The 288358-nt window shown below is 36.0% G+C and overlaps 6 protein-coding genes and 2 long non-coding RNA genes across 14 annotated transcripts; 2 read left to right on the forward strand and 6 right to left on the reverse strand.

The window, feature by feature from the left end:
* The first annotated feature begins 500 nt into the window (after positions 1-500).
* LOC132160074 (glutamate receptor-interacting protein 2-like) lies at positions 501-121193 on the forward strand. Of its 4 annotated transcripts, none has more exons than XM_059569772.1 (24): positions 501-890; positions 80013-80093; positions 81647-81779; positions 82620-82765; positions 84765-84851; positions 84970-85045; positions 86640-86785; positions 88151-88298; positions 89892-90061; positions 99272-99412; positions 100884-101036; positions 103495-103684; positions 105392-105537; positions 105693-105773; positions 108132-108195; positions 109278-109423; positions 110821-110965; positions 112417-112556; positions 112651-112818; positions 112905-113058; positions 114001-114118; positions 118009-118236; positions 119374-119520; positions 120832-121193. In XM_059569772.1, exons 1-24 carry the CDS (start codon positions 755-757, stop codon positions 121027-121029), a joined length of 3342 nt encoding a protein of 1113 aa, XP_059425755.1. In that variant the 5' UTR covers positions 501-754; the 3' UTR covers positions 121030-121193. The 4 variants fall into 4 exon arrangements, with proteins under 4 accessions (XP_059425755.1, XP_059425754.1, XP_059425756.1 ...); XM_059569771.1 differs by having other exon boundaries at positions 502-890; positions 112648-112818; XM_059569773.1 differs by lacking the exon at positions 501-890 and adding an exon at positions 18280-18491 and having other exon boundaries at positions 112648-112818.
* Positions 110435-123979, reverse strand: LOC132160075 (uncharacterized). The gene is made up of 2 exons (XR_009437947.1): positions 123762-123979; positions 110435-110992 (listed from the first exon to the last, which is right to left on the reverse strand). It is a non-coding gene; the product is annotated as an uncharacterized LOC132160075 (long non-coding RNA).
* Positions 123980-128897: 4918 nt separating this feature from the next.
* LOC132160076 (sodium- and chloride-dependent taurine transporter-like) lies at positions 128898-150734 on the reverse strand. Of its 2 annotated transcripts, none has more exons than XM_059569776.1 (14): positions 150551-150734; positions 144731-144960; positions 143905-144039; positions 142244-142478; positions 141666-141798; positions 140604-140738; positions 139853-139956; positions 139613-139737; positions 137653-137765; positions 136522-136659; positions 135683-135785; positions 134384-134484; positions 131664-131834; positions 128898-131583 (listed from the first exon to the last, which is right to left on the reverse strand). In XM_059569776.1, the coding sequence occupies exons 2-14, from the start codon at positions 144957-144959 to the stop codon at positions 131428-131430; spliced, it is 1878 nt and encodes a 625-aa protein (XP_059425759.1). In that variant the 5' UTR covers position 144960; positions 150551-150734; the 3' UTR covers positions 128898-131427. The 2 variants fall into 2 exon arrangements, with proteins under 2 accessions (XP_059425759.1, XP_059425758.1); XM_059569775.1 differs by lacking the exon at positions 150551-150734 and adding an exon at positions 146674-146821.
* A 38203-nt stretch (positions 150735-188937) lies between these two features.
* On the reverse strand, positions 188938-190112 carry LOC132159187 (uncharacterized). Its single transcript, XR_009437826.1, has 3 exons — positions 190000-190112; positions 189762-189898; positions 188938-189674 (listed from the first exon to the last, which is right to left on the reverse strand). It is a non-coding gene; the product is annotated as an uncharacterized LOC132159187 (long non-coding RNA).
* A 14616-nt stretch (positions 190113-204728) lies between these two features.
* LOC132160077 (U6 snRNA-associated Sm-like protein LSm3) lies at positions 204729-206794 on the reverse strand. The gene is made up of 4 exons (XM_059569777.1): positions 206645-206794; positions 206322-206432; positions 205419-205514; positions 204729-205037 (listed from the first exon to the last, which is right to left on the reverse strand). The coding sequence occupies exons 1-4, from the start codon at positions 206663-206665 to the stop codon at positions 204957-204959; spliced, it is 309 nt and encodes a 102-aa protein (XP_059425760.1). The 5' UTR covers positions 206666-206794; the 3' UTR covers positions 204729-204956.
* A 4907-nt stretch (positions 206795-211701) lies between these two features.
* LOC132160080 (uncharacterized) lies at positions 211702-214570 on the reverse strand. Of its 2 annotated transcripts, none has more exons than XM_059569781.1 (4): positions 213112-214570; positions 212909-213025; positions 212697-212824; positions 211702-211837 (listed from the first exon to the last, which is right to left on the reverse strand). In XM_059569781.1, exons 1-4 carry the CDS (start codon positions 213461-213463, stop codon positions 211721-211723), a joined length of 714 nt encoding a protein of 237 aa, XP_059425764.1. In that variant the 5' UTR covers positions 213464-214570; the 3' UTR covers positions 211702-211720. The 2 variants fall into 2 exon arrangements, with proteins under 2 accessions (XP_059425764.1, XP_059425763.1); XM_059569780.1 differs by having other exon boundaries at positions 212909-213034.
* An 804-nt stretch (positions 214571-215374) lies between these two features.
* On the reverse strand, positions 215375-236292 carry LOC132160078 (V-set domain-containing T-cell activation inhibitor 1-like). 2 transcript variants are annotated; one of them, XM_059569779.1, is made up of 5 exons: positions 236239-236292; positions 221479-221522; positions 220999-221325; positions 216738-217058; positions 215375-215690 (listed from the first exon to the last, which is right to left on the reverse strand). In XM_059569779.1, the coding sequence occupies exons 2-5, from the start codon at positions 221492-221494 to the stop codon at positions 215602-215604; spliced, it is 753 nt and encodes a 250-aa protein (XP_059425762.1). In that variant the 5' UTR covers positions 221495-221522; positions 236239-236292; the 3' UTR covers positions 215375-215601. The 2 variants fall into 2 exon arrangements, with proteins under 2 accessions (XP_059425762.1, XP_059425761.1); XM_059569778.1 differs by lacking the exon at positions 236239-236292 and adding an exon at positions 222666-222941.
* On the forward strand, positions 232494-233577 carry LOC132160232 (sodium channel subunit beta-4-like; the record flags this gene model as incomplete). Its single annotated transcript, XM_059569966.1, has 3 exons — positions 232494-232845; positions 232954-233063; positions 233569-233577. Coding segments are annotated over 3 exons (471 nt in total), but the record flags the coding sequence as incomplete, so codon positions are not given.
* Positions 236293-288358: the final 52066 nt, after the last annotated feature.

Consider the following 288358-nt stretch of genomic DNA (forward strand, 5'->3'; position numbering starts at 1 on the left):
TGTAGAAATGCTAATTAAATGTCACTGTTTTGGTCAGTGATTTTTGCCCTCCATATTATGGCGTATAATTAACTTAACATACTGTTTTTCACCTACTATAGGCCTGTTTCTTTTTAACATAGCCAGCAGACCGACCAAAACTGTACTGTAACAGCAGGTGACAGAGGGATGCTCTCTTGTTAGCTGTACGTTAGTCCAAATAGATGGCATCAAAGCTAACAGACACAGTCTAAAATATACAAAACCTCAATTAGATCTCTTCAAGTCGTCAAGGTGGATCTAACTTTCTGTGTGGCCACTTCACGGCTCTCAATCCATCCTCCATCCTAAGGTTAACCCTCCCCAATTTCTCCCAATTCTAATGAGGTATTATTAGCTGATTAGAGAGGACCCTCGTGAAAAAGATGAAAGCTAGAGTGAGCGAGTCGGAGAGAGCAAGCTGGATAGAGGGAGGGATGTAAAAAAAGATCAACTCACTGCTACTTGTGCTGTGGAAGCAGTGGTATAAAGCTTCACAGTGAGAGAGAGAGGCAAACTGGGATATATTTCTATTTATTTACCCCCCTCTGTTCCCATTTCTTGGCTTGTTGCAAAGAAGCAAGAAAAAAAAAAATCAAACGAAAACAGACGTAAATTTAGCATCCTAGCAGCCAGAGCGTCTCCTCTACACGCTCGTTCAGAAGACTCTCCGTGTCTAATGTGACACATTGGGGTGGAATCGTGGGACATTCGGTCACGCAGAGCTAAGGGAAGGATGGATAGAGTAAACCGGGTTTTAAACATCGTAAGACAGATGTCTCCCAGGAAAAGGGAAAGAGGGTCTCATTGGGAGGCGGAGAGCCCGGAGACCTGCGAGGAGACTCTGTGCTCTCTCAGCCTTTGCATCAGCGGTAAGACCACCTCTGGCAAACTTTCTCTCTCGCTCTGTCTCTCGCTCTGTCTCCCCCTCCTCCCACTCTAATCCTTTTTTCATTACTGCTTTGTGGGTTTGATATTAACTTTGACCTGTGGTGTTCGCCACATACACTGAGGAGAAGAAAAAGCTCTCTCTTTCTTCTTTCCATCAGTGTGGCTTCAATTATCATCTTGTTTCCTCTGAGGGGAAGAGCGATTGAATTAATGGTGAAACTCTTGAACTTAATGTGGAGGACGCGGTTTCTCAATCCTAATGTTGTTCCTGAAGAATTGATTTTGTATTAGGCTTTTAAATATTTGATGAAATGGATGTTTCCGTCAGGCGCAATCATCATTTTCGACTTTCATTTATCGGCTCAACTCATCATCGTTCATTCTACAGCTTTGATTTGGTAGGGTCTTCAGAGATCAGTGAAGCTTCACCGATATTAATAGAGTAAAGATCATAACTCTTCATTAAGTTATGACTAGCATGAGTAATGGCTGTTTTAAAGGAGGACTTTATCTTCAGGAATTTTGAAGACACCAAAGTTTGTACGGTCGATTTTGTGTTAGAAATCAAATGGAGAACTGAATCTTTCCTTCTACATCAGCTTTCATCTCATGCAAGTTTCAATTGGGTTTCAATTCCTAGACATGATTGTAGAATCTCTCCTGTTGCTGTTTTTATGTTAATTCTTTCTTCTTTGTGCATACACTGAGAGTTTATGGGGTAAACTCAATGTTGGTTTGGACCCCACTGACTTCCATTACAATGACAAAATAAGCCAAAACATTCTTCTAATGCGTTACACAGGAGAAAGTCATACAGGTTTTGAACAAAATGAGGGCGATTAAATGATGATGGAAATTTTATTTTTAGCTGAACAATCCCTTTAACTAGGACTATGAATACGTAAAAAAATATATATATTAAAACACTTATATATTATTTAGTTATAAGTTAACAGCAAAATAATGTAACGGCAAACAATTCACCCACAAAAATGATCAGAATTGAGAAAAATAAAGAATTAATTTACAAGAAAAAGCCAGAATTGCGTGGAAAAAAGTCGAATTGTGAGATATAAACTCAGATTTACTAGATATATACTCAGAATTATGCAAGATATGCACTCATAATTGTCAGAAAAAAATTAAAAGATGTAAATTCGGAATTGTGAGATATAAACTCAGAACTCTGAGATATAAATGTATAATTACGAAGTGTAAACTCAGAAATATGAGAAAGTAGAATGGCATGATGTAAAATTACATGAAATAAATCAGAATAGCAAGATGTAAACTCATAACTGCAAGAAAAATGTCTGAATTGTGAGATATAAGCTCAGAATAACTAGATATAAACTCAGAATTGCGAGAAAAAAGTCTGATGTAAACTCAGAATTGATAACACATAAAATAAGATAGACTCAGAATTGCGAGATATAAATTCAGAACTGCAAAATGTAAATTCAGAATTGCGAGAAAGTAGAATTGTAAGATGTAAATTCAAAATTAAATGAAAACAGACAGAAATGTCAAATATAAACTCTGAATTATGAGATATGTTTTCAGGATTTGCGAGAAAGTAGAATTGCGAGATGTAAACTCAGAATTGTGAGAAAGTTTAAAATTTAAAATTACATGAAAAGTCAGAATTGTGAGATGAAAACTCAGAATTGCAGGATATAAATTCAGAATAGTGAAATGTAAACTCAGAACTGCAAGAAAGTAGAATTGTGTGATTTAAACTTAAAATTACATGAAAAAAAATTAATTGTGATACGAACTCAGAGGTTTGAAATGAAAACTCAGAATTGTAAGAAAGCAAAATTGCATGAACAAAGTAAATAATTCAAAATGTAAAATCTTGTGAGAAAGTCAGGATTGCTAGCTTAACTCAGAATTGTGAGAAAATCTGAATTGTGAGATATAAACTCAGAATTAATTTTTTTTCTCAGAATATTTATCTTGCAATTAATTTTTTTTTCTTTTCAGAATTATGAGAAACAGTCTGAATTGTGAAATAAAAAGTTGCAGTTACCTTTGTATTTTTTATCTGTGGCAGAAATGGGCCTCCATACTTTTGTGTATAAAGCACAATCTATTATAGGCCTAATTAAGGCCCATTAAAAATAAATTGTTTGCATCTCTTTTCGTTTTTAACTCTTGTTGCATATTCCAACACCATCCCAAGGATTGCAAATGCTCCAGATGATGAAATCTCTCTTGCGTTTCAGATATGTTACATCTCGAGCAGTTTTTAAATATTTCATCTTCCATTCACTCCAGGAAGATTACATTGCTTTACATGTGATATATTATTTAAAACCTGGTGGAATATACTCTCAGATGCATTCGTGAGAAGCCCTACGTCTTTAATGAGGCATCTCACGTTTACACACAGGGGAGGCTGTCTCGCGCCCTGCGACACTCTGTAATTACAAGCAAAACTGTATTATTAGGTATCACTATCGTTGCTCAATGTGACACTGTGTCTGTTCCAGAGTCACAGCGTCCTGAAATAGCATTGAATTATTCCGATGAGAATTATACATCAAACTGGAATGCATTTTAATGCTTTGTGCACAAGCTTCCAGTCAGGCCTGCTTTGATTCGATGCTGATTATGTTGTTGCTGTTCTGCGCTATAGCTGTAAATGTTGCTGTGTCGTGGCACTGTGTTTTAAGAAAGCCTCCAATGTGCCAGTCGATGTGCCGATCGGCTCAGACTATGTTGAAAAAGATTGTGTTACAGGCAGCTGAAGTGACTCGGTTTCTTGTAACTTGGATAAAGTCAGTGTGACAAGAAAGAAAGAACGATTGGCTCCAGCTCGGTTGCTGGGTGCTAAATATACTCCATCTCTCTGAACACACACCGAGGGCACCTGGGAACTGTTCCCTAACTTTAGAAAAGGTGAGCCGTGAGAGGTAGAGAGACTCACAAAGAGAGCCTTTGTTCTGCTTTTGTGTTCGGAGTTTTCTGGATTTACATTTTTGATGCTAGCTGAGCCCTTAAGCCCCACCTTAAAATCTCACCGGCCAATCCCGAATTTGCAACTGTTGCGTTCCGCCATTTTAATTTGGATACAGAATGCAGAATTAGAATTTAACCAGTAGAATGTAAAATTGAATGATATTCACAAAAATCCCTGTAACTAATAGACATTCGCACAACTTTGCAATATTAAACAAACTATATATATATATATATATATTGATATACAGTATATACAATAAATGTAAAAGTTTATGGTTGGTGATATTTATTAATGTTTTTGAAAAGTTTATTATTAGTTATTTGAAATAGTAATCTTTTGTAACATTGGAAATGTATTTTCTGTCACTTTTGATTAATTGAATGCACCAAAGCTGAATAAAAGCATTAATTCCTTTAAAAAACATGAAGCAGCTTATTAGATGAAAGTTCCCTGTTTTATAAATTTTTTGTGTATTGTAGTTTTGTTGGACTGCTTTTGCTCCAAGGTAAGTTAATTTTACTGCAATTAACTTACAGTAATATACATATTGATTCAGGTTATTATGTTAAAACGTTCACAGCACCATAATGAGCGTGTTAGGCACAGCTCTGTTATCTTACAGTAATACAGTAATGTTATCAACCGTAATATCGGTCAAATGCGGCTTGTCTCTTTTCAGTTGACTTTGAGGAGCGTTTGATGCTAATTTGCAGCCTCCACAGTTTTTAATCTCGTTACAGAGTAATTTAACAGTTCCTGTAGAGAAATGGCATATAAAAATGCTTTGGCAATGTCACACTTCATGCCAGTAAATTTCTTGTATTCATTTATTTTATAGAAAATCTCCAGTTCATTTCTGTATGTGTGTCTGTTTATTTATTTATTTATTATTTTTTTGGTGTATGATGATGTAAGGTGCTTAAACCCGAACTGTATTTTAACATTTATTTTTAAAAAACATTGAAATGTTACATTAGATTAGTTTAATAACTAGTATTGTTATTAAAAGATGATAAAAAAGTCAAATATGTTACACTACTTCAGTTAAATAATAACAAGACGTTTAAAAAATATTTCCAGTGTGTTCCGAAGGCAAACTTTATGTTTTATTGCACTGCAGTGGATTTGTGATCCTTTTGTGCACAGTCTCAGCTGTACATTTGACTAGTTCTTCAGGTCAATGGTTCTGTGAGTTCATGCTGCAAAGAAAACAATATGAGACCAGGGACTCTTGGGAAGCCAGAGGCCGATATGACACGAATCCACTGTTGTCTTTTGACCTTTGAAGTTTTCGAATTTGTGTCAGTGTGGCTTCGTACCCTCGTAGTGGATGACCATGTGTCCCCCCCCCCCCCCTCATATAGCCACAAAAACACAATGTAGAGAAATACAATCCATTCCACACAGTATCCTGAATATTTTATGAGTGCTACACATCGAGAAAAGACAACACTGATTCTGTCGCCTCATCTTTTCAGACATGTCACCATATCCATCACACAGAACATCCACATTCTGCAAAGAAAAAAACAAAACAGCAGGATTCTGATGCATCATGGGAATGGCAAAGGCGTCTGAAAGATTTGTGGGAAGAAATCAAAACAAATTTGATTTCACAGCAAATGTAGAATGATGAATACTAGCTGCAATTTGGAGCTGCAGGAAATAAGTAATTCTGTTTTATATAGCTGTGCTTTATTATAATATTATATTAGATCTGATTTATTTCACAGGTAAGGAGGTTTTGATCAGGTTTAAGATGAGGCAAGATGTTTCTTTTTTATTGCTCGGAGGTTGCTCTTTCATACTTGAAATTTCATCTATGACTCTGTCTAGGAGAAACTAAGATGGATCACGAATAAGAAAGATTTGTGTTTAAATGGAAATCTGTGGGGTTTAATTCCAGATTTTGGAATTTGAGCGCAGTTTGAGCGTTCTCTTGATTAAAAGCCTCAGGAATTGTGCCACCTCAGTTGCCTTTGTGCCCAAAATGGAGCCAAAAATGGCAAGAATGTTTCATCTCTTACCAACCGTGAATAGACCTTCATTTGCAAGTACTTGACTTAATTCAATCCTAACCAGTCATATCCAGCTTGTGTCGACTGAAATTAGGTCAGGGTACATGTTTCTTTTTTTTTTTCACTCTTCCTTTTTCTCTAGCTTTGATTCACATATTTCAACCATTATTTTGTATATTCGTGGCCTTGAGTTCTTCGTTTTATGAAGCGAATGCATCAGCTGCTTAATGAAATCCACAGAAGTGTGATAATGGAATGTTCGCCATGTTTAATGAAGTCACTTTTGAATATTCATAGCTTGCAGAATTATTCTCCTGTTCCCCTGTGCTTTTTATGTTGCCTATAAATTAAATTATAAAACCTAAAAGACTGAAAATCAATGGACTTGATTTCTATTGTAATTTTGGTAATCTGTACTTCTCAAAAAAAAAAAATAGTGTTATAGCCATTGATATATGTGTGTATATATATGTATAGAGAGAGAGAGAGAGAGAGAGAGAGAGAGAGAGAGAGAGAGAGTGAGTGAGTGAGTGAGTGAGAGAGTGTTGTTGGAGCAAGAAAAGATATCATAGGTGGCACCAAACGACTATTATAAAGTGTTTAATTGAGTCAACCTATTTTCTTTATGACTGATTCATAAAATCATTCACTTAAATGTAAAAAACATGGATTTAATTCATGGATGTTTTGCTTACCGCAAAGTATTTTGATGCCACACCGACCGATCGGTCTGTGCAGTGCCACTTCAAATCCAAAAAAATATTTGCACGCCAAATATGCATTATAATACTTCAGCTAATTATATGCAAGTGTGAACTCGTGAAACGTGGATTAAGAAATGAAATGCCGCTTGTGGGTTGCTCGGGGATGAACAGTTCTGATTTGTCTTTATATTTTGGTTGGCAAAATTGAGCAAACCAACATTGTGTCTAAAATAACACAATATTAACTTCTTAATGAACTGTTGTATAAGATTACTATCACATTTACACTCGTGTGATATTGCACTTAGCCTACAGCTTGAATGATATTTCTTAAATCTGATGTAATGAGACAAAAGCAATATTGCATATAAAAATATAACTTAACAATATATTAGAAGTTTATAACAAAATATTCATATACTGACACATTATTTAGTTGATAAATGCTCTTTTTGTTTGTTTGTGTGTTTAGGCTTTTCTAAGGTACATCTTTATGCCAATATGGGTCTTTATAAGTCATTATAAGGTTACTCCCTGAGTCATTCAGTTTCAAACCTTTGTCTTTGTTGTCTTTATGAATGATTCATTGAATCATTTACGTAAATGTTCAGAAACCCTGATTCGTTCAGGAGCGCTTACTGTGTGTTGCCCTGAGATGCGCTTCAGACCTGTTGTGACTTTGGAAATATGTTTGGAGATAGTTTTGTCTGTGGAGCAAAAGTAATATTGCATATGAATGTAATTCAATCAACAATAACTTGTTGCATATGCTACGTAGTCATTAATATTGTCTTGAAATTGGTTTGTGTAGTGATATTTGTATATTTACCTCAGGAACCCTAAAAACTGATTTGTGTTCACCTCAAAAACTAATGATTTGTATGTTTACTTCAAGAGCTCCAATGCTGTGCCCTATAAATTGATTATTCCTGCCATCTGAGATAAAATGCTTGTGTATATAATTACTTTATTATAGGATATTTGGATGTGTACCTGTGCTCCAGAGGTGTCAACATTGACAACAATTACACCCATTTTCATTTTATGCATCAGTTTTCTAATTTCATATAGAATTAATGGATTAAAACTATTAACAATAGTTGTGTGACAATTTTTTTTTTTTTTTACTAATCTGAAAATCTGCACCGTTGCTACTTTTGAAAGTTTGTTGGAGGAAGACAGCGGCTTCATTCCTCCACTTACAACTTGTTCCTTGAGCGATAAGTGTGAGTTGCGGGAAGTGCGAAACCTGCTTGTAAAAGAAGCCTCCTGTCATCTTTCACTCTTGAATAAAATGTAACAAAGCTGCAAGGACTCGATGAAAAGGCAGCTCGAGAAGCTTGGAAATCGAATGATCTTTTTCGTTTGCTGTGTTGCGTAGCAGTTCTTGTTAATCACTTTTGATTTCTTTAGGTTTTGAGGTTTGAGGCCTTAAAAAGAATGCAGTGTGCACTCGGTTCTTGTAGCAACTCTCAGATCTTATGTGTCTTCTGTGATGCAATGCAAGAAGATATCAAGCACTTTAAATCTAGAGTTTAGCACCTTTATATGCAAATATAAATCACTGAAGAGATATTATTGTAGCTCTGAAATGTACCCTATTCGTGTGTCATGAACTTTAACTTTAATATCACTTTTTATTATTTTATTTATTTATTTATTTTTTTTTTTTGTATTTTGAGTCATTTTATACGCAATGGCATAATCAATGATTTGGAAAATAATTAAACTTTGAGCACTTTTATGTTCCTTTTAAGGTATGTTTATTAAAATTAAACATTTTCATTACAAAATTTTAAGTACATAAAATTGGCCCCAGTTCAAACTTGAAAACGTTCTCCTAAGCCTGATTAAAATCAGATTCCTGTATTTTACTTCACTGTAGGCATATTTGTTGAGGTGAGGTGTGGGCAATGTTGGAGTTGTATGGAAGTTAATGGAAGTATTAATCGATTGAGAAGCGTTACTCGTCATTGGGGAATCCTGGAGTGTGACGTGAGGGGATCCCCAGTATTACAGTTCAGCGACGCAAAAGCCATGACACAAAGTTACGGAAACTAAACAACCGAAAGCAATATGTGTCTTCCTTAGATGTAATGTTAGTTCTGTAATTCAAGCGTTGGGTAAAACACCATTATAATCTCCTTTGAATGCTGCTTACTTGGTAACAGCAAAGAGGTTGAAATAAACATACGCACAATCAGCTTTTCCACATGCCCCGATAATCAAAACTTCTACTTAGCGCTTGCTTAATTTCTGCAGATCAGTTTTTGTAACTGTATTACTTAATCCACCTGTTGCTTTGGCCTTATTTAACAGCCGCTTGCACCACCTGCTGGTGAGCGACTGACAGCAGATGGAGATCATGCCTCTGTGTTTTACTGCTATTCCTGCAGCTCCCGGATGTGAAAAGGCGAATTATCTGCCGAATTTTAACCACTGAATTTGTGGAAGCGAATTTGGAAAGTGAAATAAAATGGACCGAAATTTGCCTGTCGAATATTATACATCGTATTTTTAACCAATTTAATATTTTGGAAGTGAATTCTGGAACGTGAATATGAATTATTGATTTTTTAATTATGAAAAAGTGTGTGAAATATTTTTAATTGAAAAATTCACAGCTTAAATGAACAACTATATAAAATTTCAGGACCTAACAATGCAAGCCCTGGAAATTCAAGGCATTAAAATGCAAGTACTGTTAATGCAATGCATTATTTTTCAGTTAGTGCTATTCAGCATGCTTTTTTGTTTCAAAGACATAAGTCATTATTTTACTTCCATAGAGTTGTGCCACGCTTGTTGATTTGAATTTTGAGATTAACCATATGTTTTCATAATTCTTTCGGTGTAATAGCTTCGTTTACATTATATAATTCTTCAGTGTTAATGCAGAGCTGTTTACCGATGCAGATTTATTCCATCCTCATCCACTGAACTCCATAGCTCCTTCAAAGAGATCATTCTCTGTGGTTTCATTCCCAAGTTTCCATATTCCCACAGAATTTTAAATTCATGACCTACACAAATAACTTTTTTTTTTTAAATAAAAATGTTATATATATATATATATATATATATATTTAATGTCACACTGTTTATAGCATTTGAAAGTTTGATTCATTCTAGTGAATCAGTTTGTTTTAAATTACTCTATGTATTACTGGAAAGTTTGATTCATCTTGGTTGGTTTGTTCAGTTGGTTCATTCATGGTTCAAGATATTCAAAAGGGAATCACTGCTTCGGTGGCAATCTACTAAACTTTGTAGCCCTTTCAAAGTGATAATTGACTTCTCCGTGGTTTCATTCACAAATTCCCATATTCCCACAGGACCTTTACACGTCCATGTCTTGGTATAATATAACTTGCCTCACCTAATATTTGAACCAGCAGTGTCTATCACAACACTTGCAGTGTTGGAAGTAATTAAAATATAGAGACGATACAGTTTTTTTCTAGTTTTTCTTGTAATGATCTACTTTTAACCAAATGTTACATAGCCAATTTATATTCTTTTTGATAAAAGTTTTTTAATTTCTGATTCATTCTAGTGAATCTGTCCATCTGAATCTGCAGTGTTGGAAAGTTTGTTTCATTATTATTGTTATATTATTGTTATATATTGTTATTCATTGTTTTTAAGGTTAAAGATTCATTTCAGTTGATTCGTCTGGATAGTTTGACTGTCTGATTCATGGCTGGTTTATCTTAAATGGCTCTCTCATGTGTAGTATTGAAGAGTTTGATTAATTATATTGTATCGGTTCAACTATCCTCTATGTGTTGTTGGAAAGTTAGATTCATTTTGATTGACCAGTTTATTCAGTGGGTTTGTTTGGATAGTTGTAAATTAACAGATTCAAAAAGGAATCACTGATTCAGTGGCATTTATACTAAAATAGTTATTTTTTTCTTGAAGTCAGTGAACAATGTGACCAATCACAGAAAATTGGTTCTGGGGCATTTTGAGTTATTCACAGATTCTGAAAGTGTAGTCTCCAAGCTTTCCAACGATGTGTAACACATGGAAATCTGATATTTGGAGAAGTTGAGGCCATTTGAATGTAGGTAGGCACTCAAAAAAGCTCAAAAGGGAGAAAATGGCCTCTAAAGATTGTGAAGTTCTCACCTGTTCTCACTGCTGGGAGTGACGATAGGGCTCATTTACATCTCATTTAGATAAACCATACCCCCTGTGAAGCTCCCCCCTGTAAAGCTGCATGGTTGCATAGCAACGACAGACGCAACGGGACGCATACTATTAATAATAGAGGATAATGTGCATTGTAAATGTAAGTAATTTATCTTTTTTTGACTTTTATAAAAATTATTTAGAGGCTGAAATATGTGAGTTTTATCTTTTTATAAAACCTTTTTTTGTCAAAACTCTATTTGAACTTGTGCATTGTAGATAACATTGCAAGACACTCCTTTAAAATCTGGCCATCATTTTTAATGTTATTATTTTAATGTTTATGTAAACAAAGTACATATTGATGCTAATTTTATTTGTTATTTGCTGGTTTTCTACATACAACTTGGTGAATGAACACAAAACGACAAACTTTGATGTTTATGGAAACTCACCCCATAAGAATTCTTGCAGATCTCGTTGCCTCCAATGAAATAAGTAGTTCGGGCACACTTTCTCTTTGTCCGGGTCTTCTTCAGAATCAGTGAGTGCTTGTTCAAAAGCATCCGGCTTGCCAGCCAGAGCGCTGCATAATAAGTAGCCACGCTTTCCTTGGAGGGCGGGGGCAATAACAAAAGAAACAAAAGCCGGCTTATCCAGTATGGAAAATACACAGAGACAATGACACACCCCTACTGCGTGCTAGAATCCCCCAAAATCTGCAGATTTCAACCTCAAAATGTACACTTTTAAATATACCAATACTGCTATCTCAAACACGGAGAGGCTTCTTCGTGATCTCAACTAACAGATTCTGCAAAAAAAGAAAATCACCAATTTTGAAAAAAAAAAAAAATTGCTTCTTTCTCATTTTGTGCTGCTGACTTGTATCACTGGTTTCCATGATGGGTCACAAATGAATTAATATATCAATTGAGTTCATTGGTTTAAAACTCTTTGTTTTTGTGCTAAAATGGTTTTTATTTTATATTTGAAAATATATTGCTCTCTTAAGTAGCTTCGCTGTTAGTTGCTCTTTGTTAGCAGCTTGCAGTGTTGCTAACGACTAGCTTGACTATAGTTTAACTGACAGCTTTATCTACCCACATGAATGAACTTTATTTTTTTATTAGCAGTTACACAATACGCCCGTCAGCCTCTAAAATGCACCCAAGAAGATGAAGATGGGACTTGCGCTTCTTCAAGTTGTCAAATTCCTTGTGATCCAGTCTCAAAGTGTTGTTTTTATGAAATACGTTTTGACACTTTCAAACCTTCAAAGTCTTCATTTCTGAAGCTTTGTTGTTGCACTATCCAAAAAAGTGCCAAAACAGTTGCTCATAATCATTCCTGTCATAAATATTGTAGCATCTTGGTGCTCTGTTGGACAGACAGATGTTGACTTCATTCCCCATTCATTCTTTTATGTTTTTCTTCGCAATCTTTTGAATTCTCTTCGCAAAAAGGATCACTTTCAAAGAAGCGCCTGCACAAAACACTGGGATCTGCCTATAGGCTCCAGGTCTCTGTTTGTCTTTCTGTGGTGTGAAGTACAGAATCCCACAAGTCTCTTTTGTCGTTGCTGCAGGGAGCGAGTAGCCAGAAACTCGGATCAAAGAGCCGTGATTCACCCACCGCGAGAGAAATCCAGCTCTTGTAAATGACTGATCCCTGCTCTGATGTTAAACTTTTGTGAAGGGAATTCAGTAAAACAGCCGACAGCATGAACAAACAGTCTGAATCTGTGGCAATGTGTTGATCAGTTGGAGGCGGTTAAAGTCTCCCTTTTTAATTATTTTCTGATGTTCCTTAGGATTCCTCACATCCAGTTGTTAATGACGGCAGTTCAGAGTGTACCAATAATTCTCACATTTTCAAAATGTATTATAGAAGTAACATGTTGGTGTCTAATTGCAGCTTCATGGAGTTGCGTAAGGAGCTTTTAGCTCAGGATTAAATGAAGAAGAGAATTTGAATGAATGAGTGGAGAACCTGAATATGAATCGAGTGAAGAGAAGAATGAAACTTCCAGACTGACAACTTTACAGAAAAAGAGCAGTGCCATCATCCAGCTTAATTTAGTTCAAGTTTTTCTCAATCGATGGTGTCAGTCAATGTGGTCATATCTGCAAGTTACTGTTACAAGTTTTGTCATAACAACTCTCAGAGAGTTTAGCATGGTAATATACAGTACATGGTAAAGTTAATGTGTTTTGTTTTGGCAGAATAGATCTGCTGCTCTGCTGCTGCTACTAATATACCCATAGACATGCTGCTGTGAGCATGTAGGAAATACTACTGCTGCACATATGGCATATATGAAATAAATAACCCCCGTAACATAACATACATGAAATCACCCTGTAGCAAATCTAGACAGGTGGAGCTGGGGAAGGAGGAGGGTTTCTGAAGTTAGCTTCAACTTAATTTTATTTTAAAGGGGTCATATGATGCGATTTAAAATTGTCCTTTCTCTTTGAAGTGTTACAAGTTTATGGTGCATAAAGAAAATCTGTAAAGTTGCAAAGACTAAAGTTTCAAATCCAAAGAGATATTCTTTATCATATTTAAGACTCTGCCACACCCCTTAAAATGGCTCATTCAAACACCCCCCCACACTTGAACTGATGGTAAAACTAAGGACATTATTAACTGTCTTTATATTTATTTTGAAAGATAAAGCTTGCGATTATGGAAAGGGGCATTACATTTCCGATGAGTGCTTGCAGTGTTCGGCCATTTACATTGCACTGGGTCATTTGGCCAATCAGAGCAGACTGTGCTTGTTGGAAGGAGGGACTTTGTAGAAAATGACGCGTTTGGGAGAGACGGGGCATAGAGGACCTACAATAATGTACAGTATTTAAAAAATAATGTGTTTTTTTAACATTAAAGCATGTCAACATATTCTGTTATACCAAATACTCAAAATAATGATCTTTAAAAAAGCATCAAACCAATACACTACAAGAAGAAACTTGTTTGGCCTTTAATAATCTGTTGTTTCAGATTAGCAGAAAGGGATGTGATGGGATCTGGGAAAACCCATTGGATGTCGTGCTGGGACGTTTTCAGGAAATCTGGAAAATAGGTTGAATGTCTTTTTTTGGTCAAAATTAGGTTTCATTCACTTATTATTCTATATCATCTTCTCTATTATCTCTGAAAATATCTTGGCAAAATTAACTTGTTTAGTGCAGAAAAAAAAAGAACAGGATGTGGAGGTTCTTTCTCTTTACACCACAAAAACAGTTAAGCTATCAAAATAAACCATGTAACATATATAATAAAGGTGTATGAATGCATTTTTCTCGCCAGTCCTGTCTAAACTACGGCACGCAAAGTCTTTTTTAATTTTTTTGCTTATTAATATTGTGAGATGGCAGAGTGCAAGAAAACAACAGTCTGAAGAAGCTGCTCATTTAAACGGACTTGCTCATCTCAATCTGCTCAATCGTGGTGATGTAATTTATATATATAGTTAATTCACCAAAATATTGTGCAGTATCTAATACTTATACTGTATATTATGCTTATTTATACATAATTTACTGAATATGAAACCGATAATTTGTGGCCAGACTGAAAATGAGCTCCTTTTTTAAACTTCCCCACACATCTTTACCCCAAAATCAGCTTTAGCCAATCATAGATCAATATCAGGGAGCCACAGTGACATATAACCTTGGCTCCTCCATATCATTCTGAACAGACTTTCTCCATTAGGTCTGATAGCCGATAGTCTCAGCGCTGAAGCAGGACCTGTAGCAGCATGACGGTCCTCCTACATCACTGCATCCTTGCTGCAGAGACGTGGGCTGAACTGCCATCCTCATTAGCCAAATGATGTAGCATCTGTTTCAGGACCTGGAGTAAACCATTGTTTCTTGGGTTTATATTGTTTACTGTGTACAGTGTGATGGCTTGATCTTAGTGTACAAGACCAGTGCCTCAGGAAAAGAAGAAGTGATGAAGCAAGTGTAAAAGTTGGAAAGCAGGCAAAGATAAATATGCACAAAAGGACAACACTGTAATTATTGCCCTTTTTTGCAACACATTTTTATTTATTTTTGGTCATTTAGTTCCTAAATACATGTCTAATGTAAAATACAATCTTTATTTGTCTGACAGTGCTCACATTTTAATAGCACCATTTAAACTAACACAAATATAGTAGTTTTAGAGTTTAAAAACAGTTCATTTAAATGATTCCTGTGTATCAGTTCAAGCTCTCCATTTAACAGAACCAGAATCTTCCTTCACATTAAAGTAAAACAAAGTAAAAGCAGAAATATTTCAATGTTAGAGACAGTCATGGTTACCATAACCTGTGTACATTTGTAAATGGTGAAATCTGTCAAATAAGCAAAGCTTGGCCTTTTTTTTCTACAATTCATGAAACTTTCTAGTGTAAAAGGGGGGGGGGGCTGTTTAGTTTAATTCATTGTTTCTCTAATTTATGCCATTTCAGAAAAATATTAATGTTGAGATATATTGTAGCTATATCGCTTAAGTCTACTGTAACTCAGACCAAGAAGAAATGTTCAAATACCAGGAAAGCACACAGATGTTTTATTAGTGGTTGAATCATTTTCTATTTGGCAACTTTATTATGTAGCACAGAATAGGCCTCCATGCTGCTATTCTGGAAATGGCCTAGTTTTTGGTCTGTTTTTTTTTTCTCAGGGTGGGCGGAAAGCATGCATTTTAATCAGAGTTTACGAGTTAATTACACAGCGAGCCCAGAGATCAAAATGCATATATATTTCCTTCCCATTTCTTAGAGTTAAAAGAAAAAAAGCAGAAATCTTTCAATTTAAGAGGCAAACGGGTTACCGCAGAGACTGTGCAAACCAGTTAAATCTGTGAAACAATAGTACTTAAAAAATTCACATCTCTTTCTAGTGAATCCAAAACTTTATATATTTTTTATTTAAGATGGTTTTTAAAAGCAGAAAAAAAAGAAAAAACGCGTATCTTCTCATTAGCAGTTAACGCAAATGGAAATGTGATACTTTACCTTACAGTTAGAACAAAAACATGATTATTAATGCATCACAGCTTGTGCGTAATACCTCTTGTTGAAATGATTATGAAAATAATTTACATGGTTTACATTTTATACAAGTGATTCATTTACTTTTCTTTCATTTATATTGTTTGTCAAGTGTTGCACTCGGGGAAGAGAGGTATAATTAATTATTAGGACTGTGTTATGTAATGGTTTATTTTTTTAATAAAGTGATATGAAACAAGGCCATCACTTTCATAAAAGAGTGAGAGAAGTGGGTGTACTGACAGCAGAATCTTTCAAAGACAATTTGCTTTCATAACTGACATACGGCACTCATTCTTTTTCTTATTCAATTTCACTTTCTAAAGAACAACTTCAGGAATTGTCTGCTGTAATCTGCCTTAAATACATTTTTGTTTTGCCGTTGTGAATTGTTGCTCTACAAGATCTTATCTTATCTTATCTTATCTTATCTTATCTCATCTCATTTGGGTCACACCTCCAGGTCTGAAGGATTACATTTAATCTAAATATCTTTGTAAATTATGCTTGGATAATCAAACATATTTTAACATCAGCTTTATATAAAAGGGCTGTACATGCATTATATTTCAATTAATTGGCCAAGCATTTGCATCTGCATTTACGTACTTGTGTGAAGTACTATGTTTTTGTATTGCCTGAAGCTTTTAACTGACTGGAAATGCATCATAGGCAATAATGTTTTTAACTCTTTGCAGCATCTATGTGAAGCAGATCCAGTTTTCCTTAATAATGAGGCATAACAGAAGTCTTAGAGCCTGGAATGGTAATGGCTTTGCTCAGAAAATCCCATTGCAAATAATGGCTGAGGTCAAGTTGATTGATTAACTGCTGTTTGAAGAGAAGTGCAATGTGGTAGTCTGTGAACGTAAGCTTTTAGCTTAAAAATAAACATATCGGCATTTGTGTTGATGAGCATAATGGAATTAAGTGTGCTGTCTTAAGATGATAGAACACATCTACTGACATCCAACATTTAGTTCTCATTTCTCATATTAGCACATGGTGTAAAAATTTAAACCAACATTAAATTACAAAAAAATAGTAATGCAACATTAAAACTGAATGTCTGAGCTTCATGCAATGAAATATCAATTAATCATTAAATGTAATGCTTATTGAGCCATGGGTTTATTGCTTTTCATTATGCATGAGTATGCAAATGAAATAGTTTTGATTATATTGCATGAAAATGTGTATCTGGACTAATGTGTAAGATTTCAGGTAGGCACCGCACATCAAAAGACAATGTGAATATGAGGTTCCATAGCCAGCTTATTAATCTTTCATTAAGAAGCACCAAAATTATGCTTTCATTAAATATGAAGAACTGTATGGTGTGTTTTATGTGTACTGTAGTTGTCTTAAAATGAGGAAACAATTAAAGAAAATCCTGAAAATGGAAGGAAGAGAAACTTTATTCATTAGCACTAGTATCACAATATGTAGTCAATATACAATACTGAGTTAATGTGTCACTGAATACACCATGCTACATGAACTTATTTTGCTTGATTCATTTATTTAGCAAGTTAATCTTGATGATCATTGTCTCTCCTAAATTTGAAGTCTGTCTTGTGTGAAATCTATGTAAATCCTAAATCATACCTCCTGTGCTCCAGAATTTAATTGGGCCAAGTACAGAGCCCAGAGGGAACTCCTTAAATCATGATTAAAAGTCATGCGTCTCTGGGTAGCATTTTATTTCAGAAGCTGTCAGTATTCAGGAATATCACTCTACTAATAAAGGGAGAATCCTAAGATGTGGTGGTTTTCAGCAATTGTATTTAGCAACATGTATGCCGTGTTTATATATAGCACAGTGCAAGTAATTGTACGTTTGTGTATCTACAAAGTGAAGTCATGTTCAGCCCTACCCCATACATCTATACCGCACTGCTTCACTTATTAGGAGTATGATGAAGTTGATGCATTGTGTGGAGTACTGTGCTCATCCCTTAACCACAACTGTATTTATATGGAGCGATAAACTCAGCGCTGCTGTGATTAATTAGAGCCGAATTCCAGTATGGGAAAAGAGAGGAGTAATTATATTCAATTCCCAAAAGCTTTTCAGTGTTACCAATCGAACTGGAAAGAAAAAATGCTAGAGACAGATAAAGAGTGATCAAGTGTGCAAAAAAAAAAATAGACGAATGGCAAGGAGTGCACTGGAGGAATTGAGTGGAAAAAAGCAGAAGAATACCGCAAAAGGAGGGAGTGATGTCGAGGAAGATGAGGAGATATAAATATTGATTACCATTCTTGTACCGATCCAAAGACATGACAAGGAAGCACTCAGATGCCGAGGTGTTCTTTGGCAAGAGCGCGAAACAACTCGTTTGTTCCCAGGCTCGTTTTTTTTACTCCCTCACTCGCTCTGTCATTCTGACAGATGCCGCCTTGCCTAAGAGCGCCACAACTTTCCTTAGCTAAGATGGGGATGTAACGTGTATAGAGGTAGAGAATGAGAAATTGCCTTTTCTTGTTTCGTCTCCCAGCCTTTGTGGAGTGGCGGACTGCTCCTGAGAGTGCCATGTGACTTCTTCCACAGTGCTTTGGAGCTATTTTCCCCTCTCCCTCTCTTTTTTTTCCCTTCCAACGATGAGTCGCTGAAGAGGAGAGGAGGTGGTAAGAGGAGGATATGTTTTCCGTTTCGCTCAAGTGCCGGATGGGGGTCATCAGACGCAGGATCAAGGGTACTGTGCAATGCACCACTTTCACACAAGCTTTTGGGATGGGGGTCGAAACCTTTCCAAGTGTTGGGAGGGGAGTCTCGGGATTAGTGTGTAATTAGGATGTGCGATAACTGTGTTGTGTGTATGTAATCTTGCCTTGCCCACTGATTTTTGAAACTTGATATAAGGAAAGGTCAGGCTTTGTTTTTGAGAACCTGGGAAGCCAAGCTGTTTGCTAAAGTCGAATTTGAACATCCTTTTAAAATCCAGGGAAGGATGATACTTCAGGTGTGGTGGTGGGTGCTGTAGTTGTGTTTGCCGTATTGATAAACCTCTCAGGTTTATTATTATTATTTAATTTTTTTCTAAACGAGTGGCTTATTTTTTATTATATAGTTGAATTATTCATACATTCTGAACATCAAGTGTGCCAAAATGTTTATCATTGCTTTTCATTAACGTTTCATTACTCCGAGTGATATTTTTAGACTAGAATTAAAAGGCCTTCACACTTTTATAGTGACATAAGTGGCACAGTTTTGCAGATGGGTGTGATTTGCTGCATGTATTTGACTGCAAAACTTGAAAGCGTCCTAGTGTTGTGATAAAATTATCTTTTTTTAGTTTTGTTGTTCCACTTTTATATTTGCCCTTAATGCAAAAATTATACACTATTTAGATATAGTTGGCTATATAACTGTACAGTTCACTTAGAGCTCACTTAGATGTGATCTTAAATTTACCAGGCCTGTTAAAAACTCGGAAGAATCATAGTTTTGTGGTAAAATTGTCGTTGTTTTAACTCAATCACTTCTTTTGCTGCAAAACTGCAAAAATATTCATATATAGTCGTCTATATAAATGTGAAGTTCACTTATAGTTATTCAAAATGCATAAACCGGTTGTGATCTTAAATTTACCAGGCCTATTAGAAACTAGGAAGCATCTTAGTGTTGTGATTTAAAAAAAAAACCCACATACTATTTATTTATAGCTGGCTGTATAGCAGTGTACAGATCACTTAGTACTCAAAAATGCATAAACATTTTGTGATCTTAAATTTAACAGGCCCGGGCAGATATCAAGCCGATAAGTTTGACACCTCTTCTGAACCAGCAGTTTAGAAGAGCTTGTTTTTATGCATCTCGGGATCTCTAGCCTTAAGCTAGTTTGCAAGAAATCAATAAAGGATTGCCTACAAAAGTTCAAGACTGTAAAAGCAACATCAGCCGTTGATGGCAAGCTTGTGTGAGGGGGTGCTGATAGTTTCAGTGCTGTGGTCCTTGGCAGAAGTTCAAGTTTACATGTTGAAGTATCAATGGTGGGTGATACACATGAGGTTTCTTATTCTTTCCTTGGGCCTTCAGCATTTTTATAGTTTTTCTGCTTTGCATAATCCATTGTTTCTTTGAAAACATGTCTTAGAGACATTTCATGATCAAGTTACGGTCATTCCTCCAACCGAAACAACATATCTTTATTCAAAAGAATCCCAGTTGGCTTTAGTCATGTATAAAGAAGCTGGGAACAGTACACCACCCTGAATATACAATCATAATGTGACTAATGATGGAATGGCAACAAAAAAGGTGAGAAAGTATTTACGTTAAACCAGTAAACAAATCTGCTTCCAATGTTCAAGTGGACAAATGATTGATGAAGGGAATTCCATGTATTGGCACAAACTGGGCCTTTATTCCTCATGTGAGTTGTTGTGACAACATCTCTTTCCTAGTCCACATGCTTTGTCCAAGCTTATGAAAATCATATATTATTCTAAGTTTATATGTCAATTTGTATGTGCTGGCTTCATAAAGACTATCTAGAGAAGACTGGAAGTTTAATCTGAGATGACTGATCAACTGTGACAGCTTTATTGGATTTACGTATGGGAGAGGTGGGCTCAGGACAAGCTTGATAAAAATGCAGAGACTAGACTGACTGCACTGGAGATTTCAAGCTGAAAATCAACTTCTCACTCAATTTAACTATGCAACCAAGATAACTGAAAGCAGCAGGCTGTAGACTTGCAATTATATTAGAGTGGCTTTTTTAGCTTTGTGTAATGGATATCCTATTCACATACTCCGAGTAGACACACATTGCATTGATTTTATTATGGCTTTATTTTTCACTAAAGAAACCATAACTGTTTAGACATTTAAAAAAAAAATAGATCTAATACTTAATGACCACACAGAAACCTATATAACCACTTTTTTTACACACAGGAAAACAGCTAAGACTTCTGGGCGAATGCAAGATCACATTGCTAATTTTCTTTATATATTTATTTATTAGTTTTAATTTTTTTGTTAAAAGTGTATAGGGTCGCTATGGACCTGAGGTATGTAAATGTGTAAGTATTGTTTTCCCTGCACAACTGTATTTACATATCTGATGACTCAATATGTGCAATGCATCTTTATTTCTCGAGGTGGCTCTGTTTGATACACAATGATGACGTGATGCTTCCCTAATAATTACAGGAGGCATAAAACAAAAGAATATTATCAGCAAAAACTGAACTGGTTCGAGTAGTTTTACAGCAGAGCAATTATGCAACGAAATCTAAATGTCACTGTGATTTGATGCTGGATGTGGTGAATAAGCTGCCAGTGATCACAATATTGATTTTGAAGTCACTGAAAACGATAGTTATGAGAATATGGTTGAGATCATGAATATAAGGCAGATGCTGAATGTACTGTGCTCTGACGATGACAGCGATGGTAAAACCATCTGCTCAGACTGAACCCTTTTAAGTTTCAAAAGGTAACAAAATATGCTTTATTTTATTCTTCAGTAATTGTTCTTAAAATATCAAGAGAGTTTTTTGCTATTGCAGCAGTTAGAGATCCATTCATGCTGCATATATAGGTCCTGGTCGCTAAGGACCCGAATATGTAATAGTGATTGGTGAAACATTCATGTATTTAAGGGTTAATTGAAGCAGAATTGTATATGGTGACATTACATGTTTTCAGACATGCTATTTTAATAAAATGTCTTTCTTGTTTTATGCATATATTTAAATGTAACTTTAATTTTGTTGGATCAATGCTTAAAATAAGAAACTTTGCTTGAGGGGTGAAAAACAATACATCTTTCAAGATATATTTTTGACAATTTTAAATAATACGTTTAAATGCTACTTTTTTAATTAAACATCATTTGGTGTTCAGTCAAAAATGACTGACCTTTTAAAAATGTGTAAATCTCTCATTAACTTATGTATAATCATAATCAAATAATAATAATAATAATCAACTTATAATTATAAACAAACATTAATTTCAATATTTTTGTCATCTTGTTTTCTTTGAGGTAATACAGGTTTTGTATTTATTTTTTGGAACTGATTGATCATAGGCCTCACTGTTCTGAACTTATGCACTTTTTGAGTGAAAAATTATTTTAAATCATTATTTTTTTTGTAGCATTATGATTATGATCAAAAACAAATATATATATATTTATGTAATAATATAAAAATATATATTTTATAATAATTTAAAGATGAGGCAATAATTCACTATTTGGTAATAATTCAATATTTGGTAATAAAATAGCATATAGAAAAATTTATAAAAATGTATACTCATTGAAATACCACGTGTAACAAAAATAGACATTCAAACAGATAGATATAGACAGACAGACAGACAGACAGATAGACAGATAGATAGATAGATAGATAGATAAAAATAACTTATGACCTAATTTATGACTTTTTAAAATAGTTTCTGCGCCAGTTTTTCATATCAAAATTTTGCCTTCATTAGCAAAAGCTCTGTGCAGCAAAGAAGAGCAGATCAAAGAAAAGCATGATTGTGAAAAGAATTGAACATGGTCTCCATCCCGACTGACTGACCTCTCATCCCATATGAGAATGTAGGATGAAAGTACATTTAAAGATTGAAATTGTAAAGATTTACATGGGTAAGATGTTAACGCTAGAATTCTGAGCAGCGACTGATTGAAGAAGATTGAATAAGAGGCAGATTAAAGCGAGGAGATGAAAGATGGACGTGATATTGTGTCTCGATGTTCATTTCTAAGTGGTTCACAAGAGACCTTACATCTATTCCCTGGTATTTTCCAACAAAAGGAGGTACATGTTTAGGGTGTTTGCTTGGCAAGGTGTTTTGAGAAAATGAAAGCTACAAGGCCCTGGCTAATGAGTACAAACAAAAGCTCTTCTTTTTGATCCATGTCAAAAGTCGCTAGCATAGAGGATGTTGCCAGATGGGGGTGATTTATTGCTTTCTCGCACATGCATTATTTGACTACCTAGAATGCTTAAGGGACCTCACTCACTTTTATTCACTCACCACTGTGCAAGTTTTTCTGCTAAGGGAGTGTATGCAGGGCGAAAAGATTGCATAGCATTGTTTGAAGATGTTATTGTTTATATTCATCACACGGTGCATTTGCCTTTGAATTTGGTTTGTTGTGTCTACCTAAAGTTTGTGGATTGGAAAGTTTGAAAACAAACTCTTGGAATGTGAAAGAGCTCAAAAGATTTGTGCTTTTTGTTATAAGTCATAAGTGTAACAAATCCTTTGACTTCAAGTTTATTTGTTTGTAGTCACAAAGAGTCGATATTCAAAGGACCTTTTGTATTTTGTAGTTCTAAGTTAATATGAAAACATTTCAGTGAATTAAATCATATCCCAGACCTTTTTAAGTCAAGAGTTGAGATAGTGTTTTCATTAAATTGCAAATGGGAGTTGTAAATATGTTTTCCTTATGGCTAGAAGCCAACAGCTGGGCTCTTTTATGTGTTTATCAAAGTAAATGATTTTAGCACAGAAAGCGTATTTAGCACAGAGAAGTACTGTTTGCTGTAGCAATTATTTTTTAATGATATTGTTGTCAGTGTGGCGATAGTGTTGGCCCAGGGCAAGGCTTAACAAGAGTAAGTAAATCACTATTTTTGGTGGCAATATGTTTCACTGCACATGCAGCATGTTTTTATTTTATTTTATTTTATAGTTTAAAGCGCTCACATGCTAGTGAGCCTTTTTCAGAGCAGATATTTTTTGCATGTTTTGACCAAATAAAATGGTAACACAAGATTAAATGTGCAACACAAAATATATTGTAGATAGTAAACCACAGATAATTGTAGGAGGAAACAGATCATAATAAAATTATATAATATAGAGTCTTTATATAGTGGCAACAGGATTTTTTTTATCTCATCCATGTTAAATTATTATAATATTTTTTTATTATTTTTAGTCTGAATTTAGCTAAAGAAGCAGTACATTTTTGTCTGTTTATTGGTGATTTGAAGTGAATTATGAATAAACGTGATTTGAATAGTTTCTATGGATTTCAGCCTCCCTTGTGAAAAAAGTGTGCTTAAATGTATTTAATGTGAACTTCAATGTACTTCAAATCTTAAAAGATTATTTAAAAAACGTTAATTTGCATATAAAATAATTAAACTTAAGTGTACTTAAAATTGAGTGCCCTTTCATGACTCATGAATTCATGTTTCAATAGCCTTTTGTCATGTTTTAAACACTTATTTTGATGAACATACTAAAGTACATATAAAGTACATGATTATATATATATATATATATATATATATATATATATATATAGTATGGTGTATTCAATATAAAAAAGTGATATTTTAAATGTACTAATTTACAACTTAGACATGACATACAAGTTTCAACAGAATGACAATATATTTTAGTTTACCATAAATGTTTTCAGTACGTTCAGCAGTATAGTTGAACCATATTTAAAAGATTATACAATTAGAAAATGACATATAAAGATGCACTTATGTCCTACTCATGTTAGTAAAAAATATGAATCGCATTCAATATAAATGTAATCTAAAAATACATTTTATAATATATTTAATCCCAATTAACATGAAATTAAGTGTCTGAAAACGTTCCATTAAGTTGGTACTTAATGGGAAGGGATAGTTTACCTTAAAAATTAAATTCTGTTATGTCCTTCCAAACCTGTATTAATTATTCTAATGTGGAGCACAATAAAAGATATATAGAATAAATGTTTTGGTTAACACAGACTTCCATTGTATGTACAAGTAAATATTTGAGAAATAAGTACAATTTAGCAAATATTAGAGAAATAATATATTTTTTTGGTGAAGTCTTAAAGTATAACCTTTAATATATTTTTTTTTCATAAAAAGTGCTAAATTGTACTTTTTCCTCAATGGTTAAAGGGTCACTTACTCATCCTCATGTTCTTCCAAGCATCTGTGACTTTTTTATGTAAAAGATAAGGACAAATTCTGTCACTAGATCTTGTCATTAAATTTGTTCACAGCAGAGTTTACAACTGATCCAATTCTCAAGTTCCAATCACTGACCCAGTGATTTGTTTGTAGCGACAAACACAGTCATCCGAAATTCTCTTTTTGTCTTCCACAGAATAAAGAAAGGTTCGGAATGACATGAGGGTGGGTAAATTTTATAATTTTTTTGCCAAAAGTTTAATTTTAAGGTGACTTATACTTAAGTTCTTTCATAAACTATTCCTAAATCTTTGATTTGTGATCTGAGAGGACAAGGTTGGCGGTCATTATGGAATCACAACTTCATAATTAGGAATATTAATTGGATTTTAATTAAGATAATGAAATCGCCTTCCTTACAGGATCATTATTCATTCCACGGCGGCCCACAGTGCTAACAACCTGAGGTTCCTCATGTTGTCCCTCTCGGCTTTTCAATTATGCCTCTAGTTGGCAGCCTTTCAGACAAGTCTCCCTATTTTGCTTCCCTCATTTTAAAAGACCCCTTTATGCAATCTTTTTCTTCATGCTCATTTTCTACGTCCATCCCTTTTCTGGTGCGGCCCACTTGTTCACTCTCAAGAGACCGTGATGGTGCATTCAGTTAATCAGCACTGTGTCTGGGCTGCTCGCTATTGCTGAATACTGAGAGAATGGTGGCATGTGTCCCGTGTGCTGATATGAGCTCCAGCATTCAAGAGATACGAAGAGAGCATGCCATATCTCAGCATGCTGAGATGCCTATCAGACCTCCTCTCTGTGCTGAGGTTCGTTTGAAGCTCTGCTTGGCATCCTGAGGCGGATCTGTATTGATCTGGCTTTGTTTGGCTCCATTTGAGAGGCAGTAAAATGAATGAGGTTTGGCAGAGTTGAAGAGACTTACCGATCTGATAGACTGTGAGGAAACTGATGAGGTTTGCATATTGCAGTGACCATGTGCCAGGATTCTAAACCCTTACCATGTTTTATTATCTTCCATATTTGGAAACTTTACATGCAGTCTAGACCACAGGTCTCCAGTCCTTGTCCTGAAGAGCCACTGTACTAAAGAGTTTCGCACGAACCACAATTAAACATACATGAACCAACATATTCAAGGTCTTAAAGGTTACTAAAATCTTCCAGGCAGGTATGTTGGGACAAATTGGAGCTAAACTCTGCATGACTTTGGCCCTCCATGACCAGGATTGGACACCTCTGGCTTAGACCAAGCTGTTACTAAAGGCAACATACCTTGGGGTAGCAAATCTACCACAGACAGATTGAGCAACTTGATTACAAAATGGATAACTGTGAACTGTAGGTTAGTCATTGCATTATGTTCAGTGACATAGAAAGAGACAATATATGGATTTCTGAAGCCACTTAAGTCACCAAACGTATTTTTAATTCTTTACTTGCCTCAGCAATTGAAAAAATATTTAAGCACTGTAAAAGGTTTTGCCTCCAACTCAACTGATTGGCTTCTCTCCTGTATGATTGACATGAGTCTCTTCAGACCTTAAAACCCGTGCTTTTTATTTGAGCCGGATACTGTTCCAGAAAAATTTCAGATTTTTTAAATATTTCCCTATTTGTTTGTATAGACCTGGCATTAACAAGTGCATTAGATCGTGACAATGCATGCGTGCATGCGAAACGGCGCAAGCGCAAGTTTATGTGGATGTATTTGGAGCTTAAGTATTGGTATTGTACATATTTTTGGACATTGGGTCTCTACAGTTCAATGTAATAATGGTATAAAATACCAAATAAAGTGAAATATTAAAATGTATAAACATTTAAAACACTGTAAACCATAGCTATACATTAGTTTCCCTAGTGAGGCTATGCCGTGCTTGATCAGCTGAAAGCATAAGTTTTTGTCATACAGATAAGAATAAGACATTATTCAAAACCGCACAAAAAAACGGAAGATTTGTGCTTTTGTAAAATAAAGCAAACAAACAGGATGTGCATTCTTTCATCTTGGTTTCCTTTCTGTGAATTTGTTTGCAGAGCGCCACACCTCACACCTGTTTTAAATCTGTTAATTATAAGTAAGATATATTCTGCATATTTATATCTTTCATATATATACTATGATTGTATTTTACTTTTCTGAATTAAATTTTTTATGTAACTTACATATACATTTTCCTTAAATCATCATGGCGACACATTTTTGACCCAGGGTTTGAAAAACTGTGCCCTAGGCTATAGTTAGGTCCATCCTGAAACATGTGAACGATGCTCTTATAGTTGAGGCATCACCGATTAGTGACGTCATTTTCAGTGTCGGTCACGGCTCCTTTTAACAGCTGTTTTGGATCCGGCAATTATTAATTTACAAATTAAGCACTGCTTAATACTATACATTATGAGTACATTATGACAATACATTAGGAGTACATTATGAATTATGAGCTTCTAGAACTTCTGTGTCACCTCCAAACTGAACTCCTTTTCAGAAATTGAACATAGAAATAAAAAGTTTAATAAAAATAAAACTTTTATGTTTTAGTCTTAAGTACAAACAATGTGCAACCATAACCAAAGTTATGTGAAAGCGTTTTTAGGAAGCTGAAAATGCCAGTTGCTCTGCTGGAAACACCCACCAGAAACCAGCAATATTAATTTCTCCTTCATTTTTCTCGTTGTTGCGGTTGTTGACACATCGTTGTAACAAAAGGACAGTTGTGACAGTTGATCGGTGTGGAATTTGCCCCGCCCCTTCTGCTTTCTGATTGGTTAGTTGACTAGAAAGTGACAGTGATGAGCGCAGCATTTTATCAAAAGTTGAACATTCTTCAACTCTCGGCGCGAGAAAAAAAATGCCCAAACGTTCAGCGCTCAGTGCGAAAAAGACGCTCAGCATGCTCCTGGCGTTTTAAAAAACGCCAGGAGCGTTTCCATTCCATCCTTTGGTTTCCATCCAAAGTTGCGAATTTAATTTGTGTGTAAAATTGGAATATCATATTTAAAATATTTGCGAATAAGCACGGTTTTTCATATCATTCATTCATTCATATCTACTAAATTACTTGCACCACAGAGCGGGCAGACAAAGCACAATAAATGTGGTCATTGCTTTATACAGACAATTGTATAATTGTTAAAAAGACAATTATACAGAAATACTTTGATGACAGACTTTGCTTGTGCATTTAAGAATGACCAACATAACATAATATATCAGATACTGTGCAAGGAGATGGGTCCGCTGGTAAGTCAGGTTATGCCATTCAATCTCACAAGGTCTATAGATTTTTTGATGCGCATGGAGGAATTTATTTGGCAAATGCATTTTTTTTTTGTGAATTATTATTATTATTTTTTATGTATCCATCACTCACTTCTGATGCGATACTTCAAAATGCCATAAAAACAGGTTGTTGAAAACAGCTATTGTATGTAGCCTAATTTGCACGCATTAAAGAGCTGCTCTAAAAATGCAGGGTATTGTAAGCGCTTTTGTGTGTGCGCTCGTGTTTTACTTTTGAATTTGCGATTACTCATGGAGCAGCAGTGCTGAGCATCCAATCTGCAGGCTCTGTAGTGCAGCAAATCCTTCACTGTGGTCTTGTCAGTTATTTCGCCTTACTCTAGTCACATAACCAGTGAAATCTTAGGTGCATCACAAAAAAAAAAAAAAAATCCAACAAATGATCTGTCTGAATATACGGTTTTGGATGAAATATTTTCAGTGTACTGAAATCTCTCACCAAAGTGCCCAAATTCAGGGTACATTTTTTCCTTGTATTTTTTAGCAATTTTGCAAAGAGATGACAATGTTGTCAAAAAGATCCCTAATCACACAAATCTTGGAAAGCAACTAAAAATACTGTAATTTGTATGCCAGGCCAGTAGTTGGTGGTGACTTGCAATAATGAAAAAAATGCAATAATGGTCTTGTTTTAAAAAAAATTGCACTTTGAAATCAATTTTCAGAAGTTTGCCTTTTCAGCCCCCCAAAATGCCGTTGTCATGTAAATAAACAGGTCAAATGCATACAAAGTTTTTAGTAAAATGCTGTTGTGTAAACAGCCACTTTTACAGAATTACATAAATTTAAGTTTCTTTTACATTTTCTAAAGTTAAATGAAAGTTTAAGCTCTATTAAAATGTATAATTTTGCCGTTCTGTGAAAATGTCAGTTTGTTCGGCACATGATTTTTGCTTCATGCCATATTGTATTGTAAAGCAGATTTATGGCTGCGCAAACTCTTTGTTGTTGTATTTTTGTAGCAATTTAGTTTTAAAAACTGCATTTGTCTTGAAATTAGGATGCCTTCTGTAGTTTTATTAGTTGTTTTTCGTCTAAATTGACCTGTTCTAGTTTAATACTGTCAAACTAATAAAGCTGTTTAGTTCAAGATGCCAATTTGTAGGCCACACCAGAAGTCTAATTAACCACAGGTTATCTTGGGGATTTGATAATGGGTTTTAGAAAAACAAAGTATGCTACAGTAAAAAGTAAAAAGGTCTAGAGCTCCCACAGGGGTTTGAGTTTACATGCTTGAAAAATTAGACAACAGTTCTCAACTCATTTTGTAGCAACTTGATACCAGCTTAAAGGTATAGCTGTTTCAAAATTTGGTATAATTTATATTGTGGAACAAAAATTTAAAGTCTCTTCAAGTAATATTAACCACATTCCTTGTTTTACTCCAGAACCACTAAAATGTAAGAAATTCCAGAGGAAAACAATAGCTAAAAATGCTAATTAGCTAATTAGGCTTGGACAGTATTAAGAACCTAATTATTTTAGAACGCCTTTCCACTGCACACTACATTCGGACACAACTGTCGCATTTCTCCCCCTAGTGGTAGTTGCACAGCACTTTCAAACTGGTCATGCAGCAATGCCGCCTTTCCACTATCTCAGACGAACAAAAAGCGACAGTCCAGAAGTCATTCATTTCGAATGGAGAGTAGTGTGGGAATTGCATGGAGTTCCGATCATATGTGTATACGGAAAATTCGGATTCAATTTGAGCTGTGGATACGTTCAAATATTTGGACTACTGTGGCTAGACCGTATGCAACCGCTCGACCGGATGTGATGTATTCTATTAAAAACTATAAGAGTAAGGTTAGAATTACCAATATTTTTCTCACTTTAACATTATTCTGTAAGGACTATTTTTGTAAAATGGTGCTTTGGAATAATTATGGAAGAAATAATTATTTTATAATTATTAAATTATTATTACGTTGATTAGCCCCATAAAACCTACAATGTGTTTATTTTGGGGGTCATTTGTTTTGTGACGAAACATTCATACATTATTTATATTCATTACAACTATTTATTTTACCAGTACCGTGCGACTGCCACTAGGGGCAGAAATGCAACAGTCGTGTCCGAATGTCGCGTGCAGTGGAAAGGCGGTTTTATTACCTCAACCTATTCACCATGGTAAAATTGAGGTGTGATTAATTAGTTCGTTTTTTAATCGATTGACAGCATTACTTTAATTAAATATATATTTGTATTTGTAGTTTCAAATATAGCAAGATAAGCTGAATTACTGGAAATTTTACACACCGCTCAACTTTAAGTTGTGTTTAATGTAACAGAAATGAATTCTCTGGATAAAAGGTTTTTGGCTGTACTTCTTCCAGTGACTTTCCCTCCCTCTGCACATGCAGTCCATCATCTGAATGGATCACTATTCAAATTAGCCTAGCTTATCATTTTTAAAGACAGGTTTATGCCTTTTCATTATAGCCATGAATGTCATTTCAAATATATGGCTGGAGTAAAATCAAGCCCTCATTTTAGGTATGGCACCTCAAATATACACATCACATGTCTCAGTTTTATTATTCATAATTCAGTGCTGCTGAGTTTCTTCTGACATGTGTGCACTCTTACTGCCCTCTACTGATTAATACCTGTCATGCAATATTTATGGCTCATCCTCATTATTTCTGGAAAGACTGCATCTAATTTGGGTCAAAATAGTCTCAGAATGAATATACTAACAAAATATGATTTGCAAATGCATAAATGGCATTCATAAATGCCTATTTGTGTATTGCTTTTTGATGTTTTGAGACTTGAGACTCTGACAGGTTTTGTAGTTAAATGCGGATAGCATTTAGACAGCTAAATTCTCCATATAATCTCATTGTTATCTAAAATTGAGATATTTATTATCTCTTTTTCAGGTTAAGACACGGCAGCTGCTTTTTTATTCAGAGACCATATAACACAATGGTTCTCCGTACTATTTAAAGGGTAAATGGAAGTTCTTTAGCCTGTTTTATGAATGTTGAACCGCGATTATATGTCAGTGACAGACGCAGGAGGTTAAGTGTTTCACGGATTACTGAACAAACAATGTCAAAGTGGCTAAAGTTCAAGGCAAACTGAGAGTGATTTCAAATGGGTTATAAAAACACTGTGCTGTCAAAGATCCAAAATACATCAGCTTTTATGATTGTCCTCTCCTCTAGCTGAAGCAATAATGCTATCATGCAAGGCGGATGCTAATAAACATCACTGCGGCTTCAAGGTCCAAATGACCGAAGTGGCTGTTGATGGGCCTGCCAGACCTGAATCTGTTTGCTCTTGCAGTGCCATTACGACAGATTTACCTTCTCTCTGGTGCTCTTACAATAGATCTATATAAAACTTTACGTAGATTTCATCCCAAATGTGTTCATAGTTATTAGATTTTGTGACACTAGATTTTGCATATGTTCAAAAGTTTTTAGATTTATAAAGCCACGTGTAAGCCAGAACCGGTGTAAAATTCCCTTCCACAAGTTCGCCTTACAGATAATAAAGCAAGAAGAATAGTATATATATTTAGCATGCTGTCCGGGGCGAGGGCTCCGAGCTTGGTATTTGCCCAAACACAGAGTGCTCCCCCCGGATAGGAGTGGATTGACGGTGAGGAGTCGGGGTGTTGGAGGGATCCTGAAAGAATAGAGATAATGGTAAGGCTGCTATTATTATATTATTTATACTGGATCTCTGTCCCGATGGTTGGATAGATGATGTAACTACTGATTACTGAATTGGCCGGGTTGATTATCTGCACATGCTCCTCCTGAAATTTATTAATAAAACATCACTTGTAATACCCAGTCAGTGGAAGATTGTGTGTACATGAATCTCCACCCTGTCTCCTCCCCGAAATAGCCATTTATGGCTATACAACGCCTAATTTTAATATGCATGACTTCATCTGCATATAATTTCCATGCACGTTCCCATCCACGTGACACCATCCATGTTTAACACAGTTAAGGGTACAATACGTTAGGAAAATATGAGATAGGGGTTTTAAATACATTTTGAGACATCACTATACTAATTTATGCAATTTTCCTAGAAGTTAAACATATATTTTAGAATGTTTATAGCCTATATTTTTATGTAATGATATAGGCCTTATTTTTTTGCGATGTAAATAACTGTCTGACTTTTTGTATAAATCCTGATATCTATGTGGAAAATTGTGTACGCAATTTTTCTCAAGGTTTATACATCAGGCCCCTGGTCTTTCATGTAAGGCAGAATCATAAGTATCTTTCACAGAGAAGGCAATATTTGAATGCTTTGCGATGAGGTAATTGAAGCTTTTTCATCAAGGACACTGACTGTGATATACTAGATTTCATTTGATATTAAGTATATTTGCTGATTAAAATTTTTCTGAACTAAAATGTGACTATTTTAGTTAATATTGGTGTGCGCATTTGTAAGTTTACTACTTATTGAATTAGCAACATACTAAAGTTCTCCCTACGGAAGAAAATCTAATTAAACCAGCCTAAGATGGTCTTTTTTTAATCTTTATGGTCTTTATGTGGACTTTCTACCACGGCGTTTAGTGCCACTTTGAAAAATGTTTTTCTAAGATTGCGAGATTAAAGTCGTAATATTTCGAGAATAAAGTCGAAATGTTTCTAGACTAAAGTCGTAATAGGCCCACTACGAGAACAATGTTGAAATATTCTGTGAATAAAGTCGAATTATTACAAGAAAAAAGTCAAAATATTTATTGAATAAAGTTGAAATATTATGAGAATATTTTCACATAGCCTATTTGGAATTTTCTCAAAAAAAATGTTTAATATAATTAATTGTTTCACATAAATACAGCAATCAGATCAATAAAGAGCTTGAAAAACACATGATTGTAAGACACATCATTTGTGTTTCGCTATAAAAATGATTTTGAAAACTGAGACATTAAAAGTAGGTCTATCAAAAGCACAGATCTTATTGCTATTGGGTGGCTGGCGCACTACAAATAACGAACGCAATGGAGGAAATAAAATATTATCACATACTGTCCCCGCGAGTATGACACATGGTATGATTTCTGCTAATAATCCCACATATATTTGTAGAGTATTAAATAAGAGTGCCCCCCAAAGGAATCTCGATTGGGTGTGTAAGATGATGGTAAGATAAAAAGTGCTTCCTGTTCAGTCTGTTAATAAATATCATATTCTTGATATTAAGCGGTTTCCGCGAGTCATTAAAATGTACTCTTCTTTATTCCAGTAAGATGATGATTTTTTTCAACTTGCCACTAAAACGCTGTCGTAATTTTGAGACCGTTCATAGCTGTTTTTTCTTCAGCTGATCAGGCTAAGAGACCAGCTGAATAACCAGCTAAAACTAGCTGGACAGTTAAGTTAGACTTGGAAAACATCCAAGACCAACCATAGCATGGGCTGGTTTTAGCTGTTTTTAATCTTTGCCATATCATTTCTGCCCACTTTACCTCATAAAATTAGCAACGTGCTAAAACACTTTTGAATTGTTTCAATTGAGTGTTGCACTTTTTGTGCTAAAATCAGACATTTTAGTCAGTTTTGAATCAAGACTTCTCTGTTTTTCGCATATCTTGGTAACATGTTAACATCGGTTTTTATTTAAGTTTGTCGTCAGTGTTTTGCATTGCTATCTTAGCAAAATGCTAACATCAAACTTCATTAAAATTACTTTTGTGCATTTAGTGTTAGCTTAGCAGCTGACAAAACTAATAATCACTTTTGATTTGACAAACACAGTTCTATTCCAATCTTAACATTTAACATCAAACTTTATTGAAATCACTTTTCCTTATCCAGCAAAGCAAGTATTTAAATCACATCTGAATCTTCTGTGCACTTCCTGTGAGGAGTGCTATTGTGTGGCCTTTTCTTCCTATGTAGAGTGTTTTAATTAATTTACTTAAGGTTTTCTGTTAGCATGTACCTCTCAATGTACAGTATATCACAATTGATATTAGAACAATCCTGTCCAAACTGCAGCTTATTCTGACCAACCCTAATGAAAATGCCAGCACTGTCGCCAGTGTTGTACTGTATTTTAGCATCTATTTCAGGTTTTTTAACTAGCAAACCTCCTGTGGTCCCTCTGAAGTTGAATCACAAAACATTGAGAAATCCAGTAATAAGCCATTTTACAAAAGCCTTTGCTACTTTTGTCTGCACTGCGCATCAGGTGGTCCATGAACCTTCCTTGGGCAGCTTGCCAAGCCAGGTCTGATGCGTAGGCTACAATAGATCTGAAACTTTTTGTTCAGTTTCTTCTTGTTGCAGAGGTGACACAAAACAAGAGACAATTCCACCTTGAGCGTGTGGCCATGTGATGTGTGAAGCTCAACACAGCCCAGGTTTTTCTCTCTGTGAAAGCGATATGTTTAAGTCCCGGTGGATGGGAGCAATCAGGATGTTGCAGGAACAAGGGAGCGCTCCAGAGAGGAGCTGATCAAAGCGGCTTCTCTTTCCCCGCCACCGTCTTGTTGACTCGCGATGACACAAGCACAGACTGATGAATATTTGATCCCATCCGGGGTTGCACTTGACACAACTAGCGCAAACCCAAAGAGCAGCAGCACGACAATTTGGAACAGCGTGTGGAAATATCTGCTTGTGTCTGGCGCCCACCATATTATTTTCTTTGTAAAAGGAGGACATAGCGAGGGAAAGCAAGGGGAATACGAAAATGTCCTATTTGTTTATTGATGCCATCTGCATCATATTCAGACTGTACAAAGGGAGATCTATATTTTAGAGCCACGGTGTTGTATGCTAATAATGCTGCGTTACTAAAACATGCAACTAGAGCTTTATTCCTTAGAATTCTTTTTTAATGCAGAATGAAATGTTGTTCTTTTTTAGTGTGCTGCATATGTTATGAAAAAATAGCTTTGGTGTGTGGGCGACTCAATTTTGAATCTAGATCATGTTTTATCTTATGAGCCCTGCACATTTTATGCAGAAGAAAAATATGCGATGCTGTGGACAGGATAATTAGTATCCACGACTTTGTAAATGGTTCCCTAGTTTTAGGTCAATTCTAGCTATGTTGTACTAATTTGTTTCCACATTTTAGTAAATGAAATCAAATAACTAAAGTAAACTTAGTATGGCCACAATTTGACTAAACAATGAAATAAAGAAGTACAACATGGATACAATGTACTAAAACAAGGAATTGAATCAGTACTAAATGGCTACCATTTACCAGAACAAGGAAAAGTATCAATACGTCACCACAATTTACTAAAATGAGGGAACAAATCAGTAGAACGTGGCCACGATTTACAAAAACGAGGGAACGAATCAGAACAACATGGCCCCGATTTACAAAAACGAGGGAACGAATCAGAACAACATGGCCCCGATTTACAAAAACAAGGTAACGAATCAGTACAACATGGTAGGGCTGCACAACTAATCGAAATTTAATAGCAAAGGCAATAAATCGTGATTAGGCCGAAGCTGTGACTGTCATGCATATCTTTCAGTGAAGCACAGTTCTGTGATCAGCAGTAAATCTCCATCCAAAGTCCAGAGGGCGCTCTCATGCTGAAACTCCAAATATGCCCCGAAGAAGAAATCCAGGATATGACTATCGCTGAAGCTGAATAAACAGAAGATTTAACTGCTTTCATTGATTTAAACATGACTAATAAACACATGACTACGGCAATATATGGTTTATCTGAGTTCTAATTATTCTCACTTTCATCATAATAAAGTATATCTATAATGAAATGCTAATCGACATAGTCTTTATCACTGCTCAGAATGCAATGAAATATTGTGTGCCTTAATTATTCTGTTTAAGAAGCCACATCATCTCACAGAAGGGTTTATTTTAAACACGCGACTGATGTTATAAAGTGAGTTTGGAGTAAAAACATGTTATTAAATGTGGTATTTTCACATGCTCTCCGATGGAGCAAAGTTTACTAAACAGAATCGTAGTTTAAAGGGTTAGTTCACCCAGATAGCAAAATTATGTAATTAATAACTTACCCTCATGTTGTTCCAAACCCGTAAGACCTCTGTTTATCTTTGGAACACAGTTTAAGATATTTTAGATTTAGTCTGAGAGCTCTCAGTTCCTCCATTGAAGCTGTGTGTACGGTATACTGTCCATGTCCAGAAAGGTAAGAAAAACATCATCAAAGTAGTCCATGTGACATCAGAGGGTCAGTTAGAATTTTTTGAAGCATCGAAAATACATTTTGGTACAAAAATAGCAAAAACTACGACTTTATTTAGCATTGTCTTCTCTTCCGTGTCTGTTGTGTGAGAGAGTTCAAAACAAAGCAGTCTGGATATCCGGTTCGCGAACGAATCATTCAGTTCACCAAATCAAACTGAATCGTTTTAAACGGTTCGCATCTCTAATACGCATTAATCCACAAATGACTTAAACTGTTAACTTTTTTAATGTGGCTGACACTCCCTCTGAGTTCAAACAAACCAATATCCCGGAGTAATTCATGTACTCAAACAGTACACTTACTGAACTGCTGTGAAGAGAGAACTGAAGATGAACACCGAGCTGAGCCAGATAACGAACAAAAGACTGACTCGTTCACAAGTCAAGAACCGGTTGCATCGGATTTCGGATCACCAGTAGTTCTTTCGGACAGTTCGATTCAATAAACCGGTTGAAGAAAATGGTTCACCGGTTCTTTTGCGCTCGACGTAATGGAGTCATTTGTGATGATTGCCCTCGATTCAAGCCTTCGGTTTACCCGCGCTCATAACACTAGCACAGAATCAGTTTAGAATCAATCACCAAAAGAATCAGTTCGGTTCATGCGCTCTGTGTGTCAGTCTGCTCCACGCTGAATCACACATGCGAAGTATCATCAGCTCCTCGGTTCTTCTTATCTGGCTCGGCTCGGTGCTCATCTTCAGTTCTCTCTTCACAGCAGTTCAGTCAGTTTACTGTTTGAGTACATGAATTAATCCGGGATATTGGTTTGTTTGAACTCAGAGGGAGTCAGCCACATTAAAAAAGTTAACAGCTTAAGTAATTTGTGGATTAATGCGTAACAGCTGTCATTATTTCGAACGATTTAGTCGATTTAATAATCCTACAATTATATCGTCTGTGATTTATGAATGCAATTTTGCATAGCTTGTCAGAGAACTACGTCTCTGTGTAGTGAATATTGCTCAACCTGAAAGCAGGTGATGGACATTTACCGCTAATCACAGAACCGACTTTACTGACTATATGAGCATGACAATCGCGATTAAATCGCATTCGATTAATTGTGCAGCCCTACAACATGGCCACGATTTACAAAAAAAGAGGGAATAAATCAGTACAATGTGGCCACGATTTACAAAAACAAGGGAACAAATCAATTCAGCATGGCCACAATTTACAAAAATTAGGGAATTAATCAATGCATAATGGCCACAATTTTCTAACATGAGGGAACAATCAGTACAAAGTGGCCACAATTCACAAAAACAAGGAAACTAATCATTACAATGTGGCCACAATTACTATAAAAAAGGGAATTAATCAATACAATGTGGCCACAATTTACAGTAACGAGGGAATTAATCAGTACAACTTGGCCACAATTTTCTAACATGAGGCAACGAATTAGTACCATGTGGCAACAATTTACTAAAACAAAGGAGTGAATCTGTAGAACAGGGTAACAATTTATTAAAAGGAGCAAACAAATCAGTAAAACATGACTAGGATTATTAAAAATAAGGGAATGAACCAGTGCAACATAGCCACGATTTACTAAGTCGAAGTAACAAATCAGTAAAACATGGTCATGATTTCCTAAAACGGGCAATCATACAATCTAGAAATAGTTTTGGCTAAAATAATGAGAGTTTTGAATTGACCATGCATTTACTAGTGTCGAAAGAAATGTACTATGACTGGTTTAATTTTTACATGACAGCCTGAACAGCATACATTTTCAAAATTGTATTTGCATTAAAGGAGTTTTCACACAGCATTTCCTTACATAAATTCTCAAAATCTGTAATCCTAACAATGCATGGATGGAAAGCCGGCTGCTTTGATCATATATTAATATAGCCATTTGCCAGTGATTTGCACAGTACAGCAATTTTACAGCACACCCATTTATAGCAGAAAGACAATAGCCTTTCAATGGACCTCTATTACTCTCAAGTATTAGCATCATTTCAGTCTCTCAGCAATGTCCTCACAGCAATGCAGGGCTATTGCCTTTAGTGTTCTATATCCTCAGGGTGGATCAGACAAATTTAATTCCCCCATACTGTTCCCAAGAGGAAGCTTTCAGCTCCGGCCAGAGGGAAACCAATAAAGCGTGTATATGCGAGTTCAGAGGTAATGTGTGCTAGAATGGACAGAGCTGTTTAAAAGCAAGTACAAATGCGTACACATCTCTAGCTGTAAGTATGAGCAACAGTGATAGTGACACTCATTTTAGCACTGATAACTGTGATCTGATTTTACAAATCAAAGTTGCTTTTTTGCAATCATTTATATACAAATAATCAGAAATGCATTAATGTGCATAATAGTATCTACAGTGAACAAATGAAAAATCTATTGTCAAATTCTTAATGCAGTGCTTGTGCTAATGTTGGATTCTTTTATGGGTTTGAAAAGAAAATTATTTAATTTAATGTCTCTAAAATGTAATTTGGTGTAACCATCAGTAAATGAGTACACACAGCTTAATCAGTTTATATATATATATTATTTAAGGTTAAAAGCATTGATTTTATTTATGTAGAAATAGAAAATATTAATATCAAAGTTTTAGAAAAGTCATACCACATGACAGTTTACTGACTTGTTATAAAACAGCTGCATAATATCTTTTGTAAGAACATACACTTTTTTGTGTGTGTGTGTCATGAATTGTGTGTGTATATGAATATACTTTGTGTATCAGTTGTTTGGAATTAGTTGTGCTGCTTCATATTTTTATGTGATGCATTTTTTCCAGATTTAAACTAAAACCATGGCAGCCAGTCCCCCTCCCCCACTTATTTTAACTTTAAATGTTACTTTTACATTAGTTTTACTTTATATTTAGTTTATCTTTAATTTTGTGTATTTTAATTTAGTTCTAGTTTTTTCCATTTAATTTATTTATTTATTTATTTTTATTAAAGGCGTATTCACACTTACAAAGGGAATATGCATTCTGCATATTCAATCATTGAGATCTTTTGTAGTGCAATTTTTATTCTTTTACTGATTTGGTCTTATTAAATACTAATGCAATATGAATGAACTTTGTAATTATGTTGTAATTATGACCTGCCAAAAATAAAATCTACAGATATAAAATACTTAATGCATATCAAAATGTTAGTTTAAACATTTAACCTATATTAATATCCAATAGTTGAAGCTGAATCGTGCCTCAGAACATCAGTCGAAACAAATTTAATATGCCATCATTTTTGCTTATAAAGGTAATAATAATACATTGTTCAGAACTGTAAAGGGTCTATTTTTGTTTGTGTGCACTCACAATATCAAAGAAAATGTTGTGCTTTTTTAAAATAAAGAAAATAAACAGGATGCGCTCGTCTATTTGATCTTTGAACAGGAGTTACGGTAATTTTTGTAGCAAGCTTTAGCCTATTTAGCATGATCATATCAAGTTGTTGTGCGCCATGGTCAAGAAAACTCTACATTTGCATGTGTTTTTAAGCATTGTGTTTTAAAAACGAGTGATTTAAGCCATTGAAACACATAACAGCACTATATGTGCTAGTTGTCTGTTTCTGTTTCTGAGTGTGACCTTCCTGATCTGCCTGCTTCAGTTCTCTCGACATCAATACAGCAGGGTTAAGATGTGGACTTAACTTGGCTTTTCCAGAACCCTCCATTTCTCAGGTCATTGTCTTATTTCAAGCTTGACTAAAGGCTCAACCATCATAACAAATGCTCTCGGATTCAAGTTGGCCAAAAGCTGACCTTTTTGATCAAAATCCCAAAAGTTGACAATAAAAGTGGAACTTTTTGACTTTGACCAGTACGCAGCCACTCATATTTCCCTGAGGAACCCAATTTTCTATATTGTAAAGAAGTTTTGACACTGATACTCTATCTTTACGATCCAAACAGAACAGGTTGAGGCGGACGGAGCGAGAGTGTGTTAGTGATGAACAGATGCAGTAATGCTATAATTCACAAACACGTCCACCCTGTGGCTTCTCTCTTTGGCTGTGAGCTGAATTAATAGTTTTGTCATCTAATTTTCCACACACATAATAGCTCGCTGAAGATCACACACACGCTGCTCCCCACTGCTTCAGAGTCCTGAGGCTGTGAAATGACGCTGTGCTGTATCGGTATTATTGGCTGGGTATGAAGTCTCTGTATCACACTGACACTTTGATGTCTTTTAAATATCTTACTACATCTCTCCCACTGGAAATCCTTCTGGATATGATGCATGTGGACTTCCTGCTTAATAAAAACTTTTGTTTTTATTTACTACCATCTGTTTATTTTATAAAGTGTCTGAAAAATACAAGAATGCTTGAACCTGATACAAGTTAGAAGTGTAGAAAAAGAAGGCTTGCTTGATACTTCTGTTTGTTTCTTACATATATACGTTTATATCTTAGTAATGTAATATATGTGCACACTGATATTCAAAAGCTTGGTGTCTGTAAGATTTCTTGTTGACAAAAAAAGTAACACATTACAAGTAACATGAGTAACGTAATCAGATTACTTTTTAAAGTAACTAGTAACGTAATGCATTACTTTTAAATTAAATACGAAATATTGGCATTAGTTACATTTTTCCCAAGTTACTTTGTTTTCTCATTTATTCACGGATACCTCTCCAATCGCCATGTTGAGGGAAATTGGGAGTGAGTGCAGAGGCACTTCTTTCAGCCTGACGCTTATTAGTTTAACTTTTAGTGCTTACAGTTGCCAAAAAATAGAACTTATGGCGTTTTGATGTTAAAAACAAATAAGCAAGCCAAACAAGCAATGCATTACTTGAAAAAAGATAGCTAATTATCGCAATTAGTTACTTTTTTATGGAGTAACGCGATATTGTAATGCATTACTTTCAAAAAGTTACTTTCCCCAACACTTAAAATCAAAAAGGCTGCATTTGTTTGTTATAAAATGTAATACTATTGTGAAATATTATTACAATTCATAATAGATTTTTTGTTTTAATAATAAAATCTAATTTATTCATGTGATGGTAAAGCTAAATTTTCAGCATCATTACTCCAGAGTCACATGATCCTTTAGAAACCATTCTAATATGCTGATTCTGTGCTCAACAAATATTTATGATTATTATTTTTAATATAATTATCATTTTTAGAAAACCGTGATGCACTTTTCCCCTCAGGATTCTTTGATGAATAGAAAGTTGACAAGAGCAGCGTTTATCTGAAGGGTTTCTAACATTATACATTATAACAATCAATAGATACATTTTAAATATATACATTTTTTAAATAAATACTAAATTAAAATAATTAAATAAATAATAGTAATGTGTAGTAAAATAGTATAATAAAATAAGTAAATTAACTATTATTGGTGGTGTTGTTTGTTTTATTGTAAAAGAAAATTCATCACTAGAGAAAATCAAATTCTGATTTAGAGCCTAAGTCTGTTCATGACGTTATGTAAACTATTCATTGTGAACTCTGATCCCCGGCTCCTAAATATGTGCTGAGTGTGTCCCAGTGAATACAGCAGTGTTAACAGATCAGACACTGTTTGTCTAAATAAAGTGCCTCTGATCTGCATACAGTCTTACTGTAAACCTGGAGCTGCTGAGAGCTGTTGTTCATATCTGGAGCTCTTAGCTTTATGGTAGCATGTTATTGTGTGTTTTACTGTGATGCACAAAATTAACATTAAAATTTGAATATCCTTGTCATATATATTTTAGTGCTGTCAGCATTAACGCATGCGATTAATTTTTGTCTGGTTTAACGTGTCAAAATATTTAACGCAATTAACGCAGCATCCGTATTTTCTGCCATCCGTTGGCTAGCTTTACATTATATGATCACGCTCTTATTCATTTAAATGCTTTTAAACATTTCAAGCGCGGCAAGACAAAAGAGAATGCGCTGTCTGTGAATGCCCTTATGTGACACATACACACGTACACACACACACACACACAATGCATAGACAGGGCGCCAGAATTCAGTTCTCTTAAGCGCTTGAACTAACAATAAACATCCCAAAGTGCCAGTTTTGTCGATTATCCTCATAAGAGCAATCTTAAATGATTTATATAAAGTCTAAAATGAACAAAAAGAGTTGTGAGAGAATGAGGCGAGATCCATAGACAGAATATAAACGGTGAGATCCGCGTGTCTGTCTGCTCTTAAAGGGACAGCAGCCAATAAAGCTTCCTGTCAGTAAAGTTAAAGAACAAAGGGAACAGAGAAAATGACTCGCTGCTCTTGACTAAATAACTTTTGTAGCTTTAATAAGGATTAACTATTTAATTTATAGTTTATGCAGTGCAGACTGCATATAACTTTGATAACTTTATTAAATTTCTGTATATTTCCTAACTGTTAAGACAGGAAGGGCAGGAGTAAACATGACATTTATTATGGGTTTATGTTAGCATTGTTTTAAGTTTACTTAAATTAAAAACTGTTATATTTTTGAAGCCTAATAATAAATGTAAAAAAAATTAAAAAAAAATCAGTAGCTGTATTAATATCAGTAATACTGGCCTTCATTCATAAAAAGATGTCATTTAAACAAGTATTTAAATTTAACTGTGAAATTATTACATTAAAAAATATTAAAAACGTACAAAAACATTTCTTTTTTTATTGCGATTAATTGCGATTAATCACAGAAAAAATGTGTGATTAATCTAGTTAAAGTTTTTAATCGATTGACAGCACTAATATTTACAATTATTTATTTTTAAATATTCATTTGTTCTCCATCGTATTTCCCATGGAGTTCGGAGAATCAATTAAGTCAAGGTTTCCTGCACTAAACAATGGGACCTTTTTCTAGTCTCTTTCTGCCCCATAATGAAAAAGTCCTGTAACTTTAAATTCTTCCTGTGAAGTGAAAGCTGTGCAAGTGGCTTTTCTATCTAGAGTCAAACATTTGCTCGACTTTAACTCTTTAACTTCTCAAACCACTTACTTCTGAATCACATTTGGACTATTGATGAAATTAAAGTCATCACATCAGAGACTACAGCTTGCGGCGTAAAAGCCACAGTCTATCCATGACCCTCTTGTTTCATAATATAAAGAGACTGCTGCATGCTAAAACGCTGACACAGTGACTTCTAATGATTCTTGGCTTCTCTAGGAATAATTGGTTCTGCACAGGAAACTACAAGTTTCCTGATTCAGGAAAAAAATGTCAGGCCTATTGTATTTAAAGCAGTGCCTTATAGTAATAACTCAAATCTAAACTTTCTTACTTGTGATCCAATAATAATTATCTATCTGTCTGTCTGTCAGTCGGTCGGTCTGTCAGTCTATATAAATATATATTTTAAACACACAATTATTATTATTATTGTTATTATTTTATTTGAATAATATGAATTAATTTTTTATTATTATTATTATTAAAATAGAGAAATAAATTGTAATATTTATAAAATAATTTATAAATAGACATTATAAGTAATGATATGAAAATGATAATAATAATAATAATATAGTATAATATAATAGTCGTAGTAGTATATTAAAATATGTATATTTTTAAAAATCGCGATATAATTTAATCTGGAATATATATACAAATTTTGTAAATAATATTCATATTAAAAATAATAACAATAATAATAATGATAATAGAAACTACAGTTGCAGTATTTATAAAATATGTAAATTGCAAAAAATGTATTCTATATTTTTATAATTATTCTTATTTAGAAATGTCTTGTTATTATTAAAATATATACTTTTTTTACATATTTTTCTAATATTATATTCAATGATATAATCTGTAATTATAATACTTTCTGTTGTTTTAAAAATATTAAAAAATATATAAAAAATTCAGTAATAACAACAATAATAATAAACAAAATATTAAAATATATAAATACCATTATAATTATTATTATTGTTGTTGTTTTTAATACTTCTACTACTACTACTGGATATTAAAGTAATAAGCAGTTTGAATTTGAAAAGTGTGACTGGTATAGTATACATCATCCACTGTTCATATAAGGGTTGTGTGGGTGATTCATTCAAGTGCTGAGGTGGTTCCACTAGGGTCTTTGTGCTTAGATTGGACTGTTCACATAAATCGGTGCAGTTTTACCATTTCATAACAGCAGAAATCCCCTCATGTGTCTGAATAGCACAGCACGATTTCTGCAAGGAGATTACAAAATGATATAGCAGCCAAAAAACAGTCTGTACATCCACACATTTCAGAGCATGACTGTTGACGAAATGTGTCTTTCTCTCAATGACTGTCTGAGGGTCATGAAACTTATTTTTGATATTAAAAGGGGTCATATGATGTTGCTAAAAAGAACATTATTTTGTGTATTTGGTGTAATAAAATGTGTTTATGCGGTTTTAGGTGAAAAACAAATTTTTTAATACCAATGTACCACTCAAGTAAACCATTTACACAACACTGTTCTCTTACGAGAGTTCTCTCGTACTGCGTCTTAGCTAAGAAGCTACGGGAAAAGTCTCTTTTCACGAAATACTGAAGCAAAAAATTATCCTTAATTTTGAATTATTGTAAAGAGCTTGCGTCTTTTTTAAGATGCCTTCTTGCGGCTCGTGCAGTGCCCCACTCAGCGAGGGAGACCGTTACGTCATCTGTGTCTCCTGCCAGGGTGAAGATCATGCATCGCTCGCGCTCGCTGACGGCAGATGCCCTCACTGCGAGCTGTTGCCAATGGTGACTCTGAGGACTCGCTTGGCCTTTTTCTCTGAGCCTGCATTCTCCACTGCGCTGAGGCGCCGTAAAAAGCTCCGCTTCCAGCGGATTCCGGAACCGTCTTCAGCTTAACCGAGCTCGCCGGTTCGCCCTGCTTGACCGGCCTCCCCTGCATCGCTTCCCGATGGGCAGCGCCTGCTGTCTGCCGCCGCGTCGTCCGAGGAAGTCGATCTCAGGGCCGCGTCGGGGGAAGAGGACACGTGCTCTCTGCTAGCTTCGGGCAGTGAGGGCTGGGCGAGCTCCGGGGATCTCGCGCCTTCTGCTCAGAAGCCCAGCAAACGAGCTGACATCGAGAAGGAGCCGATGCGAGTGCTCACGCTGGCCGCGACAAGCCTCGGCCTCGAGTGGTCTGCACCAGCGCCCCCCCTCTCATTCCCGGCTGGATGGTAGTTTTCTTTCGGATGAGCGTACTTCTCAAAGCCCGCCTCATTTCTTCCTGAGCTTCACGAAGAGGTGGCAAAGGCTTGGAATGCTCCATATTCAGCGCGAACTCGTTCGTCTGTCTCACTAGCATTCTGCAAACTGGATGCTAAAAACAGGAACTACCAGTCACTTCCGCCGGTGGAACAGGCGATAGCGACGCACCTTTGCCCGCCCTCTGCTGGACGGTGGACGAAAGCGGTGTTGCCATCTAAAGCCTGCCGCATGACATCATCGCTGCTCGCGCAAATCTTTTCTGCTGCTGGGCAGGCTGCGTCTGCACTACACACGATGGCTGCAGATATTCCAGGGTGATCTCTTCTGTAAACTGGACGAGATCGCACCGCGCCCCGGGGACCACGGCAGAGGATTACAGTGAGGCCAGAAGCCCCGAAGCCATCCTAGCATTCCTAGGAAAGCGCCGGTGTATGAGTCACCGCGGCCGAACTCTCACCCAAGCGCGCCGCTGTTTCAGTTCCAGGGATTGTGACTGTTTCAGCGTCTTTTGCAATGCGCAAGCCTGTACAGTTGCCCGCTTGCCTGCACACAAAAACCGTTATCACGGCTACCCAGATATTTCCCGAAAAAGGTGTAATTTCTGGTGTCCCGGCCACGGCCAATGGTGCTATAAATGTAGTGACGATGCCCACTGCTCAGTGCCCATCTCCACATATAAGCACAGCCCTTCACACAGGGCTCGCGCCCATAAAAGCGACTCAGGTCGATCGCCCGCACTACATAGTAAACGTGCCCACTCCTCAGTGCCCATAAACACTATGTCACACGCGTCATGTGGTTTCTGTAAAAACGAAACCCGTGCACGTTCATTCTGCCCAGGCAGACAGCGAGTCTAAAGCAGTAAATGTGCACGCTTACAGCCCACAATTACTCACAGACAGCACGAGTCCCACGGGACCCGCTCAGCCCTCCCTCACTCGGTTAAGCACCGTGGAGGGGTCGGGGACGAGCGGTCTGCCCACTGTGATCAGCGCGCTCCCCGCCTCAAATGTCACAGGCTTAACGCCCATGTTAGAGCACATTGAAGCGCTGCCATTGCCCAGCCAACAGAGCGCGCTTCGCATCCAACCCCTAGCCATTCATGCAGACGCATGGTCAGCGCTTCCAAGGGTTTCGGATTGGGTGCTAGACATTATAAAGGGAGGCTACTCGCTACAGTTTTTTTCGACGCCCTCCGCGCTTTTTAGCGCGCGTCGAAACTACGGTCAAAACAGAAGTAGCACACCTACTTCGAGCCGAAATATCAAAACTGTTGAGCAGAGGGGCTGTGGAGCCTGTATCTCAAGCTCAAAGCGAAGGGGGGCTGTACAGCAAATACTTTCTAGTGCCCAAGAAAGACGGGGGTCTCAGACCCATACTGGATCTAAGACAGCTGAACAAAGCATTGGCGAAACGCAGTTTCAAAATGCTTACAACCAGGAGACTCCTCGCGCATATTCGCAAAGGAGACTGGTTCATGTCGATAGATCTGAAGGACGCGTATTTTCAAATACAGATAGCGTCACATCACAGGCGATACTTGAGATTCGCCTTCGAGGACCAGACATACCAGTATACAGTCCTGCCGTTCGGCTCGTCCATGGCTCCTCGTATGTTTACGAAGTGCATGGACGCAGCACTCGCTCCTCTCAGACATCAGAGGCATGCGAGTGCTGAACTATTTGGACGACTGGCTGATTCTGGCTCAATCACGATCAGCCCGACGTGCTTGGAGTTTGGGCCTAATGACTCAAGGGTCATACTCAAACCTAGGCACGGTTATGTGCCGAAATCCCTCAACACGCCGTTTCGGGCTCCGCCCAGTCTGCCCTGTCGGTGTCAGGAGAGGATGGAGACTCGAGTCTTCTTTGCCCCGTTAGGGCTTTAAGAGCTTATGTGTCTCGCTCCGCTGTCTTTAGACTGACTGAGCAGCTGTTTGTCTCGTTTAGTGGACGTTCCAAAGGAATGGCTGTTTCGAGACAGAGCCTATCCAGATGGATAGTTGACGCCATAGCGTTAGCTTATGCTTCCAGTGGCCTTCAGTGCCCACTGGGCGTCAGAGCACACTCCACAAGAGGCGTCGCTTCGTCGTGGGCGTGGTCTACTGGGATCTCCTTGCAGGATATATGTATGGCGGCAGGTTGGGCCTCGCCGTCTACATTTATCAGGTTCTATAACCTGGAGGTTCCCGCCCTGCAAGCAGGGCTGCTGTCGGTATAGTCGAATCAGGGCCCTGATTGAAACTCTGAGATCGCAAGCGCTATGCGCTGCCGACTGTTATATGGGCAGTATTGCGTAAGACCCGCATTACCACATTGGTCTGGCCTTGCCGTGAATGTGTGATGTCATATTGCCGCGTCTACGGACGCTGCTAGATATGGGACGGAGGGCCCCCCCCCCTCCTGTCCTGGACTCTCTGTGAGTCCCTCTGGTGACTGTGCACTGTAAATCCTGGGCGTTGCTTCCAGGTTTATTGGTGTGTGATCCCTGCGCGCACGGCGCTTTACATGGGGTTCCCGTAGCGTCTTAGCTAAGACGCAGTACGAGAGAACTCTCGTAAGAGAACGTACTCGGTTACTAACGTAACCTCGGTTCTCTCTAGAAGAGGGAACGAGTACTGATTCACTCTGGTTCGCTTCGGCGATGAAATAAATCAGGTGAGTCAGCCTTTTCGAGCTCCCTTTATAGGGCTAGGCCACACCCGTTTCGGCGGGAATTGGCATGGAGGGCTTGTAGCGCCCTTATTGGTCTGATGTTGCATCAGCCTGCGCTCGACAGGCTTGTGCAGTTGCCGCAGAGCAGCCAATGAGCGAGCGAGCCGTCTCGCCTATGGCTGTGTGCTGCTGCAAATGCGCTTTACAATAATTCAAAATAAGGGTTATTTTTTGCTTCAGTATTTCGTGAAAAGAGACTTTTCCCGTAGCGTCTTAGCTAAGACGCAGTACTCGTTCCCTCTTCTAGAGAGAACCGAGGTTACGTTAGTAACCGAGTACGTTTTCAACTATAAACGGAAAACATGTTATGTGTTTTGGCCGTTAGTTTTCACGACAGTGGAGATTTGGGTCCTTAAAAACGCAAACTTTTGGGTTTCAAAGTGAAAGTTTTTGATAAAGATACCACACCAACACATAGCCAACACACACACACACACACCACCATATAAATCAGTTTAGCAAAAAATAGCATGAATAATTTTTACAGTAAAATGTATCGATATTACAACTTTCATCAATACCTTGTCTTCACTGTGCTAATTCCATTTATTTGCAGATTTGCTAAAATTAACAAATTTTTAATCAGCCCTGATGCAACGCTGGTCCAACAAAAACATTCATATATTGGTAGACGAGCATCTGTTTTTGTGTGTAGGTGCAAAAGAGCAGTCAGAACCCCAAACCTACACTTGTGTAAACCCCTCATCTTCAGGTTTATTCAGGAAGGCAGCAGTTTGAGGGCAGAGAGAAAAAAGGGGGGAAAAACTAGGGCATCAAAAGTCCCGAAGGCTTTGAGCATACATTTTGCATTTATTAATCACAGTGAGCATGAGCCAAGGAGAGAGAGAGAGAGAGAGAGAGAGAGAGAGAGAGAGAGAGAGAGATGGGGAGATGGTGACTTCGCATAAAATTACGGTTAATAACGACTAATGATTACTGCTCAGATGAGTAATTTAAAAAGACAAAGGCCGAAACGTCTCGCAGTATCATCTCGTGTCACGCTCGTGGCTTTAGAGTCGTTATTTATCCCAGATCTTTGATTTTGTCGTTGATTGACAGCAAAAAGTACCTTGTTGGCTCACAGACGAGACGGAGCTGGGAAGACGCTCTAGATACGGAGCAAAGCAGCAATCAGGGAATATTTACCCAGCCGAGGGAAAGGAGAAGGACTATGCTCTTCCTACAGGCTATCCTGAGGAAAAGGATACTCAAAGGTACTCTGATTCTTTTAAAGTGTTAATTGCAATCAAAGACTTTCTTTCATCACCATCTAATGTTCGATGCAGGCATTGCACGGTAGTAGCCTTCTCAAAACAATGCAGTTTAAGCCATGAAGTTGACGTTTTGGGTCATTTTAATATTTTTATGCAAAGGTCTTCAAGTGCGTGTCCGTTTTGGATGCTTGTGCTTGTTGTAAATGTGATTATGAGTTCATGATAATACAATCTGACAACAACAAATAAGGCATATCCCTCCTGCGGAGGGCTGGGATTTCTCTGGAGTCGGGTGAACACTGGATGCACCTTGGATTGGGGGGTATTTAGAGATGAGTTTATGTAAATAGGTAGTGTAAATCCTGATGTGTAATTAGTATGTATACTCATCCTATTTATGTATTTGTATGAATGTTTAGATTGTGTTTGTCTTGGAGAATGTGCGTTCACTTGTGGGAAGATTTGTTTTTCTTCTTAGTCACTCAGACCAGATCTGTGTTTGTTGTCACATTCACGCTGCTGTTAGTCTTATGGATGAAATGTTATGAAATATTTATGAGACACTGATCACAGCTCTGAAATGCCCGTGATGTTCAGTCAACAGGAGGAATCTGCCACCTGTTGGCGGACAAACAAATGGACACGCTGTATGAAGACCTCCTGTCTTGAGCTGTCAGTCTTCATGATCTTGAAGAGTGAAGGTTTATCTTTGTTTGTTGTTGTTTTGATTTCATTATTTGATGTTGTTTTGCTTTTATTTTGTTGTTTTATATTGAGTTTTATGTTGTTTTGCTTTCTTTTGTTCTATGTTCTTTTGCTTTCATTTTGATGTTTTATATTGTTTTATGCTTTATTTTGTTGTTTTATATTGTTTTGTTTTTTTGTTTTATTTTGTTGTTTTCTGTTTCATTTTATATTGTTTGATCTATTGCAATTGTGAAATGTGTTTGTGAAAGGTTTTTTTATGCACTTGGTACTTTTAATGGCACTTGGTTTCATATATTGTAGTCTAAGTCATTCAGACATTTTAGTTGATCTCTTTTTATGAAAACATCCTATATTGTTCATGCATGGTGCATTTACAATATTTTGACATTAGTGCTGAATTCTGTTTTGTTTTTACTTTGTTCATTTTTGTTTTGCAATTGTAAAGCCAAACAAACATTTTTTATAAAGTTTTTTTTTAAACCACTTGGCGCTTTTAATGCCATTATAAAGTAAGTTTATAGTATAATGTTCATGGTTAGTACATATTGGAATGACAAAAAAAAAAAAACCCTTTCAGTAAAATATGGGACCGAAAATATTTTCAGTAAAATATTTTTACATTAGTGCTTCATTTTGTTTTGTTTGATGTATTTAAGTTTATTGTTTGTTTGTTTATGTTTTTATAGGTTTTACGTTTCTTTTCTTTTGAAACTCTGAAACCCAACACACTTTTTTTAATACTTTTTTTTTATGTGTCACGTTTATGAACTTTTGTTTCCTTATTAGGTCATCTTCCTTTTCTTTTTTTAGTTAATTGATTGATCCTCACCTGTCTCCAGTTCCCTCATCACCTGTGTGTTTAAATACCTGGTCTGTTTAGTTCTCCCTTGTCCGTGAATATCGTTATGTAAATGTGTCTAAGCTGAATGTATACCAAATGTCAAAGTTGTATCGTATTGTATTGTGTATGTGAATGTGTATCCTAACCTTTATGTTAATTCTGTTATTTGTTAATATAGTCTGTACCTCCTTCGTTTTCTAGTAAACTCCTCATTTGTTCCTTATCCTCCTCGAGCACACCAATTTGTAACATTATGACACTTGATGCTTTTAATGGAATTACATGTGTATGTGTATATATATATATACACACACACACATCGTTAATGGCTAGTATATACATGTCCATACTGAAACAAAGCTTATATGAAAACCCTAAAATACGGCATCTAAAACACTTTCAGTAAAATATTTTGACACAGTGCTTTGTTTGAATTATCACTTGTGTTCAGGCGGTTGATGATGACAACCTGCCGACTGCAGCAGACAATTTATCGTAATCCTAAAATGACTTTGACCTGTTTTTGAAGACAGTGTCTGTCATGATTAGTATTGTTTTACTGTCACACTTATAGTGGAGCACAAAGCATCTTTTGTTCTGCAACCTTTAATACACTGTCAGTTATTTGCTTAAGTTTACGGAATATTAGTAAGAATGTGTGTTAATTTTGTTATATTTTAAGTTAATTTAAGGTTTATTTTGTCAATTCAAAAGACAGAACTGCATTTTGACTCAGTGTTACTTTATAAATACAGAAAGCCAGAAAGATACGCTCTGCTCTTATCTTCCACATTCACAAGCTCCAGATGCCTTGTATTCTCCACACACATTCTCTTTGTTAGCTGAGACTGCGACTGCATCCTGCTTTAATTTGCACGGATATGTGACGGCACCTGCTATTGTCAAGTAGCTGCAAGAGGGCAGTGTATGCATCTTTGTTCACGCTGGATGTTCACGCTTTTTTTCCCTAAGAGCAATGAAAAGAAATAATGAACTCCCATTTGTGAGTCAGGTGTGCATGCAATTGTTTCAGAAGTGCAAGAACTGTCACGAGCAGCAAGGTTATGATTAATTAGAAAATGCATAGGTTTGCACAACTGTAGATATACAGCTGCTTCGGAGTATAAATCTCCTGTCCTGGAGTATTTCATATGGGAATACAGTGCGATATAGTTAATGCCCATCAGCTACACTTTGAATGCACATCTTTCCTTTTCGTTCAAGGTGCTGAAGCAGCATCTCTCTCTCTCTCTCTCCCTCTCTCTCTCACTTTAAAGCCACTTATGAAATGAAAACAGCGGCTGATTTGTGGAAAATACTTGAAAAATGGATTTGTTTCCCTGGTTTTGTCATTAAAACCAGCCTGTGGGGCATTCGTTTTTAATTAGTTAATTTTTCATTGTTTGAGTTTCTGTTTGCCCCCGTTCTGAGATGTGGTTTATACACGCAGTTCTTTATAGTTTTAACATCTGTACTATCTGTGCTCAAAATACTAGAAAAACTCTGTCTAGCATTTGATGGATGTGAGCAAGGCTCTATTTCCTTGCGATATCTCATCCCCCTCTGAGCCCAAAGAAATATTTGTTGACTACTGAATGCATAAATACGATAATTAGTGACAAAACATGACAAATAATGAATGTTAAATTGTCACATAAATCATATAATCAAAGCTGCCCTTTTTTCTAAAAGTACACTACAACATACTTAAAAAGAAAACACTTATTATGTGTGTGTGTGCGTGTATGAAGCATTTTTTTTAAGAACAGTAAAAACATTTTTTAGCTGAATCCATGTTCCTTGGTAGTTCATGATAGCAAGCCAATAGCTGTTGGTTTTTAAGAATACAAAACACATAAACATGCAATACGAAATTTATTCCAATGGCTCCTGACAATATATATATAACTTCCTAGTTTTTAGTAAATGTAACCTTACTTTGGTAATACAGATGTATGAAGGGAACTCTATCACCCCTTGAATATGGAGGTTTGTTGGAGCCACATAAAGGCAAAAACTGTAACACTTAAAGTGCGGTAACATTTGTGTTTTAATTTGCATATGGCTAGCTTTAATCCTGTCAAAGATGAAACACGCAGGGAAAATAACTCTCACAAAGCCTGTGGCACGAATTAACCTGATATGGTCATTGTGTGTTTTGTTGTATTTGTTAGGATTTTTCATTTACTTATTCAAGTAATTAATTTATTACGAACCCCATTTAGCTCTTTGGTGAAAGAAGATCAGTTGCAGAGCGGCTGGTTTGCTAACACAGAATTTGTAGTAAGCAACGCCTTTGATCTTGAAAGCTGTAGGTTGCAGCTGTAGTCTTTTAAAAATGCTTGTATTGTAGAAAAGAGACACACTCTGAGTCTAAATTACCCTTTAGACATGTTAAATTGGAGGAAAAGGTATGGATCTCTGAAATGCCTACAAGACCAAATTTCTGATACAGTGACCTATGCTTTATCATTAAATTGGCCTCGGGGTGTTTTAGGAACTGAGTGACCTAGATTGATGAATCATTATGTTTTAAATGCAGTGTTGTACTTCTCAGATTTTGGGGTTTTTGTTGCGTAATACTGACATATTTCCAGACTAACATAACATTTACAAGACTTGTTAAAAGCCTTACAGTGTATTTATGGAAATAATTTTATTACTATACACCTTTTTCCAGTTCAGTTTATTTTAAAGTTATTCCCTGTCCTAAACTTACTTTATAAAGTTTACTTTAAGTTTGCTTTGTGTGCGGCCATGTTATTATTTTTACTTCGACTTAGCACTTTGCTCCCAACTTATTTTGTTTTGTCTGTTATTTGTTTTTTATCATTCTGTTTCGTCTGATTTTTGTTTTGTTTTTACTTAAGTTAAGTGAATTGCCCCCATTTAGCTTTGTATTTTGTTTGGTTTGCTTGGTTTAGTTAGTCTTATTTTGTCTTTACTTTGAAGCACATTGCCCCACCCTATTATTTATTTATTTAGGAGGGTTGGGTGTTTTTACTTTGATTCGCACATTGTCCCTCCCTATTATTATTATTTTTCTATTTAATCTTTTGTTTTATATATTTAGTTAGTATGTAAATGTGTAAGTACACACATAGTGTGTGGATATGGTCCAAGTACTCATCCCTCAGGTGGTGTCACAGAAGGCTTCATTCACCAAACTTCAGTTGCTCTGACACGCAGCTTTGAAAAGCCAGATTTCATGAGCTCACATCTGAAGTCTTTCCCTCACTGCATGTGATTGTGGTCAATCCCTCCAAAAGGAATAGCAAATGTCTAGAAGCACTGAATTTCCTTTTAACTGAAGGTAAAAGCAAGACCTTGAAAACGTCTTGAAAAGGAGTGAGGAGAATTCTTTAAGATATAGCATTTAATCATCAACAGTCATACACAGGAATTAAAAGACATTTAACAGAAGACAAAGAACTCATCAGAGGGAACATTAAACACGTGACACAATGGGACACACCTGGGAGCAAATGAACTAAACGGGGAACACTTAGAACTAATAGAACTGAAGACAGGAAACATGACCAAATAAGGAAAACCGGAACAAACATGTGACAACAAAGTTTAGTTACGGTTTTATAGTAGCAGAATGCACAGATGCACTGCTGAGCTTCGACAGTGTTCAGTATTTATTAGGGACGTTGAAGAATTAAAACATTTGAATCAGTTTAATGACATGTTTTGCTGATGCATTAAATCACATTACTTCTACATGACGTTTATGAGCAAATTGAATAAATTAGGGCATTGTTTACGTACATTCTAAACAAACAGGACAGAGTTAAAGATTCATTGCAGATTTGATTAGTGAGTCAATTTGCTAAACAGAATCATAGATTAAATAGGAATCCTATATATTGTATAGAACCAAGTATTCAGATTTTGCTTTAGGTACTAGAAGTACTTCAGTGTGACGCCAGCTTCTATTTTTGAACCTAAATAAATCAAACTGGGAAATGAACTAAACAAGTGTCACCGTCATGACACACCTGAAAGGATTCGTGCACTTAAGAGATCAAAATGCGTATTACACGGTATGCTGTCAGGAGTCAAACTAAATTAGCTCACATTAGTGTTTGAAAATAGTTTTTCATTTTGTTTCTGAACACGAACTCTGGCGTGAACGCAAGAGTTAGAAAAATATGAGTCAATTGTTCAAATAATTCATAATCAGTTCATGCATCATTAACTGATAATAATTCAACTTACTCCTCTTGGCCACAGTATTAAATCATATAATTAACATCTGTTATATATAGCAGTTGTAGCTCTTCCCTTCACTGGTTGTAGTGCTAATTAATTTTTGCCCGTTTCCACAGGAGATTAATTAAAATTTTATTGGCGATCATTCTTGCATGCTGGAAGAGCCGCATCGACGTGAGAATCTTTTATGAACTCCACGAGTTTCAGGAAGGGAATGTGAGTTTCAGTATAACCGTGACACACAACTAATGGAAAGAAGGTTGCACTTGATTGTTTTAAAGTGACTGCTCACCCAAAAACAAATATTCTGTCATAATTTACTCACCCTGATGTCAGCCCAAACATGTATAACTTTCTTCTGTGGGCATAAGAAATTTATCTTGTTTTATCTTGAATGTAAACAATGCTGGTTACATTGATTATGTTCTGGGGTGCTCAGATTAAATTACGGTTGAACCACTGTTTGCTAGGTTTCTGAATCTGGGAACATTTCAGTTGTGTTGCTCTCTATGCAGGATCAGAAAGTTTTTAGATTTCATCAAAAATATCTTATTTTGTATTCTGAAGATGAACGAAGGTCTCACGAGTTTGGAAGGACATGAGGGTGAGTCATTTTTGGGTGAATTATCCCACTAAGTTAGAGAAAAGTTAACCTTAACATGTGAACAACAACAGCAATTGCATTGTGGTGTTCTCTGATGTTGGAGCTAACTGTTGTTTAACGCACTCAGTATCCAAAATTGTTTGTTATTGGCAGCTAGATTCTTACTTCAGCATGTTACTGCAATCATTGAGTTCCAGAGAGCCTTTAGGGACCTAATATCTGGAGGAGCTTTCAAGCTAATGCCTTAATACAGGCTAGTGGCTACGTTTAGCATTGGCAGAAATTTAGCATTGGCACTGAGTTTTCTGAAAAAACATTTTGTTACCTGCTGTTGGCCTCCTGAACAGCTTTGCCCTACATGTAGTTTGCTGATGTGAAGCTCATTACCCCAAAGAGCAAAGATACTAAAGCCCTTTAGCTGTTTTCTAGCTAAAACTGCTAAGCAACAAGGTTTAGTCGTTGCCTAATTCTTTTTTGAGCTTCCCTCTGTTCACAAGCAATCCAGATTGAACCAGAATTTTTTTGTATTTTAATTTTTTTCAGGGAAAGCCGTACAAGACAACATAGAGAAGGAAAGTGAAAATGTTTAAAGCTGTGGAGACGTGTGTCCTGCCTGCCCTCATTGTGTCAGGTTGTAGTATGTTATCGGCACAGAGGCGAGAGATTCAAAAACAGCTTTAATTTGAGGGAATAAGAGGGAAACTTGGGAAAAATAGCGGAGCAGCTTTTGGGAATCCATTTGCATTTCAAGTGTGGGGTTTAAAAAAAACGTAGTAATGCTGCTTGTCTTAATGGCTGATTCTTCGTTCTCAAATGCGTAAAATTATTAAACCACAGGAGTCAGGATTGTGGTGTACACTTAGGAACAAGTGCAACCGAATAGATAAATATCCCATGATGCTTTGCAGCCTTTCTTTCGTGAAAATGTCATGTCTGTTTTCCCGAAAGTCAAAGATTGTGAAATTTCTCTAAGTTTTAAATAAAGTTTATGAGAGTACGTTTTACAAGAAAATACTTCTTCAGTTTAATGTTACTTACCATTTTCTACATTTCTTTGTTTTTAATTTTTTCATTTACAGACCATGCCAAAATGAAATTACTTTTTTCCAAACTAATCACTGTATTATCTGTCTCTTATCTGATAAACAGATTGCGGTTTATGCGACTCCCCTAAACTGTTAATTTACCAATATATCAAGTAGCTTCTGTAAAAGTCCTTTTGTAATTGCATCATTAACATGCAACATGCTAATTTATTCAAACCTAAACCAGAAAGGTTGACATTATTTGTACATTTTTCTGCAGGGCCCAGAATTGATCTCTCCAGCACTTCAAAGTGAATCCACTAATCAATTTTGACTGTATTAATTGCCATTTAATTATCTTTTGCATCATCAAAGAGCCTTAAATTGGAGTCATTATCAAAGATGTAATACTCTAGTTCATTTAACAGTCTCTATGTTACAGCAGCCATTTCATTTGAGAAAAAAAGCCTGATAGCAAACACACACTCATGTCCCTGATGTAACCTGCTTCAAATGCCGCCTCAAAAAGAAAGTTAGCTAACACCGCCATGAGTAATTAAACAGCACAGCCATTGAGTAATTATATAGTATGTTATGTAGCAATTCAACTGATGTTCTCTATTACAAATCATTTTAAGAGGTTTTTAAAAAATCTTAAGTGCATTGACACTTTTATGAGCTTTATAAAAACAATGTGTGGTGAAGAAGCATATCTGTATCTCCCACTTCTAGTTTATCTTGTATTCTGCCCCACTTCTCTATATCCTGTATGTTTTTCTCCTATTCTTTGATGGATGGCAGACCATCTGATGAATAATCCTCAGCCACATCAAACGCTTGCATCGAGGTGAGGGAATTGTGACAGGAGAGATATTCATCGCATTAGATCTAAAAACTGAATTTGGCGCACCAATAAATCTAAATAAAATCTTGACTTCCCAGGTAACGTAGTAATAAATCAATAATTTAGAATGTCGTGGAAAAGTTCATTTAATTCAGTAGTTCAACTCAAATTGTGAAACTTGTGTGTTAAATAAATTCAGTGCACACAGACTGAAGTTTAAGTCTTTGATTCTTTTAATTGTGATTTTGGCTCACATTTAACAAAAACCCACCAATTCACTCCAAATCTCAACAAATTTGAATATGATGACAGGCCAATCAACTAATCAACTCAAAAAACCTGCAAAGGTTTCCTGAGCCTTCAAAATGGTCTCTCAGTCTGGTTCACTAGGCTACACAATCGGAAGACAGCTGATCTTCATTGCCAAAGAAGCTGGCTGTTCACAGAGTGCTGTATCCAAGCATGTTAACAGAAGGTTGAGTGGAAGGAAAAAGTGTGGAAGAAAAAGATGCACAACCAACCGAGAGAACCACAGCTTTATGAGGATTGTCAAGCAAAATTGATTCAGTGATTGAACTTCACAAGGAATGGACTGAGGCTGGGGTCAAGGCATCAAGAGCCACCACACACAGACGTGTCAAGGGATTTGCTGAACCACAGACAACATCAGAAGCGTCTTACCTGGTCTAAGGGGAAGAAGAACTGGATTGTTGCTCAGCGGTCCAAAGTCCTCTTTTCAGATGAGAGCAAGTTTTATATTTCATTTGGAAAACAAGGTCCTAGAGTTTGGAGGAAGGGTGGAGAAGTTCATAGCCCAAGCTGCTTCAAGTCCAGTGTTAAGTTTCCACAGTCTGTGATGATTTGGGGTGCAATGTCATTTGCTGGTGATGGTCCATTGTGTTTTTTGAAAAGCCAAGTCACTGCACCCGTTTACCAAGATAGCAAGATTTATCACCTGCCCACACTGCCAAAAGTACCAAAAGTTGGTTAAATGACCATGGTGTTGGTGTGCTTGACCTGAACCCCAGAGATAATCAATGGGGTATTGTCAAGAGGAAGATGAGAAACAAGAGACCAAACAATGCAGATGAGCTAAAAGCCACTGTCAAAGAAATCTGGGCTTCCACACCCCCTCAGCAGTGCCAGAAACTGATCACCTCCATGCCATACCAAATTGAGGAAGTAATTAAAGCAAAAGCAGCCTGGTTTTGTATGAATTGATTAAATAAAATAAATAAAAAATAATTCCTTAGATTTATATAGCGCTTTTCTAGGCACTCAAAGCACTTTACATTGTCTGGGGGTATCTCCTCATCCACCACCAGTGTGCAGCATCCACCTGGATGATGCAACGGCAGCCACAGTGCGCCAGAACGCCCACCACACACCAGCTTACTGGTGGAGAGGAGACAGAGTGATGAAGCCAATCAGCAAAAATGAAATGGCGGATTGTTAGGAGGCCATGATGGTCGGAGGCCAATGGGCGAATTTAGCCAGGATGCTGAGGTCACACCTCTACTCTTTTCTAAAGATATCCTAGGATTTTTAATGACCTATGTATAGTGTCCCCATCAATACACTAGGGTGCTAGGACCCACACCAACAACAGGGTGCGCACCCCCTGCTGGCCTCACTATGCAACCTAGTTTTTTTTTTAAGTGACATGACCCATACTCGGAATTCGTGCTCTGCTTTTAACCCATCCAAAGTGCACACACCGTGAACACGAACACACCGTGAACACACACCCAGAGCAGTGGGCAGCCATTTATGCTGCGGCGCCCGGGGAGCAGTTGGGGGTTCAGTGCCTTGCTCAAGGGCACCTCAGTCGTGGTATTGAGGGTGGAGAGAGCACAGTACATGCACTCCCCCCACCTACAATTCCTGCCAGCCCGAGACTCGAACTCACAACCCTTTGATGGCAAGTCCGACTCTCTAACCATTAGGCCACGACTTCCCCACAGGAGGTCTTTTCCCAGGAGGTCTCCCATCGAGGCACTGACCAGGCTCAGCCCTGCTTAGCTTCAGTGGGAAACCGATCTTGGGCTACAGGGTGATATGGCTGCCAGCTAGCTAAATAAATAAATAAATGCTACAAGTGATTTTAGGCATCATCATATTTTAATGAAACATGTGAAATTAGTTTATTTGTGATTTTTTTTGTGTGTGTGTGAATTATTATCTGACATCACAGGTAATCTAAATGTAAAAACATGATGTAATGCATAAAATAAATAAATACATTTGTAAAAATATTGAGGCCACAAATAAAGAATTTGTTCCCTCATTTTAATACAAACAAATTCGTATAATGTGGCCAAAGTATAACTAAAAGTAAACCATGGGCAACCAATAAAATAATGCCACAAATGAATGAATTGTGGGAATGGATTCTTAATTTGTGTTGAAAAATATATGTTTTTATCCATTTATCATAAAATCCATATTACAATTTCAACTGATAAAAAAGAGAAAAAAGTAAAAAGAAAAACCCTTTAATGTCAGTCATTAAGAGTTGAATATTATGCATTGGACAATTTTAATAATTTTACAAATGATTATTATTATTGATTTATTTTTTACAGATATGGCTGATTGAATCATAAAGCTGGTAGAATAGTCAGTGAAGAATGGAAATTAAATAAAAAACTGATTGATTGTGATCCTGATGTACAGTAGGTATGTTGTCTAGCATATAACCAAAACTATAATTTGTGAAATTATGACATTTTTAGTTAGCTTGCAACCCATTCATTGTACTATCTTAGCATACTGTAACATAGTATTCTAGTTTAGCCAGTATCAATGTGCTGTTTTGATGAGGTCTTTAAAAAATTCATGCAAACTGTTTTGGAGTCATTATTAGTGTACTCCGAGGCATCATGGGATTGTGATTGCCAGTTTTTCACAGAAGTAGCCTGAAATATTTAGACATTCACTAACTCAAGGCTGGAACATAATCCGAGACAACCTGGACCAAAAACCCCATTGACATTCTGATCGGGTCTTGATGCTCTCCATGGAGCGAGTTTGGGCACAATACAGTTTTGATTTGGTATTAAATTTTAAGAGCACCATTTCAGAAGAATGGTAAGACTGAGAACATAGCCTTTCCTGATTTGTTAGAATAAAATACTACCGACATTTTAACCATAGTTTTAACACAAACAAATTACATAAAATTCATGTTTTAACATGAACTTTTTTGTACATTTATTACATTTACATTTATTCATGTAATCATGTATTTCGTTTGACTAGTATGAGTGCTCCGTACCGTGCCCGGGCGCGGATCGATTGGCCGGCCCTGGCCCGCTTGGAAGAGGTGGGCCAGAACACGGTTCAGTTGGACTCGGGCGCGGTTCGCATGCAGTGTGAGCGCTAACCGTGCTGGAGCACGGAACAGGACGGGTGGCGTCACGGTTTTGCGATGCTCCAAACGCTCAGCTGGTACCTTGCAAACCTCCTCATACGAGCAGCACGATTACGTGAAAATTTTCGCGCCACTAAGGCGACACATCTGTTTAACAACAGGCTGTGAGAGGGCTGTGGACCACCGTGGACCAAACGACACAAAATTATTCACAAAGAAAACAGAGCGATGGACTCTGGACATTGTGTTCAGAGAGCGCCGCTCTTCCTGTTTATCCCGAAACCGTCGCACCATAATGACGTAAGCGTGCTCCGGCACGAATGCTGAAACCCTATGTGAGTGCAGGCCAGAGGGGAAGGGGGAGGGGGGAGTGGGGAGTGGGGAGGGGGGACAATCGTACTCGGGCCCGGTTCATGGCAACCGTGCCTAGTGTGAGTACACCCTGTGTCATAAATGTTGTTTCTTTTGCTCAAATAGCATTATTAAAAGCTTATTTCTCAGGCTAGATCAGCCAGTGCCCATCCACAGTCACAAGAGCACGTTTTAGAAAGCTGACTGTTTCTATAACAACCGGGACTTCTAAAGACAGACTTTTTAAAGATGCACTGACTTTACCGATTCATGACTGGCTATTTCATTCAGAAGGTGGGGCTTCCTGCGATTGAGCGGCCATATAGAGCATTGCATTTTTCCCCAATCAAAACTGTACGAGTGACATGTCTCGGGTATTCTATTGTCTTTGGTCAAAGGATTTGCACAAACATCTTTACAAAATATTAGCCAAAACATGTGGGCTAATGTAGCATGGGACTGCTTATATCTGGTACAACTGGGTTCAACAAAGCCTTGGAAAGATGAAGTCTATGAAAAACGTAAAATTGAATAAGGCTGTGTCTAACATAAATAGACTATCCATGAATTCTATATATAGCCTCATTCCATTCCTCGTCTGTCAGGAAGATATTAAGGTCCAGTTGCCAGGCGTCTCTTTGTGCAGTACAAGTTTTGTATATAAGTCAGAGATGGGTCCTCTTTGTTGTGGGTCGTCAGGAAAAAGTTGATCAATAGGGTTTTGTTCAGGACCAAAGGGAAAAGAGGAAAAATTATTGCGTGTGAAATCGCGCACCTGTAGATATCTGAAAAAGTGGGCATTAGGTATTTTAAATTGAGATTCTCTCTGGCCAAAAGACAAGAAGCAAAAAGATCTTTAAATGTTAAGATACCTTTTCCTTGCCATAGCAAGAACTCCTGGTCATTCAGAGTCTGAGAAAATCGATGATTTCTGACAGCTGGGGCACAAATTGCCATCCAAAATATCTGGGAATTTGGGCCCAAAGCCGAATGAAAGTTCCATACCATTGGGTGCAACGACTGAGAGTCTAGACCCATCAGCAAGGGTGAAAATGGAAGAGCTGAAAGCGATGAAGGAAGGATTCTATCTGGAAACAATCCAGTAGGTGATTTATTTAATGGGAACCTCGCCAATAAGTCAGAGCTCTTAAGTTACAAGCCCAATAATATAGTTGAAAATTTGGGAAGGCCAATATTTATTTATTAAGGGGTTGAAATAATGTAGGTTTCAGTTACCGTACATTTTGGTTATTTATCAACTACATAAGTATATCAACTTTATAAGTATGGAAATTCAAGTTGTATGGTGGCAGGGTTGAAATGATGTACAGTAGTTAGGATTTAATTGCATGTGCTAAAATGTTGGTAAGTTTGGGGTAATTAGATTTGATTAGGTTAAAGCAACGGCAGTGTTTTGTAATCAGTAGATCAAGTAGAATTATAATCAAACAATTGCACATATTCAATTTTGATATTGTATTTTGCAAGACATTTTAAGATTGAAAAAAACATTGAGTTAACCGTTTCCTGATACTTGAGGTGGGCAAACATGTTAAAAAAAAAAAAAACTTCAGCAGTAACCTTTTCATGTAAAATTAAAGTAATTGACATTCAAATCTGCACTTTTTTCCCTAAAAATGACCCAGAGACCATAGCCTGAAGAAAACAGAGAAGACGTCCACTCATTTCTCCTTCAAGCTGAGCATTTTTAGCAATCTTTTACATCCAGCAGAATGAATTGCTCTCATTCAGCTCAGAGATTTACAGACATGTGAAGCGAATCAAAGGGGATACCAAAAATCTGTAGGGGAGGAGGAACCGTACAGCCCCGCATGGCAAAAAGACAGCTTGCATAGAGTAAGCGGAGAGAGAGAGAGTGTGTGTGTATGTCCACACACACACACACGGAGTCGAAGCGTGTGACCAGACTGGGGGGCGCTTGCTTCTGTTGCTCTCAGAACTGCACTTCTGTCTCTCGGTTGGAGTGTGTGTGTTTGAATCAAGCACGCCAACATGCTCTGTGGGCTACGGAGAGAAGTCAAGACCAGTTTTGGTAAGAATTGCTCTTTATTGGATTCAGGATTTGTCGATTAAAAGTGGATCCTTTAGTTTTATAATGGAGAGATGTGTGTGATTCTCAGCGTAGGGAAATTTGACAGAAGTGACGTGAAGTTCAACCAAAGTTTGCTTGTCAAGATGTCTGGTTAGATCTTGTTATTTGGACTGGGTTGGTTTTTCTGCAGTGCCTTAAAGTTTAATGGCTGTTTGTGTTGTACGAACTAATTAATGACATTCAGGAGTTGTGAGACTGAAGTTGAATATATTATGTGTTGTATATTGTGTTTTTGGAGATTTTGTCAGTTTTATACATGCTGATATTTTTTCTATTTGCTGTAATGGTATAAATTACATATGTTATATTTTAAGTCTGTGTGCTACAACAAAGTACAGTAGTACCATATATATATATATATATATATATATATATATATATATATATATGGTACGATGGTAAACACCATGATACCCGTTTAAACATTTTTAGGTCATATTTCATCCCAAAATTGAAAGAAAGACATAAATTAAATGTTTTTCCCTCTCTTAAATTATCATTACAAATGCAGAAAAACGTAACTCTCATTACTGTAATACAATAAATAAATAAATACATTTGTTGGTTTTAATAAAAATAAATGTAATTTATTTTTATGCATTAAATATTACCAAAATTATTATTATTATAGCATTCGATAAATAAATACATACAATTTAATATAAAAAAATATTAAATTACCACCATAATCATCATCATGGTAGTAATTATTATAAATTTTGCTTTTAAAGTATGCAGATTTTAATGACATTTTTATAAATGAAAAAAAAAATTATAATCATGCTATTATTATCATTATCATTATTATTATTATATCTTGATCATCATAAGATCATCATAATCATTATTACCATTAGCATTTATTGTGTGCTTTTATGTAGGTTAATAAATGTGATTTAATTCCATAATTTTTATACGTTAATTATTATTAATGTAGCATTTAATTAACAAACAAATACATAAATAAATACATTTAAAATATTTCTTTTAATGATGCATATATACAGATTTTAATAAAATAAATTTTTATACATTAAAAAAGTATAACTATAAAAATAGTATTATTATAATTATTAATTATTAATATTATTAAAACAAAGAAAATAAACATGAAAAAAACAGTAACATTGAAAAAAAAACATTGCTGCAAAAATAATTTTACAAACATGCCAAAAAATAAATAAATCATTTTCTTTTTTGCAGAAATATAAGTTCTTTCTCTTTTAATTTAGTTCTGGAGGGAAATTAGATTGAACTTATACAGTAATTACTCAACATATTTTTCTTTGAAGTACTTGCAGTGCTGTGTAAGTTCCCTGGTATTTGACCTCCGTAATCATCTAGTACCATGGTATTTCCATTTGTCACATCACTGTACCACATTACCACCAAAGCACTTTGTGTGAAAAAAAGTGTATAATGTTTGTGGCTTCTTTCATAAAGCTGCTGTTACTATGGCAATGACGGCTCGTAAATATCAAATGCAGTAAGCGTTCTGACTCAGCCTCCATATGTCAGAATCGCTGTTTCATGACATACAGTAACATGTATGTAGATTCCCACTGTGATATTTTTTTGCTGCTTATGAATGACACAGTGTTTGAAAACCGTATTCATGGGCTCCATTGAGTGAGTCAGGGGACGCTGATCTAATGAAGAGGAGCAGAGGAAGCCGTCATGCAACAGAGCTCAGTCTAATGTTCTCCCAGCAGGGGTCACGACTCTCTGTGTGTGTGTGTGTGTGTGTGTGTGTGTGTGTTAGTAATGATGCTCAGACACTAGCTGAGATTGAGAGATCTTATCATATATAAGCATGCTTTGCTTTACTTGCTACCTGAGCTTATACGACTATTTTTCAGTTCTACACACACACACACACACACACACACACTAGTGGTGACTACAGCCAGGTTATGTTCTCCCATAATCCTTTCAACAATTACAATCCTGTAAAACATCTCCACATCATTCAGTCTGATACCATCTGCATGTTTTATGGGCTTAAGCTATTTATCATCGCACCTTTCTGCATATTTTTTTTCCTTTAAACGCAGAGTTTTAAGAATGAGTTGATGGTAAATGTGATACAATTAATAAAATAAATTGTTTTCATTGCAATTAACTTGCTAAATAGTTTGTAATATATATATATATATATATATATATTTGGCTTTCAGCACCTTCTCAAATTGCATAAAAGCATAAAGCAAAGCAAATTCATTGCATCTAAAAGCAAGAAAGTTTAAAAAGCCAAACCCAATTATCTTATCTGATTTGAGTGTATATGATTAATCAATAATTCATTTAATTCCATGATCAAAAGTGTCATAACAGCGGGGATTGGCTAAATAAAGGGTTAATTTTTGCCTTGGCAATCTCAAAATGGCCGCCTCCATGAGGAGACCCACTATATGTTAAACAAAACTTTTTAAAAGCTATTTCTGATACAAGTTTAATCTGTGTATCATGGAAATTTTATATGTATGAACAAGTCATGATTCATTAAATTCCATGATAACAGAAAGTGTCATAATAGCAGGTGTCAGTGAGATCAAAGCTTGTCATGTGATCTCAAAATGGCCGCCACCATGAGGAGACCCTCTACATGTAAAACAAAACTTTATTTTTAGCTTTTTCTGATTAAACTTGAATCTTTATCTAATGAATATAAAAAAAAAATTATGATCAAGCCATGATTAATTCAAATCCATGATCAAAAAGTGTCATAATAGTGAGTGTTAGCTAGATAAAACTATACATTTTTGGTTTGTCATATGATCGCAAAATGGCTGCCACCATGAGGAGACCCACTCGGGGTAAAACAAAACTGTTTTTGCTAGCTTTTTTATTTTTTTTCTGAGATGAACTGGATATAATATTATAATTATTTCACAAAGCTACTTTTTATTTCTATACTTTCGGTCAAACAGAACCTAAACTCACACCATTAGTTGAAAATAATCAACTTTAGAAACCTTCATCAGTAACAACACTTTTTAAGTTGTGAAAACACAATTAATGTATTTTTTTTACTGTTATTATTTATCAAACATTTTCATTTTGCGAAAAGTGCGTCCAAACTGCAAGCAAGTTTTTCAAACGTATACAGACTGCGTCTCAGTCCACTTGAACAAACGATTACGCCAACAGCCACCTTTCTCTGCCGCCCACACAAGACAACTTCTAATGTGGAGGAGCACAGTGTCCTCCTTCGCTGTCTTTCCTGTGACTAATCTCCCATTTACATCGCTGGCATTTTCAAACCTCTCATTATACTAATTGTGCCTTGTTTTTCCAGATGCTGCTTTGCTTGTTGCGTCGAGTTATTCAGGGGAAAGTGAGTTATGGCCATTGAAGGTGGAATAGGTGTAATTATATGTTTTCGAAGTATATCTCTTTAAATAATAACAGGCGTAATCATTGCGTATTTGTTGCGCTGTGAATTGCTTCGCCACTGTGGCAAGTAATGACAAGTTTGATGTGAAAAGATGAAGCAAGTGTTGAACGTGCCTTGAATTAGAATGCTTTGTCTCACAAGAAACCTCAGGGAGAATGATCTATAATTCGTTGCTCAATTAATAGTCAAAGAAACTCCCGGTGAATAAGAAATGAGCTTTGTGACAAGGAGACAGTGTTCTTGGATTATAAAAGCTCTGTGATTTTCAGGAATTAATACATTTGTTACTAGCAATGAGTCATTGTAATATAATTCTAAGCTACATTAAACCAAGGGATTTCAAACTGGTGTTTGTATATATATATATATATATATATATATACAGTACATGCATAATATTGTCTCAGCAATATATTAATATAATACTAAAATAGAATAAAAGAAAACATAACACTAAATTGGTGTTTCGTTCTGCATTCTAAACAATGGTCGGAAATTATAAGATTAATCACAAATTCTATTAATTTAATCAATATTTTTTATTTATAGTATTTTACAGATTTTAAATGCACGGCTTTGATGCAGAGGTGGGTAGTAACGAGTTACATTTACTTCGTTACATTTACTTGAGTAATTTTTTGGGGTAACTAATACTTTTCGGAGTATATTTAAAGATGGGTACTTTATACTCTTACTTGAGTAAATTTTGGGGGAAAAATCTGTACTTTTACTTCGTTACTGTGGGCGACGCTCCTCTCGTTACTTTATCTTAATGCAATAAATGTTATAAATGCTTCAGTTTATTCCAAACGCGCCGTCTACTTTTCTCTGGGCAATGAGCGATGCCCAGTCGCGAATGATTCATTCTTTTGAGTCAATTCTGTTCAAAGGCTTGATCAAACCAATTGGCAAATGAGTGAATTGGTTCATGAATCAGTTTGAATCGTTCAGTTCCCTGCCGCACGCGCTGAGCGTTTGAAGTGGTTCACTCGGAGTTGTAAGGTTTAAGAACAGAAAGAGCGTTGAAAACGTGGCTGGAACTGCACTGAATTGAAAGCAATCTGCAAAGGTTATTATTTGCTAGCGATGGAGATCCTTATTAGATGAACACCGCGTGTGCTGTCTACTGTTTAACAGGTAATAATTTGGGCTACATTCGATTACAGTACACGATACCACTGTGACATTAGTTTGTTGTACGTGTGGCTTATAACAGAGGGGAGTCAAGTTGAATGCCGCTTCCAAAAGACAAAAAATAGCAGATTAAGATTTTATTAATTTTAATACAATCACACCGGTGCGAGTACGTTTAGCAAGTCACATCATCAGCTGCTAAATTCAGATCTGTGATTGCTTGCTGGCGCTGAGCCAGAGATAGATGTGTTTTTACAGCACTGCGCATTATAACCAATAACACATGATTATTTTGAGCTTATTAAAGCATTGGCCAATCAGAGGTGTTCAGATGAGTCATCGCTGAAATGCCGGTGCTTCCTTCACTCGCTCACTGACTGAATACCTCTTTCTGGCGAATTCTCTCGTCAGAAACAACAAAGTGCAGATGTGTGTACGAATCTTTAATTAAGATATTGATTTCACAGTGTTAACAGTTTCAGTGATTTTAATGGGAGTTTCTGAGAGTGATTGAAATCTAGACTGTCAGTGAAAATGATCTTTAATAATGTAAATATTATTTGCTCTCTTTCTGAACAATGAAAGATTAGTAGCAATATTTATATCACATTAACTTTCAATGTTAAATTTACATTTAATATAAAGTCAGTTGTATTAAAAATATGTTATGGCATGACACCTATATCTGTTACTTAAGTAAACAGACAAGGTTTTATAATAAATTACATAAATTGGAGTAAAGGCTGATGAGATATATACATTTATACACGCACACATACATTACATACATTTTATCTATATATCTAAATAAAAATAGGCTCAGTATATATGACCCAAAGTAACTAGTAACTAACTACTTGAGTAGATTTTTTATCCGATACTCTTTTACTCTTACTCAAGTAACTATTCAAGACTAGTACTTTTACTTTTACTTGAGTAAATATTTCTAGAAGTACTTTTACTTTTACTTGAGTACAGTTTTTGGGTACTCTACCCACCTCTGCTTTGATGCAATTCAACCACAATCAATTTATCTTAGTCATTTTATTTCCATTGTTATTTTACTTATTTTACGTTTACACATACTAAAAATGGGTAAATAAATATAGTTTATTAATATAATGCTAAAATATATTATAATATATTTGCATTTTATTTGGATTTTTATGTCGCCATGATTGTAATAATTGAGTTAGGTCAAAAGTAATCCAAATGTAGTGCGATAATATTACCTATATTGTGTAATGGAATGGATTACTTTACAAACTACAATTTTTGTCACGTAATTTGGAGTTAGTAACAGACTACAATTTTCAAGTAAACCCAGCTCTGTGTATGTATATATGTACAACTGATCTATACAAGCACTATCCAGCTTAGTCTTTTCAATTCTACAAAATATAAAATAGGAGAACTGGACAGATGTTGTTAACACCACAGGGGTTTGCTTGTACCTCTCTGGCCATCCACTATGTCCTGATGACAGGTTGTTAGTCTGTCCGTTCAAATTCGCTGTGAATTATGGTCATGTCCCGAGGGTGGGAATGCATTACATCTCCCGTGGTGAGCGGGAGACAGCCAGAAGGAAGGTTCAGGGGTTAACATTCTGAAATTTGTTCCCTGTTAAACCTCCTACACCCCTGTTGTCAGACAAATAGCACAAGCTGTCTGACATCACATTATACCAGTCTATGAAGGGTAAAACACACGCATCTACCTTTTTGCCAGGGCAATTTAGCCTGTTCTCTTGGAGATTTACAACAGCATTACATCCTGTCACATCAAATACGTCCTACCAGGTCTTGAAGTATGGGAGAAAACATCCTGAAATTTTACATTTTGTTAGTTTTGAAGATACAGTAGCAACTTTTCCATTTGATCTCCAGAATAAAAAAAGATAGTAAGTAGAAAGTAATACCATAAATTCTGTTTTTGTAGTTTCTAGCTTGTTTTGCCCATTATCAAAGAATCTGTGATTTAATTCATACAAAATATGAAGCTGTAACAAGTTACTATACTAGACTTTTATAGCAATTAATACCAGTAGGCTTTTGATGTTAATATGTTGCTGAGCTAATCACTCTAATAAGCACTATTATAAGCACACATATTGGGCTGATTCAACTAGCATGATGCTAAGGTACCAGTGTGATACTCTGTAGTCCTAACATGTCCCTTATGAAAATGAACCATGGTTGTATTATAGTAAAAAGTTTAGTAAACATGGTTTAGTGTAGCATAAAACCATGGTTAATTTGTGGTTCCCATGGTTTAACTATATTAAACTTAAACTAAATCGACTCCAAAAGACACTCTCTGACAATAAACCAAAAAACATATAGCACACATGAATAGGACATGTGATGTTAGCATATTGCTAAGCTAATAGTGTAGTATTCTTAGTATGTAGTGCACAAATTTTGGATAACTATTGAGGCACAGCCTACATTCATCGTCAACTTGAAATTGATTCTAGTATGGTTTGATTTTAGCATGTTACTGTGTTATCAATGTGATACTGTAAACATCATAGCACACATAAATATTGGTAAATGATTCCAGTGGAGTTTAAAGTTGGCATGCTGCTAAGCTAATGATGCATTACTTAGCCTAATATGTAGCACACACAAATTTATCGTGAAGCACACAATAAATGCAGCTCTTTACTGTTCCAGTATTGTTTTATGTTAGCATGTTGCTAAACACATGACCCAGTGCTCTAATTTACAACAAAAAATATTGCACACAAAAGTGTAGGGTAAATTGATTCAGATGGGGTTTGATGTTACCTTGTTGCTAAGAAAACAGATAAACTAATTTCAGGTAAATATTGAGACATTCTAAAAGAGTTCCTATCACTCAACTCTTAATTGTTTACAACTTGGTTTGGCGTTAGAATGTTGCTAACAACATAGAACACAGTAGCATATACAGGTGCTGGTCATATAATTAGAATATCATCAAAAAGTTGATTATTTCACTAATTCCATTCAAAAAGTGATACTTTTGGGTGCCTCAAAGTGAACATTTGGGATTTTCCTTAGTTGTCAGTTATAATCATCAAAATTAAAAGAAGAAAAACATTTGAAATATATCAGTCAGTGTGTAATGAATGAATATAAGTCACAAGTTTACATTTTTGAACGGAATTAGTGAAATAAACTTTTTGATGATATTTTAATTATATGACCAGCACCTTTAAATTCATAAATTATAGAAATATCAGGTAAAATGGTCTATATGCTGTATTTTTCAGTATTGTGATGTTACCTGTAAATATTGCAAAGCGCTATTGCATTCTTCTTCTACCATGTGGAGGTTCTACTCACCTCCACATGGTTTTAAAGGACATTAATTTTAGTGGCCAAGACATAAGTGTGGTAAAACCTCACTGCTGTGAAGTCCCTGAGAGCGTCTCTGAACGAGAGCCTGGATGATTATGGTGTTTAGTTGTGACAGTGATTTAAAAGTATTTTCTGGTTTAAACAACTTAGTGCTGCTATTTCATAGTCATTTCATGTTTGTTGTGTTGTTTTTTCCTTTTCTTTTTTTAATTATATTGTTGGAATTTGAGTGTTGTCGGCTATAATGTGAACTTTATGCTTATGTCTTGTGTAGATATGGTGCTCTGTGGGTTGTTTATGGTTGCCAAGCAATCTTGAAAACCATGCCACATTTATATCTTTTTTTTGTTTGTTTGTTTATTTATTTCAGTGAACTGTGTCAAACAACCGATTCACCAGTTCGCTTATATGATCATGGAATGATATCCAACCAATAATGATGCGAAACTTGGATGTTTTACCTGTCTGAAATCTATAAAGTAAATGAACTAATCTTAATCAACTTACCTTTTTAAATAAACCATGAGAAACCATAAGAACTTTAATTTCACCCCTTCAGTCAAGTGCTTGTTTCACACATGCACATATAAGTCAGAACTGTTTCCTCAGGTCAGTGACTGTTGGAGGAACGGAAGCACTGAATGAGTCAGCAAAAACCAGCATCATAGGATAATATAAACCATATTGGCTCATTTCAAGTCACAGTGACTGTCAGACGTATGAAAGTGACTTTTGATTGAGTTGTAGATCTGAGCTACACAAGCTGCAAACTCTTTCAGACACAGTGGTTCATCCAGTTCGCTAAAAAGAACCAGTTCAAAAGAATGTTCTTTTATGAAGTGGACATCACTTCGAACCATTTGCCTGAGGCTCGAATTATAGGTAATAATATTGTAAATAATGTGCAGTTTCTTGCACAGACTGATCGTTTCGCTTCATAAGACCTCAGTATGTCATCAAGAGCCATGGGTATTGATTTTGTGTTATTTGTGTTGCTTTTTTTATGTTAAATGTGACAACAGTTACTGACTTGTATTTTATAAATTACTACAGACCTCGGTTTCAGCTAAAAACTACTTTATTGTTGTACTGAAGAAAGAAAAAGTCACCTATTGGATGCCCTGAGAGTAAGAAAATTTTATTTTCATTTTTGGGTAAAGGATGGATATGTTCTAATGTAAAAAGAAAAAAGTGCTCAAGTTACCTTGAAGAAAAATAAATCCTAGACCTTTTATGCAAAAATGTTTAGAAATGTCCCCATCTGTATGTTTTGCGCCATATACTTTCTTCGCATCATTGATCTGCCAAGGACATGACGTCATGTGATCGACTGTACCCTCTACGAGAGAAGCCTTTGTATGTACATGTATTTGTGGATGTCCATTGAGTTTGCAAGATTAGCTACTATTGTGTGTGAGTGTGTGTGTGTGTGTGTGTGTGTGTGTGTTTGCTTATTGTCGCTGTTTCTTGGGAAGTTTAAGTGTGTGAAGTCTGTGTGTTTGCAATCAGTGCATTTAGCACGTATCACCCAAGTTGCAGGTTCCTTTACTTGTAAAGCTTTTGGCTGTTTGGGGCTGATAATGGGGAGTAATTAATGGAGGACATGTGGAGTTTAAACAAAGAGAGACTCGAGCTCTCTCAGATTATAGCTACCGTATCTTCAACTTAATTAGAGCCATTCATTTGAGCAGTTTGCCTTAAAAAAAAAAGGTTCTAAATGGTGTTTGTGCTAAATAGCCTGCATTTACAATAGTCTTTGAATAGAACAGTTTCTAGTGTATCATGATCTACATATTGTTATAGTAATGTAGTATTGTGTTCTATAATGTGCATTTGTTAGTATTGCTTGTTGAGTGACTATTAGTATTATTAGTATTATTATTTTCTGCAACTCAAATTTATTTACTTATTTTTTTCATTTTATCACTTCAAACTGTAAAATTGTATTTATTTATTTCCTATTTTATCTCTGTCAATTGTAATATATATATATATATATATTTATTTATTTAAAGCTTCAGTTTCATTCCAGGTCCTTGAGGTGAAGCTAAGATTAATCTTTATTTTATTTACCTATTTTTGTGCAGTGGCACTTCGGTGCATGACAAAAACAGATGGTTCTGTGCTTTGCGAGTTAGGTACCCGTCACAGCTAAATCGCTTCCTTTGATAGGTGACTCGTGAAGGTTTCCAAAACCCTCGAGCAAGCGGATTAGACGAATGCTGCTCATCACAGTGAATGCCGATATGCTGGAGTTTTCTGCCGGCTGGGAGGGAGTTTCGTTGGTTTGGTCTTGTGCTAGAGCTGGAGGCTAATCCCACCGTTGAGCCCTGTCAGTAATAGCTTTCAAAAATACAACAATAAACACTTTAGATTGCTCCCTGCAGACTGTCCTCGCATTCTCACGAAGGCATGCTCATTTTTTAGCACTGGTCTGGTCTGGTGGCAAAGGGTATTTTATTCTGTTTTTACTTGTTTTGGTCACCCGTCACATCAGGGAATTTACTATTGCAGGAGCTTGAATGTAAAATTGCATTGTCCTAATGATGTTGTGTTTTGAAACGTGCAGTTTAACGAACAAACAGTCAAAACAGAACAGACTTTAGTTTGAATTATGTTATTTAGTGGTTTTTGCTAAGGCTTATGGATTTGAACAAGCATCTTAAATTTAGGCACAGAAACTATTTCTATTTCATGGACCATTAATTAAGCATAAAAGCAGTGTAGTGCTGTGCTAATCATGCTAAAATCTAATCGGAAACCAATAAAAGCAATATAATAATGTGTTAATCATTTCTAGAACTCCTTTTAGAGACATAAAAACAGTATAGTAATGTGCAAATCATGCTACTTTAAAATCCCTCAAAAAACCATAAAACCAGTATATGTGCTAATCATGATAAAAATTCATCAGAAACCCAGAAAAGCAATGTGCTAATCATGCTTATAGCCATTGGTAATCCATAAAATCATTATAGTAGTGTGTAATCATGCTAAAAATGTCTCAGAACGAAGCCCATAAAAACAGTAATTTGCTAGTTAAGCTAACCAAATAAACGCACAAAGGTGGTATAGTAATATGCTAATCATGTTAGAAACTCCTTGATAAACCTGTTAACGCAATATTATAATGTGTTAATCATGCTAAAACTCCTCAGAAGCACATACATATAAACAGTTACGTGATAATTATGCTAAAAATATTACATTAATCATTGCTAAAATGCCTCAGAAATCCATAAAATCTGTACTAATGTGCCAATCATGCTAAAAGTTTAATCAGAAACCAATAAAAATCATATAGTAATGTGCTAATCATGCTAAAATTTCATCAGAAAACCATAAAAGCAGTAATGTGCTAATCATGCAAAAAATCTCATCAGAAATCCATAAAAGCCGTATAGTATTTTGCTAATTATGCGAAAATCTTCTTATAAGCCCATAAAGCAGTATAGTATTGTGCTAATCATGCAAAAATGTTAATAAGAAACCCATAAAAGCCATATAGTATTGTGCTAATTATGCCAAAATCTGGCCAGAAACCCATAAAAGCAGTGTAGTTATGTGCTAATCATGCTGAAAACAACTAGGAAACAAAAGGTTTTAAGTAATGTACAAATCATAAAACGCAGTGCAGAACCATAAAATCAGTAATTAAGGCCTATGCTAAAAATCATTATTATCAATGTCTCAGAAAACCCATAATGTGCCAATTCTGCTAAAAACTCCTCAGGAACCTATAAAAGCAGTATAATATTGTGCTAATCATGTAAAAAAAAAAAAAAACACCAGAACATCTTAACAATATCACTACATGCTAAATCAGTATTCAGTACCTAAGAACATTATTTTCATAATATATGGTTGTTTCAGCTGTAGTTAGAAAGTCGCAGAAATAGAAACATTTTCTTAAATGGAGTCACCTGTCGCTCATAATGCTGAAAAAAGCTGGTGCGTTGGTCTTAGCTGGTTTAAGCTGGAAGTAGCTGGCTAGGCTGGTCAAGATGGTGGCGTCGCATCTGACTAGGACCTGGTGTAAAAAATTATATGTTAACTACTCATGCCAAAACCCTCCAGAAAATAAAAATATTTGAATACACTAAACATGCTGAAGCTCCTCAGAACGGCCTAACAAAGGTTAAACAACATGCTAAAACTTATCACACAGACAACCATATAGCATTGTGCTAATCATGCCACAGAGCACTCAACCCTGAGAGCACGCCTTTAATGTGCATGTTTACATCTGGAAGATGATTTTTTTTATTTAAGTGATTGCTTATCTGCAATGCGTCTGTAAAGGTTTCCTGTCAGACATTAAATAGATGTTTAGAACATGTCTTAATGTATGTAAAACCACACTTTAGCTTGTGTCGGAGACATTTTGCTCTACACGCATTCCTAAATTCTTTAGAAAAAGTCAACATCTATATTTTAATATGGTAACAAGCTGATATTGTATTGACAGGAAGTTGCAGGCTTTCATATTAGCTTGCACTATGTACATTATTATGGGCAAGCTCGTATCTGCTATCAAGTAATAAGAAAATATTCTTGTAACTGCTGCTGGAAGACTCTTATCTCCTTACCGCCTAACACAGCACAACCTCTTCCTCGCTGCTAGATCCTTCATTCACTGCAGGTTCCCTTCATCATAATGCAATATGAATTATAATATTCAATAAATTGTACAATCCATACCACTCAATACCCGGTTAAAAAAGTATCTAATATAAACATGTGATTTCTTTTCCAGATGTTTACCTTCACAAACATAACAGACTGTTTTTGTAACTTGTGCGTGTTTTTAACATAAACTTGTGTGTAAAAGAGTACCGTATATTCCGGACTATAAGTCACACTTTTTTTCATAGTTTGGCTGGTCCTGCGACTTATAGTCAGGGGTGGCTTATTTATCAAAATTAATTTGACATGAACCGAGAGAAATGAACCAAGAGAAAACATTACCGTCTCCAGCCGGCAGAGTGCACTCTATGCTGCTCAGTTCTCCTGTAGTCTATACTGAAAACATAGAGCACCCTCTTGCGGCTGTAGACGGTAATGTTTTCTCTTGGTTCTAAATAAATGCGACTTATACTCAGGTGCGACTTATAGTCCGAAAAATACGGTACTTATTACTCGCGTGCAACGTGCAGCCACTTTCCATATGCATGCGAAAGATGTTTGAGCTCAGAAAACTATCAAAAGTTTAAACTTATATGGCTTTAAAACACACGATTTCAACGCGATAGACATGGTTATCAAAACCAAACAGATGTTTAGTTACGAGCTGTAATGGTGTATAGCTTATTTGCATTTAAAGAGACAGGCACCGAAAACATCCAGTTTCTACTTCCATCAAAATAGGCATTTTCAAAATGAAATAATAAATGTTTGTCAAGATTACTTCAGGTTTGGACCAAGATAGTATCGTTAAAGGCGCAATATGTAATTTTTCTGCTTTAAAAATAGCAGATATCACTATATCTATGTTATATGTATTTTTTAGTTGTGTACTTACATTATCCCGACAGTTTCCACGAACTTTCAAATCCGGAGAAAATTATAGTTTAATTAGAAGACACGGCACGTTTCTTTATTTCCGTTTTTCGCCCGTCTATGACGTCATATAAACTTTGACCCCTCTAGTTTATCTAACTTCCTGCGGAACCGCCAAATACAAAGGTGAACAGAAGCAAAGACGAGACGAAGAAGAAAAAGTAGTAGCTAGCCTTGATCGAGACTGTTATATTTTATATTTATATTGTTTATATTAGTATTTATACCTCAATCAATAACTTAGTTATGGATCATGATTATGCTTTGCCTGCACGTTCTGTGAAGCGCAAACGTACGGGTGAAATAAATGACCTGAGAAGGTTTTGGGACAAGAGAAGCAACAAGACACGGGTAAATATTGGAGTTGCATTTCCAAGATAGAGAGAGCTTCGTGACAAGCTGAAACTACAGAGAGATGTTTGCATTCTAATAAACAGGTATGCATCCATTCAGCTAACTATATCTATCCGTATATTTTGTGAAACGATGATGTCTTGTGTAAAACGCAGATGGACTAGCTCTCATGTAGAGTATAATTTAAATCTACATGTGTTCTATATCTAGCTGGATAAAGTAGCTTCAAATGCAGTTCTCTATCTTGTTCGATATCATAGTATAAACGTAATTATAATTATTAACGAAAGGCAACCGTGTTTTTTTAACATATATTACTACTAGCTAGATGGAATATTGATTTGATAGGGGTCTGATAATTCATATATCTCTCCATTCGAAAATACGTGATTGTCAAAATACTAAGGCCGGTGACACACTGGCTGCGTGGCGTCTCTGCTGCGAAGCGTGGCGGCTGCCTCGCGTTTTCTGTGTCTTTCTGTGTGTCTTTAAACACCAGAACCGTGCCTGACGCGGCGCGGCGCGCTGCTGCTGCTGTAGGTGACACAGAGGGAGACCGCTGATAGACCAGGCTCTTGTCTTCATGACAACAATATCTATACTCCATGTTGAACATAAATATAAAGCCTACTGATAAAGGACACCGTCAACAGTATTGACGGCAAAATAGACTATGACTTTCAAACATCAAAATGTCATGAATTAATTTGTATTTGTGTACAAAATTACATATAAACATATTTTCCTATTATATTTTGCCTGGAAACGCTTCCAACATGCTTGCGTGTCGCGTGAAAAATAGGCGTCGTTTCTATTTCTAGCATGCACGCATTTTCCGCGCGGCTCGAGCCGGGCCTGAGACACGCGTCTCACGCAGGCAGTCTGCAAGCTCTAACCTATTAACATGGGAGCCAAATTAAAAACTGACACGCCACGCGGCTGAGACGCTTGCGCCACGCATCCAGTGTGTCGCCGGCCTCAGTTAAAATGAGTGAGGAATGTGGGGAGCGACAGAGCGCGTGTTCCAATGAACAACAACTCCCATGAGCCTACGCTCTTACTCGACGTTATCAAAGTACGTCTTATGTTATTATTTTGATTGAGTGACCCCTGGTGGCCAAAAATCCCATACTGTATGTTTAAAAAAAATGTGTAATCGCCAACATCCCACACGTGTGGGGGAGGGGCAGTCAAAAATAGTGGTTAAAAACCTTTTTATAAATTCAGATGTTCATTCTTTGTAATGTGTGAAATGCATTGATATTAAAAGTTAATTAATTGTACTTTGATTTTCGCATCGCTGTTCCCTGCACACTGTAAAGAACTCTATATTACTAAACTGTTATGCCTCCCACTGATATATAAAACAGAAAAGTAAAGTTATACTGCTTTGGATTGACATATGATGGAGAGTAAAGGTTTATTTTTAGATGAAAAATTCCTTAAAGATTTTTCTTTGATTTAAAGGAAACGCAAGCGAAAGTTTATGAGCTTATTAGTATCATAACAATGGCAGCAACAGGTGTTACCTTCTTTTGGCTGAATACATTAATATTGTTTGTCCTGCTGGCGTGAAAAGATGAAGTGAATTGTGCCAAGCGTAAGAAAGCTCCAGAGACGCTTAGTGCTGATGAGCCCAGTGCACAAGGGGAAAATCCTAATTTATGTAGAAACTTTGAAGAAATTAGACTATGCTGCTCATGAATATTTTATCCGCTCCAAATGAAGCATGTGCACTCAGGCATCCGGCTTGACAGAAAACAATCCGAAAGACGTTTGTCACACAAACGTTTTCTATAAAGAAGGATGGTGTTTCTGTGATTATTACTGTCAATAGATGACAGATCCTCATTAGCATGTCTCTCTGGATGCTAATACTCAATGCACTGTAAGAGACAGTTCATCTGTCCATGAATACAGAGGTGTAACACAATCTATTTAATAGGAATAAATGTGTTTTTGCTATATTTTTGTTATTTAATACTACATAAGGAAAGAAAGAAAGATATAATATAATACAATATATATAAGCACAATGTGCTATTATATATCATGATTATCTATCTATCTATCTATCTATCTATCTATCTATCTATCTATCTATCTATCTATCTATCTATCTAATTACAATGTATTGTCCTGTAATGCTATATACTGTATATTTTTATTATTAAATTGTATGTAAGTTTAATAGTTTATTTAAAGTTTATGGCATTTTAATAATAATAATAATAATAATAATAATAATAATAATGAAATATATCATCACATTCTTATTCATTTATATTGTATTACATTAGTATTTCACAGTAACAGTATTTTTTTGTTATTATTATTATTATTATTATAATTATTATTATTTTGTGTGTTTTGGTACAATTTGTATTTAAATTCGCAAATATTAAAGCCAGTTTAAAAATACTAACATGATATACACTTTTTACATTTTTAAATGACATTTTAAGGTCAATGCAATTATATATTTGTTTGTTACTATGTTTATTGATGTGTTTTTCTATAAATGTAGTAAAAAATTAGGGTGTAGATGTGTATAATATAAATTTTCACAATGCAAAAATAATGTTTCCAAAAATAAGTATCCTTCAAGAAAAAGAAAAAAAAAAATTTGTGTGTTTTTTTGTTTCTTTTTTTATTCGTGTTGTGTGTGTGTGTCCAGGCACACTCTAGACCGGTTTTGTGGGATTCACTCACCAGTAGTTTTAGTTTTATATGAAAGTACATAATTTGACTACAGCTGAGGTCATTGTTCACAGTTGTGTTTAGGGTGGACTGCTTTCTCTAAGGTCTTTTTCGTTGTTTCTGTTGTCCTGCAGATGATGGGCCGTACTCTAAGGGGAACAAGGACTCGACGGGGCCAGACAACTCGCTCACATCCAGAAGACAAAGCATCCCAGGTACGCTGTCTCTCTTTCTATGCCGTCTGTCTGTGCCCACACAAATCCTCCCAGCTCCGCTCCTTCGGCGCCTTTTGATCTGGTGGCTCATGTCTGTCTTTCCCCATTGGGGATGTTTGAGCTCTTCTTGCCACATTGGTTGGGATGGCTGTTTGAGATGGAGAACGCTGGGGGTTTGGGGGGTGTTGTAACAACTTTATCCAGATGTTTCCTGCGGTTCTCGAGAAGTGTCTGTCTGAGTCATTCTGCTTGCTGGAAGCGCTTGCTGATCCAAGACCTCTTTCTTCTTTAAAACTAATTGGATTAGGCGAGTCAACTCAAAGTGTGACTTTGGAAAAGTTTCAAAATGACATCTTAAAGCAGAACAGACATTTCCAAAGGTTGTTTTACGTTTGACTTGTGTTTCAGTTTCATTTTTTTTTTCTTTTTTTTTTCTTTTCTTTACGATACCTACTGCAGGTTATTTGATATATGAATCTTCTTAATACAAAACTAATGCTATGTGTATATTTTTTACTCCATATTATGTGTTTTGATGTGTGTATGTTTAGATTTATATGTAATACATTTCATATAACTTATTCAAAAGTTTGGAAAAAGTAATCTCTTATGCTCATCAAAGCTGCATTAATTTCCTCCAAACTACAGTAAAAAACAAACAAACAAAAAACATTGATATTGTGAAATATTATTAAAATGAAAATGAATAGAAACTTTAAAATAACTGCATTTATTAGAAATATTAATATTTTGAAACATTATGTAATATGATTTTTTGATCAATTTAATGTATCCTTGCTGAAAAAAAGTATTAATTTTCTTTAAAAATAGCGTTAAATTAGCCAGAATATTTATATTAAAAAAACATACAAGATTTTCTGATATAGATTTTTAATATAATATAATATAATATAATATAATATAATATAATGTAATATAATATAAGTCTTTCATAGAAAATGTTAGTAAAATTTTATTGGCAGATTAAGGCATTTTCAGAATTGATTTTATGGGACATATTATAGTAGTTTGAAAAGACAGAGCTGATTGTGTGCGTTCGGTCCATTACATTTTTACTTGTGGAAAACATTCGAGTTCCAAGCTGTTCACATTTAAACCCACACAGACATTGGCATGATTAGATTAGACTCTGTGAGAGATTTCGTGACCCAGCTGGATTCCAGAAGAAAGTGTAGCATCACAATTTCTGCTGCACTACTGGTGTGTTGATAGATGTTTTCTTTCATGTGCCTCTTGGTTTGGATTTTATGTTTAAGAATTCATAAAATCACAGCACGAATGGAAGATTAGATGTGGTGTAGCATTTAAAAACAATCTTCCTCTTTCGTAATCTAGAGGACTTTGTAAAATTTCTCATCTTTAGTTAGATGGGGCTAAGTGCAACTCATTTGCATATCCAATATAATATCTGAGACCATCTGAGTGATGGAGGGTGAGGGTCATAAAAATGTGCTGCTGACTTCTGTCTCTTGTGTGTGTGTGTGTGTGTGTGTGTGTGTGTGTGTATTTGTCTGTTGTGTTATGGCCTGAAGAACTGCGTGGGGTTACACTGGTTGAGCTGATTAAGAAGGAGGGAAGTACTTTAGGTCTCACCATCTCGGGCGGAACAGACAAGGACGGCAAACCACGCGTCTCCAATCTGCGGCCGGGTGGACTGGCGGCTAGGTGAGGACTTTAGCGGAAGTCATCAGTGCAATCTCACAAATTCATAACTCATTATCTGTATCAGCCAATCAGAGAATGACAAAGCGGTCACCTGACATCTCAGAAAAACACCAAGCCAAACAAAATAGATTAGGTTGATTTGTACCTACAATTTAAATGTGCTAATCTTTGCTAATGTTGCAACATGTAGCAGTGTTGCATTTTTAGCGTGAATTACATCAGATACTTCTGCAACAAATTCTGTTGCAATATGAGATTCTGGAATGCAACAGTGCATAAAGCACTGTTCGTAGGTACCGTAAGATGAGAGCCTTAGAAATCTGATAAATTGTCGTTACATTTATTTTTCCTCATACTTTTGATTAAACTCATTTCTGTGATGTTAAAGTTTCCCATCTTCAGTTGTTTCTTCTTTCCTTGTGGTATGAGGATGTTATAGAGCGCATCTGGGCTGATTACATATTTTTGTCAGGCATCATTGTGCTAGCTCATGTACGCCCAGAGGACAAAAGGGAATGAATAGCATTCATTTGTCTAATTAGCATCTAAATGAGCATATTTATACTCCCTGTGGGGTGTTCAACAACAGATAAGGAGTTCTCACTTTGCATTTACTTTCCATTCAAAATATTATTTCTTTTCTATGTTTTTGACCATTGATGGAAATCTTCTCTGGACCTTCATACAGTATGTTATCTTGATAATTTCTCTACATTAAACATGGGAAAAGCCAATTTTTACATTGTTCAACAAACAATAGTGTGCCAGACATTAGCTAAACTGTTTAATTACTGTAATTTCAGAAATTACATGATTGAGTTACATTTCAATGTGTCTCAGGAGCGATCAGCTCAATGTGGGCGACTACATCAAGTCAGTCAATGGGATCAACCTGACCAAGCTGCGCCACGACGAGATCATCAGTCTGCTAAAAAACATAGGCGAGCGCGTCGTGCTAGAAGTGGAGTATGAACTGCCTTCACCTGGTAGGAAGTTGAGTATTCTGACTTTTGCCTGTCTTGTGGCATGTTCCTCTCAATGTAACCCAATCTCAGAACTCATGAGTAAATATCATAGTCAAAATGTCAAAATGTCTTTGTACTGTATATAAAATTATACACCGTAATGGAGAATGCATGAATACATGTTGAGAGCTGCTGTGTATCATTTTTGGATGTTAAAATACTTTCTCCGATTTCAACAGAGACATCTATACGTAAGCCAGTCGGTTATTTTGCAAAGTTATTAAAGTATTACTCTTGGTCTGAGTGGCGGACATAGCATTAACATTAGCTTTACCAATTTACCAACATGTGATCCTCTTGCAATAGTTTTAATGAATACAATACCATGATATCAGCGAAGGACTGATATTTTGCCAGCAATGTATTTCACGTTCTCATAAGCAATTTGCTGCTTAACTACTATGGTGTGTGTTTCCTAAAAGTATTGTTAGCTAACTGGTCACAATTCTAATTGAACTCTATTGGTAATGATGGAAGTAACTAGCTAGGCACATTTATTTTCCAAAACCATAATCTTTGTGGCTTCTAACCACAGTTTGAGAATTGTAGTTCAATCCAAACAACGTTGCGAATGTTAAATTCGGGAAACAGTGAATTGTTGAACTATGTAGGTAACAACTACATTTGTGGCCATAGTTGGCTAATAATAACAAGAATCTATGCTTCTAAACAAAGGTCAAGAGCTAGCCATACAAGTTTTCAAAGTTCATGTCAATGTTGCATCTATGATATTGAAAAATAGAAATTTGTAAAACAATTTTGGTAATGACTGAATTTGCGACCATAGTTAGCTAATACTAACTAGAAACTCTGCTTATAACCACAGGTCGAGACGTACAGTAGTTCCAACTTCAAAGATTTGCAGTGCTGTTTGTGAATATTCTTTGGAGCTATGATTTCAGGAAACAGCGAATTATAGAGCTATGTTGGTTGGTAATGACCAAATGTGCAGTCGTTGTTAGCCAATACCAACAAGGCCCTGTGCTTCCAATAACTGAACCACAGCTGTAGTTCCAGCCACACAAATTTATGATTCTGTTTACGAATGTACGTTGAAACTATGGTTTCTGAAACGGCAAATAATAGAAATATGTTGGAAACTACTGAATTTGTGATTGTATACTAATAGAGCTGTAGCTCCAACAACACAGCTTTGCATAGTTCGTTGGAACTATGCTTTTTGTAACACAGAATAATTTAGTATGGTATTAATGATGGAAGTTGTGACCATAGTTAGCTAATACTAACAAGAAAATATACTTTTAACCAGAGCTCAAGAGCTGTAGTTCCAACCACACAGCTTTGGGATGCTGTTTGCGAATGTTTGTTGGAACTGTGATTTTGGGAAATAGCAAATCATGGACCTATATGGATAACAACCAAACTTTTGAACATAGTTGGCTAACAGTGCTTTTGGGAAACTCACCCCTGGCTGAATTATTGGCAGATGTTTGGTCAGTTGGAGATTGTTGTCAGTTTATTGGTGGGTAATCATCAAAGCTTGTATGAAATCGTCCAAAATTGTAAACCTTGTAAACAAATAATAACCATTTTTTTGTTTAGTTTTTCAATAGATGTGACAAAATGCGTTGAACCTGTTCCAAACATTTCTAGATATCACATTGCCATTGACCAAAAAATAAAATAATAATAATAAACATTGACCTCTATAAAATTGACATCCACACTCTCTGATTATAATGCATTGTGGTGATTGTTTCTCATTGGCTCAGTTTGGCATGCGTTGTGATATATTGCAATCGTTAGCCAGGCTATCTTGTGCATGGCAGATAAATTGTCTGGTTTATAAGCTCAGTGTTTCTGGCTGACCTACTGCTGAATGTCAGTTTGCATCTGGGTTTATTTATATGATTGTCCACCAGAACTGGCCGTTCGCCCAGTAAAAGGTGCTGATTTAGAGATGCTATTGCCTCTCTCCTGTCTCTGTTGTCCCTCTTAGCACCAGACAGTACCTCAGGTGTTATTTCCAAGACAATCGAGATCTGTTTGCAGAAAGAGGGCAACAGTTTCGGCTTTGTTATGCGAGGTGAGTTTGGGTTTGTTGCCACTCATTTTATTTCATTAATTTTTGCAATATTCCTAAAATCAAATGGTTGCAGATTTAACCACTGACTACAGAATTTTATATATGTGTTAAAATACAGGTGGATCCCATGAGGACTGGCACAAATCTCGTCCTTTGGTGGTCACACAAGTCCGACCTGGTGGTCCTGCTGACAGGTAATGCATAACTCAAAATGATGCACTTTAAGTTTCTGCAAACAAACTAAGTGAGTAGTATTCGGCAGGTCATGTGATTTAAGGAACACAGTTCTTGTTGCAGTCATCTTCCATGTTTGGATCATCAAGAACACACTATTTGCATTTTATCCAAATCCAGAAAGTAGGTCAGAGATTTCCCTCTCAGCTTAGATTGCTAGCTATTATACTTAGTTTTAGGATTCTCCATGCCTCGCTTACCAACCAATATTCTCTACTTATAATGGCATCACACAACCTGCCAAAAGAGAAAAAAATAAATAAACGTGTGTCTGGAGAGAGAACATTTTTGAATAAAACCCCTTTGATTTTAGAGACAAAGGCTGCCTTGATTGATTGGTGGAAATTGTATACATTGTCTTTTCTGAAGGCCCCCAGACATTGCATGAAGAAAATATAGCACTCTCAAACAGTTCCTCTTACCTGTAACATTAATCATTAGTGTGGAATATCAAGAGTATTTTAAAGAAGCTGACTACCTAACCAGAATATATTAAGGCATCGACCATGTTTGCCTTAAAAAATACCAAAAATTCATCCAGTATGAAGGATGAAGTGAGATTTTTGTTTAATATAGTGGACTAAATGCACAAAAAATATTTTTAAAGCTTGAAGACATTAATTTTCATTTAAGTTAAAAAGCTTTAACTTTTGTGTTAAAGTGTATTGCTCATTGTTTGTTCATGTTTGTTAAAGGATTGTCTAATGCTAACAAACGAGATCTTATTGTGAAATGTTACTGTAATGGCAGTGTAAATTCCATTGAAAATATGACACTTGGTATGTGAACATACACAAAAAAAAAAAAATCCTGAGGCCATGATTCGACACGCACAAACACACAGATACAGAATTATACATACTCAAATTAATTGGTATGGCTATAACCATATAGCCAAAATAAGTCAGAAGACTGAAATAAGAGGTTAAAATCAGATCAGACCCAGAAGTGTTAAACTCTGATAAAGCATTCGTTCATTTTTGTTAGATTTTTATAAAATTGTAATGTTTCGTGTAACAAAGTGCTTTCTGTGTTCAGGTTTGAATGTAGTAATAATGTAGTAATAAACTACACTTCAAATTAACATTTTAAACTGAAATTGTACTATTTTCAATGGGAAAAAGTTATCATAATTATTGCATAAATATTAATTAGTACCATTAAATTCTCTCAAAATACAAAAGAAAAAAATATTATTGAAAAAAAATATATTAGATTGATTTTGCAGAAGAAAATAAAAGTTACATTTCAGGTGTCTGGTCACTTTTGACCACGAAGAACATGAGTGTGACTCTCAAATGATGAGCACACGATTAAATTTTTTTAATGTAAAGACATTTTAATAATTTAGAATGTAATTTATTCCTGTGATGGAAAAGCTATTAAAGAAACATTTCTTATTATCACAGTAGAAAACTGCTGTTCTATTTAATCATTTTGAGGAAACTAAAATACTTTTTAGGAGTCAATGGTCAATTTAATGAAACATTTCTGAATAAAAGTATTCATTTAATAAATCTTACTGACTCCAAACTATTGTGTGATCTTGTGCAGGGAAGGGACCCTAAAAGCAGGTGATCGGATCTTAAGTGTGGATGGTGTGGTTTTACACAGTGCCACTCTGAGCGATGCTCTTACAGTACTGACTCAGTCTGGCCAGGAGGCCCTGTTCCAGATCGAATACGATGTCTCCATCATGGGTGAGTTACTTCAGATGCACCGGTTTCATATGTTGACAGAAAGAAAATCCCACATCTCCATTCGATTAAAATTCAATTTGTTTTGTATGTTGCACTTTGAAAGGAAATGATGAATTAACCCTCATAATGCCTCTTAAATCTGTATTCCCTTTTTAACTTTCTAGGTCTTTTGGTATCTGAAGAATCTTTATTTTATAAAACAGTCCTTAATGTATTTATATTTTTTTTAACAAGACTTCAAATTAATGAGTGAAAGTGAAAAAAAAATCTGTTTTTACTGTTACCGTCCTATTACTTCATTAATCCTTTTTTATTAAATACAAAATGAGAAATTATTTAACTACACATGAACCACACACACAAAATATGCTTGATACTGATCTTTTCAGTGTTGATGAGAAATTTTATTTTAATATATCATTTTAGGTATTTTATATATTTGCTCTGAGAATTACCCAAATTCATTATATTGGAAATAATCAAATTAAATTCCTTTGAATTTATAACTATAATTGAATGAAAACAGTCCATAAATCATAAACCAAAGATTAAATATTTTTTAAAGCCCATACATTTTACTCTGAAAAGTTTTCAGACAAAATAAATTTAGCTAAATAAAAAAGGTGATGCAGTTTTCATGTTGCAATAGTTCATAAATAAGCCTTTATATTCATGTTTATCAGCAAGGTTAAATATATTTTATAACGATTTTTGACATTAAGTAACTCCATAGATAATTTTACAAAAAGTATTTTTGACACTAATGGTATTCCATACATACATGCGTAATACCCAAGGAAAATATTTTAAAAAGTCTGAAAATAAATAACAAAATAAAATAATGAACTGTATTTGACGGGTCTTATTTACAAAGTTTTGGTTTCGTTATTGAAAAAAAAAAATTCGGTATAATTGTTAATGTATCTTTTCTGTGTCCAAATGGAGCTGAATGTATAATATGGGGTAATCAAATGACTTAAGCATTTATAGAGTGCTTTTCCATTTGTAGAAATTCTCCAGAAACACAGTGCTTCTCTCCAGAGATATCTGCTCTGTTTAACCATCTTCACTGTTTCATCTGGATGAACAGCAGGTTGTTGACCTTCAAGAGCGGAGAAACAACTCTCATGCATTTACCAATGCTGTTAAGCGTATTCATACTAGCCACGATTAGCATAACACCCACTGTTGTTCTCTTTATAGAGTAATAAGCTCGTATCTTAAAAAATAGACATTTGAAATAAACTTTTGATGCTCAAAACTTCCAATAAGACGCTTTATTGAATGAAAGCTGCAGAAAGGATCCATTTAGAAATCACAGTGTAACAATGCTATGCCTTGTCTGTCCTTATCACCTGGCATCAGACTCGGTGACAAACGCTTCAGGTCCTCTGCTGGTGGAGATTGCCAAGGCTCCTGGAGCCAGTCTGGGAATCACTCTGACCACTGCCATGCACAGAAACAAACAGGCCATCGTCATCGACAAGATCAAGCCCGCCAGTGTAGTGGACAGGTACACACTCAATAAACCTCTGTCTTTAACACAACCATGAAAAACAACACAAATCATCGAGCAGTTTCATAGGATTCGTTTTGTCACTGATGCCGTTTTGTAAAAGGACTTAGTCATCTACAGTAATGGAAATGCATGTTAAACTTTTTATAGTGTACAAAAATATTTTACTTAATTTAGTTTCTTAATTTTTTTGTAAATCAAAACTTATGTAAATGGTAAACCATTTTCACAAAAAAAAAAAAAAGTGTGTGTGTGTGTGTTTGTGTTTGTGATTTAAACTATTCGTACATGAATAAATGTATTTCTTTTCACACAAATTGTTTGTAAAACCATTACCAAAACGTATATAAATTGTTCGCAGAGCTACTATTATGTCAATTATTTTAAATCATCCAAAACAAATTGTTTTTAATTAATTATTATTATTGTTATTATTTATATTTTATTTGCATGTGAATTTATCTTTATCTATTTTTTTTATGTAAATCATTTGTTACACAATTCTTCTGCAAATTATATTCTTTTTTTCTTAAATTATCTCTGGACATTTTTACAGAAATGTTTGCAAATTTTCCTAGCAAGTTATAAAAATATTAATTAAAATTTTTTTTATAGATTTTATATTTGTCTAAAGAAAAACTCTACAACTGATTTGATTTTTTTTTAATAGAAATGCATCGCAAACAAACTATTTTTAAATAAATGTATTTCTTTTATGTATAGTTAATTGTTTGTAAAAGCATTCTTGCACAAATTATTTGTAGTTACTTTTTTACCTTAATCGTTCACAAAACCATTTTTTTAAGAAATAGGTTTTCCTATTACACAAACTGTTTGAAAAAAAAAACATTTCTACCCAAACAACTTTATTTTACTTTTTTTACATATTGTAAATTTGTTTGTAAAATCCTTATTTTGGAAATGATGCTCTTTTAAAAAAAATAATTCACAAAACCATGTGAAGGATGTTCATTGTTTTACAAAGTCCGTCTTCCGATTCTTACGTAACAATTTTACGACCAGTTTCCACAGAGATTCTTCTTTGTAAACTTCATAGTCATTAACTGCACACAGTCACATTTACCTTACATTTACACTGACCAACTGTTGAATACAGTTGAACTTAAATCCGTCAGAAATATATCATTTTAAATTAAATTAAATTAAAATTAAATTTATGCATTTAGCAGACGCTTTTATCCAAAGCGACTTACAGTGCATTCAGGCTAACAATTTTTACCTATGATGTGTTCCCGGGAAATCAAACCCCCAACCAATGCTCTACCACTTGAGCTACATGAACACATAATAAATGTAATAAAATGTATGAAATAATTTTAATAAATGTCATTTTAATCTGTTGTAGTTAAGATGCATGTTTTTTTTTTTGTGAATATGAATCTTATTTATTCTTAACACCTCATGAAACAGCATTCGCCATACAACTTTATTTTTCCATATATTTAACACATTTCTGAGGGAAATAAAGCATTCAGATTGATTATTCAGGTAATTTGGGAGAGTTTTGAAGTTGTTTTGGACGCATCCCACATTTATGACAGTTCTAGCAGTTATCTATTTGTGTCTCAGGTCCGGAGCGTTACACGTGGGTGATCACATCCTGTCTATAGACGGCACCAGCACAGAGCACTGCTCCGTCCTGGAGGCCACGCAGCTACTGGCCAGCACTACTGATCAGACCAAACTAGAGATCCTCCCCGCACACCAAACACGCCTGCCCGGGAAACCCCAGGACACTGGTGAGAGACGGGAACAAGTGGAGACTGCTGCGCTTTTCCAGACATGGATTAGGTTTAATCTGGGACGTCAGATGTGTTGAATCTGATCTTGGAACGGACCTAAGCTGTGTCTGGAAAGCTGTCTGTGAATTATTATTTTATTATTATTATTTATTTTTTTATATAAGGGTGATACAGAGTCATAAAAGTGTTTTGGTCTCATAGTGTACTAAAGCATAATTTGCCATAATATTTGAGTAAAAAATATATATTATACATATTAAATGCTATTTAATTAAATGTTATAAAAATATATAGTTTATATATAAAAGAAAAACACTGTGTTAACCAGTGTTAGTTTCACTGTATTGTTGTATTTCGTCATAATTTTGGTCAACAACATTTTGTTCACCAATGAAAACGAGACGATCACGAACTAAAACTCGTTCCGAATGACAAAAACTATATGAAATTTTTGTTGTTGAATAAAATGAGATGAAAATGTTAGGGAGGGACGATTTGGGAAGAGATGAATTCAGAACGAACATCAGTTGTGTAGTCAGGAGGTTAGATGCGTACATATGAACTGGCGAGACATAAGCTAACATACACTTGCTGCACGTCGCATAAAACTCTCAAAAATGTCAATATGTTGGAGGAAGAGAAGAGCAGACATATAGACAAATTTGACAATGCAGGAGAACTCTTTCATGTCATATGAACAGAAAAATACACACAAAATTATGTTGAATTAAACACAGTCGATTACGTCTTAAGTGAATGTAAACAGCAGGGACAATGTGTATCAGTACACTGCACACCTAGGGGTGTAGAAATTGATTGTTTCTTCGATGCATCACGATGCAGACGAGGACGATTCAATATCGGTTCAGTAACAGGCCGTAATTATAACGTAGTGATGAAACACTTGTAAAGCACTGAGGATTTCCTCTGACTTTTTCGGGAAAACATTCAAAGCTTTGAGTGTCTCAAACAGGGCCATCTGGTGGTTAATAAAAAATAAATCAGCCAAAAGCCTGTGAAAGACATTCCGTAGATGAGGCATCTACCACATATTCCACAGATCGTTTCAAGTTACATGCACAAATAAAAGCCTAACAGTGTGTGTGTTTGTTTGTTGAATTTCTGTCTCTAATAAATTCATTCACCCATTAAACTGTGTAATTTAATACCATTACGAATATCATTATGATGTAATAGAAGGATAATGTTCACATATGAATTGCATGATAAATATTGCATTTTTCTGAATTAATTTTTATTCTTCATATCTCTGGCTGCTTGTATTTATTGACAAAATTGTATTAATGTGTAGTAAAATTGAAAATTGAGGATGCAGTGCATCGTCAATGCATCGTGATGCATCGTGATATCGAATTGAACCAAATCAATGACATGATAATCGTAACCGAACCGAACCGTGAGACCGATGAAGGTTCACACCCCTATTGCTACCATTGCATCCGTGTATTCGGTTTTAAAGAAATAGCAGCCTAATTTAGTTGCTGTTGTCCAAGACATTGATGTTAATCAAGAAACAAAAGAAAGACAGAAAATCACTCACTGCTCATGGACTGAATCACTTTAGTAGTCCTAAAGATTAATATAAATGTATTTATAGAAATAAATGTCTGCTTGGAAGAACGAAGAATACGGTAAACAAGTTGTTATAAAGAATGCATGATTAGTCTATTATATAACCACTGGTATTTCATTGAAAAGAGACCATGTTTTTGTTCTTTAAAATAAATAAATAAACTTAAATTGGTGTCTATCATGATAAGCATTAATATTAAACCTACTGTATATAATGAGCTTGAAAATTTTAGACAAATGCTTACTAAATGCATTTCACTGTAACTAAACCATATTTCTAATATAATATATAGCATATATTAATATAATTAACAATTCATGATATTTAAAAAAAATAATGATTAAGATTGTTATACGTTTTCAGGGTGTAAAAAACTGTTTACTTATTGGTTACATGACAGTAATTTAAGTGTAAATTAATAGAAAAATATAATAGAAAATATCACATTATGTTATAAGATAATGATTAAGATCACATGTATTCATGGTTTATATAAATTTAATCCCCTTTTAACTTGATGGTTACACCATATGATATGAGTCATTTCAATTTATCGTTGAAAATTTGTTGATCTTGGTACATGCACTTTAATTTTTTTTATTTAAATAAATCTTTTATGAATCTAAAAAAAAAACTGTATTATTTTACTGTAAATACGTAAGTAAATAGCACTAGTTTTTTCAAATTATTAAATTGTTAATATAGTCTCCTTACTTTGAGCAAGCTGTGGCAAGCTTTATGCCTGTGCTTGAGCGTTTATAGGCTATGTAGGCAATTAAAGGCTCATTATATTTATTTAAATGGTTTATTAATAAACGTGCAGTTAGTTGACTAATGCTTAAAATGAACGAGTGCAGTCCTAATAATAATCAGTGAGTTTACTTTTAAAACAAGAGCATCTCTTTATCAAGATGGTTGTTATTGATAATTATTTGCACTTGTATTAAGCATAATCTCGCTAAATTTTAAAACATTTTTCAGAATACAAGTCTTAATGAGTGCCATTTTTCTTTATTTAATCTTGATTGAATAATGTTTAAATGCTTGTACTGTAAAACAAGACAAGAGCACTGAAGAAGAAAATCACTTTTTTTGCAGTGTTGTCATTGAGCAAATCAGTTCATTATGGTTGTGGAGTACCATGCAAATCCAAAGAAGGTCATAATGATCTCTGTCTAATTATAGCGACATAAACTTCACATGTATCCTCTTCGGATGCACAAATGAGGACGATGGCGAGACTGCTCTGTCATCTCATCTGCTGTCATCTCATTTAATTAGCTTCTCGTTCTGCTTGATGCCGCCCCAGGAGCTTTAGACCGCAGGACAGATTTAATCACGGAGACCCGCTCACCCTAGAAAACCAACAGACAGCGGCTTGATATCAAACCGAGACGCGGTGGACGCAGACCCAGATTGGTTATTTTCAGCCCCGTTTATATGCAAATGCAGGAGATGAACAGATGTCCGACCGCGCAGTGCGCATTGCACTAAAAGCCTAAATTAGTAGCCTGCATGAGCTCTCGGACTGTTTGCAGCGAGGATCTAATCAATAGCTTATTATCATCGAGCGTATAAACATTTTCTATAATTGCAGGACTTTATGGATGCACCCAATGATTGGGCGAGTCCAATTATAGAAGATGCTGAAACTTTAAATGGTTGTTTTTAACTTGACTTTGAAGTTGTTACATGTGAGTGTACACATCTAAATTTAGGCCATTTATGATGTAGATGAGTTTCAGAGAAATGTAGCATTATATCATTTGCTCACCGATGGATCATCTGCAGTGAATGGGTGCCATCAGAATGAGAGTCCAAACAGCTGATTAAAACATCACAGTAATCCATTCCAGTCCATCAATTAATGGCATTTTTATGAAGTTAAATGTTGTGTGTTTGTAAAACATCATCCAAGACTATAATTTCTGGCCAAAATATGAGATAAAATCAATGATAACGCTTCATCCAGCGATTAAGTCCCCAGTTGTCCCCTGTAGTTGTCCAAATTATTTGTTTCGAGCTGCTTTGAAGTATTTTCACTTGTAATCCATGCTTGATCTTTGCAAATTTCACGCCTGATTCTGTCAAAACTACTTTTCCTCTTGAGTAAGCGATATTATGGACTATGACGTTGAAATTGAAGTTAAAACGACTAAATTATTATTTTTTGTTTTCTTACTAACATGCATCTTTTCACTTCAGAACATGTTAATTGATGGACTGGAGTGGATTACTTGTGGATTATTGTGATGTTTTTATCAGCTGTTTGGACTCTCATTCTGATGGCACCCATTCACTGCAGAGGATTCATTGTTGTGATGAAATGCTACATTCCTCCAAATCTGTTCTGACCAAGAATTAAACTCATCTGCATATTGAATGGCCTGAGGGTGAGTACATTTTTCAGCAAATTTTCATTTTTGGTAATTTATATTGCACATCCCACTTCGGATAGAACACAGAATCTAATAAATAGCATATTATCATTATCATTGTTTTCATCACCCCGTTTTTATGCACATTTTGAAGTATTACATCAGAAAAAAAAAACAATCCTTAAAAAATTGGTTTTATGCTTGTTTATGCTTATGCACATTTGTGAAAAAAAGGTACCTGTGAATAATGGGAGATATGCAAAATTTCCAAATCTTTTATCTGATAATCCAATTTTGCACTTAAGTTAAATTAGTAGTTTGGATGGAAATCCAGCTATTGAGCATATAATCATTCTCTATAGTTGCACGACTTCATGGACGCTCTCAGTGACTGGGCAACTGCAATTATAGAAGACATTGAAACTTCAGATGGTTGTTTTTATGTTGACTTTGAAGTTCTTGCTATTTCTGGTTCGGCAATCAACCAGAACCCTAGATGCCCATCAATTTCTATCTAGTCCAATTTTTGCCCCACTTCTGTCACCATGACTGTGCCTGTGGAATTAAATCATGTCCACCAAAGCTTTAAACCCCGACAAGATGGCCTTGTGAATTCCATGCATTGCTCGCATGCATCGTAAACAGAGTTTATGATGCCATTAAAGCCCTAACGCCCAGATTTTTGGGCACAGGAACAAACGTCCCTAATGGATACGGACAAGTAAAGTGGTTTAGCTTTTAAGCATCTGAGCTGGCCGGCCGAAATATCACATGGTGTGCTGAGAACCCGAGAGGGGAGGTGGAAGGCGGTAATGATTGAAAAACATATTTGCGAGTGTGAACTTTGAGCCCTGACAGGACTTCAATCAAGAATTGACATCCACTCGCGGAGCCGTGTCGATAATACATAGAAACTTCACCCAGCAAATAAATGGAGTTTGATATTTTGCCATATGACTCCTACATTTTCGATTCAGATTTTATATATGCAAATGTTGTAGCTGACCTTGTTAGGGAAAGAAAAGAAAGTACGTCTGGTAACAAGCCCATTTGGGATTGCCATCTTTGAGATACGGGGATTTAAAGTGAGGAAGAATAGAACATGTACATTTTAATATATTTGCATATTTGGTAGACATTTTTATCCAAAGCAACTCTGATATAACATTACACGAGTTTGAAGTAAACATTTAGATTTGTGCTTGCCATTTATTGTGTGCATTATGACCTGAAAAAAAGTTTTTAAATGTGCCAATCTCTTAGAAATGTAATATCTGTATTCACAATGGCTTTAAAAACAACAAAAAGTTTACATTTAATGACCTTTTTAAAAATAACTTTACTACAACACATTTTAAATTGCACAAGTTTTTTAATGTTTCAAGGAAAAATGCCTTTTCAATACAGAAGACAATTTATAATATTTCAATAGAGGTATTTACCTCTCTATGACATCATTTCCGGTTTTATAGAAATTATGAGAAATAGTGACGCAATTATGTAATATAATCACAATTACAAGAAATATTTTTTTTACAAGAAAAGAGACAGTTACCAGAAACCAATTGCAATCACAACAATAATGTCACAGTTATGAGATTTAGCTGCAATTTTGAGAAATAAAGTCTAATTTATGAGAAATGAAGTCACAGTTACAAGAAACAGTATGCAAAATGACGATAAATTAATTTACCGTTATAACAACTGCAGCATTATTTCTCATAATTGTGACTTTATGAGAAATGTCACAGAACTCTCTGACATCATTTCCTATTTCTAATTTTCCAATCCTTTACGACATTTTGGCTAAATTTTATTGCATACATTTTTAATACATATATTTGTATACAAACATTTATATACAAATATTTGTAATATTTTATTAGAATTTGTACAGTATTATTTTTAATAACAAAGTAATCGTAATACAAATGGTTATGCCGTTTTAATTTCAAGTCAGTCTATGTAGGAAATGCATTTTTAATGTGTTTCTGAATACATTAATAGTTTTATGTCACTGACCCATGTTACACTTCCCACTTTGGATGGAACACGGCAAGATGGTAGTCCAGATTTTTTTTTTGATTATTAATTTGTATAGTATGTCTGTATTCTGCGATACAGAATTAAACTACATACAGTTTATTACCAAATTAGCCCGAACCACTGCAAATAACCTTAGCGTCAGTCACCTGCTGGTTCAGTAAATGACGTGGTCTTAAAAAAGCATTATTGTAATCTCCTTACTCAAATTAAGCTCCCGTCACATCAGCCTGCGTGGGAGACTTTACCGTCATCGTTCCTGGTGTTCTCAAGTCCTACATCAAGAGACAGAGTTGTGTTTCTTAGAGACGTAGCAGACGAGCTTAGCATAAGCCACAAGGAAGAGGGATTTAGCGCTCAAACGTTAGAAGATGCCTCATTGGTGCTCAGACGAACAGATAGTAGTATTTAACCTGGCTTGTGAAAATCTGTCTGAAAGTGCCATTTCTCAACGTCTTGTCACATTCTGTGTGGCAAAAAATAAATAAAATACAAACATAATGCTAATAGAATGCTAATATGTGCAGATTTTTAAAGGTTTGTTTAGTAATGTACCAAAGATTAAAGAAGTAGTGAGCAGACTTCATTAAACCTTAAAGTGTAACCACACACACAAATACACACATCTCTCAGAGTGTTTTAAACCTCTTATGGTTTTCCAGAGATGGAGGAGGGTAAAGCTAAGCTACGTTAAAACTAAGTTGTTGAATGTCATATTACTTAGTTAGGGCGTTTCACATTATTAATACCCTGATGGAAAATCCCAAGTTGGTCCTGAAATTTGAAACATGGCAGCTGGTTTGTTGATGGTCTAAACAGGTAAACCACCTTGGATCATCAACAAACCAGCTGCTCGCTAAGCATACAGGCTTAAAAACTGTCAGTTTTTGGAAAGTGTTAGCTGGTCAACCAGCTAATGACCAACTTGGACCAAACTAGCGTCAAGCTTGAGGGTTTTCCAGCAGGGTAAAGAATTGGATCTGTCTTGTATGCTAAGCTTGTTAGTTCCAGTAATGAGTTCAAACATATTTATTGTTATCTAAAGAGACTTTGTGTTTAATGTATACAGCTTTATGTATACAGGCTTTAAATGCCTACGAGAAATTAAGAGTTCATTGAGATTTGAGATTTAAATTATATTTAAATGAGATGTAGTCACAATTGAGAAATAAGGTCGCAATTAAGAGAAATAATGTTGCAGTTGTCATAAATAATGTTGTAATTATGAGATGGTTGCGATTATGAGAAATTATTTCAGAATTATGAGAAACCATGTTGCAATTATGAGAAATAATGAAGTTATGAGATGTAGTCGCTATTATGAGAAATAATGAAGTTATGAGATGTAGTCGCTATTATGAGAAATAATGAAGTTATGAGATGTAGACGCTATTATGAGAAATTATGTGCAATTATGAGCACTACAAAATAAGTTAGTCGCAATTCTAAGAATCTAACTATTGTAATAAAAACGCAATTACAATGAATGGGGGAGGGGGGGGGGGGGGGGTTCAGCTTGTTCTTGTCACGATCGGTGTTACGGAAAACACAGGAGACAGAACCAATTGCGAGTACGTCTTTAATAAGGGGGTAATCCAAAGAGAGTACAGGCATGAGTCGTAACCAAAAACATCCATCCAAACATAAACCAAACGAAGACAAGGCAAGGGCAAGAACTGACGGACATGAATTAATATACAACATTAAACAAGGACTCCGTGACTAAGACTCAGACAGACCAGGTATAAATACACAAAAGGATTATGGGGAAACAGGAGACAGGTGGGGAAACAATCAATTAACTAAACAAGGAGGAAGGTGACCAAATAAGGAGACAGGAAGTGATAATATGATAAACACCGTGGGAACTGAGGACACCTAGTGGGAACCCAGGGAACACAACCCAGACACTGTGACAGTTCTGTTTATTGTGAATAATATTTTTGACATTTATATATGAACCATTCTAAGCAAAAAAAAATTAAATAAAAACTATTTGTAAATAAATATCATTATAAATAAATAATGAGAACAAAGCCACAGCTAGAAGATACTGTAGTTGCAATAACATTAATTAAGAAATGAATTCACAGTTTCAATAAATTTAATAAAGTGGCAATTACAAGAAATGTAGTCACCATTACATAAATAGTTCCCGTTATAAAATATTGTCACAGTTATAAGATGGTTGCAATTAAGAGAAATAATCTTAATTATGAGAAATGGAGCCACACTTACAAGAGATACTGTAGTCGCAAAGATATCATTATGACAAATGAAGTCAGCCACGAGACGAAGTTGCAATTACAGCAAATAAAGTCACAGTTACAAAATAGTCGCAAATTACGAGAAAATAAATAAATAAAAATCCCAATTATGAGAAAAAACAACAACCAATTACGTGCATAAAAGTCACAAGAAATGAGATATAAAATTAGTTTTGTATTGCATTTGTTAGACAAAGTCATAATTATAATATTAAACCTATGTTTTGTTAATAATCTCTTAAGTTTATGGTAATATTAATAGATTTCCTATTTGTTTTTTTTATTACTCTTGCTTGATAAACAATTTTGACCTTGCATTGCGTCAACCCTTGATGTCCAGAATCTGCTTCCCGAAGCAAAACCAGTAGCGAACCACTGCCCTGTAATAAATTACTTGTTTCAAGTGTGCTTGTTTAATTTATTAAATTAATTTTACTCTCTTTTAAATTCAGTCTTCTGCTCCTGTCAGACCCACTGCATTATGAGCACTTGGAGATACTGCAGAACAAATGAGAACAAGCACATACACGCACACAGAGGCACTCAATTATACGGCCTGCCTCTAGCAGCAGGACTTCATTAGCCTGTTTGCTGATGAGCTTCCTCATTGTTTTGCATGCACAATCATTTTACACAGACCAGTATTAGGGACGAATATTATCACTTGAATGTGACTTAAACAGACCCCCAAGACTCCAAATGATGGATTTTCAGTGTTTAAATGAGGATTAATGTGAACAATACAGAGAGAAAGCCACAGAGAGCGAGAGAGAGAGAGAGAGAGAGAGAGAGAGAGAGAGAGAGAGAGAGGGAGTGTGTGTGCGTGTTTGTGTGCATGTATTTTATATAAACGTTGCATTTTGCTATTTATTCTGAGAATCATGTAATTAATATCTCAATTTAGTAATCAATTTTCTGTGTTTAGTGAAAATTCAGAAAAGTGACCACCCACACTGTTGGGACCCCTGTGTGAACTACTGCCATTCTCAACATCCTGGTCACTGTAAGACAATGACATGGACCTCTGCTTCCAGTAACCCATCTAGCTCTCAGGATTACTGCAAATGTAACTACAGTACATCATTTTTACACTTTTACCACATGCTTTATGAAGATGATTTGACTAGTTATATATATTAATATATATATATATATATATATATATATATATATATTTTTTTTCATGACTGGGCATTTCACAACAAATGTTCCTTATGTAGATTTAGTTAGTTTTTTTAAGTTGATTGTAAAAATCCGAGCAAATTGTCAATGACGATATCTAATCATTAACACAGGACTAGGCGTATTTGCATGAGAACAAAAATATTACAATTTAGCTTGTGTTCAAATTGGTCATGATAATTCGCACAAATATTGCAAACAATATTTAGAATTTTAAATATGACTCTACACAACTGGGAGTTTCGCATAAGGGAGAACATTTTCATCACATATTTTGTTCGTATTCACATTAATAATGCAAATTCGCATAAATTTGGCAGATGATATAATTTAAATGCAATTTAAATAGGAGTCTGCATGATTAGGAGTTTAGCATGAGGGCGAAAAAGTTTCTCTTGCAGATGTTGACTGTGTTCAAGTTGGTCATGCAAAATTTCATGTACGATGTCCAGTCATTAAATAGCAGTCTGCGCATTTTTTCATGTGAGTGTAAAATATTTTTTGCTTTGTAAATTTCACTCATGTTTCCAGTTGGTCACACAAATTCACACAAAATTTCATAGATGATATTAAGTTAATGAAATAGGAGTTTGATTAATAGTTTGACATGAGGGCATAGAAGTTTCCCTTTCAGATTTTGCCTGTGTTCAAGTTGGTATTGCGAATTCATTCAGAAATTTTGTTGGCGATTATCCAGTCATAAGTCCACACAAATGGGAGTTTCTCATTAAGGCAAAAAGGTTTCCTTCTCAGATTTTGCTTGTGTAAAGTTGTTCACATAAATTTGCGTGAAATTTCATAGACAATATCTAGTAGTGGCGAGTTTTGCACGAGCGCAAAAATCTTCTTGCAGATTTCGTCCATGTTCAAGTTGGTCACATAAATTTGCAATGAAATGAGAAAAAAAAATAAAGAAAATATCTTAATTACAAAAAGGTTTTCCAATTATGAGAAATAAAGTCCACATCTAAAGTCGCATTTAGTCCACACAACTGAGAGTTCTGCATTAGGTTTTTACTGAGCAAGTCCCATTTTCTTCAGATAATCTACCTCTCTAGTTGAAGTCATCCATCTTCATTTACAAGTTAAATAGCATTACGTTAATATGGAATATTGTTCTTAATCCAGACATCCACCTCCTAGGGGTTACCTCCAAATCCAATATAACGTCCTCTTAAATAACAAATGCTTAGTGCATAGATCTGCAAAGACTAGCAAGGGACCAATAGAATATGGATCATTAACCTGCAGTGAGCCGCTCAGTCTCTTGGACCATTACCATATCTTTGATTTAGAATATTTTAAATGCAGCTACACTGCCCGACTTTCTCTCTCCTTTCCTCTGTTCTCTCTAGCGGTAGTCTGCACTAACTTCTCTCCTGGGTCCACTACCACTTCAGGCATGACCAGCCAGGGTTCGAACACGCTGCCCCGGGCCGCTCCTCCCATGAGCCCACGGAACTCTATGCTAAAGAGACGACAAAGGAAAAAAGAGCACAAAAGCTCCTGTAGGTGACTGGATGGGTTTTCTCTTTGACATGCTCTAAAAGCATCTTAATGCATTTTATGACATCTCATAAGTGATGGATTTAATGTTTCATTAAATGAAGTTCCAAATGAATTGGGAAGAGCCTAATCATTTAGTACTGTCATCATAACAAGTAATAAGTAATCATTGCTCCATCCCAGAGACATTTCTTCCAGCATCCTTCCACCTCCCTATCTCTGTTAGTCTCCCTCTGTGTAGTACCACAATGGGGGGTTGAACTCAGAGCTCAAGCCGAGCCTTGGGTTCGAGCTTCTGTTGAGGACAGCAAGCCAAGTTTGTTTAAAATTAACTATTAAATTTGGATGGGCACAAAAACTTGTGAAAGTGATGTTGGGAAGATCATATTAATGACGGCACCACAAAGTTATAATTAGTTGAAGATGCATAGTTAGTAGGGGTGTAACGGTACGCAAAAATCACGGTTCGGTACGTACCTCGGTTTTAAAGTCACGGTTCGGACAAAGAAATGCGAACATTAAACTGCAGGTTGTTTATTACTATAAACTTTTTTTTTTAACAATTTGTTTACACTTTTTTAAAATACTTTTTCAATAAAATATATATAAAATAAAAAAAGAATAAGAAATAAAATACTGCTGCAAAGTTCTCCACTAAATAAAATACTCTCAGGCTCAAACCAATATCATATAATAAAATATAATGAAAAATATAAATAAATAACTATGATTACAGTGCAGCATTACCAATCCCAGCTTGTAGGCCTGCTCATATTTAAAAAATATATGTAACTTTTCCAAAGTGTAAAGTGCAGCATGAACAGTTTCAGTTTTTAGACCTGCTCAGATTTCGTTATTGCGTAGGATCGATCGGAATTAAGAGCAAAGGTCTGTTTAAATGCCGACGGGAGCTGCGTTTGAATTACAATCATTTTTTTCCTAGTTGTAGTGATGTTCACATTCACGTGATGCCTTTTGAAAACCTTAGGCTGGTGACACAATGGCATGATGCACCTGTCAAACATTTTGCCGTCAATACTGTTGACTGTGTCCTTTATCAGTAGGCTTTATATTTATATTTATGCTCAACATGAAGTATAGATATTGTTGTCGTGAAGACAAGATCCTGGTCTGTCGGCGGCCTCCCTCTATGTCACCTACAGCAGCAGCAGCGCGTCAGCGCCGTGTCAGGCACGATTCTGGTGTGTAAAGACACAGAAAACACGAAGCAGGTGTCACGAAACTGACACGCAGCAGAAACGCCACGCTCACGCCACGCAGCCAGTGTGTCACCAGCCTTAGAATCAGCTGCAGGGCGGGATTTGCGCTGAACGCGGAGACTTCCGCCACTTAATATGTTCGTTTGGAAACAGGAAAATGTACCTATGTTCCGCACACAAAATATTGCATTCGGTCATTCGGTACACACGTGCACCGTACCGAAAGCCCTGTACCGAAACGATCCGGTACGAATACACGTACCGTTACACCTCTAATAATTAGTATTGCATTTAATTATTTGTGTTTTTTTTGTGTGTGTTTTTTTTCAATTTTTACCTAAACCAATTTATTTATTATCTTCAGAGTTAGGTGTTAGCATGTTTGCTAATCTAAGAACACAGTACTGTAGACACTTTTATACAATACATAACACAAACCCATATTAGGTAAATCATTTATTTTTAATTAGGCTGTTTTTATCTATTGGTTGATGTATTTTAGTTACCTTTGTAGTTCGATGTTAGCATGTTGCTTAGATAACAACTCCACAATCTAAACATTGTCACAATACATAAACACATGTATTGGGTAAATACTGTTTTTATTGAATTGAAATAGTTGTAATTATCAATTAAATTACTTTTATTTACAGAGTTGGATGACAGAGACAGCAACACATAGTACATATAAATATCTATTTTTGTCTATCAGTTAAACTTTTAGTAGAGTTGGACGTTAGCATGTTGCTAAGCTAACAACACAATACTCTTAACCCTATCACTAAAACACAGTGAACACAAAACACTGAGTAAACAATCTACTTTTTATTAAATTGATTTTATTCGTTTTTATCTATCATTAAAAACAAATGCCAGTACATGTTAGCATGTTGCTAAGCTAACAACACAAAGCACTGTGTTACAGTATATATCACACACAGATTGAATCTATTCTTTTTTATATGCTTAATTACTGAATAATTCTACTTTTATCTCATTTCATTCCTCCATCTTGGACTTTTAATTGGTTTTGAAAAAAAGTTTAACTTTTAGGGGCCTTTCACACTGAATTTATTTGACCATTGCCCTCACATCTTATGTGTTTCGCAGGATCTTGCACACAATGTGTAGTTCAAAACAAACAAACAAAAAACTATTTCTTTGTGAACAGCCCCTCAATGGATAAAAAACAGTTTTATGCATCTATGATATTTCTGTGGTGATTTTTCTCTCTGTTTAGCTGTATCTTTAGCCTCAAGTTCTGTGGGCCCTGGTGGTCAGATCGTCCACACCGAGTCCAGTGAGGTCACTCTGAGAGGAGACCCTCTAAATGGGTTCGGGGTTCAGCTCCAAGGTGGAATATTTGCGACAGAGACCCTCTCTGCACCTCCTCTTATCCGCTTCATAGAACCGGACAGCTCGGCCGAAAGGTACGTCCCAAATGTTAACTCAACCATGTACTCAAAACCCAGCCATCCATGTTCACTCAAGCACATATGAACACTATAAGGTGCCACAATGGACAGAGATTCCATTAAAAATGCAAGCAGATCTTGTAACTATATCAGTGTTTATTTTTTTTACATTTATGCCTTTACGTACTCTGACAGTTGAAAATGATCAAGCTGGATGTGATATTAACGGCGAATCTGGGTCAACACTCAGGAGCAAAATCACACCTTTTATCAGTGATGTTTAAGAAAGAGACTTTCATTTTTAATTTAAGAGGTTGAAATGTGTCTTTGTCACACTTTGTGCTCTTAAAGGGAGGGAAATGTAAAGGTCTCCAAAACGAAAGTAAGTCTGAAAGAAAGAATCTCTTTAACATCTCGTATATTTTTTCCTAGACACCTATGAGACTAAATGGAGAGCAGATGGATCCTAATTATTATTATTATTATTTTATTTTTTCTGAAAAAAACCAATACTAATATTATACCACATCTAGAGTTTCACAAGAGCTCTCAATAATGTCTCAAAGTGCATTTGCCAAAATACCAAAGATTTCAATAAAGTCAAAAATCTCAATACGAACTTCAAACTTTTCAGTAGTTCAGTATCAGTAGCCTCATTTGGGTCTCATTTTATTTGACCAAAGGATTAAGGAGAAACATCTAGCTGATACAAATTGTTGCTTACATTTTGCTAGCTATAGTGTTAAACTTTTATGATAAAATTGGTCTCGTTTTTGTCTCTTTTTTTGGGGAGAATTGTAGAAGAATCACCTAAAACTAAGTTGTCATGTCAGTTGCTTTGCTAACTTTTGCTAACATTTTGTAGTAACTGTGTCATTTGGGTTTTCGTTGTTCTTTGACACAAAAGTGCTACATCAGCCGTTTGGCGCAAATGTTTTCTTTTTTATTTTCTTAACTATGGCTCTAAACTCTTACTGTTTGTCTGCAATTTTCTCATGTCAGAAATTGTAGGAAACTAAATTGCTACAAAGGTGCCATTTCAACTGTTTTTCAACTCTTTTGCTAAGACTTGGCTAGCATTTTGCTAACCATAGCTCTTCTTACTGTATGTCAACAGCTGTCTCAGTTTTTTATTAGACTCTTTTTATTAAAATTTGTGGTGTTTGGGCAAGTCAAGTCAGTTTTCATAAGTTCTCTTTCATAAACACAGTTTCCAACAGTGACACTTGCATATAGAAACCTGAGGAAACAATACACTTACTGTAAATCATGCATTTTTGTCATTGTGTTTGATACAAATCAACTTCTAAATTCAGTTTTCAGTCAGACTTTTTGACTATTGGCATGAAGTCTGGTCCACTTTGCACTTTTCTTTTTTCCAGAAACCGGCCATTTAAAAGGATTGTTCGAATTATGTTGTCATTCATGAATGTTGGTAACCAAACTGTTGATGATACTGTAGCTATTGGCTTCCATATTATGGAAAGAAATACTAAGGAAGTCAATGGCTAATATCAACTGTTTGGTTACCAACATTCTTCAAAATATCTTCTAAAAAAAAAAAAAAAGCAATTCATTCAGGTGTGGAACAACTTGATGGTTAGTAAATGATTTTTGGCAGAACTTTCCATTTAAGGGGTGTTTGGACTGACAGTGATATAGTCGCTGGAGGAAGGGAACATGAAATTAGCTTTAGTCCTTCCGTCTTATTTTGATTGGCAGGTGTGGGCTTCTCCAGGTGGGAGACAGAGTCTTATCCATCAACGGAATTCCTACAGAAGACGGAACGCTGGAAGAGGCCAATCAGCTGCTCCGGGATGCAGCTCTGGCCAATAAGGTCACGCTAGAGATTGAGTTTGATGTAGCAGGTTAGTGAGGTTTCACGTTCACCAACAAGCTCTTAAAACACAAATTGCTCCGTTTTCCACCAAGAGTTCCTAAGACATGGATTTTTCACTGTATTTTAAAGCAGTTGCACTTGTGTTTGTACTCGATCATAGTGTCGTTTTTGTTGTATGGGCAGAATCTGTTGTGCCTAGCAGTGGAACGTTCCATGTGAAGCTGCAGAAGAAGAGAGGAGTGGAACTGGGCATCACAATCAGTGGTAAGACCTCGCTGTTAAATTGCAGCGGCTTAGTTTTGACTTCAAGGGTCTGGGGATCTTCCTCATTTAGTTTGGTCAACATTACAACATATTTTGGTAAGAACTGCCCACTTAGACAAGATTATAATTTTGTTATCTACTCAGGCATCACAACTTTTATTTATCTTTTTCTAACAATAACTTGCAAATGATTTTAACCTGCAAAACACTTTGACTTTGCAAATGTTTTTTAAATTGTTTTTCTTTTTATAAATTGAACATTAACATCTGCACTTGCCACCATCACACATGGAATGTTTCCTGGTGATTTGGATACAAAATCTGATTTATTAATCATAATTATACCCAAGCAATAGTTTGTGGAACTAGTTTAAATGTATGCAAGATAATCTTGTATTATTGTAATATTTACAAATATATCTTAAATATAATGGTAAAAAAATAAATAAAAATCAAATTAAACCAAGTCACTTTGATGCTATTTTGCTTCAGTAATAATAATGATAAGAAAAATAATAATTTGCATACACACTGCTGATCAAAAGTTAGAAAATTTCTTTTTTTTAAATGTTTTTGAAAGTCTCTAATGCTCACCAAGGCTGCATTTGCTTAATTAAAAATACCACAAAAACAGTAATAATATCAAACATTATTACAATTTAAAATAAACGATGGCTTGTGTCATTTAAGGTAAATTTATGCAAGTTCACTTTAGGATTACACATCTGCATTGATGTTCTTAAAGTCATATCACGTATTGGAAAAACAGCAGAATTTTTCATTTTGCTTTCCGGATCTGTTAACCCCCAAACACACACAAAAAACAAAAAAACATTTAAACCCTTCGGTCTGAATCTCTCCCTGGCCTGTTGTACCATTCTCGGTTTCACTTCTCGAACTCGCCAAGATGTAGTAAAACTTTATATCCCCAAACGCACGGAAAATAAACCCACACAAATGTTTTGACATCCACTCCGGTCATTAAACACGTCTGCGAATGGGTTTCCCTGACGGAGCATGTCCGTGTCCAGACCCCCCCGATACGAGGTGTCCCATCTCGTGCATGTCACAGAGTTACACTAGCCCTGATCAACACAGACTCATTTTTCAGAGCATGTGTTTACGGGCTCTCGCAGGCTTTCCGTGGGTCTGTTTACTGGAGCTCTTGGGTCTGTCTGGCTTCTTTCCATCTGACGTTGCTCTAAAGCTTCTTTATGGCATAAACACTGAGGCATCATGGGCCATTAAACTTGTATTATACTTGAATGAGGGCTGATATAAATCACAGGCTTTGCATTTGTACCACAGTCATCCATCAGCGAAAAGACTGATCGTTTCTTTCAGATTCACTGCTTGAGTGTTTGAGCGCAGTTCTTATCTTGTCCTTCAGATGTCTGAAACATCCTAAAATGCTCTGTATGCTGTATAGTAGTGTGTATGAGAAACTTTGAGTGGAAGACAAGAGCTGAAATCAGATTTGAACTGTGTCCCTCATCTAACACATCTGGTTCAACTCGTCAGTTCATTAGTAGAGAGTTTAAGACCTGAAGTGGGTCAGAAAAGGTGAATTGAGTTGAGAGAAAATATGTTTTGTGTCAGATCTGCATCACGTTCAGCAGCGGCAGCTCTTAAAGTTATAGCAGCCAAAACAACCTAATAACCAGCTGCTGTTCTGTCTAATTAATCTGTATCTAATGTAGAATTTACTGTTTTATAATTTCAGCTTCAATTTCTGTAAATGTCTGCGGAAGGGCACCGGTAAATATTACATGTATTATAATGGGCTATAGTTAATGGTAAAATTTTAGGGGGAATTTTTATTTTATTAGATTTTTTTTATAGAGAAATGAATATTCATTGGTATCAGTGTTACTGGCATTTAGTCATAATAAAAGATGCCATTAAATAAATATTACAAATATACTGTCTTTATGTGGTTTGTACATTAATTTGAAGATTGTATGTGAAATTATTGCAATGTAAAAGCATATTTAAAAATGTTATGTTATGTGTGATTAATCTTGATTAATTTCAGAAAAAAAAGTGTTATTAATTAGTAGTTTTATTTGTTTTTATCGATTGACAGCACTATATATATGTATATATATATATATATATATATATATATATAGACACGCTGCCACTGGATGCTGGGAGGTTTTACATTTGTTATTGAATTCTGCTCTTAAAATGTTTTATTCCATCTGTGCAAAATATTCCCTCTCAACGTCTGGCTCACGCTCATGCTGGATCCAGATAAGAGTTACATTTTTCCCTTGAAACCATGTTTGTGGGGGTGTTTTTAGTGTGTGTGTGTGTGTGTGTGTGATATGCTGATGTTTTCCCATCTTTCTACAGCCAGTAAGAAACCAGGAGAGCCTCTTATCATATCTGACATTAAAAAAGGCAGCATGGCACACAGGTATGAACCAACACTTAACAATACTGGCAGAAAATGTTTATGAGCCTATAAATATCCTTTCTTTATGTTCAAATATTTCAAATCTTTTACTTACTTTATTGTTATTATTATTCATTTTTGCATTACATATAAAATATTTTTACTCTTAGAAATAAATTATTGTATTTATTTTTATGCAATTATTTTGCCCTTTAGTAATACAAATATTCATTTTATTTTATTTTACTGTTTTGCCTTATAAAATAAAATACTAATGTGTTTGCTGATAGAAATATAAATCCTGATAACAAAATAACATTTTATTTTTTATTATATAATTTTATTTCTAAAATAAATCTATTATATTTATATTAAATATAAAGTTACTACATTTTACTACATTACTACACTTTACTACATTTATCTTTATATATTAGTTTTTTGTTGTTGTTGTTGTTTATATTTTATTATATTTATATGATTTTTTCCTAACCCTAAAAACATATTTTGAATATATATATATATATTCATTGTTTTTACTTCTTAGAAATGTGAGTTTTAAAAATACTTCATTATCCTTACCATCATACATTTAGTTTTACAATATCCTTTATGATATTATAATTATCATATTGGAATATGTAAAATATCAACTGAAACGTCGGATGCTGAAATATTCCGCATATTTTAGATGCAAGAACAAAATGCTAAATATGTGTTTGTAATATCCTGTAGGGGGAGACAAACTCCGTATATATATATTTCAGTAAAACTTGGAAGTAGTGTGCTTTCTTTTTTGTCCTTTTTTTTAAATAAAATAAAATCAACATTTTATAATCAAAATGATATATAGTATGTAGTGTATATATATATATATATATATATATATATATATATATATATATACTAGAATGCATTTATATGTATTCTACTTGTTTATGTCTTTTTGAAATATAAATCCCTTTTCTTGTTTGTTGAAAAACCTCTCTCTTCAGCTTTGCGTTGCAGAGAGTCAAGTACACTCTTAGTTGTTGGCTCACTCCACAGATGTGCTCAGTGTTTGTTTGTGAGACTGAAGCACGTTTCATGGTTTCTTCCTGCAGAACAGGAACTCTGGAGCCTGGAGACAAGCTGCTGGCCATAGATAACATCCGTCTGGAGAACTGCTCCATGGAGGACGCCGTCCAGATCCTCCAGCAGAGCGAAGACCTGCTCAAACTCAAAATCCGCAAGGACGAGGACAACTCAGGTGTGTGTGTGTGTGTGTGTGTGTGTGTGTGACCTGCAGTCCAGCTTCAAAACATGCCAAGATCTTGTGAAGGTCCTGTTTCATATTCAAAAGGAAAGAAATAGGACAGTGTATCACATAGGGGGCATTATTTTGCATTGTGATATTATATTCCTCCGCGTTTTTTTCTTTAATTCTCAACATAATAAGAGTTTACTTTTTTAAGTAATATAGTGCATTATTATGCTCATACATACAGTACATTGTATTAAAAAAAAAATCGTTTTTTTTATGCAAAATACTGTTTTAGAGTAACTTTGATTTATTTATATTATATATATTTATTTAGACTATTCAAAATATAAATCCTTTTTTATTTTAGAATTTATCACCATAGCGTTTTACATGCTTCACATTCATTACATTTTTATAAATAATGGTTCCAAATGATAAAGATTAAAGCAAAATAAAAATGAAATCCATATTAGCATTATAAGAGTTCATGGTTAAAAACTAAATATTACATTATTATCCTGATTATGTATTGCATAAAAATGTTTGTGGTCCACAAATAGGCTTTCTTTGTACATAATACTATATGTTATAGAATCAGGAATATATTTTATAGTTATATTTGCTCATAATTTATTAGTATGTTGTTGTTTTTGTCTCTTAGAAATATTAACTTTTTATTTTAAATTGTCATTTGTTACTTTTTCTTGTCATTTATATTGAAGGAAATAAAATACAACAATAAAATACAAAAGAAAATAAATTTAGTTTAGTATTTTGTCTGTTAGAAATATAGGATGAAATATGAAATATGACAGGGTTAAGTGTTTCCAAAATCAATCAGTCAATCCAAAATAAAATACCCTATTTTGATTTTAAACATGTAATTTGAAAATCATACAGAAAGCATGTTGGTGTGTAATTCAACATCTGACCGCCAGGTGTCAGTATATTACAGCATATCTACTTCAAACGCCAAATGCAACCATAGAGAAAGAATGCTGTCAATCAAACATTGGCCACACCTACTCACTCTTTATTATTACTATTTTCCACATTGAGAACAATAGTAAACCATTAAAAACTATAAAAATAATACATGGATGGGAATTACGTAGTAACTTTTTTATATCTGTCTTTTTTTTTTTGTTATGAGGGTAAAACACCGTCTGTGGTCAAAGATGCAGATGAATCGAAACGTTTTATCGTTGCTTTGAAATGAAAATGTCTGTTGTTTTACCTTTGTTTTGTTTCGCAGCACCAGGAGCGAATCAAGAGATGTAAACACTGAGCTCTTCTGTTCACAGTGTTCAATTATTCATTGGATATTCAGAATATGTTGAAATGAATGCTTGTCAGTTGAATGTAGTGTGACGTGTGACAGCAGAAGTGTGTCCTCTGTCCAGACGAGCAGGAGTCGTCCGGCTCCATCATCTACACGGTGGAGCTGAAGCGCTACGGCGGCCCGCTGGGCATCACCATCTCCGGCACCGAGGAGCCCTTTGACCCCATCATCATCTCAGGCCTGACCAAGAGGGGTCTCGCTGAGAGGTGAGCCACGGGACACACTGATGGACCCTAAACCTCCCCATGTGGGACGCAAACACACCAGAAGTTACAGTAGCTCAGTCAGTCTAATCTCACCAGCACGGCTCAGAGCACATTTCCTCATTCATCACGGCTCGCAGGAAACATTTCACTGTTTTGCCCACATTTAATGTGTTTGTCTTCTCATACCCACATGTATCCTCCTCAGCTGCCCTCAAACTAGATACACACATGCTGCCCTCGCTTTCTGACTCTTACAATGAATTACAGAATTAACAGTGGCAATAATAATAATAATGAGGGTAATTTGGCTTTATAAAATATTTTTATGTGAATAAAACCTATTTGTCTATAAGTCTATTTGGAATTATTGATTACTCATAATTAACAGTGATATTTATTAATAATAATAATAATAATAATAATACTTTTCATTATTGTGTAAAATATTAATAATAATAATAATCAGGTTATTTAAGCTTAATGTATTTTTTTTATGTGAAGAAAACCAGTCAGTTTGGAATTATTGACTACTCATAATTAACAGTAGTAGTAGTAGTGATGGTAATAATAATAATAATAATAATTATTATTATTATTATTATCATCATGGTATTTCAGCTAAATTTTAAATTATTTAGAGAATAAAAAATGTTAATTTGGAATTATTGATTACTCATAATTAACAGTAGAATTTAATAATAATAATAATTTATTATTATTATTATTATTATTATTAGGGTAATTAAGTCATACTAAATATTTTCATTTGAATAGAATACATAAATTTAGATGAAATTATTATTACTACTATTATCATTATTAATGTTTGTGTTATATTATAGCATTATGTTATTATCATTGTTATTATAAATAGTTATTATAAATATTGTTATATAAATATTAGTATAAATAGTTCAAAGAATAATAGTTTATTCAGTCATATTAAATATTTTTGCTTAAAATCAAGTATATTATTATTATTATTATTGTTGTTATTATTATTATTATATAGCACACAGCTCACAATGTTTTTCTGAATGTTTTTTGTCTTTAGTTGATGTTGACAGCCCTGCTAGAGTTTTATACTCATAACTGTGTCCTGCTTGGTTTGCAAGGAAAAGCAGCGTCTGTGATTCTAAAATGATATCCCAGGTTCTCATAAATGGGTTATTACATTTAATTTGCTGATCCTGATAAAAGGCCATCTTCTGTATGAATTGGCCATTAAAGACTCTGAACCATGCACAAACACACACACACAAACACAGCTACTGAGGCCAAACATGTATTGGTAATGCGAGCTCCAAATATACAATGCTTCAAAGTGCATTCAGAAACACACAGATGTTTCTTCAGTTATGGACACGTTGTGTCTCCAGTCTGGATTATTGTCCACAGCTGAAGAAGCACCAAAGAGTTCATGATTGTGTGGTTGTGTTCTGTTCTCACAGGACTGGAGCCATTCACGTTGGCGATCGTATTCTGGCCATCAACAGCGTCAGTCTGAAGGGGAAGCCGCTCAGTGAAGCCATACACCTGCTGCAGATGGCAGGAGAAACCGTCACCCTCAAGATCAAGAAACTGACCGACAGTACGTAGTAGTAGTAGTATTGTTGTTATTACCATTCATATTATGTTACTCAAATTTGATCATCAGATAACTGTGATTCCTCCTTCAGCAGCAGATGATAAGAACGATCTGGATAATGAGCTCAGCGATAACGAGGACGACATGACCGACTCGCAGAAGACCAATAAACTGTCGGACATTTATTCCACCACTATCCCCAGCGTGGATTCCGCCATGGAGTCGTGGGACGGCTCGGGGATCGACGGCGGTTACAGCAACCAAGGTGAGTTCAGTCTCCTCACGCCGGGCCGATGTTCGTGCATCTGCTGACAGACTCAGTCAAACGTGTGCCCTGATGCTCCTCCGAAGGTGCCTACACCCATCAGGCCGCTGGGATTGCGCTACACCCTCACGAGTGGCGTAACAGCAAGCAGAGGAACAGCACGCCTCCACCGTCCCGCCGCAAGAACTACCCCTTCAGTGACGGAGGATTCAGTGAGGACGACTGGGACAAAGCTGCCGGGTGAGACGGGACACTGCACACAAATGTGAACCGCAAAGCAGTGTTCTTATTGGGCATTGCAACTATTAAAAATCATTTTTGGTGATTGAAAAGCTGAAAAAAAAAAAAGAAATATTTGATTATTAAACATTTATAAAAAAAATAAAAAAAACTTCATTTGATCAGTCACTGATAGTACAAATACTGTACTAAAATGACCAAAACTTTTAAAGCTAATTTAAATATTTATGAATTATGAAAAATGAATAGAAACGAAATATATTTTTACATGTTTGTATTTTCTTTCATATAAAGAAATGAAATAAATATGTGTGTATTTATATATACGTAATAAATAAACAGTGCACACACATATAGTATTTAAACAACAACTTGTATTGTGGATGCTATTAATAATTAATAAATAATAAAATAATCAATTTTGATAGATTTTTCTATTAATACTAAATTAGCATTGAATAATGAATAAATTCACATTTTCACCACATTAATAAATTACATTTTATCATATATATATATATATATATATATTATTATTTTTTTCACAATATTACCGCTTTTGCTGTATTTTTATACTGTTAAATATTTTTGTTTTTAATGCATTTATTTAAAATTATTTTTATCATTTATTTTAGCGATTAACTAATTAAAAATCTGTATTTAACTATAATTTTAAGTTTGATATCATACACTTTTTTATTTGTTCAAAAGTCTATACCACTTAAGTAAAGGAGCAGCGTGGACACAAAATATCTTCTTTTTTTGTACAATTTTTTTTTATATAAGTTAATTAATAATCAATAAATCACTACTTATGATGGGGAAGTCTTAATATCATAGCAGTCCCTCAGGCCTTCAGTTTCTCTCAGGATGCTCCTCTGATGTGGGAGCCAGCTGAAGTGCCTTGACCCTCATTGACTGTGATGTGTGCGTCTGCCGCAGATACAGCAGCCAACCGCATGCCGACGGCCTCATGATGGAGCAGGAGGACAGTTTCTGGTGCCAGGCCCTGGAAGACCTGGAGACCTGCGGCCAGTCCGAGCTCCTGCGCGAGATCGAGGTAAACCACTGCGATGATGAGAACGTCTTCAATCATCTCATGGGTTACAAATTAACAAATAAGAGGATTGATGGCGTTTCTCTGAAGAAAAAATTTTCATAGTTTGCACTTGCAGTGTGATGTTGATCAGTTATGTAAGAGTCATTTGACGCATTAAACAAAAGCACAAATTAATTAAATATCATGAATTAAAGGTGCACTGTGTACATTTCAGCGGCATCTAGTGGTGAGGTTGTGTAAATTTTAGCGGCATCTAGTGGTGAGGTTGTGTAAATTTTAGCGGCATCTAGTGGTGAGGTTGTGTAAATTTTAGCGACATCTAGAGGTGAGATTGTGTAAATTTTAGCGGCATCTAGCGGTGAGGTTGTGTAAATTTTAGCGGCATCTAGCGGTGAGGTTGTGTAAATGTAAGCGGCATCTAGCGGTGAGGTTGTGTAAATTTTAGCGGCATCTAGCGGTGAGGTTGTGTAGATTTTAGCACATCTAAAGGTGAGGTTGTGTAAATTTTAGCGGAATCTAACGGTGAAGTTGTGTAAATTTTAACGCATCTTGCAGTGAGGTTGTGTAAATTTTAGCGGCATCTAGCGGTGAGGTTGTGTAAATTTTAGCGGCATCTAGCGATGAGGTTGTGTAAATTTTCGCGGCATCTAGCGATGAGGTTGTGTAAATTTTCGCGGCATCTAACGGTGAAGTTGTGTAAATTTTAACGCATCTTGCAGTGAGGTTGTGTAAATTTTAGCGGCATCTAGCGGTGAGGTTGTGTAAATTTTAGCGGCATCTAGCGATGAGGTTGTGTAAATTTTCGCGGCATCTAGCGGTGAAGTTGTGTAAATTTTTATACCACATCTAGCAGTGAGGTTGTGTAAATTTTAGAGGCATCTAGTGGTGAGGTTATATAAATTTTAGCGGCATCTAGCGGTGATGTTGTGTAAATTTTAGCACATCTAGCGGTGAGGTTGTGTAAATTTTAGCACATTTAGCAGCATCTAGTGGTGAGGTTGTGTACATTTTAGTGGCATCTAGTGGTGAGGTTGTGTACATTTTAACAGGATTGGTTGCGAATTGCAACCAACAGCTCAGTCCCCTGCTCACCCCTCCCTTTAGAGAAGCTACTGTGGCCGACACAGGTAAAGATGTCATTGGTAAAGATAGCAGAGAGCAATGAGATTGCTTTACAAAGGTAAATCAAGGAATTATATTTACTTAATTATTCAATACATCCATGGTATTGCAAATGTTAATGTACTTGTTTATTATTGTGTCAGTGTTTTATTCACAAGAATAACAAATTTACAAAACGCGCTCTGTAGAGCAGTTTGTCCATTTAGGGCTACTGTAGAAACATGGTGGCGACTTCCATGGAAGGGGACCTGCAGAGTATGTAGACAGAAATAGCTCAATGTAAAGTAATAGAAACATAACGGTTCATTAAGGTGTTTATACACCTCTGAAAACATAGTTACCTGTATGTATATTATATTGAATTTATGTAAATAGATTGTTGTAAATATTACGCATTGCACCTTTAATTTGTTAATAGACCTTTTTTACATTTCAAAAAGCAGTAGTCATCATTATTGGGCAAACGTCTGTAGTTATGGAAATGGAAACTACTGCAAATATAATTTTTGAGTTCCTGTTTGATCCAATAGCAAAATAAAAATTCCTTGTTTAATTGACCTTGTAAACCAAGAAATGACTCAAAACCTTGGTGCGGTTGAGCAATGCTGTACAGTCCAAGTAAATAATGTCAGATTGTGTTAGTCCGCCGCGTCTTCCACAACCAAGCACTCAAATCTTGATGAGGAATTGTTCAGTGAACAATTTTTGTATTTTTAATTTTTGGCCTGTGCTTGTATCCTTACCTTATTTACATAATTCCTGTAGTGAGTCGAGTGCTAAAACACAGCAGACAGCGAATGCAAATATACACCGCCACCAGCATTTGCAGGTGGTTCTTGTGAATTCCCTTTTTTAAGTCGGAAATCCCAAATCACCAATCACTACACTATTGTTTCCACAAAATCACACAAAGTCTCTTCATACTGACTGATGTCTCATTTCACGCCTGCTTGCTCAAAACAATGAGCTCCATTCTTACACAACCAACCGAGGACAGTTACGAAAGCATGGGAAGTGTTTTTATCAGATGTGTGATGACACTGGCTAGAGAGGTCAGCCATAGATGACACGTTTCTTCATCGATACTTAACTTTCTGTTTTACGTGGAACACAAAAGGATATGTCTCTTTTCAATAGTGAATGACAGTATTATAACAGTGAATCAATTTTTATGAAGTCGCATGGTAGCTTTGTGTGCATAATACTGAAATTTAAATATATTTTGCATCCATGTTTATTCAGATATGCAGTTGTGACAGGTTTCATGTCAATATTTTGTTAAACAGTGAACAGTTCAACATGAAATTACAAATAAACATAAATAAACCCCCAATATAAATATTGTAAAGTATTTGTACGTTTGATCTATAAATTCTATTTGAAATATTTTGTATATAAAATGGCAGAACTTTTTGTATTTCTGTTTATGGAAAAGAGCAGCCAGGACATTCTTCACAATGTCTTCTTTTGTGCTGTACAGAATAAAGCAAGCCATACAGACTTGGGACAACATGAACACTATGTTAAAAGATTATTGGAGTACATTTTACAAGGAAAACACTATTTTAGTCTTTCTACGTAAAACTTTACAGTTCAAGTCAATGTGTTACCTGCCATATCTTTGTTATTGTGAAATTTACAATCAATTTCTAAACTAAAGTAGTTTCTACACCTCCTTTTTTTTCAGTGATGGTGAACGTTTTAAAATATATTTACATTTCTTATTTTAAATTTGATTAAACTTGTACTATTTTTTGTCATTTGTAGTATTTTGTTTGTTTTGACGTTTATATAGTTTTCCATTTATTTCAGTTTTAGTGTAATGTAGCACTTAAATTTTACCCTAGCAACTAACCGAAGTTTAGCTAGCTAGTATATATATTTGCCACAAAAAAGGCTTTTCCACATAAAAACAGAGGTGTTGCAATTCTGCGAGGACAAGGGTGAGATAAGGAGGATCCAAAGGGAGTATAAAGTTTAATAACTAAAAGTAAACAAACACGGTCAAATCAGGAAACACACATAAGCTCAGATCAATGAGGCCTATGATCAACCAAATCCAAAAAGAGAAACGAAGCCTGTGCTAATTCAAAGAAGAGAAGTTGACAAAAAGACTGAATTAAAAGTTTGATGATGAGACCAGTCCACACCAGAAGACCAATCTTTTTTGACTGGGAGCAATTAATTTTGTAAACAATGTTCAGCACAACACAAAGGTTAAGAGAATGGCTGCTTTGTGGTTTCTGAGGGACTTTACAGAAGTATCTGTAGTAGTTATGTTCCCAAAATCACGTATTACTGAAAGTGCAAGCCAGCACAAATCTCAAATTATGTCATGAGGCGTAATGGGCTGCAGCTTTCCAAGTAATCTGCAATTTCTTGTACATTCACTGTTTTTTGAAAGTAATTTCATAAGCGTTGATCCACACTGATCCTATGTGTATTGGATTGAGTTAGTAAAACACATTGAATTACAGCTTCAAAGAGGCACAGATGCCAGAACTCACAGTAAACACTCATTTCAGTCGCAGCTCATTGGACATAAATGGATCTGGAGCTCATTAAATGTAAATGAGGATGGGCTTCACGGCTTCTAGTTAATAGGGTTTTATTAAATGAGACAATTGCTTAATGGGAGGCCAATCAGAGGCTCCCTTTTAAAACTACATGGCCTAAAGGCCCTTTCCATGACAGGAGTTCATTGCACTGGGGAACGTTGGCTTGTGAGAAGGCAGGAATGAATGTTTGTGGTTGTTTTCCACCCGTAGGCATCGATAATGACCGGCAGTGCCCTGAGTTTGGGTGTGGAGGGTGGAAAGGCCCACGGCGAGACGGTCAACCAACCTCACCTCAGCCCTCTGAGAAAAGCCCCGCATCTCCTCAACGAAACCAAGAACAAGAGCACGCTCCGTATGTCCGAGAAGACCTGGGAGTCACGTAGGATCAAAGAAGAGATCCAGGACATCCTGTCGCCCACACCGTTAGAGCTGCACAAGGTGGGCGAAAGTTGAACACACAGTTGAACAGTATGTGGATCAAGTGTTGGTCAGCATGGTTGGTTTTAGAAACCACTGGGAGTATATATCTTGTCTGAAAATGTCCCTGGGAAAGGGCAGGGAGATTGATCTTTCACTCCTCATTGGTTAATACTGTAGGTGCTTTTTATGTGGTTTAGCATGACATTTTGTTTTCATGCTAAGAATGTTATTTTTCCCTGTAGATACTTCATGAAATTCATGCAAAACCGGTAAATGATGATATGCACAGATCTGTCGTATCAGCATAACCTTGGTTTATTTCCAAGGAAAGTTGATATATCCGGGGAGTTACTTTGAAGATTTTGTTTTGTTGTTTTGCTTTTCTGTTTTGTTTTGTTTTGCTTTGCTTTTGTTTCCCTTTGCCTTTTTTTTTATTTCAGGTGGCTAATGACATGTCCTGGGAACTCCTTTGAAGATTTTGTTTTGAAGTTTAGCTTTTTTTGTTTTGTTTAATTGATTTATTTTTATTTATTTATTTATTGTTCTTCTTTTGTGTTTTTTATTTGCTTTGCTTTTTGATTAATTTTACTGTTTTTATTAGATTTTTTAGTTTGTGTTGCTTTAGTTTTTGTTTCGCTTGGTTTGATTATTTTAGAGGAAAAGCGACATGTCCTAGGAGTTGATTTAAATATTTTGTTTTGGAGTTTTGTTTTTAGTTTAGTTTTTATTTATTTATTTATTGTTTTTGTTGTTTTTTGCTTTTGATTTGCTTAATTTTTTTGTCTTGTTTTTATGATTTTTGTTTTGTTTAGTAGATGTAGATAAATGTATACAGTTTTGTAAAATTATCTTTAAAATAAGATTAATATACTTGAAAATATGTTGCATCAGATATAAAGAATGTAATATTCTGCATATTTGTATCTCATTAATTTTTTACTAGGCAACATGAACATTTTTTTTAGAAACTATTAAATTAAGTTTAATTATTTAATAAAACATTTAATTTAAGATATAGATATTGTGTTTTTATAACCTAAGGAATCATTTTTGTTAACTGTTCCTTTAAGACTTCAACATTATCTGCTGAACATAATTAGAATAAATTAGCTCATAGCTGAATTGTTCAAATAATTTTGTGTTACACAATTACAGGTGACTGTGATGAAAGACCCAGAGAGCGATGACTTTGGATTTAGCGTATCGGATGGTTTCTTGGAAAAGGGTGTTTACGTGAACATGATCAGACCTGAAGGTCCAGCGGACCGTGCTGGACTCAAACCCTACGACAGGATCCTTCAGGTGCCCCTTCTTAGATCACCACACACTGGTTTCCCAGCATCCCCTCCCTTTCTCCAGCTATATGATCTGCCCAGCTTGGTTAAATATAAACTCATTCTGAGAGGGCCAGAATGAGGTATGAGAGCGTCAGTAGGTGTTTGACTCTGGGAGGACATGTCGAGTTAAACAGTTATTCGACTGGATCTTCTGCGTGGCTACACAGCACTTGTGGTCACATCTTAGAGAGCGTCCCCCTGTTGCTAATCTGCCACACTTCACTGTCTGTGGAAATTATTAAATCTGTGCAAAGAATATACTTAACAGCTGTGGTGTGTTAACCACAGTTGCAACCATGGTTGTAGGTGCTTGCTTTATGGTGTCTGGTTTTGTATGTTTGTTTTCATATTTAATAACGGGTTGAAAATGTTTGAACAAATTCTATTGCAGATAAAGTCGAAGTTACAGTAATGTTAGAATGAAAATTATTTTACAGACACAAACATTTACCAGAGTTGCTAAAACAATAAAGTCTATAAAATCATACATACAGTTCTGTGAAAAGAAAAAACAGTCAGTATTTTAGAAAAAAGAAAATTCATTCAAAATATTTTGTCATTAAATCATCATTTGTTAATACTGTAGGTGCTTTTTTCCGCTGTTTCAAACTTATAAACGAGTATTCCTCTCAAAATACTTTATGCAGTTTTATTTTATATATATATATATGTATATATATATATATATATATAAAATAAACCAAGAAGTTTTGATACTTGTGCATTTGTTTTCAAGAAAAACTGACATATCCTGGGAGTTGCTTTGTGATTTGATGTTTGTTTGCTTGCATTTTGTTTTTGTTTCCACTTTTTTGCATTATTTAAGAAAAGTTTGATTTTAAAAATGTTGTCCTACAAATCTCCAAATTCTGTTGATTAGCATATGCTAACGTTAGTGTTATTTATATACTATTTATTCATCTTTTAAAATTATTTATTTATTTTTGTTATTTTCAGTTTTCATATAAACTTTTGTATTAGTAATTGTTATGTGCTTTTGTCATTTCTGGTTTTTATTTATCATTTTTAAATATAGTTCCTCTTAGATTTATTTTTATTAAAATTTTTAGTTTTTGTCATTTTGATACTTATTTTATTTCACTTAGTAGTTAAGAGAATTCAAAATGTAATTTTTAGACTCTTATAATAAATGATACTAAATAAAGGAGGCCCTTCATAAAGATGTTGCTATTTATAATCATGTAATAAATCTAAATAAATTTCTACGTAAGTGTACTGAATCCGATTTCTAAATGTTTAAATATATTTCCACCAGGTGAACCACGTGCGGACGCGAGATTTCGACTGCTGCTTGGCTGTGCCCCTCATCACAGAGGCCGGAGACAAGCTTGAGCTGGTGATTAGCCGAAACCCATTAGCACAGCCGGGTGTTGCTCAGCCCCACGACTGCCATCCACACTTCAACCCCGTAGGCCATTCCCGTGAGCACCAGACCAGCACGCTGGACCTGTGACCACTGGGTAACTCAGACTATGACCACACCGGACCATTTGTTACAATCAGAAGAAGCCATCATTCACTGGTTTCATTACAAAACTCAAGTAAACTGAAATATCCAGACTATAAAGAGTGGTCGTGGAAACGAAACAACTAAAGATTTGAGCCAGTTTTCAGTACAAAACTGAAGTTTTTTTTTTCTAAAGCAGAACAAAACTAAGCTAAAAAAAAGTTATATTGAACTACTACAATGCATACATGCAAACCATACATGGACTACGCCCATCAAACCATTTTTTTTCTTTACTATGGAGCCTAGCACTTGATACGGGAGAAACATATTTATATAATGGCCACAAAATAAGAATTCATTTTCATGACTTAATTATTCTCCAAGTTTTTGTAAATCATGGTCACATTTTACTGATTCATTCCCTCATTTTCGTAAATCACAGTCACATTTCACTGATTCGATTTGTTTTAGTGAATTGTATCCACATTGTACTGATTTGTTTCTTTGTTTTTTTATTATAAATCATTGTCATTTACTGATTTGTTTCCTCGTTTTAGTAAATTGTGGCCATGCTCTACTGATTCATTTCCATGTTTTAGTAAATTGTGGCCACATTGTACTGATTCGTTCCCTCATTTTAGTAAATCATACTCACATTCTACTGATTCGTTCCCTCGTTTTAGTAAATCATACTCACATTGTACTGATTCGTTCCCTCGTTTTAGTAAATCATACTCACATTGTACTGATTCGTTCCCTCATTTTAGTAAATCATACTCCCATTCTACTGATTCGTTCCCTCGTTTTAGTAAATCATACTCACATTGTACTGATTCGTTCCCTCGTTTTAGTAAATCATACTCACATTGTACTGATTCATTCCTTAGTTTTGGTAAATCGAGTTGTACTGATTCATTCCCTAGTTTTAGTAAATCATGGCCATGTTGTACTGATTCATTTTCTCTTTTTCATAAATCATGGTCACTTTGTACTGATTTGTCCCTGCATTTAGTAAATCGTGGCCATGTTTTACCAAATTGTTCCCTCATTTTAGTAAATCATTATCACGTTGAACTGATTCTTTCCCTTGTTTTAGCAAAATCATGGCCACGTCATACTGATTTGTTCCCTTGTTTTAGTTAACCATGGTTATGTTCTGCTGATTTGTCACCATGTTTTTTTCAAACCATGGTCACATAGTACTTAATTTTCTTGATTAAGTAAGTAATGGCTACATGGTGCTGATTCATTCCCCCATTTTACGAACCTCAAACGAAAGTATTAATTAGTGTAATGTGATTGCATTCACTTAAAACGAGGAAACATTTAATTTAATTTTGAATTTGTAACCAAGATGTCTATTTTTATTTTTATTTTATTTTTATTTTTTTCCTTGCAGTTTTCTTTTCTTTTCTTTTTTTGTTGATAAAAACACTGTGTTGAAATGTTTACAAAAAGAAAAAGAATTCTGCTTTTGAAGTAGATCGCCATTAGACGTAAACATTACTTATGTTTCCGTTTTCAATGGCAAGTGTTTTTACTTCCAAAACAAACTACAAATTAAGGTTTATTTTTGTTTTAGTCCTGGATGAGTCACTGCAGGAATACCTTCGGGCACACATTGTCCTTTCTCACAAAACACCACCATTCTTTGTTCCCTAAACGCATAAAGACTCCCTACAAATAAACTTAAATTTGCCTCTGTGTCAGACACAAACATACAAACAAGGATTCAGGCCACAAGCGCCATGACAATGCACATGATGACTGCCTGCTGCTCTAAAACTACATCTCTAATTTCTCAGGAGTATGATGCATTTTCCATGAATAGGGTATATTTTAGTGTGCCATTTATTTTGTATTGCAATAGCCATAAAATCACATGATTATGTATATATATATCTTTAATACATTTGATTAGATATGTTACATAAAATATTATATAACAAAAAATGTCACGTACATAGTTTTAAACAAATCAGTTATTTCTCATTTAAAATACTATTTTCTTTAAATACATATTAGTAATTTCATGTTATTTTGCTAAATATGCTATATATATATATATATATATATATATATATATATATATAAATTTCTTTTAATATTTTTACAGTTTTGACTTCAATTAGTTGTACAAAGCAAAACAAAACATATTTTTTAATTTCCCTAAAATAGTAGAATATAAGATTATTGGACACCTCTGACAAGGCAGAAAAAAAACAAGTAAATAATAGTAACATAAATACTAGTGTTTAATCATTATTAAAGTATGTTATTGTAACAAAAATTATCACACATAATATTTTTAATTAAAATTCTTTGTAAAATATGGTTATCAATAACTACAAACCAACATTTGATCCCAAACTAGTTGGCCTCTACTGAGTGATGGCATTATTTTGGCTACATTTTAAAAACAGGGTTGAAATAATTGCAGACCTGATATAAAATGGCTAGAAAATGAAGCATGAAAATTTGACTGAAATTAATAATCAACATTTTCTGAAGGAACGTGTCTTATTTTGTATGTATGTTTACCCTATTTGTGCAAAGTGCATTTGCTCAAGATACTTACATGGGAAACAAAAAGGTGTGATGATGTGCACAGACACAGACCCTCAAACGGCCACATGTACTCTCATGCAGCAATAAAATGGGGGACATGTCATTGACTTCTTGAAAAGCTTATTGTAGTAAATATTGTGGTAGCCCTACCTTTTCTCTCCACATACCTCTATTGATCTTTTAACACCAAACTGCTGGACAATGTAGCATTCGTCCAGTCACCACAAACGTCCAGGCCTCAAGGGCAGGTTCTTTCACGGTAGACTGTCGCCAGGCTGCCATTTGCCACCACTGGCCAAATATTACAAATGTTTCCGCCACAGGCTATTTCAGACACTTCAGATCAGGAGAGTTTGTAAAGCCGTCACATAGTTAACTCATGTTCCACGCTTGTGGGGCACCCAGGTTTTACAAAGTCACGTCTCGTTGGACATGTGCGGCCCCACTAAACATTTATCTAGTGTTTCACAAATGTGAGATTCATGGACTCCATTGGGCTGTGTGTGGTTGAATTTCTCCTGACAGCTGAGAGGGGAACTGAGGACGTTTAGTGTCGTCTGTCATGTTGCATGTTTGAATCATGGAATATTTTGCTGCTATTGAGAACCGTTTCACCCCACAAGACAATTCTTTTGTGGAACATTTGATGTGAACAACTGGTTAAAGTGGTTAAAGTTAACTTGATGATGGTGTGTCTGATCCCTTTGTGTGTGTTTGTGAGCTTGATGTATGGAATACAGTGTCTTCGAAGTTTCTCGGAAACCACTGTTATGGATGCCTCCTGACAAGGTTTGGGAATCAATAACCGGTTTTATTTTGGGAACTGTTTCCATTTTTTTTTTCATATGCAAAGGGAACTCTGTGTTCTAAGTACTCGAAAAACAAACAAACAATGTCTTTAATTGGGTTTCTCAATAACCACTGTTAAGATGCTTCTGGGCTAGATTTATGGATCAAGAAGCATTTTTATTCTGGCAATTGGTTCCATTTTTTTTGGCAATGGAACACTGTGTTCTAAATACTCAAAAAAACAAAAACATTGTCTTTAATTGGGTTATGTTTCCAATATATATAGTGAGGACAGACCCTACAGTAGAGTATTTTTTTATCCTGGATAAAGAAATGTAAAGTTTTCTAATCCAACTTATGAAGGGAAGAAATAGTTAATCCAAATTCTGTCAATGGTTTACTTTACCAAAATGATTGCCAATTTTTAGCGCAAAGCTATCATATGTGCTTTTTGCAACTTGATGGACAAGGTCACTATTATGTTGTTTTTCTACCATTTTTTTCTTAGTGTGAAAAACTTTTTTTTTTTTAGATCAAAAGAACATTTTTCCATTGTAAAGAACCTTTTATGAAATGGAACATTTCCGTGGATGTTACAGTTTCCTTATGGAACCATAAGTGTTAATAAAGAACCTTTATTTTTAAGAGTGTGAGTAAATCTGTATGGGTGGCAGACATAAATGTTTCTTGGTTCACCTAATAACCATAAGCAATGCTCAGCTCAGTTATATCCTGTTTTCCCCCTCATTCAGGACTTCCTCCCTTGTGTGATTCAAGCAGTTTTCCCACACTTAAAAGTCTGATTTTGGGGGTTCTTTCATCTTCAGTGTGGTCTTGTCCACACCAAAACACTTATACCCAGTAATTATTTGTGGATTAGGTGAATTTATTTCCTCACCCTGCAGTCTTTACTACCATGTTGGAAGCACAAGCTAAATCTATTTGCAGTTAAGTAGAAAGCACTCATGGTTCTACAAGACTTTGTTGAACAATCAGAGTCTCTGTTCAGGCCCATTGCATTAGGAGTCTACCCAGGGCTTGCTCCTAGGCCCCTTTAAGTTTTACTTTTTTTTCTCCCCACTACCTTCCTGCTGTTTGCATAATTCTACTAACTGGCTCCAAAAGCTGACTACAAAAAAAGAGCACCTTTATTTTACAACCCGAATTCCGGAAAAGTTGGGATGTTTTTTAAAATTTTAATAAATTGAAAACTAAAAGACTTTCAAATCACATGAGCCAATATTTTATTCACAATAGAACATAGATAACATAGCAAATGTTTAAACTGAGAAAGTTTACAATTTTATGCACAAAATGAGCTCATTTCAATTTTGATTTCTGCTACAGGTCTCAAAATAGTTGGGACGGGGCATGTTTACCATGGTGTAGCATCTCCTTTTCTTTTCAAAACAGTTTGAAGACGTCTGGGCATTGAGGCTATGAGTTGCTGGAGTTTTTCTTTTGGAATTTGGTCCCATTCTTGCCTTATATAGATTTCCAGCTGCTGAAGAGTTCGTGGTCATCTTTGACGTATTTTTCGTTTAATGATGCGCCAAATGTTCTCTATAGGTGAAAGATCTGGACTGCAGGCAGGCCAGGTTAGCACCCGGACTCTTCTACGACGAAGCCATGCTGTTGTTATAGCTGCAGTATGTGGTTTTGCATTGTCCTGCTGAAATAAACAAGGCCTTCCTTGAAATAGACGTTGTTTGGAGGGAAGCATATGTTGCTCTAAAACCTTTATATACCTTTCAGCATTCACAGAGCCTTCCAAAACATGCAAGCTGCCCATACCGTATGCACTTATGCACCCCCATACCATCAGAGATGCTGGCTTTTGAACTGAACGCTGATAACATGCTGGAAGGTCTCCCTCCTCTTTAGCCCGGAGGACACGGCGTCCGTGATTTCCAACAAGAATGTCAAATTTGGACTCGTCTGACCATAAAACACTATTCCACTTTGAAATAGTCCATTTTAAATGAGCCTTGGCCCACAGGACACGACGGCGCTTCTGGACCATGTTCACATATGGCTTCCTTTTTGCATGATAGAGCTTTAGTTGGCATCTGCTGATGGCACGGCGGATTGTGTTTACCGACAGTGGTTTCTGAAAGTATTCCTGGGCCCATTTAGTAATGTCATTGACACAATCAAAGGGGGGAAGTCGTGGCCTGGTGGTTAGAGAATCGGACTCCCAATCGAAGGGTTGTGGGTTCGAGTCCCGGGCCGGCAGGAATTGTGGGTGGGGGGAGTGCATGTACAGTTCTCTCACCACCCTCAATACCACGACTGAGGTGCCCTTGAGCAAGGCACCGAACCCCCAACTGCTCCCCGGGCGCCGCAGCATAAATGGCTGCCCACTGCTCCGGGTGTGTGTTCACTGCTCTGTGTGTGTGCACTTCGGATGGGTTAAATGCAGAGCACAAATTCTGAGTATGGGTCACCATACTTGGCCGAATGTCACTTCACTCACTCACTCACTCACATCATGCCGATGAGTGATGCAGTGTCGTCTGAGAGCCCGAAGACCACGGGCATCCAATAAAGGTCTCCGGCCTTGTCCCTTACGCACAGAGATTTCTCCAGTTTCTCTGAATCTTTTGATGATGTTATGCACTGTAGATGATGAGATTTGCAAAGCCTTTGCAATTTGACGTTGAGGAACATTGTTTTTAAAGTTTTCCACAATTTTTTTACTCAGTCTTTCACAGATTGGAGAGCCTCTGCCCATCTTTACTTCTGAGAGACTCTGCTTCTCTAAGACAAAGCTTTTATAGCTAATCATGTTACAGACCTGATATCAATTAACTTAATTAATCACTAGATGTTCTCCCAGCTGAATCTTTTCAAAACTGCTTGCTTTTTTAGCCATTTGTTGCCCCCGTGCCAACTTTTTTGAGACCTGTAGCAGGCATTAAATTTTAAATGAGCTAATTAAGTGGATAAAAGTGTAAAATTTCTCAGTTTAAACATTTGCTATGTTATCTATGTTCTATTGTGAATAAAATATTGGCTCATGTGATTTGAAATTCCTTTAGTTTTCATTTTATTAAAATTTAAAAAACGTCCCAACTTTTCCGGAATTCGGGTTGTAGATAAAATATTTTTTTGGGGTCTACTTTGTGGTAGACCACATTGTAGGCAAGTTAAGTGAAGTATCAGAGAAGGGACCGTTTTATTTCTGAGATGTTTAACTACGGTATTGTTCAGTGCAAGTATTTTAACATGTTGTATGTACTATTCCAGTAGGAAAGACAATGGGTTTCCTTTTATATGTGCAATATTGAGACCAGAGAAGGCTTTTAAAAGATTTTACATAAGCTTTATAAAGCTCCAAACGTGTTCATCCCTATGCATTTGGAATTCCTGATTAATGTATGCATTGATATTAATGTGTATTTTTGAATGTGTAATATGAAAGTTCTATTCTCTGTACAGTATTTTTGTATGAACTCTAAACCTTGCTGTTTCCACAGCGTATTTGAAGCACAAATGGAGAAAGAGAACCAATAATCGAGTCTTTCCTGGTTTGGCTAGACTGGTTTGGTGTTGAGACCCATTCCCAATCGATACGGGAATGTGCTAATTATATCCTTTTCTAAAAACAACTGAATAAAAGAGGTAAAATGCACCACTCTGAGTCAAATTCAATGTGTTTGAGCGCTTTAAATGGACATTTATGAGAAGCCACTGATTCTTAAACTTCTAAAAACACTTGCGTAAAACGATGCATTCAATTTCCACTTACGTTCAGAGCAAATCATGTAAATGTAAACAGGTGATTTAAAAAATAAAAATCTTTCAGAAAACCATTGTTACAGAAATTGTTTCTTGCAGCATTGTATGTAAAAATGTTTTTGCAAAAACATCGATTCAAAACTGAATTTTCTTCTGCTGAGGCTTATGCAAACAAGTTTCTATCGTTTTGTTCCAAGTTCGAAATTAAGGTCTTTCTCATTATTTGTTTTTGAGTGAAGTAGTAATGACATCTAATGTGATCACAATTCTGTTGTATCAACACTGTGGCCTTGCAAAAGTTGCAAGTTGTTTTATTTCTGCTGATTGGAGGCTGATCCTGAGGAATGTGATTGTAGCTGGATTCTCCCTGCGGCGTAAAAATAAAAATAAAACCTTTAGAGGGAAACTGAAAAGATGCCATCCAGAAAAGCCCAGATGAACCTGTTTTTGTTGTTTTGAGATCATTTGTTCCTCTAAGAACTAACAGTCCCATAACAATTAATCATTCCTTCCATTCACCTATGGTATGCCTATGCACTGTGTTTATTTTTATTTGTAGGTTATGGTAGGCAGCCAAAAATTCCACATTTACCGTGGTGAAAGATGCTGAGGTCAGAGGAATAACACATGTGGAGTTTATACTCAGAATTTAAGCCAATCAAAGCAGCACTACCTTGTTTGATCTAACTAAAAACCAAACACTAAAGAAACAGTACAATGGTGTAAAGCCATTTTACAAATTCTGAATATCAAATGTTCACCACAATCAGAAGGGTTTTTAAAAGATAAATGTTTATTAAGAGATAAAAACGTATTTTTTCCATTTTTCCTTTTTTCTTCTTTTTTTGGTTACTGTAAATTCTTTTATCGATATACATGCTTTTTTTTACACACATCCTCGAAAAATAAAAAAATAAAACATTTCTAATCATTACTTTAAAAAGTTTCTCTCTTGCATTTATAAACACTGCCCCCTTTAGCGGTTCTTCAAAACTGGAAGGGTTACACGAGATGCACAACAGCGGGAAACACACAGAGTCTGCACATTAATCTCTGTATTGCTTAAAAATTGTGCCTCTTTCAACATTAACATTTACAATTATTTTTCTGTAATGAAGCATACCAAAGTAGAAGCTGTTGAGATCAATGGAGCATCTCCCTTTGCTACCGTTTCAACTTGGCCATGTCAAAAAAATCATATTAAATCCAATAAATTGAATCCATAACATTGGCGTAATCCTTAGAATCAAGATTGACTTTCTAATTTAAAAAGTATAAATTGTCACAGTAAGTAGATCTGCATTGAGTTTTTGGTGTTAATTCAGCATACCATTTACGGTAGCTTAAATTGGCCCCTGTTCATTGTTTCTGAAATATCACAACAGCTTAAAAATCATACGTATTTTCACACTTCTAAGTACCAACTTTCTGAAAGACATGTGAAGAAACAATGCATATCATTCTACAAAGTATTGCACATTACAGTTCGCAGCAAGATTTTTTGTTGTTGCTGTTGATTAACAGTTGTGGATGATATCTATTGGTAATTGCTAAACAGATCAGTCAAATACAGTGATATTTTTTTGAATACAAAAGGCAAATGTGATTGGAAATACAAACAAACAGATTTGATACAAAATGTACGAAACTACCCTGAATCTATGTGGTTTTAAAACCTTTCCAGGCAGCTTTACATTCTGACATCCCAAAATCAGAATGTGTTTGGTGACTATGAATCAATGTGGGCGACTTACGAACAGCACAGTGGATGGCCCGGATTTACTTAGCGCAAACTCTAAATTTGCAGTTTCTTTGCTGATAATTGCGCAAATAGAATGGACACACCTATTGTCTCTGCTACAAAAGTTGCTCACTGTGAATGCATCTTAAGAAGTGGGAAGAGACTGCTAAGAATTAGTGTGCTGCATATTTCCAAAGTCGTGTGCCGTTTCCAACTTACGACGTCGGAAAGTTTACAAAACAGACTTAAAGGGACAGTTTGTGCAAAAATTAAGTTCTGTTAATTACTCACTCTCACATTGTTCCTTTCTGTTGCGGAACTCATTAGAAGATTATATCTGCAAAAACAACTAAAAATGCTGTATTATGCTTGCCAGGCCAGTAGTTGGCGATGTCACTTCGTAGAGAAACAATACGCGCTTACAGACTGAACACGTAATACAACGTCAAAGTTCTTAAAAATGTGTATTTTTATAGTTTACACCGAGATGACATTGGTATTATCAAAAACTGGAACTTTGAAACATGTTTTAAAAGTCTGCATTTTCAAATGCTTCAATTGGTAGAGCATTTTGCTATCAAGTGCAAGGTTGGGGGTTTGGTTCCCCGGGAACACATGATAGGTAAAAATTGATAGCCTGAATGCATTGTAAGTCGCTTTGGATAAAAGCGTCTGCTAAATGCATGAATGTAATTTAATTTTTAATTTAAAATGCAGTGGTTGTGTCAATTTTCATTCTTATAAAACAGAAAAGTGTAAATGTTATTGACGAAAAAACGTTGAATAATTCTTACACCTGTTCCACATAAAAACTAAAGTCATACAGGTTTGGAACGACTTGAGGGTGAGTAAACGATGACAAATTTCATTTTTTTTGTAAACTATCCATTTAAATGGTGCAACAGTATGGAGAATGTAGTGTCCTATGTGGTATAGTGCATTGAAAACAAGCAGTGCTAACGGCTCGATTCTTCCAGACAGCACAATCTCCAGTCTAAACAGTTTGTCGGGATACAATAATGCAGAACGACTTCTATCCCTAAAAAGATGAACTTTTCACGTTTGGGGAGGACGAGATCTTTACACACCAACGTGTACTTCTTGCAACTCGCGTTTATGGAGCCCTTTGTGTGTTTTTTTTTTTTTGTTTCCCCATGATTCTCGATTCTCTTAAAAATAAACACAGCTTAATTTGGTTTCGATATGTACAAGATAAAAGTTGCAAAAATAGAGCGGGCATGGTTCTATGTTCAGGATACTGCTGTTGAGATCTGTTCTCGGTCTAATAACAGCGACAATAATAGTAATATAATAGCATTATTATAAAAATATTACAAATACAGACAGAAAAGTGTAACTTCCTCTGTAGAAAAACAAAACAAAACAAAATAAGGACTCCTAGTGCAGATGCGTAGCAATGTAAACCTGGTCCTACGACTATGTCAAAAGTTACAGAGTATATTTTTAGTATATGTATATATATACATATATATATATATCACATATAAATATATATATATGCAATGGAAAAGCAGGTCATTATATCCTCTCACAGAGAGCGTTCACATCATAGTTTCTACTATGGTGTGGGTGGGCTTCATCAAGCCTCCGTTCCAGTTGGGGTCCAGCGGCTGCGCCAGCTCGTTGCATTTGGGTTGGTACTCCTGAGGGCGAGAACTGGCTCCTCCTCTCACAGGTGCCGCCACTGCTTTGATCCTCTGGAGGGAAATGTAAAAGGAACATAATTGGCTCGTTCATCGGTGAAGAACCATTTTTGTCATTGACACGATTGACTCACCTCTATGAGGGGTCCATCTGATTGAATGATTTTGATCACAACCACCATTGGTATGCAGATCATGGACGTGAGGGCGAGGGTCCAACCGACTCCAACAGACCAGTCCGGGTACTCGTAGACTTTGTTGTATCTCAAAGGGGTGTACTTAACCAATGAGAAGATAAAGCATCCCTGCAGCAAAAGAAACACACTCAATCCAAGTCTAATACAAAGTAGTATCTCCTATTACTGTATATGACATATGTAATTGCTCACAGAGTAATCAAAATGACAGATTATTGAAAAACTCTTAAAGGGGCAAATCTCAAAAAAGAAAAAAAAAAAAAAAAGTTTACATTTCATATTAGGCTTTGAAATAAAAATGACAACATTGTTTATTATAATTATTTACATTTATTGCCAATAAATACTATTTCTTTGCTATATATTTAACAACAACAAATGTCACTTTTTTTATTTAAACAGATCAGTGGTATATTTTATTATCGTAATTTAGTTGTTTATATCTACATCATTTTGCTATTTATTTTTGCTTTAATACAAAATTTTACCCGTGGCAGTTTTTCAAATGTACATAACAGATTTTCAATAAAACATCCAAGTCCCCTAGACATTGACTGTTACTAAAATTGTGTAATTTACAACCCCCTGTTTGTTTAGATAAAAACAGATCAAAATACAGGGCATATAAGTGCCAGTGGGTCAAATTTATATAATGCCTGTAATTTAGTTGGCGGTTATCAGTTTCATAAATGAAGACAAAATGAGTAAAAGAAGCCATTTATGGATGCTGAAGAGGTATAAGGAGCATTAAATACCATGATGAGCGATGGAGAGTCTGATGGTGGGGAGATAGGTAGCCTAATGCATCATGGGTCGCCTCATCTGACAACGATCAAGATGATATAGCCTATTTATAGCTTTTAGCCTAATGTTACTCAATTGTTCTTACAAATTATTAATTCCTACATTTTTGTTTTGCCATTTCTATTGTTTATTGTTCACTATTATGTTGCTATTTAGTTTGCTCATTCCCTGGGATGTACTGTAGGCCTAATGAATAAAACAATTTTTTGATTACCCAAAGTTTATCGGTGTTGTTCTCCAACTCAAATTATAAATGATATAACTAAACAAATGTATAATTAATTAGGTAGGAAGCTGTGCTCTTTAATTCTTCATCACATCATCCTATGCATTGTGGTGAATTATTGTCTATAGGATATTTTTTTACTGAAAAAAAACATGGTTTATCTTAATATATTGATTAATGACATTGTATTATAATATAACACCACCCAAATATGTATTTACGTCCTAATTCTTGTTGTCAGTGCAGGCTTGTTTAGTTTATATTGACCATTATGAAAAGTTATTATTGGACTGCATAAAAAAAGCCAGACATAAGGCAAAAGGGCCAACAAGTGCTAAGCATCTCTCGGGGAACTCCTTCAAGACTGTTGGAAGACCATTTCAGGTGACTACCTCTTGAAGCTCATCAAGAGAATGCCAAGAGTGTGCAAAGCAGTAATCAAAGCAAAAGGTGGCTACTTTGAAGAACCTACAATATGACATATTTTCAGTTGTTTCACACTTTTTTGTTATGTATATAAATCCACATATAATTCCACATGTGCTAATTCATAGTTTTGATGCCTTCAGTGTGAATCTACAATTTTCATAGTCATGAAAATAAAGAAAACTCTTTGAATGAGAAGGTGTGTACAAACTTTTGGTCTGTACTGTATAACAAAAAAGTAATAGATTTATTTATTTCCCGTTTAACGACATTATCAATAATACATTATTATTTGTATTATTATTAAACGCAAATAATAAATACAATTGTTGATCATTAATGTAGTTATTTGTTAACAAATCATTGTGTACTATTTAATAATAATAGTGCTTGATAATTATTTGCCATTTAATAACAAAAACAACAACATCAACAATAATAATAATAATAAATGTTTTAAAATAGGCTTCAGTTGTCTTTATAAAAATAATCTTGATAATAATTATAATTTAATATCTATTTATTTAAAATATCTATTTATTTAAAATATCTATTTATTAATATATATATATATATATATATATTTTTTTTTTTTTTTTTTTTTTTGTGAATTATGATGTAGGGTTGGTTCTCTTTGTGTGAATCACCATTTAAAGTAGTAAAACCAGTTTCCAAAATAACCAAAAAGGTTAATCCACTGCAAAAGAGACATTTAATTTAAAGGTCTCCTCAGTCTTTAAAAGCTGTATGGCTGTACATACGGAAGGGATTTTTTTTTTCTTCCTATAGTCCTATGATGTTCACAGAAAAACGACATTCATGATCTCATGGAAACTAATCCTGCACTCATCCACAGCTCCCTCCATTCATTCTGTTGGCCAGGCAGATGGTCACCCCATCTGGAGCTCTGCTACAGTGAGATGGGAGCCGGATTTTTGCAGCAAATCCAAAGCGGAAAACCGGCATTTGAATTTGCAGCCATGGGGGAGGGTAGAACAGCACAATCTCAAACTGAACGGTGTAAAATACTTTTTCATAGCACCTCAATGTGTCAACTTAGAAAAACATACTGCGTAGCGGGCCTAATAAGATCTGTAGACAAGCACTCGCTTTTTTTTTAAACACAAAATGCATCTATAAATAAGCAAACTACTAATTTAATCTGTTTAAGGGACTCTTTCTTCACCTAAAATGAACTTACCACACACAGAAAAGGTGTGACTACAGTCCAACTCCACTTCATCCAGGGATTTGGTCTGTAACCAATCATCTCTTCAATTGCATCATAGAAATTATCAGCGCCTGTGAAGAGGAAGAATGTGATCATGTATGAAATACACAAACATAATGACATGATACTACAGTGCAGAGTGATCGAAACAAAGTTACTGCATTGTATAAGAATTACATCAACGATGTATTAATTTGGTGTCCTGTTTGGGGTTGACAGAGAAAAACAATTACAAAGTGTAGGGTTACGTTTGTGTAACAAGTAGTGCAAGTAGTGCAGTATGTTATCAGCAAAATCTCCCATAGTAAAGGACTTTAACGTTTAACCTGACTCTACCTGCATGCAGGATTTAAGCCACCTCAGCAGCAGCTCTATTAACAAGAGAAGTTGGCATATGCTGACATATTCATGACGCATTTAGGTTTGGAAATCAAGGTCATGACAGTAGGGAACAAAGACGTTATATACGCTTTCAGAGCTAGGTTAATTCATGGCGAGCTTCTGGTGACTTCTCCAAGTACATGTTCCTGGTTCAACATCCTTGTTGATCCGGAAACACATTCCAATCAACCAATCAGTTTGAGATATAACTTTTCAGAAAAAATCTGTTTTAGGCTTACAATCAGAGGTAGGTGCGTCTGCATCCTTGTTAATCAGCTGTCATTTCCCACTGATTTGGGGAATAAATTATGGGTAGGGTTAGGTTTAGGGGTGGGGATTGGGTTAAGTCTATATTTTTGGACAATAATGTTCATCCAGGAACATGTCTTACTTGTCAAAATCACAGCGACCGTTAATTCATACAGCATAAAACCCTGATTTGTGAACTAAATCATTCTAAATGACCCACGCTCTGTTCAAACACAGAACCACACCTGAGAATCTCTCAAATATTCCTTTCAGAACTTTTCAGAACTCATTTGCTGGCTTGTTGGCATTTCCGTCAATAGATTAAGAAATAGTGCTTAAAAGCCCAAATTATGGAGCTTTGTGAGTGAGAGGTGGTGTTTAACCATAATTATTAATAATAATACTAATAAATTAAGGGTATCATAGTTACAAGGATTATAATTTGTTATGATGTGGAAATCATGCAGTAACTGGGATGAACTCAAAATGCTATATCTTGCATTTTTACTGTTGAAAGCATAACTGTAACAAGGTTTTGTTTTAAAGTACTGGCACACCAAATGTGTACCCTATTTATGTTCCAGTACACCATTATGAATAGAAGTCAAATTGTCTGTTTACTACAGTACTTATACTTACCATAAACCCAGGCTACAGCAATACATTCAAAGAATGCAACCCATAAAAGGCACACGCCACTGGCTGCATAGTAGTCAAAGAGTTGAAACACATACATGCCACCCTGAAAAACAGACACAAATAACTATTGAAAAAAAGAAAGTAGTCTGGTACATGCTGTAATTGCAAGGCAGACACAATAGAGAACGGTTATGAGCAAGGGTTGGCTAAACACTTGACTAGTTTTCTTTTGGTAACAAAAACATTTGTTGCACAATGCATTCAGGGGTGACATAAGACATTATGTCACGGAAAAATGGGACACTGTGCGGATCAAGCCACATAATAGCATTGCCAGTTTATCACTGTTCCAGGAGCTTAGTGATCAGGGGTCGAGATTTGAAAGGGGCCAAAAGAATCTTAGATGTGCATTGTCGGACCAGGCCGGATCTCCTAGTATAGCAGTGTGATTCCTCTATGGAATTCTCACTGCTCAAAGCACGTCAGGACTTCCATAAAAAGACATAGAACCGGGAGTGATAAGACACTGCTGGGACTGAAGGCCTCTTCCTTATGGGAGAGAGCCTGGGCAGTAGATCTGGCATGAGTGTGGCGTTCTTGATTACAGGAACTGTGGGTTTGGTTGAGGGTCACACACTATCAAATGACAATGTCACTAAAAACCTAAAAGGAAAACATATGGTGCCCGGCCATTCAACTAAGCTGCATTTGATATGCTCTTTATTTAGCCAGGAAAAAAAAACAGCCGGTCCAATTTGTTTGCAAAGTGCTAAAGACTATAATTAGTATGGATTTGAAGAGAAATCCTTCATAAAAGTGTATTCGACTGTTGCGCTTACCTCTGTGACCATGGTAAGTCCCAACAGGTAGCTCACGAAACAGACTATAGCTATGAAGATTTCACGCCGGTAACCCTTCCTTAGGAAGGATGGATACAGATCCACTAGGGATGTGATCTGCCCTTCCACTTCGACAAACTGGGAAAAGAAAAAGTAACATGGTCATCCAAAACTAGTTTTATCAAGGATTTCATATTTTGAGTGAAAATTATGCAGTATAAAATAATAAAGACAGAATAAAGCTCATGAAACGGAGTTTGTGGCTTTTTGTTCAGGATTTTTTGGCTTTGAGGCCAGTCAATAGGAAATAGGTCAGTGCAGTTCAGCATCAGCTTGATAGGTCTATAAAGTTGTAACATACTGTAATGAATACTGTATCTATTACTGTAAGTAGTACTGTACATAGACCCGTTAATGTTATCTAGCACAGCTGCATTAATATTATTTTAGATAATTTATTTAACGGTCCAAGCACCACACTCGAGAATAGTGGACCCACTGGATGTGGATGGACACTGATTTAGCAGTGTTCAGTTTCACTGGGACTGAGAAATATGATAGTACAGGACTGCTGCATGGACGATTAGCTGCCAATTTTTATTTTTTTTCCTGTTTGTTAACACGTTTTCTTGTTGTGGCCTAGTGGTTAGAGAGTTTGACTCCTAACCCTAGGGTTGTGGGTTCGAATCTCGGGCTGGTAATAATACGATTTAGGTGCCCTCAAACAAGGCACTGAACCCCCAACTGCTCCCTGGGTGCCGCAGCATAAATGACTGCCCACTGCTCCGGGTGTGTGTTCACTGCTGTGTGTGTGCACTTTGGATGGGTTAAATGCAGAGCACGAATTCTGAGTAGGGGTAACAATACTTGGCTGAATGTCACGTCACTTTCAATTTGCTACACCAGATCTGTTGTTGAATTTAGAGAGCTTTTTAATTGTATTTAACTTAGATTGCACTGTAATTGTTAGCTAAGAAAACAGCTTTAGCCATTAGTTATTTAATTCCAAAAATGTTTTCCGAAAGGTCCACAGACTGGGTTGAACATCAACATCTGGCTGCATCCAATGACTACTCTGTAAACTTATGGTACTCAAGCGGTTTGGCATAACAGTTTTTATATGATCCTTACCTGACTGTCGAGGCCCAATAGCAGAAGCATAATGAAGAAAAGAACTGCCCAAAATGTAGGAAGTGGCATCATAGACACAGCTTTAGGGTAGGCAATGAAGGCCAAGCCAGGACCTATTGGAAAGAGAACAGAGGGGGTGGGGAAGTGGAGAAAGCACAATTAGCAATGCTAGCAATTTGCACACCTTGATCTATGCCAGTATGGTTTCGTTGTCGGCACAGACCAAAGGGAGACTTGAAAGAAAAAAGGAGCGAATATCTTCATGACAAAGCGATCAAGCCAGACAAAATTACTGCCAGTGGTTCATTGATGAACAGTCCAGTTACTGTTTCACTCCATCTCCTTGTGAAATTAGCATCGAAATCTAGAAAGTGTTTCATATTCCATATTCAACATAACAAAGGACAACTTCAGAGGTAACATACAAAAACACCTCCATTTGCTTCTGCAACATAAAATGTAGGATCCAAACTGTTCAACAGAGGTCAGATGCAAAAACAAGCACAACACATACAGTATATAATAAAACCAAAGACCAAATTAAAACAATGACCCACATAGCATAATGTCAAAGTACAATAAAATGCACTATCCGCAGAGTCAGGTTGATGCATCGATGACTGAACGCCCCCAACATTACTTCTCTTTTGCAAAAAAGCACCTTTCAGCGTCTTGCCATTTGAAATGTTTAGAAATGTATCCAACCAAATAATCCTGAAAGACTCCCTGATAAGAATCCTGTGGCTCCATACAAACATAATTGTGCTGATATGCACGGAAGTTCAAGTAAAGTTTAGGTTTGCATGTCTTATAAACAAAGTGATAAAGATGTATGTTTTGTGCACCTCTCTTGAGCCAGACATAGACCAAAGTCTCCACAGAGAAGGGCCAAAGCATGAACAGTGCAGAATTTTCACATTTGGAAAAACTTGAGCTTAAAAAGCAGTCATTACATCAACTGATCTCTTTCACCATGAGACTTTCTAAAGATGATCCTGAACCACAGGTCTAAAAGCAGCGTGAAAGACAAAGAGCCATTTTGAGAAACGTTTGATATGCACTAGATGGTCAAAAGTATATAGACACCAGAACATCTCACCCATGTGGTTGTTGAACATTTACTTTCAAAATCATGAGCATTAACACCCTTCTGGTGTGCAATCTTCCACCCATCTGGGAAGGCATTCCAGTAGATGTTTGAATGAGGTCTGGCTCACAGTTGATGTTTCAGTGCATCCAAAAAGTGCTCAATGGTGTTCAGGTCAGAGCTCTTTCCACATAAAATCGCAGTAAACCATTCTGTCTTAAGACTGCATGGTTGTAGTCTGTCATTGTAGGCTCCTGCTTGTAAGTAAAGTGTGTAACTGAAATAGCCAAACCCACCAAACAGATGCAAGTGTCAACATACTTTTGGCCATGTAGTGTGCCCAAGGTAGAAAAAGGAACCAATAGGAACTGACTTGGCGACCTTAGTCAAACTGCATAGAGTTCTCGAGGACTTAAACCCAAACTCGACAAAAGCATGTTGTAAATGGTCTCTATCTTGAACTTGGCACAAGATGCTTCTTGATTAGGGTCACCAGTGGAAACTGTCTTGAACAGCAGTCAATGCTGTTTCACACAAAAGTTGATTCTTCGCCATTAGTGGACTAAGACATGATGTTCCCAGTGGCTCCATGAATGCATTCTCCGTACAGTTCTACAGTCGATTCCAATCGAATTCCGCTTTCCACCAAGAGACCTTCTACATTTCTTTTTGGTTTTTATCTAATGAACGATGCCGAAGGTTCTGAATTTAAGGCTTTCTTTTTAGTCCTAGGTCCTGGAACTAGTTTTATTGGCTCCAAATTGTCTACAGGCGTCGATTTTTTCCGCTGTTTTCACTACAGGGTTGACCAAACTTTTCGTGTTGTTATTTGCAGCAGCAGTGCCCACCATCACTGCTGTTTGACCCTCGTACCTGACTCTGCCACATCGGCTATGTCCACCCCTTGCTCTTGTGCCATGAAGCCCAGGACGGAAAATATTGCGAAGCCAGACACAAAACTGGTAGCGCTGTTCAGGCCTCCCAGCAGCAAACAGTCCCTATGTCACACATATGTCATGGAGTTTGTTAATTAACACAAAGGAACCCTACGTTCCCACTTTGCCCGTTCACTGGACTAAGCCCCCCTCCCGCCCCCGGGACTTCGAAACACACCTGTAGCAGTTGTATTTGTACTTGTTGTAGCTTCCCAGTGACGTCATGGCTCCAAGACAGATGGCGTAAGAGAAGAAAATCTGTGTCCCTGCGTCGATCCACACCTAGACACAAGACGCCAAACCATTTGCTGACTGACAACATGAATAAAACGAACTCAAATATTTGCATGGGTTCAGCCTCTTGTAGGTCCTCCAGAACTGGATACATCATGAAGGACTAATATAAATTGTTGCAACAACTTCATGTCATGTTTAGATTTGTAGCTTTCTGACGGAAGCCATCATGAGCTTTTTTTATGTAGACTCTTTTGCATATCTTGGGTTTCTCTCTGTAAACTGTACATCCAAAGTTTATTCTGGGTTTAAGTTGCAGAAGGTCAATGGTGTACATTATGTTGACAAGCGTAAACAGCACTTTTCCTGGTGAAAAGGCCATCTTAGATGGCTGATTTATATTCATGCTGATTTAGTAGCTAGACAGCTGGTGGACTAGCACAGTCATGCAGTAAAAACTAGTTTTGGAAGTAGGTCAACCTAGAGTTGGTCTTTCTGTTGCAGCTAGTTGACCAAGGTTGTCTTGCTCGTTAAGCCTGATGTAGACCACCATCCAAAACATAACATTCTAGGAAACCAACTATGTTGGTCTTTTCAGCAAAGTTGATAGCCATAGAGACCAAATTGATGTGGAATCATGTTTTGGTGTTTAGAAATTATAAAGCCTTTTGATGAAAAAAGTGATGAGATCTTACCTCTGGGTCTCCAAGGCGAGTCAAATTTGGGTACAGATAAAATTTGATCCCCTCGGCTGCCCCAGGAAGAGTGACACCCCGTACAAGCAGGACAATTAACATGACAAATGGAAATGTTGCCGTGACGTACACAACCTAAGCAGAAAAGCCAAGAACACTGAGGTTAAATTTAATGCTATTGTTGTATGAAAAACCACAAACTTAGCAGGTTATTCGACCATTTAGAAAACTAAAGCAGAGCTTTTTCACTGTGTCTTTAAAAGACGTGTCATACTTTCCAGCATTTTAAGATGACATTCTGTCAAAAATGTTTCCAAGGCTAATATGCAATTTACAGATGAACTTCACTGACAGTTTTATATTTGCTTTAGTAGATCTACTTTCTGGTCAGCTGTTTTCCTCCCATCATGTAATGTTTGGCTTGGCTAGCAATGTTATTTTGGAAACTACAAGTGTACATTTTAAAATTGCATTGTAAATTTAAATTGCATGTTAAACATGCAGACTGTCACAAAAAATAAACAGATAACGGAAAGTAATCTTTCATATGCCACCTTTAATGGAGCTCAGTCATATTAATGGCTTCAAGTGAAAAGCAAAATGCGCCTTTTAATTTTTTTTCTTTCTTTTTACCAAATTGAAAAATGAAAATTGAAAAATTTGTTTTTAGGGCAGCATAACCCAGCCTTTATTGTATAAAGAAGTCACTCCTAAAGTAGCTTTTGCTAGAATTGCTATACAGCAATCTATTCTGACAGTGTCTTGGCTGGAACCATGATAAGATTCACAAATGCATGCTCAAGGGGAACTTATGCCCAAGTCAAGAGGTGGTGTCTGATGATTGACTTTACTGTCTCTATTAGGAAGGAGGTGTGCTATAGTTACTATTGCTGCCAATAATCAGGGAACTGCTAGTATGTTTACGTTGACAACACAGACTAATGTAACATTTGAATCTCCCTAGCTACTTATAACTCCAACGACATTGTAAAAACTATTATTCGTAGCTCTTAATTTAACTGAATAAAGTTGAAAGAATTTGTGTAATGCAACCAAGCTCACCTTCCCAGTGGACTTAACACCTTTCCAGATGCAGAAGAAACAGATAACCCATACAGCGAGCAGACACAGAGCCAGGTCCCATTTAACATGACCCACATGCTCGATACCATCTGAGATACTGAGGACATTTCGCCTGTGGTGGAAAGAATGTTTGCTGGTGAGACACTCTAAAGCCAGCTACCATTCAAATAATCAGAGAAGTGGTTTAATCTGCTATGGCAGAAGAGTTCTCTATAGAGCAGGGTTATCCAAACTCGGTCCTGGAGGGCCGTTGTCCCCGTTGTGGGGGGGGGGGGGGGTGTTTATTAACCAAAGCTATATATTAATCTATAGCATTTAGTCTTTTGAAGACTCCATTAGACAGTGATTTACAATGAAAACATTACTAAGAGGGTAAACAAGCTCCACAGTCTTTGGGAATGATTGAGGACAACTGTACAGATAATGCAATTTCTTTGCTTCATAGCCCCACTTCTTTTCAACTAAATGCTCATAGTTGGATTTAGATGGCTTTGAAAGACACAACAACACACAACAACAAAACACAACAAAATTGTACTCAAGTAACGAGTACTTACTCCCAGAACTCAGTGACAGGGGAAGTGAAGTTAGTGGCGTTTGCAGCCCCCCAGAGTGTCTTGTTCTTGCGAAGGGTATCCTCCACACAATTTTCTGTGTTCCATTTGTTGTTGCAGCTTGCCCAGGGAAGCTCTGGCTGAAAGCACTGGAACAGGTAGTACAAGCCCCAGGCCAGAATCACAATGTAGTAGATGTTCAGCAGAGACACAATCACGATGGACGCATAGCCGATACCTGTACAAAAAGAGGAATGATGATTAAGCCAATGACACCCTATGACTTAGCACATTGTAGTTGTTCAAAGTGTTTGCGATTTGTTATTATAACTTTAATGAACACAATGAAAGGAGTTGTGCTCCAGTGGAGCATGAGAATGGATAAATAAATTACAAACTTCTATGCAACCTTCTTGTGCTTTCTGTATAAACATGGAATAAACTTGTCCAGAGTTGGAGGTAAGTGATCCAAGACTTAGGTTTAGAGTTTGAACTGTGTAAATCAATGTTGGCTAGGTTGACTGGAAAGCAAAACAGACCAAAACTTTCACCTCATTCACTGGCAGAGGGATATGGGTAATTCAACAGTTTGTATGTAATGATTGCTCACTGGTAAACTCTGTTTAAATAAGTAATGAACTTGTGGTCTGAAGACATTTTTGTGAGGTTTGATATACTTTGTTATATAAGAGAAACTTTTGTGGAAATCTGTTGCTTTTTTTCCAAAGTAGTCATTTAATCCTTTTTAAGGATTAGGTTTTGATTCCTTTTTAGGGTGCAATGGTGATTGCTCTTTATGGGGATCAAACCAGAAACCTCCTGATCCCTAGATCTAGCTATAGCCATGACACCACACAAGATGAAGATGCATCCAATTATACAAACTACTGTTCATGAGCAGCTGACCTTCTTAGCCAATGCATAAATTGATATCTGCTGATGTTACCCTGTCTCTGCTACTAGCCAGGCTGAAAATTAAACTACTACAAGTCCCTAGAGTAGCAAGAAGACAGACTGCAATTAACAGACCAGAACTATTCAAGATGTGGACACGTTTATCCATGTAGAAATAATCGATTACATATCACTCTTGGTGCATGTCAATAAAAGTGTGAAATTTAAGAGCACTGTCAAGGTGTTTATACAATTTAGTTATTTGGTCTACATGAATAGCTGCTTAGGAATTAGCAGATGGAGCCATGGTTAAATGGGAGCACATAATGAATACTGTATTGGATAATGGGACTTTATAAATTAATGAGATATTTAATACAAAAAAAAATTGAAAACATAAGAAAGTGCATCATTCATAACTGCCTATGGACTGACTAGTTTTAACCTAATTTGTAAAATATCATTTTTATTAGTGGATTTGACGATGGGGTTTATCCTAACTGCAATTTTTTTAAATAAACATATTTCCTATAAGACACTTAACATGAAACTTTTATGTCTTGCACAGCCTATCTTCAGATACAGCTGGTGGTATCTGTGACACACCTCCCACTCTGTGTCCTTACCAAGGGGTCAAAGTGGTTGGCATGGTCCCATTTGCCCCTGCTGGTAGATACCGTAACTACACCAACTGGCAGCAAAAAGCATTGTTCTCCATTGATGGCCATTTTAATCCCTGGTAAACTAAATACTAGATAAAAAAAACTCACCTGTAAAAATTGGGCAAAGTTTCTCCCAACAGGTGATACCTCCCTCAGAGGTGAACTGACCAAGTGCCACCTCCAGGAAGAATACAGGCAGTCCTCCACCAAACAGGAAGATGAAGTATGGGATGAGAAAAGCACCTACATGGAGCCAGGAGAAAATTTTATATTCTGTCAATTATTATATGCTATTAACTGCTGGATTAGTGTTTAACTCCTATTCCTCAAGGAGTTCATCCACTACAATGTAAGGTTTTGACACTTGCTCTAATTCCCTTTCTGTATATCTGTTGTGTGAAGAAAGTCAGTGATATGACAATTATATGTTATTGACTAAATGGAAGGGAAAATCGAAGGGTACTTTTTCAGAAGATATTGTAAATGAAATGTCTTGTAATCTAATGTGTTATCTAACTCCCAAAGTTAGCGAATGTTTTTTTGTTGATCTGAGGGTAAATAGAAACATTGTTCCAAATGTTTAACATTATTCTGTGAAACAGATACGATTTTTCATAATGTACAGTATTGTCTTCCATGTAAAAATAGAGGATAGTAATTTATCTGTCAAACTTCAAAAAAGTACCATAAAAGCTTAAAGTTTGACATCATTCTCTTGTGTTCTATGGAAAAAGAATAGCTTCTAAACATCTCCATCTCCAAGATTATAATTTGGGTTTGAAACAACATGATGGTGAGTAAATTACAGATTTTTTATTTTTGAATGAATTTATCGAATTGATGATCTTTGGAGTTGATTCATGAAATTATGTCAGGAAATTTTATGATGGTCCATTGGTGTTCAAAGTCCAAAAGTATGAACAAATATACTCACCTCCACCATTTTTGTAGCAGAGGTATGGGAACCGCCAGACATTGCCTAAACCAACGAAGCCCCCGGCGACTGACAGAAGAAAGTCAAGCTTGCTAGCCCACTTTTCCCTTTGGGGGTGATTCCCCTCGGCTTCATCCTCTGGCCTTGTGCCCGGGCTCTTTCCTGGGGAGGGTTTCAGAATGTCTTTGTGGAAGTCCTTTAGACACTGAAGTTTCTCCTTCTGGGCCATGCTAAAAAGAAAACAAGAGGTCAGAACTCTTGACAGAATCCCAACAGCCTTAGGTTCAGAGATCAAAAAGTTCCTGATTAGTTTTCAAATCATTTATAATTAGGTCAAACGTAAATAGTTAATTTAGAACAGCAGCTTTTTCAGGTATAAGAAATGTTTACACAAGAATATAACATGATGGTTAGCGTGATTAAAGTAACATCATTTTTTTTGTGGTTTGAAAACAGGAAATTGACATGTATGACACAACTGAAAGATACTTGGTACAATAACTTAGCTATGACCAATAGTACATAAAACCTAAACTGATAAGCTTCATTGCTTTCTCTGTTGCTTGTGGAGTGTGTCTGTAGTCAACATGAAATGATGTCGACATTTTTACTTTCCTAAAACATTTTCCTGGTCTTATTTTAAGTGATTTGTACACTATAAACCTATTAACACATTATATAGTTTGTCAAAGTAAATGTATACGTACGTACACTATAAACTGTACTTAATATTATTGGATATCAATCAAGAGAAAATATAAGAAAATAATTTTTGTCATTTTCACAATCCATTTACTTCCTGATGGATAAAATACCCATTTTACTCAGAAATACGTCACATTATTTCCACATTATGGAAACCTGAACGCAATCACACACATAAATTAAATCCGATTTAATAATAATAAAACTGCAGAACTGTACTGTGTTTATCTTGCCCATGTCCCTTTAAGTAACACAATGTTTACGCTGTCAGGATTCTATTCAAGGATGGAGTAATTATGTCAGGCTTGGCCTCTTCTGTTTCAAAGCAGAAGCCAAACTTGCAATGGAGCCCCTAAGATGAATCCCAGAGAGTAAGATACCAAAGTCAGCTCCAGTATACCTACCGTTCCAGACACCCTTACAGCCTGGCAATGCTTGAACAAACTATAGCCCCACTGTGAGGCTGGTTTCTTCAACACAAGCCTGCTTTTTTCCTTACTCTTAAGGAGACGGAAGAAGAGGGGGAAAAATCTACGGTGTGTTTGACAATCATTAAATACACATATATTCTCTTTTCCGTTTCTTTACCAAACATACAACCTAATAAACATACTAACTAATGTGGCAGCATGCCAGGACTCAAGTTAGTTCTTTTAAATTGATCTTCCGGAGGTTTCTTTTATGGTGAAAGAATTTGGATGTTATTTTTACAGTAGTTCCCATTTAACTGGTGATTCTCTGTTATGTTTTCGAATTTAGCACAGAAACAAACACTTGGCAACACAAGACTGTAAAACAAGGTCTAGAACTTTCAGAAAATTATGTTCATCCTCTTTAGGTAGGTTAAATCTGTATATTTCAAAGGCTTAGGAGCTCGCTACAACTCAAACACGCTTACATAACTACAGCGAAATCCTCCAGACACTTTCCATTTCCACTCTAAGCACTGTGGTGACAAACTTTACTGGCCGAGAGTCAAAGAAAGCAAACAAGTGGGTTAAGAAATGCAACTGGTTGGTGCCTTGTTGCAATGCCATTTTTGCCCACGAGTTGGCAATAATTTAATCGTCAATAAAATAAATTCAGTTTTAAAGACATTTCTGATCTACGTTTTTAATATCCAACATGACAAACTCCATTAAAGTGTAATCTTTGACCGTATTCCTCTAATTTGACCCCTTTCCCATTATCCACAAACACAAAAATTTCCTCAAATTAACGTGCTGCCTGACACTTACATTTCCTTCATGGCTGAATCCAATTGGTCTGTGTTGTTCTCTCAGCAGACACCATACCTCTGACCACACTCCCCCAATCTCTCCAGGGCTCAGTGTAAGCCGAGGTGACACCACGGCCCGCCCACAGACTAAGACAATTAAAAGCAATCAGTAGATTGGTCGCAGTTTCGGAGCAGTGGATAACCCGAGCGGCGGTCGGCTGGATGGTAAATTTCCACTCCGCAGAAGCATCAGAGATCTATCTGAAACTATTTATCTTTGCATGTGTGGCGTCCACTTGTGGCAACCCGAGCTGCAGACATGACAAACAAGAGCATGTGGATGGCAATCCACACCTCTGTTGTATTTCACTTGAACAGCTGATGGTTTCCAGGCTCCTGTCATTAATGGCTTGTCTTTTCAAGACAAGTAGCTTAGCTTAACACACTTTGACATGTAGTCAAGGAACAATTATATACTTTTTGTTAAGTGTTTTGAAGACAGAGCACAATATTTGACTGACTGACAAGTCTGACTTAGATTCTGGTCAGCAGTGAAGCAAAGACAATGCCCAACACATTTGCATAGGGCTAAATGTGACGAGTAACAAAAGCCTATTGTACGACTTGTTTCCCTCAGCCTTTTGCATTTGGCAGCACAGCCATGATAAAGGGACAATGGCGATTTGTGCTCACAGGACCATTTCTATGAATTTTGGATCAGGCAATTTGTTCAAAAATACAGAACAAAGGATCTGCCGGCATTTTTTGCCCTTTTAGTGCACAGTGCTTTGGAATGCTGTGAAATTTCGGACACATGGCAGCCTACTTTGGAACACTGACTAGGTCTGTTTGATTCCCATGTAGAAACAATACACTTAAAATCGCACCTTTAAAGGAAGATGGAGCAGCTTCACTCTGGAATCCGCAATCAGACGCCTCCAAGAAGCTCCTATCTGAAAGTGATTTGTTCTTCCGCATTTATAGGTCATGTAGCCTGTGTGGTCATCAGAGAATTGTTGGGCCATCAATTTTGTCATCTCAGCTGATCAGCAGGATTGCTACATAGTCCCAACTATCGTGGGAGACTTCAGGTCTGGAGTCGGCACTAGGCACTTGGCTCATTACGTAACCATCCCTATTTTAGAACCATGTACATTTCCTGAGTGCTCTCACATAAATGAGATTCCTTTATGCACTCATTCCACCACATAAACGGAGTCCAGAGCACTAGAAGCACACTCTTATCCATTTATGTAAACCTCACCATGTAGCAATGATGCATGAAACTGAAGTCATGAACATTAAAGTCAAGCGTTGACAGCAGAGTTTGATCCACTTGTAAATAATCTATTACATGAGGCATTGTGCTCTCATGCAGTGCCTATAGGTAACCAAACTCTATCAATAGAGATTATGACGTTTGCATTTGCATTCTGCAGCAGTGCTGTGGTCATTGTGGGACATGGACTAGGTGGTCCCACTGTAGGAATATAGTCCTATATTACAAAGCACTCACTTTGACCCATTTTTAAAACCATTAGCTTTAAGCGTTCATTGCAAAGAATAAATCTGACCCAGTGGATTCAGGGTCAGTATGCCCATTATTAAATATAAATGAGAGAGGATCTAAGTATTGGTCTCAACTCTTGGAGAATAATTCAGAGTTAAGCACCAGTATAATTGAACAACCTAAGCTATTGTTTAATAATTAAAGTTTACACACTATTGACTCCTCATTGTTGCACTACATGCATTGAAGAAACAACACTGCAACAAATTGACATTGTTACCACACAAAGAAGGACTTCATCTGTTTCTAAAGTACAGTATTGTTTATTATCATAACCATCAATGAGGTCATATTGACTTTTGATTTGTCCTGTAATCAAAACACAAAAAACATAATTTAACTACTGGATGTTTATGCCGTAAATCAAGTCAACTGGTCTGACTTGTCAGTGTACAGTAGCAGATCAGATCAGATTTCCCATTTTCGTCATACTTCTCCAGTGTCCACCAAGAACTTCTACCCTTGTACAGTATATTAATGATTCCACAAATGTCATGCTTATTCAAGGGGGATATCTATTGTCTGACCAAAACAACAAGTGGAAAGTTGAAGACAATATAACTTACTATAAAGAAAAGAAAGAAATAAAAAAGAACATGACAAATACATGTAAAATGCATTTTTCATGGGTGGCAAATTTGGTTACAGGGACTGTTGCATGTCAATAAAAAAGTAAAGTGGTAAAAATTATATTTGAAAGGGAACCGAAGTCAGTGAACTGCATTCAGAGAGTGTGCCGTTCTGCTATCTGTCCTCTTTTTTTTAATATGGTTTAATTTTCAAGAAACTAAAAAGTGTTTGCATTATTCAGTCTGCTCGATGTGAAATTTGTCAATTAAAGAGTAACAACTAAATAAAATAAAAAAACACATTTTGGAAAAGTTCAAAGTCTAAACGGGTAAACTAAATTCTAGGCAGAGCTGTTTGTTGGCAGACATGACACAGTATCGCCTTTGTTAACAAGTCTTACTTTTTATTGACATCAATTAAAAAGCAGCTGATAGGCTCACATATTTGCAGTTCTCTTTTATGACACACTAAGATATAGACAACACACTGAATAACTGTTTAGCAGTTTTCGTTCTCACCGAGAAAATGGCATCTGCTCCAAATGCATGGCGGCTGTTATTATCAGTGTGCTGGGTATGCAAGCTGACAACGTGCATAGAAACCTAACTCTGTATCCTGTATTGTGTTTGTTTGAGCAGGGACTGCAAGTGAGCTGCCTGACTTCCGCTTAACCCAAAGTAGACTTCTACATGAGGTGAACCTGTTTGCGAGACAACTTTATAGCACAGTCAGTACAGGATGCTGTTTCAGGCGAAAAGCTATTGTATCTGGCCGGTTCGCAGCATCTCGTTGCTTAAAAACATGGCGTGTCAAGTTAAAAGCAATCTTGTTAAAAGCCGTTCACTGTTTTAAGACGGGGTTTTTAAACTGGGAACGGCGTTTTTAGAACCGAGGAACTTAAAGCAAGACGCTGACAATATTCTAAGAAGCAAACGTTTTCTATGTAGACGCCGCCTTAGACGCTTTTTAAATCCCCTTCAAGTTGCTTTCAGTTCCGCTTCGTCTCGCTTTAAAACGCAGGAACGCGTCCTTGTGTGAACCGAAGCCAAAGACGTGTACAAGACCAACGACACCAAACCTGCATCCGATAACTTTGAAGGGGGTGCGTCCGTGTCACAAGCTTTCGCGAAATGTTACAGTTTTTCTCGAGAACGCATCCAACAGGTTGTTGACGCACCGTTCCCGGCTGCATCTACAGTCGCATCTTTGTGTGCGTTAAATGTTCATTAACTTTATTCCACCCGCTTGACGAAAGTGAGGGGGATATCTCGTGTTGTTAAACCCCTCAATGATACAAGTTTTCATCGAGGGGACGTCAAACTGTCTATTCTTAACTCCATGCATGCAGTCAGCACTCAGTTATATTTGTCTAGAGTGGGAGTGTGAGAAACCCAATGACAAGTGACAGCATCAACACAAATGCACTGAGCAGCATAGAATTGGACCACCAGTTTAAAAGCCTGTCAAATAATCATGAATCATTAAAAGAAAATGCAACAAGCCATTATATTATTATACTGAAGGCTTTGTTAAAATAGCTTAATAACACGAGACAGAATCTTCTAAATAAACTGATACAGTACTTCCTATTGAAACTATGTGTGACAACTAAGACAAGCTGTAGAATTTTAAGTAATGTTGTGAAAAAAAAAAGATTCTGAAAACGTAAATTTAGGTAAAAATAGAATAAAACATCAGTGGTGCCGCATCCGTGGTTCTACTAAAGCCAAAGAGCAAACATGGGAAATAATGTTACCTTTAATGTTTATTTCCTTTAATTCCTTTGAAACGCTCGTGTCCCTTCTGTATTGTGCGGCGGCTCGGTGCTGAATAACAGCGGCAGCGGTACATTTAGTTTATGAGCGTTTTTACTCTGACCTTTGTCTCTCAACATGGGTGACCATTAGACATCAGTTGTGGAAAAACACCGGCCTGCCTCCCGTGCGCGGCAGCAGCGCGTCTTCTTAAAGCGCCCGCTTCCTGTGTGTTCAGAAAAGCGCGCCTCCAACCAACGCGCATCACTGCTGCTCGCTCCTCAAATGCGCCTCCGCTGGCCAAAGCCTGTAACAGCACTGCTGTGTCAATACCTGTGCTTCGATACAGTAATCTTAGTGTATGAAAATGAAAGGAGCAAGCGAAAGTGTAGTGAAATATGTTACTTGATGCCAAATGATTCCTGTGAGTTATGCCTACAGAGTGGCTCATCTGGTTTGTCACTTAACTTTTGCAGGGTGAGTCCTGCCAAAGACGTGAGTGACATTGATAGGTAAGAGGAACCGTTACAGCACCTCAGGCCCTTTGAGCTTAACAGCCTCTAACTGAACCTCAGACAAGAGCATCTCTAATTTAATATCAGCTGTCTGAATAAGTGGGCCATTGGTAACTGTAAACCTCCAGAGAATCTCATTAAAGCTGCAAGTCAGATTCAGCTGCATTTAAACAGGGAAAGTGTCATGCAGAAAGAGTCAGTTTATAACTGATGTACAGTATAGGTACATTTGTAAGCTAAACCGTTTTTGTTGCCTATAAAATAGGAGGATGATCTGGTGAGTCACCCCTTTTTTTAAAAAATATAAAGCCGCAATATATTTATGTTTAAAAGACTGAATGGAGCAATGGTTTAAAGTTAACATGCTTTAATGATGTATTTGGTTTCTTAAAAACATGCAGCTTTACGCTTCTCAAGATGTTAATTGATAGACTGGAGTGGATTACTTGTGGATTATTGTGATTTATTATTATTATTATTTTTTTTTTCATTTTGACGGCACCCATTCGGATCCAATGGTGAGCAATGGTGCTAAATCTCTCTAAATCCTTTCTGATGAAGAAACACACATCTTGGATGAACTGAGGGTGGGTAAACTATGAGTAAATTATAATTACTGGGTGAACTATTTAATAGTTATCTTCCCAAAATTAGAATTTGAAAATCTGGAGAAAAATAAAATATATATATTTTTAAACACATTAAAGCATTTTTATGGTTAAGTTCGAAAACCCTTAAGAAAAAAAGAAAAGAGACCTGAATAAACAGTTTCTCAGACTGTGGCATGTTGGATTGCCACTTGTTGTGCAAAGTAGAAATCTGGATCTAGAAAAGATAAACCAGTTGAGAACCATTCATTTCTCATTATCTGAAATGATTGAAGATGGAATTAAAGTACAATTTTATAGTCTATAAAACTTGTAAATCGAAGATTTCACATTATACATCACAATTTAGCTGAAATGCACAGCCATGCCAAGTGGTTTTAATATTGTTTGTGTACATCTGCTTTTCAGGGGAAAAACACTAATACAACCCCAAATTGACAGTAAACAACTCGATGGTTGACTTGGTGTTCTGCCTCTGCATGCGCAGCGAGTCCTGCTGTGGTTGTTGTGATTACGGCCCTTGTTTTGGCCCACGTTAACATCAGCTTGACTGAATTAAGATACTACCCACACGATACGAAGCATTAGTTTTGCTGTGTATCAAAACAGCGTCTAGCCTCCGACTAAAGTTTCTGTAATTTTCCACCACTCCTCGCTTGTGCTTCACTTCTCTCATTTGATCACAAGATCTCTTCTTTCCTCTCACAATTGTGTCACAACAGCAGTCCTGCGCAGCCCAGCGCCTCAGGTGATCAAAATAATGCAGCAGCTGTCAATCACCTCGAGTGCATCTGCTTGCAATGCAAACATGCTGTGTGAATGTTTTTGCATTATTTTAGTGCACTGCAGATCAAGTCAGGATCTCTTAAGTCAATTTGCTCAGATGCTTTGGGAAATTAACAAAATGGCGGTCATTTCAGGTAATAGAAGTTAAAATAACAAATCATAATATACAAAACAAGACATTATATATATATAGAGAGAGAGAGAGAGAGAGAGAGAGAGAGAGATGAAATTCAACATCTGGACAACTGCATGGCAGATCATTTATAAACAAACTAAAAAGCATTGGACCTAAAATAGAGCCTTGGGGTAAGCCCATTTCATTCTATATATATATATATATATATGATGCTGATCACATGGTTTCATGATAAACCTCTTTATAGTTTTCAGAGGTTTTTTGGTTATTGACATAGTTGACATAATTTTGTGAACATAAGTCAAATATTTTCTTATTTGAAAGAAGATTTAATTTAAACTCAATCTATTTTCAAAGGTATTTACATTACAAATACATTTAACATAGGGTACTTAGATTAGAAATAAATTGAATATAGAACATTTTATTCATTATTATATCAACTCAAGATTCAATTAAAAAAGCAGATATTGTAAAAACTTAATTTTAGGAACATTTAAGAAATTTCAGGAGAACTGAAAAACAGGGTGACACATAATATTATGTGTGAAATTATAGTATGTATTCTCTTAATGGACAAAAATATGGTATTTAATCATAAATGGACATGAATGTACCCTAAATTATAGAATGACCCATATACAGTATTCTTCATATCTGATATATATTCATTTAACATCGTACCTGATCTACTTTGCACCAGAAAATGTACCAATAACCACCATAATTAAAGCATGTGCATTTTTACAGACATAATTTACAGACAATTCAATGCAACACTTTATTTATATACCAATAATAGATTAAGATTAATCAACAAAGCAGTTCATGTAATAATGCTTTTACACAAAATCTTTAATCCATAAAAAATACATACATTTGAAATAAGATTTTATAGAAAATCTAATGCAGTTATCTATACACGCAAACAAAAATGTTTACTGTCTAAACCTGTGTGGTATTTTTAAACAGAATATAGGTTTGAATCCCAAATTATCTTGCAAATCATTATTTTTACATGGAAATTAAAGAAATAAACATACATGTCTTGTCCCATTAAATATAATTTATCACAATATATGCTAAGTCACTTAGCATACTTAGCAACCTGTAGCATTTTTACATTCTTTGCTTAAACTTCTACAGTTAAAATCGAATAGAATTCTTATGCCTTAAGACTTGACTGAAGTAAAAGTCCTGCTGCAGTCGTTTATTGCGTGAAAAGAGGATCTCCACAGAGCGATGGTGTCTGAAACATGTGAACGCTTGTCTGTTCGGCTTAAGTGCTCAGTAGTTTTCCACTGTCTGCAGAGGAAGTTAAAAAGAGGAAGGCAGAAACTTGTGATCAAACATGTTTACATGAGAGTCCTTTAGCAGTTTCGCTATTTTTTTTTATCAACGTGGGCTTTCACACGTTCGTTCTCCGAATAACCTCTTAATGTTTTGACGGCTTTTCAGCAGAACGCAGAACAATTCTTCACGTTTGCAGCCAAAGAAAAGACAAGAAAAAAAAAAAAACAAATACAACAAAGAAAACATTTCCTCTTCCAAAACTAATTTTCATTTCCTTTCCGAACTGCTTTGTAGACAGATGAAAGTGTTATGTGATAGCAGTATGTAAAAAAACAGTTACGCCCACTGTTTCCTCACAAGTTGCTGTAACAGTAAAACCATCAGTGTTTTCAAGGCCTGATAATAACCCACAAACGAAATTCTGTGAAGAGATGCAGGTACATGTCATGCAGGATGCTGCATCATTCAGAAGTAAAATCTAACCACAATATGGCTGATAAAGGTTGCCCGAACTTTAAAAACTAAAACTGAAAAATGTGGTCTTGTTTACAGTGATGAACAGTGTGAACACTAACCACAACACAGTTGAACTGTCATTTGACACCATTCATGTGTCTCAAGTTGAAAGTTTTTGTCCTTAAACGGTAATATCTCAATTTGGCCATCATTCATAAAACAATTCTTATGTAAATTACCGCAAATCTGCTGTGATGCTGTGTTGGTTTTCACAGACATTTCAGCATGACGATATACATAAGAATGATTTGAAGTACAATTTGTTTAAGATTGAACAACACAACAATTTACACAAACGTATGTTTTTTTACCAAAAATTTTATAGCTATAATTGATAATTTAAGAACATTTTTACAAAAATTTAGTGCAACGGTTTATACAAAATGGTTTTATGAAAAATTCAATGCAATAATATGTTTAAGATTAAACAATACAACAATTTAAATAAAATGTAGTTTTTACAAAAAATGTATATAATTGATTATTTATATAAGACTGTTTTTACAAAAATTCAGTGCAATGCAAGCATGATTTTAACCAAAACACAAACGATTATCACATTCAATTTTGAGTAAATTTGCATTAACAATGGTTTTGTGAATGATTTAATACAACAACATAAAATAAAAAATTAATGCAAGTATTTACACAATTTTCTTTTTTTGGTGATGATGATGGATTCAATGCAATAATTTATGCAAGCATAATTTTTACCAAAGTATAAAGCTAAATTTAGCATTACACATGGTATGTAATAATGTAAGAATCAGTTTTAGTTACAATTGTTTTGTGAAGGATTAAACAAAAACAGTTTATGAAAGGATTCACCCACAGTTTATGAAATAATGGTTTTACAATCGATTCAGTGTAACACATTACAATTTAAATGCGTTTATAATCAATAATTTACATAAGATTGATTGTATAAAATGTGGATGCAACTCTTTGCACAAAAAAAAGTTTTATGAAGGATTAAATGCAAGCATGATTTAAAAAAAGTAAAATAATAATAATAATAATTTTTGCATTGCAATGGTTTAATGAATGGTTAATACAACAAGTTAAATGGTCCTACAAAGGATTAATATTGATTTGATGAAAAAAAAAAAAAATTTGCACCAAAAAACATTTTACAGTGGATTCAATGCAATAGTTTATGCAAACATGATTTTTACAAAAGTAAAAAAAATAAAAAAATAAATGGTTTTATGTAGATTCATTGCAACGATTAAAAAAAGCATGATTTTTACAAGAAAATAACTTAAAGAATGGTTTTTACAAATTATTGTTATAATAACAGTAATAACTTACTTTTTATAACAGTAATAACTTACTTTTTATAACTTACAATACAGTTATATAACATTGATTTTTACGAACAATTCTATAATCATTTACGAGAAATTGATTTTACAAAAATTTCAATGCAACTGTTTACACAAAATGGTTCAACAAGGAATTCAATGCCATGTATGCAAGCATGATTTTTACAAATAAAATAATATACATTTTGCATTCCAAAAAATCAGTGCAACTACTTCTGCAAAAAATGGTTTTATGAAAAATTCAATTTGAAAATTTTATAAAGGCATAACTGTTTATTTATATATGTATTACAATAAAACATGTTTTTCCTGTTATATTACAATGTTTTTAAACCAAATTCGCTGCAGCAATTTATCTTTTTAACAAGCAAATATATCTCATTGTGCATTTTGCACACACCATTATCCAAGTTTGCATCAGAATGCCCCCAATGTTGCTGGTGCTTCTTAATTTTAGTATAAACTGCATTAAACATCGATTTCAACACCTCACTGGAGTAAATGAACTGTCAGCAGAAAAACAGGATATAGGCGGTCCTGTTCTTTAATGGTTTGACTAACATATTAATGTTTTATTGAGTAATTTATGGATGTCATTGGCAAAGATAGGACACAAGAAAGGAAGTCAACATGAACTGAAGTGACTCTTAAAATAAGGAAGTTAAAGAAGATCTACAGTACAAAAGTGCTCTGTTTAAAGCACACTTAGGTCAGTTTGTTCCGTTTTATTCGATGACCATAAACCATAACATCTTAATCCTTGACCCAAGTGCAATAGCTATTGGACAAATCCTTTATTTACCACAGAGATGCACATCTTGAGTGAGTGTCCACAACACAGGCTTATGCCAATTAATGTTTTGCATCAATGACCTACATTTACCTCAAATGACTAAATTGTTTATGATCATGATCATCAGCACTGAGCTTTTGTCTGTTATTTTCAATGATTCACCAAAGACAGACACCTGTTTAAAGGTGCAGTCAACCAAAAATAAAATAATGCACCTTGAACATTCTGTGAAACGTCTCCTTTTGTGCTTTACAGAAAAAAAGTTTTAGAATGACATTAAGGTAAGTGAATGATGAACAGAGATTAATTTTGGGGTGAATGGACCCTGTAGCTTCTGTTATTGATACAACAGAACACTGTTTAGGGAAAATACAAAATCATGGAGGTGATAATGTAGTGCTACACACCTGCTGAGTTTCTGTTTAATACAATGAAGCGCAACATTCAGTGTTCCCAGTCACACATGCAAACGATCACGGAGTCCATGACCTTGGGCCCAATGTTAGGCCTGAAAAGGCACTCGGGCTTTTGGATGTAATCCTCTTTGCTGCTCACATGCAAACATGGTCAGACTGTCTCCTCTATGCTCTGGTTCGTCCCTCTACAGAACAACTCTACCAATGTCAATCCAAACCACATTCCCAAAACATCCCAGTGTCCTGCTTCAATCAGAGCAAGTCTAAGGTTACACAAGCAGACTGCCTTATCAGAAATTCAGGAAATGAAAAAAAATATATATATGCAGATCATTAATTTGACACATTCATTCACTGCAATATTACAGGAAGAGGAAAAAATATTGATAAAAACATAACTTGCTTTTTGCCACTTGAAGGTCCATTTAAAAATACTGCGAAACTTCCAAAATATAATTTAAAAGTGTGTGCTTAGGCTACATAGCATGCTAGTTATGAAATAAGCTTTATCAAGACTAGAGAGTTAGCTGTTAGGCTACATACCAGCTTATTAGTTCACTTTAATATTGTCAAAATAATACAAAAGGTATGACAGTATATTTTATTTTTGTGTATTTAGGCTACATAACATGCTAAGTATGAAATTAACCTTAGCTAACATACCAGCTTATTAGCTTTTTTGTTATTCAATTCAACAATCTGTCTCTTCTGTCTCTCCCCACATCGTAGCACCATTTTGGAGAGTATGAGCTAACACAGGCTACTTACTCTCTTCTGTGTATCAAGGATACGTTTTCTACTTATATTTTGAAACTCTAGGCATTGCTTTGAAAGAAAACAGTGCATCCTTGTGGTGCGGCTGACACAGAAGAGAGTAAGCAGCCTGCGTCAACTCATATCCTCCATTCTCTGGGGCTAAGGTGATGTGTGGAGAGACAGAGAAGAGAAACTGTTGAAAAAATTAGCTTTTTGTGAAGGTATCTTCAAAACTGTCAAAATGTTACAAAATTATGAAAATGTATATTTATGCTACAGTATTTAACATGCTAGCTTTAGCAATGAAAGCCATTTTTTGATTCATTGTTATTTCCACAAGCATCATTTCAACTACAGAATGTGTGAACTTGCATGGTAATTGAAATGACCATTACGTTTCAGCAAGCAAAATTACAAAATTGACAATTCTCCTGTGATGCTATATGTACATTGTTGGATGCAGTTAGAAAATTATAATGGTTTCCACAACAAAAACCATTACAAACATAAAGCATCAACTTTTCACCATTAAAACCATTCTAAAATGGTTTTCTGTGGTGTGTTTTGGGACATCTTCAATGAGGTGACCAATTTACAGAAGAGACCCACAGGGTCCAGTACAGTTTCCATTAAAACCAATACAAGACGTATTATAACCAGTAAAACCATTACACATTTTGTGATGGTGTCTATTGTTTTGTTTTTATTTCAGTAGGGTAAACTAGCCTTAAAGTGTATTTTCACAAAAACACCCCAAAATACGTTTCTGTGTGTGTGAATCAAAGTTTACAACGTTGTTTGACAGTTAAACAAACAGCTTAGCTTATAATGACTGAACCGTCACGATCCAAAACAACATGTGAGCGAATGAAATGTCTCCAGTTACCTAAGGCAATCCTCTATAAACAAATACATGCAAGGTAAAAAGACAGAAATGGCAGACAACCAAATCCTTAAGGATATTGCCTGCTGCCAAGGTCAGTTAATACCACAGCAGAGATAGAAGAACACAGAGTAGACCACATTTAGAGATGCAGAACCTGGAATTAGCATGCTTGCTAATGTCAGGTGCCTCTATATGACTGAGGAATGGACTTGTGTGTTATTTGCTTGCTCTTCTGACCCTGGACTGTTTGAAAGTGCTCTGTTTAATACTATATAACCCAGGCAAAATCTGTAGTGTGAATTCTAAGCATCTGGCTTAGACTCCATTCAGACTATAGCGGATTAAAACATAAGTTCCCAGTAAGGGACCATCTTTGAAAACAATACATGATTAGCGCTATAATTAGCATTCTGCTGAAAAGTGTAACATGCTTTTAGCGAACAGTGGTTTTGAAAAAATGAACTGATCAAGCACACTTGATTAAATAACATTTGTCTCGGGCTTTGTCTGAAATCACTTTCATATACTTATACATGCACTATTTGAGGGAACAGCCTTTTGTAGCACTTAGTTCTATAATGCAAATGAATAACAAGTGTACTGCCAGTGTACACTCAGATGGCAACCCCAGCACTTCTGCCACACTCAGTATCCAAAATTGCTTAGATGAGTTTGCACTATAGAATGAATACTGTTTGGTGAAACGCTAGGCAATAAAAGTTAAAATAGTAGTCATAGTGTAAAATTTTCACATGACCTTGTTATTGAGGGATGGGTCATAATGGATAGCTAATTGATAAGTAAATTAATGACTTTTAAAAATTTATTTTAACAATATGTTTATTAAAATATATTTAGATATATTTTGTTCAATTTATTTATTTCTATGAATTGTTACTGAATTTTCATTATAATTATTGTTACGTTTTAAATTTGAAAAAATTATTTATAATGTTGGCAGTTTACTGCATTTTTTTGCATGTTGCATGATGTTTGCATGATAAAACTCTGTCAAGTTGTGTCTTTAAATTAATTTCATGTAAATGAAATTAAGGTACCAGCACAAAAACGCTAAATATTTTCTAATCAACGCAAAAATAAAAAAATAATAATATTGAGATGAACTTACATTGAATGCTTAATTACTAAATCAAAATCAAAATGTAATTTAATATCTTGCACATTTTGGCAAATGTAATTAGTTATGCAAGTATTTCTTAATGTGCAAAGTAAACATATTTTGTAAATAAAAATAAATGATAATAATAATAATGAATAGTAAGTATCCTTTGTTTGACAACTGTGTTTGACAAAACCAGAGTACATTATGGGAAAATCAGGTTTACTTAAACTCCTAGTTTCGTTCACATCACATACAAGTAAACAGATGGCACTTATCGACTGGTTCCCATGCTTCAACAATTAACGTTTTGACTGTCCAATCACGTGTCACCCTGATTATGTGACACTGCACGAGAAAGCACCTGCATTTTATTCCTGCTGCTTCTAGAAGAACAAAAAGTGTAAAGTTCACAGTCTGAGTCGTCGTCTGAGAGAGTGCTATGTTTGGCTGATAAATCCACTTAAGGATTTCCTCTCCTTCACTGCCATACATAGACAATCACGTTATTATGTGTCTCCAGTGATCTCATAGAGAACAAAACCTGATCCCTCTTAAAGGAACAGTTCACCCAGTTCACCTCTAATGTAGTTATTATGTTTCTGTTGAGCATGATTTGTTACATTGAGTTTTTTATTTAGAAATATATAGTCAACAATCTATGCTAACCTTAACGTAACAAGATGGTTGTGGAATTGTACTGGTTAAAGATATGAGCTGTTACTGTAAAGGGTGAAGGTTTTGTCCTGGTAGGGAACTAACACGTCATCGACCTAACAGTCCTGTTGCATCACAATGGTGCCCTTGATCAAAGCCTGACACTTTAAGAACGACCCAGGAGTCTTTATAATTAGTGTACTGTATTATTACATCTCCTAAATTACACCTTAGAGTCCCCAATAAACTAATGTGAACTAAGTGACAATAACATGTCACTTTTAACAAATGGTTTTAGCATTACTGCATGTAAATATCTGTCTCACAAAGGAAAATGAATTACATTTATGACAGTTCCAAACATGTAGCTTTACTCCCTGCTGAAGAAAAAAAACAAAAAAAAAAAAATAGAAACCATCACAGAAATTCTTATGGTTTCTACTACAAATACTGTTACAAACGTTACAGACCGTCAACTTTTTATTTTTAACTATTAAAACCATTTAAAAAATGGTCTCCTAAAGTGTTTTCTGACATATAGAGACATATTCCATTAAGATTTAGTGGTTTCAACAAGATACCAATAAAAGGCAACAAATTACCAGTAGAGACCAACAGGCGCCATTAACATTAAAACCAGTACAATTACATTTATATATAGTAAAACTATTACAAAATCTGTGTTGATTTCTGTTGTTTAACATAGATCCCTATTTAGTTTACAATTACAATGGTTGTAGGTAAAGAATGTATTAGACCTGCATTGAAAGGTCTATTAACATCTCCTTTTCAAAGTATTAGCTTGCTAAGCTAAGCCTGCTTCCCCCAAATCATATATTTCTCTCCATACAGCTAAGCAGACAGAGATTAGCATGCTAAACCTCGTTTCGGGGAATTTAAAGATTAAAGATTACGTGATTTTGTGTTAATACCTCTCATAAAACACTCTGTTTTTCACATTCAGAGTTAACTGAAAGGTATTTAATATCAGTTTGAAAGCTAATCGGTTAGCATTAGCATTCATCCCACTGAACGAAGAGGTTTTTTATATCCATAATTTGTGGATGGATTTACTGTGATAACCAGCTAAACCTTGACCGCTTGGCTTGTTGACCAACTTTTCCAGTGAGGGTTTTCTATTGTTGATGTTAGCAAAACGGTGGATGTTAGCAAAATAGCTGAAATGGCTTGCAGCATCTTTAAATGACCTCATAATTTACTGCAGTATTGCATTGTAAAGTGACTCGATGTGTCCTTACACAATTCAGTGAGGTTTTTAAACCGTTGAAACTTTTTCCATTACATTTTTCCAATTTAAGTAGTGTTTACCTATGCACAACTTAATGCTAAGATGCTTAAATACTGCAAGCGAGTTGTTATGTGGTTGCTAAGGCGTTCAAATGGGTTTTTTATTTTAAAAAATAAAAATCACATACTAGTTCAACACCTAAGTCACCCTGCTAAACAGACCAGCTAAAACCAAGCCTGCTGGCTTTAACCTGGATGTAATTGGTTGATCTGCTGGACTCCCAGCCTGACCACCTAAAAAAACCTTGGATCACTCTTCCAATAAAATTCTATTTGGCTTTTAAGTGGAAAATCAATCAGCAGGAGTATGTTGTAGGTGTTGACTGAGGGATTCTGTGTGTAATGATGCACTGGAGGTGCCAATCTACCATGGTTACCATAGCGGGCCAACTCCCTGTGGCCCAATCCAATTGGCAGTCTAGCACTTTACCAAGAGCCAGGTAAACCAGTGGAATAACAAGCGTGTGTTTCACTGCATGATGCTATATGGGTTTGAACTCTTAAAATGAGCATGTGTTTGTCTTTTGAGGAAATAATTTGCCTAAAATCACAATATAATGACCAAATGAAAAATGTCTGAACATTTTGAGGGTTTGAATGCCCTCTAAAAAAGTATGTTTCAGCTTTTTAAAATAGGATTGTTACCTTGAAAGAAAAAAAAAGGCAAAAGTGTACTAAAGGCACTTATTCAAAGGCTCTATGAAGTCAGGAACAGAGTGACCAGAGTTTGCATTGACAATTGAATTTAAACCAATATGAAAATGAAAGATCAACCGCAGTTTACACACTCACTTCAAATTAATTTGTATTTCTGAGACAGATAGTTTGCTTTACAATTGAATGCTTTCGGTTTGTTTTCCTGACAATCCTACAGCAACACTGGTTTGCATTATTCTCATTTAAAAATAAAAGGTTGCAAATATTGTCTTTCCATTCAGGATTAAATACTCAAAAATTCTGCCAATCAATATCAAGAATTTATGAGACATCATTTAAAAGACTGAAAATGGTGTTAAGAAGAAAGGCATAATAACATGCAAATGCAATTATGGTTTTATCCAATTGAAAGTTTTAGCATCCATGCATGTATGACCTCTGACCTGTTTTGACTGTTTTGGATCTTGCATATGTCAGCCAAATCATTTCCATGTTGTTTTTCATGATTACTGGATAAGGATTTTAAATATTACACAACTGTGCAAATTTCCAAGGAGCATCAGGAACCCAAGCTTGGGAATAAAACATTTATTCAATTATACAATGCGGTCCAAAAGTTTCAGAACACTAATGAAAATGCATAACAAGTTTAAGTTGAAAAAATAAATAAATAAACAAGTATGAATTTGGTGATTTCGGGGCATTTGGCCCACTTCTGCAGCACGTAAGACGAACTCTACAAATGCAAAACATGATGATCATGTCCAACAAGGGTTGAGAAGAGCTTCTTGTGTTTGAGACAAAGAACATCTGACATCGCACAGGTCAGTGTCACAAATTTGTTTAAATTTGATTAGGTTTTCTTAGTTTTTGGACCTCTCTGTACTTATTAGTATACACAAATCTCCAGTAAAACCACCCATTGTACTCTACACAAGCAACATCAAGCCGATGAAATACAAAGTACTAAAATGCCCATTGAGTGTCAAAACATGACCTTTTCATATATGGATCTAGTTGAATTTCCCTTATATGTTTTAAGGTTTTCCTTGATCTTAGGTTGTCTGTTGTGTGTATGTGATGATGGAAGGGAGTGATAAACAACCCAAACATGGTGACTGAAATGTCCATTCAGTATGGTGGTCATGTTTAGGGCCTGACGGACGTGCAGTTTGTGATCTAACGGGTGGCTGTAAGCGGAGAGGGCATGACAGGTGTCATTTAGGGTAACATAGCCGACATTCCTTATGTGTGAGCAGCAGTAAATAAAGTTAAGAATGTCATCAGATGCCAGTGCCATCTTCAAACGAGTGGAATCCTATCCTTAGAACATCACAGAAAATCAACCCCTGAAACTACTAGGCTCCCACCGGACACGCTGTAACAGTTCACAGTGTTTTAGATTTCAGTTCTACATTGAACAACAGATTGTAGTTATATGTAATGGATGGACAAATTAATTAATTTATATATATATATATATATATATATATATATATCCATCTGTCCATACATCTATTTATTCATCCCTCTATTTATTCATCCATCTGTCCGTTTGTGCATCTGTCTGTTCATCCATTCATCCATCCCTCCATCTGTCCATACAACCATCAGTATATCTGTTTATCCATTCATCCATCTATCCATCTTTCTGTGTGTCTGTTTATCCATCCTTTTGTCCATCTGTCTGTCAACCCATCTGTCTCTTCCACCATCCATCCATCCACCCATCCATCCGTCTGTCCATACAACCATCAGTCCATTGATTTATCCATTCATCTATCTATCCATCTGTTTGTTCATCCATACTTTTGTCCATCTTTCTGTCAACCCATCTGTCTCTCACAGTCCATCCATCCATCCATTCATTCATCACTCCATTCATCCATCCATCAGCCCATCAGTCCATCCATCCATATATTCATCCATCAGTTAATTCATCCTTACATCTGTCCAGCCATGTCCAACCATCCAACAGTTCAACAGTCTATCCATCCTTTCAACCGTCAGTCCATTCATCCATCCATCCATCCATCCGCCCATCAGTTGATCCATCCATATATCTGTCCATTCGTCCATCCAGCCGTCCATCCATCAGTCCAGCAGTATATCCATTCATATTTTTTTCAAAAACAAATGTGTCACAGGGCGTCATCATCATGTGCTAATCCTCTCTGCTATCAAATTCATTTTTATTTGTGTATTTTTGGACTCCAGTGGACTAAACTAGATTATGATTCAGCAGAATGAAAGAAAAGCCGGGATTGTCATAAAGGGCCTAGAGAGGAGAAAGCTCAATTTAACAGAAGACCGGTGATCAGGCCGACGGCAGCACACGTGCCCCTGCATAACCAGTTACATAATGCAGTGACCCACTGCAGCTCGCGGCATACCTCTAACAGATGATACACGCCTCAACATGCATCAACACATTTGCTGGATCTGTCAGCGCATGCATCTCCTAATATTTCATGGGATTTCTATACTGTATGATCAGTGTGAAAAGACTGAGCTTGTCAAACAGGGTCAAGTACAGAAACAATGATCATTTCCATGTAAGGGGTAAATTTGAAACATGGTTGTTGTGTTTTTCTCCTGCTGCTGCTGCTGTCCGATGTTCTCCCTGCGACTCTGGCTTGCAAATCAGTCTGTGAATCAGCAACTCTCCATGCAAATAGAAGCAAATGGTGCAGTAGTGTGCGCTCTTGGTAGGGCCTCTGGTGTTACGCATTAATATGTCTGGACTAGATTGTTACAGTTTTCATTGGCTGTGTTTGTTTATGCTTTCAATTTATACAGTACTTCTCAATGGAGTGAGAGTTATTATTGAAACGAGATTTGAAGAGCACAACTTTTCTATGTCACAGTTAAAGGGATAGTTCACTCTCAAATTAAATTTTGGTATGTTTTAGCTTACCTCAAGGACATCCAAGATGTAGGCTTCTTTGTTTCCGCAGTATTTCTCATTTTGATATTTTTAGGTCAAACCGTTCTTGTCTGTGACTCATATAATGGAGGTCTATGGTCACCACCTCAAAGAGCAGGCACAGAGGAGTCCAAATTAAACAATTCCCCATCATAAGTACACATTGATGACCTAAGACACGAAACGAGTGGTTTGTGTAAGTAAATGAACAGTATTTATATCGTTTTTACCTCTTGTACACAACCACATCCAACTGATCTGTGGGCGCGAGTGCTTCCTGATGTGACGTGTGCGCGTTCTTGCTTTAGTCTGCGCAAGCGTGGAAAGCGCCGGAAGTGATCTCTCGCAAATGAACGTCACTCATTGTTTACTGTTTACCACACGATACACCACCAATCTGCACTGTCTGAAATATAATGCAGTAATTGTAATTAATTTGTTCATAATGCACCCTATAATTGTTGCGATTATAATAAAAAATACAACACATTACTCACTCTATTGACAGCGATCCATTGGGTCCCTCTGGCATTGGACGTCGCCTCCAGTTTATATGTGGCAAACTAAACACAGCGTGCAAAACGCTGGGTCTCAAAAGCGGAGAAAACTCAGGATCTTCAGTCAGGCAGGCGTGTGATGCGATACTGTCAATGTCTTGTAGTTGTTCCATTCGTGACAACATATGCTCTCCACTTCTGTTGGAATCTCACAACACTTGCTACTAAAACACCACCAATTTTGAAGAGATCTCTGTCTCTGAGGCTTGAAGACGTGCTGCTGCAGCAGATCGCTCCTGAGTACTTGATCTGTGTATTCTGGTTCAAATAAATATGGTTGTGAAAAAAATTAAACGTTGTCTATGGATATATTGAAATCATCTTCCATTGCAATTTCCTGTACGTCTAAATATGTTTAGATCTTCACAGTGAAAGGTAACACTCCGAAATCTCTGTGTAAACCATAGACAGTAAGTGTAAACAATGAGTGATGTACACGCACGAGAGATCATTTCCGGCGCTTTCCGCGCTTGCGCAGACTAAAGCCAGAGCGCGCGCACACGTCACATCAGGAAGCACTCGCGCCCACAGATCAGTTGGACGTAGTTGTGTAAAAGAGGTAAAAACGATATAAATACTGTTCGTTTTTTTTACACAAACCACTCGTTTCGTGTCTTAGGTCATCAATGTGTACTTATGATGGGGAATTGTTTAATTTGGACTCCTCTGTGCCTGCTCTTTGAGGTGGTGACCATAGACATCCATTATGTGAGTCACAGACAAGGACGGTTTGACCTAAAAATAGCAAAATGGGAAATACTGGGGAAACAAAGAAACCTACATCTTGGATGTCCTTGAGGTAAGCTAAAACATACCAAAATTTAATTTGAGAGTGAACTATCCCTTTAATGAAGATGTGGCATCAAACTTTTAGTTTAGTTTTCTGCAAAGCTGTGCTCATTGAGAATTATGCACAGCTCTTCATCTTTGTGTGTATTTTTTATTGTTAAAACATTAAATAGGTCAAATACTTTCTCCTATCATTGTGTAATATGTTTGTGTTAATATACTTTGTACTAAATTTTAATAGAGTGCTGCAGTTATGACAAATGTATGTAAGCCCATCCCAGAAATACTGCAGTTCCCTTAATAAAAACACAAAAGGTTTTTCCAATGGTTTTTGGATTATTGCAAAAAAATTCAGCTCTGTGACAAGCAAAGCCTTTATACTTCTACATTTTGTTAGTCATAATAATTTTTCATAAATTAAACTTTATTAGAATAAAAGGTGGAAAAACTAATTTTACCTATAAACCTCAATGAAACTAGAAGTGCTAAAATGCAACTCATTTCTGAGTTTTGGCCTACATTAATATGTCATCCTTGCAGCACTCTATAAGCAGAGGCAACTCCAGTACAAGCAACCAATTGTGTATATATATAAGAACTAAATGACAAATTACCATATTTTTGTAGTAGCTTTAATCAGTCACTAAGAGAACATTACTCCCCAATATAAGTGCAAGACAAATCTGATTTGGTTAAAGGACATAACCTAATCAGTTTAATGAATCAGAATTCCTCTCATGCCTCATCAGAGGACTAATTGGCTTAAAAAAAAAATCTGGAACATTCTGGACCCAATCAAACAAGCCACTGGGCACTTGTCCCAGCCGTCTGTCCAATTATTTGCTCAAATTAGTCCTAAACAGGTCACTGGAAGGCTTAACAAAGTGTCCCACTGCTTGTAATAAGTAATGTCCCCCTTTAGAATTAATAAGTAATGGTTTAAGACCCAAAATCAGGACTGTGTTGATTTGATCACATCATTTAATCCGTGATAACTTCAAAATGTATCTAAATTCGCTGCGAAAAAAACATTTAGACCATATTTTAAAGCTCTGGAACAAAGACATTGGTTCAGTAGTTTCTACGAAATTGACTCTGTACTAAATAAATACCAGCACAAAATAAAATAACAGCATCTGTCTAACGTGTAAATATAAATGCTTCTCACACAAACGAGCAGTTGTCGCTGTGTGACATTTTCATGGGTTCGGTTTACACAGCTCTTAAGACTCGGTTTGCTATTTTTAGCGCGCTATCTTTAGTCCAACAACACTGTAAAAGAACAAAAGATCTTTATTGATTTGAGGAACGGGTGTAAGTTAATTGCAGGCTTATCTATCATGCAAGGGTCTGGTCTTTTATACAAAACTCGCACAATCTGCATCAATTCCTCTTGGAGCGTCCATTACTCTAGACGGACTGCTGCCTCGAGTCAACATTAGTACAATCAAATAGTTGTTTTTTGGAAAGGCACCGCTAGCGGTTTTCGCACAGTGCATTCCAGGCATTATTGTGGCCGGAGCGTATGAGCTGGAGAAGACCAACACTTCTGCTGACAGATGCTGGCTCCGTCGCTTGGCCAGCGGCCTCACATTCAGAACCTGTTGATAGCTGAATGGAATTTCCAGGTTGTCTGTGTTCCTCTGATGCTAAATTTAAATGTTTTTCTTGGTAAAACTACCTTGTGGACGGGCCATATTTTAGGGCCAATAAATGCAAGGGCCCAAAATAGCCCTGCTTGTGCCTTTATTTCTCCACAGCGTGAAATTAAACTTTGCATGCATGCCTACCATAAAATGAAATTAATAGACTTGGCGCGGCTTCTCTTCCCTGTGGGAGGGTATTTGAGAAATAAAACATGCTCTTATTCTTCTCCGCTCTGTAGAACGGGATCTGGAGGCCTGTTTGTGTAGGAACAATCGCGGCCTTCTTACATTCCTGTCAAGTGAGGGTTTCCTAGCGTCTCTTTATTGCAGTATTTAATAAGTGTGTCTCCTTTAGTTTCTTCTGCATCATCTGAAACCAAAAACTCCCATAAAAAAACAATGCATGTTTCTCATTGATTAACGTTTTCTCTTAGGGTATTTACTCACCATTCAAACTTTCTTTGAAAAGCATATTCATTCATTCATTCAAATCATTTTTAGAGGGTAAAGTCTGAAAATCTGAAACCATAATAGACTGACAATTTTTTAACATTATTAAAAAAATATATATATTATTATTATAAATAAATAAAGCAGGAAATGACATCACAGAGATGACCCTGCTGGGCAATGGCTGTGTCTATGTCAATAAATCTCTTAAAATATCTAATAATTGGACCTTCTAGAAAATTTCTCTCTTTGCGTTCCTTGAAAGTCCGACAGGTTTGAAACAACACAAGGGTCAATGATGGGAGAATTTTCATTTTCAAGTGAACAAACTCTCTAGTCTGTGGTTTGGTAGTTGGTTTAAGACTTTGCATGATCCAAATAAGAGTTGGGACGAAATGCAAACAATTTCATTAAAACCATGCAAGAAACCTGAAAACCAGACACTCGTAGATCTCTACTTCATTGCACAATGCAAAGCCAATCCTAGTGAAGGACTTCATACCAAGTCTCAAATTGCCAACCATCAGCATTTAGTCAAAAATGGCTTGTTTACTTTCAGCAAGATCCCACAGTTACCTCAACATTACATGGAGAAGTCAAAGCACTACTGACCCACTTCTGTAATCTGTTATGCACCGATAAATGCTATTAAGTAGCATCTGTAATGTTTTGACACAGTTCAATTGCCTTATTGACCCTCTTCTGTTATTTGACTTCAGCCAAAGCAATGGATAACTTGGAAAACTTGAAGTTTAGGCCACAATATACTTGTATTTGTTTGATTTGCAAAAGCACAAATAATTGGTCAATAGCTTCAAACTGTAAAAACCTCTCCAGTTTTACACCACCACTATCATGTGACCTATTTTGAGTGCACTTCCCTCGGATAAGATGAGTGTGCTCTTATCGGCTCCATTGCCTTTTACAGTGTTCACAGTCCTCTGTGATTGTGTGAGCACTTCACAAGCCCTGTGAGCTCACGCTGGTCACGTATCTCTGGACGGAGGGCCGTGACCTCCGGTCGTGCCACAGGACCCTTATAAGGTGACTCTGTGTGACGGCTAGTGTTACCTGCTGCTGGCCTCAGTAGGGAAGTGATTTCTGCTGACCTACAGGAAGGGAACTAAAAGAATGATTTAGAAAAAATTCCAAATGAGTTCTCAGTAAAGGTCAGACCGTGAGGCCGTGAGACAAGACATATTTTTAGTCAAATATTACGCAGATGGGATCTATGATGCATTGCGTGGACACAACAACAAAACACATGAAAAATACCTTTCATGCAGAAAAAAAAAATACATACATACCTATTTTATTTATAAATATTAATAATTTTACAACAGGTTTCTTACTGAATGACCCTATTGTATTATCATACAATTTTAATTTATTAAAAAATAAAAATTGAAATTGAAAATTGAAAAATATGTAAACTGTGTATAAATGTTTAAAATTGAACAGCAAATTTTAAATTAAATTGAATATCAATAAATTAAAGTATGATGAAATTGAAAATTCATAAATTTAAATTATAAAGCTGTTCATGATAATAGCAACAAAAATATATAATTATAATTATTACATTTTAACTACTATGATTATTATTACCACTACTACTAATAATAATAATATAAAAAAGTTTGTAATTAAATTGTTTTTATTATTATTATTATTATAAAGAACATTTATCAAACCTTACATATTTCTACTTCTTTTTAAATTTAACAGTTAAATAATTAATGATAATAATTAATATAATTATAAATACATTTTATTAAATGATAAATATTTTTTATAAATATATAATAATATAATATAAATAAGAATGATAAAATCATTCAAACAAAGCCACAAATAATAATTTCCTAGTTACTTGCATGGCTACAAACCCTGTTTCGGAATTCAGATCTCTTACATAATCAGTCGCGCTCGCAGGCCAAGACACATTTAGCCAGTCATTTATCTGCGCATTATTATAATCAAAGGCTCTTTACCGGCACATTATTTCTGAAATCACTTCAAGAAACAGATGCATCTGTTAGTCTTCAGCCTGAGGAGTCACATGACAGATCGGTTCACCGTATTCTCCATGTTTTATACTTCAGTGACAGTGGAGTCTTTGCTGTTCCTTTGCTGCTTCAACAGATTAAGCTGGAAATAGATGAGGTTTCTGAAAGGCTGCTCACCCTCATTTCATTGTTTCTTATCAGCTGCTGGGAGTCTCTATATCTCCCCTCTGGATCCAATTCAACTTTCCATTTCAGTCGTCCATCCTATCCTAGCTGAAACCTCTACATTTTCTCGAAAAACTCTGCCTGGAATAGGAATGAAGAGACAAAAACAATGACGAGCTGTCAAAAAATGGCTGCGACGTGCCAAACATACAACACAAGGGAGGAAAAGTCTGCTTCAATCTCCAGCTGAGACTTGTCAAAGCAAACTTTCTCTGCCTGCAACACCATGAGGATATGACACAGTATATTTAACAGAAACCCAGACAGAGAACTAAATTATTTGATTGTGGTTTCATGATGTTACACTGAAAACGTTATACTTCACACCAGTTTTAGAGAATAACTAGTTAAATGAAACTACAAAATAAATGTAACTGTAATCAATTACCAGTGTTGGGTAATACATGCAACTAAAGTCCAACAAATTCAATGGTTTTGCAGTATTTGGACCCTTTCCAACAATGACTGAGGGTTGAAACTTTTTGAATTTGAAGATCGGGGTAAATTTAACAAATTTTGTCTTCTGGGAAACATGCAAGCATCTTCTGTTGCTTCTGAAGGACAGACCTGAATGAAGATTTTTTTTAGGCATAATAAGAAAAATTTTCAAAAGTTTTCACGCCCCCGGCTCTTAATGCATGGTTTTCCTTCTGGAGCATAAGTGAATGTTTGAACCTTCTTTAATAGTTGTGTATGAGTCAATCAGTTGTCCTCAGTGTGAAAAGATGGATCTCAAATTCATACATTCATTGTTGGAAAAGGTTCAAATGCACAAAAATGCTGCAAAACCAAAGAACTTGTGGGAGCTGAAGGGTTTTTCTGAAGAACAGCAGGCAATTAAACTGTTCAGGACAAACAAGGGACTCATGAACAACTGTCACTAAACAAAAAACACAGCTGTGGATCATTCAGATAACAACACAGTGTTAAGAATCAAGAATCAAATATTATGTGGCTTTTATGAACGTAAAACGCAAGTCCTTTATTAATTAAACAAATGAACCATGTCATTATTTTCATTAAGTGCGATTGTGTGCCTGTGGCATTTCCCGCTCTTCCTTAAGGGTTTGTGAGGGTGTTTTGCTGTTCTTGTTCAGTCTCTCGGACATAATGACTGCAATAGTTTACTGCCATTTCCCTGAATGTGTGCAGGATTGCGGTTAATAGGATAGTGTTTCCAGGTTCTCCTTGGACGTATTAAAGGGAACAGATTAGGTATGAGCACTTCAAACAGGCTGGACGGTTCGGGCCCGTCTGCTCTGAATCCTGGGAAATGAAGAAAACTCTCATTACTCCCCAGAGGTTTGGATGGGTCATTTGATCCGTCTCCCCCGCTTTGAACAGAACAGAAAGACATGGTTGTTATTGAAGCAGAGTCGAAAAATAACGATTATAATTCCAGGCACCATATATTTAACTATTTTTCCTTGTAATTCAAAGTGATGGACTTGCCATGCCATGAATAATAGAAGTGAAAGAGCCCGGCGCATTTCAGCATGAGAGCTCTTGAATATCTCCTTCAGGTTTCCTAGAAAAGCCTTTGTGGCGTCTGCAGCGAGAGACACGCTAATTGTCTTATCAGCGGGAGGCAAGCTATTGGTTTTGGCAGGCAGCGTTTTGGTTTTGTATTGTGCAAGAGCAGCCGAGTGCTGGGCCTAAAGTCAAAGCCTCTAATAGAAAGAGAAGAGTTTAGGCGGTCGCTGTGGCCAAAACAGGAAGGAATGTTAGTTTCAGATTCCAGAACTGGGTGTTGGACGCAAAGGCCTTGAAACCAGGAAATAAAGTATTTTAGCACTGTTAACGCTAATATTGTCATTACTGGTTTTGGTAAATGTGTAAGCTTTGAATTCAATTAAAATGACTCCAAAAGACACCAAGAATGTTTGCATTTACCCTCAAGCTGTTCCAAATCCACAGGACTTACTTTCTTCTGTTGAACACATAATAAGATGTTTAGCAGAAAGTTCATGCTGCTCTTTCCCACATGATGAAAGTTAATGCGGATTAAAGGTGTGAAGCAATAAGAGTGCCCACAATAAATAAAAGGAAAATAGTTTAAACACTTCTTCATGTGGTTTTGAAAAACTTTTATGCCACTTTAAAGAAAACTTCATTTTAATGAGCCGGTCATTTGGCGAAACTAAATAAAAGCAATATCATATTTTCAACTTCATTATTTAATAAAAAAACAATTTCCAAGTTTTTTTTTTTTTCGTTTTTAAATATCAAAACTGTTTTAATATTACTAATTTAATGGGGTTGTACCACATGACATTGTATAACCTGCCCTGAACTAATTTTTGCCTTCAATATAAAGATTTAATAGACTTGCTGACCTTGACACACACTCATGAGGGTCTGCAGGTCTCTTCTCTATGATATCATTTCCCTGTATTTTGGAATAGTATTCCCTGTATTACTAGAAATAGAAATAATTTACTCATATACTATACTCATATGTAAACTAAATCTAATGTCTTGGAGCAACCTTTTAGCACATTCATTTCAATTAAATGAAAATGTATTATATTGTACATTTATATTAAATATATTATCTAAAGCTGAACTTTAAAATGCAGTTTTTTGTTTGTTTTGTTTTTTAGTTTAGGATTTAAAATAGACCACAAGTGCATATTTAATACAAGCAAGCACAATTCTTATTAAGGGTAAGATGTTATACAAAAAAAAAAAAAAATGTAAAAGAATAAAGCTTGTTGTCTTGTATGCTGACCATACAAGCTTTATCAACAAGAACAGAACATACAGAAACAGCTTTCCTGGACCAACCTGGTTTCGAGAAACCTTGCTCAAAGGCACATAGGTGACAGCAGGATTGCTATCTAATTAACTCTACAGTTCCTAGTTCTCCCGCACTTGGAATTGGACCTGCAGCCTTTGTGTTAGCATGCCAGAGCCTTCACCCTTAACCTGCTCCACCTGAGCTTCTCAGCCTGTCATTCATAATGTTCACAGAGTCTTAATGGATCATATCTGCTAAGCTGGCATTTATGTGTCAGTGGGCCATCATAGGGTGGAGTTGGTCAAGGTCTGTACTAACTCACTATTAGGTCATCAACAGAAGCAGAGGTGAAATAAAAAAAAATACTTTTAGGGCAGAAAGTCTTAGATTATACTTCAGGAAGATATGCTATTATCAGAAAATAGTGGTGATGTAGCTGTAAACGGTCATACAATTGGTAGTTTGCAGTCATAACTTCCTGCTTCAGTGAATGCAACTACTTTTGCATTGATGTTTGTTGGTTTCCATGATTCATTTGAGCTTGCATTTCATTCTTCTCAGAGAAACATGCTCACAGGACACTTGCTGACTCCGAGTTAGCCGGTTTTAAAGGTGAATTAAAGTATTGGCTGTGACAGGAATGGTGCATCATGTCTAGCATCCTGTAATCTCCCTGAGAGGATCTCCTCATTAGGTAAGACAAGGTCGCTCCGCCAACACCCGGCAGAGACACAGTCAACACGTGCAACGTGCCTTATCAGCTGTGGAAATTTACCCTCAGCATGCCTGTTGCCAAACAAACAGAGCAAAAAAAGCTAGGCTCGTTTGTAGCGGGTGTCAAAACAAACTGGAGCATGTTGGCCAAATCATGGACACAAGTTCACATCTGTGCTTGTGCATTTAATTAATTCTCGATTCATGACAATAAGGGAATTTGTGCTGATAATTACATAACACCAGTATTCGTATATTTGGAATGAAAACTGAAAGAATTGTGGATATATTTATCTAAGCCAGTGTTAACTAAAGTTAGTCTAGTGTCAAGATAAAGCAGACAATTGCATTTTAAAATCTACCATAACAATTATCTTTAAGTATAAAGTTATATAAGTTATGATCGAGTTAGTCTAGTCTTAAGATAAAGTTGACAAATATTTCGTTATCTCTTCATGAGTGGAATGTTGTTTAAAAAGTTAGTGCAGTCTAAAGTTACAGTAGTCTAGTCTCAAGATAATGTTTAAAAGTGTTTTTTTATGTCAACCACAACAATTCTTCATATGAGTTAAAAGTTAGTCTAGTCTAAAGATAGTGTAGTCTAATGTTAATGTAGTCTCAGGATAATATTCAAAAAGTATTTCTTTATTCAAATACAATAATCTCTTCATGAGTGAAATGTTAAGATAAAGTTAGTGTAGTCTAAAGTTAGTCACGTATCAAGATAGTGTTTAATATATATATATATATATATATATATATATATATATTACAGTACAGACCAAAAGTTTGGACACACCTTCTCATTCAAAGAGTTTTCTTTATTTTCATGACTATGAAAATTGTAGAGTCACACTGAAGGCATCAAGGGCTATTTGACCAAGAAGGAGAGTGATGACCTGGCCTCCACAGTCACCGGACCTGAACCCAATCGAGATGGTTTAGGGGTGAGCTGGACCGCAGACAGAAGGCAAAAGGGCCAACAAGTGCTAAGCATCTCTCGGGGAACTCCTTCAAGACTGTTGGAAGACCATTTCAGGTGACTACCTCTTGAAGCTCATCAAGAGAATGCCAAGAGTGTGCAAAGCAGTAATCAAAGCAAAAGGTGGCTACTTTGAAGAACCTACAATAGGACATATTTTCAGTTGTTTCACACTTTTTTGTTATGTATATAATTCCATATATAATTCCACATGTGTTAATTCATAGTTTAGATGCCTTCAGTGTGAATCTACAATTTTCATAGTCATGAAAATAAAGAAAACTCTTTGAATGAGAAGGTGTGTCCAAACTTTTGGTCTGTACTGTATATATATATATATATATATATATATATATATTGGAGTGGAACTACAGACTAGAAAATACAGATGAAAGCTTGTTTGAAAATATAGTCCTTTTTGCAATTCTATTTGTTCCTATAAATACACACTTCGCCTTCAGTCTAAATCTCCGTGTTCAGCAAACAAGAACAGCGATGACTTCCTACAGGTTGGGTTGTTATAGCTTTGGGCCACTAGCTCAACAGCAGAGCTTGGTGGAGAGACAGAGTCATGGCTAGTGACTTCTCATCTGGCACTGTGCCGAATTACAAGAGTGCAAGATGAAGATATACTTAAAAAGAAAAGACAAAATTAAGGATCAGTTTCATATTAACTTAATGTTTTGAATTAAACAATAACACAAGCAGCATTCCATGGAGTCAACTAGAGGATCAAAACATTGCAATATAGAATTAAAATACAAACCACACACACATAGAATACAACATTTGAATAATAAGCCAATGGGAAAACAACAACAACAACAATAAAGTACAGGATGCATCAAGTTAAAGTTTGACAATAAATAAATACATTCTAATTTTATTTTAAATACCAAATCTGTTTTTTGTTTTTTTGTGCTAATAAACACATTTGGGATAGCATGGGAATTGGTAATCCAAAAACGATGGATCAATCCAACACTCTACACCTTTATCTATAGCAGGGTCTCCTCCCATGTTCCTGGAGGCCATCCAACATCACATCTTGGAGGTATCACTAATCAAAACACATCTGCTCATTAGTACATGAAGACCTCAAACAGGTGTGTCATATGGAACACCTAAAACATGTCCTGCTTGGGGGGATTTTCAAGGAACAGGGTTGGGAACCTCTCACAGCCTCAGGCAGTTTCTTTATTTCTGAGAATATCTACTGAGGCTCTGACGTACATTTCTCCTTTGTATACTTGTTGTTACAGGCCTGTATCTTTATCTAAATAGCCCATGAAAAAACAACCACGAGATTCAACGCCTCAAAACTATACAATCCGCCAAAAACATCCCAGAAAACATCTTGTCTCCCATGAATGAGTGCAACGTGTACAAAAGAAATATCAGCCCACAATGTAACCGAAACCTCAACACCCGCAGCGGCTGCTTCAGATTCATTCCACTCATTCATTTGCTGCATTCAGCCTGTTTTTCACTGTTCAGGGAATGACAACGATGAGGAATAAAGAGGACTGGATTGGTGTATGTTCTGTAGAGCAAATCGGTTGGAGGAGTGTTGACATAGCGATAGCAGGTTTTCTACCGATCGTCCTCTAGGGATTGAAATGAAGCCAACAGTGTGTGAAGACTTTATATAAACAGGTTTAATATTTCATTAGCTTCACAATTGGTGCTAAGCACATTTGCTGATACAGTAGTTCACAACAGGATACAAAAAGCATATAATAAAGTACTCTGCAAGTAAATAAATAAATGAGCCTGTTCAGAGGAAATTACTATAATTAAATGTATCAGAATTTATAGACTAAACATTTTGACAGCAATAAAAATAATTTGTATTAAACAAACAAAATAATAAATTAGTAATCAATCAATCACCCAATCAATCAATGTAATAACTCTGGAAATGATAACCTTAATAGTAGCTTAATATACTTTAATATGAGCCCCAAAAATACAGAGAATAAAAATATAATTATCTACATTTTGTGCTGCACATTTAACTTTTAAGTGTTATTTAATTTAATATCCAGTTTTTCTATAATGCTGTATGCATTTTCTTCTTAATTTTTTTTCTTTTAAGTTTGTTGAACCTCGTTGCGCTTTGACATCCTCTTTAAAAATAACAGTTCTGACATCAGACTGTTTTTTTTTTTCTGATTTGCTAGAAGGTTCAAATAAGTAAGTTTCTTAGTTTTTAATGAGTTTTACACGTACAATGGCCTTGTCAAGCTAAGTAGTTTAACTCTGTTATGAAAGATCATTCAAAAGCACATTATAATTTACTCAGCAAAAAAAAAAAACAAAAAAAAAACAAAACAAAAAAAAAAAAAATATATATATATATATATATATATAAAAAATTGATTAATCAATTAACTAAAAATAAATAAACTGCCTTACTAGTACATAATTTTATAGACTATCCATTGTGAAGACTGTAATAAAAAATGCTTTTTATAGAGGATATAAAATTGAATTATCTACATATTGCTTTACATGTTTAACATTTAAATACAATTTTAATCTGTATGCAGTTTTTCTATAATAATTTATGCATTTCATTAGAAAGTCTTTTAAAAAAAAAAAAACCTTGTTCTTGGACTTTGTTCAACCCTGTTGTCCCATGACACCCTTGTTAAAAACAACAGTTCTGACATCAGATATTTTTTGACTTCAATGTTCAAATACATACGCATCTTATGGTATGAGGTTTACATTTACATTGGCCTTGTGAAGCTCAATAGTTTAACTCTGTTACGGAGGAAAAACAAACAAAACAGAGGGAAATACTGTTCTTGCCAAATAGCAATGTAATGATAGTAGAGGTTCTTCAAGTGATACCGCAGAGTTACCATTCAGTCAAAGGTTCTTTATAGAACCATCTCTTTCTTATCTTTTTTATAATCTGAAGAACCTTCTTCCTCCACAAATAACTTTTTGTGAAACAGAAAGGTTCTTCAGATGTTCTTTATGCAACCATTTAGACAAAAAGGTTCTTCTATGGCATCGTGAAGCACCTTTACTTTTAAGAGAGTAGTAATAATAGTAATGATAAATATCTGACATATTACGTGACTACATTTTTAAAATCGGGGCCACTGAAAAAAAAAACTTCACTTCAAACACTAGCAGGTTATCACGAGTGCATCTGTGCAGGGCAAAAGCTTATTCATTGTTGCCTCTCGGAAAGCTGTTATTTTGGAAAGATTTGATTTTTATAACAACAATCCCATGATCAAGTCAGATGATGGCTTATGAGGAAACAAAGCAACTAAATAGTGGATCCTTGTAAATCTGATCACATGCAGGTCCTGAAACCAGTTTATTCTTACAAAACTCAACATTCTCATACAGTTTGAGCCTAGTTAGCGCAAATGGTACATGGAGCTATACTGCTCATATCATATGGAAATGCAAGTTCAGATCTGGATTGATGGGATCTACACCATATTTTTATTTTTGAGTGAACTAGCCCTTTAAATTCCACACTGCATGAACCCATGTGCACTGTGCAGTCAGAATATATTTATTGCATATGTCTCTGACTCAGTGCTTTTCCTGCAGGCTATTAGCTGATGTCCAGGATTCTGACTGTCCACAGATTTTCATGGTTAGCTGCATATTCATACAGTTTATTCGTTTAGATGTCGCAGTATTACACATTAAATGAATGTAAACTAAATGTTTCCATGGCAGGGTTTTGTATGGCAAATGTATAACTGCAATTTATGGTTTTGACACAACCTATTGTGTGAGGTATTATGTTGAACAGGTTATCTGATCATCTCATGCAGCTGTATTATACAATGAAATGACTCATGCTGTGTTTCACGTCTGAATTGGGCAATCATCTGCTTTTTTTTTTATAAAAAGGGTGAGTCAGTGCTACAGATAAGATGGAAAAAAACAAGCCGCCAGACTTAGGAAATTTCCACTCGCAAGCTAACGCAAGCTAAAGGCCTATTTCTGACAAATTTCTTAAATAGTAGTGATGCAAAATTGAAGTTGCTGTAAAGTTTACATGGACAAGATTTTATAAGCAATTCATTGGTAAATTTATAATATAAAATATTATGTTAGTTAAGTTAACTAATAAGTTAATACGCAGGCAAAAAGACAATGAATAAATTAAAAAATAAAAAATCTACCATTTTCAATTTAATGAAAATATGAAAAATGCATTGGCTTTTAATTATAGTGTACACATTGCTATGCTAGTCATACAATTTTTCTAGCAGTTCAAGTCTTTGTCTGCTGCATTTATGGGACTAATAAAACAGGTTTATTTTTAATACTGTACTTTTATGCAGACTCTTTGTTGAAATGAGCACAGTGAAATTGATAAATGTGGGAGCCATATATCAGCATGACTCAGTTTTTGAATGCCGTGATAAATTTATTACTCGGGGTCAGTAATAAAGATCTGTCCTATGTTTGCGTTCCTGAACCCAGGAGGCTATGATATAATACTGCAACACTAGACTATACCAGGACTTAAAGTGCATTAATAAGTCAACAAAAGCACAGTATATTTGATAGCTTCATTTGGCAGTCAATTTGTTATTCTAACTTACGTCGCAGTTAATATAATTATTTGTTGAAACATCCACTTCGTAGTTCACAGCAGAGAGCATCCCATCTTTTTAGGTGTGATTAAGCACTTTTTTCCTATTCTAATTCTAATTGTAGCAAAAAAACAAATGTACATTTCAAATTGATCAAATACATTTCAAAACATTATTAAATAAATAAGTCAATAAATCGACCAATCAAACAATAAATCCCTTACTGGCTTATCTGAAATGAATGGATAGTGGTAGACCAATGCATTTGTAAAAAATTATACTCTATCAAATGCATTTCATATATTGTTTGCATTGTGCATGAATCTTCATTCACGTCAGTAGGTGTCAGTATAAAGTACAAAACCTCTGTTGCATCCTTCAACAAAATATAAATAAGCCAAACAGCAGTGCTAAAAACACTGAGAATGCCCTAGCAATATCCTAGATCACCATAGTAAATGCACAGCAGCACCCATGCAACCACCCAAAATACCCAAATAAATGGCATTGCACTGTCCTACTGTAGTAACCACAAAACAACATGCTAATGTAAGCATGCTAGTACTTAACACTAAAGAACACCCTGCCAGCCAGCCATCAAGGCCATATAAAGTATCCAAAACATCTTATTAGCTACATGGCACCTCCCTGGCAACCAACCAAAAACTTCAAGCAAAATCAACCCTAGAAACAAAGCAACATTTTAAAAAACTCAAAACACCTTAGCAATCATAGACCTAGGAACCACACAGCAACATTAATACACTCACAACTTCTTAACCACATATCAAATTCCCTAGAAACCAGCCAAAATATGGTAGCAACCACTTATTTATATATATAAAAAAAAATTCCTAGCAACCACACAGAACACCTCAGGAACTGCATTTCAATGCCCTGGCAACCATCCAAAACAACTCTAGCAACCACAAAGTTGTGTGCTGCAATACATTCCAAACACTTTAACAACCATCCTAGTAACCACATTAGGGCTGTCAACGAATATTCTAAATTCGAATATGTATTCGAATAGTTAAAAAAAAATGAATTTCCAAAGGTGAAAATTAATATTCGAATATAAAAAAAAATGTGGAAAAAAAAACGCCCACGGTAGTAGAGGCGTGGTTGTCTGCTTTGCGAGTGGGCGCGCTAGCGTGCCTGAGGGTTCAGAGACAGGTCACAGGAGTCGCACTGTCTGGCACAGCATCACTGCTGAAAGTTGATGCGTCTTCATGGAAGATGCAAGCAGAGCCCAACTCGACCGCAGCAGAGAAAGTGAGGTAAAATTGTTGACCCGCGAGATAAAGTTGTATGCAAGCTATTTAAGATACAGTTAGCATACCATTCGACCACTAGCAACATGAGGTCACATCTCAAAAATGTGCACCCAAATGAGCATGGCATAATGTGTGGAACTCCAGCTAAACGTCTTGACACTTAACGTTACTTTGCATCGCCCGCCACAAGCTCTTTGTCTGCAACACGACAAGAGGCCATAACGGATAAAATAATTTTGTTCATTTGTAAGGACATGAGACCGATCAGTATCGCGGATGGGGCAGGCTTCTGGGAGTTCTGTCAAGCAATGGATCCGAGGATTGATTATTTATCGTTTCATGTCAAGGAAAAGTTCCATGTTTACCACAGCACAGCTCGCTCGGAGCATTCAATGTCAGTTCTATATGCTGTAAAACTTCAATTAATATTAATAATATTTGTTTCAATCACTGAATGAAGCCTGCTATATTTGGGACAACAGTCGCGACCTTAAATTGCTTTCACAAAAATGTGTTTGTTCATTTAAACCATTATGCGCAGAGAACGTGAGGGTGAGAGAGCGTGAGGTCTGCAGTCTTGGCCATTAGTTGATTTCCTTGTTTTTGTGTAGGTAATACGTTGTCATATATGTTTAAACTTAAATAGACTATCTATACAAGTAGTTATGTCTCTTTGTATTATTTTGTCCTGTTATTGACGTAATGCGCGTCATTGACAACATGCGCAACCAGATGTTCGAATAGTTCAAATATTCGTGTATTTTTTAGAGGGAATATTCGAACGTCATTTTTGAACAATTTTGACAGCCCTAAACCACATAGCACCATAAAATAAACATTTAGAACACCTTAGCAACCACATAGCAATGTCTTGGCAACCACCCCAGAAACCACACATAAACTCATTAAAACACCTTGCAAACACATATTAATGTCTTAGCAACCACCTGTCAGTACCCTAGAAACTGCCTAGAACATCTTATAAACTGCATAGCAATGCTTTGGCAACCATCCCATAAGCTCTCGTGCATTAATATATTCTTAACACCTTAGCAACAATCCTAGCATCCACACGGCAACATTAAACACTTACAACACTTTAAGCACATATCAGTACCCTAGTGACCAGCCAAACAATTTGGGCAACCATCTCCCAAGAACTCTCATATTCTGTGATATACTCAAACACCTTAACAACCACAAAACAACATTAAAACAATTAGAGCACCTTAGCAACCACATATTAATATCCTAGCAACCACCTACCAATACCCTAGCAACCACAGTGATAAACTGAATAGCAATGCCCTTTGCAACCATCTAGAAAACTCGACATTTTCATGTTCTGAAATACAACCAGAAGAGTCTAAAGGGGTCACATGAGGTTGCTTAAAAGAACATTATTTTGTGTATTTGGTGTAATTAAATATGTTTATGCCGTTTAAGGTTCAAAAAACAAATTATTTTCCACATAATGTACATTATTGTTTCTCCTGCCTTTCTGAAACGTGTCGCTTTTTACAAAGCTCATTGTTCTGAAAAGCGAGGTGTACGCTGATTGGCCAGCGAGGTGCGTGATATACTCTGATTAGACATAAAACCATGTCTGCATTTGTGATCAAAGAAACAACAAACTACAAGTGTTACTCTACACTGCTCAAAACTCACTTTTGAATCGTCAGCGGTAAATTCTTTAAATAGGAAAACGTACTTACAGACTGTGAATCAGAACAGCCTGCACTGTAGTCTACCCTCCTAGGATCAGGAAACAGTCCTCCATAAAATGCACTGCACAGATCTGAATATTTGGGTTGAACTGTTCTGGAACAGTGTTGTAAATACAACTTAACCAATGATTTCTAGTTGTGTTTCTACAGCATGACAGTGAAGGTGGCAACAATAAAGTTACACCTTCTTACTTTGTGTGAACATTTGGACGGCGTTATGCAAATCTTCCCACACAGTGATGTAGACGTGGGGGTCTTTAAACGAGTCGTTTTAGGAGAGCGTGGACGAATCTTAACTTTTATAAAGAATATCTATTTGGTCAAGGTACATATACACATATGTTCTGGGACTGCTACCGAATTGCGTTGCTCTGGTCCTTGGTACAGGATTTATTGTCAGATCATCTGAAGACTCAGATCCAGAAGGACACATTGCCTTTTCTTTTGCTGGATGACTCATTGCTGTCATTGTCTGTCAATCAAAAAAGGATTCTGTTTGCTGCACTGACTGCTGCCAAAAAGGTTATCTTAAAATTGTGGTTGTATCTATCTACCCCAATTAGATTAACAAGGATGTCATACTTTATGTGCATTGCCCTTTTGGAGTGTACCACAGCCAAAATACATAGTGCCACCAGAAAGACAATACAATTTTGGTTGGACATTATTGATACATTGTCAGGTCTATTGAAATCCTGAGATATACTTGTTATTCCGCTAATACTGTTTTGTAACGTTGTATTGTATTGTATATATTTATGTATATGAGCAGATCTCGGGTCTGTTGTAAAAAGTTATAAATCTAACGCCACATCAGTAGTGTACCCACCACGAAGAGTACCGATCGCTCTGCGAGACAGACTGAAAAAAGAGCTCGACAAGATGGAAGAGAGCAACATAATTTGCAAAGTGACAGAGCCCACAGAATGGGTTAATGCCTTTGTTGTTGTAGAAAAACCCCAGACTGGCAAGCTGAGGATCTGCCTGGACCCCAGAGAACTCAACAAGGCGATAAAAAGGCAGCACTATCCCTTACCGACTTTAGAGGATGTCACCACAAAGCTCGCCGGAGCGAAGTACTTCAGTGCCCTCGACGCCAGATCAGGCTATTGGGCCATAAAGCTGAGTACAACGTCATCCCTGCTAACAACATTTAACACCCCATTCGGCAGATACAGGTTCCTGAGGCTGCCATTCGGAATCAATTCAGCTCAAAAGGAATTCGAAAGGTGCGTCGACGAGACATATAAGGGCCTCACAGGTGTAGCTGCCATCGTCGACGACATACTCGTTTTCAACAAGACAAAGCTTGAACGCGACAACAACCTCAGGGCCATACTGAAACGCACAAGAGAAAGAGTGGTAAGGCTTAATCCTGATAAATGCCAAATATGTGTATCAGAGGTCAGCTACTTTGGCCACACGCTCTCGCGAGAAGGTGTCATGCCAGACCCAGCGAAGGTGAAAGCGATACAAGACATGCAACCACCCACAAGTAGAGGAGAGTTAGAAACCATTCTCCGGATGGTTTTCAAAACTTCATTGTCATTGAAGACTACTACAGTAGATTCTTTGAAATGGAGCAGCTCACAAATACCACCTCACTTGCAGTAATCGCCAAACTCAAGTCCGTGTTCGCTCGTCATGGCATTGCAGAGACAGTCATCAGTGACAATGGACCATGCTACAGCTCTGAGGAGTTCCGCCGTTTCGCAAATGCATGGGACTTCACCCACACCACCACAAGTCCGCGTTACCCCCAGAGTAACGGCCTTGCTGAAAAGACCGTCCAGATAGCAAAGCGCATCCTGGACAAAGCAAAAGCTGGAAACACAGACCCCTACCAAAGACACACGGCACGCAGACACACACACCAATAACACACAGCCATCACACCCCGAACCTGCGGACCATCCGCAACCAACAAAAGCCCAATTACAAAACAAGGTTTGGCCGCATCTCCAGGCCAAGACAAATCCTTGACCTATAATGTAAAGGGTGTATGGGAATCGCTGCCCTAAATAAAAAAACAAAAAACAAATAAAAAACTCGGAATTTTGTAAAGTTGTACTTAAGCTGTTGTTGTTGTTGTCTCTTGTAAAAAAAAAAAAAAAAGAGGGAAACGAGAAAGGTGTTTCCAAGTTTATATCTGTTACTTACCTTCTACCTCTGACACACTGTGAAATCAGTTTAACTGCCTGTTCTGTTTTTCTTACACAACTAGTTCACCTTTAAGTTTCTTGAATCAAATGGGAAATGAAAACATTATTTCTGACTTAAAAACTAATGACTTATTGGTGCACATGTCATTTGTCATTTAACTGCTACCTGGTACCTGTTTACATCACAGCAATGACGCTAACGACTACATACTGTATTTGTCAGACCGTTTATATGTGAACTCAGCACAATTGTTACGTTCGCAGAATTAATGTTGTTTGTGCTTGGAGATGTAACGTCCTGGAGATGTAACATCCTGACTGTTACTGTATGTCCCAAAAGTGACACCGTAGCCCTTGGACAAGTCTCGCATCCCACGAGATTAGAGAGAGCAAGAGTAATAAAAGCACTTAAAAAAAAAAGTGAAGAAAGCTCCGTGTCGGTTCCAATTATTACGCCCATAATATAGTTTAGCCAGTGAGCAAACATTACATTAACAACACTGACTATAGCTTAGCAACTACCTACAGCACCCTAACAACCATCCACAACAAGTTAACTCAGTGCTGCAAGACACAATAACACTTTTTATTTAAAAGTGTAACCAATAATACCAAACTGTATCTAATCACAGATCAGAGAATATTAACTTGGCTAGAAGTCTAGAAATGAAGAATCTGTGCTGGTCACACAAAGGTTGTCCGTCACTATTGTGCTCTTGATCCCTGGGGGAATGTCTCTCTGATTACTGCTCTGCATACTGGATAAAGAGCATCTGCTAAATGCCAAATAACCAACACAAACTCCATGAGAATAAGTTTTGAGTTTCCAAATATGGACCATATTTTATGACATACAGTCCTGAGGGGATACACATTTTCAATACTTCTGAACCCAGTGACTCCAACACACGAAAACAACTCAAGTTCAAGCACAGTGTATGTAATGCAGCTAAACATGCCAGTCCAGCGTTAGCATGCCCCTCACTGAAAGCAATACAGGGAACATGTGCCCAAGAGCCGACGGAAAAATAACATGTCATGTGCTGAACCACAACAGTTATTTTTCTACTTCAGTACATCTGTTAAACCACAGAGCCAGACATGAGCTGCCACTAACGATATTAGTATACATGCTGGGAAACTCAGTGCACCCTTGGAGGAGTTAAAAGGACACATTTGTGGCCTTATTCTACTCTATTAGTGAAGACGAGAAGATTATATACCCAATAAATTGCCTAGTTGATGCCCTTTTTCCCAATGGATGCTCAGTTCCAATTTTTAGAACTACTTTTATGAAAAAAAGAAGTGTGAACATTCTTCAAATAGTCTTCAAAAATACAATCAGAACACCCTGGCAACCACCTTGAAGAGCCTAGCAACCACATAAAACCACGTTAGTAACACCCTGACAACACCCTAGAAACTACCTACAACAACCTAGGAACCTCTTAGCAATGGAGACACACTTTCTGACAACTAATCATAAAACCTACTACCCACCTAGAAACTAGCTAAGACACCATAATAACTTACTGGAAATGTTCCCAAAATCTCAGAAACAACACTGCAACACAACTGCAACCACCCCTGAACACCCTAGCAACAAGCAACACATTGAACACATTATGAACAGTAGCAATTCCCTAAAACAACACCCGTTACACCATAGCAACTACCTGCAACACCCTAGCAACCTCATAGAAATGGTTGGGCAAGAACTACAACAGGATAGCAACTTACTAACATCTCTGAAACCACATTGTGATGCAACTTCAAACACCCTGAACACCCCAGCAACACATTAAAAAACATTCTGAACAGCAGCAACGCCGTCCTAACAACATTCAACAACAGTCTAGGAATCTCTTAGCAATGGTTAACCCTTCCTACCACACAGTAATGTGTTTAAAACAAGACGCATTTCCATTACCCTTCAAGTTGCACAAACTGAATTTGTGAGTTGAAAATACACCCAATAGAAACGCAACAGTTTCTCAAAAACTCCCATATATCGCAAAAAGGTTTTTACGCTCACATGAGTTGAGTTTTTCAAGCAATTTGAAAAAGGAATATATTGCAAATCTGCAATGGAAACTTCCAAGAAACACCTCATATGTGGTAGCTCTCAATTAGGCTAAAAGGGGCTTTTCTTGCCATTAATGCTTGGATAACCCCTTATTTAAACACAATTATGGCTCCAACATGGCCACTGGAGCAGATTGCGGTAACTTTATTCAATGCTTGTATTTATACCAGCCATACCACAGCATGTTTCAGAAGCATCTCAGAAGCATCTCGCCATGCTGCTTTGCTTAAGATACACACCTACGTCTCCTTTGATTAAACATGATGACTAGTGCGGTGGCTGCGATACCAATTCTGTCACCATGACTTATCACGAGAGGACAAAATGACATCTTGGTTGCATAATATCTGTTAATGGAAACACCGTCAGCTTTCTGTCACTACAACCAACAAAACTCTAGCAAGCTCTTAGCTGTCTGGAATATCTTGTCAACCACTTTATAATGTTTTTTTTTTAGCTATGATGAATGAATTCTCTAGAAACAACACCACAAAACATTAAAATAAAACTTTCAGAAGACAGTTCCACATGGCAATGTACGAAACACCCATTACACAATAGAAATTACCTACATCACTAAATCTACCTCCTTGCAATGTTCCCAACATCTTGGAAACCACATGGCAATGCCATGTCAACCACCCCTAAACACCATAACAACTGCACAGCAACACACCAAAAACACTCTGAGCCATAGCAATTCCCTGAAACAACTCATTACAGCATGGCTACCTAGTAATCTTGCAGCAATGGTTTAGCAAGAACCCAAAACAACTTATCAACAACATAGCAGTCGAAAAAGAAAAAACTAGCAACCACACAATGCACTTTAAACTTTCACTACACTCTACAAAATACCCCTAAAACCCCCTAGCAAGCTTTGAGCAATGTCTGGAACATCTTGTCAATCACACTGCACATTTAACATCTAGAAACAACATGATGACCCATAAAACAAAAACACACTCAGAAAACCTTAGAAACCCCATTTGAATGCAAAACACTCTCTAATGCATAGAAAGATCCTAGAATCCACCTATATCACCAAAGCAACTTACCAGCAATGCTCCCAATATTTTCGACACCAAACCCCTAACAACCAACAACACATTAAAAAACATTCTGAACAGTAGCAATGCCATCATTACACTGTAGCAACTATCTACAGCACCCTAGCAACAATTAAGCAATGCATGAAACATTGTCAATTGCATTGCAATGCTTTGTTAACCACCTAGAACACCCTAAAAAGAACACAGGAAAACGTTAACAAATCAATGCTTAGAAAACTATTTCAAACACATTGCAATGAACATAAACACTCAATACACACCATAGTAAAACCCTAGAAACTACCTACAAAATTACAGCATCCTCCAAGTTTCCAGCTTTTTGAACATCAAAACTGCATTGCAACACCATGTCAACCATCCCTGAAAACCAAAGTAACTGCATAGAAACATATTTAAAACAGTTTCAATGCCCTAAAAGAACACCTTTGGAAGTACTTTACAATGCCCTGGCAACCAACCTGGACAGACCAAATCATGTTCTAGAAATGTAAGAGCAATGTCAATATTCTTTAAGTCTTCTTTTTATTTTATTTTGTACAATTCAAATACTTCTGCAAGAAGGTAAGTTGGGCATCATTAGTCAACATCCTATTGGCAAGAATAGAATACATCCCAAAATATAAACATGTGAGACCAGATTAATGACAAAGCAAAGTGAATTTGTTCCCACATGTGTTTTTGGTGAAGACATTCATCAAAATCAAATAAGAAAAAATGCAAAACAAAAAACAGTAGGACTGGCCACAAAGGGGTTCCCAGGCATATCAAATTGCAGCTTCATTTTCAAAAATGACTTCTTAGGCTGTGTTTATAGATCTGCTTGAACGATTGTAAAGAAAGGACTTGTCTGAATGCATTTGACTAGAGTTGAACTTAAATCACATTTAATTCATTTAAATCAAATAATTCAAGTAAAATGACATATGCTAAACAATGTATGCATATGTTGACAGTAACCTTTGACTTCTAAAGTATTGTTTCCACATATTATGGAAGTCAATGGCTACCGTCAACAGCATTCTTCAAAATTCTTCTACCAGCATTTTTGGGTGAACTATGCCTTTAAGGCTCATTTAAATAAAGCAGATTTTCTGAATCTATTCATGCTATGTGGCCATCCAGGAACAACTCAATTCTGCTGTCAGACTTTTATTTTGACGCAATGGAACTGGGAGAGGTAAATCAAATGTTGTGAAGAATGGAAGGCATGCTTTCCACAGGGTTGCTGAGCCAAGCCAAGTGCTTGTTTTCCACATGATCCTGCTTTGGAGGACATCCAGATGGGTGATCCAAGAGGTCCTTTAGTGACTATCAATGACTGGTGGGAGAGATACCATAAGTTCTCCGCTCTTCCCTAAGGCGTATGGTCCACAGCTGATACATTGTTGAGTATTACAGAGGAAACGCACTGCAAGGAGAAAGTCATGTATGCAAGGTCAGGATATCTGAACTGGTATGCAGAAGCTGGATATTTCCATTTCAGACTGTAACTTACTTTACCCTCTCTCTTGTCAACATGTAAGGACAAAGACTATCTGCTGTTCCTGAACAAATAGATGTGCAATGTGCAATGAGCAATATGGGTGTTGTCAGATAGAATGTTCGAGTTCAGATTGATCACGGTTTAGACATCTACCACAGTGAGAAGTTGTTTGTTTGTGCATGCAGACAATGTTATTGGTTACAATATTGGGCCTCAATCAAACAAATTGATGCAACTTATTTTTTCATACCTGTTTGTCTCTACTGCCAATGGATTGTTAAAAGCACAGTTTTTCAATAAAGATGCATGCAAAATAGAGTGAAGCAAGGATTATGTATTTATGTAGGCCTGGGGTGCCCAAACCTCTTCCTGGAATGCCAATGTCCCTCACATTTATCTTTAACCCTTATTAAACAAACCTGAACCAGCTGATCAGTGTCTCCAGACTCACTAAAAACTTCTAGGCAAGTATGCTGGAGTTGGATTTACCTAAAATCTGTAGGATGTTGGCTCTCCAGGAGCAGGACTCTGGTCTCAACTCTGGTTCTCGAGGTCCACTTTCGTGTTTAGTTCAAACATACCCAAGGTCTTCAGGATCATAAGAACGTTACTGGCAGGTAAGTTTGGAGCTACGGTTGGAGCTAAACTCTGCAGGAAAGTCGACCCCGAGGTCCAAAGTGGAGAACCCCTGTTCTACGACATAAACGGTGGCTAAATGGAACTACAGAGGCCTACAAAAATTGGTACAATTATATTTCCCCCCAAATAAGAATATGGATCTTACTCAGAATATAATGTTTATTCTAGAAATTCATGTTCAGAAATCAACTTGAATTAATAGTACGACCAACTGTCATCAAACATTTCTTCTAAAACTTTGTAAGTGTTGTGACATTAAGACTATTACACCTGTGACTGCAAGACACCCTATAATTCTAATTTATGGGACAATAAGTGATCAAAAAAAAAAACATGACAACTAGGGCAGAATTTCACAAGATGGGAAATCTGAACAATGAGAGCCAGTCGCGTCACCTTATGTGTCACACTACTCTGCTAGAAGGAACACGGAGCTGAGAATAATTGAACGAGACTTTATTAATCCAACACGGAGGTAAATCCAACATGGAGAACAGGAGGAAGACACACATAAAGAACTGATAGACCCAACAAAACTGAACAGAAAGGACATGGGCTTATAAGGGCAGGATAATGGGGGAAACACGGGTGTATGGAATGACTAAATTAACGGGGACATTGAACACATGGGGAAGAAACTAGACACACCTGGAAATAAAAATTAACAAACCAAGGGAGACAGAAACTTGGTCACAGGGGCGAAGACACACAGACAGGTCCATAATCCTGACAATATGTGGGACAAAGGAGGATTGATTGGTTTTGCTGGCCGCAAATCCTCACTTGACACAGTGCTGAAAGTGGAGTGAGTGGATTGTGTCGCTTCATGAGAAGCTCTAAACCATGAGTCACTCATAACTGTGTTAAGCAAGGAATTAATAAATCCCTCACAGGTCAGGGCTCACTCAGACAATTTTGCTGCAGATTATTTTACACTTGCATTAACTGTCGAGGAATAATCTTAGACTTCAAAAATTGTACAGATGAACATAAAAGTTTATGGTTCCACTTTAAGGGACCGATATAAAAGGACCAACAGACACTGAATTCAACATTATTTCAACTGTAAGAGTTTGGAATTCATATAAATCAGTTTATAATATGATTAGACTACTGTGTACTGTGAATAGTGTTATTTCTCTGTGAAAATTTCGGCACCGGCAGAAAGTTAATGCAGACCCAGTTAGGGCAGAGCTTTTAGCAAGGAGAGGAGAAAGGTATTGAGGAGTGCAATGTCAAAATAATAGGGCTGGGTTTAAAAAGATAGATTTCTCGATTTTAATCAATTCTAATTTTGAAGAAACAATACTGATTTGTAAATCCCAAGAATCGATCTTGCAGTCTATGCTGTTTTCAGCTGATGGTAATCAATATCAAATTGATTTGAAATTGAATCGTTTTTAGATAGAGACTCCACCCTACCTATACCACAAGTTTAGAGAGGCCACTGAGGGGATTCTCCGCCCATAATACCAATCCTGATAACATGTCATTTATGTTGCCAAACAGAAAGTATTTTTAATTAATATCACGGTTTATATAGATCTATGTCAGTAATTTTATGTCAATAATTAAATGGAATCTGTATTTCAGCTACCAGAAAAGAAAGTGTTCCTCTATGATGGGCAGGTTTTGGGGGCTGAAGGTGATGAATTAGAGCTTAACTGCATGCATCAAAGTGGAGCTGGAAAGAATCTGTGGCCTGAGACACCAGACAAACTATTTTACTTCACATCTGATGTGAAGGCAATAGTGTCTAAACCTGAGCCATTAACACTGAGGAAGTCCAAACTCACTACAGCAGACTGGGAGAAATTTATTGAGTAGGCCTCTCTCCCCCTCTCTCTATCTCTCTCTCTCTCTCACACACACACACACACACACACACACACACACACACACTGATTGTATTACCACCATCTCTGTTCTTGATGAAATCTCTAAATCACTATACCTGTTATTGATAAAATGAGAGAAATTGATTGTATTACCACCACTTTTTTCAAAATTGTTTAGGTGTGTGTTCGTTTGTCCTTCAAGTTCCAGTTTGTCAATGAAATTAGAAATATTGATTATACAGTACTACCAACAGTTCAGTTAATTTTTACGAATATGATATGCATTGTGGAATAAAATGATTATTCATTTCATCATCTGCTTCTGTGATATGTTTAGGAATTAAATGATACAGAATAATATTCAAAACATTGCAATATGGAAACAATGACACTATTTTCTCCATTTTTGTCAAAAATGTCATTCAGCGTAACAAACCATGGTCATTCGGTGTAACAGATATATTTATGTAGAAATGAAACAATATACTTATTCTGAGCTGTACTTATTAAAATATGTAAAATAATATGTGATCCTACAAAATTTTATTTGATTTTAATTGATTTTCACTTTCTTACCAAAACTTCTTGCTGACCAATGGGTAAAACCTAATGGTTTAAAGGATATTGGCGAAGTATAAAGCTTTAAAATGACAAATAATTCAATTTAACCCATAGAAATGCAAATTGGACAACAAAATTGAGTACCTGTGATTATTCAGTATTTAAATCAGTGTTTAATTTCTATGCAACTATCAGCACCAAACAGAACTGTAATATATACGTTTGAGCAAAATGACAACATTGGCTCAACCAATGGCAATCATTTGGGGAAAGTCTACCAGAAATTATTAGCTTCACTTTAATCTTCGGGATTTTCAGGTTTCCTATAAGAAATGGCCTTTTGCATACTGTACAGTAAACATACATTTCAAGCAGAGCTCTGCAGCTGCGTCAACCATGCAAAACTTGACTGTGACGGAGACAACTGGGAAAGTCCCCAAACGCTGCCTTCAAACTACAGACCACATTCTGTTGACATGCAAAGCCCCCCGTTCAAAACAATCTTGCACAGCAGTGAACATGCTAAACCATGAAAACTCTGAACCATACTAACCATCTGCGGCTTGTTGTTTTCTATATGCGCACTGCAGACTGTACCGCTTGTAAACAAATGCATGTATCAGCTGACACCAAGTTTTATTTGGCTTGGACAGAGTTGATTTCAGGATACTGGTATAAATCCCAGATCCTAGAGAGAAGCTCGCTGGTAGGTGACAGATTTATTCAAATATTAACTCACAAGCTGGCAAACAGTCTCTTGGAGTGAGTTTGCACAGTCTCTGTTAGATGGAGGGAAATAACAGGGTTTTCACATCAGTGTCAATATAGAACTAGATCATTTACTGGAAAAATAACTACATTTATGGTCTCTAGACTTTTGTTAAATTCTAATACATCGAATCATAATAAAACATTTATAATGATATCTTCTGCCTAAAAGTCTGACAATAAGTCTGAACTATGTTGGGTAATCTACAATGCAAAAGTTGGACAATCTTTGGAAGATTCATAATGGTAAATTTTTATTTAGATTTATTTGTATTTATTTTTATGATCCAGTAAACCCTATACATTTCATTGTTTCCTGCTGTTTAGAAAGCAATCACTAATGGATATCATGATACCTCATGTATGTTGCAATAGTGTAATGTGTGTTGTAATCAATACAATTTGTGATTCCGAGTTTTGAAGTCAAATATGTAAAACATGAGCAAACACTGAGTGTAAATGTTAAACAAGAACGTATCTAACACTGATCTTATTAAAGGAGGCACATTATGTTGTTGCTCACAATCATGTGCATTACATTAAACATGAGTCATTCAATTAAGTTAAACTAGTTTCATTTTTGTTTTGTTTTTAGTCAAGGACATCACTATGATATCACATAGGCTGTTCCACTGACAGAAAATTATTGGTCTAAAGAAAGAAAGAAAGAAAGAAAGAAAGAAAGAAAGAAAGAAAATTATTCAAATATTTTGAGACTTCAAATTTAATTTATTTAGAGATTATTTTCATTTTAACCAAGTATGCCCCACCAAATCTCATTACTTTATTATAAATAAATCTGATATTTTATACATACATTACATACCTGTATATGTATAGGCGCTATGTCGCATCAGCTAACCACTGGGGTGCCTCAAGGCTCGGTTCAGAGCCCTATTAAATATTATATAATTTCCAATAAAGCAGGAATTATATAACATTTATTTTTATGATATAATGATAATAGTCAGCAGTGCATTAACTAATGTTAAAAGATACAAATTAATTAATAGACTATTTTCTTTATATTGCACAAATCAATTTCTTTCTTTTTGTTTCTTTTCTTTTCTTTTTTTTCTTTTCTTATTATTATGACTATTGTTGATATGAAACATTTGTAATAAGATATTGCACACAAATTTTACCACATAAATATTTGTAAACCTGACTTAACATTAACGTTATGTTATCCTGAATGTTATTTTTTTATTTTTTATTTTTATTTTTTTATTATTTTGGACATGAGGCTTTTTTGACTGTGTGTGCAACCTGTTCCCAGTGGCATTTCTCACAATAACTAAAACATGTTACTAAGGATGCAAACTGAGCCACCCAAATTTCCCTCCTTTAGAAACCCATCTGGCCCCAACCCAAAACCAATAAATCTGAGCTTAGGAAAAGAGCAAACAATATAGTTGCTCTGACCATCAATAGATAGAGTACAACATGCTTTCTTGTATTGAATTAGGGCCTTTAGAAAGCAAATACAGTCCACAGAGAAAAACTAAAACAAGGCTCACGTAAGGGGAAAGGAAGTACTTTCAATGCATGTCAACAAGCAGCGGAAGAGAACTCCTAATGGGTCCAGAACTGCCACTGGTGTGCATGAGGAAAAACATGTCTCGTTGGAGTATGGTATGCAAACACACACAGGCATCTTTCAAGCTAGTGTGGGCAGTGGCATGAACTCCTTAGCAAGTACGGGAAATGACACTTGCAGAGCACGCAGACCTTCTCCTAAACCTTTCCACTAGATGGGTTCCACATGGTCTGTAGATAGTAGTGGCATCATTATAGCAACCTCATTGCATTTTTGTGTTTAGAGCATTGTGTCGTCCCAAAATCTTGGTTAAACCATTAACGTGCCATGGCACCAGATGGGTTGCACGTTTGTTGGTGCTGGTTTGTGGTTTGATTTAAATGATGGAATGTGACCAGGACCTGTTATTGTGTTTATGGTTACTGTAAAGGGCTCGGCTCAAGGCACATTTACTAGGAAATGATGAGATGAGAGTGAGGCATTGCTGAAATCTACTACTTAAAAATATATTTTCATTTTCCACTGTTAAAGCATTTATGAGCATTATGATACTAAAAAATGACATGTCTGAAAAGATAAATGGGATCATTTATGGTTACACATTATTTTAATAGTCCACTTTAGACATTACTATAAGTAACTTTGCAACTACATGTCAACTAACTCTCATTCATTTGCAACTACATGTCTATTAACTCTCAGGGTAGACTTAGGTTAGGTTTAGGGTCTGTAGAATAATTTGACATATACTTAAAAAGTCAGTCTAATAGTCTTTCTAATAGTCAGTATGTTACTGTCACATGGACTTTAGAAACAATAGCAAGTGAAGGCCACCAGACTCCACATCAATTTTACTATATTAGACAGGGCTAACCAATGGGGTGCCTCAGAGATCAGAGCTTGGCCCTTTTCGATATACGAAACCTCACTCAATCCATTTAATTAATGAAAATCCACTGTAAATATATTATTATATCATATAAACACTGACATGTTGTTGAAATTAAATCATGTAAATTAAGAATTCTCCCATGATTCATGTATAAACTGTTTCTTATTGTTGACAGACTAGTTAAACACATGGCATGAGATAATAGCAAGATTGTTTTTTCTTTGGTTTGTTAAGGAACAAGTGCCCATAATTTTCAAAACACCTGCCATTGTGCAGTAAATGTTCTTACAGTTTTAGAAATAATAATATTATATAAATGAAAAACATCAGTTCAAAATGTGGAATTAAATGCATTATTGAAGCTATAAAAGGCTCTATTACAGTCCAGTTCATTGATTGGCTAGTGTCAATGTAAATAACAGCCCCACTCTCTTTTCCTCTTCCTTTTGAATATTATTATCCACTGTTTATAGTGACATTTACATAAACCGACCTTGGCACATCTTAACTGTCTGGCCCTACATCCAGGACTTCTTCCTGTCATTGACCGCCTGTTATCTAACTGCTCTTTGGTGAAGTATGCTTGGGATAAATTATCGCATTGTCATTTGTTGCTGGCTACTTCGCAGAAGTCATTTAACCCATTTTCTCCTGACAGATCCCATAAAGCTAATCCTCTCAGTGAGAAAACGTGTGCCAACTTAAATGATAGTCAGCCTGTATATAAGCTGGGTTGGGGGCTGGTACTACTTGTGGAGTTATGGTAAGATGGGCTTTGACAGTTAAATCTGGCACAACAGAGCACTGTTCCAAAACCTAGTAAGCTGCCTACCAAGACACCAAGTATGCTCCCAATCCCAACACAAAAATGCTTCCAGTTAAACAACATAAGTCTGTCTTTGAAAGTACCTCAGGCCTGTCCCAACACTCACACATTTACCATCTTTGCACTTGACCATTTGTCTACTTACATGACATATTTCCTTGATGGATAAACTATTTGCTCATCACCTTGAGAGATCAATGCCTGAAAATTCACTGTTAGCTCTGCAATACAATATGCAACAACATTTTACTACCAAATGATATGTAATATCTTATTCATTTAACTTACACGAAAAAGGGTTCCTCGAAATCTTGCAGTTTTTTATGGCAATTTGCTTCCTGAATATGGGGAATGATGGGATACGTTTAGCTTCGAATACCATTTCAAAGTATTGCACACTTACTGTCGCAAGCCAGACTACAGGTGTGGGGATTTGGGAAAGGGCCCTTCTTTTGGGGGCGTAATTCTACAGCAGCACTGCAAGTATGCAATCCCAGAATGCACTGCAGCAACCGAAAACGAATATTCTAAATCAGTCACTGAATTTCAGCTAGTATGCTGTCTCAGATGGTAGATGCCTATGTACTAGACAGCAAGGCAGCATGCTATATCTAATCCAAGGTTTTGTGGTTTTGCGTAGACTGATGGTTTTAGTAAGGACAACATATCGAAGGTTCTCAGGGGCAAAAAAAGATGGAGAGCACCAGACTTTGTCAGCTTTCTATAAATACCCTTTCAACACAAACATCAGTGAAATATTTAAAGTTCATAGTTTTTTTAAAGGCGCTTGTAATATTGCCTGGACGCCTTTAAGTATATAAAATATTTATTTTATAAGCAAAATAACCAAGCTGTTAATGAGTGTAACAAGAAGACAAAAATATCCTATAGGTATGAGGTTTGCCTTGGGAACAAATTAATACTGAGCGGTACTTTAGGATGCATGACTTGCACAGAGACCTAATAACACTTTTACTAGTTTCTACCGCCAGTAATACAAACGTTTTGTGAGCTGATGGCTTTATTGTTGCATGAGCAAATGAGCTGCTGGTTTAATAGAGTTGTTGTTGATAGCAGGAGCGACTGGAATGTTTGCGTTTTGGCATTTCTTCACCTCCATACAAGGGCAAATGGTGGCTATCCAAAGCTGTATATTGTTTTACAAGAGTTGGAATTACAATGTGTAATAACAAAACCAAACTAGATGAGTGGTGCTTACCCATGCATTACTTGAAGCCACAATGCAAATAGCCAGGGCATTTCTATGCTGTGGCTAACGTCCTATGAGTGTTTTTTGTTAGTAGTGGTGGCCCCTGGGGGGTTTTATCCACCTTATTTTCCAATGCGGAAGTAAGCCATTTTCTTTGTGAATTCCAGTTAATTAGACGCTATATGTAAATAACTAGAAGAATAAATAAATTAATGCATTTAGCAGACGCTTTTACCCAATCGAACCCCCAACCTTGCGCTTGCTTGCTAACGCAATGCTCTACCACTCGAGCTACAGGAACACTATAAGAAAAGTAAGTGCCATAAATGGTAAAAATTTGCACTACAAACCTGTGTGATTATGATAATTAATTAAACCAATATGATAAATGCCAGAGTGCAATGTGCAGGTAAAATAACTTGAAGTTGATGACACCGGAAGACTCAAACATTCAAGTTACTAACATCAAGGTAATTTACGCCTGCTCTAAGATGGATGTATTATCTTAACAGAAACAAATAACATCCTAAAATAGTCTACATCACTAAGGACGCCTTATAATATACGCAAGCACCAACACTTTCTTGAGGCAGACACAAACTTTGTGGACAGCATTGGAGGGAAGGAAAAGACGTTTCTTTGCATTGACTGTGACTGATGATGGAGTGTGTCACAAACACCCATAGAGTTAAGTACAGAAGCATGGATAAACAACACCTGAGTGGCTAATTCAGATCAGAAGTCCAACACTTCAACACAATACACTTGAAACAGCAAAAGCCCACTGGAAATCGTTTGTTATGAGTGTGTGCACCAGTAATACTGTTCAATGTCTACCCATTGTTCACAGATACAATATGGGTCCACTGCCAGCTGCAAAAACATTCTACAGGGAACAATTAATATTACATGAACAATGCTTTCGCTAGATTAACTCAACACAAATGTGCTGTCCACTGCCATACACGTTCTAACGACTGGGACAAAGCCACCAGGAATACATTCAGTGAATTAGTCCAGCGCTGCTCTCAATATAGACCACACACTGTTACGATTCTAAACTCCAAATGTAATGTAGATCTATTTGTGTAGCGTTCTGGCATTTGAACGGGATCTCTGACGCACGGTCCGATCAAGGTCAAAGGGGCCGTTTATTTTTCCCTTGGCTGCGAGCGTGAGCTTCTGCAGTCCGTCAGCGTGACTTTTAAAGGGAAGCGCAGCTGTCCATCGAGTCAGCCGAGAATTCACAGGTGCCTGTATATCAAGCTCTGTGGACGTGGGCCTATTTCATCCATTGTGTCGTCACTAAACAGACAATCGCTTTATAAACTGTCCTGACAGATCGGCACGACGTGAGAGTATCTGATGTATTTGTAGCAGAGCTCTTTTCACCGCGCCACCTGCGACCGAAATAGGAATTTATATGTGACTTTCAGAGTCTTCTCAAACCAAAATACAGTGGAAAATAACAAAAACAAAAGAGGCTTCTGTTTTAATTGGGGTCGGTTTAAGTGCGGGCAGGACACTTCAAAGTCGTTGGAAACAAAAATTTACCGTAATACTCTCTGAGCAATGTAAATTGCTCTGTTTACTCCAAATGACACTGTTGAACCCAAAAACTCTCTGTAGCATGTCTAGGAAAGTCATCAAATAAGGAATCCCTGGCAAACGTCTGCAGTCTCTCCAGACCCTTCTGGCTGTTGTGTGTAATAAAGTTGTGGAAAGGAGCTGTTTTCGAATTGTAAATTCCTTTCGGGTATTAGCTCAAATATGCCCATTTGAGGGTCAACAAAAATGCTGCTGGTGAACGTCTGAGCACAGACAAATTGGGATGACTGGACATAAACAATTATAGAAACAATTCAGTTTTTCCACATGAAATGAGATGCATTTATTTGAGTATTGCCTGCCAAACAAATGAAGTATTAAAAACGAATTCCCATTATGCTAATAAGCAACTAGGTAAGAGACCCTAAAATAAAGTGTTACTGTGAAATCTTATGGAAGTATACATGTGCATGCTTTCTTTATGCTTTAAACCATATTCCGTATTTTTAAATAGTGCTTTTGTGAGTGAAGAATGAGAAAGGTTCATCTCCAGAAACAGTTATTGCACTGGCCTGTTTCTTGTTTGTAACACCACCTCATCTCGCTCAACTCAAAGCTGCTTTTCATCAGAATCTTGTCTGAATACGGGCCAAGCTGATAAATCTGATTGTAGGCCTGTCTGTTCAGGGACAATTAAATCAAAGTTTGAAAATATACAGAGAAGCAACAGAGACGTTCAAATAACAGCATGCCATAGTTTATCGGTCTTCCCGACAACTATTTTCAATAACAGCACAATTTTGATTTTATGTCTGCAATTTAAGAAGAAATAAAATCAAGGAAACTCGAAACGATTATATGTCGAGGAATCCATTTAAATTAGTTTTTATTGCTTTTTTGGGGGAAGAGAGTTAAAAACAAGCAGACCACAGAAGCTACTGTTGTTTGAAACAGCAGAGATGTAAATCTCAGATTTTATGAGAAAATAATTTGTTTACTCCATTTCTTTGGATGCGACACTGTCTGAACGTTTTATGAACATATTCAATAAGATTCTGACAAGTGAATAACACATAGAAGCAGAAGAGAGTTTAAAAGCAATTGATATGGATATTGATAAACAATAAAATAAAAATAAAAAACTCTAAATAAAATTTTTAAAAGCATAAAATAAATTAATTGTTTTGTTTTGCATGGCTGGTTGTTTGATTATTTTAGATTATTGCTTTTTTCTTCTTTTTAATCAATCATACTGAACTAAGAAATACTAACAAAAAGATTAGGCTGTGCCCTTATTTTTATTATTATTTGAGATAAAAGTCTGAAGTTAATTTTTACTACTTGTTTTACTACTACATCAAAGAGAGTAAAACATGTTTGGTTGCTTTGCTTTGAACACAAAAGAAGAATGTTGGTCTAAACAAAATTGTATCGCAAACGTTCATTGCTTGGACAAAAAAACATTGTGACATTTTTCAAAATATCTTCTGTTGTGTTCTATAAAAAAAAAGAAAGTCATAGAAGGACAAACAAAACGTGTTTTTTTCTCTCCAATAAACAGAATTAAATACATCACATGTGTCTAAGTTCTAGACAGACTAGAATACAAATGAATGATCCACTAATATCCATTTAATAACTGATTTCACATGTTCATGCAGAGATGAGCAATAATCTAAACTGACACACCTGTGCAAATTAATACTCAAAATGCCAAAAACAACTGGACTATGCACTGACTTGCCAGCATCCTTCTTTGCACATTAGTAGGCCTATAACATCTTACAGTCCATGTGTCTATGTTTAGCGCTGCTATTTCCAGCTTAGGAGGATTGCTGGACTCTCCAGCCGATCTAAGATTAGAGCCGCATGTCTTTGATGTCACGTCCCTCACGGCCGTAAGCCATTCTCAACATCCCGAGACATGCTTTTCACATTAGTTAGTGGGAAAAACCGATCCTGAAAGGTGATGTGGATTCAAAGTTCTCAAGAGGAAGATACGCATTAAAGAACGATTGCAGGTATAATGAGTTCAGGTCAATCAGCAGCACTTCTAATGTTGAGTAATATTCACTTAATATCTTTGTTTTATTTCTTTGAGTTATAGTGAGGCACTTACAATGGAAGTTAATGGAGCCCATTTGTTAATGTGATAAATACTCACTCTCCTTTATTATATGGCTACAAAACATAACCAAATATGAGTTTTAACATGATTTTACTATGAAAATCACTTTACTTTGTCTTCTGTAAAATAACATCAGTTAATAACATGTTAACTGACAGACTGGAGATGGATTACTTGTGGATTATTGTGATGTTTTTATCAGCTGTTTGTAGACTCTGACGGCACCCATTCACTGCCAATAATGTAATGCCAAATTTCTCCAAATCTGATGAAGAAACAAACTCATATAACCTTTAAATGGCCTGAGGGTGAGTACATTTTTAGCCATTACTTTAAAACTTCATGCATTCAGTTACTTTTGTCATTCTTGGTATGCACAACCCTTTAAGAAGACTTTTTTTGAAACAAGGTGTGAGAAATTATCGTTTGTGGTAAACTACATAATGCCTACAAATGATGTCGACTGAACTTCTGCAGCAGTAACGTTCACTTAGACAGTGTACAGACAGTAATGTGCACACAGTCTTGACTTCTATATGTAATGCATTTTGCCATTTCTAAGCATTCACCTGGAGGCCATTCATGTTGAATTGAATTGTTTCAGGTTCAGCTAACTGAACTGCTACAGTGTTTATATAATCAGTGCAAAGCCCAGGAACATGTTTGTAATATGAAAGAACACACTAATAAAGAGGAATGCAAACCGTCAGTCTTCCTCTCCCGCAGAAATACAAGTTTACTAACAGGATCAAATGAACTTGGCCAAAGAGAGTGAATTGTCCACAGCAAAAAATACACCACAAATTCCATTTAAAAAATGTATCCTCAAAAAATCATCCTGTGTTTCCAGTGCATATTCCAGCAAAATAAATGTAAGACACATTTGGTAGAAGTTAGAGAAATATTTAAACCATCTAGAGGCCATGGTTATATTTTATACAAATATCTGAGCAGAATATTTGGTGGAGCAACTTGGCGTTCCTCCACAGAAAAGCTCAAATAAGCTCGTCGATTAGCACTTCATATGTTTTAATGTACAAATAACGTTGTATGGGTAATATATAACATTGTATTTAAAGATGTCTCCTTTTCATCATCTAGGATCTTATGTATCATTTTGTCACATGACCACTAGCCTGATGTCACAATAACACTGTTCTGAGATGCAGCCAGATTTTTTAACTTTTGTCAGCTGCTCAGAACAGTGTGCCCTTTTGGTCCAGTCTCAAAACTAGCTATATTTGGTTATCAGCCACCTCCAGGAGGCTATTTTAGGCTGTGGGAAAAGTTAGGCCCTCTTCATTGAGAACTCTGTCACTGTCTGCTAATGGGAAAGACCCATATCATGGGAAAGTGTTATTTTGGTGTTCTTCTCCAAACAACGGCTCTATTTTTGGAGTTGCACTTTTAGTTTTGACCCAGGAGGCCATTTAATACATCATTGAAATGGTAACTGAAATGTGAATTTGATGTTAATTTGGGGGAACACTAGTACACAGATAAAACGCTTCGATGCGGAGTCACACAGAACAACAGCGCCTCCCACAGGAACAATACATTGTCCGGTTGAGTGTAGCGTTGTCTCCACCTACTGGTCATAACAGAGTATGACACGTTTAATGCATTTATTGTGATTTAAGTTTAGATAAAATGTAAAAATTTTATAAAAATATTATAACACCTTTAGCCAGATCGTCTGATCAAACTTCGGGTAACCGAGCTGAACTACATCATATTAGCCAAAAATGAGTTCATACATCAAAAGCTTAGATTCACACTTGGGGAAAAGATCAGCCACAGACTCTATGTACCTTTAGTTTGCTCTTCAATTATAAACCATTCATATACTGCTCTCTACTGGCTACGGTTTATAATCATAAAACAAACTGCACAGAGATGCATCAAGATTGATCAAGGATCAGTTTATTAGTAACTCAAGTTTAGTTATGAATTATGATGTCATCTGAAGTGTTCAAATCAACCACTGCACGGCTCTAAACTGCTCTAATGTAGAATTCAGAAACTGGTTTATTTCAGTATGGGGCTATTTTGGTTCATATGTGTTTGTCAGATTATAAATAGTGCGTCCCTTGCGGAAATTAAAAGTTGCGATCTCATTATAGTATACAGGGCTCATACAACACAGTATTATTATCATTTAAATAAATGTTTTCTATTTTAATGTATCTTAATATGTAATGTGCTCCTGTGATAGGAAAGCTTCATCACTCCAGTCAGTGTCACATTGAGCCTTCAGAAATCAACAGATAAATGCCAATATTCACTAATCATATCTAATATTTGCTGCTCAAGAAATATAATTATCAGTGTTGAAAGCAGTTGTGTGGTTTAATATTTCATGGATATGATACATTGCTGTTCAAAAGTTTGGACTAATACTTTATTCAGCAAGGATGCACTAAACTTATCAGAAGTGACAGTAATAATATTTATAATACTCCTAAAGATTTCTATTTCAGATGGTTACTTTTCATTGAATGTTCTATTCATCTTAGAATCCTGAAGAAAAACAAAATCTATATATGCAGCAAAAACCATGTTTAGAATTCATAATAATAAGAAACATTATAAATATTTGAGCACTAATGATCATTTTAAATTATTAAGGACCAAAACTGCTTATTAGAAGGATTTAACGACTAATAATTCAGAATAATAATGGGTCTTATTGTATTTTTGATCAAATAAATGCAACCTTTGTAAAAAGAGACTTTTCAAAAACATTTTAAAATCTTAATTATTAGAGAATTTATATTTACATACTATAAAAAAAACATGCATATATTTACTCCTATGATAATATCCCATCATAACCTTAGTAAGAATATCGTTCATACAAAAAATAAAAAAATAAAAAAAAATAATAATTATTCTGTTCTGTCTCAGTGTTGAGTTAACGATGCACTTATTGTATATAATATAAGCAGATGTTTAGTAGAAATGTTTCTGCATGACAGATCAATGGTTTTATTATATTAGTGAAACCAGCAGCCATTCAGAAAAAAAGATTGAACTTCAAGAATTTTAATGACATGTCAAAAAATGTCAAATGTCAATAATGTCAAAAACACATTATGCAAATGAAGTGCCAACATGGGTTTCCAAAATGTAAAACAATCAACTTGCAAAATAAACAGATTTACAGCTCCGTGGTTCCAAAAACAAAAAAGTCCATCCACTTGAAGAATCTAGAGTCGAAACATAATTGTGTAGATACTGTGTACGACAGAAGGAAGTCACCCGACCCTCAGCGGCGGAGCCACTAACACGACTCCATCCCCTCGGACAAACAGCATGGGGATGTTCCGCTTCGTCGACTGCAAAACAAACACGCATTTCAACACCACACCGGATGACTTAAGATACAACATAACTTCACATCTAATTAAGTGTCATTACTTTAGAAAAAAAAGGGAAGAAAAACAAAATTATTTTGAATATTAAAGATTAGCAGCGCCCAAACCTACAATTACAATACCGTTTATTCTTATAGATTATTTAAGTGTTTTCGTTGCTGCCGTAAGATTGATTTATATTTTTCACACCAATATAAGGTTTATTAGAAACCATCTCAACATGGATAAAGATGGGTAATTTTTTACAACACAATAATGCATAACCCCTTTGAACTGACTTTGAATTGAACATCTAAGAAGAACGCAAACATGAAGAAAACTGTGGACTGCAGCGAGAGTGACCTTATAAATCTCCTCATACGTCTCCTCGTCGATCTCCACAGTCGTCACCGTCTCCTCAACATCTCCCAGGATCATGTTTAAGTGCTGGTCATAGGCCTAATGCAGAAGAAGAAAAATAAATGTATAAACAAATTGTGTATGTAAAAAGTTTGATTCTATATAATAATGCTAAAAGTATCTATATAAATTTACAATTAAAGACTGTTTGTTTGTCTACATCCTGCTGACTAAAACAATTTAAAAAAAAAATAATAATAATAATTTTATTTGGCCAAAATACAACTATTTGAAAATCTGGAATCGGAGGATACTGAATACTGAGAAAACGCAAGCCTGATCAGGGTTACTCGTTACCGAATCGTACTGTACTCTACCGTACCGCTCAGTGGAAACGAGCCAAGAGAGAGAGAGCGAGAAAGATTTAGTTTAACTTGAAGTACCATAATAAATACAACTAAAACTGCAGCAATATTCATTAATAATAATTAATTATTCAATAATAATTAATATTAATTAATTCTAGATATTTTAAAAGGGCAAAACAATTAAAAAAAAACAATACAACAACTGACACCGATACACCTACCTGAAATGAAACCAGGAAAAATAATAATAAAGAAATATTATAATACACATAATTAAACACTATACTGTTGTATACCAATGATGCTAAAATAATCCTTATGTTACGTTACTTCAAGACATTATTATATACTACTATATTAAAACGTTGCTAACATTAGCAAAGATTAAAATTTTCACAGTGTGTTGTCCTGCACTGTAGTAAGTAAACTGATAACAGAAGTAAGGAAAGCTGGCCATCAGTAAACACACGGGCTGCTGGATGGATGAATGAATGGATGAATAGATAGATGGATGAATGGAAGAGTTAGTGTGTCTCACGTGCAGTCTGCCGCGCAGCTCTCTGTCGTTCCTCATCTTCACATAGATCCTCTCGTCCAGACTCAGCCGGATCAGATCCAGAGGCTCTTCCACCGTGTTGCTGCTCTGCTGCTGCAGATCACATTAACATTACTGTCATATAAACCGAGGAAAGTGTGAACAACCTTCTAAGACCTGCGGTTTATAAACTGCCTCGAAATACTCGTGTGTTCAACAAGACCCACATTAAAACATCCGATAATATTCAGCAGCTCCGCGATTATCAAATATTAACGATATAACGTTACACTTGTCACTTACGTATGTAAAACAAAATAGCGTACCTGCTCAGCGTCGTCCGCCATCTTTCAAAGTTACCCAGAATGCTTTTCGTTTGTCTCCCACAAATCGTTGGGCGGAAAATGTGACTGTTTCCTGTTAGTCGAAACAAAGAGTTCCTCCAGAGGGCGCGTGACGGCTCAGAAACCTGAATCCTCAACTGAGAGGCATCTTTGAATGCTTTAGTGAGTAATTTGTAAATAATAACTTTTAAATATATTAGTTCCAACTACTGGAAAACGACTAGGCCAAGGCTATATTGAAAATCAGCTTTAACATACTCCACACGTTAGTTTTTAAACCCTTGAGGCTTATAATTTGGCTACCGATATTGTAAATCATATGAGGGAAAAGTTTAGTGACATTACTTACACTTGCGAAAATAATTAAAATAATTAGGCTAGTATAGACAGGGATGGATCATGATACAGCGGTGCCCTAGGCCCCCCTCGGTTGAAATTCTGTTCCTTTTTTATTCAAAACTTTCCCTACTGGTTAACTATATAATAAAAAAATAATCATGATTCTTAAATATAAGTAAATACATTTTACAATTTTATAGATCATGTTAGTTTATCTTTAAAGCACTATGGGAAACGTAGCCTAATATTAGTGTAATCTATTAACTAGGTGAAGTTAGCTAAAATGGGTCATCAGGTAAAATGGGACAAAAAGTTGTAGCCTCATATCTCTTTAAATGGTTACAGCCAATCATAATAACTAATCTTGCATTGTAGGTTCAATACTTGTTGACATGTAAAAATATTTTTTTAAATAATGAGTTTTTTAGTTTCTGAGTGTTACATGAAGATTGTCAGAGAAATTGTAAGGTAAGTGAGCCTGACAGTAAATTTCATTCAGAGACTATAAGTAATCTTACCAACAAAGCAAAGGTTTACAAATAAAGTTTTGACCTGCTCTTTCAAATAAAAAAGAGTTTAATTTAAAACCCATACTCAGAATTGGTGCTCTGCATTTAACCCATCCAAGTGCACACACACAGCAGTGAGAAGTGAACACACACCGGAGCAGTGGGCAGCTATATATCAGTAAAATATGGAGTGCCACAAGGATCCGTCCTAGGTCCCCTTCTATTTTCAATATACATGTTGTCCCTTGGTAATATTATTAGAAAATACGGAATTAGCTTCCACTGTTATGCTGATGATACTCAGCTATATATCTCAATGAGACCAGATTCAACTTCTAAATTATCTAAGCTAACAGAGTGTGTTAAAAATTTAAATAATAATTTTAAACCAATAATTTTCTCCTATTCGGAAATATTAATTATTGGACCAAAAAACAGTACACAGAATCTTGTAGATTACAATCTGCAACTAGATGGATGTACTGTTACTTCCTCTTCAGTCAAAAATCTGGGTGTTATATTAGACAGCAACTTGTCTTTTGAAAATCATATTTCCCATGTTACAAAATCTGCATTCTTCCATCTTAGAAACATTGGCAAGCTACGAAACATGTTATCTGTTTCTGATGCAGAAAAGCTAGTTCATGCATTTATGACCTCTAGACTGGACTATTGTAACGCACTTGTAGGTGGTTGTCCTGCTTCGTCAATAAACAAGCTACAGGTAGTCCAAAATGCAGCAGCTAGAGTCCTTACCAGGTCAAGAAAATATGATCATATTACCCCAATTTTACAGTCTCTTACAAAGTTACAAAGTATCATTACTTACCTATAAGGCCCTAAATGGTGTAGCTCCTGTGTACCTAACTAGTCTTCTACCACGTTACAATCCATCACACTCCCTAAGGTAACAAAACGCTGGACTTTTGGAAGTTCCTAGAATAGCAAAGTCCACTAAAGGAGGTAGAGCTTTTTCACATTTGGCTCCCAAACTCTGGAATAGCCTTCCTGATAATGTTCGGGGTTCAGACACGCTCCCTCTGTTTAAATCTAGATTAAAAACGCATCTCTTTCGCCAAGCATACGAATAATGTGTCTCTTAAATTGTGAGTGTAGTTGCATCTGATCAAATGAGCATTCTTATTCTTAAGCTTGGGTTAAACTAATTAATTTTACTTTGTTGGATCAGCAGCTATGCTAATGATGTCTCTATTTGTTTCTATGTGTTTTTTTTATAGGATTCACACAAGCTCCAGTCTGGATCCAGAACACCTGAGAAGAGATGATGCTGACCCTCAGAGGACCCCAGATGATGCTAACCCTGAATCAACAAACAGAACTGACAAATATTGCTATATTGTGACTGCATCATATAATAATTGATTTTAATAATGTTCATAGTCTGGCTGACTAAGTCTTGTATTAATCTTTCTGAAAAATCCTGTCAAACGCGCACAAACTGACAGTCACCACTTATAAGCTACTACTAAATATTGTAGAAACATAATTTTCTGTAAAGTTGCTTTGTAATGATTTGTATTGTAAAAAGTGCTATACAAATAAACTTGAATTGAACTGAATTGAATATCCAGCGCCCGGGGAGCAACTGGGGGTTCAGTGCCTTGCTCAAGGGCACTTCAGTCATGGGTATTGAGGGGGATATTTCACTCTCATTGAAGCTGTTTATACTGTCAAATAAATATCTTACATACAGACATCAGCACTTTGTTTATGATGAGAGAATTAATTCTTCAGAGAGCAGCATTCAGTCAGCGAGCATGCGCACTTAACAAAACACAGGCTTTTCAGCAATGACATCTGAACGTCTCTGATTGGCCATTGCATTCATAAGCTCAACAGAATCGTGTGTGATTGGGTATGATTCGGCTGGGCCCCCCTCTGGTCTAGTGCCCGGGAGGCCTGTGCGTTAATCCGCCCCTGACTATAGAGTAATTTACTTTTCAGACAAAAAACTGCAAGTTAGCTTGTTGTGACATTACATAGGCCTATATGTAAACTGGACTAACTAGGCCTATACATAAAGCGTCTTGCTCTCAAGACCCAAAATAATTTGAACAGTATAACATGTACTCTTCCTTTTTGAGATTAAGAAAACATTGCGTAGAAAATGTTTTATTGCAAATAAATGCAAATAAAAAAAATTATTGGCTCACTCCCCCTCTCTTTCTAGAGGTGAGACTTTGTGGTTCACTTCTTGTACGTGCAAGACCAGTGGAACATTTTACCCGAGCATCTGTTAAAACTTTACATAGCCTATGTAGGTCTCGTGGGGTAAACATGTCTAAAGAAGTGTTAGCCACAGGTGAGCAAAGCTGTGCAGATGTAGCATAACTAGAAACCAAATTGTGATAAAAAAAATTAAAAAAAAAAGACCGAAAAAAACCTTTTGGAGCGCTCATTTTAATGTAATTACTTTTCTCCACTAAAAATCAGTCATTTAAATTCCATAATTTACCCAAAGCATTCCCTTTAATTTTCAGTGGAAATGTGGATGTATTTTATGGAGAACTAATTTTTTTTTATTAAGAGTGGCAAAGAAATTGTTTATCAAAAATGAAAACTGGTGTGAATTATTTTATTAGTTTCAGTTCCTCTTTTCACATTGAATGAATGTGTTCATGTTGCAGTATAGGAAATGATGTTATGTCCCACACATGGTCAAGGAAGTATCAAAATAGTGTTTTTAAAATAGCAACCTGAGACGTGCAGACAATATGTTAAGACCAAACACCACATGCACATACACATACCACATACACATAAGATCAGTATCACAGTGAATAATTTGTTTTAACACTACATTGCTTTTATAATTGCAAGTTCTTAATATTTGTGTTTTTTTTCTGCTCAGAGTTCTTGGTTGATGTGACTGACTGCTTTGTTGGCTGTTATTAACCCTTGCAAGGTGATTTCTTTTTGATCTAACAAATATGACTATAGACACTAAAGACCAGTCTTAAGTGTTAAAAAACACCCTAAAGCTGAATGAATAAGGTTTGCATTGATGTATGGTTTATTAGGACATTACAATATTTGGCTGAGAAGGAGATACAACTATTTGAAAATCTGGAATCTGAGGGTGCAAAAAAAAAAAAAAAAAAACATAGTGAGAAAATTACCTTTAGCTGTCCAAATGAAGTTCTTAGCGATGCATAATATACTTATCAAAAAATTAGTATATTTACATTAGAAAATGTTCAAAATATCTTCATGGAACATAATCATTACTTAATATCCTAATGATTTTTGGCATAAAAGAAAAATAGATAATTATGACCCATACAATGTTTTTTTGGCTATTGCTACAAATATACCCCAGCAACTTAAGACTGGTTTTGTGCTCCAGGGTCACATACAATATTTTAGCATATCTGCTCTATTCATTATAATGAAGGGTATATTGTCAAACTCCGTGAAAGGCATATAATATACTGTGTATTATTATTATTATTATTATTACTGGTCTTCTGAAGTCATACATTATGTGAAGAACAAATCCAATGTTTTTAAATGTTCTCCAACTCTCAAATCTCATTGGCAATTGCGCAAGAGACAAACATAAAACATAACATTCATTTGTTCAGTGTCGACATGAATGGGGTGACTATATGATAACATATTCGTTTCAGAAGCAAACATTGAGCACACAGTTTAAAGTTTGCATTGTAACGGCTTTAATGGACAAATACAGCAGCATGTGTACACGTGTCTGTGTCTCTGTTTAAAACACATATTGTCACAATCCTTACAAGACTACCAATGAAATAAACACATTATTGCAGTACATCAGCAGAAGTCTAAGGAGAGATGAGAGATATGAATCTAGCATAGCTAAAGTTAATCAATTTCTTTGCTGAGACAATGGCCAATTATAAAGTTTTTAAACAATCATCATACAGATGTCTGACAAAAGAATTGCTCTCAAGACAGTTAGCTAGCTAGGTCAAAATTAGCATATCTAGCCTATACCATCTCACAAACATTTCTAGAGCAACAGTCATCTGACTTCCTGCCTTACACCTACAGCTTCTGTCTGAAAACCCAACGGTTTTGACAAGCACAAATCAAAGTTAATCAACTTCACAGCAATAATGCTGGCAATGCAGTTGCTCTATAAGTCATACATATTTAATTTGATTACAGTTATACAATATACAATACACTTTATCAAATGCAAGGAGGAATCAAACTAAATGGGGTTATGCTTGGGTGTTCTTGATTTTGGGAACTGTAGAATATCATAGGTGCTGTTGACTTGGCTGGAATGAAACCTTTGACATGCCATTGGAAAGTCCACCGTAGCATACTGTAAAAGCATTCAGTAATACCATTTAAATCTTAATACAAAACTGATAGCAGTTTTCTTTAAGAGGTCAAACAGTATAATCAATACAATCTGAAAAACACTTCCAGAATGCCACTGTGGTTTCTTTGCAACAAACCTCTGAAGGGTGCAGATACTGTAGATAACTTTAAAGCGTTCATGTTATGTGAAACTACTATAATTATTCAGCTTCACCTTTTCATGTCCTTGCATGAATCCAAGCCAAGAATAATAGAATATACAATACATAAAAAACGTAAACCCAGAATGTTCGGAGAGCTCCAATTTGTCATCTTATTGATGGTAATTCCCACATGGAATACTTTCTAATTTGTCAACTGTCTATTTCCTAATATCCAATTTCATTAGCAAGGTATAGCATCTGTTGCATCATATCGCAGACTTTATTAAAATAAAGTTAGTACCATTCTACATTGTAGTTATCGAACATAATCACTTCAGTATTCAATAATTCAGTATTTATATTGGGGTTTGCTTTGTTGCTGCATGTTTTATACAATGAGAAATTAAACCAAACAAGTTGCATTTTCTTGGCTGAAGCTTTAAGATAATAGACAAGTGTATTGTACTGATTAACTGTACACTATCTCTTATCTAAAGGATACACAGAAGTTATCTTAGTGTATTAATACACACCCTTTAGGGGTAGATGAAGACAAAGGTACCTTTTAAAAGAACTGTCCCTGCTTTGAAAAGCTGAAGGCATCTAAAGGTACTGTTTTTCTGGCAGTGCTCAGGTTCAAAAAGCCTGGATGTTTATTTTTGTAGTGGTTGCAATGAATGACTACTGTTATATTAATCAGGGTTTTACTTGTTTTACCTGCACTTGGCTTGCAGCTTGCTGTTGTTCAAGATCCATAACCTGAAGCTGTTGTAGGTTTGTATCTTGAGATTGTGTCAAGTTGTCTCTGGTTCTCTTGCTTCCACAAACAAATACCTTTAATAGTCCTTGGAATAAGAATGTGAATATAGATTAAAAACTGATGTCTTTCCATTTTTACAGATGAGTCATGATTCAATCAAATAACTGACCTGTGATCAGAATGATCAGAAGAGCATTCAACAGAGCAGAGATGATGAGGATAATAATCTGCCAGTGAGTCTGCTTCTGCTCAATTTCCTTCACCGCTGTATGATTCTGGATCTCTGCTGTTGGTTCTGATATATAATACATTCAGAGCTGTGCTATTTGTTTTTGTTAGTGTCTTAAAAGCATGTATTGAACGGTCACTCACCAATGATCTTCAGTCTCGTGCCACTGCTGTACTTTTGAGGAGGATCTATTTTCATACAGTAATAAACTCCTAAATCATCAATAGTGACGTTATTTATGAACAGATTGTGCTTATTTTGTACTGAATATTTCTGTTTAAATGTTTTATTAAAGTAAAAACTATGTGTAGATGTGAATGTGCGTAATATCAGAACTGGAGAATCTAGTTTCAGTAATAACCAGATAACCTCTGTTACATCAAGATCACAGTTTATAGTCACATTTTGACCCAAATCTGTTAAATGATCTGTTAAAGTCTCTGCAGCTTGACACCATAAGAGCAGATCTGTGGAACAAAACACACACAGATACATTATTATTAAAACATTAGCCAATGCTTTATATATATATATATATATATATTAATAAAGTACGTAAACTCACAGAGCTGAAGGTGACTGAACTTCATAATGTTCAAACAAGATTTCTTTCATGCTGCGTTTGCAATGAAACTTCAACCGAGAGCTTACAAGCGGGGAATTTTAACCACATTAGGAGGAAGTTGAAGGCAGGTTTGCACTGGCCACATTCTGTAGTTTTTATTCCATTAGCATAAACCTGACCAACATATATATTTTTGCAATGCATTAAGCTTTTTAATGGTCTATAAACTACTCTATTATTGTTTGTTAGTTTGACGAGTTCTCAACTTGTTTTACTTCAGGACCCAGGTATTACATTGAACATCATCAAGTCATAAACCAACACGTAGCTCAACAAAAACTTTGGAATTTATTATAATTCTCCATGTATACAGTAGTCAACATTTGAAGTGGATCAAAAAAGTTCACAAATATGAAAAATTCATAAAGCTGAAATAAGAAAATGTAGTTTTTAGTTTTACATTTTCTTCACAGTGCAAGGGTTTCTGAGTGTCTGTTGAATGTTGGTGGTTTATGCTCTCTGCAGCCGATACACCACAAAAAATGTATTGTGGTCCATGCAAACTTTGTTTATCCTGATTGCAAGTGAATTATTTTTTTTTTTACTGTTAACTTGCTTAGTATTGGTCATAATGTTTAATGAAATCAAATGTTTACATGTATAGGGTCTTCAAAAGGGGGTCTGTCAATTAATATTTGATCTTAAACTAGTTTTTGGGTGGAAGAAAAAAAAAACTGACATTAAACAAAACTATAGCATTTAGTTATTTTCAACCAAAGCTAAAGTTCAGTTAAATGTGTCATAATCCATCATACAATAAAAATCTGTGCATGACACTATATACATCAATAATGAGTAAAGGATTTGCTCTATAAACACTATGAAAAGCTGTTTTTTAATGTGCCTTATACGGCAACTAATACTGCTGGCTAAAGTAAGTTACAGAAAAAATAATTCTGTTGTTTATATATTATATACAATTATATGGCTTTATTTATTCTTAGATAGATAGATAGATAGATAGATAGATAGATAGATAGATAGATAGATAGATAGATAGATAGACAGACACATTTTCATTCCCTAAATTAATAAGTTTCATGATTGTTCACTTTTACATATTGCCAAAAGCCATTAAAGATAAAAATATTAATAAATAAATATTAACTATTTATGCCATATTTAATAATAATAATAATAATAATAGCAAAAAATATGTATATAATCCAATTAACACAAACGGAATGATGCTTTGCGGTGGGAATAAATCCATGAATATCCAGTAATCCATGAATATCATCTGTAATACCTTGATGTAGCCACTAGATGCCTGTATAGCCTTTATAAACTGACAGAAAAAAAATGCAGTGTTGATGCAGTGATTTACATGTTTCTGGCGTGTTGTATGTTTGGCATCAATCCTTTTAACCTTAACACTTATGTTGCACATGCTAATATTTAATTAAGCCACCTTTACCTTTGATGACATCAAGCATTCATAAAAAAAGGGGGGGGGGTTCACAATGAGAGTCCAACCACTGTGTTAAATCCAGCACAGACTTTCAATGGGTTCAAAAATTAAATTTCATCCCAATTCATGTGTGAAAATGATTCCTGTGCTAGAACACCATTTCACATTTTCATCCGTGAACATTTACATGGCTACGTCTTCTGACATACGTTTTTGAGAAGTAAAAAGCCAAGTACAGAATGGTTTGGGGTGAAAAGAACTGTTGCCAAACATACAACATGTTAATCACTGCAATAATGATCCAGTCTGTATATAAATATGTACAGGGCTGTGCATTCCTTTGTTGAAAGGTATTCAAAGTTTCAAAAGATCCAGTCTTTACATTTATTCCCCTAAACAGTCAAAAACTAATCAAATTGAGGATATCGGGGGACATTAAATAAATGAACACATAAAATGGATGAGGAGTGTCTTCAGCTGTTTTTGAAGGTTGTGGTGGTCTCAGCTGATCAGGTTGAGGTTGGAAACTCAGTAACATTACAGTAGCTCATGTAGATACTGTAATAAGAAGACAAACTGCTTCTCCGGTCAATATACTTAAATACAGAGCAGAATGAAAACAGAAAGCAAAGCCACTAAAGTTACGATCTTCTCTGTTCTTGATTGTGTTCCTTGGTCTTTTTCATCTAGAGGACAAAAAGACAATTACACTAGGTTGAGTAAAAACAAATAAAAACATTATAATATTTAAAGGGGTCACATGATGTGATTTCAAATTTTTCTTTCTCTTTGGAGTGTTACAAGCTCTTGGTGCATAAAGATCATCTGTCTGGAAGATTTGCATAATGCGGCCTAAATCTCTACGCAAAGAAAGAAGGCATACCTTTTTTTCCTTGCTGTAGTGTTGTTGCCGCCATGTTGTGGAAACACAGCGTGTTTCATTGTGAAAACAAGACTACTTTGTTTGGTCTTCCAAAAGAGGACACGAGTAGAAATCAGTGGTTAAGTTGTTTTAACAACACTGTTCTAGAACTGTTCACCCCAATTATTCAGATGTTTGCAGCACATTTTACAGAGAGAGTAGACCATAATGCCGTCTACACACAATGGCTGTTCTATAAAGTAGGACAGTTCCAACTCTGCAAGGACAGTCTGGCGCTTCTGACTCACAGTCATATATAAAGTATTTACCTATGATGAATCAAATGTGAGTTTTGAGCAGTGTAGAGTAGCTCATGTTTTTTGTCATTTCTCCGATCACAAATGCAGACATGGTTTTGAGTTTATGTGGTGCAATGCAACACAACGCAACATGTAAAAAGACAGTAGAAGTCAATATAATCCATAATTATGTCCCCACTGAATGCAACAACTGCCTCGTTTGTAATGAGTTTTAATTAGATTACGTTTATTTGTTAAGGGGCGTAACATTTCTGTCACACGCTTGAGGTATTCATCCAATCACAACACACTGGATAGCTGCCAATCAGCGTATATACACCTCGCTTTTCAGAACCATGAGCTTTGTTAAAATCAACGCATTTCAGAAAAGGCAGGGCATACAGAAGCAACAATAATGTACATTATATGGAAAATGATGTGTTTTTTTGAACCGTAAGCCAAACAAACACATTTCATCACACCCAATACACAAAATAATGTTCTTTTTAGCAGCATCTTATGACCCCTTTAATAATTGACAACATTAATGAAACTTTAACGTTTCCACTAACCTTTGACGAGTAGCTCCATGCTGTAAATGAGTAATTCATTTGTGATGTGGCACATGTAGTTTCCTGTATCATTGTACTGAAGGTTGTTGAGTTTGAGGGAGAAGTTTCCAGTCTTAAACGCTTGAGGGAAGCTTTCAGTTCGGTTCTTAAAAACTGAATCCTGCTCTTGCAGAGAAACTTTACCATCAATAATGTCAAAGACTTTCAGACTATCATTGTGTCTCCAGTGCACTGTAATGTCTTCAGCTGTGTTCAGCTCAGAAGAACAAGGTAAAACCACAGAATCTCCAACATAACCCACAATCAAGACCTGCAGAGGCACTGAAAACAGAGAGAATAATAAAATAGTTTTTCATGCAAGAAACATGAAATTGCTTATTTTGAGTAACTTTTACTTTACTACATTCCAAAGCTTAAGATCATACTGTATACTCAACTACATTTCATAAAACATATCATTACTCTTTATAATATATCACATGCTCCAACACGCAGAAGTGGTGTCTGATTCATGAATGAACTGATTCTTTTCAATGAACCTTTTAAATCGGTTCATAAACTGCACCAAACAATTCATTCGGGAATTAGAATGATGTGATTGCAGCTGTTCTCGAGTCGACAACTCACTGATTCAAATGAACCGTTTAGTGCGAGTCTCCAGTGAACTGAATTCACAAGTAAGAACCGGGAGATCTTGTGAGCGCGCGTGCATCTGATGCTGTTAAAAGTAAATTATAAATCTCAAATTTTAGGATTAGTTATTGTAACTGAAAATCATATTTAGGTCAAAACTGTCAGTTGTTTGTGATCTAAATCTGCTGTCCTAAAGAGTGATCTATTCAAGGTCACTGAAATGCGTGAATGCAGACACATCAATCAGTGACTGTTTTAGGTAAGTCCAAATATTTTTATTCAGCCAACTAGAAAGATTACGTACATCTGGGGGAAAAGAAAGAATTTTATGTTCAGAACATGGTAACTACAGTAATTATCAAAGTGGGAAGTCGGGGTGTTTTTACACCACAGACAAGGTTTGAGAAAGACAAAAAATCATTATGAAAATATAATTATATTTTCATTAAAATGTTCCTCCTAACTTCAGGCCTTATTCTCATGTCAGATATAACTGTGATGTTCTGCAAGACAACAAACTTAAAACACATTTATCTTCCTGGTGAAGATCAGATGGTCAGATCTGTTTTCTCTCAGGAACATCTTAGTGTGAGCTTCACAGTGAACATTACTACATCACTCTCCTCAACGAGTCCATATCAACAACAAGAATATGTCTTGACTCCATATAGTGGTTATATATAAAAAGTAGCCTATATAAAATTGCAAAATCTTTCTTTCGGTACTTTTTTACTTAAGTACATTAAAAAAAATTTTTTTTGTACTTTTGTACTTTCACCTGAGTAAAATTGAAAAAGGAGTAATTTTATTGGACTATTATTTTATTATACGTATCTTTATTTTTACTCAAGTACTTGATTTGTGTACTTCGTCCAACACTGGTTTAATTGTGATGATTTTGGCTGACATTTAACAAAAACCCGCCAATTCACTATCTCAACGAATTAAAATACTTCAGTAGACCAAAAACAAAAATACTTTTTTTTTTTTTTTTTAAAGAGTTTTGTGGATTATTGACATTCTGGAAAGCATGTTAATTTACTGTACATGTATTCAATACTTGGTAGGGGCTCCTTTTGCTTTAATTACTGACTCAATTCTGCGTGGCATGGAGGTGATCAGTTTGTGGAACTGCTGAGGTGGTATGGAAGCCCAGGTTTCTTTGACAGTGGCCTTCAGCTCATCGGCATTTTTTGGTCTCTTGTTTCTCACTTTCCTCTTGACAATACCCCATAGATTCTCTCTGGGCTTCAGGTCTGGTGAGTTTGCTGGTCAGTCAAGCACAACAACACCATGGTCATTCAACCAACCTTTAGGTGCTTTTGGCAGTTTGGGCAGGTGCCAAATCCAGCTGGAAAATGAAATCAGCATCTTCATAAAGCTGGTCAGCAGAAGGAAGCATGGAGTGCTCCAAATATTCTCGGTAAACAGGTGCAGTGACTTTGGTTTTCAAAAAACACAATGGACCATCACCAGCAAATGACATTTGGCACCCCAAATCATCACAGACTGTGGAAACTTAACACTGGACATCAAGGAACTTGGGCTATGAGCTTCTCCACCCTTCCTCCAAAATCTAGGAGCTTGGTTTCCAAATGAAATACAAAACTTGCTCTCATCTGTAAAGAGGACTTTGGACCAATGGCAACAGTCCAGTTCTTCTCCTTCTGAGAGGAATATGACAAGGAATATGAATTTGAATAGCCAAATTCCTTGACGCATCTGTGTGTGGTGCCTCTTGCTGCCTTAACCCCAGTCTCAGTCCATTCCTTGTGAAGTTAACTCAAATTCTTGAATCGATTTTGCTTGACAATCATCATAACGTTGTGGTTCTCTCAGTTGGTTGTGCATCTTTTACTTCCACACTTTTACTTTCACTCAACTTTCTGTTAACATACTTGGATACAGCACTCTGTGAAAAGCCAGCTTCTTTGGCAATGAATGTTTGTGGCTTACCCTCCTTGTGAAGGGTGTCAATGATTGTCTTCTGGACAACTGTCAGGTCAGCAGTCTTCCCCATGATTGTGTAGCCTAGTGAACCAAACTGAGAGACCATTTTGAAGGCTCAGGAAACCTTCGCAGGTGTTTTGAGTTGATTAGCTGATTGGCATGTCACCATATTCTAATTTGTTGAGATTTGGAGTGAATTGGTGGGTATTTGTTAAATGTGAGCCAAAATCATCACAATTAAAAGAATCAAAGACTTAAACTACTTCAGTCTGTGTGTACTGAATTTATTTAATACACTAGTTTCACAATTTGAGTTGAATTGCTGAAATAAATGAACTTTTCCATGACATTCTAATTTATTGAGATTACCCGTATGTATCGCAATATAATTTTTTTCAATAATGGTGATATGATTTAAACATTTCGATATACATTAAAGGAATTTCCCACACATTGATTTGTGGCATTTTTACTTACCGCAAAAACAGTTTATTTTGAAGTATTTTTACTACTTAAAATAACTGCTTTTTTCAGCATCTTTACTTCAGTGTCACATGATCCATCAATCTAATATGCCAATTTGTTGATTATCAATATTTAAAACAGTTGAGTAAATTTATTTTCAGGATTCTTTGATGAAAAGAAAGATCCAAAGATCAGCATTTATCTGAAATAAAAAGCTTTTGTAACATTATACACTATATCATTCAAAGCTTTGATTTTTTTTTTCCTGAAGAGAAATTATAGAAATTTCTATTTAGCAAGGACGCTTTAAATGTATCAAAAGTGATGATGAAGACATTTATGTTACCATTTCTATTTCAGATAAATGCTGTCCTTCTGTACTTTCTATTAATCAAAGAAACCTGCAAAAATTCTACTCTGCTGTTTTCAAAATAAATTATTTGAGCAGAAAACCAGGATATACAAATGATTTCTGAAGGATCATGTGACTGGAGTATTGATGAAATCACAAATAAATTAAATATATATATATTATACACTGGTAGTGTATTTTAGGCTACAGTTTGAAGTTAAAGATATTAATGTGAATTAGGTGAGTCGGAGAATTAGGTGAGTTATTTGACAGTGATTTCACATTTATTGTTTGCATGAAGGCAAAAAAAACAAACAAAAAAAACGCTTAACATTAACTTATTTGTGCCGTTGTTTTTTTTTTCCTAAAATATGGTATTATATGGTTTTAAATGAGGTGTCATAGACTTTTCAAATTAATGTTTCATAATTTTGTATGCACAGACATCTGTTGTGGGCATTCTTGGCAGTTTTTACGAGGCTTTTTTTGTTTTAATTGTTCATATCAATATCGGAAATATATTGTATCGACCGAAATTAAAAAAATATATATTCTGATATAAATTTTGGCGATATCTTCCAGCCCTAACAAGACAACATTTGTTCTGCAACTCTCTAAATATCTATAAATTCATCATATTTATACACAAAAACAGTATTTGAAATAATAAAAGATTTTCATATTATAAAAACCAACATGAGTTTTTAAAGAGCTTGTTGTTTAATTAATTACTTTTTTAGAATTATTTTATATATACATATATATATATATATATATATATATACATATATATATATATATAATATATAATATATATAATATAATATATAATATATATATATATTTTTTTTTTTTACAAACCTTTGACACGTAGCTCCACAGTCGGAATTTTTGATTCCTCTATGATGTAGCACTGGTATTTTCCTGCATCAGTGTGTTGAAGGTTGTTGAGTTTGATGGAGAAGTTTCCTCTCAGATACTCCTCAGGAAAACTTTCAGCTCTGTTCCTGTACTGTGGATCCTGTTTTTCCACAGAGACTCGACCATTATTAATGGCATATACATTCAAACTGTCATGGTGTTTCCAATTTACTGTAATATCTTCAGTTGTAAGCTGAGATTCTTCAGAAGAACAAGGTAAAACAACAGAACCTCCAACGACACCCTCAACGGTGACCAACAGAGACACTGAAAACAGAGATTTTGTAATAAAATAAATAGTTTTCAAGCAAAAACATAACCTAATACATGTTCAAACTAGATTTAACATGTTTTTTTTTTCCTTTTCTCTTATCATGATCTCTTTTACATGTCATTGACCCTGTAAATATTCTTGCTTACCTTCATTGATCAACATTAACAAATGGAGTAAAACAACACAGCACCTGTAAAAACAAAAAAAATAATGTGTGTGGTTTCATGATTGTGAGTTTGTCACTGCGTCTGCGGGAGTTTGGGCAGAACGATACAGTGGTTTCAGATCAGGATAAATACTGCGCTGACTTTGGACTTTTTGGCATTTTACCTTCACTTTTTAAAGTGGAAGGAAGTAGGGACGTGTCATCCATCTTTTTTACAGCGTTTCAAACACTGTAGCTAAATAAAAGTCAGAAATGCTAATCAAACAAAAAGACAATAAACACCAGCAACCTGTATTCTACACCTCAGGTATTTTAATGAGAAGAAAGTATTTTAATTATTGAAAGTATAAATAATGCAATGTTAATCATATTTAAGTGAGTTTGGAGTAACAACATACTAATTGCCCATAACGTACTTAAATGAAACAAATAATGGTGTGTAAACTACAGTTACAGTATTTATTAGTATTGGGGCAGAAATCTTTGGCATATGTAATAAACCTGCATTATATAGCAGGAGAAAAAATACTATGGCAATTTATAGTAAACAATAAATAATTACAATTAATCCAAAATATTATACTACAATTCACTAGAGGTTACTGTAGTAAAAACTAAAGTATACTACAGTATGTATTACGGTTTATAAGTTCACTGTAGTTAATACTACAGTATGCTGTAGCATTCATTAACAAAGTGTTGTAAGTACTGTAATATATACAGTATAATACACTTTACTATAGTATGGTTCATAAACACTACAGTATTTACTATATTATGAATGCTGTACATATGCAAACTATTTCAGTGCCTATATAGATAGATAATATAACTAAAATATTATACAATTTAGACATGCTAGTCATGCTAATACTAAGATCAGGGTGGAGTCCACATTTTTCAAAAATGTGAAGGAACTTCCTTCTGAATTGTTTCTTTAATTTTCGCTACTAGCAAAAAGAAATCCGTTTTAGCATTGAATGCTGCATCAGAAGGCACTGATCACACAGAAACGTAAGTTTATCGTATTTATATTTTCTACTAAAGGCCTAGTATTAGCCTACACATGAATTATTTTCAAGCGTTAGATTACTTCCCTGGCCTCGTTTATCTAGATTTCCTAATGCTTCGTAAACATATTTACATGAGAACAATTAGATCACATACCTGATGTTCATGACTTGTGACAAAGCTTACAATAGTAATGTCTGGACTGCGATGGATTGCTCAAATCTAGATAATGCAACCTCTATCGGCGTGTTTAGGGAAGCACCGTAAAACGAAACATAGTGTCGCAAAATCGTTCGTGCCTACCACTAGTGTATTAAAAAATAGGTATTTCATGGCAGAAAAAAAATATATATGACTCGATTTACTATATACAAAAGTGCTTGTACTAAAACTAAATTCAGCACACATCCTGCGTTCCTTTCGGAAGGGTTCATCCCTATGCCCTAATCCCTTTAAGGGTTTTAGAGCTTCGAACGGTGTAGGGGACCAAACAAGAGTGCGTTCTACTCCACTTTTAAGACACATCCCCCGGGGGAAGGGAATCCCTGCTTCCATTTTAAAGTGCGTTCCACTTCGTGAAGTGAACGAGGGTAGTTTTAATGGACAGACCCCTCGACCCCTAGTTTTTGACTAAGGGAGCGAGGGGGCTGCGTTCCACTCCACTTTTAGACACTCACTCAAGAACTTCCCTAAGCACCTCCCCTCGGGGGATTCCCCGCTGCAATTTTGAAGTGCACTTCGCAAAGTGGACGAGGGAAGTTTATATGGACAAGACCCATAGACAGTAAAAGAAAGTGGCAACCTCCCACTTTCTCTCATGAAGTCAACAACTGTTTTTATACAGTCTATGGTCAACAAGGATGTGACTAAAACTGCAATTCTGGCCGCTGGTGGCTGACTCCAAAAGGGAGTCAATCCCATAGACTCCCCATGTTAAAATCACCAACTTTACAGCAGAAAAAAATAAATTAATTAAAATAAAACCCCAGGTTTACAGCCTGTGTTCAAAAAAAATGTTTTGGTCTATATAGCTCATTTTGTCCTTCATGACAACTTTGAGGCGGGTGATTGTTTATAACTCATCCGTTTAAATTAATTAAGCCTTAAAGGTCCCCTTCTTTGTGATCCCATGTTTTAAACTTTAGTTAGTGTGTAATGTTGTTGCTAGAGTATAAATAATATCTGTAAAATTCTAAAGCTCAAAGTTCAATGCCAAGTGAGATATTTTATTTAACAGAATTCGCCTACAAAAAACGACCCGTTTGGACTACATCCCTCTAGTTCCTGCAGTAATGACGTCATTAAAAGTTTTTTGACTAACCTACGCCCACATGAATACACAAAAAAGGGGGCTTGGCCTTGTTGTGCTCCGACGGAGAAGAGGAATAACTGCGTTTGTGTTTGTCGCCATGTCGTTGAAACGCTGTTATTTTCATCTCGGTGTCCAATCAGCTTTGTTTGGCCTTCCCAGGGACGCTGTACTTGGAGATTAATGGTTACAATTTATGTTTAACCCGGTTCCCGAAAATTATAATCCACATGTTAAACTATGTGCAGCACATTTTGCTGAGGACAGCGAGCTTCCTCAATCTCAATCAGTTTAATGCCGGATTCGCACAAAGATTATTCTTGAAAGATGGAGCAGTTCCCTCTTTGTCTGGAGAAGGCGTTGTTTATGGACCACAACCGGTAAGTGTATTTTATTATTTAAGTTGGTGCGTTTAACAGTTTCTGTAACTTATTACACAAAGGGCAATGCTGTTTAGCTTTGTTAACTAGATGTTAGGGCTGTGCAAAAAAACGAATGCGATTTTCATGCGCATCTCCTCAGTAAAAACGCTCTTGTGATTATAAGTACATCTCCAGGACGTGCGTTCTTTTATGGTCTATGGTTCAGATCAGGGTTGCCAGGTTTTCAAAACAAATCCTGCCCACTTGCTTCTCAAAACTACTCCAAAACTAGCCCAATTGCGTTTCCAAGAGGGCTGCGTTCGCTAAGCTGCTGTCGAATCACAACACAGGAACCGCTGGCACAATCAGAACTCGTTACGTATTTCTGAAGGAGGGACTTTATAGAACAAGGAAGTCATCAGCCCGTTTTTATGACAGTGGAAACAGCGGTATACAGATAGGTGAATTGTGTGAAAAATACTGTGTTTTTTTACACGCGAAACATGAACACATGTTATATTGCACACTGTAAACACAATCAAAGCTTCAAAAAAAGCATGAAAAACGGGACCTTTAAATTCTGCATAATTAAAAGGCACTGCAGTCAGCTAAGTGGGCATGTCTTCAGCAACAAGCTCCCGCCTTTTTGTCCATTTTCGATAATCAGTGCTGCGCTGCCAAGATGGCGAAGGCCCGCTCCGCCCACTTTGAGCTTCAAAAATGCTCTTTAGAAATCTACGGGTGACGTCACTGACACTACGTCCATGTCTTTATACAGTCTATGGGACAGACCCTTGACCCCTCAATTTTGACATAGGGAGTGAGTCTGCTTCATATGCACTCTTCAGGCTGCTCCATAGACCACAATGCAACATGATTATGACATCACAGATTGCGTTTCATTTATCCCCCACCAAGGGATTTTACTTTTATAACAGCCCAGGCATACCTATATACATATAGAATACTGCACTAAACAAATTCGTATGGGGACAATGTAAACAATAAACCAGCTCCATAGCAGATTTTAATTGATCAACAGCTTAGGATGTTCCAGTTCAGCCCATTGCAAGGGTTCCGCCAGTAGTGGGCACTCATGCAATGTAATCAATTACTTAATTACATACATCCGCGTAAACAAGACAGAGGGAAGTTTGCAAGTGAAGGACATAAGAAAATGGACTGGAAACGCAACCCAACTCTGCTTCATGCACACTTTAGGCCACTTCACAAACCACAATGCAACATGATTGTGACTTCATCGCTGATCACGTTAATGTATCCCTAGTGTTACGCCCACGGACCGTTGGCTGAACGTCTGATGCATATGGCACACAAAAGCGGAATCACTTCAGGATTGTCGAAGTCGTCATCAATTTGGTTGAATTAAACAGGATTTCCAACGAGACGTGTGCGTCGCATTCTTTAACGTTCCACCTGGAAACAAAGATACCGTGGCGCCAAACCTCCTCATGAAAGAAGAAAGCCTAGTGTTTACAACTGTGACAACAAGTGCTTATCAGGATGAACTAAATGCTGGATTTTCAAAAATATGTCAAATATTTAAAGTTCGTGGCATAGAATCTTTAAACTACGTCTGAGAGTTTTACACACCGGTCTGTTATTGTGGCGGCATTTCCATGCCTCAAAACGTGACGATGAATGAAATATATATATATATATATAAACTGTACTTTAGAGCATTTTTCAAGTGTCTGTACTTTAATGGAGTAGTTTTATTTGAGTAACTTTTACTTCACTACATTCCAAAGCTTAAGATCGTACTTTTTACTTCACTACATTTCATAAAACACATCGTTATTCCTTATAATATATCACGTGCTCCGACACGCAGAAGTTTTTTAAATCGGTTCATAAATCGCACAAAATGATTCATTCAGGAATTAGAATGATTCGATTGCAGCTGTTCTCGAGTCGACAACTCACTGATTCAAATTAACTGTTTATTGTGAGTCTCCAGTGAACTGAATTCACAAGTAAGAACCGGGAGATCTTGTGAGCGCGCGTGCATCTGATGCTGTTAAAAGTTAGTTATTAATCTCAAATTTTAGGATTAGTTATTGTAACTGAAAATCATATTTAGGTCAAAACTGTCAGTTGTTTGTGATCTAAATCTGCTGTAAAGAGTGATCTATTCAAGCCCACTGAATTGCTTGAATGCAGACACAACAATCAATGTCTTGAAAATTTTTTTTTTAATAAAAAACCTTAAAATAACACAGATAAAAATAAAATAACTTATGCATGTTCATATTCCCCGCTGCCTTAATGTTACATCTGTTTTTATATTGTTTATCAACACTATACATTTTTATATTGTTTGGATTAACTATCCGAGTAGACAGATGTGAATGTGAAGAAAATATCTTTTTTTCTAATAACAAAAATAACTGAACATTTAAATAAAATAAAACAATAAAGAAAAATATATAAAGTTAAAAGTTTTGCACAGATTAAATTGCAAAAGAACTATAAAGACCCATAGGTATCACTTTACAATCTTATTAGTACACCATTAACATTCACAATAGCTACATTTACTACAGAAGTTATTAATCTTTGTTAAAAAAAAATACAAGTCATAGTTCATGTTAGCTCATTAAATAATACAGTTGCAACTTTACATTTTAACAATGTGTTATTAAATATTGGAATACCTAAGATTATTGAATGTTCAGAAGAATTTGCCATTGGCAGTTTGTTAACCAATGAATTAAATAATGTTAAAAATTAAGCCCTGATGTAAAGTGTGAATTAACAATAAAAAAAAAAAAAAAAAATTCAAACTATATTTATGGCACGTTGTAGTCCAGATTAATTAAAAAAACCTATTAAGTCTTAACACTTAAGTATTTGGCACTGTGATGAACTTCATAGCAAATACACAAATCTGAATGGCTATTTAAAATTATTTAAATATGTTTCACAAAGTAATCCAGCTGGTTTATTTAAGGGGTTTCCAGGGTAAGCACATTTTCTGCAGTTTAGCGCCATCTGCTGTCAGAGAGTGAATGTGCTTTCATTCAGCGCATCTCTCACGTGTTCCTCCATGTGCTTCTCTTACGTGCTTGTTTACATCAGAGCATACACACTCTTCTTTCAAAGCAGCATACAGCGGTGTTATGAATTTTGACCAGTTGATGGGAATACTATTCTTAAAATGCATTCAAAATTCGGAATAATTTGTAATATATAATTATTCACGGTATTTAGAAGTGCCCACGATAACAATATCATGCATATTCATTACTGTGATATATCGCATTACCGAATACCGGCACAAGTCTAACTGGAAATGAGTAAATATTGTTAGCTGGCAGCAATTAATTGGCATCTCCCCCATTGACTTACATTCAAACAGAACAGCATCCTGTCTAGTCAAGACCATGTCACAAATTTTAGTGTCTCCCTCTAGAGAGGGGCTATGCTTAACATCACAAAATGACCCTAAATGTGTTCCACAAAACAATTAACGTCCTTATCAGTGTTTATTTACTGTTGCAATCTAATTTGTATGCTATATGATCTGAAATTCCTCCCCATTAAAGCACATTTATTTATAAATTAAATAAAAGAATTGCATTAAGCGGACACTTTTATCCAAAGCTTTTTACAGTGCATTCAGGCTAACTATTTTTAAATAACATGTGTTCCTTGGGAATCGAACCCACAACCTTGTGCTGCTAACGCAATGCTCTACCACTTGAACCACAGGAACACTATTTTATGTATGTTTGTACTCTTTTCATTTTCACTGTCATGTTTGATGTGGGGGAAAACGTTGCCAGTGTGTAGTTTGTACCATTATCACATTTGAAATTTTTGCAGTGGATGGGGGGATAAATAAATAACAAAATACTCAAATATTTTCTAAAGCAGTGGTTCTCAAACCTGTAGTAGAGGACCCCCTTTTCTGCACATTTTGTATTTCTCCCTAATCAGACACACCAATGATTTGATGAGTGGAATCAGGTGTGTTAGATAAGGGAGACATGCAAAAGATGAAGGGCAGGGGCTCCTCCAGGACAGGTTTGGGAACCACTGTACTAAATGAACTATTTGCCAAACAGACTAAGCCAGTGGTTCCCAACCAGGTTCCTGGAGGCCCCCCAACACTGCAGGTTTTCCATGTCTCCTTAATCAAACACACCTGATTCAGTTCATCAGCTCACTAGTAGAGACTCCAAGACTGTGTCCGAAACCGCTCCCTATCCACTATATAGTATACACTACATTTGTCCACTACTTTTTACCCACAATTCATTCTGATTTCATTCTGTGTACATCGGTTGTACACTCGCTGAAGCACTATTTCCCACAATCTAATGTGGAGTAGCGTCGAGCTGGAAGCGAGAGCGAGCGAGTTTGAATGAGAGATGACGTTTACATCTTTTTTATTTCTGTTTTAACGTTTTTCCTACATTATTTATATTAAAATATGTTATGTAGGCAATAACTCAGTTTAATATTTGACGCTCTACAACCATCTTATCTGAGCTCAAAACGCTGCTTGAGCAAGTGTCAAGATACTAAAAATAATAAATACATAATTACGAATGTGTTTATGTGTGTTTATTTTTGTTCTCAGTACGTTATTTTAATAGAATTTAATGATTATGAACATAAAAGCATTACAAAAAAAATTATAATAATTATATACCATCGATGAAACCACAAAGCTGAAGCAGAGGTATGTATAACTGCAATATAAAGTAATTGAGTATTATTGCTATTAGTATTATTTTCTTAAATTAGTTACATGTAATATAAAAGTACATATTGCAATGTTTTTGCAACAGATCCAAGTCTCACGCACAGTGAACTCAACTGCCACACACAGGGATTAGTGAATGAGTGAGCGATTTCAGACACAGCACAAGACCTGAAATGGGTGTGTCAGACAAAGGATAGATGCAAAATGTGCTGTGTTAGAGGGGCCCCAATGAATGTGGTAGGGAACCACTGGACTAGGCTACTATTGTGTTTGTAGGAGTGCATGAGGTGCCAATCTATAGGCGAAGCGAGGCTTACCCCAGGCCAAAAATTACTCCTGCACAATTAATCTAAAATTTCTTATGGTTGTCGCAACTCGAAAATAATGTGAAAATGAAATAAAAAGTGTCTGTTGCAGTCTTATCTAGATCTGCATCATTTTTTATGCAGCTTTGCGCTTTATAAATAATTACACAGTATTTTGCTGAGTTTATGAATGCAATGGCTCGCTCTCTCATACCCTCTAACACAAGTGCTTGCTAATGTGAGCATCTGATGTTGTTGCAGTCTCTGCTATTTTGTTGTTGATGATGATGATCTCTTTAGTTTTGTTTTGTACTGTGAAACAGAGACCCTGTGTTTAAAACAACTGATTTCTCAAAACAAAATTCAATGCGCATGTGCGACCTGCGTGCAAATTACACACAGTTACAAAAATCAGGTGGTGCACGTACAGTATACTGTACACCTTTTTGACTTAAGTCAACGGAGGAGATGCCATGTGTGCTGAATAAACTTTTCAGTGCAAACAACTCGTCACGTCATAAACCGAGTCAATGCCTTCCAATCTTCACCATTGCCATGAAATATTTATATTGCAATGAACTGTGTGCTAAAAGGTTGGTGCAAACGATTTTGCTACATTTTACTTTGCTCATTTTACGATGCTTTCCTAAACACACAGATAGAGGTTGCATTCTCTTGATTTGAGCAATCCTCAGTTTTAAAGCCGTGGTTCAAAAGTTCTTTTAGACTCACAAAATTTCTATGATTGAAGACACAAATATTACATTTATATTTTATTATATTATTTTACAGGTTGTGATCTGATTATTTTTATCCAAATATGTTATGCAGCCAGGGCGCCCTACCCTGTCAAATCTTGAGACCTCCCATTAAAACAGTGGATAGTACAATTCAACAACGAAAAATGCTGCCGATAAAATTATGGTTTATTAACTACACCTACCACAACCCCAAACCTAACCTTTTAGTAATGCTCATACAGTAATTAAGTGTTATATTCACGGTTGATGCAAGAAGGGATACAACTACAGGAAACCAATAATAAATATTTGTTTCTACCTATTAGTGTGTTTTATTAAAGGGGTCATATGATGAGATTTATATTTTTTCTTTCTCTTTGGAGTGTTACAAGCTCTTGGTGCATAAAAAATATCTAAAAAGTTGCAAAGACTAAAGTTTTAATCCAAAGAGATTTTAGGTGCGTTCGACTTCACGCTGCATTGCGCAAACCGATCGCTTTCTGACTTGAAGCAGTGCTTGCTGGTTAAAATTTTTTGTCTGACTTGAGACGGCGCCGATGCCACATGACTGTCACGTGTGGCATCAAAGTACCGCGAGAGTGTTTCGAGAGCAGCCGGCTGACTCAGCCGCCGCAGTTTCTCCAGAGCGACTGCAGGAGTGCTGATGACGACACAGCTGTTTCACGATTGGCCAGATTCACCACATGACAATGATCACGTGTGTTTCGGGTTAGACAAACCTTTTCGTCTAACCCAAAATGAAAAAAAAATGGCTCGTTTTAACATGCCCCACATCTCTATGTCACTATGTGGAAATATTTAAATAATGCCGCCCAAAAGTTCACACAAAGAAAGAAGGCGTATTTTACTCTAAAGTAAATTAAGTACACTTTTTACTCTTTGGATTTGAGGCTTTAGGCTTTGCAACTTTACAGATCTTCTTTATGCACCAAGAGCCTGTAACACTCCAAAGAGAAAGGAAAAATTGAAATCACATCATATGACCCATTTAACCTTTTGTGGTCTGTGTACTGCAAACACATAGGAGCGTCATCACTTTGTCTGTCACACGACTCCGTTCCCCTTTTGGCTTGAACTGATGGTAAAAATAAGGATATTATTAACTGTCTTTACATTTATTTTGAAAGATGAAGCTCACGATTATGGAGAGGGGCATTACATTTCCAACAAGTGCTTGCGGTGTTAAGCAATGTCACAATGCCTTGGGTCAGATGGCCAATCAGTGCAGACTATGCTTGTTGGAAGGAGCGACTTTGTAGAAAACAAGAGAGGCATGTGTAGAGGACCTACAATAATGTACAGTATTTGAAAAGCATTTGCATTGGTTTGTAGATCATTTTAATACTTAAATCAATGCCCATGCTTCTTCAACTCTACGGAAGCAGTTTCAGTTTTTAGTGTGTTTGCATAGCGTTCTTGAAATTGATATCAGGCCCAGTAAACCGTTTGTGTACTTCATCCACTACTGCTTGAAACTAACTTATGTAACATACAAACCCACACACTATATGTGAGCAAAATCTTGATATTTCTAATGACAAATTAAACAGAATTAAACATGAAATACCATGATAAAAACGATTATTAACTGATCCTAACAAGCTGAAGAATATTTAATGAACATATCTGTTAACTGGCCTACATTTTTCTATTTTTCCATGACACTATGAGCGCAATAATAAAAATGCATTAATGTTAAGTTCGGTCCTGAAACTCTAGATGGCGCAGGTTGATGGGTCGTAACGCAAACTGATGAAATTCACAGCAACAACTTGGCACAAGCTGATTGATTAATGTTGCATATGCAACCAATGAGCTTCCTGCTTTATATTTGCTTTATATATCTTCTGAAGAATATCAGCTCACAACTGAAGATATTACAGTGCATTGGAGGTATGGTGACAGATTGATTGTGTATGAGATTATTAATGGTCAAGTCTCTGTGGAAGGAGAGGACCCAAAGTACAGTAACAGAACTGAAAGTTTTCCTGAGGAGTAGCTTAGAGGAAACTTTTCCATCAAACTCAACAATCTTCAACACACTGATGCAGGAAAATACCAGTGCTACATCATAGAGGAATTGACAGCTAAAACCGTTGAATTACTTAACAAAGGTTTGTGAAAAAAAGTTTTATTACTCTATAAATCAGTATTTATTAATATTTTTTTTATATTTTAAACCATATGCAAATTAATGACTCTTATAACAGTGTCACTATCAAGTAGAAATAGCATGGAGAGCATATGTTCATGCAATCATCAAACAAGCTTTAAATGTTTTTCAGGATGAAACCTATTTTTTTATTTACGTTTTATTTTTAAACAAATATCTTTTTAAAATATATTTTTATCATCAAGTTTTTTGGAGAGCTGCAGCACATGGCATTTCACAAGAACAAATAAAAATTTACAAATTAGCAGTGTACTGTATTTTCCTCTTTGTCTTTGTGATGCTTATCTTTATTAAAGCTAATTGATTTGCAGTGTTTTCTGTAAACAATTTCTTGCATGAAAAACTATTTTATTATTCTCTCTGTTTTCAGTGCCTCTGCAGGTCTTGATTGTGGGTTATGTTGGAGATTCTGTGGTTTTACCTTGTTCTTCTGAGCTGAACACAGCTGAAGACATTACAGTGCACTGGAGACACAATGATAGTCTGAAAGTCTTTGACATTATTGATGGTAAAGTTTTTGTGGAAGAGCAGGATTCAGTTTATAAGAACCGAACTGAAAGCTTCACTCAAGCGTTTAAGACTGGAAACTTCTCCCTCAAACTCAACAACCTTCAGTACAATGATACAGGAAACTACATGTGCCACATCACAAATGAATTACTCATTTACAGCATGGAGCTACTCGTCAAAGGTTAGTGGAAACGTTAAAGTTTCATTAATGTTGTCAATTATTTAACTGTTATAATATGTTTTTATCTGTTTTTACTCAACCTAGTGTAACTGTCTTTTTGTCCTCTAGATGAAAAAGATGAAGGAACACAATCAAGAACAGAGAAGATCATAACTTTAGTGGCTTTGCTTTCTGTTTCTGTTATAAGCATGAGCCACGTCAGACTGTTCGTGGAGGAGGTGTTGCAACAATATATAGTGATATTCTCAATGTTACCCAGAAAACAGGATACAGGTTTAACTCTTTTGAAATACTTCTGCTAAATGTTACACTGTCAGACATGCAAAAGAAATCTAATGTATCTCTTGCTCTGGCTACTGTGTATAGACCTCCAGGGCCGTATACAGAATTCCTAAAAGAATTTGCAGATTTCCTCTCAGACCTTCTAGTTACAGTTGATAAAGCGCTAATCATGGGAGATTTTAATATTCACGTTGATAATGCAAATGATACATTAGGACTTGCGTTTACTGACCTAATAAACTCCTTTGGAGTCAAGCAAAATGTCACCGGGCCCACTCATCGTTTTAATCATACACTAGATCTAATTATATCGCATGGAATCGATCTTACTGCTATAGATATTGTACCTCAAAGTGATGATATTACAGACCATTTCCTTGTATCGTGCATGCTGCGTATAACTGATATTAACTATATGTCTCAGCGTTACTGTCTGGGCAGAACAATTGATCCAGCCACCAAAGAAAGATTCGCAAATAACCTGCCTGATCTATCTCAACTGCTATTTGTACCCAAAAATACACATGAATTAGACGAAATGACTGGAACATGGGCACTATTTTCTCTAATACATTAGAAGCTGTTGCCCCCATCAAAAACTGAAAAAGGTTAGAGAAAAACGTACTGTGCCATGGTATAACAGTAATACTCACTCTCTCAAGAAAGTAACTCGTAGTCTTGAACGCAAATGGAGAAAAACTAACTTGGAAGTTTTTAGAATTGCATGGAAAAACAGTATGTCCAGCTATAGACAGGCTCTAAAAACTGCTAGGGCAGAGCATATACACAAACTCATTTAAAATAACCAAAACAATCCAAGGTTTTTATTTAGCACAGTGGCTAAATTAACAAATTACCAGACGCCACCTGATTCAAATATTCCACCAACGTTAAATAGTAATGACTTTATGAATTTCTTCATTGATAAAATAGATAACATTAGAAATACAATAGAGAATGTAGATTCTACAGCATCTAACACTTCAGTTTCATCCATCGCACCCAAAGATAAACTGCAGTGCTTTACAAATATAGGACAGGAAGAGCTAAATAAACTTATCACTGTATCTAAACCAACAACATGTTTATTAGATCCTGTACCCACTAAATTACTGAAAGAGCTGTTACCTGTAGCCGAAGAACCACTTCTCAATATCATTAACTCTTCGTTATCTTTAGGTCACATCCCAAAACCATTCAAGCTGGCGGTTATCAAGCCTCTTATTAAGAAACTAAAACTAGATCCTAGTGTACTGGCAAATTATAGGCCTATTTCAAATCTTCCATTTATGTCTAAAATTTTAGAAAAAGTTGTGTCCGCTCAATTGAGCACCTTCCTGCATAAAAATGATCTGTATGAAGAATTTCAGTCGGGTTTTAGGCCCCACCATAGCACAGAAACTGCACTTGTTAAAATTAAAAATGATCAAGGCTGCATCTCATTTCTAGTCTTACTTGATCTTAGTGCTGCGTTCGACACCATAGATCATGACATACTCATAGATCGATTACAAAACTATACAGGTATTCAAGGGCAGGCTCTAAGATGGTTTAGATCCTACCTGTCCGATCGCTACCATTTTGTTTACTTAAATGGGGTGTCATCTCATTTATCATCAGTAAAATATGGAGTGCCACAAGGATCCATCCTAGGTCCCCTTCTATTTTCAATATACATGTTGCCCCTTGGTAATATTATTAGAAAATACGGAATTAGCTTCCACTGTTATGCTGATGATACTCAGCTATATATCTCAACGAGACCAGATGAAACTTCTCAATTATCTAAGCTGACAGAGTGTGTTAAAAATGTAAAAGATTGGATGACCAATAATTTTTCCAATTAAATTCGGATAAGACAGAGATATTAATTATTGGACCAAAAAACACAACACAGAATCTTGTAGATTACAATCTGCAACTAGACGGATGTACTGTTACTTCCTCTACAGTCTGAAATCTGGGTGTTATATTAGACAGCAATTTGTCTTTTGAAAATCATATTTCCAATGTTACAAAAACTGCATTCTTCCATCTTAGAAACATTGCCAAGCTACGAAACATGTTATCTGTTTCTGATGCAGAAAAGCTAGTTCATGCATTCATGACCTCTAGACTGGACTATTGTAATGCACTTCTAGGTGGTTGTCCTGCTTCTTCAATAAACAAGCTACAGGTAGTCCAAAATGCAGCAGCTAGAGTCTCTTACCAGGTCAAGAAAATATGATCATATTACCCCAATTTTACAGTCTCTGCACTGGCTACCTATTAAGTGCCGTATCAGTTACAAATTATCATTACTTACCTATAAGGCCCTAAATGGTTTAGCTCCTGCATACCTAACTAGCCTTCTACCACGCTACAACCCATCACGCTCCCTAAGGTCACAAAACGCTGGACTTTTGGTAGTTCCCAGTAAAAAGCGCTATACAAATAAACTTGAATTGAATTGAATTGAACTATTTTCATTCGGCTCTGTATTTAAGTATATTGACAAGAGAAGCAGTTTGTCTTCTTATTACAGTATCTACATGAGCTTATAATGTGTTTCTCTGTGATGAATAGGTTTCCAAACTAACCATCAGTTACATTTATCAAAACACTTTTATTTCATTATTTACAGTCGCTAGTTACAAAACAAACAAACAAAACATTATGTGCATAATACAGGATTGGAAAATCAAACCTATAACAGAGCATACAATAAATCAACAAGAAGAAAGAATAAAAGCATTAGCAGCACGTGTATCATTAAATAGACACTATAGTTTACAAAACTGACAATGTCGCACACAATCCCTAGAAGTGATCCAGTAAAGAACACAAACTGAGCACAATCACGCTGAAATTTCACATTAAAATACACTAAATAACAAAATAAACACCGTACTCAAAAGCAAAACAATAGACCTATATATGAGAAAGTAAACTGCCATATGCACTTTGTAACATAAATTAAACTAAATGAGTCCAAAGAGCACAACTAAACAACTAACAAACAACATGCCCAAAATGAAATACAGCCTAAACATTACAAACTAATCATTTCCAAATATAGTTAACTATAAATGCAATGATTCTTTTCAAAAACAACTAAAGAGTTTTACATACCGAGCTGCCAGTGGAATCTGTTCCTACATGTCAGATCACGAGCACAAACCACCTTGAAGGGAAGATCTTATTCCCTCAGGGTTCACTTCCTCATGTTTCTACTGTAGGCCTATAGTCCCTCCCAACAGTAAATGACTGTTTACACTCCATATCAGTCAAGGGACTTTAGACGTGACAGAGGATAAGAAGATATGTTAGGGTGAACCTAATCAACACACCAAATTAAAAAAGAAAGGAATATTATGCTTAAACTCAAATAATTTCTTATTGAAATAGTTAACAAAAACATTGCGCTATTTTGTTCTGTCTTTATATTATATTTTACATATATAAATATGAAATATATATAGCTTGGATAGACACACACTGGGACAAACTTAACTGTGCTTAAAATTATCAAACCAAGCAGTATTTAAAGTAGGCCTACAAGAACAGTGATCAGTGTCGCCTTTAATTTGTCAGTGAGGGTCAATGCTGACCTTTGGTGGTCACCACCATGCATTATGGGGAAAAAAGACCCTCCCACATGTAGTACATGATCGGTGTGATTTTGCCAAGTAAGACGTGTTCCTGGATCAACATTACTGTCCAAAAATATAGACTTAACCCAATCCCTACCCCTAAACCTAACCCTGCCCATAATATATTTCTAAAATCAGTGGGAAATGACAGCTGATTAACAAAGTACTTAACCCTGACTATAAGCCTAAAACTGCCACTTCCTGAAAAGTTATCTCTCAATTCTGATTGGTTGATTGGAACATGTTGTACTTGGTGAAATCATGCACATATTTAAATTTTAACTGGCACTAACACCGTTGAATTACTGGACATTACTTATTTCATAAAACAATGCATAATGCGAGTTTTTTTTTCTTTTCTTTTTTTCAAGTATCTAATAAAGAAAAGTATTACGTTTTATACAAGAAAATATCTGAGTTACTTTTTCAAATTAGTAATGATAGTTATCATTGAAAATACCCTTGCCCCCATTTCACAGACAAGGCTTAAGTCTACACTGTTAAAAACATATTGTAATTTTACAGGAAATTCCAACTAATTGCCGTGAATTTATAGCAAGTAATATACAGGTAATGTGCTGTTTTATATATATATATATATATATATATATATATATATATATATATATATATATATATATATATATATATATATATATTAAAGTACTGTTTATACAGCAGTCCTATTGTGATTAGTAACATTATTACAGTAAAATGTGGTATGTTTTTTTTCAGTGTACATCCTACATTAAGGTTATTAAAATCATTCAAAAGTATGCAGAGTTGAGCAGAGAGTACAATTATTACAAGTAAAATATTATATTATCTCTCTATGCACACACACTGTAAAGATATTAGTAGATGTAAACATGTTACAGTGGAAGACATTGTAAACAGAGTGTGGTGTCACAATTATGAATATCGGACTGCTAATATAAACTTCATGTATTTTACATGCACAATAAGCAGAAAATGGCAACATACTGTATGGTTATAAAGCATGGAACTTGTGGTGTCAGAGCAGTTTATATCCGAAGCAACCCATTGCAAGGCTTTATACCATACTTTTACATATTCTTCCATTTAAAAAAAAAATAATAACTTTATCTTAACCTGTTAACTGTCGGTTCCACTTTTTGAGCATAGACCTGAAAATGACATTTCCAAAAATGAAAATTCTGTCATCATTTACTCATCCTCATGTCGTTCCAAACCTGTATGAGTTGTTTTCTTATGTTGAACATAAAATATGATATTTTGAAGATTGCTGGTTGTCAGGGTTCTTCCATAAAATTTTCAGGAGGCATTCATAGAATCTTCAAAATTACATTTTATAAACTGCCAAACTCATGTACCTATCACAATGGTACAAGAAAAAAATTTGAAAACCCAAAAGAAAAGAAAGAAAACAAACTGATAAATAAAATCAACACACTACTGAGTTCTGGGCCTCAGATGTTTCTACAGGGATCCCTCACCAGAAATGACCCAGCCATAGACAAATCACATGCTTTTAACAAAACAGATCAAACCTTTTTATAATTACAGGGGGACACAATTCAGTACCTCAAACCTAAATGAAAAAATAAATCTATAACATATACAAATAAACTCTATAAACATGAAATTTCATTCACCATAAAGCAATAATAAAATAAACTGGGAAGAATGTCCTTTATATTAGCACATTCAAATGAACAAACAATCCAAAACCCATTATGGTACCCAAAACTACATTTCCCATATTTCTATTAACCCATATCTTGTCTAGTTGTGGTTTTATTCAATCACTAGTGTGCACTCTAGTAATGAATTATTATGTCGCTCTTTGATCTTCAATGTGCGCATAAGAGACAACATGCACAACTAGCACAAAGTGTTTTGGGTAAATAATATTAAAGAGACAAAATTAATTCATAGACATATTTATAAACAAGCAAACAAACAATTAATCCCTTAAAGGAGTCATGACCCACAATTTTCACTTTTGCATGAGAATCAATGTATGTTATGATTGCCTAACGATTATACACTGGCCGGGAAGGCGATATTTAAAAGTGAAGCGTTTGTTTACCTCAGGGTTTGTAAAATAGCCCACGTGCATGCGCACTCAAATACGAGATTTTGATTTCTTCCCCATCTTGACGTCAAGACGGGGCAGGATATACCATATATGGACACCGCAGCAGGAAGCTCGCCCTTCCCCTCTCCCCCTCATATTCAGTCGAGAAAGACGCTGGAACTAGTGCACACGTGAGTTGCTCTGTGGTTGACTGCCAGAATCAACATGTAAATGTGTTCTCTCTACCAAGAACGGACCTAGCTATCAGAGACCAGTGGATTAAATTCATTTTTAATGACGCGGTTCCTTCAACCCTTCCACTGGTTTATCGTTACGTGTTTGTGCTAAACATTGTACGCCGAAATCCTTCACAAATTTGGGGCAATATCAGGCGAAGTTGGCATCGAAGCTCGGGAAAAGCGCCATTCCAACAAAATTGCCTGCAATTGAAACGGTAAGACTGTGTTTTTATTGCTCTACTGTGTGTAACAAACAGCATAACTGCTAATGCGGCTATTGTATGCTATTGCGTCTGTCACTAGACAAATAAACGAAAGACCGGAGGTGAAGTAATTATTTATGTTCCCTGTAAACGGACTGCAAAAACTGACTTTTGGCTGCATTATAATGATTTCTTAATTCAGAATATGATCAAGATTGCGTAGGTTGATGTGTTCGGGGAATTTGCGAGTTAATAGTAACATTTAAAGCCCATTAAATGAACGAAATGACTCGAAAAAAGATTTGTTCATTTTGATTAAAGGAGTTTGAACAAGAGAGTCTGGCGTTGCCAGATTGGGTGTTTTTTCTACATATTAAGGCCGGTTTACGGTGGGTTTTAGGTGGGTTTTCGCCTGGAAGGCTTTATAGAAATCTGGCATCCTACTGAACGAAGTTAAACTGAGAGAGCATGGCGTTCACAGACACCAGAATGAACGACTTCACAGTAACGTTCATCAGGCAGTAATGCGGTACGTTCAGTTCAGTCCAAAACATGAACGAGTTCATGAATTATCGTTCAATGAACGCGTCCAGGCACAACTCTGGCGGGAGTATTAGCTTCGAGGTATGGGGAATGGCTGCTAACGTACTTTGCAAAAAACAAATGACTGAGATCATCATGAATTCGGTTATTGTTTATTTATTGCCTAACGCTTACATGAGGCCCCGTCTAGTTTGTATGTGTGTGTGCTCACCTCTTATATTTGTGTGTGTGTGCTATGCTCATGTCTCATATGAGTAAGTTTATGTGCGTAGATAGTTCATATACATGTAAGTGTGACTAGTACTTAGTATATATGCAAGCGTGTTTCATATGTGTGCGTGAATGAAGTTTGATTTAAGCCCTAAACGGCGCCTCATACTTATACACTGGCCGGGAAGCCGGTCGCGTTCATTCACAACTTGCGCCATGATGTCAGTTTGTAATGATATGCTAAAGCGTTACCTGCGGTGTCAACCCCCCTCCTTCCTGCAACCAATCAACGTGCCCCTCATTTGCATTATTATAATGACCGTCCACGACAGCCAAAATATCGCATCAGATCTCGCGAGACAATAATGCCTACAGAGATAAGGGTCTGAGGAGCTCTGTGTTTATTTTTTTTCCACTTTTCTTTTTTAGAAGGGCCTACAACAATTTAAATAAAATAGCTCAATTATTATTGTAAGTGTGGCCTTAGCCATCACACTGGTAATCAAACAGTTGGTGGTTGCCATTGACTTCCATCGTATTTTTTTCCCTACTATGGAAGTCAATGGAAACCACCAAATGTTTGATTACCAGCAATCTTCAGTATATATCTTATTTTATGTTCAACATAAGAAAGCAACTCATACAGGTTGGGGAACAACATTAGGCTGAGTAAATTACATAATTTTTATTTTTTGGTGAACTATCCCTTTAACTATTTGATGCACAACATGGGTCCAAAGTTAGTTTTATATATATATATATATATATAGGAGACCAGGGACAGTTGTAACAGGGGACGGTTGTAACACCTTGAATTCCTCCAATCAGAAACAACCTAGAGTGATGACACTCACTGTGCACATGCTCAGTTAGTTTCCCTCCATTTTTGCCATAAAGGGAGCCACATTTGAATCTTCCTGACGGAGTTATCTACAAAAGATTGTTTCTGATGTAAAAAAATTACTTTTCTTTCTGATGTACTTTTTTGGATGCTGTTATAGGATCAAATGTCTATGAATTCAAACAAGTATTATTAGAATCACTGTTTTGTAAGCTAAAAATAGAAATGGCTAACAAGTGTCAAACTAGCAGTCAAGCTAGCTCACATGAGATGAAAACATGTTTGGTGGTACTGGGACGGTTGTAACGCCCCAGCCTGGTGAAGGACGGCGATTTACTCTGAACTCACTTTGCATAGAACTACCACTAGGTGGCGCCAAACCTATAAAAGTGACAAACTTGGAGCAGAACACTCCCCACCAGACATCCTAAGGATATCTCGTTTAATTCTTAATTTAACCCTCTGAGGTCTAAGGGTATTTTGGCGGCTAAACTAAAAATGTTAAATCACTTGAATAAGGCCATAAAACAACTAAGCCCCTTTCACACTGCGATTCCGGCAAATACGCGGGTAAAGTGTTCCGGCAATTGTTCCTGGGTGGCGCGATAACGTGCGTCATCACCACAACACGCCATTAGATCTCGCTTTTGTTCACACAGTGCTCTTCCCGGACTGAACCCGGCAATGTTACTAGGTCCCCGACCCGGGTTCAATGCCGGAATCAATCCCGGGACGTGTTTGCTTTCACACAGAAAGCAACCCGGCAATGTTCCGCCAATTTGCATGGTCCGATGTGCAGTGTGAAAGGGGCTAAACAGAACATTGGTTCCAGGGACTTTTGAGAACTGGAGCTTGTAGCCTAGGATTTTTCTTTCAAAATTAATTGAAAATCATCTATCACAATATATTGATTTAAATTTTCTAAGACACTTTTTGTTTGTAAAAATCAAATGCGAGTAGACATCAACTATCATGAATATCATTGTGATTTACACCTGAGAAGACAAAGACCCACATAATGAGCAGCATAATGAGCCTTTCAGTCAGGTTTGTGACTGAGAGGGAAGAGGTACAAGAAAGAATGTGAGGACAAAATAAATGTATAGATTTTATGTTTGTAGTTAATTTACAATATATTAAATTATCCCACAACATCATTTAATATTCACTTGCGAGTGCAGTTAAACAGTTTATTAGGAACAATCAAAGCTGACTTTCAAAGCTGAATGTTTTGCATCATTACTCGGTCACACAATCCTTCAGAAATCCTTTTAACAATCTGATTTGCTAAAAAAACAAAAAACAACAAAAAAAACATTTATTGTTATTATTATCATTATTATTATTATTATTATTATTATAATTATTAATGTTGAAAAGAGCTGATAATACTTTTTCAGGTGTTTTGGGGATAAATTAAAAGAACAGCATTGTTTGTTACATTTGTTACAGTTACATTTATTTGTTACATTTATATTATTTACATAAAACTTTTGAATGGTATAGTATACGAATCAGAATGAGCTTTATTGCCAGGCATGTTTACACATACAAGGAATTTGTTTCATGACAGAAGCGCCGCAGTGCAAAAGAATGACAGCGACAGATCTAAAAACATAATAAAAGAATAAAAAAATACAAATAAGTAGGTAAGGAATGACAATATACATTCCTTACCTACAGTAGTAGTGTATATTGTTATTGAAGCTTCATAATGTTTCACTTGATTATACATTTAGTTAGGAATTATAGTAAAATAGATACAGTAATATTTTATATAGTATATTATATATTATTAATATAATTACTAACTAGTAAAATGTTTACACATTATGTGAAACTGTCACACTGTCTAGTCTCTGTTTCCCTGGGTGTCCACTAGTGGGCTCACTTCCCCTTAGGCACTTCACCGTAGGCATTAGAATTCCACTAGTCTTGTCCTTTCATCACAGTAATTGCACTCCTGCTAATTGCACCAGGTGCCTTCACTTAATTGTCATTAGCCTCCCTATATTTACCAGTCTTTTCATGTTGTCTGTATGGAGTCCTTACCCTTCGTGATCCCAGTCTTCTCGTCCTCCGAAATTCCTCGTGTTCCTGTTCCCTTCCTGTCCTTTTCTTGTTTGTTTTATTTTTGGATTGTTCTCTGGTTTTGACCCTGGCTTGTTTGACTTCGTTTTTGATTATCCCATTAAAATATCATACCTGCAATTGGATCTCTCCCTCTCCTGTGTCTCACTCGGGTCGCGATCGTCACAGAAACCTAATACAAGTATATAAATAAAAAAAGTGACTTACTAATGTTTATGATCTCTGCTGAATAAAGCGCTTCATTCTTTTTTTCTGAGGATATCTAAATCTCAAATCCTGAGGTAATCCACATCACATCTTTTTGGGGTGAATTACAGTATGTCTTATTCCACTCATTCCTCTCATGTCTTATTCCAAGCAAACAGTACAATAAAAAAAAAACTTGAACACTCTCGCTGCATTGTTTTCTGTTATGGGCATATTCAAGCCACGCGCTTCAGTGAAACATTATAATCTGAATAGGGCGTTCAGTGCGTGGTCGCATTAGAAGATAATGAAGGGAGACGTGAAAAATGGACATTGTGTTGTTTTCATATGGATTACTTTATCACAGAATATTTGTTTTCAGCAGCACTTGTTTAGTCTAAAAGTAGACATGTCAAGCTTTCTATAGATATGTCTCTCATTCTCTTCGTTGAGTATTCACTGAGTTACAGTTCATTTTAATGACATGTTTGTAAATGAAGATCACTGCAGACAAAGGCTGCAGACAGCACACCTTGTTTGTTATCTTTATTTTATAAATGCACAAAGTTTTGTTGTTAATATGTCTGTATGCAAAAAAAAAGTAGACCCTTTACAGATTCGATTGATGTATTGCTCTTATCTGTATGATCAAAACTGAAAGTGTAATTTAAGTTCTTTTCAGGGTTATCAGGATAAAATGCCTCATAACGTGTATACGCGTTAATCGACTCCAAAGGGTTAACTCTCCTTAGACACCAGAAGAATGACCTCTGTAATTGGTCTGAGATATGTTACATCTTTTCCAGATCCACTTTTAGAAACTTTCAACTGAACCTTGCGCACTCTCCCATCAACACTTGGAAAGACTTGCTCTAGTTGTCTAGAAGTACGAGATCTCATTCTTGGATATCAGGTTGAGTACTATTCCACTTCTGACGATTTTGAAGTGTTGGGAGATATTCACGCCTCCATCTGTACCAAAAAATTGTCAGCAATATTTTGCACCTGCTTCCACTGTTGTCTGAACATGCCATCACCTAAGAAGTTCCCCGGAAATGGAAGAACACTGACCTTTTGGGTCAGAAGCATGGCAGGGGTCAGCATAATAGGGGAGTCAGGTCTGAGGAGATTGGAACTAAGGGCCTTGCATTAATTATTGCAGAAATTTCTGCCATGAATGTGCTTAGTACCTCATGTGAGAGACGATTAGAACCATACTGCATCAACATTGAATCCAGGATCCTCCTCACTACTTCTATCAAACGCTCCCAAGCTCCCCCCATGTGCGAAGCATGGGGTGGATTGAATTCCCATGAGTAAGATCAGCTGGTGAGGTATTTTTGCATTTCTGGGTCTCTCCCCACTTTGGAGAACACCAGTTCTTTGCTTGCAGCTACAAAGTTAGTTCCACAGTCTGATCAGAATTGTTTAACGGGCCCTCTAATTGCAAAAAATCTCAGAATTAGGTTTATACAGCTGGAAGTGTAAAGAGATTCAATTATCTATATGTGAACAGCTCGCGTTGACATTCAATTAAAGAGAATTCCCCAATGTTTGCTCTCTGCATAACCTCCTCTTGTGCGTCAAGCTTAGACTGAAAAAGGACCAAACACATCCAGACCAACATAAGTGAAAGGTGGGGATGGACTGAGATGCTCCTCTGGATAATAAGCCATTTTTCGATTTTCTGTATTTCCATGCAGCTCCCTACATACAACACACTTATGCATGACACTGCTTATGGATTTTTTTTTCCATTGATTAGGTAGAATCCCGTAGTGCATAGGGCCCCTTCTGTGAACAGGTGGCCCTGATGCTTCACTTGTTCATGGAAGTAATGAATTTGTAAGGTGGAGATATGATGCCGTCCAGGTAAAACAATGGGATTCCTTTCATCACTAGTCACGGGTGTGTGTGTTAGACGGCCACCAACTCTGATTAGTCCATCTTTGCCCAGAACAGGATTCAACTTTATTAATTGACTGCCCTTAGAGATTTCGACATGTCTCTTGAGCGCACTATACTCCTCAGGAAAAACATACTTCTGGACTGAGAGAAGGATGACCTTTTTGGCTAGGGCCAACTCATTCAGGTGGCCGGATTGATTACATTTATGCCAGCCTATACGTTTACACGTCTGCCTTTTAGTCACAGAATGAAAGGAGCGTGCAGTTTGGATCAAGCAGGTCACTGCTCTCAACAGAGATTCCACATAGAAAAACATTGAAACCATTCGGGGTTGAGTGGTTTCTCAGTTACACTTGTGGCAGCAGTGCTCACATGAGGTAAAGGACGAACCTCAGAATCTGTCTCTGGATTCACCAGCTCAAATGTCTCTTGCAAAGTTAAAGTACTCGCTGAAGGTTTATAAAGAAAGTCAGGTCCTGTCAGCCACATGGAGTTTGCAAGAAGAGAGGCTGGAACAGAGCTTGAAGCACAGTCAGCTGGATTGTGCTCAGTAGGCACGTAATGCCATTGCTCAGCATTTGATGACTGCCTGATTCTCTGGATACGATTGTGAACATACACGTATAACTTCCTACTTTGATTGTGTATGTAACCTAGTTGACCTTGCTGTCGCAGAAAAACTTTACAGAGTCTGGTTTAAAATCAATCTCATCCAAGATTAAATCTGAGATCTCGACAGCCAATACAGCAGCGCAAAGCTCGAACCTGGGGATAGTAGGTTCATCTGGTGGAGTTAGTTTAGCTTTACCCAGAATGAAACCAAAACCAAAATTAACCCTCTGGAGTCGATTAACGCGGATACGCGTTATGAGTCATTTTCTCCTGATAACCCCGAAAAGAACTTAAATTACACTTTCAGTTTTAATCGTACAGATAAGAGCAATACATCAATCGAATCTGTAAAGGGTCTACTTTTTTTTGGATACAGGCATAATACAGGCATAAACGGTGAAAACAAAACTTTGTGCACTGATAAAATAAAGATAACAAACAAGGTGTGCTGTTTGTAGTATTTGTCTGCGCTGATTTTCATTTACAAACACGTCAATAAAATGAACTGTAACTCAGTGAATACTCAACGAAGAGAAATGAGAGAGATATCTATAGAGAGCTTGACATGTCTACTTTTAAACTAAATAAGTGCTGCCCGAAAACAGATTTTCTTTGTTAAAGTAATCCATATGAAAACAACGCGATGTCCGTTTTTCAAGTCTCTCTTCATTATATCTAATGTGACCACACCCCCGCGCTGAACGCGCTATTCAGATTCAAACTGAAGCGCGCGGCTTGAATACGCCAACACAGAAGAAAAAGCAGCGAGACTGTTTTTCAAGTTCTTTTATTTTACAGTTTGCTTCGCGATGAGAGGAATAAGACATAATTCACCCCAAAAATATGTAATGTGGTTGAGGATTTGAGAAATGGATTTCCTCAGAAAAAAAAGAATGAAGCACTTTATTCAGCAGAGATCATAAACATGAGTAAGTCTCTTTATATTTATTTATATACTTGTACTAGTTTTCACATAACGTGTAAACATTTTACTCGTTAGACTTTTTCCATAGACTTTTTCCAAACTATAATTCCTGACTAAATGTATAATCAAGTGAAACATTATGAAGTTTCAATAACAATATACAAAATATACCATTCAAAAGCTTGATGTAAATAATATAAATGTAACAAATAAATGTAACTGTAACAAATGTAACAAAAAATTGTGTTCTTTTAATTTAAAAATGAAAAAATATTCTCAGCTCTTTTCAACATTAATAATAATAATAATAATGATAATAATAATAACAATAATTTTTTTTTTTTGTAGAAAATACGATTGTTAAAAGGATTTCTGAAGGATTGTGTGACTGGAGTAATGATGCAAAAAATTAGTTTGAAAGTCAGCTTTGATTGTTCCTGATAAACTGTTTAACTGCTCCCCCAAGTGGATATTAAATTATGTTGTGGGATAATTAAATATATTCTAAATAAACTACAAACATAAAATTATATAGATTTATTTTGTCCTCACATTCTTTCTTGTAACTCCTCACTCACAGTGGCACAGCTGACTGAGAGGCTCATTATACAGGCCTTTGTCTTCTCAGGTAAAAGTCACAATGATATTCATGATAGTTGACACCTACTCGCATATGACTTTTACCAACAAAAAGTGTCTTAGAAAATTTAAATGAATATATTGTTTTCTGTAAGTGAGTAAACAAGATGATTTTCACATAATTTAGAAAGAAAAATTCTAGGCTACAAGCTCCAGTTCTCAGAAATTCCGGGAACCATTGTTCTTTATGTGTTTGCCTTATTCGAGTGTTTTAACATTTTTAGTTTTTCACTAACCACGCATAACATTTCTCAAAAAAACAATCATGTACGTACAATAATTTCACATATTATTATAGCCCAGTTTGTGCTGATTACAGTGAGATTAGACTTTACCCATTTAGATATTTATAAAAAACTGAAATAAGCACAAATGTCAGGGCATGACAAAACTTCTCCAGGCCCCAAAAATACCCTTAGACTCCAGAGGGTTAATCTTTCCATCTTCATGGGTAGTCTTGAGGTATGCTACTGCTCCAATGGCCTTGAAAGAGGCATCTGAAAATATTGCCAGCTCTGTAGATTTTGCTTTTGAGAGTGACTTCAGGCTGTACGTCCTCTGAACATGAATTCTTTCCAAGTCTTGCAGTGAATTTCTCCACATTTCCCACTCTCTGCATTTATCTTCAAGGAGGGGTTCATCCCAGTCATCTATTCCTTTTGACAACTGTCTCAACAGGAATCTTCCATGGATCGTGGCAGGGGCTGCAAAGCTTAAATGGTCTAACAGTGGAGAGAATGCCACATCGAATCAGAGGTTTGCTAATATCTGGTGAGTGGAATGTAAAGGTGTCTGTCAATATTTCCCAGCTCAAGCCAAGACTGCGTTGAGCAGGGATGGTATTGTCTTCGAAATCAAGATCTTTGACACCTTTTACACAGTCTTCAGATGGAAAGGCTGCCAACACCACCGGGTTGTTTGACACTATCTTGTGAAGCCTTAGATTTGATTCTTCAATAGATGCTTGTGTCCTTTGAAGTAGATCAATAGCTCCAAAAGCAGTTGGAAATGATCTTAGACCATCGTCCACATAAAAATCTCTCCTCACAAAGTTGTAGGTGTCTGTTCCATGCACAAGCTTTCCTTCTTTGGCAGCCCGACAAAGTCCGTAAATCACCACTGCTGGGGAGGGGCTATTTCCAAATACATCGAGTTTCATCCTGCATTCAATTACATCCTTATTGAGATCATTATCACGAAACCATAAGAACCTCAAATAATCTCGGTGTCCTCCTTCACTGTGAAACAGTGGAACATCTGCTGTATGTCAACAGCCACAGCAACTAGCTCCTTTCTGAATTGAACCAGGACACCTAACAAGCTATTATTTAAATCTGGTCCGGTCAAAAGGATGCTGTTTAGTGAGAGACCCTTATATTGTGTGCTGGAGTCAAACACCACTCTAATTTGGTTGGGTTTTTTAGGATGATAAACCCCAAAGAATGGCAAATACCAACATTCCTGGTCATCACTTAAGACAAGAGCATACTCAGCATGATCATTTTCAAACAACCTTTGCATAAAGTCTGTGAATTGCTGTTTCAGCTCTGTTCTCTTCAGCAGAGTGCGACAGAGAGAGTAGAGCCGAGAGACAGCATGCTCTCTGTTATCGGGAAGTAGTGGCCTTGGGCATCTGGAAGGAAGAAGACCAACCCAGCTATTGTCACTATCTCTGAAAAAATCGTTGTCCATGATCTCCAGGAAAAGATGATCCTCAACAGAAAGAGCAGGCTTACTGTCATCCCTTGTGCGCTTGAACACCGAACAGCCAAGATGATATCCTTTGCTTGTACATGCACCCTTGTAGATATTAGGGATTCCTTGTACTTCAGACATGAGATTGAAACATATTTGAGGTTCTACCATTGTCCAGCACATGTGTCTTGTAACTCAACACAGTTGGTTTGGGAGAAACACCCAAACATACGTCTCCAACTATCAGCCAGCCTAAATCTGTTTTATTTGCAAAAGGGGCATTATGAGGCCCATTTATCTGGCGTCTCACTTTATTGACTCTCAGAGCATCATGACCCAACAGCATGAGGATGATTTCGAGCAACCTCTGGAGTAGGTATTTCTACCCTGTTATCCGGAATGTCATTGCACTCAATTAGAGTAGATAGTGTCAAGCTAATATCACTGATAACAGGCTCTATCTTAAATCCATCAGCTCTCCTTCCAGAAGCTTCAATAGTTCCAGCACAGGTTTTCAAAAGATAAGGAGAAGCCTGACTATTTATGCAAAAAAGCTACAAAAAACTCTGACCTCACTAGGGACCTGTTACTCTGGTCATCGAGCATTGTATACATCTTAACAGTGGCTTCTGGACTGCCCTTAAGATACACTCTAACTAAGCATATCTTAGAACAAGATTTGGCTGGCGAACCTTCACTAAGTATCTTGGTACAGGCGCTGTTCACGGGAGGTGATGAACATTCTTCCTCCCAACCATTCTCTGAAGAGGAAATGGAAGTCTTTGAGACCCATGGTGCTGGTCCTGGGTGGAGGGCAGCTGTGTGATCTTCACTGTCACATTCTGTACACTTGACTACAGTTTTGCAATTACGTGCAATGTAGGCCTTTAGGTAGGCCTTACGTATCTCCAATGGCTTCATCCGGAAACTGCAACATTTTCTCAGTGGGTGAGGCTTCTTATGTATCGGGCAGTGCTTAAAGTCCTTACTAGGGTAGGCCTTATACGAAAAAACAATTTTATGAACAGAAATGGGCATTCTCAGATGTGTTTGTTTGCTCAAGAATTTCTCTCCTTTAGGTAAACTAGCAATTGAGAAGCTTGGATCATTTCTGCCTTTTGCCTCGTAACAGACAAAGCTAACAAAATACCAGAATGGAGGAAAAGAGGCATTGTACATTTCTTTAAATTTAATGCCATGAGAAAGCCATTTCTCTTGAAGAAAGTGTGGTAGCTTTTCAACTATGGGATTTACTCCTTTAGCGGTGTCCAGATATGTTAGGCCAGGGAGATAGCCATCTTGCCGAGCCACCTGTAGTTCTGTCAAGAGATCGCCTAACTCTCTTAATTTGACATAGTCCTTGCTAAGAATCTTGGGAAAATTTTCTAGCCTTTGCAGGAGTGGATTTTCAATTAACTCAGGAGCAATAAAACATTCTGTTAATCTTTCCCAGGCCACATTTAGTGTTGCCTTAGGATCACTGAAATGGGCTAATTGTAATCTTTTTACATGGTCAGATGATTCTTTACCAATCCACCTAATACACAGGTCCAACTTTTCACCAGCAGTCAGGCCTAGGCCTTCTGTGGTTCCAACAAAGGCTGATTTCCATGCTCTAAAACTCTCCGGTCAGTCATCAAACTTAACTAGACCTGTGTTTACAAACTCATGACATGCTAGAAATTTAGCAAAATCCAACATACCCAAGGCTGCATTCTGGTAAATTGGTGTTGACTGTGGGCATACCATAACAGGTTCCCTCTGAGAGAAACATGAAGTACATGGGTCATATATTTCCAGCTTAACCTCATTTTTGACTGACTGATTAAGTGGCTGAGATGGCAGTTCGGTGAACACATCTGTACATAATTCATTCTAGAGAGATGGTGAGCAGTACTGTTAATGTCCGAGTCTTCAGGATACAAATTGTTACCGAAATTAGAATTCTGTATGCCTTTTTCTTTTGGCTTATCTAAGTCCGCTCGAGTTTGAGTCTCAACATAGTCTTTGGTGCGCTACACTCTGTTATGTGAAGACACAGAGAAGCTAGCACTGGAAATACAATCATCAATCGCTCCCACAGCTGCTTCCAGCACTTCTGCCTGGGCCAGCACAGCAGCTTGTTCCTTTTCATGTTGGAGCACTTCCAAATCTGCCTTCATTTTAGCCTTGTCCAGTTTATAGGTGATTTCATATTGAATTTTGTCCAGTTTGATTGCATTCTCTTTCTTTACAAACTGTACACAAGTTTGTGCTGCTTCTGCTTGAGCCCGAGCAGTGGCCGCAGCAATGCTAGCTGAAATCCTTGACAACCGCGATGATCTAGAGGATTGCGATGTTCGTGATGAATAGGAGCATTTTGAGCCTGCCTCAGAAGCTCGGCCTATGATACTCATGGTTTTCTTTGCATTTTCCTCTGCAGAGGCTGTAAGCTTCTCATCGTGGTTCATAGCGCAAATGTGATTGCAATCTATAGCCATGTAACTTGATTTGCTTGTAAGATTAACATCTTTTTACTGTACTGTTCTTCTCGCATGTGTGAATGCAATTTAACAGTCAGCCAAACTCCATCCATAAAGTACAGTAGAGTCAGGATTCATCTTAGTCTTTGTCATTTTAATAAGATGCCATTGACGTGTACATTATGAATCGGGAATAAAACTGTAAAAACAGTTAATAAACAATAATCAGAATAATTATACAACAACCAAAGAATATGCATACAGTACAAGCAGCTCTGACTTATATCTGAAAAAAAGTCTCAAATGTTATCAATGCACTCAGTTTACTTAATGTGATTACCAGATAACCAAAAATAGCAGCAAATACAAATATTAACTGGTATAGCGAACTTGTTTAATCAAAGTAGAATGAAATCAACAAATTGAGTGCCATATCAAATAAAGGCTAGGCTAACAGCTAGAGGCTATTGCTAAAATTACATCAAATCAAAGCTCTGAAAGAATTTTATCACAAATAGGTGCAAATATATGTAATCAAGTATTATATAAAGAATAATTAACTTACAGATGATGCTTTTACAAAAACAAATTCAAAGGATGGCATCCAAAGATTGAGAAGAAACATACTGTATGAGAAATGTGCTTTACTCTGAACTCACTTTGCATAGAGCTACCAGTAGTTGGCGCCAAACCTATAAAAGTGACACACTTGGAGCAGAACAACAGGAATGACCAAATGCAGTTGCAATAGTCTTCAAATAATGTAGTTTCAGTTATTTTTACGATGAGAATGTACTGCAGTCATATATGCATCAGTATGTCTGAGATCATCTGCAATATCTCTGTCCTGCTCTTACTGATGCTAAATGTAAACAGACTATACATGTACAGATGCTCATCTCTGCCAAAACACAGCATCACAGTTCATCGCTTTTGTTGCTACTTCAATTGCTTCTTCCCTCAGGATGTAGAGACACAAAGGAGTAAAGTAAGTTCAAGTAAAATGTCTGCACTGACCATTTCACCATGTTATTTTCTGCAGTAACTGCAGGGATTTTTTACTGAAGAGACCTGATCAACAGCAAGCTTTAAATCTACTGAATGTGTATTTTTCAAACATTTTATCGCAGGATTGACTTATTTATCTGCATAGTGATGACTGGTGAAACGTGTTTATTAATTTACTTCAATGTATAGTTAATTCCGTCATTTACATTTTAAAGTTCAAAGCTTTGACTTTTGTTTTTCTGCAGAACTCAAAAGAAGATACTTGATGCTGGTAATCAAACCCAATAAGTTTGTCAGGTATGGACGAAGGGGACTAAATTATTTTAATTTTTTTGGGTGAACTCAAAAAATGCATGCTGCACACAAAATATTATCCTGGGCACAGACACTTAATGTGCTGTCATTGCAGTCAGTGCTGTAAATAGTAATGTACAAATAACAGGTACATTGCTACAACATAAATGTAATGTAGTTCATGTTGACGCCTTTACGTTATAACTTTAATAATAGATACTTGTATATTATTTGCTCTTTACAGGTGCAGAAATGTAAGCTCCCAAACAAATATGTCACCTTATTAAGAAGTGGAAAGACATGTTACACCACCGCAAACATAAATCCTGAGTGATTTGAAAATGTTCTTTGTTAAATAATTAAATAATGTCAACAGGCACATCTTTTGTTCTTAACAATGTATTAGTAAATGCAGTAGCGTGCCGTGGGTTTTCAGTTAGGACATTCAGTAAACAACTGTAAACCGCACACCCTTACACATCTATCTTACACATCTCCGCAGTCATATGCAGATAATTTGACACAGGCTCTTAACGGCAATGACAGCTGATCAACAGCTGATCCACCAATACAATGATGATGCGCCCAGAGCAGCAGAACTGTACAAATGCTGGACATCCACACACCACGTCACAGCATTTTCAATAAACACATACACCTCCATAACAATGTGGATGACTCAATACTCATTAAATAATAAAGCATTCACCTGTCACTTATAAATAACATCTGTGCGCCTGTCATTCCATGTCCATTTACTCGTATAAAAAAATAAAAATAAACATGGCCAAATAAATTCAGTTTTTCCCACAGCCTTACACTCTATTTGTAGTGGCACTACCATGTCCCCATATACAATACATGTATATGTATATGCAAATAAATTTTCTGCCAGCAGGAGGCGCTTTAAGAGCAGGAGAGAGAGAGGTTTCTACAGTAATGGCGGTAACGCTGCGCTAAGCTCACAAACACTGCTTTATCAGGCATTACATGCAAGATGAAATTAAAATGACATCGAAAATTTTCTAATTACGGTCGGTTTCCTTCTGAAATACAGTGATATAAAAACGCATTTTTGATTTTAAAATGTGCACTGCTCATGTTTATGTCAAAGCCTTTTAAAAAAATCCCAAACATTGATTTATTTGTGGTGGTCAGTTTTGATATTGTGGCAGCCCACCACAAATAAATCAATGTTTGGGAAACCCTGTGCTCAGCGATAGCTGTTAGCCACTCATAGATGCTCTTTGAAATGGTGCACAAAACCGTTGTTAGCGAATTCAGTTTAAGTAGTTTATTCCTCTTTTGTCTGCAAAAGAGCACCTTGAAAACGGCAGATTGTCAACATCTATGAACAAAAGGGAAGCACTATCAGTTCAATCTCAATGAAACTAATCATAGGTCATTTTGTGGACATTACACAAATGAAAATTATACCATAAATAATAATAATAATAATAATAATAATAATAATAATAATAATTTTTTACATAATTACATTTTTTATAGGGCAAGCAGAGAAGGCCCTGCTGGCCCATCACTGTGTAAATGTTGAAATTAGCTAGGTAATTTAACTTCAGTTAACTAAGGTTAATACAAAACCCGATTCCAAAAAAGTTGGGACACTGTACAAATTGTGATTAAAAAATTTACCAATCTCATAAAGTTATATTTTATTCACAATAGAATATAGATAACATATCAAATGTTGAAAGTGAGACATTTTGAAATGTCATGACAAATATTGGCTCATTTTGGATTTCATGAGAGCTACACACTCCAAAAAAGTTGGGACAGGTAGCAATAAGAGGCCGGAAAAGTTAAATGTACATATAAGGAACAGCTGGAGGACCAATTTGCAACTTATTAGGTCAATTGGCAACATGATTGGGTGTAAAAAGAGCCTCTCTGAGTGACAGTGTCTCTCAGAAGTCAAGATGGGCAGAGGATCACCAATTCCCCCAATGCTGCGGCGAAAAATACTGGAGCAATATCAGAAAGGAGTTTCTCAGAGAAAAACTGCAAAGAGTTTGAAGTTATCATCATCTACAGTGCATAATATCATCCAAAGATTCAGAGAATCTGGAACAATCTCTGTGCGTAAGGGTCAAGGCCGGCAAACCATTCTGGATGCCCTTAGACAGCACTACATCACAAACAGGAATGTTACTGTAATGGATTGTTGGTGAACACAAGCCACTGTGCCATTCGCAGTTGCTAGCTAAAAAGAAGCCATAACATGATCCAGAAGTGCAGGCGTTTTCTCTGGGCCAAGGCTCATTTAAAATGGACTGCAAAGTGGAAAACTGTTCTGTGGTCAGATGAATCAAAATTTGAAGTTCTTTTTTGGAAACTGGGATGCCATGTCATCTGGACTAAAGAGGACAAGGACAACCCAAGTTGTTATTAGCGCTCAGTTCAGAGAATCTAACTGGAACAGGCCTGGGTGTATTTTGAATCTGGGGGAGCCACAGTTTCGCAGTAGAAAACGAAACTAAAGAGATGAAACAACAACAACAACAAAATAGCGCAGACTGCAATAATAACAGACAGCCACGTTGACAAGCACTTATGAGCAAAAAGGAATGGGATAGCCTTCAAATGGAGTATAGTTTCAAAGGCTACGTATTCAGTTGTTTGCGTGCTATATGCAAACAAACAAACGCAAATTCTTTATTTCTTAATGTTTCCAGAGTGCCGAAGTCTCCTTCTTAAAAGGCTATCTGTTTGAACAGACAATGTCCATATACAGTAACTGACAAAACATATAACTTATGGATTTTTATGTCATGAAAATAAATAAGTAAACAAACAACCATAGCCCAGGTGACAAAAAGTAACACAAATGTAACATAATGCATTACATTCCACAAAGATTAATGCTATTAGTTAATTTTTATGAAGTAACGCAATATTTAAGTGCATATCTTTTAAAAGTAACTTCTCCCAACACTACCAGTAATTTCAGACCTTCTAAAATCATACAGAATTAGTTTTTTTGAAAATCTAAAATAGGTTTTGGGGTAAAAAATACAGTTTGTAGAGTATAAAAATCATTACGTCTATGGAATATGAATGTCCTCATAAAACATGGAAACCCAACATGTGTGTGTCTGTGTATCAGTAAGCTGTGCATCATTTGTCACATGACCCCCATATTAAAACATACACAGCTGTAATTTAGAGATGCACATTCAAGTATTCTTTTTATGCTCAAAACAGCTTTTGTTGCATGTTTTAAAGGAAATAAGATTTGACACAGTTTAGATTTTAAATCCATGTTGGGCCATATCCATATTCAAGTTGATACACAAGTGCCAAAAATTAAGCAGCAGTCATCTTAAAATTTTATCTAACTAAATGAACTTATAAGCACAGACTGCACTGGAAAATTTACAAATTTGCAACTAAATAAAAACAGCAGAAATGTGATTTACCAGCCAAACACTTGACACATTGGTACAAACACGAACACTACACGAGCTGATTGATCCAAAACATAAAGTAACACAAATTAAACAACTTAAAATTCTACAAAAGAAAATCACCTATACTGGACTGGAATCATTCAAATCTGTGCAGGCCTAAACGCCAGTTAGGGTGACCATGAGCCATTTTCCCAGGACGCGTCCTGGCCAGGATTTTTATATTGCCTAAAATATCCAGATTTTGGCTGTTTGTGCTGTGCAGATCGATCATTGTATAACATTCATAAGAGCTATAGAGAGCAGAGCAGACAGCTCCTTATGCATTAAAATCACTCTCTTGGATCGGTGCACAGCGAAGCTTCAAGCTGAATAAATGAACAAACACCTAACATGAACGTGTATTTTCATTGCTTTGATCGTTCTCTGTAGATCTCACTTTCTCACACAACAATTGGTTGATTATGTACCATACCTGCATGTTATTGATCAAACTACTTTGGATGTTTTAGGCAATATAGAAATCCTGGCAAGGATGCGTCCTGGGAAAATGTAAGTTTACTTAGCAAAAACTTTATACTAAAAACAAGACTAAATCATTCTACAGCCCAGGGAGAAGACACAATAGAACATGCTATTCTAGAGACAACCATTTCCTTATATTCCCTCTTTCATAAACATAAAGGACGTACCGTTTACACTCCATCTGATTTTTAGAAGAGACGGCAGAATCTGTATGTCCTTCTTACAACAGCTGGATGTTACAATGGCTCACTTTTTTTCTTTAGAGCTCCATAAATAGATTTTTCCCATTTCAGTTTAAATTATTTAAATATTCCCCTGAGGGGCAGTGCGCCAATAATGATGATAAAATTGCTGCACCAAAGACAGTCAATTAGTTTTAAAGACATTAAATTACAGTCTGATTAATCTTTTTTTTTTAATATATTTTACACCAACGCCTCAACTAAAATCTCACCTTTAATTAGAGAAAAAATATATCATGCCAATTACACTATTAAGTAATTCCGAAATCATAAAACATGCATAAACACTATCAAAACGGTGACATGAACTACCAACTGAAATTTGCATTGATGCTAAACCTGCTGTAGGAGTTTCACACCCTAATGAAGAAATGAAGATGCACTTAAATTTACATTAGGCAAATTATCCATGAACTTTCAGAACTTTACTATATGTTCTTTAATAATAACTAATAATAATAATAATCATCAGCATCATCTTAAAACAGCTACAAGGAAAGTTACAACCTTGGTTGTGCTTTTATAGTGAAATATTTCAAGAAGTGCTATATATATATATATATATATATATATATATATATATATATATATATATATATATATATATATATATATATATATATATATATAAATAAAACATTAACATGGCATAAATTAAGCTTGACATGACTAGTGAAACTAAACAAGAAACCTACCTAAAAAGGGCTACATTTAGACAGACAACAAGAGACTCATGGGGGCTGTTTTCACAAGAGCAGAATACAAAACATGGAGAGAGAGAGAGAGAGAGAGAGAGAGAGAGAGAGAGAGAAACAACAACAATCAAGACAGGAAATAATAAACATGACCAGGAACTAACTATAAATGAAACCATCACATAATAGAAATCTAAACATAAAACTTCCACAGAGACCTACCAGACCTACCATGAACCATGGAAGAGCTTCTTATATCAACTTTCAGACAAAAAAAAGCGTAAAAACAAGAAATGAGAAAGAAAATATAATACTGTTAATTAAAAAAAAAAAGTCAGATATTATTGTAGATGGTCATTGAATACTAAATTTGTATTTCCACATTTCTCTGAAACTTGCATGATGAAACTGAGCAATTCATATTGAGAAATTCTGTAATTGATAAACATTATTTTCTTATCTAATTTTCTTTTTGATATTATATAATTTTGTTACAAGAGAGTGTTCATATCTAATTTATCAAATTTCACTGCTGTAAAACAATAAGATAAATAGGATGAATGTAGTGCTGTTTTATTAAAATATTAAATTAAAAGAATACATGAAGAGTGCCTCTACATGTAAGTGCCATTTTAAATTTTCTTCTAAAATGAGCATTTTTTTATCAGGCTCTTATGTGTAGGTTCAGTAATTTTACTTTAATGGCAATTAATTTATTTGCCAATGATGACTCCGTTAAACTCTTTGGCTGCATTCCATTTCAGATGGGAAGTGATATTAGAAAATATCAAATTCAATGTTTGCATTTCAGTGTAGTTATGTGTTATGTAACGTCTAACGTTATCGCTTGCATTTCATGAACTGTATGGTGCATGGTGTTCTTTACTAAATGGAGGTGTTACTATAACAAGCAAGTGAATTTCAGTCATTAATTTCCCTGTAGTTGGGTCAGTGCTGTCCTCTGGTGGTCAACAACAGTAATACATAATGGCAAAGGCTTGTGGACATTTATAAGATGTCATATTCTAATTTCTTTAATGAGTTTATTTCAGTTTGACCCTTATCTCATTTAGATTTGTTTTAATAACTCCTGTAAACCTCAGATGTTAAATATGACCACAGTTTTTTTTTTTCTCACAAGCACTTCACTGACACTATTGTCTCCTTCATAAAAAAGAAATAACTTTTGAAACACATCTATAGCTGAAATCTTTTTGGTTTACTTTTTTTTATGATTTCTAACACACTAAAATTAAAAATAACAGGTTAGTGAAACCTGACACTCAAAGAACAAAACCTCAGCCCAAATCTGCACAACTATAAACACATTCTCAGCCTCACACTTTTTTTTGCACTACACTACACACTACACACATTGTTTTGCAAGACACTAAACACACTTCTCTACATTAGACACAAAAATCTAAATGATGTCACTTTGCAATGTGTAAGTGGTTCAAACGGAATCCAACTGTATGAACCATGTGTGTTTTATACGGTAGCAAAACTGGGTTTTGTTAAATATAGTTAGGTTTTAAATGAAGTGTTCTGATTCTTGTGTGTGTGGATGTGTGTAGTGTTTTGACAAAATGAGCCTTGTTTTTAAAATTGTGCCTAAGCAATGTTAAAAAGCTGTAAGCTCATTCCTGTCAGGAAGATGCTGAAAAGTATTCTGACTCGGGTGAGAACCAGAAGGGTGTATGTGACATTTCACCATCTTTACAGGAGGGCCAAAACAAAAAATTACCATAGTTTGAATAGACTATTGACCTGATTTTGTGTACTCATTTCAATCTTTCACAATAAAAATATGTACAAACATGGAAGACAATAAACTTACAGAACAACATTTTAATAGTTAATCAGGGTGTTTTTGTGTGTGTGTGTGTGTGTGTGTGTGTGTGTCTGTATAATCATGGGTGTATCTGCTGACAGTATGAACAAAACATTACATTAATGAGTTTAAAAGAAATAATCCATTGTGATAAAATATCTCAGAAAAAAGGCCAAACATCAAGTTAGTTAATTGAATGTGAATAATTTTACTGAAATATTAATCTCAGCCATTTACAGTTTTTTCAATACATTTAACAAGTTTCATAAACACACCAACACACCTAAAACACACAATTGGCAAAACAGTTAATTTCATGCTCAAAATCACACATTTAAACTAAACCCCAAAACTAATTTTCAAAATACAATAATAAACTAACACAATACACTATGTCAAACAAAACACTGCAAACATGTTTTAAAATCAAATAATTATTCAAAACACTAACACATGTTCTCTTCCAACAGGAACATTTAGTCAATCATAACACAATGACATAAAAACATTATCAGCTGAAATTACAGAAACTGTATTATTTTATGTGTCAGGTCTTCCCTTATACAATAGACCGTATATTGTATTGATCATATATTTTTTTTGCACTGTAGTTTCTTTTTAAGCCTCTCTACATTTTTGTTTTGTTGGGTTTAGTAAATGCATGCATTTTGTTTCTTTTGCTGCAGAAATTCTATATAAAAAAATGAAAGACCATCTCAGAGTAGCTTTATAAAATGTACAGTTTATGTAAAAAAATAAAAATAAATACAGACACAGATTTGCTGCAGTAAAGACTTTATTTGCAAAGCGACATTACTGCAAGATATACAAACAAAAAAAGCACCTGAATTATAATAAAAAAACAAAAACAAAGTAATCTTCTAATCTGCCCGGTCTTCTGCATTTGGCCACATGTTCTCATCCACATCACACCTCATATCTTCTCTGGCAAGGCATCGTGGGAAGAATATTTTGGCATGCCTTATCCACCCCTGGCAGTGTTCAGCTGTGTTGTCTTGGCATGCAGCATCCATTGCATCCAGGAGAGACATTTGGTCATGGGGACGATGGTCAAAAACCTTCTATCTCCAGGCTGAGAAAAACTCCTCAATGGGGTTGAGGAAAGGGGAGTAAGGGGCAAGGAAATGGGACATCATCCTTGGATGGTCATCAAGCCAGGCTGTGACTGCACGGGAATGGTGGAATGCCAAGTTGAAGTCAGCCTCGTCAACATAGATAATTTCATGTTGGACTTGATTGGCCTCCAACTCCATGACTGAAAGTAATTAGACACAGTGTATGTAAATGCTGTGCTGTACTGTATATCTACTGTATGTTCTAATGTACTCCAGGTTTAAAGAGTAGTTTACTGCAAAACACACTGTGTATAGTACAGTAATGACTATTGCATAACCCTACCTGGATGTATTGGTGACGGAGTTCTTTGATGCGCTCACTGTTCCTTTCAAAAGGAACTTTGTATAGTGGTTTCATTTAGACTCTGTGTTTAGCTAGAGTCCGAGAAATGGATGTTATGCTGATTGCTGCAATGTTCCCAAAGACAAGGTTGTCCTCTACAACTGGACTGAATGTCCTTCAGTTTTATTTCTTTGTCAGCAATCATCATGTTGACAATAGCAAATTCCTGTTCTTCATTCAAGAGCATTCCTCTGCCCCCTGAGGGAGGTAGACGTTGAATCCTTAGAGGGACAAAATACAGTTATATATTGGAGGTCGGAGGCATACAGTCACTCTAATACAGTAAATGGTAAAATTATTGACACTTTTCTGTAGGAGAAGCAATATCCTAATTGTTGGTTTCTCTGAAAATATGGACAATGGATGCCACTGTGTCCTGGCTGAGATTTGGCTGTACTCGTTCACCAGCCTCTCTGTATGATATCCTGTGGTTTATGACATGGTCAATGATAGTAGCTCTTATTTGATCAGTTACCCTAGCTCTGGTCCTTCTTTGAGCACCACCACGCATTCTAACTCCTCTCCCTCTACCTTGCCCCACTCCTCTCACTTGTCCTTGTCCTTGCCCCACTCCTCTCCCTTGTCCTTGTCCTTGCCCCACTCCTCTCCCTTGTCCTTGCCCCACTCCTCTCCTCTCCCTTGTCCTTGCCCCACTCTTCTCCATTGTCCTTGCCCCAATCATCTCCTTTGTCCTTGTCCTTGCCCCATTCCTCTCACTTGTCCTTGTCCTTGCCCCACTCCTCTCCCTTGTCCTTGCCCCACTCCTCTCCCTTGTCCTTGTCCTTGCCCCACTGCTCTCACTTGTCCTTGTCCTTGCCCCACTGCTCTCACTTGTCCTTGTCCTTGCCCCACTCCTCTCCTCTCCCTTGTCCTTGTCCCACTCCTCTCCTCTCCCTTGTCCTTGTCCCACTCCTCTCCTCTCCCTTGTCCTTGCCCCAGCCCCTGCCCCACTCTTCTCCCTTGTCCCTGCCCCACTCTTCTCCCTTGTCCTTGCCCCACTCTTCTCCCTTGTACTTGCCCCACTCTTCTCCCTTGTCCTTGCCCCACTCTTCTCCCTTGTCCTTGCCCCACTCCTCTCCCTTGTCCTTGCCCCACTCCTCTCCCTTGTCCTTGCCCCACTCCTCTCCCTTGTCCTTGCCCCACTCCTCTCACTTGTCCTTGACCCACTCCTCTCCTCTCCCTTGGCATTGTCCTTGCCCCACTCCTCTCCTCTCCCTTGTCCTACTCCTCTCCTCTCCCTTGTCCTTGTCCCACTCCTCTCCCTTGTCCTTGTACCACTCCTCTCCCTTGTCCTTGTCCCACTCCTCTCACTTGTCCTTGCCCCAATCCTCTCCTTTGTCTTTGTCCTTGCCCCACTCCTCTCCCTTGTCCTTGTCCCACTCCTCTCCCGTGTCCTTGCCCCACTCCTCTCCCTTGTCCTTGCCCCACTCCTCTCCCTTGTCCTTGCCCCACTGCTCTCACTTGTCCTTGTCCTTGCCCCACTGCTCTCCCTTGTCCTTGCCCCACTCCTCTCCTCTCCCTTGTCCTTGCCCCACTCCTCTCCTCTACCTTGTCCTTGTCCCACTCCTCTCCTCTCCCTTGTCCTTGCCCTTGCCCCACTCTTCTCCCTTGCCCCACTCCTCTCCCTTGTCCTTGCCCCACTCCTCTCACTTGTCCTTGTCCTTGACCCACTCCTCTCCTCTCCCTTGGCATTGTCCTTGCCCCACTCCTCTCCTCTCCCTTGTCCTTGTCCCACTCCTCTCCTCTCCATTGTCCTTGTCCCACTCCTCTCCCTTGTCCTTGTACCACTCCTCTCCCTTGTCCTTGTCCCACTCCTCTCACTTGTCCTTGTCCTTGCCCCAATCCTCTCCTTTGTCCTTGTCCTTGCCCCACTGCTCTCTCGTGTCCTTGCCCCACTCCTCTCCCTTGTCCTTGCCCCACTCCTCTCCCTTGTCCTTGGCCTTGCCCCACTCCTCTCCCTTGTCCTTGGCCTTGCCCCACTCCTCTCCCTTGTCCTGATACTAGTCTTCCTCTCCCTCATACAGGCATTTTCTTTCTTTCTTTCTTTCTTTCTCTTTGTGTTGCTCTATATTGTTCCTTTTCCACACAAGATCAGCCCAAAGAGTCCTCTTATAGAACATATGATCATGCGATTGAAAAAACCTCAACACCTGAGTGTGGTTCCTAGATGGGAATCAGCTGTGATTTATATATTTGCATAACTGCAATAAGCTGTTTCTCATTAGCAATGGAATAAAATACAGGTAATATATTAGTGTTCCATTCACAATATGAACAGCTGTTCAGTTTGACTTTAGTCTATATAAGTTATGTTTAGAACATGATGTTATCTGTTCTGACATACAGTGCGAAAGCATTTGTAAATTTGACTGTAAAATTACATTGTTTTGGTCTTGGTTGAGCTTGTGTGTAAAATAAGTTCAAGCATTTTAAATTGGTGTTAACTGTATGCATTTTGTATCAAAGCAACAACAAATGTGTTAATTGTATAGCCTACAAAGGCGGAGGTTGTGCTAACCGTGTTAAACGGTAAAACTTGATAAAGGTATTGAAACACACTAAAAAATCTTGGGTTAAAAATAACCCAACCAGCAACCCAACTATGGGTTGGTATAGCACCTTCCCATCTGTGGGTTAAAATCCTGTTGGGTTAAAAGTTACCCAACAGTTGAGTTAATTATTTATATTACAACCTGAATTCCGGAAAAGTTGGGACGTTTTTTAAATTTTAATAAAATGAAAACTAAAAGACTTTAAAATCACATGAGCCAATATTTTATTCACAATAGAACATAGATAACATAGCAAATGTTTAAACTGAGAAAGTTTAAAATTTTATGCACAAAATGAGCTCATTTCAATTTTGATTTCTGCTACAGGTCTCAAAATAGTTGGGACGGGGCATGTTTACCATGGTGTAGCAGGCTCATGTGATTCCTTTAGTTTTCATTTTATTAAAATTTAAAATCTTCTTGGAAAGATTTGTATTGTACAACATGTCTTATACAAAAAATGTCTTATACAAAAGAAATAAAGGTGACTTGACTACACAGGGCACTGTAATTTTAACATATGATTTTGCAGTGTTGCTTTTACTTACAGGTTGAATGTCAATGAAAGACCGCTTCATTTCCGTGTATGATGTGCGCACCATTTTTCTATTTGTGTGGTATGGTGCAGATGGCAGGATGGCAGGAAGGGTTTTAAAGACAATTTCTGCACGAACGCCTTTAAATGACAAAAGTACAGAGGAAGCACAAGTAAAAAAAATAAAAATAAAATAAGCTTACAGTTTACATTTTTACAGTCTTTGTGGGGATCTACTATCATTTGCACTAAGAGACAGACTAAACCAGTTTTCACTCTCTCCAGAAAATTTGGCTAATGTGTATCATTAGCTGATAAACTTATCAGATAAACTTATTAAAAAATATATTGTCTAAAGCATAAGTATTAACACATTTAGTACAACACATTTAAAAAACAGTCTAGCTTCATAAGAAAAATGGCTGCAATTATAGGGTATTCTAATAGATGCATAACAATATCCAATATGAATAAATACTTTAAATAAAAATAAAATAAAAACACTTTTACTGTACAATTAATTAGTGCTGGTGCACTAAGACAAATATGGTTTCTTTTTTACGCTTACCCTCTTAAAGGTTGGTTGTAGGAGTAACGTTATGTAAATTTGGGGCACTGGTATAAATTTCCGCTGAAAGAGCGGATTGCCTCACGACTGCACTCTTTTCTTTTGTCTGGGTTTTGAACTTTTATAACAGAAAATTACAGGTTCATTCAAACGATTCTCGTGGAGTCTGTTGTCTGTCGCATGACTGATGTGTGTGAGCTCAGCTCGCTCGAGCAGCTTCATTTACTGGTCCGATCCGATAAATGGTCCGTGCGGCTTTTCTAGCTTAATTCTAATGATTTAGTCAAACTTTCACATTTCACCAGACATTTTTATTAACATTAAAGTAATACTTATCTAAACAGTTTTGCAGCTAATCTTTTAATGTATTAATGCTAGCGAACAAACAGGAACAGCATTCATTTACAATCGATCTGATTCTCTGGGGGGAAAAAACGGACTAAAGGGAATTCGTTTCAGTACACATTACTTAATGTTATCACAGTTATATACATCATACAATTATATTAACAGTTACTTACCTCGTAATCATGCAGGCTGCTGTTGAGTCGCTGACTGGACCGTTAAAATTTGAACCGGAGTGAAGCGGGAAACATATTTAACCCAACAGCTGGGTTGCAACTAAAAATAACCCAACGGAAAAAAAAAATACCCAACAAATTTTAAGATAACCCAACACATTGACCCAATATGTGTAACCCAACGGTTAATTAGGTTAAAAAAACAACCCAACGTTTTTTACTGTGAAAAACTATCATAGTGATTGTAAAAAACTGTAACAATTTGGTCAAATGGTCGACTGAAAAGCCTTTACAGATGCCTTACCTAGTGAAAAATAAATATACAACAATTGGTAGAAGGCCACATAAGATTACTGCAAAGTAAATCTTTCTTTTTCACAGAAGTGATCTTGGACATCTGTATAATGTTTCACTCACTGCATTTCTTGCATCCTTTCCCCAGTCATCTCCTTTGTCACAGATACACCCACAGCCATATAACCCTGCAGCCCAAGTTACCCACTGAAGCTAAGCAGGGTTGAGCTGGACAGTACCTGGATGGGAGACTCCTGGGAAAACTAGGTTGCTGCTGGAAGAGGTGCTAGTGAGGCACTCTTTCATGAAAGAGAGCACTGTTCATTAACCGGTCATAAAAATACTTGGTCATAAAAATTTGGTCAATAAAAAATTAGGTCCTACAATACATATGTAAGGGAAACTTGACCCATGGAAAGTAGAACTATACAGTACTTATAAAGTAGAATTATAATATTTATAAGGAATTTCGACAGAATCTTTGTTGTCCGTCCAGCGATTCATTGAAGGGGGCCATAGCCTATAACATCAACATTGCTGTGCATATTAACATCCAAAGTATAGTGAAAACACAATTGATTAGCACAGTAACAAAACTGGCCGTTTCAGAGACTAACTTATAAGCACAGTGTACAAGATACTGTACTTATCTTTTCAATATAAGTAAGAATTTATTGGACAACATCTAACACACATAAACGCACACGCTCACAACAAAAAGAGAAAGTGAGGAAAGAATGAGTTTTAAGACAATGTGATATGTGGAAACCCAAGTTTATATCAATATTTGCAATTTCTTACTGGGTCGGCCCAATCCTCCAATTTTATTATGTCTGCTAGGGGTAAGAAATAATTATATATATATATATATATATATATATATAAAGAATGAACAAAAGACTTCCAGACCAAAAAAAAAAGAAACCAAAGAAAACACAATAAAGCTCTATTGTACATCAAAGAGCAAAAATGCAACTACCAAATATTTGAATTCATTAAGAAGAGACCCAAGGCCCAAAATAACAAACAAAACCAATCTAATAAAATAAAACAGCAATATAGATAACCTGTCACAAAGAAAAGATAAATAAATACAATCAACCTAAACTAACTACTCTTAGCCAAAAACACGGTAGAAATGAGACTTAAACAAAAGGGCAGGTCTTTCCTACATTACTACCACATTCCAATGGAAACAATGATCAAAAGAAACAACCGAAAACACTAACATCTGAGCCTGAGACCTCAAAATACGAAACTCAACAGAAAAGAAAATAAACTAAAGTAAAAGAAAGAAAGAAGAAGAGTGTGATGTAGAGGTCTTTCACGGGTCCAAAAATTAGTGCCCGAACCCGAAAGAGACCCGTAATGTACTACACCGAACCGACCCGGACCCGTCTAATATTTCAAAAGCTGGACCCGGACCCGTGTAGATCCGAGAAATGCCTACCCGGACCCGTCTATTATTTGAAAGCTGGACCCGAACCCGTCGGGAAGACACAGACCCGACTGGACCCGATTGTCACATATTCCACCTTAAATTGCTATTACAAGTCAATAAACCTGTTGCAAAAAATACAGCTTTTTGTCTTACCTAATTTAAGGAGCCGTAGTCTCTCTACCTGACTGCCTGTGATGCATTACAATCCTCCGACAAGAAAGTTATCCATGTTATTCCTCTCGTTATTCCAAGTCCAAGCTTAATCCACTCATTATTTCAGCTTCAATAGTCCACTTGATGTCACGGTGACGGATAACAAATGCAACTGTGCACATGTACATTCTGACTTGAGTTAACTCGCATAATAACCTCAACTGTTTGCCCTTTTAAACTATAATAACGATAGCTTATGCAATGCCATGGCCGCTGACGTTATTTATTTGCTAACATCTCTGTGCTCTCTGCTCTGCGTCGAGTCTGAATCTGACCAATAAAACTTTAAGATTAAACGGTTCATTTATATTATTATAAAAATGGGAGAAAATGTAAAGCGCGGTTTGGCGGTCAAAGTGTCCCTCACTGGTTGTCATAGAAACATGAAACATGCTGGAGACTGCACATGCGTGCTAGCTGGATCGACCTAAAATATGCTTTAACGCAATTTGAGCTTCATAGAAAACATTCATGTATCAGTTCACCTTAGATTGTGTTGCTGATTTGAAATATATTAAATATTAGTGTGTCAAGTCTGCAAGCATTATTACGTGCGTGCACTTGCATTAACTCTGAGTCTGCGCGCTCTGATTCTAAAGGCAGAGAGAGAGGGAGAGATATTGCTTTTTTTGGCTCACTCTTTTCTTTTTCCTAATCTTAGAAGTTGCAAGTTACAAAAAACACAAGCAGTGTTTGATCACGGCCGGGTGTTCTCCGAGTCCGATGACTCCGATCGCACGGGTAGCCTATTACACACAATGTTAAACAGACCCGGGACCCGAGGTAATAGATTCGGACCCGACAGGGACCCGGCTGATCATTTAAAATATAGACCCGAACCCATATGGGTCCTGGGTCGGGTCGGGTCGACGGGTCTTGGGTGCACTGTGAAGACCTCTGAAGACCTTGTGCCCTGAGTTTCTGAACTCGGCTGTTGGACTCATCCCAAATTGTGTCTTGACCAATTGTATTAGCTTGGGGGGTGTTACTACATTTCTTTTTCCAATACATAAATACATACAAAGTTATTATATTAGGACATTAAATTGGAGAAAAATGGGATTAAACAGGTCTCTGTCTTGGGTGGGGAAAACCCAGGGAAGTCTTAACTCATTTACTCGTAATGGTCATGACGTGTTGTCTCTTCGGTTATTAATCTTGGGTTGCTTGCCCCAAATCTCTTTCCTGGGCTGGAATCATCAATAAGTGATCCTTCGTGTTAATGCTGCTAGCTGTTTTAATCTGCTATTTAGTTAGACTTACTTCAACCTTGTGGCACCAGGTTTATGGTTCATGTTATCTTGGGCCTCTTTATGGAATTTGGCTCTTTCACTACACATATAGATTTGATCAGATATTATACACATATGTAAATTGGCCTAATTGTTATATAGGCGAAATCTGAATATATACACATAAAAATTATTTTTTTCTTTCAGTGCACAAAACATTTTTAACAATTAAACACTCTTCCTTTTGAGATGCACAATAAATTTAAATACAAAATAAAAATAGAACTCTCAGTTTACACACCCTCTTTTCAAGAAGGTGCTAATTTTGGGTTCTTTTTTTTCATTTTACAAGAGCATCTCTAAACACTTTACATGTGAAACGCATATGAGGTAACAACTCTACAGAGGAGTTAAAGCCACAGGTTGAAGAAAACAGTATAAACAGAAAGTTTGGGCTATATTTCTACTCTTCTGAATCTGTACATTATATTTATCTTTTATCCTCCTGGTAGCTCTCAAATCTAACACTTGATACCCAGTGGTGTTTGAGATCATTCATTGAGTTTGGAGCAAAATGACGATGACAAAATGTTGACATTTAATTTCAGAAGTAAACAATGAGCACACATTATACAGTATGTTACAGCTTTAATGAGCAAATGCAACAGTATGTGTACATTGCACATATACAGTGAGTAAATTTTTCACTCTTTGTTATATTGCAGCCATTTGGTAAAATCATTTAAGTTCATTTTTTTTCTCATTAATGTACACACAGCAACCCATATTGACAGAAAAACACAGAATTGTTGAGATTTTTGCACATTTATTAAAAAAGAAAAACTGAAATATCACATGGTCCTAAGTATTCAGACCCTTTGCTCAGTATTTAGTAGAATCACCCTTTTGATCTAATACAGCCATAAGTCTTTTTGGGAAAGATGCAAGTTTTTTACACCTGGATTTGGGGATCCTCTGCCATTCCTCCCTGCAGATCCTCTCCAGTTCTGTCAGGTTGGATGATAAATATTGGTGTCCCTGCAGCTGAAAAACACCCCCACAGCATGATGCTGCCACCACCATGTTTCACTGTTGGGACTGTATTGGACAGGTGATGAGCAGTGCCTGGTTTTCCCCACACATACCGCTTAGAATTAAGGCCAAAAGTTCTATCTTGGTCACATCTGACCAGAGTCCTTCAGGTGTTATTTTAGCAAACTCAACGGGGTCTTTCATGTGTCTTGCACTGAGGAGAGGCTTCCTTCGGGCCACTCTGCAATAAAGCCTTGACTGGTGGAGGGCTGCAGTGATGGTTGACTTTCTACAACTTTCTCCCATCTCCCGACTGCATCTCTGGAGCTCAGCCAAAGTGAGCTTTGGGTTCTTCTTTACCTCTCTCACCAAGGCTCTTCTCCCCCGATAGCTCAGTTTGGCTGGACTGCCAGCTCTAGGAAGGGTTCTGATCATCCCAAATGTCTTCCATTTAAGGATTATGGAGGCCAATGTGCTCTTAGGAACCTTAAGTGCAGCAGAAAAAATTTTGTAACCTTGGCCAGATCTGTGCCTTGAAACAAATTCTGTCTCTGAGCTCTTCAGGCAGTTCCTTTGACCTCATGATTCTCATTTGCTCTGACATGCGCTTCTTCTTCTTCGGATTTATTGGCGGGTCGCATACCAACTTTATGGTGCATACCGCCACCACCACCACCTTACGGTTTTATGTAAATTAAATAAATGCCTTTCCATTTTACACTCATTCCAATTCATTTGGCATTTCTGGTTACAAGCTTCTTTAATGATAATTTTCCCTTCCATCCTACTTAATGCAACAGTAATATTGGGGAAGTTCAGTTTAAGTGACTCTTTAGCCATTCTATCTGATCTTTCATTTCCTGGTATATCTGCGTGAGCTGGTACCCAAACAAATGTAATTATTATTCCAATTTGTCTTAATCTATACAAAATATTCTAAGTTTCTACATAAATATCATATCTAACTGTTTGATAAGTTAGTAGGCATATCAGTGATGCCATAGAATCTGAATAAATCACGACTTTGTTTGGCATCACCTCTTTCACCCAACTAAATGCCATCTGAATTGCCACCAGTTCAGCAGTATATACTGAGGTCCCATCAGTTAATCTCCCATATTTTCCTATTTTAAATTCAGGAACATAAAATGCTGATCCAGTACGACCTATCTCTGGGTTTCTTGATCCATCTGTGTATATTGGGAGAAATGAAAAATAGACTGTTCTAATATATTAAATTGTATAGTCCTTAATATCAATATTTCCTTTTTTAACACTGTCATGAATTAGTAAATCAACTTCAGGTTGGCTTAAAAAACACGGAGGTATTGGGGAAATAGTTGCCGTTAATGAAAATGATATGTTATCTAGCGACATTCCTGATGCCCACTCCTTTGCTTTCCAAGCAAAACCATTTCCTGTTAAGTTTATAGTCTCCTAACTAGTAAAAAACTGACAACACGGTTTGGATATAGAAAATCTAAACCCCCATTCCAATAACCAAATCTTAATTTGGTCTCAAATGATTCTTGATTTTTTTTTTTTACTATATATTTCACGTTTCTTTCTAACATGCACTGTGAGCTGTAAGGTCTTATATAGACGGGTGTGTGGCTTTCCTAATCAAGTCAATCAGTATAATCAAACACAGCTGGACTCAAATCAAGGTGTAGAACCATCTCAAGGATGATCAGAAGAAATGGACAAGACCTGAGTTAAATATATGAGTGTCACAGCAAAGGGTCTGATGACCATGTGATATTTCAGTTTTTCTTTTTTTATAAATCTGCAAAAATGTCAACAATTCTGTGTTTTTCTGTCAATATGGGGTGCTTGGTGTACATTAATGAGGAAAAAAAATTACTTAAGTGATTTTAGCAAATGGCTGCAATATACAAGGATTTCTCGGCGTTGTCAATTGTACCAACCGAGCCAGTGCTGGGTGTCAGATGTTCAACGTGCCTAGTATGTCCGGATTTTGATTCGTAAACAGTTGGACGTTTTACATAATGTTATATTAATAATATATTAATATGAAACACAAACAAACAGATCCAACTCTGAAATTGCAATTTATTATTGAGTCAACAAGAAATTACAAACAATGCGAAATCTACGTTAATTACAATGTTCTTTACTGAACTCGGCCTAACAGATAGCGGTTTTCTGCCTCCTGGATGCCCGCGCATCCGGTATTGTTTGTATACAAGAAACCCGTGTATAACAAAGAGTGAAAAATTTAAGGGGGTCTGAATACTTTCTGTACCCACTGTATATGCTTTGTGTGATGCACATATGCGCATGCACAAACACACACAGACACACACACAAACACACACATTTCATATATATTGAAATATATATTACAAAAAGGATAATGTACAGTCACACTGGCTTTGAGGATGTTCTGTTGTTTGACTTACAGCCTAAAGCTACAACATCTGCATGCAAACTCAACATTGTTTAGCACAAATCAAGCCAAATATGTATAGTTATGCAATACTTAATATGTTTTCAAATACAATGAGAAATACAACTAAAAGGGTCAGATGTTATTATGTGTTGTTGATTCTGGCAGCTCTAGAAGTGCATATGTACCATTTATTTGGTGCGGCTGAAACCTTTTACATGGTGTGGAAAAGTCAGCCGTAGCGTACTGAAAAAAATTTTTTTAATCTCAATATAGATGTGATACAGTTTTCTGGTAAATAATTTTCTACAACAAGATCTTCTTTTGTGTTTTACATTTACATTTAATCATTTAGCAGACGCTTTTATCCAAAGTGACTTACAAATGAGAACTCTGTGTTCCACAGAGTAAATAAATACAGGTTTGAAATGACATGAGCGTGACTGCATGAGATAATTTAAATATCCTTTTGATGGTCACATAATAGTATCCTAACTCATTTTGATTGTATCAATATTACTTGTTTTACCTGTGCTTGGCTTGAGATTTGTTGTTGTTCAAGATCCATAACTTGGGGCTGTTGTAGGTTTGTAACTGTCTGTTTCAGGTTGTCCCTGGTTCTCTTGCTTCCAAGGACAAACACCTTTACTAGTCCTGGGACAGTGAATTCAGATTCAATTCAGAGAATCAATTCATCAATTCAGAGAAGTCTTCCCATTTTTAAAGACAGAAAAATGCATTTCTAAGGACTCACCTATGATCACAATGATCAGAAGACCACTCAACAGAGCAGATATCTGGGTAATAATCTGCAAATGTGTCTGATTCTTCTCAATGTACTTCACCACTGTATGATCCTGGATCTCTAGATCTGGAGTTGGTTCTGTGCAATCATTGAAGGTGTTAATATTAATCTTTTGTGTCTAACAATGATTTAGTTTTTAATTTCAGTGAATGTTCACTCACCAGTGATGTGTAGTCTGGTGCCGTTGCTGTATTTTGGAGGTTTGTCTTTCTCTATGGCACTGGTCACACAGTAATACAGTCCTAAATCATCAAGAGTGACATTATTTATGAACAGACGATGATAACCCGGCACTGAATATTTCGGTTTAAAAGTTTGACTGTAGTAAAAAGTAGCTGAAGTATTGGAGGAGAGTAATATCAGAACTGGAGGATCTGGTAGTTTCAGTAATAACCAGTTAACCTCCGTTACATCAAGATCACAGTTTATAGACACTTTTTGACCCAAATCTGTTAAATGATCTGTTAAAGTCTCTGCAGCTCGACACCATATGAAAAGATCTGTGGAATAATTAACACACATATATTTAATACGACCGTACATAGAAATCAGTGTAGAAAGCTCATACGAAAATAATCATGAATTATAACAAACTCACAGAGATAAAGCTGCATGATCTTCATGATGATCAAACTCTTCAACACGATGCTGTGTAGATTTCTTCTGTCTGTGCTGAGGAAACTGTACCCCAGGAGTTTCAAGCGGGGAATTTTAGCCACATCAAGAGGAAGTTGAAGTCAAGTTTGCACTGACCACATTATGTACTTTGCAATTCAATTAGCTTTTAGTATCCTATGAACTATTATTATTTGATAGTTGTATATGCCAGTTACTTTAATTGTTCTAGACTGGTTTTACTTCAAAACACATAATTTATATCCAACATCTAATGGAGACCCAACACAGAACCAAAAAATGAATTTTAGTTTGAAATTCTCTGCACATTGTGTGTGTGTATGTGTGTGTGTGTGTGTGTGTGTGGTTTCTGTGTCTTTTGGATGTTGGTGGTTTTTAACACTCTTGACATCACTCATTGTGGTCAGCACAAACCTTATTTATATTCATTGCAAGTGAATTGTCCTTCTTTTTTATCTTTGAACTTTTGTATTATTGTATCAGATGTTCACATCTTATTGTCTTTAACGGGGAGTCTGCCAATTATTGTTCAATCTCAATATATTTTGTGAAAACAATTAAAAACATAATAATAATAATAATATTTAGTTCATTTAAACAAGCTAAATATGTAATTGTCCTCTCACATTCTGTTTAAAAAGTATATTTTAACAGCTTAATGTTAATTTTAATAGGCTTGTCATATCATTTATCATACTTACTTATCATTGCTCATTTGATGATTTTGATTGCTTCCATTGTCCTCATTTGTAAGTTGATGATTCAAACAGTTAAACAGAAACCACAAGTAACACACTTAAATAAATGAGAAATTCTAAAGTAGAATGCCACTTAAGGTTATTGGTCTCAAAAGTGTTTGAGGGCCCCGCAAATTATGTCACGCATAGTTTAATTGTTTAATTTTTTCAAATGTCCACATGTAGTATGAGAGGTCACGTGTCAATTACGCTTTTGTAATGCACAGACCCCATTAAAAATGTTACAATTCACAATGACGGTGAGCAAAATACAAAACATATTTTAATAAAAGAATCTCTGAATAATTCATTCATGACAAATAGCTGAAAACGATAATAATAATAATAAAAACTGTCTAAATAAAAGCGGAAAAAAAGATTAGAAACATACACAGCAGCACCACACTCTATTTAGCATAACACCTCCCACAATAGGCCAAGGCTATTGGGTGAACTAGAATGTCTTAACGTATTCCTAGTACAGATTCCACATATTCCACTTAGCCACATATCTCTGTAAATTCCTTTCGATATATACTCGAGAAAGTGTCTTAAAGGTGCCATCTGTCATATCTTGCAAAAAAAGCAAGTCATACTCCACATTCCATACCAGATGGGGGCAGTATGCCTCAATAAAGTGAATTGGTCTACTCTAGAGTAACAAACGAGAAACGGCATAGTCTCTATGCTCCGCCCCTACCTTCACAACAATCCTAGAGCATAGCTGAAGCCTATAAGACGGCGGTTCTCAATTGCAGTCCTCGCGCCCCACTGCTCTGCACATTTTGAATGTTTCTCTTAGCGCTTCAGACATTTGTTCTATTCGAACATAAGTGCCCTGCGAAGTGGACATCACAGGATATTCAGCCATGATTCCAGTTCGAAGTGAACGTAGCTATATGTTCCAATCAAAGTGCATTGAAGTGTGCAAGACGTGAATTTAAATTGTATTGATTTACAGAGGTATATGATGTCACAGTTGTCCATGTTTAAAGATCCTGCACAGCACAAATCAGTGATTGAATGTTTCGATGTGAGGTAAACTTCAACAGATTTCCCCTGCTCAGAAAGTAGGGAGCAATGAAAATTTGAAAAACAGTTCATGCACGGAGTTCATTTCTAAGGAGCTGATTATCTGAATCAGGTGTGTTAACAAAGACATTGAGTTGTATATACACATTATTTGAATTAAATTAATTTGACAGACAGCATTCTGTCAACATCATTGGTCAACATCAGACAGCTAGCGCCAACCAACGTAACCAGAGCTGACAACTCTCAAGCATTCACCATGAGACACACGCAATTGACTCTTTTCACACGCTTTCACGCCACACATCAATTTTCTCACGTACAGAAAAACCACGAAGCAAAGAGGACACGGAGACCAACAGACTAGTTAGAGCAGGTTACTTATGATATAAAAAAATGGGTAAGTTATAGCTAGCTAATTATCAAACGCAGCTACGGTTAGCCATCGCTAACATTAGCACGTTTATAGAACAGCCTTCGATACATTTCTATGTTATAACTTCCCGAAAAAAAATACACAAACATATAAAACAAACTTCTAGCGAAATACTAACAGCATCTAACTAACCAATCCAAAAGAAATGTTGCAAGTTCGGTGTCGAACCTCATTTCTTTCAGGTCCATCAGTTGTCTCCAGCGATTGAAAGCAGTGCCGATGTTTACTCTGGTTCGGCTCCTTTTCTTATCGGATTTGATTTGTGATTCCGAGCGCGGTTGTTTCCCTGTAGAGGGTGGTGGTCTCTTGCCAAGGGCTTAAGTCATCCTTCCGCTCTCTTCCCTGAACTGAAGTAGTGGGCTGTACTTTCCACATGATTGACATCAGGTATAAGTATGCCCACAAGCCGTGCGAGTTATTCGTGTATTGCAGGTTGGCTGGTGGTTATGTTGCCCGCATACCGCCTCCCATGGCCGAAACTGGTATTACGACACCTGTTGGGCCGGGGCTAGTAATGCTACTGCTAATTAAGGTTGATATCTCTGCAGCACTATAACTTGACATTTTTTTAATGACATCATCGCCCTTATTTCTTCTCATACTTTTGATGCGTGTAGGTCATTTTTTGAATATTTTTACCTCAATTTTTGCACATGGCACCTTTAAATAAGTCTAAAGTTATATAACGTCATAAGTCTGGTTGCTATTTTTGATCGACGTATTTCTAATTTATGCAATGCACATTGATGCTATTTTAATTTGAAATTAAATGGCATCCAAACGTCCAAAATATGTAAATGAGCCGAAAAAAGAAAGAAGAGAAAAGCAGATGGAGAAAAGCAGGCTCAAAGTAAAGGTATGTTTTGCTAAACATAATACATTATTTATTAGTGTAGTATTAATACTTGATTTAATAAATGTGATGATGCCCATGATCACAGACATACTTGTGTGATATGTGAGAGAAAATTAGGCCACATTCAGCATGTACAAAGAAAGAAGATATAAAGAAGATATGAGTGTACTGATAGAGATAGAATATAGGCTATTTTTTGGTTTAATGGTGGGACCCAAATTAAAAAGCAATCTTATAGTTACTTTGAAGAAATGCTGTGAGTAAATCATGTTGATTCAGTAGACTGAATTCTGATGTGGTGAGGTCAATACAGAGAATGATTTGTTAAAAGAAATTGTCGGACAGTCTCATTCCCCCTTAGACACACGTATCTCATCCAGTTCACACGCTCTCACACCACACATTGTATTTCTCATGCAGGCATAAAGGGAAGTTTTCTGCTAAGTTCTGTCTCCATCTACCAACCAATCATAAATGATCATTTGTTGTAGGTAACCCCTTCATTTTTTTTTTAGCATTTTTATTTTAGGATTCCTGGATTAAATCACTTGCCTGTGATCAAAGACAATGAGTGTTGATGTTGGGGATTACAGCCAAATTTGTGCTAAATTATTATTGATGCTGTTAAACACTCTCCAATTGAGTGGCCCAGCCAAAGTCTGGGCTTGAACCCAAGCAAACATTTCTGGAGAAACCAATAAATAATGTCCGTCAGTACCAAAGATACTTGTAAAGTAGCTGTAAAGGTGCTTCAACTACATACTAAATTAAGGGGATTAATACTTATGCAATGTACTTATTTCATTTTTTTTTTTTATAAATGTATGAAGTTTTGGCAATTCTGTTTTTGCTTTGTCATTATGGTGTGTGGAGTGTAGATTGATGTGGAAAAAAAATTGAAAGTAATTTAACATAAGGCAGCAACATAAAAAAATTAAAATAAAAATGAAGGGGTATGAATACTTTTGCAAGGCACTGTACAGTATAATGTGAGTCGTTGAGAGTGCTTGAACTCTGTCTAGTTTGCAATGTGTTTATTAAATATATGTTTAATATAAAGTCAGTCGTATTAAAATATTCTATGACATGACACCCCTATCTAGTACAAATAAAAAGACGAGTTTTACAGATAGGGATAGTTAATAGATTACACTAATATTATACTAATTTCCCCATAGCCCATTATAGATAAACTAACATGATCTACAAAGGTGCAAACATTATTTACTTATTTGAGAAATGTCATATTTTATGAGATAGTTAACAGTTGTTTGGAAAATTTTGAATAAAAAAGGAGCAGAATTTCAACCAAGGGCCTTTAATCGGTCCATGTCCAGGTCACTGCTGTGTCATAATCCGTCCCTGAGACCTGGACGCTCCTAAATCTTGATAATTCATTCTATTTATTCATTTGCATTGCAAATCTTATTTTACCACATGCTGTCACTGAACACTTTTATAACAGGTAGCATTTACCTTAAATACATTCAGGAAAAAATTATGTGAAGGATCCATCTGTCTAGTTAATTTGACTTATTTCTTTGATTGTAATCGGTCATGTTTTATTGACTTGTTAAAATGTGTTTATTTATTTGTATGCTTACGTTTCTTTGTGTGTTTTAGTTGTGTATTGCATGTCTGCATGCATCCTTTTATTCAGGCTTTTATTTATTTATTTTTGCAATTACTGTTACAGAGTGGAGTACAAGGAAAAGTAGGTGGAGAGAAGGAACATGTTGGAATATGAGACAAGCCAGAATTGAACGGTTGTCCCCATGTTCTAACAGCTCTTAAAGCGTCAGTTCACCGTAAAATGAAAATTATGTCATTAATGACTCACCCCAGGGGCGTAGATTTCACGGGGGACGCGGGGGACGTGTCCCCCCCCCTTTTAATATCACGGAAATCCGTCCCCCGCACTTTTTCGGTCAAATGTGTTCACATTGAGGTTTTCAAGAGCTGGTGTGATAAATATACTTTTGAACTCAAAGAAACAGGATAGTCTGTGCATCGGACCCAGAATACAGCGAAATGAACATCACGGAGCGCTAAACACTCCTGCAATGTGTGTTTGTGTGTGTTTCATTCACACTCGAAGCCAGAGGCGCTCTCGCGCAGAAAGTCATATCAGGAAACTCCTAATATGGACAAAAGCGTCCAGCTACCGTTGAATGAAAATAGTTGTTTTCACAGAAAAGTTATGGAATTCTAAGCCAATTAGCCTTTCGCCGGCCCCTCCCCCAAAACGGCCATTGTCCAATCACACATCATAGCAACCATTACTATGTGAGGCAGTTTTGACAAACTTTGACTCCAAGCAAGATGGTGAAGCGGTGCGCCCACGGCGTTTGTAAATCGGACACTAGAATAGAGCTGTAATCGGGCCTTAAAAGTTAGGCCCGACAGGACCCGAAGCCCGACAGAGGTTCGGCCCGAGCCAGACAAGTACATTTTGATTGACAGCTTTTTAAAAGCCTGAACCCGTTTACAGCCCGACATTATTCAAATGTACGCACGCACACAGCTCTTTTGCCTTTTGTCAAGAATGAGTCATTTATACATGTTTTAACATAATTTATACATGACTAACGTAATAGGCCACTTGGAAGTTTGAATAAAAAAATAAAATAAGTCCTCTGTGACATCGTAACATCTCAGCACTCTAAATAGCCCTAGGTATAGACCAGAGGTGGGTAGTAACGAGTTACATTTACTTCGTTACATTTACTTGAGTAATTTTTTGGGGTAACGAATACTTTTCAGAGTATATTTAAAGATGGGTACTTTATACTCTTACTTGAGTAAATTTTTGGGGAAAAATCTGTACTTTTACTTCGTTACTGTGGGCGACGCTCCTCTCGTTACTTTATCTTAATGCAATAAATGTTATAATGCTTCAGTTTATTCCAAACGCGCCGTCTACTTTTCTCTGGGCAATGAGCGATGCCCATTCGCGAATGATTCATTCTTTTGAGTCAATTCTGTTCAAAGGCTTGATCAAACCAATTGGCAAACGAGTGAATTGGTTCATGAATCAGTTTGAATGAGTCGTTCAGTTCCCTGCCGCACGCGCTGAGCGTCTGAAGTGGTTCACTCGGAGTTGTAACGTTTAAGAACAGAAAGAGCGTTGAAAACGTGGCTGGAACTGCACTGAATTGAAATCTGCAAAGGTTATTATTTGCTAGCGATGGAGATCCTTATTAGATGAACACCGCGTGTGCTGTCTACTGTTTAACAGGTAATAACTTGGGCTACATTCGATTACAGTACACGATACCACTGTGACATTAGTTTGTTGTACGTGTGTGGCTTATAACAGAGGGGAGTCAAGTTGAATGCAGCTTCCAAAAGACAAAAAATAGCCGATTAAGATTTTATTAATTTTAATACAATCACACTGGTGCAAGTACGTTCAGCGAGTCATATTATCAGCTGCTAAATTCAGATCTGTGATTGCTTGCTGGCGCTTAGCCAGAGATAGATGCGTTTATACAGCGCTGCGCATTATAACCAATCACACATGATTCTTTTTTAGCTTATTAAAGCATTGGCCAATCAGAGGCGTTCAGATGAGTCATCGCTAAAATGCCGGTGCTTCCTTCACTCGCTCACTGACTGAATACCTCTTTCTGGCGAATTCTCTCGTCAGAAACAACAAAGTGCAGATGTGTGTACGAATCTTTAATTAAGATATTGATTTCACAGTGTTAACAGTTTCAGTGATTTTAATGGGAGTTTCTGAGAGTGATTGAAATCTAGACTGTCAGTGAAAATTATCTTTAATAATGTAAATGTTATTTGCTCTCTTTCTGAACAATGAAAGATTAGTAGCAATATTTATATCACATTAACTTTCAATGTTAAATTCACATTTAATATAAAGTCAGTCGTATTAAAAATATGTTATGGCATGACACCTTTATCTGTTACTTAAGTAAACAGACAGGGTTTTATAATAAATTACATAAATTGGAGTAAAGGCTGATGAAATATATACATTTATACACGCACACATACATTACATACATTTTATCTATATATCTAAATAAAAATAGGCTCAGTACAGTATATATGACCCAAAGTAACTAGTAACTAACTACTTGAGTAGATTTTTTATCCGATACTCTTTTACTCTTACTCAAGTAACTATTCAAGACTAGTACTTTTACTTTTACTTGAGTAAATATTTCTAGAAGTACTTTTACTTTTACTTGAGTACAGTTTTTGGGTACTCTACCCACCTCTGGTATAGACTCATTTAGCCTATAAATAGGCCAACGCACCAATAAAAACGAGTCTTTCTTAAAAATTTTAATTAAGATAAATTCTAAATTAAGATGGGTATTTGGCAATAACGAAATTAATTAAGATAAAGACTCTGCCTTATTTGCTTCGCCATAGCAGCTGAAATTTTATAAAAGAATAATACCAACATTAGCCTATATAGGCTAGCCTATATGTCTACATTATGCATTTAAGACTCAATTAGTATTTAGTTATCATTTTTAAAACCTTTACTCACCAAGATAAAAATATAAATAGCTACTCGCAATAGACAATAATAGACTATAACATATGAAAGAGAAATTTCCCGGCAGTGCAAGAGCATGACTGGTACACAAGGTTGTGCTGGTTGCATTTGATGTACAGGTCATGTTGTTTCTCAGATTTCGCTTTTTTTCCCTCCAGGGCATACTGTAACCCCTTTTGCCTCGATCTGGAGGATATCGCGGAGGTATTACTCCAAAAAAGGTCACTGACACACACGGGTATACCTCTTCCCGTCATGGCAATCTGTCACGCTGGTCGTGTTTGACCATTTGTTTGTCGGAAGTAGCAACAGTAACTAAGGGGGGCGGGGTTCGGCGAAAGGCTAATTAAAAGATAGAAATTAGAGAACATTTTAAGTGTCCTAAAGTCAAAAGTTTTTGAACAGAAACTTGTTAATGTTTTTTTTTTAAGAAGCCTCTTCTGTTCAGCAGGCCTGCATTTATTTGATCATAAAGTACAGCAAAACAGTAAAATCATTACTCCAATGACTCCATACACACAATCCTTCAGAAATAATTATGTTATTCTGATTTGCTGTGCTGCCCCCCCCCCCCCCCCAAAAAAAACAAACAAACATGACAACGTTTTTTTTTATAAATAGAAAGTTCAGAAGAACATAATTTATCTGAAATATAAATCTTTTGTAAAATTATGTCTTTATCATCACTTTTGGTCAGTTTAAAGAATCCTTGCTCTATAAAAGTATTTCTATAATTTATTTTCTAAAAAAATATATATATACTGACTGTAAGATTTTGAATTATATAGTGTATAATGTTACAAAAGCTTTTTATTTCACATAAATGCTAATCTTTGGATCCTTCTTTTCATCAAAAAATACTGAAAAAGTTTACTGATATGTTTCAAATATTGATCATCAGCATTATCAGAATGATTTCTGAAGGATGTGAGTAATGATGCTGGAAATTCACCTTTGATCCCAGAAATACCATATATTCAAATAGAAAAGTTATTTGAATTAGTAAAAAATATTTCACAATATTACTGCTTTTGTTGTACCTTGGATCAAATAAATCCAGGCTTGGTGAGTAGAAGAGACTTCTTTAAAAACATTGAAAATCTTACTGTTCAAAAACTGTTGGCTGGTAGGCTATATAGATTACAGAAATGTTATATTGTAGAGAAGACAATGCTGAATAAAGTCGTCGTTTTTGCTATTTTTGGACCAAAATGTATTTTCGATGCTTCAAAATATTCTAACTGACTAGTGGTGGAAATTATGATTCTTTTTAGAGATTCGTTCATTTTCAGTTCGTTCACCAAAATGATTAGTTCAGAATCGTTCACTGATTCGTTCAGTGACCATTTCTTCGTATTACACAAAATAAGCCAGCAGATGGCAAAAAAAGAGTGTGTTATGTGTTATGTCTTAAATCAACGAACGTATTCACTTGTTACAAAAACTGATCTGGCTTTATTAACATGTGTGTATAATCACATCCAATATATAAAGTCTAATTAAGTTTTTCAGATGAACAAAGCACAAGGTTTTCTTGCCTAATTAGCATTTTAATTGTTTGGTCAGACAGTTTGTATATTATATATTCACATTCATAAATCGGGGATTAAACGTGGAGTTGCTAAATATCAAAACAAGCGTATGTGCACAGTACAGTACTTAACTGCGCTTTGCATTTTTGCGAGATTGACATGCTAAATGGCAGACTAACCCGGTTTACTCTCATTCATTTCATTCACGAACGAGATAAGCTATGTGCCAGTTCATTTCATTCACGAACGACATGTATCAGCTCATTCAACTCATTCACGAACGACATGTATCAGTTCAGTCATTTCATTCACGAACGACATGTGTATCAGTTCAGTCATTTCATTCACGAACGACATGTATCAGCTCATTCACGAACGACATTTGTATCATCTCAGTCATTTCATTCACGAACGACATGTATCAGCTCATTCAACTCATTCACGAACGACATGTGTATCAGTTCAGTCATTTCATTCACGAACGACATGTATCAGCTCATTCAACTCATTCACGAACGACATGTGTATCAGTTCAGTCATTTCATTCACGAACGACATGTATCAGCTCATTCAACTCATTCACGAACGACATGGGTACCAGTTCAGTCATTTCGTTCACGAACGATAAGATCTCTAGATCTAGTTCAGACTCATATGAAACTCGTTCATTGAAGGGCGTATTCGTTCACTACATTCAACAAATCACATACTCTGTCACATCTCATACTCGAAGGCTATTGGCTCGAGGTTGAGTAATTCTTTGACAGGATGAAATGGTTGTTACCCGGTTCACTGAGCTGCGCATGCGCTGCTTATAGCGCCGCGCTGCTGTGAAGGGAGGAACTTCACTGAACAAGAAGTACGAGTCAGTGGATTACGTGAACGAGAACGATTCGTTCACCTAAAAGATTCGTTCAAAAAGAACGATTCGTTCACGAACGACACATCACTATAACTGACCCTCTGATGTCACATGGACTACTTTGATGATGTTTTTCTTACCTTTCTGGTCATGGACAGTATACCGTACACACAGCTTCAATGGAGGGACAGAAAGGTCTCGGACTTAATCTAAAATATCTTAAACTGTGTTCCGAAGATAAACGGAGTCTTACGGGTTTGGAACGACATGAGGGTAAGTTATTAATGACATCATTTTGGTATCTGGGTGAACTAACCCTTTAATTATTTAGTTATGACTACAACTTAACAGAAATATACATATGGGGAAAGCACAGAACAAAGCCAGCAGAAAACATGAAAATCACATTATTTCCAGTCAAATATCTCTGACTCTAGATCTGTGAGTCTCTCAGGCATGATTGTTAGGTACTGTATTATGTTTTACGTATTTGCATGCCCCTGACAGTGTATAATTGCTGTATAAAAGTAATATCAGCACATATGCATAAATATAATAACATTTGTAAGCTTCATAATTAAACATTACATTAGACATATTATGTTTCTATACTTTATATGCATGGTTTATATTTTCTCATAACATATCAGTGTTTGAGTTGAGTCCTGAGGTTTGAAATCCAGAACTTGAAGATTCTGCCGGATTGTATCTTCAGATTGTTTCAGATCATCTCTGTTTCCTTCATCAATATGAAGCTTTATTAGTCCTTAAAAGTTCATTCAGATTTAACATCAAAATAGGTCAACCAAAAACATATGATTTGGTCACTCATGTTTTTTTTTTTTTTTTTTACATTACATTTGTAGTCAATATAAAGAGATGTAACTGTAAGAGCTGTTCAATATTCTTCAAAAATATTAAACAATACCATACACAATTTAATCCCATAATCTTCCTATTTGGAGCCAGTTAGGTGCAATGAAATGACTCACCTATGATCACAACGATCAGAAGAGCATTTATGAAAGCAGAGATTTAGATGATAATCTGCAAATGTGTCTGATTCTTCTCAATGTACTTCACCACTGTATGATCCTGGATCTCTAGATTTGGAGTTGGTTCTGTGCAATCATTGAACAGGTTTAATATTACTATTTAATCTTTTGTGTCTAACAATGATTTAGTGTTTAATTTCAGTGAATGTTCACTCACCAGTGATGTGTAGTCTGGTGCCGTTGCTGTATTTTGGAGGTTTGTCTTTCTCTATGGCACTGGTCACACAGTAATAAAGTCCTAAATCATCAAGAGTGACATTATTTATGAACAGACGATGATAACCCGACACATAATATTTCTGTTTAAAAGTTTTACTGTAGTAAAAAGTAGCTGAAGTATTGGAGGAGAGTAATATCAGAACTGGAGGATCTGGTAGTTTCAGTAATAACCAGTTAAACTCCGTTTCATCTAGATCACAGTTTATAGTCACATTTTGACCCAAATCTGTTAAATGATGAGTCTCTGCAGCTTGACACCATATGAAGAGATCTGTGGAATAAAACACACACACAATATGGATTATTATGGTCTCATAAAACATTATAAAGAACAGTTCATAATGAAAAATAAAGCATTTATGAAGAACAATAAACTCACAGAGCTGAAGCTGCATGATCTTCATGATGCTCAAACAATTCATGATTCAGTCTTTCTTTCACACGACTTTAGACATTAAACTTAACCACAATCAGGAAGAAGTTAAGGGACGTTTTTATTTTGCTCGCGATCTTCCCACATATAATCCTACATATAATCTTTTGTCATTAATATATACAGTAAAAAAAAATAAAAATAAAATGACTCTACAATGTGACTCTACAATTTTCATAGTCATGAAAATAAAGAAAACTCTTTGAATGAGAAGGTGTGTCCAAACCTTTGGTCTGTACTGTATAAATACACACACAAAAGCTCTTAGAAGCCACTATTTATTTATTCTTAAAGCAAGTTCGGTTTGTAGATTGTGTTGGATTTTTCATTTTCTTTCTTTTGTCTCTTTGCAGCTAAGTGGTATAATTGGGCCTTGGAATAAAAATTATTAATTTCAGCAGTTGAAGGTTTTTTGGAAATGTTTAGAATATAATAGAGTGGGAAGTATGAAACTTGTTTCTCACATTTGTTACAGTATTTATTATTATTTGTTAGCTTTAGTTAATACAAATACAACCGTTCATTTTTAGCTCATGTTAATAAATGGAACCTCATTGTAAATTGTTGCCACAGAGTTTGTTGTCATTTCCACCAGGTCAAACTCCTAACCACATGATGCATGCAAGTGTATGTTATCATACTGTTCATCTAGTCATCAAACCACTGGAAAATATCATCTGCATGAAACCATAAACGTGTTAACCACACACTGGTTAAAAATAAAAACTGTGCAGAAGTTAGATGTTATTAAATATGTGTGTGAAAATATTAAAAAACAATATGCTTGCCAGAAAATATTTTAGTGTAATATGAGAGGATTGAGGATGGCAGACGGAAACAACGAATATCAAAAACAAGTGAACACAGAGAGCAGAGAAATGAGCAACTGCATCAGGAACTGTGGGACGACAGGGAAAACTACAAAGGACTACAAACATGGCACTAGAAACAGGAAGTAAAACAAAACTCCAAACATGAATGACACAGCGAACACATGACAAGAAATGCGTTATCTCCATCGTCTGATCCAGATGAATACAGAGCTGGACTGGGACAAAAAAAGGGCCCTGGCATTTTTGCTAAGACTGGCCCACCACAATCATTCAGACACAACCAACCAGTACACCATCCTTGTGGTCTCTGTAGATATGCATATCTACCGTTCCATTCCCAAAACCCCTACAAAGCTGAGAACTAAGAGTGTACTTTCTCTCTCTTGACTGGTGATCAAAGATGCTCTCCTCCACTGCTAACTCAACCTGGCTTGACTATACATAAGGACAGAGAGAGAGATGATTACAATTATTTGGAAGAGTTATTAAAAGTACACTTAGTAAGGATCCATTTGTGTCAAATGCAGACAGTTTTATATAGTCCTGTATTCTTGAAGAGCAGGATTTCAATGTGCTCCATGTTATAAAAGCTAGTTAATCCTTTAGAACACAATAGAATGTGGATGTAGAATACTGCTAAGTCTAAAAATATGGTCCCACTTTATATAAGTTGGCCTTAACTACTATGTACTTACATAAAAAAATAAGAACAATGTACTTATTGTGTTCATATTGTATTGTAAAACACTTTTGCTGCTATTGAGGTGGGATAGGGGTAAGGTTAGGGAGAGGGTTGGAGGTATGGGTAAGTTTAAGGGTGGGTTAAGGTGTAAAGTATGGGTCAACAGTGTAATTATAAATGTAATTACAGAAATTAAATACAGATGTAATTACATGTAGTTTTTTTTTAAATATAAGTACAATGTAAAAACATGTATGTACACACTAAGTACATTGTTCTAAATTATTAATTAAAATGTAAGTACATAGTAGTTAAGGCCACTTAATATAAAGTGGGTCCAAAAAAAAATATATTTTTTGTTTTGTTTTTTAATGAACCAGACAGCAGAAAAACTAGTTTACTTTGTTTTAAAGAGCACAAACCCCTCATTAACCTTTAATCATTCCAAAAAAAGGACAACACTTAAGGTCTTTGGGGTCATTTTGACCCCAAACTTTTAAAAAGCGATTGCATAAGGAAATATACATTTTTTATATGGAAAACTATATATCATTTTTTTATTTACTTCTCAACTATACATTTATGCTGTGTTTTTGTGGAAATTTTGAAGTTTTTTACCTATTTACTGCACAATTACATAACTAGGCCATAAATTGGCTCATGAAAAATGATTTTTTAAAGAAAAAATCACTTAAATGATGATCTTAATTAAATCTAAATAGTTTCTGGACATTGCTCTATGTGTTAGGGATAGAATACTGCCATCTAAAGGTTAGTCAAAAAACTTTATTTCTTATGGGTTAGGAATTAAAGTGCAATGGCCACATGTATCCACTAGAGTGCTATAGAGACTCATTCATTTTCACTTCATTTTTCTTGATACTTCAACTTCTCCTCACAACTTTATGATATATATTTTGTGAATATTTATTTAAACATTTTGAAATACATAAAAAATCTGTAGTTTTGTCAGAGTTAGAATTTGTTGTTGTTTTCTAATATATTTTGAATTATCTGCTTTTGCAAATTATTATACATACATTTGAAAAAAACATTACAAGTCACCACTATGACATGATTGTAATCACACACTATTTATTTCAGAAAATTATTTATCAACAACTATTTATTTTTTTAGAACAAGAGATTTTAGAACAAGATGAATTTTAAAAGTAAATAAACCAATATAATACAAAACAACAGCACCAATAAACTGTAATGAACAGGAGTGAAGGGTACACAGAACAACTTTTTTTATAAATCACATGGCTAATAAACATGTGAAAGAACAAGCAGAGTGCAAAACACTGATAATGGTACTTCATATCATGAACTAAAGTCGATGCACATCTGGCAGATGTTGACAGTATGAGCAGTGCAGATGTTCTTCCAGTTTGTGCAGTCCCATCTGAACTCCACGTCTCTGCTGCGTGGACACACCTCACAGCGCTTTCTTTTTGTGGATGGATGAAATTAAAGACCTTTTGGCCATAATGCTGTCACAGAATGAGCTGTGTGCGGGAACCAGACTGCCACTTTTATACTCTAACTGGGATGTTTTCAAAATGCTGCTGCAGCTCTTTCATCTAACGGTAAACTTTCTCAGAGTGCAAAAGTTCATCTTTCTTGTACCTGCCCTTTCCCTCTCTTTCTCTCTCTCTATCTGTGTGTGTGTGTGTGGGGGGGGGTGAACAAGCTTGTTCCATGTTGCATATGTGACATTTTTCAGATTGGTGCCAGTTTAGTTGATTTTATTTGCCAATTTCTATAAAAATGCTCTCTGTTGCAGTGGCATACGTATGTTTGTGTGTGTGTGTGTGTGTGTGTGTGTGTGTGTGTGTGTGTGTGAGATAGAAAGTTTGTTCCACTTTGGGTTTATGCTCTAGGACCAGACCTTGAATTAAATGTAAAAATTTTTAGATTTATGCCAGTTTAGTTAATTTTATTTGCCAATTTCTATAAAAATGCTCTCTGTTGCAGTGGCATACGTATGTTTGTGTGTGTGTGTGTGTGTGTGTGTGTGTGTGTGTATGA

Source organism: Carassius carassius, chromosome 16, assembly GCF_963082965.1.
Source record: "Carassius carassius chromosome 16, fCarCar2.1, whole genome shotgun sequence".
Lineage (NCBI taxonomy): Eukaryota > Metazoa > Chordata > Actinopteri > Cypriniformes > Cyprinidae > Carassius > Carassius carassius.

Coding starts and splice junctions, on each gene's coding strand:
- LOC132160074 (XM_059569771.1), top strand. CDS start 755: ATGGATAGAGTAAACCGGGTTTTAAACATCGTAAGACAGATGTCTCCC. Junction 113,059..114,000: donor GACTGGGACAAAGCTGCCGG/GTGAGACGGGAC, acceptor CGTCTGCCGCAG/ATACAGCAGCCAACCGCATG. Junction 118,237..119,373: donor CACCGTTAGAGCTGCACAAG/GTGGGCGAAAGT, acceptor ACACAATTACAG/GTGACTGTGATGAAAGACCC.
- LOC132160076 (XM_059569775.1), bottom strand. Junction 135,786..136,521: donor GACTTACCATGGTCACAGAG/GTAAGCGCAACA, acceptor TCTGTTTTTCAG/GGTGGCATGTATGTGTTTCA. Junction 131,584..131,663: donor CAGATGGACCCCTCATAGAG/GTGAGTCAATCG, acceptor ATTTCCCTCCAG/AGGATCAAAGCAGTGGCGGC.
- LOC132160077 (XM_059569777.1), bottom strand. CDS start 206,665: ATGGCGGACGACGCTGAGCAG. Junction 205,515..206,321: donor AGCTGCGCGGCAGACTGCAC/GTGAGACACACT, acceptor CTTCTGCATTAG/GCCTATGACCAGCACTTAAA. Junction 205,038..205,418: donor CGTATGAGGAGATTTATAAG/GTCACTCTCGCT, acceptor TTTGTTTTGCAG/TCGACGAAGCGGAACATCCC.
- LOC132160080 (XM_059569780.1), bottom strand. CDS start 213,463: ATGTATCTGTGTGTGTTTTGTTCCACAGATCTGCTCTTATGGTGTCAA. Junction 212,825..212,908: donor TCTGATCATTCTGATCACAG/GTCAGTTATTTG, acceptor TCTTATTCCAAG/GACTATTAAAGGTATTTGTT. Junction 211,838..212,696: donor AAGCTGCAAGCCAAGTGCAG/GTAAAACAAGTA, acceptor ATGCTTTTACAG/TATGCTACGGTGGACTTTCC.
- LOC132160078 (XM_059569778.1), bottom strand. Junction 221,326..221,478: donor GTTAATGTTGATCAATGAAG/GTAAGCAAGAAT, acceptor CTCTGTTTTCAG/TGTCTCTGTTGGTCACCGTT. Junction 217,059..220,998: donor TGTGGAGCTACGTGTCAAAG/GTTTGTAAAAAA, acceptor CTCTGTTTTCAG/TGCCTCTGCAGGTCTTGATT.